This window comes from Coregonus clupeaformis, chromosome 1 (assembly GCF_020615455.1).
Source record: "Coregonus clupeaformis isolate EN_2021a chromosome 1, ASM2061545v1, whole genome shotgun sequence".
NCBI classification, from domain to species: Eukaryota; Metazoa; Chordata; class Actinopteri; order Salmoniformes; family Salmonidae; genus Coregonus; species Coregonus clupeaformis.
In genome coordinates, this window is record NC_059192.1 from 71,209,867 (window position 1) to 71,498,224 (window position 288,358).

A 288,358-nucleotide genomic window follows, 5' to 3' on the forward strand; every position below is an offset into this window, starting at 1 on the left:
AGGTCTGTCCGTAATAAAGAGATGCTCTGCTTTTTTTGACACCACACTCCCAAAAGCAAGTTCTGCAGGCTCTAGTTTAGACTAATCTTGATTATTGTCCAGTCGTGTTGTCCAGTGCTGCAAGGAAAGACCTAGTTAAGCTGCAGCTGGCCCAAAACAGAGTGGCAGGTCTTGCTCTTCATTGTAATCAGAGGGCTGAGAGTTTTTTTATAAGAAATGTGTTGAAAATCGCAAATTGTTTGCATAGTCAACTTACACACAGCTCTGACACACAACACTTACCCCACCAGACATGCCACCAGGGGTCTTTTCACAGTCCCCAAATCCAGAACAAATTCAAGAAAGCGTACAGAATTATATAGAACCATTATTGCATGGAACTCCGTTCCATCTCGTATTGCTCAAATAAACAGCAAACCTGGTTTCAAAAAACAGATAAAGCAACACCTCACGGCAAAATGCCTCTCCCCTATTTGACCTAGATTGTTTGTGTGTATGTATTGATATGTAGGCTACGTGTGCCTTTTTAAAACAATGTATGTAGTTCTGTCCTTGAGCTGTTCTTGTCTATTAATGTTCTGTATTATGTCATGTTTCATGTTTTGTGTGGACCCCAGGAAGAGTAGCTGCTTCTTTTGCAACAGCTAATGAGGATCCTAATAAAATACCAAATACCAAATGTAAAGACTACAAACACAGTCCCTACACAGCCATGAAAATGTAAAGACTACAGACCCAGTCCCTACACAGCCATGGGAATGTAAAGATTGCAGTAGTAGGATGAGGGTTTGCACTGCTTGTGGTGAGCATGCATTCACTGTAAAAAAATAAATTTTGTAATTTTTACAGTAAATTACTGGCAGCAAAGTAGCCAGTAAATTTCTGTCGATTTACAGGCCAAATATGTATTTATTTTAATACGGTATGGTACTGTATTCTGTGGGGTACAGTATTCTCACTAATGGGTGCAACAAATATAGCCTCTTACAAGGCATGCCTCAAAATATGTTAATGAGCCCTAGATTCTTTAGCCGGCCACAACATTTTCCCACAATGCACCACAACTCACAGTATGCTGCTGTAAATATACAGCAAAACAGGTAATACAGTACTTTACTGTAAAATTGTAACGTGTAGTGGAATGCCATTCAACCCTCAAAATGCATTGCTCTTTACAGTACTGTACTGTAATATAGAATTACAGAAGTTAACTGTAAAAGTTTTGTTGTAAATGTACAGCTTGTTAGTGTTGCTGCCACCTTTATCAACTATTGATATAAAGATTTGGTCACTCTAGTGACACACACAGTATGGATCTGGCAACTGATGATGCTTTTAAAGAATGTCTCATTGACACACAACAATGCTAGACTGGTGTAATAGCAACAGCAGCTGTCAGTAGTGGGGGTGTGTCCAGGGTAGAGACTGGGGGGAACTATTCCTGACTAACTGTTGGAAGCCTGTCAACTAACAGTGTGCGTGTTTGCGAGCCTACATATTTTCCTGACCAACATTGCTTCATGGAAAAGTTTGTAATTACACCGAGAGGTATCTAAAAAGTATTTATTCAGATGCAATCTCACCTTTTGTCCATTAGTGTATTTGTCACAGTCTGATCGAGTTACACTTCCATTAAATAAACTGAACATACATACTGTTAGTATGTATATTATGAAGTACTACAGCTGCCTTTCATCCATCAACTGCTAAGACAGGCCTACAGGTGTCAATGGCTTTAACAAGTTGCTTTGGCTCTAAACCTGCTCATGTAATTTGAGACAATGAAGAAACGAGATGACACGGTTGTAAGTGATACATCTGTGTTTGTTCATTCTCAGCCAACATTAGGCCAAATATGCCACAGTGTGGCTTAAAACAATTATATATAAATCCAAATGGTATGAAGCCGAAGTGCCACACTAAAACAGCAACATAGACATTAGTCAATTTCTGTCACAAGTTATGAATGCATTGGAAATGTGTTGTGTGTGGACACATGAATATGACCAACCTTCTTTTTGGTGTTACAGTGGCAGCAGACAGTCCACAGGTACTTGAGAGTTCTCCAGAGCAGAATGATGAAGAGACCCCCAAAGAACGTGACCATGGAGGATGCAAGGAAAGCCCACCACATGTGCTGCCCGTTGCTATCACAGGGCACATCTGGGGAGAACGGGATGATCACATCCATCTTGGATATGCGGATAGAGGGAGAGTCCGGATAGTAACTATGTTTACCTTTAGGCATTATTCTGAGGCTACCGATGCCCAGGGATAGGTTGCCATGTTCTATAACTAGCATCCAGACGATTTGGGTAGTTCCAGCCAGTGCCCCAAACCCCACAATTCAGCCATATTGCTACAACTAACTACCACCCTTCCTCTACTCTACACTGTCCGTTTTCATCAGTCCTACTTTTATGTAAATGTTGTGTTCTCAGCGACCTGTGACGCAGAAACTGCACTTCAAAGGACAGGATATGATCGTTCCATTAACAGAAGTCATTCACTGATCGTAAAATAAGTTTTATGCGAATTGTATGCGAAATCAGATATTTATTTAAAACTCTTTCATATAATTTTATATTGGAAATCCCGTTAATGTTCTTCTTTGCTTGTTTCTTTTGGTGTAATAGTTCAATATTTTCAGTAAAGGCAGCAATTATCTTTGAGACACATATCGTTCTGGTTCCTCCATCAGGTAACCGAATAGCATAAAGGCAATCGATGGTAGCCCTCGCCCTCACTCACAAAACTCCACCTTGTTGAGAACCAACCGCCGCTTTCTAGGTCCGTTATTTCTGGTCCATTTAGCGCTCTCGCTAGGTGTTGAATACTACTTTCTCTCTTTATGACCGCAATTGACCAATTTATTTCCTTTCACAAAAGCTGTTCAATAACGCTTTCCATAGGTTTCCTAGTCCTCTTCTTGCTTCAGTGGCGGCCAGATGATAGCGGCTGCCTGTCAGATCTATTTGGAAGATGACTAGGAACTGGGAGGGCGATTTACAGGTAGCGGGGGTGGAGCAATCAACAAGATCCGACGGACTGGTGCGTTTCGGTGGTCCTCAAACATTATTCCATGAGGATTCCATGTCCATGGTGCTGACCGTTCTCATTCGATGCGTACATCTTTATTTTATCATAATGAGCACATGCTACAGGCTATAAAATATAAATATAATGCATGCACGGTTTTATCGTGTGGCGTATCAGCCTAATTCTAGAGTGGATTATACTTTTATTCCACTCTTTATTTAGAATAGCCTACATGTCTCGCTTCGACACTAAACCCAGTGTTTTGAAAGCGTTTTGCGTCTGAGGGAGGAGGAGAGGATGACTTTTTCCCTTAAAGAATACAGCAGAAGCATGTTGTCCACACCTCGGCTTGAATAGGACCTGTTGACTAGCCACACAAAGCAATCTGTTGCTCTTTTAACGTTTTATCATTTGTCAAGAAAACAAGTAGGCACCCTAGAATTTCAGTGGAAATACGTAGCTTTGCCACATGTAAAATAATATAATGTATAATTTAAAGCATGATTACATTTTTTTATTTTAAAGATGGACTATGGTGATAAAAGGAAGCAAATATGCAATGAAATCAATTAATTCATAGCTCGGAAATTATGCAGCTCCAATTGTCGTTTTAAATATATAACGCCTTGTACTGACCGTTATGGTCTTAGTCAGGTTTAAAAACAACTTTTGTACTCATTTTTACAATTTACGAATATATAAAGTGGAGATTCTGCTCTCCCTGGTGGTCACACATTGCATCGATTCCCTCATTTGTGATCTTTGTTCGTGAGCCTGAGCCACCAGAGAAGTCGAGCGCGCCTCAACTCGAATGGCCAAGGTTCTGACAAAGATTTTCTATTATATTGACAAGATAGCCGAGTGACCGCTCTAATAATGGAAATACATGGCCTCAAAAAATGAAAGGCAGGCGGGAGGAGGCGAGATCAGTTGGGACCATTCTAGCCAATGAGAGTGCAGATATGCGCGTGAAGAACAGGCCATAGAGACAGATAGAGAACTCCTTTTTGTATCTGTGCAATTTGGCGACTGTGACAGCATGGACATCTCCATTTTAAAGTAGTCAATTTTCTTCTTCATTGGCTGATTGCACCCAACTCATAGGATTCCCCACCCAGTTTACTACTTTAAAATGCTGGAAGCCCTCAATGGCAAAGTCCATGCTAAAATTGTTTATTACATTTACATTTTAGTCATTTAGCAGACGCCCTTATCCTGAGCGACTTACAGTTAGTGAATACATTTTTTTTTTTTTATACTGGCCCCCCGTGGGAATCGAACCCACAACCATGGCGTTGCAAACGCCATGCTCTATCAACTGAGCTACATCCCTGCCGGCCATTCCCTCCCCTACCCTGGACGACGCTGGGCCAATTGTGCGCCGCCCATGAGTCTCCCGGTCGCGGCCGGCTGCGACAGAGCCTGGATTCGAACCAGGATCTCTAGTGGCACAGTTAGCACTGCGAAGCAGTGCCTTAGACCACTGCGCCACTCAGGAGACACGATAGTAAAAGGACTACATGTATGATCCCGTGTGGCTCAGTTGGAAGAGCATGGCGCTCCAACGCCAGGGTTGTGGGTTCGATTCCCATGGGGGACCAGTACAGGAAAGAAAGTACAAAAATATATCCACTCACTACTGTAAGTCGCTCTGGATAAGAGCGTCTGCTAAAGTGTAAATGATTCCTGTGCTCATGGTGTAAAAATCAAATTGTCTTCGGCTCAATAAAGTTTGTATTTATTCATTAATTTGTTTGTTCATTCACGCATGCATTCATTAATTTGTTCATTCACTGACCCAGTCTGGCACTGGAGGGCAGGGAGTTGGTGCTGTGTGGTGCCTGGCTATGGGACGATGAATCTCACGTTAAGTCACCAGATCGCTTTTGGCTCAAGTCCAGGCTCAGACGACCTTGGTGCTGGGGACTTTAGGAGAAGAACAGAGTCATCAGATTAATGCAGCCAATTATTACATATCTATGTTTAGCTACACTGCTCAAAAAAATTCAGGTAAAACTAAAATAACACAAACTAGATCTGAATGAATGAAATAATCTTATTAAATACTTTTTTCTTTACATAGTTGAATGTGCTGACAACAAAATCACACAAAAATTATCAATAGAAAAGGAGGACGGGACACCACCCCTCAACACACCCTGTAACTCTTCTGAAGTCAAATCTCATATACCCAAATACAGCTGCCACCACAACATGGGCTCCTGAGTGGCGCAGTGGTCTAAGGCACTGCATCGCAGTGCTAACTGTGCCACTAGAGATCCTGGTTCGAATCCAGGCTCTGTCGCAGCCGGCCGTGACCGGGAGACTCATGGGCGGCGCACAATTGGCCCAGCGTCGTCCAGGGTAGGGGAGGGAATGGCCGGCAGGGATGTAGCTCAGTTGATAGAGCATGGTGTTTGCAACGCCAGGGTTGTGGGTTCGATTCCCACGGGGGGCCAGTATAAAAAAATAATAATGTAATCACTAACTGTAAGTCGCTCTGGATAAGAGCATCTGCTAAAAAAAAATAATAATAATAAAAAAAAAAAATAATAATAAAAAAATAAATAAAAATAAATAAAAAAAAGAATCCAACCTTACTGAAACATGAATCACTCGTTGGCATATCCCTCTGTGCTGGCACAAGTCTACTACTCACTGGAATCCTCTCAGGATCCCTCACCCTTAACCCATCCTCCTCTACTTTCTTCACTGCCTCAGCATACGACACCTTCTGCACTACTCTGACTCTGGCCACTTCAACCTGCCTCTCACACCAGACACTTCCAATCCACAGCAACATGGCAGTGGCGACCCGTCATTCAGGGCAGGTGGGGCAGAGCCCCACTTGTTTTGAGCCCCACCTGTTTAGCTAAAAATATATATATATACTGTATATATACAGTGAGGGGAAAAGTATTTGATCCCCTGCTGATTTTGTACGTTTGCCCACTGACAAATAAATTATCAGCATATAATTTTAATGGTAGGTTTATTTGAACAGTGAGAGACAGAATAACAACAAAAAAATCCAGAAAAACACATGTCAAAAATGTTATAAATTGATTTGCATTTTAATGAGGGAAATAAGTATTTGACCCCCTCTCAATCAGAAAGATTTCTGGCTCCCAAGTGTCTTTTATACAGGTAACGAGCTGAAATTAGGAGCACACTCTTAAAGGGAGTGCTCCTAATCTCAGTTTGTTACCTGTATAAAAGACAACTGTCCACAGAAGCAATCAATCAATCAGATTCCAAACTCTCCACCATGGCCAAGACCAAAGAGCTCTCCAAGGATGTCAGGGACAAGATTGTAGACCTACACAAGGCTGGAATGGGCTACAAGACCATCGCCAAGCAGCTTGGTGAGAAGGTGACAACAGTTGGTGTGATTATTCGCAAATGGAAGAAATACAAAATAACTGTCAATCTTCCTCGGCCTGGGGCTCCATGCAAGATCTCACCTCGTGGAGTTGCAATGATTATGAGAACGGTGAGGAATCAGCCCAGAACTACACGGGAGGATCTTGTCAATGATCTCAAGGCAGCTGGGACCATAGTCACCAAGAAAACAATTGGTAACACACTACGCCGTGAAGGACTGAAATCCTGCAGCGCCCGCAAGGTCCCCCTGCTCAAGAAAGCACATATACAGGCCCGTCTGAAGTTTGCCAATGAACATCTGAATGATTCAGAGGAGAACTGGGTGAAAGTGTTGTGGTCAGATGAGACCAAAATCGAGCTCTTTGGCATCAACTCAACTCACCGTGTTTGGAGGAGGAGGAATGCTGCCTATGACCCCAAGAACACCATCCCCACCGTCAAACATGGAGGTGGAAACATTTTGCTTTGGGGGTGTTTTTCTGCTAAGGGGACAGGACAACTTCACCGCATCAAAGGGACGATGGACGGGGCCATGTACCGTCAAACTTGGGTGAGAACCTCCTTCCCTCAGCCAGGGCATTGAACATGGGTTGTGGATGGGTATTCCAGCATGACAATGACCCAAAACACACAGCCAAGGCAACAAAGGAGTGGCTCAAGAAGAAGCACATTAAGGTCCTGGAGTGGCCTAGCCAGTCTCCAGACATTAATCCCATAGAAAATCTGTGGAGGGAGCTGAAGGTTCGAGTTGCCAAACGTCAGCCTCGAAACCTTAATGACTTGGAGAAGATCTGCAAAGAGGAGTGGGACAAAATCCCTCCTGAGATGTGTGCAAACCTGGTGGCCAACTACAAGAAATGTTTGACCTCTGTGATTGCCAACAAGGGTTTTGCCACCTAGTACTAAGTCATGTTTTGCAGAGGGGTCAAATACTTATTTCCCTCATTAAAATGCAAATCAATTTATAACATTTTTGACATGCGTTTTTCAGGATTTTATTGTTGTTATTCTGTCCCTCACTGTTCAAATAAATCTACCATTAAAATTATAGACTGATCATGTCTTTGTCAGTGGGCAAACGTACAAAATCAGCAGGGGATCAAATACTTTTTTCCCTCACTGTATATATATATATACACTGCTCAAAAAAATAAAGGGAACACTAAAATAACACATCCTAGATCTGAATGAATGAAATAATCTTATTAAATACTTTTTTCTTTACATAGTTGAATGTGATGACAACAAAATCACACAAAAAATATCAATGGAAATCAAATGTATCAACCCACGGAGGTCTGGATTTGGAGTCACCCTCAAAATTAAAGTGGAAAACCACACTACAGGCTGATCCAACTTTGATGTAATGTCCTTAAAACAAGTCAAAATGAGGCTCAGTAGTGTGTGTGGCCTCCATGTGCCTGTATGACCTCCCTACAACGCCTGAGCATGCTCCTGATGAGGTGGCGGATGGTCTCCTGAGGGATCTCCTCCCTGACCTGGACTAAAGCATCCGCCAACTCCTGGACAGTCTGTGGTGCAACGTGGCGTTGGTGGATGGAGCGAGACATGATGTCCCAGATGTGCTCAATTGGATTCAGGTCTGGGGAACGGGCGGGCCAGTCCATAGCATCAATGCCTTCCTCTTGCAGGAACTGCTGACACACTCCAGCCACATGAGGTCTAGCATTGTCTTGCATTAGGAGGAACCCAGGGCCAACTGCACCAGCATATGGTCTCACAAGGGGTCTGAGGATCTCATCTCGGTACCTAATGGCAGTCAGGCTACCTCTGGCGAGCACATGGAGGGCTGTGCAGCCCCCCAAAGAAATGCCACCCCACACCATGACTGACCCACCGCCAAACCGGTCATGCTGGAGGATGTTGCCGGCAGCAGAACGTTCTCCACAGCGTCTCCAGACTCTGTCACGTCTGTCACATGTGCTCAGTGTGAACCTGCTTTCATCTGTGAAGAGCACAGGGCGCCAGTGGCGAATTTGCCAATCTTGGTGTTCTCTGGCAAATGCCAAATGTCCTGCACGGTGTTGGGCTGTAAGCACAACCCCCACCTGTGGATGTCGGGCCCTCATACCACCCTCATGGAGTCTGTTTCTGACCGTTTGAGCAGACACATGCACATTTGTGGCCTGCTGGAGGTCATTTTGCAGGGCTCTGGCAGTGCTCCTCCTGCTCCTCCTTGCACAAAGGCGGAGGAAGCAGTCCTTCTGCTGGGTTGTTGCCCTCCTACGGCCTCCTCCACGTCTCCTGATGTACTGGCCTGTCTCCTGGTAGCGCCTCCATGCTCTGGACACTACGCTGACAGACACAGCAAACCTTCTTGCCACAGCTCGCATTGATGTGCCATCCTGGATGAGCTGCATTACCTGAGCCACTTGTGTGGGTTGTAGACTCCGTCTCATGCTACCACTAGAGTGAAAGCACCGCCAGCATTCAAAAGTGACCAAAACATCAGCCAGGAAGCATAGGAACTGAGAAGTGGTCTGTGGTCACCACCTGCAAAACCAGTCCTTTATTGGGGGTGTCTTGCTAATTGCCTATAATTTCCACCTGTTGTCTATTCCATTTGCACAACAGCATGTGAAATGTATTGTCAATCAGTGTTGCTTCCTAAGTGGACAGTTTGATTTCACAGAAGTGTGATTGACTTGGAGTTACATTGTGTTGTTTAAGTGTTCCCTTTATTTTTTTGAGCAGTGTATATATATATATATATATATATATATATTGTTGTTGTTGCCTGTTTTGCATGTTATTTTGGCATTAATACATGTCATATCAGTTTGCAAACAATGTAAAAATTATATATTTGCGTTAATAAAGCCACATACAAACATGGTCTCTTTTTTGCTTTCTTGAGTAAGGCAGCTCCAAAATGCAGGTGTTTCAGCCTAGCTCAGTGCCTTCTGTGGTGGTTGGGCAGCCAGCGGAAAATACGGATTATAGGGGTTGGTAATGTTCTCTAGTTGCTCCGTGATTGGCTCATTCTGTCACTCATCGGGACACTACGTCACCGCAAAATCTACGGGGAGAGCTTGAAAATTCAAGCCACTTGGGTGCTGCCATAGATTTACATTAGCAGTGCCCATCCAAGAAGGCTCTAGGTCATTGGCCACAGATAAAATGACGTCAAATCACGTTATATCTACCGTAGCTTTGATTGGACTGATCATGTCAACATCATACTTTCAAAATCTTAGCTAGCAAGCTAGACAAGCAGTCATCATCATGAATCAAGTCGACAATCTACTGGCATATCCTTTTCAATCCTTGTCATATTAAGATAAATTATAGATAAAACGTATCAGTACTCATCGGCCATTGGACATAAACATTACACAGTTGGAAATCGCAAATTCAACAGTGAGTGGTTTGCAAGGAATCAGTGGCTAACTGCAAGCATTGCAAAGCAATCACTAACCTACTATTCAGTGGAGTGGGTGTGTGGTCCAAATCTGGATTTAAGGGTCTATTTTCCAAGCTTAAAGGATAAACATTCAACATTGGCCATGCTGTCAATCCAGCATGATTTCTGCCGCGATCAAAACAACTGGGAACTCGGAAAAAAACGAGCTCCGACTGGGAAAATATGTTTTGAACGGTCATCCAACTCGGAATTCCAAGTCGGGAACTCAGGCCTCTTTCTAGAGCTCCGACCTGAAGATCACTGACGTCATGATTCAACTTTGTTTTTTTCCAAGTTCCCAGTTGTCTTGATAGTACCATAAATCCAGAGAATGCCAGACTTTTTTTTATTTAATTTCTTTTTCTTTTTTGTTGTTGTACTTTTTACCCCCTTTTCTCCCCAATTTCGTAGTTATAGTCTTGTCCCATCACTGCAACTCCCGTACGGAAGCCAGCCGCACCAATGTGTCGGAGGAAACACCGTACAACTGGCGAACGTGTCAGCGTGCATGCGCACGGCCCGCCACAGGAGTCGCTAGAGCGTGATGGGACAAGGACATCCCGGCCGGCCAAAACCTCCCCTAACCCGGACGACGCTAGGCCAATTGTACGCCACCTCATGGGTCTACCGATCGCGGCCGGCTGTAACACAGCCCGGGATCGAACCCGGATCTGTAGTGACGCCTCAAGGACTGCGATGCAGTGCCTTAGACCGCTGCGCCACTCGGGAGGCCCAAGAATGCCAGACTTTGATGACAAAGTTTGATGACAAAATTTGCCCACAAGAAGGACCGCCACGCCACCTTCCTGTTCAAGAGAGCACAGAACAACAAGGTGAGCTCAAAAATGTATTGTATGCTGCTGCGTAATGATGTAATATGCCAGGGAGATATGTATACTGTAGCTAAGAAAGTAATACTAAGTATATGTTGTGTAGTCATCTGTTAGTAGCCCATGTGCCTCACCCTAATAATTTGGTCCCTTTCCCCCTCTTAACTTAGCCTACTGTTCTGACTTGGTGCACATGTAGCCTATAGGCTGTTTTAGAGAAATGTAATCATCGAATATTGTAAGAGCTTTCATTGTCTGCTTATATGCCCCCTTTACTTATCCTACGGTTCTGACTTGGTGTACAGGGATAATATTGTAAGAACGGCCCATGTTCTGAATTCTGTCACTTTACATTTCAAAATTGCTGAACAAATAGTTATTGACTACGTCCGTCCTAGCTCGCTCATTAATGTCTTAATCGAAATTACAGATTGCCTCTTATCCGCTCGTCATTCCCTTATGCCATAGTTTGTCAATTTCAATTGTCAGTAGATACCACATTTGTTTAAGCAAGTCAGCCATATCAGTTTTTTTAAAGGCAGTAAATTAGGCTGAATGAACAGTTTCGCTGCCAGACAAGGCTCCGCTGATAGCCAGGTGTAGCGGTGGTAAGGATTCACTCAATGGTTCTGAAAGGAAAGTTCTGCTGTTGGGACAGCTTTATGTAGGCCCTAACAGTTTGTGGGCACCGTTTGTCACCGTTATAGTGCAATTAATGTATTGTTTGCCCCACCAAGATTGACATGCTAAAATTGGCACTGAACATGGGCACCCCTACAGTTAACACACACAACTTTATCCACTGAAACTACACAATCCTCTGTCCCATGCCCTCCTGCACACTTCCCACATCTTAGAATCTCCTTCCTACACAATGCTGCGACATGATCATCTTTTACCTCCCTGTGAAGTTCATCATCATTGATTTAATCTGTAGCCTAATAAACTGCATGCTTTCCTGAGTCGTAGTGGAAGGACCACACAACATATCATTGCGTGACTCCAAGTTTACTTCAATATGATGGTTGTGATGTCAATATTTGCGCATAAAGGCGTTTAATACATTTTACCGACAAAAAGATCTTACCATGTCGAACGAACAAATGATCTGTTGGCATTTATAAAATTGTAGCAAAATGTCCTGTTTCCATCACAGCTGTTGTGATTTTTTTATATGGTATGACTTTACTTGCTTAAGAACTGGATGGAAACATACTTATTAAGAGTGATCATTTTATTGGCTGACACCCTACAGGAAAACTTTGGCACCAGTAGAGTAGCTATCTAGCTATGTAAACCACACCCTTCTGCAAACACGCCTTCTCCGATTTTGGTTACAAGGTGGTACTTATTTAAATTAGGTAAGAGAATATCATGTTACCACATTGTTTCTAAACCCAGAGGCGCAACATCGCGAAACTTCCGGGAACGCTTGCAAAACAGACCAAACAGACCAGGCCAGGGCTTGAAAAGTAAATGAGAGAAGTTACATTTTTTTCCTAAAGGCACAACCTAGATTTGAGCCAATGTCTTAAGTAGTTGAACATGTTATTACTCCAACCTCGTGAAAGTGCCAAACTGACATGTTTTAATTTTAGTCAAAAACACTTTATATTAAAGGAGTGCCTTTGATTTGACGGCCTGCAGTTCGGCGCGAAACGACCATTAGACCTGATGACGTGTTTCTACAAATGAGCTTATGCCGCGTTCAAAACAACTGGGACCTCGGAAAAGATCAAATCATGACGTCAGTGATCTTCAGGTTGGAAAGTCGGAGCTCTAGAAAGAGGCCCGAGTTTCCGAGTTGGATGACCGTTCAAATTGATATTTTCCAGTTGGAGCTTGTTATTTTCTGAGATCCCAGTTGTTTTGAACGCACTGAGGTCGGAAGTCAGAGATTTCCGAGTTCCGAGTTCCCAGTTGTTAGCTAGCCAACGTCGCCATGACATCGCCTACAAGTGTGATTGCTGATCATTACTAGACAGACATTTTCAAGTCTTGCCATAGATTTTCAAGCCAATTTAAGTCAAAACTGTAACTAGGCCCCTCAGCCGCATTCCATGTCATCTTGGTAAGCAACTCCACTGTATATTTGGCCTTGTGTTTTAGGTTACTGTCCTGCTGAAAGGTGAATCTGTCTCACAGTGTCTGTTGGAAAGCAGACTGAACCAGGTTTTCCTCTAGGATTTTGCCTGTGCTTAACTCTATTCCATTTATTTTTATCCCAAAAAAACTCCCTAGTTGTTGCCGATGACAAGCATACCCATAACATGATGCAGCCACCACCATACCTTGAAAACATGAAAAGTGGTACTCAATGATGTGTTGTGTTGGTTTTGCCCCAAACATAGCACTTTTTGTATTCAGTACATAAAGTTAATTTCTTTGCCACATTTTGCAGTTTTACTTTAGTGCCTTATTGCAAACAGGATGCATGTTTTGGAATATTTTTATTCTGTACAGGCTTTCTTCTTTTCACTCTGTCATTTAGGTTAGTATTGTGGAGTAACTACAATGTTGTTGATTCATCCTCAGTTTTCTCCTATCACAGACATTAAACTCTGTAACTGTTTTAAAGTCACCTTTGGCCTCATGATGAAATCCCTCAGCGGTTTCCTTCCTCTCCGGCAATTGAGTTAGGAATGAGTGTATCGATTGCCATAGCAAAGGGGTTGAATATTTATTTATTGACATTATGGGGTATTGTAATGGATTTGCTTCATGGAATTCCCTCTTTTGAAATGTTAAAGTGTCATGAATCTACTTTAGTTCCCCTAAAGAACACCCCAGTTACCAATAACAATGCTATCAATCAATCAATCAACTGTATTTATAAAGCTATTTTTACATCAGCTGTTGTCACAAAGTGCTTTACAGTAACTCAGCCTACACCACAACGGCCAAGCAGAAGTAGCAGCACATTGGCTAGGTTGGAAAAACTCCTACCATTACGTCATCTACTGCCACTTCCCAATATTCCTGCTGTTTTCACGGTTGATTTACAGTGGCCTATTATTGTCTACATGTCTAATTGTCTTTCTGTGACAGTCTAGGTGCTCTTTCATTTCTATAAAATGTGTTATTAAATTATCCACAACTTGATTATCTAAGATTCATTCATATCACGGACACGTTCCAAAACGGATTAATCAAAGTGATTAAAATGTAATTAATCTAAAACGGCCCTAACTGACAATCCTCTCCTCCTCCTGCGTTGGCTAGGGCAGGCAGCATAATTGTCCATCACTGAAGATCTCTGGTTGACATTTTCCTTTGTAATTGTTGGAAAGAACCAAGCACTGTTGTTCTCTATGGACACGTGTACACACACGCTCTTTCTCTGACTGACCTACACACACACACACACACACCACACGCTCTTTCTGTCTCACACACACACTGGTGCAGCGGCGGCAGTGAACATGGAGAGGGTCTGACTGAAGCTAAGCCTTCTCTGTCATCAGCTGAGTGCCAACTGTCCCTGGGAGGGGAGAGGCTCGAGGCTGGGCATTACAGTACACTACCAGCTCTGAGCCCTGTAGCAGGGAAGAGACTGGGCATTACAGTACACTACCAGCTCTGAGCCCTGTAGCAGGGAAGAGACTGGGCCTTACAGTACGCTACCAGCTCTGAGTCCTGTAGCAGGGAAGAGACTGGGCCTTACAGTACACTACCAGCTCTGAGCCCTGTAGCATGGAAGAGACTGGGCCTTACAGTACACTACCAGCTCTGAGCCCTGTAGCAGGGAAGAGACTGGGCCTTACAGTACACTACCAGCTCTGTGGCAGGCTGTGGGGGACAGACTGGGCCTTACAGTACGCTCCCAGCTCTGTGGCAGGCTGTGGGGGACAGACTGGGCCTTACAGTACACTACCAGCTCTGTGGCAGGCTGTGGGGGACAGACTGGGCCTTACAGTACGCTCCCAGCTCTGTGGCAGGCTGCGGGGGACAGACTGGGCCTTACAGTACGCTCCCAGCTCTGTGGCAGGCTGCGGGGGACAGACTGGGCCTTACAGTACGCTCCCAGCTCTGTGGCAGGCTGCGGGGGACAGACTGGGCCTTACAGTACGCTCCCAGCTCTGTGGCAGGCTGCGGGGGACAGACTGGGCCTTACAGTACGCTCCCAGCACTGTGGTAGGCTGCGGGGGACAGACTGGGCCTTACAGTACGCTCCCAGCTCTGTGGTAGGCTGCGGGGGACAGACTGGGCCTTACAGTACGCTCCCAGCTCTGTGGTAGGCTGCGGGGGGACAGACTGGGCCTTACAGTACGCTCCCAGCTCTGTGGCAGGCTGCGGGGGACAGACTGGGCCTTACAGTACGCTCCCAGCTCTGTGGCAGGCTGCGGGGGACAGACTGGGCCTTACAGTACGCTCCCAGCACTGTGGTAGGCTGCGGGGGACAGACTGGGCCTTACAGTACGCTCCCAGCTCTGTGGTAGGCTGCGGGGGACAGACTGGGCCTTACAGTACGCTCCCAGCTCTGTGGTAGGCTGCGGGGGACAGACTGGGCCTTACAGTACGCTCCCAGCACTGTGGTAGGCTGCGGGGGACAGACTGGGCCTTACAGTATGCTCCCAGCACTGTGGCAGGCTGCGGGGGACAGACAGAGCCTTACAGTACGCTCCCAGCACTGTGGTAGGCTGCGGGAGTGTCTAGCTAAGCTATCCCTGGGAGAGAGAATAACGGCTGGGCCTGTCTCTTCCAGCTCTGAGAGTAAAGTAAGTAGGCTACTTGCACAGTTCCATCCACCATAATAATTCCATAATAATAATGAATAATTTAATTTACTACTGGCGACTTTCACCACTAATTTAGTTTCTCCTTATTAATTTCTGACATTTGGTAGGCCATATTATAATTTCCGACATTTGGTAGGCCTTTGTTTGTCAACTATAGTTACATTTACATTTTAGTCATTTAGCAGACGCTCTCATCCAGAGCGACTTACAGTTAGTGAGTGCATACATTTTTCATACTGGCCCCCCGTGGGAATCGAACCCACAACCCTGGCGTTGCAAACGCCATGTTCTACCAACTGAGCTACATACTAATATATAAAACCAGGTCTACTCTCTATAAAAGGTTAATAAAGTTTATTTACAGACAACAACAAAAAAGCTATAAAGAAAGTAGGAAGAAATGTATCCTAATCTTAAGGCAACAGGGGGTGTTGCAGGCTTTTTCCCCCCAGCCCAGCACTAAAACATGATTCTGCTAATCAATTAATAATGATCTTCATTTAAACCTCTATTCAAACACTATTCAAGTTGTGTGTATTGCTGGGCTGGAGTATCATGTAGCACACAATGAGTTGTTCACCCCTGCCCACAGAGTAGAGAGGACTCTCCTACCCACTGATATTTTTTCATCCCACCCATGATTAGAGACAGGGCTTAGAGGTATCTGTGGTTAGGGGTAGTGTAATGCTTAAGGTTACGACTGGCCGTAGAGGAATCTGATCATAGATCTGTGGTTATCATCTTTGGGTTTCAATTATTATTTCTAGTGACGAGGGAGAGAGGCTGGGACTGAAGCATGGCATGATGGGAGCTCATTGTTGATTGGTGGATAGAGGTGGGAGTAGCTAAGCCAGAGGCGAAGGGGATTGGTCGAGACAGGAACGGCGGAGTCTGTTTGCTGGATGAGCTCATGTGGGGAGAAAACCAGGGATGAGAGGAGGAGGGGGAGGAAGAAGAGGAGGAGGAGGATGGAGATGAAGAAGTATTGGGGATAGTTAGATACATGCAGCTTCTCTTTTGTCATAACTTGTTGCCCCAGAAGACTAAATAAAGTAGTGTTCACCAGAATGATGTCTTATATTGATAGAATGAATGCATTAGTAATCTAGTTGTCTGTTTTGTTTAGGCACCGGGGAGAAAACACAATAACTCCAAAACAGTGGGAAGATTGGTCCTGTGCAAAATGTCCAAATGTCATCAGTTTGACCGATTTTAAGAAAATGAAAAGCTAAGAAAACGACAAAACACGTTTCTGATAAGACTTCAGTTGGTACTTGGGTGCATATTTTATGTGGTTGAAAAACTGTCCGCTTGCATAACAGTGTCAAAGATAATGCATTACACGCACATTTGCATTTTCTCAAGAGATACTGAAAGAAATAAATCATATATCTCCACTCCTGTTCCCGAGACAAAATTAACATTTGTTATATAATTTCACTGCAAGAAATGCATAGCCTAATTCTGCAGGAGTTAATATTATATTACACTACATGTGAGAAGTTATAGGCCTACAGTCAGTGTATCACGGCTCAGGAAAAGACCCAGATGCAGAAAGTTCGAATAACGGACGTTTATTATATAAACAGGGGCAAGGGAAAGGACAGGTCAAGGGCAGGCAGTGGTCGCTAGTCCAGGGCAGAGTCCGTAAGGTACAGAGCGGCAGGCAGGCTCAGGGTCGGGGCAGGCAGAGGTCAGTAATCCAGGGCAGTGTCAAAACGGTACAGAATGGCAGGCAGGCTCAGGGTCAGGAGACAAAGGGCTGTGAGACATAGGTTTAATCCTAGACACATGAAAAGTTGGATTTATACGGAGGGTATGGGGCAACAGAAGACGAACAGCAGAAGGGCTAAGAATCTTGGAGATGGGGAAAGGGCCGATAAAACGGAGGGAAAGTTTGCAGGACTCCATCCGCAGGGGCAGATCCCGAGTGGACAGCCATACCCTTGTTGTATTTTTGACTTTATGTTTTGTTTTACCCCATATGTAACTCTGTGTTGTTGTTTTTATCGCACTGCTTTGCTTTATCTTGGCCAGGTCGCAGTTGTAAATGAGAACTAGCTTTGGAAAACTGGTCCACCACTGTAAGGATAACGGTGCTGTCATCAGACGGGGGGAGACCAGTGACGAAGTACAGGGATATATATGACCAGGGACGGTGAGGGACAGGAAGTGGTTGAAGGAGACCAGCCGGAGCTTGCCAATGAGTTTTATTCTGCGCACAGATAGTGCAGGCGTAGACGAACGCGGAGACGTCAGGGACCATGGTGGGCCACCAAAAGCATTGTCACACAAAGGCCAGGGTCCGACGGGAACCCGGGTGGCAGGCAAGCCTGGAGGAGTGAGTCCACTCCAGGACCGAGGAGCAGACAGCGTCAGGAACAAACATCCGGTTATCAGAGACATCATGGACCACGGTGGGCCACCAAAAGCTTTGTCACACAAAGGCCAGGGTCCGACGGGAACCCGGGTGGCAGGCAAGCCTGGAGGAGTGAGTCCACTCCAGGACCGAGGAGCGGACAGCGTCAGGAACAAACATCCGGTTTACTGGCACCCCCCCAGGTTTGGCTGGGAACGCTGCGCCTCACGGACTTGATTCTCTATTCCCCAGACGAGTGCCGCCACCAGACACGAGGTAGGAAGGATGGTCTCGGGTTCTGAGGGTGTAGCCGTGGGGCTATAGCGGCGTGAAAGCGCATCCGGCTTGGCATTCTTGGACGCCGGGCAGAAGAAGAGGGAGAAGTTGAATCGGGTGAAAAGCAGGGCCCACCTAGCTTGCCTGGAATTGAGACGCTTGGCGGTGTGGAGATACTCCAGTTTCTTGTGATCCGTCCACACAATGAATGGATGTTCCGCCCCTTCAACCAGTGCCTCCATTCCTCCAACGCCATCTTCACCGCGAGAAGCTCACAATTCCCCACATCGTAATTCCTCTCCGTGGCGTTAAGACGATGGGAGAAGAAGGCACAGGGATGCAGTTTAAGGTCCAGGGCAGATCGCTGGGACACTCCGACATCCGAAGCGTCGGCCTCCACCACGAACTGACGGGACGGGTCAGGATGAACTAATATGGGAGCTGTGGTGAAGCGGTGCTTGAGGTCCAGGAACGCCCGGTCAACAGCTGGGGTACACGTGAAAGGAACCTTGGGAGAGGGGAGTACAGAAAGGGGGAAGCCAGGGTGCTGCAACCCCAGATAAAGCGGTGCAAGAAATGGGCAAATCCCAGGAAGTGTTGCAGCTGCACTCTGGACGTAGGTTGGGGCCAATTCACCACCGCTCTCGCCTTTCCGGGATCCATCTGCACATTACCCGCAGCGATGATGTAATCCAGGAAGGAGATGGTGGAGCGATGGAATTTGCACTTTTCCGCTTTCACACAAAGCTGGTTCTCCAGGAGGCACTGGAGGATCTGTCGGACGTGGAGCACGTGTTCTTGGGCTGAGCGGGAGAAAACGAGGATGTCGTCGAGGTAGACAATGTCGCAGAGAACGTCGTTAACCAGGGCCTGGAACACAGCTGGAGTGTTGGTCAGACCAAATGGCATAACCAGATATTCGTAGTGTCCGCTAGCCGTGTTGAAGGCTGTCTTCCATTCATCCCCTTCCCGAATCCACACCAGATGGTAGGTGTTCCGCAGGTCCAACTTGGAGAAAACAGTGGCCCCCTGGAGCAGCTCGAAGGCCGAGGCGATGAGTGGTAGCGGGTAGCGGTTCTTAACCGTGATGTCATTGAGGCCCTGGTAGTCGATGCACGGGCACAGGGTTTTGTCCCTCTTCTCCACAAAGAAGAAACCTGTGCCGGCGGGGGAGGCAGAAGGACGGATACACCCTGCAGGGAGTCCTCGATGTAGGTCTCCATAGCCTTGGTCTCCGGACCCGACAGAGAATACAGTCGTCCCCGGGGTGGTGTGGTGCCCGGGAGAAGGTCGATCCCGTAGTCATAGGGTCAATGCGGACGCAGCGATGTGGCCCGGGCCTCACTGAAAACCTCCCGGAGGTCCTGGTACTCCGCGGGAACGGCGGAGAGGTCCAAGGCTACTTCCGAGCCCACAGGAAGACGTCCCGGGGCAGGCTGTGCCGACTTCAGGCAATGGGTGTGGCAGAACAGGCTCCAGCCCATGATGGCACCAGCAGTCCAGTCAATGAGGAGATTGTATCGCTGGAGCCAAGAGAATCCCAATACCACGGGAACCTGAGGAGACTTAATAAGCATGAACTGGATAGGCTAGCTGTGGTTTCCTGACACTCGCAGGTTGATGGGAGTGGTATTGTGGGTGACCCTGCCTATAGAGCGCCCGTCCAGTGGTCTAATGTCCATGGGAATGGAGAGGGGCTGAGTGGGGATGCCCAGCTCTGATGCCAGGGTAGTGTCCAAGAAACTCTCATCTGCACCAGAGTCGATGAGTACCCAGAGAGATTTCGACTGGTTCACCCACAGCAGGATGGAGAGGGGTGCGGAAGGGGAGAAGGAAAGTTCTCCGTATGGCCCACCAGAGTACTCACCCCTACCGGTGAGCCTGGTCTTTTAGTGGACAGGTAGACACGAAATGACCAGTAGTCCCGCAATACAGACAACTCTTCGTGTTAAGCCTGCGTAAACGTAAGGCTGGAGACAACCTAGCTCTGCCCAGTTGCATCGGCTCGGGAAGAGGCAAATCGGCAGACTTCGGAGACTCTCGGGGGAACTCGGGTAGCCTCGGATTCTCTCGGAGACGTAGACGTCGGGGACTTCCGGGATGCCTCGGAGGCGAGATGGAATCCTTGAGTGGGCGCGTGGAACCGGAATTGGACCTCCTCTCCTTCCTACGTTCCCGTAGCCACCCATCGATCCGGATAGTCAAGGTGATGAGCGAGTCGAGATCCGTCGGAAATTCCCGGGCTGCGAGCTCGTCCTTAACTTCCTCCGATAATCCGTGCAGGAACGTGTCAAACAGGGATTCCGGGTTCCAGGCACTCTCGACAGCCAACGTGCGGAAATCCACCGCATAGTCTGCCACACTGCAGGAGTCTTGCCGAAGCTGGAGTAAAATCCAGGTAGCCTCTCTCCCGGACAACGGAGAATCAAAAACCTTCTTCACCTCAGCCACAAACTCCTCCAGACTGGAGCACACGGCAGACTGTTGTTCCCACACTGCTGTAGCCCAGGCGAGAGCCCTCCCGGCCTTCAGCCTGATGAGGTCTGCTATCTTCGAGCGATCCGAGGGGAAGGAGAAGGGCTGCAGCTCGAAGATGAAGGAACACTGAGAGAGAAACGCCCGACAGGTTCCCGACACTCCAGCGAAGCGTTCCGGGGGAGGTAAGCGGGGTTCTCGGGAAGCCGGGGTGGCCGGGAGAGATGCGCTGCTGACAGCCAGGTTACTGAGGGGCTGGGAGGTTACCGTCGTGGTAGGCTGCCTAACAGACAACCCGCGGAATTGCTCCAGTCATGTATTCAACGCGCGGTCATGGCGTTCTGCCAAGGTCTGGAAACCTTCCATAAGACCACGAAGCAACTCCTCGTACCTTCCAATGGTGGCTCCTTGGGAGGAGACGGCGTTGCGGAGCTGGTCTGAGTCTGCTGGGTCCATCATGGCCAGTTCGTACTATCACAGCTCAGGAAAAGACCCAGATGCAGACAGTTCGAATAATGGACGTTTATTATATAAACAAGGGGCAGGCAAAGGACAGGTCTAGGGCAGGCAGTGGTCGCTAGTCCAGGGCAGAGTCCGTAAGGTACAGAACGGCAGGCAGGTTCAGAGCCAGGGCAGGCAGAAAGATAAAAACCGGGAAAACTAGAAAACAGGGCTCAAGAAAACAGGAGTATGAAAAACACACTGGTAGGCTTGACAAAATGAACTGGCAACAGACAAACAGAGAACATAGGTATAAATGCAAAGGGGATAATGGGGAAGATGGGTGACACCTGGAAGGGGGTGGAGACAAGCACAAAGACAGGTGAAACAGATCAGGGTGTGACTCAGTGTCCATATTCCAGTTACTATTCCATTTAACTCATACTTAAATTAGGCATATTCTGTTTATTCATGGATACAGGTATACTCATGAGCGGGATATCAAAGGTGCATGTATCAGCTTATCCCGAATAAGACCTTAAGCGGGATATGAGCTACTATCCGGAATACTGCCTGATTGGTGGAGTGCTGCAGAGATGGTTGTCCTTCTGGAAGGTTGTCACATCTCCACAGAGGAACTCTGGAGCTCTGTCAGAGTGACCATCGGGTTCTTGGTCACCTCCCTGACCAAGGCCCTTCTCCCCAAATTGCTCAGTTTGGCCGGGCGGCCAGCTCTAGGAAGAGTCTTGGTGATTCCAAACTTCTTCCATTTAAGAATGATAAAGGCCACTGTGTTCTTCAATGCTGCAGAAATGTTTTGGTACTCTTCCCCAGATCTGTGCCTCGACACAATCCTGTCTCGGAGCTCTACGGACAATCCCTTCGACCTCAGACATGCACTGTCAACTGGTTTTTGCTCAGACATGCACTGTCAACTGTGAGACCTTATATAGACAGGAATTTACCACAGGTGGACTCCAATCAAGTTGTAGAAACATCTCAAGGATGATCAATGGAAACAGGATGCACCTGAGCTCAATTTCGAATCTCATAGCAAAGGGTCTGAATACTGTAAATAAGGTATTTCTGTTTTTAATTTTTTATACATTTGCAAAAATGTCTAAAAACCAGTTTTCAATTCATCATTATGGGGTATTGTGTGTAGATTGATGAGGGAAAAAAATAATTTAATCAATTTTAGAATAACAAAATGTGGAAAAAGTAAAGGGGTCTGAATACTTTCTGAATGCACTGTATCAAGAAGCTGATTAAACAGCATGATCATTACACAGGTGCACCTTGTGCTGGGCACAATAAAAGGCCACTTTAAAATGTGCAGTCTTGTCTCACAACACAATGCCACAGATGTCTCAAGTTTTGAGGGAACGTGCAATTGCCATGCTGACTGCAGGAATGTCCACCAGAGCTGTTGCCAGAGAATTGAATGTTAATTTCTCTATCATAAGCTTCCTCCAACATCGTTTAGAGAATTTGGCAGAACATCCAACCGGCCTCACTAACGAAGGCCACGTGTTACCACGCCAGCCCAGGACCTCCACATCCGGCTTTTTCACCTGCGGGATCGTCTGAGCGGAGGTAGGGGGTGCTGAAGAGTATTTATGTCAGTATTAAAGCCCTTTTTTTGGGAAAAACTAATTCTGATTGGCTGGGCCTGGCTCCCCATTGGGTGGGCCTGGCTGCCAAGTGGGTAGGCCTATGCCCTGCAAGGCCACCCATGGCTGCACCCCTGCCCAGTCATGTGAAATCCATAGATTAGGGCCTAATTTATTTATTTAAATTGACTGATTTCCTTATATGAACTGTAACTCAGTAAAATATTTGAAATAGTTGCATGTTGCGTTTATATTTTTGTTCAGTATAAATGGAAAAACCAAAGCCTATAACAGTGGGCACCTTGCTAACGTTAAACACCACAACATCTCTAGCCAACGAAGGCCTTTGAGAGAGAGAACCAAACCATAAACCATTCCCAGTCCCTGTCCCATGCTCTGGATGGCGTCATACACTCAATATGTAGCCCTAGACTGCATACATGGCCAGGCAGGAAAAGACAGCAGGAGATTTTACAGTGGAGAACCTCGTTTAAATTCAAGGACCTAAATATACTTGCGTGTAGGTACAGAAAAAGGGAAATTATATCCACAAAAAGGGATTCACGTCCAGGTAGGTGCTTGTAGGTTTTTACTTAAAATCCATTCAATCAAGACCGTGGGACGGCATCCTGAAAAAACTAGCTAACACACACAACATCCTGTTTGACCTACACTTTTCTGATCGGATATCCATTGTCTCTGTTATTGTCACTGGAAAGTTGGTACATCATGGACTGATAATGGAATGGCTATTCAGAGGCTACCTTATCAGGATCAGTATTGAAACAATCAATTAGTAATGACTTTCAACTATGACCAACAGTTGCATTGCATATCTCAAGTGTATTTTTAATGTTTTCAAAAACGATCCATTCATTGATAATCACAGTGCTAATACCCAGCCACTATCACCCAGCCCCAGGCCCACCCAATCAGATTGAGCAACAAAAAAAATACAAATAAAAAATGGAATGCTCTCTACTTGTCAGTGTTCCAAAGAGGACATTATTTGTATTTTTATCTAAACATGCAAACACCATCAGTTGGAATTAATAGCTTGCAGTGCACTGGAATGACATTCAGATTAACTCGGATGACATTCACTCTCATGGGTGGCCAAAAATAACTAACTGAAAGCCACACCCCCAATAAGCCACAAATATGACCGCATTGAGGCATATGTCACTGTGCTTCTATGGATATCACTGCCTACTTTATTTGTTGATTTAGCAAACAAGACAGCACATAATCCAGTCCCTTTATCACAGTCAACACACCTATATTTTAGCTTTTAATTATTAATTTTTATCTCAGCCGCATGGCAAAATGTGTAGAATAGCATGATATTACTCCACTGGCTTCCAGTTGAAGCTCGCATCTGCTACAAGACCATGGTGCTTGCCTACGGAGCTGTGAGGGGAACGGCACCTCCTTACCTTCAGGCTCTGATCAGTCCCTACACCCAAACGAGGGCATTGCGTTCTTCCACCTCTGGCCTGCTGGTCCCCCCACCTCTGCAGAAGCACAGTTCCCGCTCAGCCTAGTCAAAACTGTTCGCTGCTCTGGCACCCCAACGGTGGAACACTTGAAACCCTACCTCTTTAAGGAATACCTGGGATAGTACAAAAGTAATCCTTCTACCCCCCCCCAAAAAAAAAAAAACAACAACAAATATATATAAAACAAAATTGGTAAAGTGGTTGTCCCACTGGCTATCATAAGGTGAATGCACCAATTTGTAAGTCGCTTTGGATAAGAGCGTCTGCTAAATGACGTAAATGTAAATATTAGCTTTAAAACTGCACATTTTCCCCTGCCCAATGACAGAATATGTAGAATTGCAGAAAATTTGCTTTAAAACAGCAACATTTTCCCTCAGCCTTATGGCAGAATTTGTAGAATAGCATGAGATTAGCTATAAAACTGCACATTTTTCTCTTTGCCCAATGGCAAAATGTGTAGAATGTCTGCAGGCCCACCCACCAATGAATTTCTGGCTACGCTACTGCTAGATATTCCTGGGACTTTACTCTCTCACCTGGTCTTCAAATTAGGGAACTGCATTTTATACTACCTAGTACCGTGTTTGAGTATAGTATGTCTGTTAGTACAGATAGACTATTCATTTAATCAATCAATCAACCAAATTTACTTTATAAAGCCCTTTTTACACCAGCAGTTGTCACAAAGTGGTTTACAGATACCCAGTCTAAAACCCCAGAGAGCAAACAATACAGAGGCAGAAGCACAGTGTCTAGGAAAAACTCTATAGAACGCAGGAACCTAGGAAGAAACCTAGAGGAACCAGGCTCCGAGGGGTGGCCAGTCCTCTCCTGGCTGTGCCGGTTAGAGAGGAACCAGGCTCCGAGGGGTGGCCAGTCCTCTCCTGGCTGTGCCGGTTAGAGAGGAACCAGGCTCCGAGGGGTGGCCAGTCCTCTCCTGGCTGTGCCGTGTATAAAAAAAAAGTGAAAAATATGAATATAACAGAGACATAACAGTAGACAGATCATGCAGACATGATAATGGGCACAATGGCACACTCATCCTGGAATAATATGGATACATTGGCTCCATCTATAGACCAGTCCAAATACACTAGTACCAAAGGGGACAGATGAGGAGTGGGTTGTCTTGGAAGGTTACTCCTGCAGCCACACCTCCAGCAGAGTGCTCATCACTCTTGGTCCTCAGCACACCCCTTAAAGACCATCTTATTAGCACTCCTACACAAATAAAAATCCAGAGGCGAGTGCAAACACAAATAACACCATCCAGAAAAAAACTATACAAATCTTTATCAGTCAATGAAGAATATTGTGATAAAAATATGCATGTCTGTGTACAGTGTATGTCTCCAAATGTGCCAGTTCACATATGCAGGTGCGGAGTTTCAGCGGAGTCCCTCGTTTCAGGAGGTAGTTGGCCTTGTGGTGAACGCTTTTGTTTGTGCGTAATGGTAGAATGTAAATGGCAATTACAATTCAAACAAATCATTTGGACTTGGACAACGTTCCCCACATGTATTTATTTTTCTTAACATTTGATACAAATAATAGAATTTCATTGAGAAGTGAAGTTATATCTATAGGCTACTTTCGTGTTTCAACCAACATGAGAAGATGAAATGTTATATATAAAAAAGGAAAAGGAATTTACCAGTTCATCATAATGCTGAAATAAATGAATTCATCTTCTTTTAGTTTGGCGCATTCAAACCCCTAGAACAGAAATCAAATATCCCTTTTTTAAATTCTAAATTTCGGGTAATAGAAAGATGCCCATTAGGAAATGTATGAAATGTTAGGAACATTGGAACAACTGTACAACACATACATTTTCTCATGGTGAAACTATAGTACCTACGGTTAAGTATTATTGGATTTCTTAGTGTTCACGCATTACAAGGTTGACGGATAAATGATGCAAAACAAATCTGTTTAGTTTGGCACAACATACAGAAGGAAACCTTGCATTGAGAACAGTAAGTGGGTTGTAAAACAAACGTCTGTGCCTCATTGGGCTCCCGAGTGGCGCAGCGGTCTAAGGCACTGCACCACTAACGCACAATTGGCCCAGCGTCGTCAGGGTTTGGCCGGGGTAGGCCGTCATTGTAAATAAAAATGTGTTCTTAACTGACTTGCCTAGTTAAATAAAGCTTCAATAAAAAATAAAAATAAATCATGAATTACAAAATAAACATTAAGAAAAATGTCTTTCATTTACATCAACAAGAGAAAAAAAAGAATCATGCAAATTTGTCGTACATTTTTGTCTTTAAATATGTAAATGTTATGACAGACAAACAGAGGGAAAAAATACAACATACACAATCATTTCTGTTCACTAACTGCTACATTTGTAGGCTATAAAGGAAGGTTCATAACCAACATTATTTGATTGGGATTAGAGAATTTAAATGACAAAGAAAACATACATAAAGATGAAACACAGTGGTCCATTCTGTTAAGAAAAACTTGCTGCGCCCATGTTGAACCTGTTACCATAACTACAGTTCATCATGGTTATTACATGGTATTCTAGCCTGATCCCAGATCTGTTTGTGCCGTCATGACAACAACTACAGCACAAACAGGTCTGAGACATGTCTAAAATGTTGTTTCTTTTCTATTCCATGCATCAACTTCTATTCTGACATATGATTCAGAACCATAGGACCAGGAAGAGTCAAGGAGTGCCATAGTGGAGTTAAGGGAAAAACATTCAAGTAAAAAAGCATTACAATATTAAATACTAGTGTAAACGAATCTCTAGGCCTGTCTGAAGTATACAGCATCACTATGATATCACTATTATAGTGGGATTATTACTTCTATTCGTGGGGTGTGAGAAAAATCAGTGCTATATGAATCTTCATCTTTCAGATAAGTGTTATTATGTTGAGAGTGTATCAGAGGTTGTGTCCCTAATGGCACCCTATTCCCTATATATAGTGCACTATTTGGGATGACACCTCACAGTTGATTATTATAATAACGGTGATGTGATATTGTTGACCAGTTTTGAACATTTAGCCGTGGATAAGTGTATCGTACCCACCCTTCCTTGTTAAGGGTTGAAGTGTTACGTAGATAGAAGCACCTAGGATCCTTCTAGAAAGCTCTGTCAGGAATCCACAGGACTTTACTTTGTTCTTGGTCCACTATTGTCATGATCTGAGTGCAAATGTAGGACAGGCTTCCTCCTTGGACGATACCTGCAACACAAAAATACTGTTTTAAAATCTTGGCCGGTACTGTCTCAGAGTAGGAGATCTAGGATATGGTCTGGTTCCGTCTATGTAACCTTATTCATTATGATCTAGCAGGCAAACCTGATCTTAGTTCAGCACTCCTACTCTGAGACTTTATGAATACGAGGCCTGGAGTCTGACTCCGGACTGTAGGTACATATGACAGGCCTTCTCACATAGCAACAAACTGAAACATGTTATTAGCATGTTATTATATGATATGAACATAACACTTTTTATTTAACACTAACCTGTAAAGACCTTGCTGTACTCCTGTTCAGTTTTCTGTGCCATCTCAAACTGCTCCTTGGAATGTTTCTGAGAGACTTTATCCCACAAGTATCGAGGATCCTTCTGTTCTCTGAATGAAGGAAAGGACACAATTATATTAAATATCAAATATTTCAGTTCATTAAAAAAGAGGTGACATGGTACACAGTTGATATCACACAGAGACTGTGGTGGCATAGCAACAAAATTACTAGAAGTCAATCAACATGACAGCAACAACAAAAAATAAAGACTGTCTCTGCTCTTCACTACAATTTCAGTGTTGATGAGTAATAGTATTGTACCAAATGAACGGTAAGTACAGTCAAAGTTAAAACAGACACACTGGGTGGCAACTGGGCTAATGAGCCTTTCTGGTCTGTCAACTGTCTGCTCCTGACCTAGAAGTGCTGTTTCCTTTCCCTGCCTGGCCTACAGTCTACATATTGACTATATGACGCCATCCAAAGGATAGAAAGTCAGGGAGTGGTTAATGATTTGGTTCTCTCTCTCTCTCTCAAAGGCATCTGCCATAGACATACTATTCACGTGTTTATATGACATCATTGGCCTCTGCTGGTTGCTGGTGGCGTGGAGTGAGTGGAGAGCAGCGAGGGCTTAGCCAAAGAGCTGGGAGCGTACTGTAGGGCCCAACCTCCAGCCTCTCTCACTCTCTCTCAGAGACAGAGAGGACCAGCCCCCAGTACAAAGCTCAGAGCTGGAAGAGACAGGTCCAGCTTCCAACCTCTCTGTCACAGGGACGGCTCAGCTAGACGCCACCGCAGCCCGCCACAGAGCTATAGGGCTCAGCCTCTCCTCCCCTCCCCTCCCCTCCCAGGGACAGCTGGCACTCAGTTGATGACAGAGAAGGCTTAGCTTCAATCAGACCCTCTCCATGTCCACTGCTGCACTGCACTAGTCTCTGTGAATGTGTGTGAGTATGTGTGAGAGAGAGATAGTGTGTGTGTGAGAGGGTCTAAGAGAAAGAGAGAGTGTGTGTGCGTGCAGGGCTCTACAGTGTGACCATTTTATTCGCATTAGCACCTAAATATTTTGCTGTGCGACCTGGAAGTTTACATTAGTAGCACCATTGCGCCTAAAATAATGAAGGATTCTAGCTTTATTACCCCAAATATTTTTCATTGTGCTCCTAAATGTATTTGTGCGCGCCTACATTTTTCAACTTAGGCACATGTGCTCCTTGTAAAAAAGGTCAGAGTAGAGCGCTGGCGTGTCTGCGTTTGTGTTTGTGTCTGTGTGTGAGAGAGTGTGCATGTCTGTGTGTGTGCACACGCATCCATAGAGGACCTCAGTGCTTGGTTCAGCAGACTTAATCTTCCCTCTGATTACAAATGAAAATACCAACCAGAGATCAAATCAAATCAAATGTTATTTGTCACATGCGCCGAATACAACAGGTGTAGACCTTACAGTGAAATGCTTACTTACAAGCCCTTAACCAACAATGCAGATCTTCTCTAATGAATCACAATTATCCCGAGAGGAGTGTCGGCTAGGGCCGTTTTAGATGAATTACACTTTGATTAATTTGTTTTGGAACGTGTCTGTGATAGGAATGAATCTGAGATAATCAACTTGTGGTTTAATTTCTGTAATGAAAGTGCGCCTAGACAGAAAGACAATTAAACATGTAGCCAAAAATAGACAACTGTAACTGTGAAAACAGCTTGTGGGGAGTGGCAGTAGATGAGGTAATGGTAGGAGTTTTTCCAACCTAGCCAATGTGCTGCTGCTTGCTGTTTGTGGTGTAGGCAGAGTTACCGTATAAGCACATTGTAACAAGTGCTGATGTAAAAATGGCTTTATAAATACAGTTGATTGATTGATAGCATTGTTATTGGTAAACAGGTGTTTTTAAAGAAGACAGAAGAAGATTCATGAGCTTTCACATTTCAATAGAGGAACTCCATGAGGGAAAGTAGATGTGATAGCTTGGCCAATCAGATGACTCTGATAGCAGTGGTGTTAGGTCATTGTCTCAAAATACAGCAACACAATTTTATTTCTTTATAGTAGAATGGGGGCTAGTACTCACTTTATCTGCTTTGCATTTTTGTAGCGAATGAAAATGACGATTGGGTAGATGTGAACGCTGTGAAGCCGTTCGATGGCATGGGGTGCAATGTCAAGCAAACAGTGACAATCCTTCAAAACAGAAACGACAACAAAATCTAACCAGTTTGGTTTGCATGAGAAATTAATGACAGCACAGCAAAGAATGTTTCCAAAATGACATATCATTAGATCAACTGACAAAACCTAACGGCCATTTTGTTAGGTTCTGTCATACTGTCCATAACATACACACTGTCACAATATGGGATGATAGATGCCATGTATTCATCCAGATATTTACTAGTCCTGTCTATGTACAAAATATACTGAACTGGTTTCTCTACAAAATATGTTTTTATCTCAATAAGACTAAACTGTAAAATGAATAATAATAAATAAACTAAATATACCTTCTCTGTGATTTCCTTGATGGAAGCAACAGTTGTGACATCAAAATGGCCGCTCCTTCGTTTGAAGTCTATGAAGACGCAGTCCTTCACCCCTCGTTCTATCGCCTGCTGAGATGCCTTCATCACCTCTGAATGGACAGACAAAAATTATCACATTTTAGTATTTAATAAGTCTTTATAAAATAACACATGATAATTGACAATCAATTTACTTATTTGAGTGGTTTACAATCCTGTCATAACATGACATAGCATTATCATAACATGACATAGCACTGTTATAGCATGACGTAGCATTATCATAGCATGACATAGGCCTGTTATAACATGACATAGCATTATCATAACATAACAGCCCACCAGGTAGGCACCGACAGAACCTCCCAGGGGCCTCCTTCACCAGCATGTCCTTGTTAGCCTCCACTAGGGGCCCCAGAACCAGCACTGGTCTGGGGCTGGAAAACTCTACCTTCTGGACTCTCTGGTAGGCCAGGCTCACACCATCTGGTAGATAGAAAACACACAGAACCGTCAGCAGAATGATGTAAAACTACAGTGTGTATGTACATGATACCCTAACCCTAACCCCAGAACCAGCACAGATCTGGGACTGGATCACTCTACCTCCTGGACCCTCTGGTAGTTAGCCGTTAAAGCACTATGTCAACACAGAGATCATGAACACTGCAGTGGAAAACTAGCTATGCACCTACATGAATAATAGCATATGACACTTGAGGCACTTTTATCCATGACCATACATGAGATGGATCAAGAATCTTCATGTTCCACGGTTATCATTTACAGTACAGCAAGAAGTGAATGGTCCTTCCTCACCCTCCATGATGGGCAGTGAGTCAGTGCTGATGGCGTCCACTAGGTCCTTCCCGTCTTTAGACCCAGAGCGTTTGTGCTTCTGTTTCCTGCGGAAGAAGGACCTGCGAGCGGCAGCTGAGAGGGTCTTACTGGCAGTACCGCTCTCATCCTTCATATCAGGCATGCTGTGTCTCCTGTATAATTCCTGGTCCATCCTGAGGGGAAAACACAGTACAACGGGTTGGAATGAATCAAGACTGCAACCAATTCAGAAACTACCCAGTTCAATAACATTGTGAAGTTCGGTAACACTTTACTTGCCTGCAGTTAATGGTATATTTAAGCAATAAGGCCTGAGGAAGTGTGGTGTATGGCCAATATACCACGGCTAAGGGCTGTACGACGCAACGCGGCGTGCCTGTACACAGCCTTTAGCTGTGGTATATTGGCAATATGCCACAAACCGCCGAGGTGCCTTATTGCTATTATAAACTGGTTACCAATGTAATTAGAGCAGTAAAAATAAATGGTTTGTCATACCTGTGGTATACGGTCTGATATACCATGTCAGCCAATCAGCATTCAGGGCTTGAACCACCCAGTTTATAATGCTTTTTAAACATATTATTAGCACGCATAAGCCTTAATAAAGTCTTATAATAAGGCTTATCATATGTTTTTTACCTTTATTTTAACAGGGAGTCATATTGACAAATGAGCCCTGCAAAAACACACACATCAAATACCAAATGCAATCAATAAATATCTCTGTGTATCAACATTTCTACAGACACAAGTTTATTTACGGCAGGTACAGTATGACTTACATGTATTTGCTGGGGACCTGCCCTCGTGCCAGCTTGCGTGCGCTCTCATCTAACTTCCACGCCATCCAGAAGCCAAAGTTGCCCTTTGGTAGCGTGTCTTCAATGTAGAGGATGTCATCCTTCTTGAAACTCAGCTCCAGCTCCATCTCTGCTACCCGCTCATAAAGTGCTCTGAAAGGAAAAGGAACACAGATGGGTTAACCTTCATTTAGAAAATGTAAAGATCATTTTCAGGGGGACGCAGTGATATTGTACAGTTAAAGTATATTGACATGTAAAAACCGGGTGCAGTTTATTTGCACCTGATGGATGTTGACTACAGGCCCGATGTGACTCCATAAGTGAAGGAGATTACGGTAGTAGATGTTGACTACAGGCCTGACGTGACTCCATAAGTGAAGGGGATTACGGTAGTAAGATGTTGACTACAGGCCCGACGTGACTCCATAAGTGAAGAGGATTACGGTAGTAAGTAAGTTGACTGATGTTTCAAAAAGTAATACGTGCAACAATCTGATATGAAAACATTTACGAGTGACAACATACAGTGGGGGAAAAAAGTATTTAGTCAGCCACCAATTGTGCAAGTTCTCCCACTTAAAAAGATGAGAGAGGCCTGTAATTTTCATCATAGGTACACATCAACTATGACAGACAAATTGAGAAAAAAAATTCCAGAAAATCACATTGTAGGATTTTTAATGAATTTATTTGCAAATTATGGTGGAAAATAAGTATTTGGTCACCTACAAACAAGCAAGATTTCTGGCTCTCACAGACCTGTAACTTCTTCTTTAAGAGGCTCCTCTGTCCTCCACTCGTTACCTGTATTAATGGCACCTGTTTGAACTTGTTATTGTCACGGTTTCGGCCGAGGCGGCCCCTCCTCCTTGTTCGGGCAGGTTTCGGCGGTCGTCGTCTCCGGAGTACTAGCTGCCACCGTTCTATGTTTCTTGTTTGATTGGTTTTGTCTGTTTGTCACACCTGTTTTGTGTTATGTCTCATTAAGCACCCTATTTAGTTCCTTGTTGTTAGTTAGGTGTTGTGTGTAATTGTTCCTTGTCGTGTTGCTGCGCTACCTGTATTTTGGTGCGCTATTTTGTAGCTTACCTCCTTGTTTGTATTTTAGGAGAAGATTACGCACTTGTTTAGTGCGCCCGTTTGTGTACGCCTGTGCGCGCTTTTCTCGCCTTCGGGCTGGTTTGTTGGATTATTTTGTGTGATCTACTAAAGTATTTTGTTGGACTTTACTTCTGCGTCCTGCGCCTGATTCCACACCACACCTACCTACAGCAACTATTGACAGTTATCAGTATAAAAGACACCTGTCCACAACCTCAAACAGTCACACTCCAAACTCCACTATGGCCAAGACCAAAGAGCTGTCAAAGGACACCAGAAACACAATTGTAGACCTGCACCAGGCTGGGAAGACTGAATCTGCAATAGGTAAGCAGCTTGGTTTGAAGAAATCAACTGTGGGAGCAATTATTAGGAAATGGTAGACATACAAGACCACTGATAATCTCCCTCGATCTGGGGCTCCACGCAAGATCTCACCCCGTGGGGTCAAAATGATCACAAGAACGGTGAGCAAAAATCCCAGAACCACACGGGGGGACCTAGTGAATGACCTGCAGAGAGCTGTGATCAGAGTAACAAAGCCTACCATCAGTAACACACTACGCCGCCAGGGACTCAAATCCTGCAGTGCAAGACGTGTCCCCCTGCTTAAGCCAGTACATGTCCAGGCCCGTCTGAAGTTTGCTAGAGTGCATTTGGATGATCCAGAATAGGATTGGGAGAATGTCATATGGTCAGATGAAACCAAAATAGAACTTTTTGGTAAAAACGCAACTCGTCGTGTTTGGAGGACAAAGAATGCTGAGTTGCATCCAAAGAACACCATACCTACTATGAATCATGGGGGTGGAAACATCATGCTTTGGGGCTGTTTTTCTGCAAAGGGACCAGGACGACTGATCCGTGTAAAGGAAAGAATGAATGGGGCCATGTATCGTGAGATTTTGAGTGAAAACCTCATCCCATCAGCAAGGGCATTGAAGATGAAACGTGGCTGGGTCTTTCAGCATGACAATGATCCCAAACACACCGCCCGGGCAACGAAGGAGTGGCTTCGTAAGAAGCATTTCAAGGTCCTGGAGTGGCCTAGCCAGTCTCCAGATCTCAACCCCATAGAAAATCTTTGGAGGGAGTTGAAAGTCCATGTTGCCCAGCGACAGCCCCAAAACATCACTGCTCTAGAGGAGATCTGCATGGAGGAATGGGCCAAAATACCAGCAACAGTGTGTGAAAACCTTGTGAAGACTTACAGAAAACGTTTCACCTGTGTCATTGCCAACAAAGGGTATATAACAAAGTATTGAGAAACTTTTGTTATTGACCAAATACTTATTTTCCACCATAATATGCAAATAAATTCATTAAAAATCCTACAATGTGATTTTCTGGAGAAAAAAAATCTCATTTTGTCTGTCATAGTTGACGTGTACCTATGATGAAAATTACAGGCCTCTCTCATCTTTTTAAGTGGGAGAACTTGCACAATTGGTGGCTGACCTAAATACTTTTTTTCCCCACTGTAGTTTCGGTACCTGATATAAAAACCATCTCCTGGTGAGTCTTTGAGCATGGTGAACTCATCCAGACGATGTTGGACTTTAAACGTGACCGTTTCAGCCGGTTTCAACATCTCCAGGTAAGCCTCTTCTGCAGTCTTATTCTTCATGTTGACACCATTGTACTGTTGAAAAACATCAATTCAATATTGAGCAAAATAATAATAGAAATGTTTGTGAATCTCTGAATAGTTTGCTAACATCAAATTAACTGTACATAAAAAAAAATGGAATAGGTAGCTAGCTTGAAAAAAGGTATGTTTGAGTAACTCTGCCTCTACTTCAGAGCTACACACGGCCCAGGGAGTCTGTATGTACAGTTGAAGTCGGAAGTTTACATACACTTAGGTTGGAGTCACTGGAGTCATTAAAACTCAAACTGAAGGTACCACGTTAATCTGTACAAACAATAGTATAAACACCATGGGACCACGCAGCCATCATACCGCTCAGCAAGGAAGAAGCCACTGCTCCAAAACCGCCATTAAAAAGCCAGACTACGGTTTGCAACTGCACATGGGGACAAAGATCGTAACATTTGACCCAAGTTAAACAATTTAAAGGCAATGCTACCAAATACTAATTGAGTGTATGTAAACATCTGACCCACTGGGAATGTGAAATAAAAGCTGAAATAAATAATTCTCTCTACTATTATTCTGACATTTCACATTCTTAAAATAAAGTGGTGATCCTAACTGACCTAAGACAGGGAATTTTTACTAGGATTACATTTCAGGAATGGTGAAAAACTGAGTTTAAATGTATTTGGCTAAGGTGTATGTAAACTTCCGACTTCAACTGTACAGTCGTGGACAAAAGTTTTGAGAATGACACAAATTCTAATTTTCACAAAGTCTGCGGCCTCAGTTCTGATGATGGCAATTTGCATATACTCCTGAATGTCATGAAGAGTGATCAGATGAATTGCAAAGTCCCTCTTTGCCATGAAAATGAATTTAATCCCCAAAAAACATTTCCACTGCATTTCAGCCCTGCCACAAAAGGACCAGCTGCCATCATGTCAATGATTCTCTCATTAACACAGGTGAGAGTGTTGATGAGGACAAGGCTGGAGATCACTCTGTCATGCTGATTGAGTTAGAATAACAGACTGGAAGCTTTAAAAGGAGGGTGGTGCTTGAAATCATTGTTCTTCCTCTGTTAACCATGGTTACCTGCAAGGAAACGTGTGCCGTCATCATTGCTTTGCACAAATAGGGCTTCACAGGCAAGGATATTGCTGCTAGTAAGATTGCACCTAAATCAACCATTTATCGGATCATCAAGAACTTCAAGGAGAGAGGTTGAATTGTTGTGAAGAAGGCGTCAGGGTGCCCAAGAAAGTCCAGCAAGCGCCAGGACCGTCTCCTAAAGTTGATTCAGCTGCGGGATCGGGGAACCATCAGTGCAGAGCTTGCTCAGGAATGGCAGCAGGCAGGTGTGAGTGCATCTGCACGCACAGTGAGGCAAATACTTTTGGAGGATGGCCTGGTGTCAAGAAGGGCAGAAAATAAGCCACTTCTCTCCAGGAAAAACATCAGGGACAGACTGATATTCTGCAAAAGGTACAGGGATTGGACTGCTGAGGACTGGGGTAAAGTCATTTTCTCTGATGAATCCCCTTTCCGATTGTTTGAGGCATCCGGAAAACACCTTGTCCGGAGAAGACAAGGTGAGCGCTACCATCAGTCCTGTGTCATGCCAACAGTAAAGCCTCCTGAGACCATTCATGTGTGGGGTTGCTTCTCAGCCAAGGGAGTGGGCTCACACACAATTTTGCCTAAGAACACAGCTATGAATAAAGAATGGTACCAACACATCCTCCGAGAGCAACTTCTCCAACCATCCAAGAACAGTTTGGTGACGACCAATGCCTTTTCCAGCATGATGGAGCACCTTGCCATAAGGCAAAAGTGATAACTAAGTGGCTCAGGGAACAAAACATCGACATTTTGGGTCCATGGCCAGGAAATTCCCCAGACCTTCATCCCATTGAGAACTTGTGGTCGATCCTCAAGAGGTGGGTGGACAAACAAAAACCCACAAATTCTGACAAACTCCAAGCATTGATTATGCAAGAATGGGCTGCCATCAGTCAGGATGTGGCCCAGAAGTTAATTGACAGCATACCAGGGCGGATTGCAGAGGTCTTGAAAAAGAAGGGTCAACACTGCAAATATTGACTCTTTGCATAAACTTAATGTAATTGTCAATAAAAGCCCTGGACACTTATGGAATGCTTGTAATTATACTTCAGTATACCATAGTAACATCTGACACAAATATCTCATAACACTGAAGCATTGAACTTTGTGAAGACCAATACTTGTGTCATTCTCAAAACTTTTGACCATGACTGTATATAGTGCTGCTTGGAAGTATGTGAACCCTACAGGGCTGGTCATTATTTTGCTATAAAATATTAAAATAAACATCTAAACCCCAATTCGTAATAAAGACATTCCAAGTAAATGACAGAAACCAAGAAATATGATATATTTTCATTGTTTATTTAACAAAAGTGGTTTATTTAACAGAAACTCAAATTTGATGTGTGCAAAAATATGTGAACCCCTTCAGTCAATAGCTTGTGGCACCTCCATTAGCAGCGATAACTTGGACTAAATGTCTCCTATAGCCAGTAACCAGTCTCTGACATCTGTTTTGAGAGATTTTTGCCCACTCCTTACAGAACCAATTGAGTTAGGTTTGAGGGGTGTCTGGCATGAACTGCCCGCTTCAGGTCCTGCCACAGCATCTCGATTGGATTTAGGTCAGGACTTTGACTTGGCCAATCCAAAACACACATTTTCTTTCTCCTGAGCAATTCTTTGGTAGATTTGCTTGAGTGCTTTGCGTCGTTGTCTTGTTGGAAGACCCATTTTCGGCCCAGCTTTAGCTCCTTGACTGATGGCCTGACGTTCTGTTCAAGAATCTCCTGGTATACCTCAGAATTCATGGTTCCCTTAATGACGTGGAGTCGTCCAGGTCCAGAGGAGGAAAAGCAGCCCCAGATCTTGACCTTGCCACCCCCATGCTTGACTGTTGGGATAAGGTTATTTTGGTGGTAGACAGTGTTGGGTTTTCGCCAAACATAGCGGTGTTGACTGTGACCAAAATTGTCAATTTTGGACTCATCGGTCCAGAGAATGGACTTCCAGAAATCTTCAGGTTTGTCCAAGTGGTCTCTGGCAAAGTTAAGATGGGCAGTTTAGTTCTTTTTTGACAGCAGATGCTTCTTCCTAGCAACCCTCCCATGAATGGCATTTTGATTCAGTGTTCTTCTTATTGTTGAAGCATGCACAGTTACCTGAGATGCAACAAGGGAGGTCTGCAAATCTCTAGAGGTTATGTTTGGGTTGGCTTTTACCTGATTTATTATTGTTCTTGTGGCTCTTGGGGATATTTTGGAAGGGCGTCCACTTCTAGACCGAGTTGCTGTCATGTTAAATGCTCTCCATTTGTAAATTATTTGCCTCACAGTGGACTGATGGAGCTCAAATCTTTTTGAGATGATTTTATAGCCTTCCCAAGACTGATGTGCTCTCACTACCCTTGTCCTGATGTCCTCTGAGATCTCCTTTCCTCTCGGCATGGTGTGCTTTGCATTCACCTGGATAGGTAACACCAAACTGACCAGGTTTCTTATTACTATTTATCAGAGTCCCGCCCAAACTCTTTCCTAACGATCTCTCCTTTGATTGGTTCATTTGATAGCTAATTATTTACCCACCTGATTCTACTTACCTACTTGATTTAACCAACGCAACTTGGGGTTAACTTATTTTTGCAACTGCACTAATTCCTTTTTAATTTAGTTTTTCTACTACACACATGATTTCATCGGTAGTGGTAAATATAAACCTGTTATGTCAGATCAAAAAGACTGGTTCTGATTAAATGAAGATTTCATGGTAAAAATCTGTAATTGCACAAGGGGTTCACATACTTTCAAGCAGCACTGTACCCGTCGTCCTTCAGACTCTCTACGTATGTACCATACAGGTTACCTCTATACTGTATACTTCACCATACTATACGGCTGTATACTGTACCTCCAGTATTTGGTCTCCAGGCACCAGTCCGTCGGGACACTTGGCAGGGCTGTCATCCTCCAGACTCTCAACGTATATACCATACAGGTTCCCTCCACAGAGCTGCAACCCCAGCTCTCCCTGGGGCTTCTTCAGCCGCACCAGCCTCACCTCTGGGGCCCTGCGAAAACCTGCACCTGGAGAAGATAGCCTGGACAGAGACGGATATACCTCCCACAGTCAGTCTATGTGGCAACCCAATGACCATCATTTCAATTCGGTCAATTCAGGAAGGTAACTGAAATTCCAACTTCCTGAATTGACTGAATTGAAAACTCCCACAGTCAGTCTATCTGGCAACCCAATGACCATCATTTCAATACGGTCAATTCAGGAAGGTAACTGAATTTCCAACTTCCTGAAATGAATGAATATGAATGGAATTGACTTAAACCCTGATGACCACTTTCCACTTAATACTTTGACCATGCTTTGTTCCATACATAATATATATTCAAAATATCATACACATCATTAACTAACACCAAGGAACAGAATGCTCCAGCTGTTGTTTTTTTCCTACAATATAATGACCCCCTGTACCTGAAGGAGCTGTGAGGGCTGGTAGCTGGGCTGGTCTGTTTAGAAGGTGGTGTCATGGTCCCTTCGTCTTGCTCACTCAAGGTGTCGATGACGGAGTGATTGTCTGGGGTGGTGTCTCCGCTGAGCTGGGGGATAAGCTGACCACTGATGGACTCCATACGAGAACTGAAGAGAATGTAATCAAAATCAGTCTCCTATTACCTGGAGTTAGAGAGGTTTCCCAGCTCTGTGTGTGTGTGTGTGTTTCTGTGTGTGCGTGCGTACATGCGCTTACCTGGAGCGTGAGTGGTTTCCCAGCTGGAACATGTGTGGGTTGTACTGAGCCAGGATTGTGATGGTGTCACACTGCTGACCAATCACAAGCCTCGCCTGCTGCTCGTTGGCGTTCCGCAAGTTGATCCCATTAAACTGAAAGAAAGAACAACAGTTAGATTAAGAGAGAGAGAGATGAGTGAGTGAGTGAGTGAGTGAGTGAGAGAGTGAGAGTGACTGAGTGACAGAGAGAGAGAGAGAGGGATGAGCGAGAGGGATGAGAGAGAGAGACAGAGACAGAGAAGAGACAGCGAGAGAGAGAGAGAGAGAGAGAGAGAGAGAGAGAGAGAGAGAGAGAGAGAGAGAGAGGGAGAGAGAGAGAGACAGAGAGAGACAGAACGGTAAGAAGAAGAGGGTGAGAGATAGAGTGAGATTAAGATCGAGAATGTGGGTAACTTGCACTTAAACATGTTTTTTGATTTAACGGTGCTACATGTAGAATGTGTCCCCCATGTGGAAGCTAGGTGAATTGCAACAACACTTAGGCTGAAAATAAACAACTCTTCCCCCTCCCCCGCATCCCGTTGCCCCACAACACGGCGGAGACTTTGTGGCTGTGTAATCTAGTAAAAACCACTCGCGCTTGAGTCCTTTACTTACAGTATCGTCTACCAGCTTCAAACAGTTGAAAATACTATATTTTTCATTATTGAAAATATATTTGGGTAGCCTAGGGATAAGAGTGTTGTGCCAGTAACCGAAAGGTCGCTGGTTTGAATACAATCTGCCGATGTGCCCTTGAGCAAGGCACTTTACCATAATTTGCTCCAGGGGCGCCGTACTGCTATGGCTGACCCTGTAAAACAACACATTTCAAATCAAATGTATTAGTCGCGGGTGTAGCGAAATGCCACCGCTGTATGTGACAATACAAAATTAAAATATATATTTCACAGCGATTTAGATGGTACTAGATGGGAGGCAGTGTGCCAATTTGACAACAAGAGCCGGTCCGGCTGAACCATCTTTATGCAATTTTGTGAAACCCTATCATTCCACTATTACTGCAGATATATTAAGGACATTTTCTGAAATTACAATGCAAAAATAGCACATGATGGTTACCTCCTTTAATGATCATGACTTTTTGACATTTAAGTCCATTAGCAGACACTCTTTTCCAGAGCAACTTACAGTAGTGTAATTGTAACGTAAATAAAGCATTCATTTTTATCATTTTTTCGTACTGCTTCCCTGTGGGAATTGAACCAACAACCCTGGCGTTGCAAGCGCCATGCACTACCAACTGTCACGGATTCTGCCAAGACTGCCCTTTCTTCTGGCTCAGGCAGGCTTCGGCGTTCGTCGTCACCGGAGTACTAGCTGCTGCCGATCTATGTTTTATGTTTCTATGTTCATCTGGTTGTGGTCTAGTGTTGCACACCTGTTTCCCATTATAATATTATGTCCTTCCCTATTTAACCTGTTCGCCCCCACTGTGTGTTGTGCGTGTTTGTTTATTGTTACGAGTGTCGTTTGTGAGCGGGTTGCTCCTCCCTGTGTTGGAGGTTTTGCTTGTTTCTTTACTATTCAGTAAAGTAGATTTTCATTTAATTCTGTGTCCTGCGCTTGACTCTGGCCTACCGCATTCCACAGACATTCATGACACCAACTGAGCTACATGGGATTATGACCCAAAATGTAGGTGAGGAAAATATACCTCCAGCAGTTGGTCCCCGTACTCCAGCCGCGCTTGGTGCGCGATGCTTCCTGCCGTCACCTTGGACACGAACACACCCCCATTCTCCCCACTCACTATGGAGATGCCCAGCGGTTCTGCCCCCTTCTGTACCGTCACGTTACGGGGCTCCTCCAGATAGGGCCTTTTAGGAGACCAACAGAAAGAAGAACATTACAAAACCTAATACTGACACACACACACACACACACACACTCACACTCACACTCACACTCACACTCACACTCACACTCACACACACACTCACACACACACACACACACACACACACACACACACACACACACACACACACACACACACACACACACATACACACACAAAACCCATACTGTTAAAACATCCTCAATTTGGCACAATTTGAAATAATACTAAATATCAAAGCCCAATGAAAATGATAAGAAAAAGTACTGACTAGCCTGAATGTGAATGCCTCCTTCTGTTAAAGCGTATTACAACACAGATATAAGCTTTGCATACAAAGGATGTTCCAGCCAGGCTCCAGATCATGTTCCAATCATGCGATCAGACAAAATTCTACAGCACCGGCATGCAATTTTAAGGGTACTAGTGAAAAGCACTGAAGGCACTTTAAAGGAATATAATGTGTATTTTCTGCTTATGTTATAGCTTAGTCTCAACATCTCACTAAGGACTTCTAAAAAGCAAAGGATTAGCGTTGCAAAATGTCAGGATGTTTCGAAGTGGCAAAAAAAACTTTTCGGAATTAATGGGAATTTACATCGAATTTACAATTTGGGGACTTTAAGCACACTGATTGCTTTTCCTCTTGTTCTTATATGCTTCCTGTCATTAATTGAGCCATATTATTTAAAGCATTGCAAATAAAACAGGCAGGTACTTTAACAATGTTAGAAAAATCAAGAGTCCAGCTGTCAATTGAAGCAACAAGAGGCACCCATTACTGTGTGCCTGACTAGTGTAGAACAAACCTCAAGCTCCGTAATGAGGAGAACCTGGGCCTAACAGCCAGAGGCAGGCGGAGAAAGGATCTGTTATAGAACAGATATCTAGAGCAGAGATGCAGAGAGGGAAGAGAGATGGGATAGGAAGGAGAGGGAAGAGAGATGGGATAGGAAGGAGAGGGAAGAGAGATGGGATAGGAAGGAGAGGGAAGAGAGATGGGATAGGAAGGAGAGGGAAGAAAGTGAAAGTGGGGGAGGAGAAGGAAAGATAAGAAAGAGAGGGGAAGACGGAAAAAGAGTGAAGAGGCAAAGGGGGGAAGCAAGAAAGAGAGCGAAGAGAAGGAGAGTATGTCAGGCAGGCAGGCAATATTCAGAGAGAGCTGCAGATAGACAATTGGGAAGGAAAGACAGATTACAGATAAAGTGATAGAAGATGGAGCCGCGCCTTCCACAAACGACGTGGGACACAGCTTCCAGACAGTGATGTTTTACTGCATCACTAACACTAGATCAGCATCAACTCACAGACAGACAGACAGACGAGAGACAGAAAGACAGACAGAAGAGAGACAGGTGGGATATATACATCAACATGTTCCATTGACTGATGAGGCAACAGATAACTATTCAAAGTGATGGGGATGGTACCTCAAAGCATGCGTTTGTGTGACCAACAAAAAAAATCAGCTGGTGGGTGGAGTGAAAACATTATTTCAACCCGTGGGTCGGCTCGCGGTTCAGAACAATCCTATTGTGGGTCTTTAATAAATAAAATGTTTTACAAACCCAGGAACTTGTGTTGCATTGTGTTGCGAATTCCGTTCTGTGAGCGGTGAGGTAGACAGTAGGCTACCAGCCAGGCAGTGAGAGAGTGTGGAGCAGGGAGGCAGTAGGCTACCAGCCACGCAGTGAGAGAGTGTGGAGCAGGGAGGCAGTAGGCTACCAGCCACGCAGTGAGAGAATGTGGAGCAGGGAGGCAGTAGGCTACCAGCCACGCAGTGAGAGAGTGTGGAGCAGGGAGGCAGTAGGCTACCAGCCAGGCAGTGAGAGAGTGTGGAGCAGGGAGGCAGTAGGCTACCAGCCAGGCAGTGAGAGAGTGTGGAGCAGGGAGGCAGTAGGCTACCAGCCAGGCAGTGAGAGAGTGTGGAGCAGGGAGGCAGTAGGCTACCAGCCAGGCAGTGAGAGAGTGTGGAGCAGGGAGGCAGTAGGCTACCAGCCAGGCAGTGAGAGAGTGTGGAGCAGGGAGGCAGTAGGCTACCAGCCAGGCAGTGAGAGAGTGTGGAGCAGGGAGGCAGTAGGCTACCAGCCAGGCAGTGAGAGAGTGTGGAGCAGGGAGGCAGTAGGCTACCAGCCACGCAGTGAGAGAGTGTGGAGCAGGGAGGCAGTAGGCTACCAGCCACGCAGTGAGAGAGTGTGGAGCAGGGAGGCAGTAGGCTACCAGCCAGGCAGTGAGAGAGTGTGGAGCAGGGAGGCAGTAGGCTACCAGCCACGCAGTGAGAGAGTGTGGAGCAGGGAGGCAGTAGGCTACCAGCCACGCAGTGAGAGAGTGTGGAGCAGGGAGGCAGTAGGCTACCAGCCAGGCAGTGAGAGAGTGTGGAGCAGGGAGGCAGTAGGCTACCAGCCACGCAGTGAGAGAATGTGGAGCAGGGAGGCAGTAGGCTACCAGCCAGGCAGTGAGAGAATGTGGAGCAGGGAGGCAGTAGGCTACCAGCCAGGCAGTGAGAGAGTGTGGAGCAGGGAGGCAGTAGGCTACCAGCCACGCAGTGAGAGAGTGTGGAGCAGGGAGGCAGTAGGCTACCAGCCAGGCAGTGAGAGAGTGTGGAGCAGGGAGGCAGTAGGCTACCAGCCACGCAGAGAGAGAGTGTGGAGCAGGGAGGCAGTAGGCTACCAGCCAGGCAGTGAGAGAGTGTGGAGCAGGGAGGCAGTAGGCTACCAGCCACGCAGTGAGAGAGTGTGGAGCAGGGAGGCAGTAGGCTACCAGCCAGGCAGTGAGAGAGTGTGGAGCAGGGAGGCAGTAGGCTACCAGCCACGCAGTGAGAGAGTGTGGAGCAGGGAGGCAGTAGGCTACCAGCCATGCAGTGAGAGAGTGTGGAGCAGGGAGGCAGTAGGCTACCAGCCAGGCAGTGAGAGAGTGTGGAGCAGGGAGGCAGTAGGCTACCAGCCACGCAGTGAGAGAATGTGGAGCAGGGAGGCAGTAGGCTACCAGCCACGCAGTGAGAGAGTGTGGAGCAGGGGAGGCAGTAGGCTACCAGCCAGGCAGTGAGAGAGTGTGGAGCAGGGAGGCAGTAGGCTACCAGCCACGCAGAGAGAGAGTGTGGAGCAGGGAGGCAGTAGGCTACCAGCCAGGCAGTGAGAGAGTGTGGAGCAGGGAGGCAGTAGGCTACCAGCCAGGCAGTGAGAGAGTGTGGAGCAGGGAGGCAGTAGGCTACCAGCCACGCAGTGAGAGAGTGTGGAGCAGGGAGGCAGTAGGCTACCAGCCACGCAGTGAGAGAGTGTGGAGCAGGGAGGCAGTAGGCTACCAGCCAGGCAGTGAGAGAGTGTGGAGCAGGGAGGCAGTAGGCTACCAGCCACGCAGTGAGAGAGTGTGGAGCAGGGAGGCAGTAGGCTACCAGCCAGGCAGTGAGAGAGTGTGGAGCAGGGAGGCAGTAGGCTACCAGCCACGCAGTGAGAGAGTGTGGAGCAGGGAGGCAGTAGGCTACCAGCCACGCAGTGAGAGAATGTGGAGCAGGGAGGCAGTAGGCTACCAGCCACGCAGTGAGAGAGTGTGGAGCAGGGGAGGCAGTAGGCTACCAGCCAGGCAGTGAGAGAGTGTGGAGCAGGGAGGCAGTAGGCTACCAGCCACGCAGAGAGAGAGTGTGGAGCAGGGAGGCAGTAGGCTACCAGCCAGGCAGTGAGAGAGTGTGGAGCAGGGAGGCAGTAGGCTACCAGCCAGGCAGTGAGAGAGTGTGGAGCAGGGAGGCAGTAGGCTACCAGCCACGCAGTGAGAGAGTGTGGAGCAGGGAGGCAGTAGGCTACCAGCCAGGCAGTGAGAGAGTGTGGAGCAGGGAGGCAGTAGGCTACCAGCCACGCAGTGAGAGAGTGTGGAGCAGGGAGGCAGTAGGCTACCAGCCACGCAGTGAGAGAGTGTGGAGCAAGGAGGCAGTAGGCTACCAGCCAGGCAGTGAGAGAGTGTGGAGCAGGGAGGCAGTAGGCTACCAGCCAGGCAGTGAGAGAGTGTGGAGCAGGGAGGCAGTAGGCTACCAGCCACGCAGTGAGAGAGTGTGGAGCAGGGAGGCAGTAGGCTACCAGCCAGGCAGTGAGAGAGGGTGGAGCAGGGAGGCATTAGGCTACCAGCCACGCAGTGAGAGAATGTGGAGCAGGGAGGCAGTAGGCTACCAGCCACGCAGTGAGAGAGTGTGGAGCAGGGAGGCAGTAGGCTACCAGCCAGGCAGTGAGAGAGGGTGGAGCAGGGAGGCAGTAGGCTACCAGCCACGCAGTGAGAGAATGTGGAGCAGGGAGGCAGTAGGCTACCAGCCACGCAGTGAGAGAGTGTGGAGCAGGGAGGCAGTAGGCTACCAGCCAGGCAGTGAGAGAGTGTGGAGCAGGGAGGCAGTAGGGCTACCAGCCACGCAGTGAGAGAGTGTGGAGCAGGGAGGCAGTAGGCTGCCAGCCAGGCAGTGAGAGAGTGTGGAGCAGGGAGGCAGTAGGCTACCAGCCACGCAGTGAGAGAGTGTGGAGCAGGGAGGCAGTAGGCTACCAGCCACGCAGTGAGAGAATGTGGAGCAGGGAGGCAGCAGGGAGGCAGTAGGCTACCAGCCAGGCAGTGAGAGAGTGTGGAGCAGGGAGACAGTAGGCTACCAGCCACGCAGTGAGAGAGTGTGGAGCAGTTGGCAGTAGGCTACCAGCCACGCAGTGAGAGAGTGTGGAGCAGGGAGGCAGTAGGCTACCAGCCACGCAGTGAGAGAGTGTGGAGCAGGGAGACAGTAGGTTACCAGCCACGCAGTGAGAGAGTGTGGAGCAGGGAGGCAGTAGGCTACCAGCCAGGCAGTGAGAGAGTGTGGAGCAGGGAGACAGTAGGCTACCAGCCAGGCAGTGAGAGAGTGTGGAGCAGGGAGGCAGTAGGCTACCAGCCAGGCAGTGAGAGAGTGTGGAGCAGGGAGGCAGTAGGCTACCAGCCAGGCAGTGAGAGAGTGTGGAGCAGGGAGGCAGTAGGCTACCAGCCAGGCAGTGAGAGAGTGTGGAGCAGGGAGGCAGTAGGCTACCAGCCACGCAGTGAGAGAGTGTGGAGCAGGGAGACAGTAGGCTACCAGCCAGGCAGTGAGAGAGTGTGGAGCAGGGAGGCAGTAGGCTACCAGCCAGGCAGTGAGAGAGTGTGGAGCAGGGAGGCAGTAGGCTACCAGCCAGGCAGTGAGAGAGTGTGGAGCAGGGAGGCAGTAGGCTACCAGCCACGCAGAGAGAGAGTGTGGAGCAGGGAGGCAGTAGGTGTGGAGCAGGGACTGTCTCTTTGTGTGATGCTGAAACATTCTAATTGGTCCACGTGCAGAGCTATGTTCCGTCCCCCCACCCCACATGACAATACATTGCCAAGTTGACTTTCCCTAGCTAGCCTAGCTCACGCGAAAATGGCTAACGTAACCAGAGAAATAAAAAGAAAGGGAATACACCATCGTGGAAAAAAGTGCTGGCGAGTGAAATCCCTGGTCACTGTGGACAAGGACAACAACCCAGTAGATGGATGGCTTATACAGCCTGCAAAAAGTGTCCAGAAGGTATTTGTTTACAATAATTTAGTTAATTATCAATTTGTTCATTTAGACCATACATACGCTATATAAAACCGGTGCAGCTGGTGAAAGTTTGAGTATAGCCAACTAAATACATTTATTTTTGTAGGCTATATTCAATTCTGGGAATTGTTCATTTAAGTTTCAATTAAACTATTTGATTATCTAAACAATATTGAATGTAGAGGTATTGTTTTGTTATGTCGGCTATATGCTTTCATTAGGTAAGAAGGCTAATTAGAAGGCGATTTGAGTTGTCAATGTGCCGCATCGCATTGTGAAGAAAATAAGATATTGTTCTTAATTCATGGCATGGTTTCCTTTTATCCAAATGTTGAATAGACATGCAGACAAATGAATTAATGCAGGGAAGGGGAATAAAATCATACTACTCTGGAGTCATAAAAACAATTAAATACATTGATATTATTTTGTGAGTCACAGATCAGCTCTCGGAACTATTCTATGCGGGTGGGTCGGGTTGCAGAGAATAATGTGTCCTGATGTGGGGTATTGGATGGGGCTCGGAATGGATGTGGCAGGCACGGGGCGGGTGTGGCTCCAAAAAACTGACCCATGTAGGACTCTAGTGTGCTGATTGTGTGTGTGCCCATGTGCATGCGCGCACATGTGTGGCTGTGTGCATGTGTGTGTGCGTGTGTGGATGTGTGCGTGCGTGCATGTGTGTCTATGTGTGTGTGTGTGTGTTTTCACGCTGTGTATGCGTGCGTGCATGCGTGTTTGTACCTGTCATTCCGTCGGTCCCCTATTAGAGCAGGGCTGACTGATATCCTGGGCTGGCTGGCGCTGGTGGAGATAGAGCTCTGTGATTGGCTGCTGGCGAAGGATGTTGTCTCTAGGTTGACGGGGGACATGGGAGGAGTGGAGTGGGACAGGGAGCTGCACTCTGAGTGGGACAACGACCCTGGTGGGGTGACGGTGAGAGGAGGGTGACATGGTGGAAGAAAGGAGAGGGAGGAGAAACAAAGTTACTACTGTGTTGTCATCCCATAGGTTATTAATGTGTTGTCATCCCATAGGTTATTAATGTGTTGTCATCCCATAGGTTATTAATGTGTTGTCATCCCATAGGTTATTCATGTGTTGTCATCCCATAGGTTATTCATGTGTTGTCATCCCATAGGTTATTCATGTGTTGTCATCCCATAGGTTATTAATGTGTTGTCATCCCATAGGTTATTAATGTGTTGTCATCCCATAGGTAATTAATGTGTTGTCATCCCATTGGTTACTACTGTGTTGTCATCCCATAGGTTACTACTGTGTTGTCATCCCATAGGTTACTACTGTGTTGTCATCCCATAGGTTACTACTGTGTTGTCATCCCATAGGTTACTACTGTGTTGTCATCCCATAGGTTACTACTGTGTTGTCATCCCATAGGTTACTACTGTGTTGTCATCCCATAGGTTACTACTGTGTTGTCATCCCATAGGTTACTACTGTGTTGTCATCCCATAGGTTATTACGGTGTTGTCATCCCATAGGTTATTACTGTGTTGTCATCCCATAGGTTACTACTGTGTTGTCATCCCATAGGTTACTACTGTGTTGTCATCCCATAGGTTACTACTGTGTTGTCATCCTATAGGTTACTACTGTGTTGTCATCCCATAGGTTACTACTGTGTTGTCATCCCATAGGTTACTACTGTGTTGTCATCCCATAGGTTACTACTGTGTTGTCATCCCATAGGTTATTACGGTGTTGTCATCCCATAGGTTATTACTGTGTTGTCATCACATAGGTTACTACTGTGTTGTCATCCCATGCCTATAGGTAAAGAACTGCTACTTTTGTTACCACATAATTGATGGGCTCATAAAAATAATTCAATCCCTTCAAATACATTCATGAAACACTATTCAATATATACATACATAACTCAATAAGCTCATACACTGACTCTCAGAGGACTGCAAATATGGAGCCTTGTAGCAGCAGGAGAGAAACAACCTACCTCTATCAGACCCTGCAACAGAGCGTGGGTATCGAGTAGGGGGGATTTTAATACGCTCTGCCCGGAACTGTAAATTACCAGAGGAACCTGTCAAGATCATAAACAGATAAGAGGTGAGTTACCAGTAGTAACATACAGACTAACAGTAATAACAACCTCCATCTTAGAGGGGGAAGAAAATGGAAAATCTTACATGTTAATATCATTCATGCCAAGACCATACCATACTAATATACATTTTAGTCATTTAGCAGATGCTCTTATCTTAGCCCCCCGTGGGAATCGAACCCACAACCCTGGCGTTGCAAACGCCATGCTCTACCAACTGAGCTACATCCCTGCCGGCCATTCCCTCCCCTACCCTGGACGACGCTGGGCCAATTGTGCGCCGCCCCATGGGTCTCCCGGTCGCGGCCGGCTACGATAGAGCCTGTATTCGAACCAGGATCTCTACTGGCACAGCTAGCACTGCGATGCAGTGCCTTAGACCACTGCGCCACTCGGGAGACACGATAGTAAAAGGACTACATGTATGATCCCGTGTGGCTCAGTTGGAAGAGCATTGCGCTCCAACGCCAGGGTTGTGGGTTCGATTCCCATGGGGGACCAGTACAGGAAAGAAAGTACAAAAATATATCCACTCACTACTGTAAGTCGCTCTGGATAAGAGCGTCTGCTAAAGTGTAAATGATTCCTGTGCTCATGGTGTAAAAATCAAATTATCTTCGGCTCAATAAAGTTTGTATTTATTCATTAATTTGTTTGTTCATTCACGCATGCATTCATTAATTTGTTCATTCACTGACCCAGTCTGGCACTGGAGGGCAGGGAGTTGGTGCTGTGTGGTGCCTGGCTATGGGACGATGAATCTGACGTTAAGTCACCAGATCGCTTTTGGCTCAAGTCCAGGCTCAGACGACCTTGGTGCTGGGGACTTTAGGAGAAGAACAGAGTCATCAGATTAATGCAGCCAATTATTACATATCTATGTTTAGCTACACTGCTCAAAAAAATAAAGGTAAAACTAAAATAACACATCCTAGATCTGAATGAATGAAATAATCTTATTAAATACTTTTTTCTTTACATAGTTGAATGTGCTGACAACAAAATCACACAAAAAATTATCAATGGAAATCAAATTTATCAACCCATGGAGGTATGGATTTGGAGTCACCCTCAAAATTAAAGTGGAAAACCACACTACAGGCTGATCCAACTTTGATGTAATGTCCTTAAAACAAGTCAAAATGAGGCTCAGTAGTGTGTGTGGCCTCCACGTGCCTGTATGACCTCCCTACAACGCCTGGGCATGCTCCTGATGAGGTGGCGGATGGTCTCCTGAGGGATCTCCTCCCAGACCTGGACTAAAGCATCCGCCAACTCCTGGACAGTCTGTGGTGCAACGTGGCGTTGGTGGATGGAGCGAGACATGATGTCCCAGATGTGCTCAATTGGATTCAGGTCTGGGTAATGGGCGGTCCATAGCATCAATGCCTTCCTCTTGCAGGAACTGCTGACACACTCCAGCCACATGAGGTCTAGCATTGTCTTGCATTAGGAGGAACCCAGGGCCAACCGCACCAGCATATGGTCTCACAAGGGGTCTGAGGATCTCATCTCGGTACCTAATGGCAGTCAGGCTACCTCTGGCGAGCACATGGAGGGCTGTGCGGCCCCCCAAAGAAATGCCACCCCACACCATGACTGACCCACCGCCAAACCGGTCATGCTGGAGGATGTTGCAGGCAGCAGAACGTTCTCCACGGCATCTCCAGACTCTGTCACGTCTGTCACATGTGCTCAGTGTGAACCTGCTTTCATCTGTGAAGAGCACAGGGCGCCAGTGGCGAATTTGCCAATCTTGGTGTTCTCTGGCAAATGCCAAACGTCCTGCACGGTGTTGGGCTGTAAGCACAACCCCCACCTGTGGACGTCGTGCCCTCATGCCACCCTCATGGAGTCTGTTTCTGACCGTTTGAGCAGACACATGCACATTTGTGGCCTGCTGGAGGTCATTTTGCAGGGCTCTGGCAGTGCTCCTCCTGCTCCTCCTTGCACAAAGGCGGAGGTAGCAGTCCTGCTGCTGGGTTGTTGCCCTCCTACGGCCTCCTCCACGTCTCCTGATGTACTGGCCTGTCTCCTGGTAGCGCCTCCATGCTCTGGACACTACGCTGATAGACACAGCAAACCTTCTTGCCACAGCTCGCATTGATGTGCCATCCTGGATGAGCTGCACTACCTGAGCCACTTGTATGGGTTGTAGACTCCGTCTTATGCTACCACTAGAGTGAAAGCACCGCCAGCATTCAAAAGTGACCAAAACATCAGCCAGGAAGCATAGGAACTGAGAAGTGGTCTGTGGTCACCACCTGCAAAACCAGTCCTTTATTGGGGGTGTCTTGCTAATTGCCTATAATTTCCACCTGTTGTCTATTCCATTTGCACAACAGCATGTGAAATGTATTGTCAATCAGTGTTGCTTCCTAAGTGGACAGTTTGATTTCACAGAAGTGTGATTGACTTGGAATTACATTGTGTTGTTTAAGTGTTCCCTTTATTTTTTTGAGCAGTGCATATTGTAAGATCTAGATCATTAAGAACATTGTTGACATGAAGTTCCGGTTTTAATTACTGCCTTTGAATCAGGGACTGATTCAGACCTGGGATACCTGGAATTGGCTTGGAATTGAGGAGGGGTATCTACCTGGGGTGAGAGTGTGAGTGGTTGCCTGAGGTGGGTGCAGGAGGACAGTTGTTGTTAGTGTGAACATCATGACTCCAGGCGGTATAGACTGGGTTCCTCATCACAGCGGTGACAGCAGGACATGGGGCTAGACCTCTGTGTCCGGGATCTGGATGACCAAAAACAGCGACATTTACATTTTAGTCATTTAGCAGACGCTCTTCTACGTTTTACCATGCAATAAGGTAAAAAAGACACATGATCACAATATTCACAATTCAAAATAGCCGCTATCTGTGAAATCAGGGCAAGTAAGAGTTAAGAAAACAGGAAATGAAAGCGATCAGGTGCAATATCACACCTGTACTGAAACACAGTTCAGTGAGTGGACAAAATAATATTAGAAAAAACATCTTTAATGGCCGTACAGAGATAATCTAATATACAATTACTTGTTCAGATAGTTGTAACAGGAGACTTACGTGCAGCCATTGTGCTGCTGTATCCTGGTGGTACCAAAGGCATGCTGTAACGATGGGAACGCGTGGGACAGAAACGCACCAAGTCCACCGGCTCTGGAGACGCCTCGTCCTTAGAGACATTCTGGACCTACAGTAAAGACAGATAGGAACTATCAGCTCTAGTAACACACACTGACACTAAATGCAGTGTGTGGAAAACAAAGGAGTTTATTGTATAGTGAATATTTGTTGAGTGTAATAGCGAATCAATAAGAATATCAACATCGTATCAAAAGGAAACTTGGAAAGTTTGGCAAAGCACAGCCACAGGGCTCAATTACTTAATCAACCAAACAACCAATCAATAAATCAACCAATCAATCATTCAGGGATGTTCATTACCTGGATAGGGATGTGGATGTGTAGAGGGGTCATGTTCCGGCGTAACGCAGGGGCTGATTTGGGCCGGTACCTTCTCCTGTCCCTGTCCAGCTCCTCCCCCCTCTGCCTGCCTACATCCTCATCACATGACTTCCTGGAGCTGATAATTGGCTGCTTCCCCTCTCCAGGAGGGTCTATGTAGTAATGTTGCTTCTCACTGTCCCTGTCTCTGTCTCGATCTCGACTTTCTCTGTCTCGGTCCCTCTCTCTGTCTCTTTCCCCATCTCTGTCCCAATCTCTGTCTTTCGCTCTGTCTCGACCCTCCAGCCCCCCCCCCTCCTGTTGTTTGCCCACCAGGGGTAGGCCACCTTGTGCCTGGCCCGGGGTGGTTGGAGGGGTGCCTGTCCCTGTGGTGATGGTGGAGTCCGAGGCAGAGCTGGTCTGATGGCGGTGTTTGAACCTGAACGAATCGCTCCTCTGAGGCAGGGTGGGAGGGGTCTGCCCTATCCCCACTCCTGGCCCCGGCCCCACCTCAGACTGAGAGTCCTGCAGGGAGTGTTTTGGTAGCTGGGACAGGGAGAGGTAGTCCAGTTTGGAGGGCGCCTCGGGCCGTTTGAAGGTCTCCGCGTCGAAGATGGACTTCCTCTGCTTGGGCTTCTTATAGATGGAGAGCTGGGCACACTCGGGGATGGACGCACCCACCATGACTTTAGGCCAGGTGCCTCCGCTCGGCTTCTCGCTCTCTGGAGTAGTGGTGTGTCCTTCCTCTCCTCCTCCTCTGTCTCTGTCTCTGTCCAGCAGCGTGCTCTGAATAGAATAGAACCCCGGGGTGGAAATGGAAATGTTAGTCTTACACATAACAACATTACAACACACATTACAAACAATAACGTTCTGGAGCTATTAAATATTAAACTTTACATGCAGTCCAAGAGGGCTGGGGAATGTAGGTAGAGATTGCTAAAAACTACAAAGTAAGCCATGGAAGTCAATCCATCCCTCCATCCATTCTTCCCCTTACCTCCACATCAATCCACCCTTCCAACCATCCATCCATTCCTCCCCCTCCCTCCATCCTTCCAAGACAAACCTGCAGGGTAATACAGTCGGAGGCCACAGGGGTGAAAGTGAGAGGTCGTCTGCTGTGTGACTCCCCTCTCTTGTAGCAGTAGTCCTGGTGGGGCTCTGGGGACCCCAGGGGCCCTGAACTAACTGGGCTGTGCTGCAGACAGCTCCCCCTGTGGGACAGAGAGCGGGAGTACATGGAGCTACTGGAGAATGGCTTGTTGTAATGGCAGAGGGAGCCATCTCTACTGTTGTTGTCTACAATGTCACTCTGACTCCTGTCTTTGTTGTGATGGTTGTGTCTCTCTCCACCACTGGAGCCAATTTCAGGGCAGAACATGTCCGTCTGGGTAGAGCTGTTGTTGTGCTTGGATTTCCGGGAGTGCCAGGAGTGGACCTCCGGGCAGGAGTGGAGCAAGCGGCAGTTGGAGGTCTTCTCTGAGGCGTCTCGCAGGTTTTCGAAGATACTCTGGCCGGAGCAACTCTGTGGGAGGAACTGCGTGAGGGGCAAACAAGAGGTCATTACAGTCAACGCATCGTTTCCACTCAGGTTGTTCATAGTCCTAAAGTTTGTGACCGGGAAACATTTACAGTGCCTTCAGAAAGAAGAAGACTTATTCCACATTTTCATTTTATGTTACAGCCTGAATTCAAAATGGATTTCTCACACAACATCCCATAATGAACTCTGGTGGCAGGTAGCCAAGTGGTTAGGAGTGTTGGGCCAGTAACTGAAAGGTGGCTGGTTCAAATCCCTGAACCAAAAAATCTGTCAATGTGCCCTTGAGCAAGGCACTTAACCCTTATTGCTCCAGGGTTGCTGTCAATAATGGCTCTCCGAGGGTGTCTCAGGGGGAGTGGGATTTGCAAAATACAAACTTGTACATGTGTGAAATAGGACAAATGTAAGCCCCACCTAGTTATCTTATGACAAAGTGAAAACATGTTTTTATACATTTTTGCTAATTTATTGAAAATGATATACAGTAATATTTCATTTACATAAGTATTCACACCCCTGAGCAAATACTCTATAGAAGCGCCGAGTTGTCTTGGGTATGTCTACATCAGCTTTGCACATCTGGATTTGGGGATTTTCTCCCATTCTTCCTTGCAGATTTTCTCAAGTTCTAAGCTAGATGGGGAGTAGCAGTGAACAGCAATCTTCAAGTCTTTCCACAAATGTTCAATGGGATTCAAGTCTGGGCTTTGGCTGGGCCACTCAAGGACTTTCACATTCTTGTTCTGAAGCCATTTCAGCATTGCTTTGGCTGTATGCTTGGGGTCATTGTCCTGTTGGAACGTAAATCTTCATCCCAGTCTAAGGTCGTTTGCACTCTGAAGCAGGTTTCATCAAGTATTTTCCTGTATTTGGCTCAATTGTTCTTTCTATCCTTACCAGTCTCCCAATCCCTGCCGCTGAAAAGCATCCCCATAGCATGACGCTGCCACCACCATGCTTCACGTCAGGATGGTGTTCATTTTTTTACATTTTAGTCATTTAGCAGACGCTCTTATCCAGAGCGACTTACAGTTAGTGAGTGCATACATTTTCATACTGGCCAAAGAGTTCAATTTTTGTCTCATCAGACCACAGAATATTTTGCCTTATGCACTCAGAGACTTTCACGTGCCTTTCTGAAAACTCCAGGCGTGCTGTCATGTTGCCTTTTTCTCAGCAGTGGCTTCTGTCTGGCCACTCTCCCATAAAGCCTAGATTGTTGAATTGCTGTAGAGACTGTTGTCCTTCTGGCAGGTTCTCCCATCTCAGCCAAGGAACTCTGGGTTCTTGGTCACCTCTCTGACCAAGGTCTTTCTTGCCCGGTGCTCAGTTTGGTCAGACGGCCAGCTCTAGGCAGAGACTAGGTAGTTCCATATTTTTTCAATTTCCCAATGATGGAGACCACTGTCCTCTTGGAAACTTTGAACACTCTAGCAATTGTTTCATACCATTCCCCAGATATATGCCTCATCACAATTATATCTCAGAGATCTACAGACAGTTCCTTGGACTTCATGGTATAGTTTCTGCTCTGACATAAACTGTCAACTGTGGGACCTTATATAGACAGGTGTGTTTCTTTCTAAATCATGTCCAAACAATTGAATTGGCCGCAGGGGACTCCAATCAAGTTGTAGTGACATCTCAAGGATGATCAAAGGAAATTAGATGCACCTGAGCTCAATTTGGAGTGTCATTGCAAAAGGGGTGTGAATACTTATGTAAATCACGTTGTCATTATGGGGTATTGTTGGTGAGAAAAAAATATATTTAATCAATTTTGAATTCAGGCTGTAACGCAACAAACTGTGGAATAAATGAAATTGTATGAATACTTTCTGAAGGCACTGACTGTTTAAAAAAAATTGAGGAAACATGATTATTACTTGCCCATTACTGGAAGGTACAGTACATGCCAATACAGGTTACTATAACTTAATACCTCAGCTTAATAGACTAAATAAACATTTATTTATAAATAAACATACCAACCAGTTCCAATACAATAATATATTTCTAATTTTCTCAGCCACCATTATCAGTTCAAGATATTCATTCCACAGCTCATGCTAACATCTATCTATTGGATACAGCATTTATAACTGAGCCAGTAGATGAAGACATCCCTAATGGCACCCTATTCCCTATATATTGCATTACTTTTGACCAAAACCGTGGTCAAAAGTAGTGCACTACATAGGGAATAGGGTGGCATTTGGGAGCCACACAGCCTTAACTCACCTTGATGAGAGAGACGCTGAGAGCATCTCTGCAGCTCCGCAGTAAAGCTTCACACTCAGACAGTGACTTGTTATCTAGTGCAATTCCATTTATCTGTGGAGGGGAAAATGAGGTCAGCACTTCGTATCAAAACAATGTTATAGCAGGGAAGCAAGCAGGTCTTCACTTAAATACTCCCAAGTGTGCGTCCCAAATGGCCTCTTATTCCCTATGTAGTACACTACGACTAGGGCTCTGGTTAAAAGTAGTGCACTATATAGGGAATAGGGTGCCATTTGAGACATAGCCCAAATGATTTATAAATGAATACGGTCACCAAGGTAATATGCATGCAAACTGTCTGGGGATCCATGAATTTGTTATGAAATGCAATTAAGATATGATGATGCAAAATTACTATTGGGAGAATCCGGTTGGTCATAAACAACAAGCTGAGATTTGCACACAAAAATATATTATTATCACGTGACCATGTATTTACAATAGAGGTCAGTAATGGTCACCTTCAACTTAGGTCATATATAAGGCTTCATATACATTTTATTTATTTAACCTTTATTTTAAAAGGGAGTCATATTGAGACCCAGGTCTCTTACAAATGAACCCTGCAGAATACAGAAATACACACATCAAATATCAAATGCAATCAATAAATATATAAATAGTAAATACAAAGAAAACACAGATAAACAAAAAACTAAATCATACAAAAAACACAATCCCATTTATTCATAAAGTATGAGTACTAATCTAGGATTAGGTCCCCCCCTAATCATTAATTTTAATCTAAAAGGCAAAACTGATCCTAGATAAGCACTCCTATTCAGAGATGCTTTATGGACACAGGCCCAGTTATAGTAGCAAAACAATATTAGCTTTCATAATAAAAGCAGGTGTAATGTGATACGTACAGCGATGAGTCTATCTCCGACTGTGAGTGAACCCTCCTTGGTTGCTGGAGAGCCCGGAGTGACCCCAGCTACAAACACCCCACTCTCCAGACCTATACCACTGTCTGGAGGAAACAGGGAGGATAACGTCATGTCTTCAGCATACACACATTTTATTAAAAATAACCCAGTATTGTTCTTCAAACGGTTCAATGTAGAACCTTTGAGATTGAGACAAAGGTTTTGTAAAATAACCATTAAAAAGGGTTCTATGCGGCACCCACCAAAAGGGGTTGTAATGATAGCAGAATCATTTTTGGTGCCCTTTTTTTTAATAGTTTGGAATTGGTTCTTTATAGCACCATAAAGGTTCCATTTAGAACCTTATGAGCATGGTTCTTTATAGAACCTTTAAAAAAAGGTTCTATATAGCACCAAAAAGGGATACGCTATGGTTACAAGACAAAGAACACTTATTTGGCACTTGTTTTTAGTGTGTGAGTTTTAGCCGATACCTTTGTATCCTGTGAGGTTGATCTCAATAGGAGTGATTAAGCGTCCTCCCAGAGATTTCCTCCTGCGGACCACCATATTGATCACTCCCTCTCCACTCAGCACTGCCTTCAGAACCTGCTTCCTGTCCTTATTGGTCAGGTCCACATTGTTTATCTTCAACAGCCAATCATTCACTCTGTAGAGAGAAGAGCAACCAATCATTTACTTTGTAGAGAAAAGACGCAACCAAGCAGAGCTGTACACAGTGGATGATTAATAATAACGGTATGTTTTTCAAAAGTAGGAAGAAGGCCATCAAGTGTGATTTACCTTAACCTTCCTTCAGCAATACCTCCTCTGTCCACCTTACTCACAAATATCCCACAGTCTCCTGGTAAATATGGCTCATTTATCCCCTCGGCAACGTCAAAACCAAGTGCTTTTATATCCATGTCCTCCTGAAATAACAACATAAATAAAGCATCATTATTTCCTCATGTTAGCATTAAAAAGGCATATCTTATCTAAAATGGGTCCATGATTTGTTTCTCTGAATATTACTACTGTTTTACTACTTTTACTACTGTATTCATTCTTTGTGGTTCAATTCGATTTGGCAATAGCACAAAGCAATGCATGTGGAATTGGCCAAGGTAAATAGGTTGGTGAGCACTAAACACTTACTCTGTTTTTCTCAAACTCCACAACTTCCGTCTCCCACTCCAAAGAGTCGGTGTCGATGGCTGAATCGTGTGAATTATGAGCCATCAGCTGACGAAAACTTGCCTCCTTTTCCAACTGGTCTTCAATCCTTTCTCTGTGGAAAGAGAGAGAAACTTTGAAAACAACCTTTCCATTTGAAGACCAACTTATAAATGTACAGACAGCCAGTTGTTAGATTCACATTTCAACCACTAGGTGGCAATAAAAACCTGGTTGTAAAGAACACTGTCAGAGCACCAAAACCTACAGTACTTCAAATCAAGTTACAGAACTGGCAAAGTTACATAATAGGGTTATATTCCTCTGTACTGTAAATAGTTTTGAGAGGTTTATATTCTGAAGATAAAGGGATGTGGAGGGATGGATGGATGGCGAAATGGAGAGATGGAGGGATGGATGGATGATGTGGAGGGATGACTAACTGACTTGAGCTCCTTGAGTTCGCGTGATGCGTCGTTTTTCTGTTTCCTGGTATCGTCCAGGTTCCTCAAGGCATCTGCCAGGTCGCTCACCGCTCGGTCCCTCTCTCTCCTCAGGTTGTCACATAACGTCCTGACAGACACACACACACGACGTCATCTAAATCTATTCATTCATTACCTTTCAGGCTTGTCCAATTTTCTGTAAATATCCAATAATCACCCAATCTTCTCTGGAAATTTAAGACAGAGCCTTTCAACACTTGTAATTTTTCAGCACTGGCCACTGATCCTTGAGTCTTCAATATTAATATACTGTGAGTTTCTTAGCTATCATCCTGTTGGCTTCCTGACAGGTTCTAGAGGCCACGTGCTATGGGATGCAGGATGTTTCTCTCTCTACTCACCGAATGCTCTCTCTCTCTGCCACTATCTTGTCTCTCTCCTGAAAGGCCCAGTCGCGTCGACACTTGGCCACCTCGGCCTCCTGCGTCGCCTCCTTCAGCTCCTGAGACATGGCTTCATACTGCTTCCTCAGCACCTCTATCTCCTTGTTGGCCCGCTCCATGTCCAGGGTGGTCGAGTCTTGTTTCTGATGGGGAGGAAATAGGTGTAGATTGAAGTTGCCCCTAGATGCTGATCTTGGTTTAGCTAAGGTAAGATTGGGGGAGGGGAAGCTGATCCTAGATCTGTACCTAGGGGAAACTTTACCCCGGAGCGAGGAAATACACAACTATATGACACATTGTTTTTATGATGAACTACACTCATTGGCCAGTTTATTAGGTACACCTATCTAGTACTGGGTCGGACCCCCCTTTGCCTCCAGAACAGCCTGAATTCTTCGGGGCTTTGAAACATTGCTCAATTGGTATCAAGGTACCTAACGTGTGCCAGGATAACATTCCCCAAACCATTACACCACCATCACCCACCGCCACCAGCCTGTACCGTTGACACCAGGTAGGATGGCGTCATGTACTCATGCTGCTTACGCCAGATCCTGACTCTGCCATCAGCATGATGCAATAGGAACTGGGATTTGTCGGACCAGGCGATGTTTTTCCACTCCTCAATTGTCCATTGTCTTGTTTTTAGCTGATAGGAGTGAAACCCGGTGTGGTCGTCTGTTGCAATAGCCCATCTGTGACAAGGATCAACGAGTTGTGTGATCCGAGATGCCGTTCTGCACTCCACTGTTGTACTGCGCCGTTATTTGTGTGTTTTTGGCCCGCCTGTTAGCTTGCACGATTCTTGTCATTCTCCTTCGACCTCTCTCATCAACAAGCTGTTTTCGCCCACAGGACTGCCGCTGACTGGATGTTTTTTGTTTGTCGCACAATTCTCAGTAAATCCTAGGCACTGTCGTGTGTGAAAAGCCCAGGAGGCCAGCCGTTTCTGAGATACTGGAACCGGCTCGCCTGGCACTGCCGCACTCAGTCACTTAGGTCACTCTTTTGCCCATTGTAACGTTCAATCGAACAGTAACTGAATGCCTAGATGCCCGTCTGCCTGCTTTACAGTATATAGCAAGCCACGGCCACATGACTCACTTTAGGAGCGAACAATTTTCATGAACGGGGTGGTGTACCTAATAAACTGTCCACAAAGTGTATATTTCAAGCGCACAACTTCTTTCAGAAGAAAATATTAGATGAATGTGTTTCCTCATGAAGAAAATTTCTATTGGGAGTTAGTATTTCAGTTCCAACTTCCTGATTTGATTGAATTGAAAATGGAATTGACCCCAACTGACGTGTTGTGTAACATTTTGTTTGAGTGCATCCTATGGATTAGATTACAGATTTGGCTGTGAAGTGGGACATACAGGAGACAGAGACGTGACAGCTGGTTGTACTTTTTTCATTCCAGCTGTGCTGTGCCCTTTACCCAGCATAACCCTGCCAAGCAGGTGCCACATAGCAGGGGGTTCATAAAAGATTATCCAGCCAGCCACCACCATGGCAGCAGGGAATGGGACGATTTTAAAAATAGAAAGACACCACCAATTCTACCACAGTATTTCTGCGTCCCAAATGGCACCCTATTCCCTGTGTGTGTATACATACATACATACATACATACATACATACATACATACATACATACATACATACATACATACATACATACATACATACATACATACATACATACATACATACATACATATAAATAATCAGTGGGGGCTGCTGAGGAGAGGACGGCTCATAGTAATGGCTGAAACCATGTGTTTGATGTATTTGATACCATTCCACTCATTCTGCTTCTGCAACTACCACGAGCCCATTCTCCCCAATTAAGGTAACACCAACCTGTGATATATACAGTGCATTCGGAAATAATTCAGACCCCTTGACTTTTCCCACATTTTGTTACGTTACAGCCTTATTCTAACATTTATTAAATAAATAAAAATCCTCATCAACCTACACACAATACCCCATAATGACAAAGTGAAAACAGGTTTTTAGACATTTCTGCAAAATATTTTAAAAATACCTTATTTACTTAAGTATTCAGACCCTTTACTATGAGACTCAAAATTGAGCTCAGGTGCATCCTGTTTCCATTGATCATCCTTGAGATGTTTCCACAACTTGATTGGAGTCCACCTGTGGTAAATTCAATTGATTGGACATGATTTGGAAAGGCACACAACAGTCTATATAAGGTCCCACAGTTGACAGTGCATGTCAGAGCAAAAAAACAAGCCACGAGGTCGAAGAAATTCTCTGTAGAGCTCCGAGACAGGATTGTGTCGAGGCACAGATCTGGGGAAGTGTACCAAAAGATTTCTGAACACAGTGAACACAGTGGCCGCCATCATTCTTAAATGGAAGAAGTTTGGAACCATCAAGACTCTTCCTAGAGCTGGCCGCCCGGCCAAACTGAGCAATGGGGGGGAGAAGGGACTTGGTCAGGGAGATGACAAAGAACCCGATGGTCACTCTGACAGAGCTCCAGAGCTCCTCTGTGGAATGGGAAAACCTTCCAGAAGGACAAACATCTCTGCAGCACTCCACCAATCAGGTCTTTATGGTAGAGTGGCCAGACGGAAGCCACTCCTCAGTAAAAGGCACATGACAGCCTGCTTGGAGTTTGCCAAAAGGCACCTAAAGGACTCTCAGACTATGAGAAACAAGATTCTCTGGTCTGATGAAACCAAGATTGAACTCTTTGGACTGAATGCCAAGCGTCACGTCTGGAGGAAACCTGGCACCATTCCCTACAGTGAAGCATGGTGGTGGCAGGATCATGCTGTGGAGATGTTTTTCAGCGGCAGGGGCTGGGAGACTAGTCAAGAATGAGGGAAAGATGAACGGAGCAATGTACAGAGAGATCCTTGATGAAAACCTGCTCCAGAGCACTCAGGACCTCAGACTGGGGCAAAGGTTCACCTTCCAACAGGACAACGACCCTAAGCACACAGCCAAGACAACGCAAGAGTGGCTTCGGGACAAGTCTCTGAATGTCCTTGAGTGGCCCAGCCAGAGCCCGGACTTGAACCCGATCTAACATCTCTGGAGAGACCTGAAAATAGCTGTGCAGCAACGCTCCCCATCCAACCTGACAGAGCTTGAGAGGATCTGCATAGAAGAATGGGAGAAACTCCCCAAATACAGGTGTGCCAAGCTTGTAGCGTCATACCCAAGAATACTCAAGGCTGTAATCGCTGCCAAAGGTGCTTTAACAAAGTACTGAGTAAAGGGTCTGAATACTTGTCTGAATATAAATGTTATATTTCAGTTTTTTATTTGTTATAAATTTGCAAAAATTTCTAAAACCAGTTTATGCTTTGTCATTATGTTTGTAGATTGATGAGGGGAAAAAAACAATTTAATCAATTTTAGAATAAGGCTGTAACGTAACGATATGTGGAAAAAGTCAAGGGGTCTGAATACTTTCCGAATGCAGTATATATACAGTTGAAGTCGGAAGTTTACATATACCTTAGCCAAATACATTTAAACTCAGTTTTTCACAATTCCTGACATTTAATCCTAGTAACAATTCCCTGTTTTAGGTCAGTTAGGATCACCACTTTATTTTAAGAATGTGAAATGTCAGAATAATAGTAGAGAGAATGATTTATTTCAGGTTTTATTTATTTCATCACATTCCCAGTTGGTCAGAAGGTTACATACACTCAATTAGTATTTGGTAGCATTGCCTTTAAATTGTTTAACTTGGGTCAAACATTTCGGGTAGCCTTCCACAAGCTTCCCACAATAGGTTGGGTGAATTTTTGGCCCATTCCTCCTGACAGAGCTGGTGTAACTGAGTCAGGTTCGTAGGCCTCCTTGCTCGCACACGCTTTTTCAGTTCTGCCCACAAATGTTCTATAGGATTGAGGTCAGGGCTTTGTGATGGCCACTCCAATACCTTGACTTTGTTGCCCTTAAGCCATTTTGCCACAACTTTGGAAGTATGCTTGGGGTCATTGTCCATTTGAAAGACCCATTTGCGACCAAGCTTGAACTTCCTGACTGATGTCTTGAGATATTGCTTCAATATATCCACATCATTTTCCTTCCTCATGATGCCATCTATTTTGTGAAGTGCACCAGTCCCTCCTGCAGCAAAGCACCCCCACAGCATGATGCTGCCACCCCCGTGCTTCACGGTTGGGATGGTGTTCTTCGGCTTGCAAGTAACCCCCTTTTTCCTCCAAACATAACGATGGTCATTATGGCCAAACAGTTCTATTTTTGTTTCATCAGACCAGAGGACATTTCTCCCAAAAGTACGATCTTTGTCCCCATGTGCAGTTGCAAACCGTAGTCTGGCTTTTTTATGGCGGTTTTGGAGCAGTGGCTTCTTCCTTGCTGAGCGGCCTTTCAGGTCATGTCGATATATGACTCGTTTTACTGTGGATATAGATACTTTTGTACCTGTTTCCTCCAGCATCTTCACAAGGTCCTTTGCTGTTGTTCTGGGATTGATTTGCATATTTCGCACCAAAGTACGTTCATCTCTAGGAGACAGAACGTGTCTCCTTCCTGAGCGGTATGACGGCTGCGTGGTCCCATGGTGTTTATACTTGCATACTATTGTTTGTACAGATGAACGTGGTACCTTAAGGCGTTTGGAAATTGCTCCCAAGGATGAACTAGACTTGTGGAAGTCTACAATTTCTTTTCTGAGGTCTTGGCTGATTTCTTTAGATTTTCCCATGATGTCAAGCTAAGAGGCACTGAGTTTGAAGGTAGGTCTTGAAATACATCCACAGGTACACCTCCAATTGACTCAAATTATGTCAATTAGCCTATCAGAAGATTCTAACGCCATGACATCATTTTCTGGAATTTCCCAAGCTGTTTAAAGGCACCGTCAACTTAGTGTATGTAAACTTCTGACCCACTTGAATTGTGATACAGTGAATTATAAGTGAAATAATCAGTCTGTAAACAATTGTTGGAAAAATTACTTGTGTCATGCACAAAGTAGATGTCCTAACCGACTTGCCAAAACTATAGTTTGTTAACAAGAAATTTGTGGAGTGGTTGAAAAACGAGTTTTAATGACTCCAACCTAAGTGTATGTAAACTTCCGACTTCAACTGTAGTTAACTACTTTTGACCACAGCCCTATGGTGCCGGGTCAAAAGTAGTATATAGCACTATATAGGGAATAGGGTGCCATTTGGGACACAGACTATGTTTAAGCCTCTCTCTGCATGCTTCAAAGCGTAACACTGATACTGGGGATGTGATGCTGAGCAATAGTAGAAGTGAAGCATTGGGGCATTGAATTATGGTCCAGAGTAAATCAATCCCGTTCCATTTCCTGTGTTTACTGTGGTTGTTGGGCAGTAATGAAGTGCTTTGTATAGCGGCAGGCAGCACTTTTATACCCACTATGTGTCAAAGTCAGATAAATGCTTTCCACTTCAATTGCTGGTAATTTCCTAATGCAGGGATCTTCTGACTTCTACCTCTGTCGTAAATTCTACAAGACTATCAGAGAGAGAAAGCTTGACACAAAATTAAATGATGCTGGGACAAATGTGTTGTAAGAGCCTTGGAGAAGAGTTTCAGCAGTGTCTGCAGAGGGGATTCAGAGAGGACAGTATGGGATGAAGTGATTTGTGATAATGGTAAGAATAAGATGAATGCTTTAGTCTTTATCTTCACCTCAACACAGACGGACTATAAACTATAAACCAACAACTACAGTATACAGCAGGGATCATCAACTAGATTCAGCCGCGGGATGATTTTTTTCTGGAGCGGATGGTCGGGCGGCTGGAACATAATTGCAAATCATTTGTAGACTGCAAGTTGACCGTAAGAAGCCCAAACAGTTATAATATTTGACTAAAGCATAATGATTTCAAACCTTGCTTACATTTGTATACATTCACGTCTCTCTATTATGCATGGGAATATTTAGAACATATTTCCAAAATTAAAATCACTTGGAGATGATTTCCTGGTGTTTTTACAGTCTTATGGCCAACAACAAAAAATGTAATCTTTTTTTTGTTGTTGCTCAGGGCCAAATTCGACCCGTGGGCTGCCAGTTGGGGAACCCTGGTATACACCTATATGTCTATCTGAACGGTCCTGTGATGTGTTGTACATAAGTGAAGTGTTATATGTCTTGTGTTTTTGATTTGGTGTATTACGTGTTTGTCAGGAGTGCCTGTATGTTGCAGGACAATGAAGTATTCAATCAATTAATCCTGTCTAGCCTGTATGGCCTGCCTATTTCAGCAGCTGGTCTTGCATTTACATTTACATAACATTTATATTTTAGTCAGTTAGCAGATGCTCTTATCCAGGGCGACTTACAGTTAGTGCATCCATCTTAAGGTAGCTAGGTGAGACAACAACATTTCTCAGTCATAGTAAGTATATACAGGTGTGTTTAAGGTGTGTGTGTCGTACTGATCTCAGATGTGTGTGTTACCTGTCTAGTCTGGTAGTATTCTCTCAGTAGCTGGTCTCTCTGTATGATAGCCTCTGTCCTCTCCTTGCGGGCCACGTCTCTCTCCTCCCGGATCGTCTGGATGTCTTTACAGGCCTGGCTCAGCTCCTTCTGGGCCTCAGCCTTGTCCTTCACCTCGTGGCAGCACTTCTCCAACAGCTCATTCTTCTCACAGATAGCTCTGTCTCGGTCGATCAGCGCCGAACCAAGCTCCTTCAGCACAAAGAAGACAGCAATTAGTTCACGAACTTAAAGGGCAACTGCAGTGGAAAAAACAAGAAAGAAAAAGAGCCATATCATGAGGTTCCTTGGTGTTCTGGTCATTTGTCAGCTTGTTGGTGGTGTTTCTATCATGCCATGGCCTTTTATAATAGGTTGAAGATGTGCAAGAAGACTTGGAAGGCTTGCAAACTAGCTTATACATTCAGGTGTTTCATACTATTGAATGGCAGCTAATTGATTCTCTCTTATCGATGTGTTACTCCATTTTTTTAAAATCAGAAATGAACACCATGACTCTGAATCTGCACACATAAGTTCAACTGAGAGGAAATTTCAGCCATGAATACTGTGCATATAGAGCCATGGCCTTACCTGGCCTTACACAAACAAAATTAAGTTTAGATTTGTTCTTAAAGGGAACAATTGCTTGTCACTGTAGTGGTACCCTGTAAGGTACAGGTAAATGCCAAAATAAAGGAAACACCAACATAAAGTGTCTTAATAGGGCATTGTGTCACGATCGTCATAATGATTGGACCAAGGCGCAGCGTGATATGCGTACATCTTTAATAGGTACTTTTCAAATACAACAAAAACAAAACGATACGTGAAGTCCTCGGTCATACACAAACCTACACGGAACAAGATCCCACAAATAACAAGTGCACAAAATGCTGCCTAAGTATGGTTCCCAATCAGAGACAACAAGCAACAGCTGATTCTCGTTGTCTCTGATTGAGAACCACCCCGGCCAACATAGAAACACAACCTAGAACAGAACATAGAAAACGAAACATAGACACTACACAAAGAAACTAACACCCTGGCTCAACATACAAGAGTCCCCAGAGCCATACAAGAGTCCCCAAAGGCGCGGACTGCGACCGCGCCAACATAAACCCAACAGGGGAGGGGCCGGTGGGCATTCCACCTCGGAGGCGGATCCGGCTCTGGGCGTGACCACCACCCTCTAACAACCCCCCTTTAGCGCCCCTGGTCTGGTCCCGCTGGCTGGAGCTGGACTGGACATCGGTGGAGCGGATTGCTTAGGCTCCGGTGTGGAGCAGCTGACCAGGCACCGGTGAAACAGGCACGGGCTGTGCCGGACTGACGACGCGCACCAAAAGGCTTGGTGCGGGGAGCAGGGACGGGCCGGACCGGGCTGGCGACGCGCACCATTGGCTTGGTGCGGGGAGCAGGATCGGGCCGGACCGGGCTGACGAAGCGCACCATTGGCTTGGTGCGGGGAGCAGGAACGGGTCGGGCTGGCGACGCGCACAATTGGCTTGGTGCGGGGAGCAGGAACGGGCCTGGCCGGGCTGGCGACGCGCACCATTGGCTTGGTGCGAGGGGAGGAACAGGCCGGGCAGGGCTGGCGACGCGCACCATAGGCTTGGTGCGAGGAGCAGGAACAGGCCGGGCCGGGCTGGCGACGCGCACCACAGGCTTGGTGCGAGGGGCAGGAACAGGCCGGGCCGGGCTGGCGACGCGCATCACAGGCTTGGTGCGGGGAGCAGGAACAGGCCGGACCGGGCTGTGGAGACGGACTGGAGGTCTGGAGCGAAGAGCTGACACAACCCGTCCTGGCTGAATGCCTATTTTTACACACTCTGTGTGAGGCATCAGCACAGGACGTACAGGGCTGTGTACTCGTACTGGCACTACAGCACGTGACACTGGCGCAGGATATCCGGGACCGAGGAGGGGTACTGGAGGCCACGAGCGTTGAGCCGGCACACTCCGTCCTGGCTGCATGCCCACCTTAGCACGACACGTGCGTGGTGCTCGCACAGGACGTACCGGACTGTGCCGGACCACTCGCGGCACAGTACGCAGCTCCGCATACCTCGGAACCTGCCCAGTCTCACGCTGCCTAGCCTGAGTATGGGGAGTTGGCTCTGCTCTACCTCTAGGCTCCGCCAACCTCCCTTCCAGCCCCCCAAACCCGGTGGCCTCCTAATCCACAAACTTGCCCAGTAGCTGCCTCCAGCAGCCCAGTCGTCCATGCCGTGTGCCCCCCCAAAAACATTTCTTGGGGTTGGTTGCCTCTTGCGTGTCTGACGTCGGCCCGGTTGGCGCCGCTGCTCCTCTCTATGGCGCGCCTCCACCGTCTCCTCCCACGGACGGCGATCCATTCCGGCCTGGATTTCCTCCCAAGTCCAGGACCCCTGCCCGTCCAAGATCTCCTCCCAAGTCCAGGCTGTCGGCTCCTGGACACGCTGCTTGGTCCTGTTTTGGTGGGATCTTCTGTCACGATCGTCATAATGATTGGACCAAGGCGCAGCGTGATATGTGTACATCTTTAATAGGTACTTTTCAAATACAACAAAAACAACAAAACGATACGTGAAGTCCTCGGTCATACACAAACCTACACGGAACAAGATCCCACGAATAACAAGTGCACAAAAGGCTGCCTAAGTATGGTCCCCAATCAGAGACAACAAGCAACAGCTGATTCTCGTTGCCTCTGATTGAGAACCACCCCGGCCAACATAGAAACACAACCTAGAACAGAACATAGAAAACGAAACATAGACACTACACAAAGAAACTAACACCCTGGCTCAACATACAAGAGTCCCCAGAGCCAGGGCGTGACACATTGGGCCACCATGATCCAGAACAGCTTCAATGCACCTAGGTATAGATTCTACAAGTGTCTGGAACTCTATTGGAGGGATGTGACACATTTACATTTACATCATTTAGCAGACGCTCTTATCCAGAGCGACTTAGTTAGTGAGTGCATACATTTTTCATACTGGCCCCCCGTGGGAATCGAACCCACAACCCTGGCGTTGCAAGCGCCATGCTCTACCAACTGAGCTACACGGGAGGCTCTTTCATTCTTCCACGAGAAATTCTATCATTTAATTTGGTGTTTTGTTGATGATGGTGGAAAATGCTGTCTCAGGCACCGCTCCAGAATCTCCCATATAAGTGTTAAATTGGGTTGAGAGCAGAGGGGTATACTACGTACCTGGTTTGAGGAGTTAGTGAGGTAACTTTGGTCAACTCTGAGTTCAACTTGGGATAACCGGTAGCACGGAAGTGGCTCATCTTTTAGCCAGGTACATTTCTATGGCAACGAATGCTTCAAAACTAACCTTCTCCGGGGCAGGCTAACTCAGGGCTAACTCCATTTATCCTGAATGAAGTGTCTGAACCACGAGTTGAGCACCAATGAAATCAGATTCCCTCCATTCCATTCTCTCCTCTTCTGGGCCTCATTTTCAATCCTGTGGCATTCACCAAGTGAGTTTCTAGGCGAATGTTATAATTTATGACAATATATACATATCAGTGGAGGCTGGTGGGAGGAGCCATAGGAGGACGGGCTCATTGTAATGGCTGGAATGGAATTAATGGAATGGAGTCGAACATGTGGTTTCCATATGTTTGATACCGTTCCATTCATGCCATTACAATGAGCCTGTCCTCCTATAGCTCCTCCCACCAGCCTCCACTGATACATACATATCTCATAAGGCCTTATTTTAAAACCTAGTTTTACCCTAATACAGTGGCCTGAAATTCCTGGTTTACAGGCCACATCAGGCCTGTAAGTCACATTATGCTGGCTTGCAAAGTGATGTGTAATTCCTATTGGAATCAAGCCAGAGTTAAGATAGCCAACAGTTGGATTTTTTATTCACCCACAGCATTGATAAAGGAGACTACCTAAACCATTTAAACTGGAACAACCATTTCAGTAACGGGTGCAATAAATCTAACTAAATGATTGGATTAGTTTAGAAAAATGTATGTTATTTATCTTTGTGTAGCATAAGATTAATCAGTCAATCAATGTAAATGCAAAAACACAGATATTAAAACAATTCTTAAAAATCTACCTGCAGTAGAGCATGCTGGGAAACTTGAGGGTACCACCACAGTGACAAAGCCGTTAATTCCTTTTAAGTGGCAAAAATCCATCATTGTACCTTATAGTGGGTACAAATATGTACCTTTCTTCAACACATTGCTTTTTTGCTAAGCAAAGGTACAGATCAGTACCATCAAGAATTGAGGGTACACAAAATACGTTTGAATCCTGGGAAACAGAAATGTACCTTCACCGTATGTTGAAAATACCTAATAATAATAATAATAATAATAATAATAATAATAATATAATAATATAATGTTGTGATGATTGTACCTTTATATAAAAAATATTTGGTACAAAAATCTACCATTATACTAGATTATCTGCACATGTACCCTAAAAGGTACCGAACAATATCATGTGAGATCATATGTGTACCTCTGAAGGTACATGATGTGGATATTGATCTTTTGGTACCCCAGGGAATAATACTGTACCCTAACCGTACCCTTATTTCTGAGCGTGTACCACCCTTAGCGCTACATATAGATTGAGGTACAGATTGAGGCATTGCCTTACCTGGCGTAGTGCCTCCAACTCTTCGCTGGTCATCCTTTTCTCTGACGAGGTGTTCTTCAGTTTGGCCTCAGCCACCTCCAGCCCTGTCTGGAGCTTGTCCACCTCCTTGATCACCTGCTCCACACAAATACATACAGTAAACTTTACTTTATTACAGTTGTATTACAGTATTACTATTATACTTTATGTATTATTTATATAGACGGAAAAAAGCCTGCTGGCAAAATCTGGCAAATGTATAGAAATATGCATTGTCCCTATCCAATAAACCTAGTAAAGCAAAGAAAAAATATCACTCTCTGACCTGGTCCCTCTCGCTCATGATGAGTCTGTACTCGTTGAAGACCGAGTCCCTCTCCTCTTTGTACTTCTCACAGTCCTTAACAGCCTTCAGCTGCTGGGTCTTCAGCCGTGTGGTTTCTGTCTGCAGCCGTTCCATCTCCCTCTGTAGCTCCTTGTTCTGCGCTGCAGCCTTCGACAGCTCCGCCTGGGTCGAGTCAAACCTGACACAGTAACAGGACAGGGGGAGAGAGGTGGAGTCAAATCTGACACAGTAACAGGACAGGGGGGAGAGAGGTGGAGTCAAACCTGACACAGTAACAGGACATGGGGGAGAGAGGTGGGGTCAAACTTGACACAGTAACAGGACATGGGGGAGAGAGGTGGGGTCAAATCTGACACATTAACAGGAGAAGAAGTGGCGCCGGAGAAGATGGCTGCCGTTTTACAGCCCTCTAACCAATTGTACTATTATGTGTGTTTTTTCGCATTATTTGTAATTTATTCTGTACATAATGTTTCTGCCACCGTCTCTTATGACCAAAAAGAGCTTCTGGATATCAAGACAGTGATTACTCACCTCGTATTGGACGAAGATGTTTTATTCAACGAGCCGGACGCGAAGGATATCCTACAGACACCCGACAAGGCCAAAATCCCCGTCATTCGCATAAGTAAGAGACAGAGATACCGTGGATGTAGGTCGGGGTGCCTTGTAAGGATCCGACGGCGAGCGAGTAAACTGCCTCTTCTATCAATCCTATTAGCCAATGTTCAATCATTTGAGAACAAATTGGACGACCTAAGATTACGGTTATCCTACCAACGGGACATTAAAATCTGTAATATCTTATGTTTCACAGAGTCGTGGCTGAACGACGACATGGACAACATACAGCTGACGGGATATACGCTACATCGGCAGGATAGAACGGCTGACTCCGGTAAGACAGGGGTGGCGGTCTGTGTATATTTGTAAACAACAGCTGGTGCACAAAATCTAATACTAAGGAAGTCTCGAGGTTTTGCTCGGCTGAGGTAGAGTATCTCATGATAAGCTGTAGACCACACTATTTACCAAGAGACTTTTCATCTATATTTTTCGTAGCTGTCTATCTATCACCACAAACCGATGCTGGCATTAAGATTGCACTCAATGAGCTGTATAAGGCCATAAGTAAACAGGAAAACGCTCATCCAGAGGCGGCACTCCTAGTGACCAGGGAATTTAATGCAGGGAAACTTAAATCCGTTCTACCTCATTTCTACCAGCATGTTAAATGTGTAACCAGAGGAAAAAAACTCTAGACCACCTTTACTCCACACACAGAGACGCATAAAAAGCTCTCCCTCACCCTCCATTTGGCAAATCTGACCATAACTCTATCCTCCTGTTTCCTGCTTATAAGCAAAAACTAAAGCAGGATGCACCAGTGACTCGTTTAATAAAAAAGTGGTCAGATGATGCAGATGCTAAGCTACAGGACTGTTTTGCTAGCACAGACTGGAATATGTTCCGGGATTCTTCAGATAGCATTGAGGAGTACACCACATAAGTCACTGGCTTCATCAATAAGTGCATTGATGATGTCGTCCCCACAGTGACCGTACGTACATACCCCAACCAAAAGCCATGGATTACAGGCAACATCCGTACTGAGCTAAAGGGTAGAGCTGCCACTTTCAAGGAGCGGGACTCTAACCCGGTCGCTTATAAGATTGACTACAGCTCAGCGTTCAACACCATAGTGCCCTCAAAGCTCATCACTAAGCGAAGGATCCTGGGACTAAACACCTCCCTCTGCAACTGGATCCTGGACTTCCTGACGGGCCGCCCCCAGGTGGTAAGGGTAGGTAACAACACATCTGCCACACTGATCCTCAACACGGGGGCCCCTCAGGGGTGCGTGCTCAGTCCCCTCCTGTACTCTCTGTTCACCCATGACTGCATGGCCAGGCACGACTCCAACACCATCATTAAGTTTGCAGACGACACAACAGTGGTAGGCCTGATCACTGACAACGATGAGACAGCCTATAGGGAGGAGGTCCGAGACCTGGCCGTGTGGTGCCAGGATAACAACCTCTCCCTCAACGTGATCAGGACAAAGGAGATGATTGTGGACTACAGGAAAAAAAAGAGGACTGAGCACGCCCCCATTCTCACCGACGGGGCTGTAGTGGAACAGGTTGCGAGCTTCAAGTTCCTTGGTGTCCACATCACCAACAAACTATCATGGTCCGAACACACCAAGACAGTTGTGAAGAGGGCACGACAAAGCCTATTCCCCCTCAGGAGACTGAAAAGATTTGGCATGGGTCCTCAGATCCTCAAAAAGTTCTACAGCTGCACCATCGAGAGCATCCTGACTGCTTGCATCACCGCCTGGTATGGCAACTGCTCGGCCTCCGACCGCAAGGCACTACAGAGGGTAGTGCGTACAGCCCAGTACATCACTGGGGCCAAGCTTCCTGCCATCCAGGACCTCTATATCAGGCGGTGTCAGAGGAAGGCCCTCAAAATTGTCAAAGACTCCAGCCACCCTAGTTATAGACTGTTCTCTCTGCTACCGCACGGCAAGCGGTACCGGAGCGCCAAGTCTAGGTCCAAAAGGCTTCTCAACAGCTTCTACCCCCAAGCCATAAGACTCCTGAACAGCTAATCATTGCTACCCAGACTATTTGCACTGCCCCCCCACCCCCCTCTTTTACGCTGCTGCTTCTCTGTCTATTATTTATGCATAGTCACTTTAACTCTACCCACAAGTACATATTACCTCAATTACCTCGACTAGCCGGTGACCCCGCACATTGACTCTGCACCGGTACCCCCCTGTATATAGCCTCCCTACTGTTATTTTATTTTACTGCTGCTCTTTAGTTATTTGCTTTTATTTATTTTTACTTAACACTTAAAAAAATAAAAAAAACTTTAAATAATGCATTGTTGGTTAAGGGCTTGTAAGTAAGTTTCATTTCACTGTAATGTCTACACCTTTTGTATTCAGCGCATGTGGCAAATCAAATGTGATTTGATTTGATTTGACAGGGGGAGAGAGGTGGGGTCAAACCTGACACAGCAACAGGACAGGGGGGAAAGAGATGGAGTCAAACCTGACACAGTAACAGGACAGGGGGGAGAGAGATGGAGTCAAACCTGACACAGTAACAGGACAGGGGGGAGAGAGGTGGGGTCAAATCTGACACATTAACAGGACATGGGGGGAAAGAGATGGAGTCAAACCTGACACATTAACAGGACAGGGGGAGAGAGATGGAGTCAAACCTGACACAGTAACAGGACAGGGGGGAGAGAGGTTGAGTCAAACCTGACACAGTAACAGGACAGGGGTGAAAGAGGTTGTGTTTAGGGAACCAAGTATAGTATAATACAAACACTAGCCCTTTTATTAGAGTGGAACCTAGAAGAAGATAGTTGAAATGACAGGACAGGAGAGAGATAAGGGGATGAGGTATGATACAAACAAACGCAGCCCTTTTATGTGAATGAGAAGACAGAAAATAGCTCACAGTAAAAATAACTTCTTAAATATACAGCAATATCTGATTTTAAAAAGGCAACATATGATGAAGCTTGTCCAGTTGGCATCACAAAGGAAACTCTTAAACTAAGTAGCATAGATCTGCAATCACAGGCCTTCATCTCCTCTGGACTGAATTACTTCAAGCACTTCTGAGTGATTTATGAACAGTTATGAACACTTATGTAGTAGTGATGGGGGGAAAAAATACAGATGGTTACATATCATGAAATTATTTTGGACTATATTATATTGATACTTTGACTCCAAGTATCGATTTATAAATTTTTGCTAGGTAGCGTTAGCTACCGCTAGGAGGCTGTACCTGCGCCAAAACTCCAGTATGTTTCATCCTATAGCTTGTTCTCCATCGTCTTTTTAAATAGTGAGCCAAAATGTTTTCAGCACTTTTATTTCCATGACTGATCAAAACTAATTTTCACATGCACTCTCTCGCCTCGCTGCAGAAGATATATAGTGAGCAATATGTTTTGAACATTAAATCACAATAGCACACCACCTTGCAGCACGTCACCCTGCATCCCACTGCTGGCTTGACAAGATGCTGCTGGAAGTGGTGTTGGAGGGCCAGTAGAAGGCACTCTTTCTATGGTCTAAAATAAAACATCCCAATGTCCCAGGGCAGTGATTGGGGACATTGCCCTGTGAAGGGTGCCGTCTTTCAGGTGGGACTTTAAACGGGTGTCCTGACTCTGTGGTCACTAAAGATCCCATGGCACTTGTCTTAAGAGTAGGGGTGTTAACACCGGTGTCCTGGCTAAATTCCCAATATGGCCCTCATACCATCATGGCCACCTAATCATCCCCAGCTTCCAATAGGTTCATTCATCTCCCCTGTAACTGTAAATGAAAAAGTGTTCTCAGTCAACTTACCTGGTAAAATAAAGGGTAAAAAATAACTAAAACACAATACATATTGTATCGGCACCTAAGTATCATGATAATATTGTATCGTGAGGTCCCTGGCAATTCCCAACCCTATTATGGAGACAGGCAATTAAAGTTGACCTCTGTGCGTGCGTGTCTCTTACCTCCTCATAGAGGTAGAGTACTGTTGTTGGTAGTGTGTAGCAGTGTCTCTCTGCTTCAACAACATATCCATCTGTTTCTGTAGCCTCCTGTTCTCCTCCTCTGCCTGCTCCAGACGGCTCAGGTCTGTGTTGTGGTTGGCTGTCTTCTCATTGTACCTAGAATAATAGAATGAAACACGAAGGGAGAGTGAGCTTGTCCGAAGTGATCTACAAACCTATCAACAGGTCCAAGAAGGCTAGCTCCCTTGGGGGAGTTGATGTACTTGCTTATCAACACAGGGTCACTAGTACAATATAGTAATATAATAATTCATTGACAATTAATATATGTTGTCTTGTCGTTGTACCTCTTCCTCAGAGCCTCGTAGTCTCTCTTGGTACCCTCTAGCTTGTCCATAGCTGTGTCATACAGCTTGTTGAGGATCTCTGACGACCCATCTCTCATCACCTGGAACAGAGAGCTCATTCATTTTATTTACATATTTCAATACTCAACTTAGTTGAATGCACTGACTGTACAGTATGTCGCTCTGGATAACAGTCTATGCTAAATGACTACAATGTAAATGTTTTGGTACATTTTGTATTGTTTTATGATAGGACAGTTACAGAGAGGGAGATGGGTAGTTGAAGGACAGTTACAGAGAGGGAGATGGGTAGTTGAAAGACAGTTACAGAGAGGGAGATGGGTAGTTGAAAGAGTTACAGAGAGGGTGATGGGTAGTTGAAAGACAGTTACAAAGAGGGAGATGGGTAGTTGAAGGACAGTTACAGAGAGGGAGATGGGTAGTTGAAAGACAGTTACAGAGAGGGAGATGGGTAGTTGAAAGACAGTTACAGAGACGGAGATGGGTAGTTGAAAGACAGTTACAGAGAGGGAGATGGGTAGTTGAAAGACAGAGAGGGAGATGGGTAGTTGAAAGACAGTTACAGAGAGGGAGATGGGTAGTTGAAGAACAGTTACAGAGAGGGAGATGGGTAGTTGACAGACAGTTACAGAGAGGGGGATGGCTAGTTGAAAGACAGTTACAGAGAGGGAGATGGAGATGGGTAGTTGAAAGACAGTTACAGAGAGGGAGATGGGTAGTTGAAAGACAGAGAGGGAGATGGGTAGTTGAAAGACAGTTACAGAGAGGGAGATGGGTAGTTGAAAGAAAGTTACAGAGAGGGAAATGGGTAGTTGAAAGACAGAGAGGGAGATGGGTAGTTGAAAGACAGTTACAGAGAGGGAGATGGGTAGTTGAAAGACAGTTACAGAGAGGGAGATGGGTAGTTGAAAGACAGTTACAGAGAGGGAGATGGGTAGTTGAAAGACAGTTACAGAGAGGGAGATGGGTAGTTGAAAGACAGTTACAGAGAGGGAGATGGGTAGTTGAAAGACAGTTACAGAGAGGGAGATGGGTAGTTGAAAGACAGTTACAGAGAGGGGTATGGATAGTTGAAGGGCATGATAGAATTGCTTGAATTGATGTGTGGTCCAGAGTCAGCAGAACTACCACTAGACCAGTCTCCGGCATATGTAAGTCCTTTTTCCCTATATTGATTTACTATCAACTGTACTGTCAATAAAGGCAAGTGGACTGATTAAAAATATTGACAAGTGTGCATGGGAGTTGTGTTACTTACAGTAACCTCTGGGAAATAGACTGTACTATACTGTAGTGTAGTGTTGTACGATCTACAGCAACAGTACTATCAGTGACGTAGTGGTAAAAAAAAACAATCGATGTGTAAATGCACAGAAATAGAATGAATAGAAAGTGTATCTCCATTCAAGTCAATGATGGCATAATGGGTGGACTGGCAGCCATTTTGAGTGTACCCATGCCAGGAAGTAAAAGCAAGAAGTGTACCCTTCAGTCTGTGCTGTGATTTGTTGAGTCAATGACTAAAACGTTTTAGTCATTTAGCAGACGCTCTTATCCACAGCGACTTACAGTTAGTGCATACATTACTTTATTTTTTTATACCTCCCGTGGGAAACGAACCCACAACCCTGGCGTTGCAAACGCCATGCTCTACGAACTGAGCTACATCCCCTTGCATGAACCACATTATCATGGCGATGCAGCATCAGTTGATAGAACACATAGTGATCCTATTCTAATTCCTAATTCTATGATAGAACATTCAAAAATACCATGGAAATTATTGCATCACAATACCAGGCAGCCATTGCGAGCGTACCCATGAGTTTAAAAATTGCCAGGGTTAGAGTTTCAAGCCCATTTTAATCATTCTATTTTATTTCTAAGTATAAACACTGATCGTTGTTCACAGTAAGTAACGCTCCCTATAATTTCAATGCATTTTTCCACAAAAGATGGGTAAACTCTCCACTGGGTACTATATACACAATACAATACAACTTTATTGTCCATATTCCACAATATACACTACAAGACATTTACAGATACAACACTATACGGTGAGGGAAAAAAGTTTTTGATCCCCTGCTGATATTGTACGTTTGCCCACTGACAAAGAAATGATCAGTCTATAATTTTAATGGTGGGTTTATTTGAACAGTGAGAGACAGAATAACAACAACAAAATCCAGAAAAACGCATGTCAGAAATGTTATAAATTGATTTGCATTTTAATGAGGGAAATAAGTATTTGACCCCCTCTCAATCAGAAAGATTTCTGGCTGCCAGGTGTCTTTTATACAGGTAACGAGCTGAGATTAGGTGCACACTCTTAAAGGGAGTGCTCCTAATCTCAGCTTGTTACCTGTATAAAAGACACCTGTCCACAGAAGCAATCAATCAATCAGATTCCAAACTCTCCACCATGGCCAAGACCAAAGAGCTCTCCAAGGATGTCAGGGACAAGATTGTAGACCTACACAAGGCTGGAATGGGCTACAAGACCATCGCCAAGCAGCTTGGTGAGAAGGTGACAACAGTTGGTGCGATTATTCGCAAATGGAAGAAACACAAAATAACTGTCAATCTCCCTCGGCCTGGGGCTCCATGCAAGATCTCACCTCGTGGAGTTGCAATGATCATGAGAACGGTGAGGAATCAGCCCAGAACTACACGGGAGGATCTTGTCAATGATCTCAGGCAGATGGGACCATAGTCACCAAGAAAACAATTGGTAACACACTACGCCGTGAAGGACTGAAATCCTGCAGCGCCCGCAAGGTCCCCCTGCTCAAGAAAGCACATATACAGGCCCATCTGAAGTTTGCCAATGAACATCTGAATGATTCAGAGGAGAACTGGGTGAAAGTGTTGTGGTCAGATGAGACCAAAATGGAGCTCTTTGGCATCAACTAAACTCGACGTGTTTGGAGGAGGAGGAATGATGCCTATGACCCCAAGAACACCATCCCCACCGTCAAACATGGAGGTGGAAACATTATGCTTTGGGGGTGTTTTTCTGCTAAGGGGACAGGACAACTTCACCGCATCAAAGGGACAATGGACGGGGCCATGTACCGTCAAATCTTGGGTGAAAACCTCCTTCCCTCAGCCAGGGCATTGAAAATGGGTCGTGGATGGGTATTCCAGCATGTCAATGACCCAAAACACACGGCCAAGGCAACAAAGGAGTGGCTCAAGAAGAAGCACATTAAGGTCCTGGAGTGGCCTAGCCAGTCTCCAGACCTTAATCCCATAGAAAATCTGTGGAGGGAGCTGAAGGTTCGAGTTGCAAAACGTCAGGCTCGAAACCTTAATGACTTGGAGAAGATCTGCAAAGAGGAGTGGGACAAAATCCCTCCTGAGATGTGTGCAAACCTGGTGGCCAACTACAAGAAACGTCTGACCTCTGTGATTGCCAACAAGGGTTTTGCCACCTAGTACTAAGTCATGTTTTGCAGAGGGGTCAAATACTTATTTCCCTCATTAAAATGCAAATCAATTTATAACATTTTTGACATGCGTTTTTCTGGATTTTTTTGTTGTTATTCTGTCTCTCACTGTTATAGACTGATCATGTCTTTGTCAGTGGGCAAACATACAAAATCAGCAGGGGATCAAATACTTTTTCCCCTCACTGTACAATACACTAGGGTACAGTCTATCTACAGTACATCTACAGTACATCTACAGTACATCTACAGTCTAGAGATAGAGACAGCACTGTATACTTAACCACCACTGTGACCACTGGGAAATACAACAGTAGAAGACAGTGCTGTCTCTATCTACACTATATAATACATTCCAGTATAGTCTATTTACAGCACAACAACACTATAGCACTCTCTCTACAGCCGTCTCATTGATGACATGGCAGTGCTACAGATAATGACTGAACATGACTGAGTCAACAACCACTCTGTCTTTATAAAGCAGCGCAGACTAAAGTGCCCTCATCTCCTCCATAGTGTAAAAATAGATTAAGCACCAGAAAACAAGACGGTGCTTCAGTCAGTAAGGTTGCGTCCCAAATGGCATCCTATTCCCTATACAGTGCACTACTTTTGACCAGGGCCAATGGCACCCTCTTCCCTATATAGTGCACTATGGGCCCTGTTCAAAAGTAGTGCACTGTATAGGGAGCCATTTGGGACACAGCCCATGGCTATGTTTACAAAGGTTACACCGAAACTCTGTTTCATTCTGAGTGCTCAGAGTTCAAAGGAAAAGGCGCAACATTTTTCTAGTTAAATAAATAATCCAACATTGGAACAGTTTGTTAAATTACTGCCAAGAAAAAATGTAATTTAGCAGAGGTCAGGGTCTTGGGGCTAAATTAAGTCACTAAGCAGAGACTCCTTCAGTCAGAGAGAAGAGAAACCACGCAGAACATTTACAATGTGCCTCTCCGGCTCCGCTACACTTCTACTGCGATGGCTTTAAAACAACTCAACTAAAGTAAAAGATAATAATATGAATACACGTAATGTAAGTAATGTGTCATAATAATGAACATCCCACAGTGAGAACAGTCACATACAGTAGGCTACAAAAAATGTATGCATTCACTGAACTATAAGGCGCTTTGGATAAAATTGTAACATATTTGTATGATTATTGCATTATGTATATTCAACATGGGTATCAGGCAAAACCTACACCGAGGCGTTTTCTGCACGTCTACCGCATGGCATTGGCTCGCTCATAAAATCCTTAACAGACGTAATTCACAACGGCAGCCTAATTTGAATTGACATCATCAGGCTCATTTGATTGTTAATTTGGATGCTGCTTGATGCTAGTTTACTTAGTAATGACATGAGCTCATCAGCAATCCCAGCTTTGGGTAGACATGGGCCTGGTCAAAGGTAGTGCACTATATAGGGAATAGGGTGTCATTTGGGACCTAGCCAATTAGGCACCTACTGATCAGACTGGCATAGAAAGCATTCCCCATGAACATGTTAGATATGACTGACAAACAATTAATGATATGAACCAAGGGTTCAAACTATAATGAGAGCTAAAAATAGATCCTACAGAGGGTGCATCCCAAATGGCACCCTGGGATGCACCCTATTCCCTACAGGCTCCTATGGGCACTGGCCAAAAGAGTTAACTATAAAGGGAATAGGGTGCCACTTGAGGTGCAACCAGAGCAGCAATGAGAGAAACTAAATGGTTAATTTAACTAATAATAATTAATTAATAATTAATTTGGTGATTTGTCTAATTTGAAGGCATTTCTGATCACTATGACGACATGGTGGATTGAGCTCGTCTGACCGTGCTAATGGTCCTAAATGGGCAGAACATGTAGAATCTGTCTCATATGTCAGAATCCAAAAAGTTATTTAAAGAAAGGTCAAAAGAAACGTCAGTCAGTGCCAGAATAGACAGCAAAGGTTTTGCCAAATTTCCCATCAGACCAGGGATTCGAACTGGCAACACTCTGGTTGCTGGCCTGCTTTTATAACATCTATGCTACCTGCCACCCCCTGGATCCAAAAGAGAGGACCCTGACCCAAAAACCTTGAGCATGTCAGGCTGAGTGTGTATTCTACTCCAGTACCTGTTGGTGAAGCAGCCTCATGTCTCCCAGCTCTCTCTGGTCCTCATCATGTAGTCTCCTCATCTCCTCACAGCTCTGTTTCACATGGTTGTGTTCTCTGACCAGCTGGATGTTGTCCTGCATAATATAATTAAATAGAATTGGATTGAATTTAATCGAATAGAGTACGGTAGCATCCAAATAGGGAAATGTGTTTCGCAACTAAGTACAGGTATACTTGGAATACAGATACCTTACCTGCCTCACAGCATCCAGCTCCTCCTTCAGCTGAGACTGCTCGCTGGCCAGACGACTGTGGAGCGTGCTGCACACAGAAAAAAGATACACCAACTAGAATTAATGTGCATCAACCCTGTCATGTGTTCTCTATTGAATGGGTGTTGTAGTTAATGTACTACAATGAGCAGGTAGGAGGACACAGAGTAAACTACAGTGCATTCGGAAAGTATTCAGACCCCTTGACTTTTTCCACATTTTGTTACGTTACAGCCTTATTCTAAAATGGATTAAATTATTTTTGTCCCTAATTAATCTACAGACAATACACCATAATGACAAAGCAAAAACAGATTTATAGAAATCTGTCAGGTTGGATGGGGAGCGTCGCTGCACAGCTATTTTCAGGTCTCTCCAGAGATGTTCGATTGGGTTCAAGTCTGGGCTCTGGCTGGGCCACTCAAGGATATTCAGAGACTTGTCCCGAAGTCACTCCTGCGGTGTCTTGGCTGTGTGCTTAGGGTCGTTGTCCTGTTGGAAGGTGAACCTTCACCCCCAGTCTGAGGTCCTGAGTGCTCTGGAGCAGGTTTTCATCAAGGATCTCTCTGTACTTTGCTCAGTTCATCTTTCCCTCGATCCTGACTAGTCTCCCAGTCCCTGCCGCTGAAAAATATTCCCACAGCATGATGCTGCCACCACCATGCTTCACCGTAGGGTGACGTGACGCTTGGCATTCAAGCCAAAGAGTTCAATCTTGGTTTCATCAGACCAAAGAATCTTGTTTCTCATGGTCTGAGAGTCCTTTAGGTGCCTTTTGGCAAACTCCAAGCGGGCTGTCATGTGCCTTTTACTGAGGAGTGGCTTCCATCTGGCCACTCTACCATAAAGGCCTGATTGGTGGAGTGCTGCAGAGATGGTTGTCCTTCTGGAAGGTTCTCCCAACTCCACAGAGGAACTCTGGAGCTCTGTTAGAGTGACCATCGGGTTCTTGGTCACCTCCCTGACCAAGGCCCTTCTCCCCCGATTGCTCAGTTTGGCCGGGCAACCAGCTCTAAGAAGAGTCTTGGTGGTTCCAAACTTCTTCCATTTAAGAATGATGGCGGCCACTGTGTTCTTGGGGACCTTCAATGCTGCAGACATTTTTTCGTACCCTTCCCCAGATCTGTGCCTCGACACAATCCTGTCTCGGAGCTCTACAGACAATTCCTTTGACCTCGGCTTGGTTTTTGCTCTGACATGCACTGTCAACTGTGGGACCTTATATAGACAGGTGTGTGCCTTTCCAAATCATGTCCAATCAATTCAATTTACCACAGGTGGAGTCCAATCAAGTTGTAGAAACATCTCTAGGATGATCAATGGAAACAGAACGCACCTGAGCTCAATTTCGAGTCTCATAGCAAAGGGTCTGAATACTTATGTAAATAAGGTAGTTCTGTTTTTATTTTTTAATAAATTAGCAACAAAAAAAAAAACTGTTTTCGCTTTGTAATTATGGGGTATTGTGTGTAGAGTGATGAGGACATTTTTGTTTATTTAATCCATTTTAAAATAAGGCTGTAACGTAACAAAATGTGAAAAACAGTCAAGGGGTCAGAATACTTTCTGAATGCATGTTGGTGTGCTAAGCAATCCAGTGTTCAAAATTGTGAAACTTCAAACTTGTGAGCAGTTCGGTGAAGAAACATTTTCTCAAGCTTTAAAGGAATAAACTACCAGTGCTTTGTGGACAGTTGCTTTTTAGTCCACTCCAGTAGCAGACATAAATAAATAAATAACTTTTTTCTGCTGCAGCCATAGATGAAGACAAACATGGCCTGGACCTAGAGGCAGAGAGACAGAGGCTTAAACATTGGGGCTAATCCTTCATCTGTCTGTTTGCATTCTGCCCCAGCTGTTAGGTTGGTTGGTCCCCACACTATGGAGACAGTATGGCAGGCATCATTAAATCACACACATGGACAGACAGAGAGAACCTCCTGCCCCCTCTCCTCACGCCTTTCTTTTCCTCAGTGTTGGTGTTACACTGTAAAAATATAAAGTCTCAAAGCACCATGATTGTGTAATGAAACCATGAAAAGTAGTGCACCTATTGTCACGATCGTCTAAGGAGGAGGACCAAGGCGCAGCGTTGAAGGCAAACATATTCTTTATTTAATAAATGATCACACGATCAAAACAACAAAACAAAACCGTGACGTCCCTGGTTACATACACCAACCACGGAACAAAAACCCACAAACACAAAGGGAAAACAGACAGTTTAAATATGGCTCCCAATCAGAGACAACCAGCCAACAGCTGACACTCGTTGCCTCTGATTGGGAGTCACGCAGGCAAAACATAGAAATAGACGAACTAGAACCCCCAACATAGAAACACACCACATAGAACAAACACACCCTGGCTCAACAACTAGAGTCCCATAGCCAGGGTGTGACAGTACCCCCCCCTAAAGGCGCGGACTGCGACGCGCCTCAAAAAAAGAGCAAAACAGGGAGGGCTGGGTGGGCATACCTCCTCGGCGGCGGTTCTGGCTCCGGGCTTGCCCACCACCCTCCAACAAACCCCCCATAGCGCCCCTGGTCCGGTCTGGCCCCGCTGGCTAGAGCTGGACTGGACGTAGCAGGAGCGGTTAGCTTCAACTCCGTAGTGGAGCCGTTGACCGGTACCTGGTTAGGCACCGGTGACCCAGGCACGGGTTGTGCCGGACAGACGACGCGCACCCCTGGCTTGGTGCGTGAGGCAGGAAAGGACCGGACCTGGTTGACGATACGCACCCCTGGCTTGGTGCGTGGAGCAGCAACGGGCCTCACTGGACTGACGACTCGCACCCCTGGCTTGGTGCGAGTGGCCGGAACGGGCTGGACCAGGCTGACGACTCGCACCCCTGGCTTGGTGCGAGTGGCAGGAACGGGCTGGACCAGGCTGACGACTCGCACAGTAGACTTGGTGCGAGGGGCAGGAACAGGCCGGGCCGGGCTGGCGACGCACACCGTAGGCTTGGTGCGGGGGGCAGGCACGGGCCGCGCCGGACTGACGAAGCGCACCACTGACTTGGTGCGGGGAGCAGGAACGGGCCGGACCGGGCTGACGAAAAGCACTACTGACTTGGTGCGGGGAGCAGGAACGGACCGGACCGGGCTGGCGAAGCGTACCACAGGCTCGATGCGGGGAGCAGGAACAGGCCGGACCGGGCTGGCGACGCGCACCACAGGCTCGATGCGAGGAACAGGAACAGACCGGACCGCACTGGGGACACACACCCCTGGCCCTACGCGGGGATCAGGAACGGGCCGGACCGGACTGGTAACACACCCCAGTACCTCTCGCCGTGCCTCCACACTTTCCTTCCCCTTAGTGACCAGTGGCCCCCTTAACATGGCGGCCTCCTCTGCCAACCCGCTGGACCGCTCTATCGCGGCCTCCTGCTGCCCCGACGTCGTGAGCCCCCCCCTATAAAATTTCTGGGGGTCTCTCCTCCCCGTGGGCCAGGCCTCTATAGTTTTCGCCCAACTCTCGCTCTTCTGCCTCCAACTCCAGCCATTCTGCTCTTCATTAGGCTTGACCCAGTCGAGACTCTTCCTCCACTGTTCCCAAGTCCACCCTCTCTGCTCTTCACTCGGCTTAGCCCAGTCGAGACCCCTACTCCATCGATCCCAAGTCCTTCCTCTCTCCTCTTCACGCTGCTTGGTCCAGTTTTGGTGGGTTTTTCTGTCACGATCGTCTAAGGAGGAGGACCAAGGCGCAGCGTTGAAGGCAAACATATTCTTTATTTAATAAATGATCACACGATCAAAACAACAAAACGAAACCGTGACGTCCCTGGTTACATACACCAATCACGGAACAAAAACCCACAAACACAAAGGGAAAACAGACAGTTTAAATATGGCTCCCAATCAGAGACAACCAGCCAACAGCTGACACTCGTTGCCTCTGATTGGGAGTCACGCAGGCAAAACATAGAAATAGACGAACTAGAACCCCCAACATAGAAACACACCACATAGAACAAACACACCCTGGCTCAACAACTAGAGTCCCATAGCCAGGGTGTGACACCTATGCTGAGATCTGGTGTTTAAATGTAAACCCAATGTAAGTGTTTTTAATACACAGAATGTGTTTTAAAACAGAAATGAAGTACTCTGAAACACCCAAAGTGGTTATTCAATCTGAATATTGGTGTTTTTAAGAGAGTGTTGTGAAAACAGGGGGTTCAGTGCATGTAAAAGGTAGCATCAAAACACAAAAACTGTGTTTTCTCATATGGGGTTGGGCTAAATGCGGAAGACACATTTCAGTTGAATGCATTCAGTTGTACAACTGACTAGGTATCTCCCTTTCCTTTCCCTTTCAATGGTTTAGAAATGCAAATGGTTTATATCCTAAATATTAATAGATGATAAGGGCCTCTGGAGAATATATATTTTTTTCAATGCTTTATTTAGACAGATTAGAAACAGGAGGGGGTGTAAAATGGTACATTTCAACCTCAACCTCACAGCCACACTGTAAGAAATTATTCTGGGCTGAATTGAAATTGACCAAAAAAATTAAAATAAACATATACTTAATAAAAAATGAATGCAGAGCCCGTGGTCTAGCGTTAACGCACCCAGCTTCGATACATGTCACGAAGATCGGGGTTAAATTCCCCGCTCCAACCCTTCAATCTGTTTCCACCACCTATCTCTATCTCCTCTGTCATTTCAGAACTGTCTCAATAAAGTGTCAAAAATATCTTACAAAATAAAAATAATGCAAGTCGTTCAATGATTTGTTGATTTCATTTTACCAAAATAATGTATAATGAATCCAACTTAATATGTTGCTCAAAATGTAAGTATATTTTATGAGGATAACCAGAGAGAGAACATTGGGTGATTGAACTCATTAGCCTGTGGTTTTAATCATCTTGCATTTCCTATTTTGCCATGTGACTTGGATTGTGGGTAATTCAAATTTTTTAGACTTTATAGTATAATTCTATATTGGTATTAAGCTTGTTGTGCCATGAGTTGGAATGGATTATGATGAACGGGTATCACAACTGTCAGGCAAATTGACATTCAATGAGGATAGCACCCATTCCCACATTCACGATTGTCAATGGAAGAGGCAAGTGCAGAATCCTCAATTCTTGCAGTTCAACCTCCAGTTAGTGCTGGTGGTTTGAACACTTTGCTTGACAATGCCTGCCAAAACTGTATAAAATGGCAAATGATAAAGTACATAAAACAATGTTAAATATTAATATACCAGACAAAGGGATCTAATTCTGCACTAGACAGGATTCAAAATATCATAATGGTGTTTAGAAGCTTTAGAGAGTGAAATTAAGGACAGAAATCGATTTTATTTCTGTGGTTGTGTAGGCTGATTTCATTGTCTACCTAAACCTTCATACAAAAGAGACAAGGTGTGCATCCCAAATGGTACCCTATTCCCTACACAGGGCACCCTATGGGTCCTTGTCAAAAGTAGTACACTAAAAAGGGAATAAGTTGCCATTTACGACACAGACTAGAACAATCATGATCTGATCTTTCTGACAGAAAAGCAGTGGCTCTGCTCACTTTGATTTTTAAAATCCCTGGTGTCAAAGTACTGGGATAATGGTTTAACTGAGCAAGAGCATTTGGAATGGGACTTTTCCCTCGGGAAAAAATGTTCTGTGCAATCTGCCGCACAGATCTCATAAGAGGGACAAACACAGGTTAAAAGCCCATCCATCCATTACACCGCCTGATTGTGAGAATAGGAGTAATTCAGAGCATGCAACATAAATGCGCTGGGAGAACGCTAAAATATTTATGGACTCCAACCACTCCCATGCACTTCACTACAGACCGGGATTTAAATACTATGTGAAATACTGTCAAAAACTTTAGGTGGGCTTGAATGAGCTCGCCTGTTGCGAGCTAACCCCAACCACCTGGCACTCCAGGCAAGCTAAAGCGAATGCACAAGGCATTTGAAATATTTCTAATAGTATTTGAACCCAGGTCTGCACTCCACTCACTGGTAGATTAGAAAAGTGTGTGTGTGTATGTGTATAACACTCACTGGTAGATTAGAGAAGGGTGTTGGTCGGTCTGTCTGTCTGTGTGTGTGTGTGTGTGTGTGTGTGTGTGTGTGTGTGTGTGTGTGTGTGTGTGTGTGTGTGTGTGTGTGTGTGTGTGTACCACTCACTGGTAGAAGTCAGCTTTCTTCACAGCCTCCTCACATCTCTTCAGTGTTGTGCTGTGTTGGTTCTGTAAGGACTGCAGGTCTGCCATGGCCTTCATACACTGCAGCTTCAGACGCTCGTAGTCGTGGCCTGACTTGGAGTTGGGCCTGGTTCACACACACACACACACACACACACACACAAATGGATAGACGCACGCACACACACACACACACACACACACACAGGCACACACACACACAGGCACACACGAGAGATGACAGAAAAGAGTGACGCATCAGAATCAAGACCCCAGGAGCAGATTAAAGTGCAGAGCAGTATGGTGTGACCGTTTGTTATGAGAGAGGTGGGGAAGAGTAGATTCATTCAAAATACATAGACTCTTGTTTAATGTTTTAACAGAGTTACTGAGCTCACAAAATGTGGATCCCATTTTGCGTCTCCTTTTTTTGCTTTGACTTCACTTTGCTTCTAGCGGTAGAGTCACTTAGGACGAATAAAAGGGTGGCCATCCCTGGTGAGCATGTTATCTGTTGGCTGAGTATCTGTATATAACGGTTCTAAGTGATGTCAGGCGAGTACATAGCCAGGTTATATACTGTACCTACAGTAGATATAGCTGTTCTGTCTCTTATTATATTGGAATAAGCGTGACCATCCCCATCGAAGGTGGTCCCAGGTGAAGGCCAGACTCTGTCTATAGTGAGGGTTGTATATAGCGTAGGGCAAGGGTTCCGAAACTTCTTCACTCAGACCTTCACCCTTCCAGCATTGGGGAACATCCTGCGCGCAAAAGCACAGTTCATGACACAAACTGTTGGAGGCATTTTCTGTTTGTTGTGTTTCAGATTATTTTGTGCTAAATAGAAATGAATGGTAAATAATGTATTGTGATATTTTGGAGTCACTTTTACTGTAAATAAGAATAGAATATGTTTCTAAACACTTCTACATCATACCCCCCAAATGCTAACTTCCCCTATTATTGTAATGGTGAGAGGTTAGCATGTCTTGGGGGTCTGATATTTGTGAGTCTGTAACTTTCTCACTCATCATTATTCACGATTAATTCAGGACTATCCGTTATCATGGTAGCATCTACAATAATGTAGAAGTGTTTAGAAACATATTATATTCTTATTTACAATAAAAGTGACTCCAAAATATCACAATACATTATTTACCATGAATTTCTATTTCTATAATCTGAAATACAACCAAAACAAACAGAAAATGCATCCAACAAATTTGTAGACCCCAACCCACCAGGGGGCGGCCCACAGTTTGGGAACCATTGGTGTAGAGTACTGTAACTGCAGTATCTATAGCGGTTCTGTCTCTACCGTGAGTGCTACTGTACCTGCAGTCATCGAAGGTGGTGCCGGGCGAGGACAGGGCCAGGCGTTTACGTAGCTCGTCCCTCTCGCGGGTCACCTGTCTCAGCTGGAACAGAACCGCCTCCATCTTCTCACTCATTTGACCGTGGCGTTTCTCCATGTGGGCCGGAGGAGGGGACGAGGCTTGACCCGTGGTACCTGTCACAGTCAGACTGTCACTGATGGCTAGGGCCCTTACACCGACATTACGGCCCCATCCCAAATCCACCCCGAAACCCGAAACCCTACTCCCTGCCCTATGCATTTCTGGAGATCTGAGGATTTGATTTGTATAAGCAGTGTGGTGAGACTTACATCCACCTAGGTGGAGCTATAACTACACTGCTCAAAAAAATAAAGGGAACAGTTAAACAACACTTAGGAAGCAACACTGATTGACAATAAATGTCACATGCTGTTGTGCAAATGGAATAGACAACAGGTGGAAATTATAGGCAATTAGCAAGACACCCCCAATAAAGGACTGGTTTTGCAGGTGGTGACCACAGACCACTTCTCAGTTCCTATGCTTCCTGGCTGATGTTTTGGTCACTTTTGAATGCTGGCGGTGCTTTCACTCTAGTGGTAGCATGAGACGGAGTCTACAACCCACACAAGTGGCTCAGGTAGTGCAGCTCATCCAGGATGGCACATCAATGCGAGCTGTGGCAAGAAGGTTTGCTGTGTCTGTCAGCGTAGTGTCCAGAGCATGGAGGCGCTACCAGGAGACAGGCCAGTACATCAGGAGACGTGGAGGAGGCCGTAGGAGGGCAACAACCCAGCAGCAGGACTGCTACCTCCGCCTTTGTGCAAGGAGGAGCAGGAGGAGCACTGCCAGAGCCCTGCAAAATGAACTTCAGCAGGCCACAAATGTGCATGTGTCTGCTCAAATGGTCAGAAACAGACTCCATGAGGGTGGTATGAGGGCCCGACGTCCACAGGTGGGGGTTGTGCTTACAGCCCAACACCGTGCAGGACGTTTGGCATTTGCCAGAGAACACCAAGATTGGCAAATTCTCCACTGGCGCCCTGTGCTCTTCACAGATGAAAGCTGGTTCACACTGAGCACATGTGACAGACGTGACAGAGTCTGGAGACGCCGTGGAGAACGTTCTGCTGCCTGCAGCATCCTCCAGCATGACCGGTTTGGCGGTGGGTCAGTCATGGTGTGGGGTGGCATTTCTTTGGGGGGCCGCACAGCCCTCCATGTGCTCGCCAGAGGTAGCCTGACTGCCATTAGGTACCGAGATGAGATCCTCAGACCCCTTGTGAGACCATATACTGGTGCGGTTGGCCCTGGGTTCCTCCTAATGCAAGACCATGCTAGACCTCATGTGGCTGGAGTGTGTCAGCAGTTCCTGCAAGAGGAAGGCATTGATGCTATGGACTGGCCCGCCCGTTCCCCAGACCTGAATCCAATTGAGCACATCTGGGACATCATGTCTCGCTCCATACACCAACGCCACGTTGCACCACAGACTGTCCAGGAGTTGGCGGATGCTTTAGTCCAGGTCTGGGAGGAGATCCCTCAGGAGACCATCCGCCACCTCATCAGGAGCATGCCCAGGCGTTGTAGGGAGGTCATACAGGCACGTGGAGGCCACACACACTACTGAGCCTCATTTTGACTTGTTTTAAGGACATTACATAAAAGTTGGATCAGCCTGTAGTGTGGTTTTCCACTTTAATTTTGAGAGTGACTCCAAATCCAGACCTCCATGGGTTGATAAATTTGATTTCCATTGATAATTCTTGTGTGATTTTGTTGTCAGCACATTCAACTATGTAAAGAAAAAAGTATTTAATAAGATTATTTCATTCATTCCGATCTAGGATATTGTAGGATATTGTATATTGTTTATTTATCAAATCCTCTCAGATCTCCACATGTCTTGAGGCACCAATTGAGACAGAGCACTTGTGTCATACTTCATTAAATCCATAAGCCAAACAATCCAAAGTAAATTGGCACATCGTTATTATGAATAATGTGACAACAATAATCAACAAAGCAGCAAAATGTGACACATGAGGTCTTCATGACTATGTTTAAAGGGACAACCTGGGATTTAAACAATAACAAAGCGGTCACCGCGCCACTGTTTTTTTAACTAAGCTCATGAGGCAGTTAGGAGCTGAAGTCTTTAAGAACCAATGGCTATATACCATCAATTTAAAAGTCCAAAAATGGATGAAACAATCCCAGATTACCCCTTTAACCATTGACTTGTCCTGTTTTGTGAGTGTAATCAGTCCAACACTCCAGCCATGCCTCAATTCATTAAATCAATGGGCCTATGTTGCAGTGTTGATATAAATAAAACACTGCTATATGTTGTTTTCTTTCTGGGCCACTGATTATTCCCCTGACTAAAGAAAACAACAACCACCACAACAGAGTCCTGCACCCCTCTTTCAGTAGCTCGGCTCTGCTCTGCAGGGCAATCCCTCTGGCGTCCACCCAAATGACACCTCATTCCCTATATAGTGCACTACTTTTGACCAGGCCCCATAGGGCTCTGGTCAAAAGTAGTGTACCATGTACAGAATAGGGTGCCATTTGGGACACAGCTATATCCCTCTCCCTCAGAGAGAGAATGGCTCAATGAAAACCATTCCGGGGGGTTGGTGGGTTGCCTTTGTAAATCCTTTCACATCTGTGTAATCACTTGTTTGTGCTGACTGAAAGTCAGAAATAGCATGCTGTCTGGCTGGTTAGCCAGTTCTCTGGACCACATTCACCTAGCTTCCTAAGCCGTAAGAACAACACATTTATATTCAAACATTCATACAACTACAGGATTGTTCCAGAAATCCTGGTTAGAGGATTCCGGATTTCCTGTTTATTCCTGCTTGATTCCAGGAATATTACAACTTGAGTTTCTGGCAAACCTGGGAATTTTGCCCCCCTACTACTGCCAAAAGAGATCAACCATTCCAGACTCACCTATGCTGCTGAGGGAACTGCTGCTTTCAGAGTCAGACGGCATGGTGGACAAAACACTGTAGGTGGACCCTGCCAAACAGGACACAAAGACATTCAAGTCAGTCCATTTATACAATACATCGTTACTGTTCATAAAAAACAATAATGTCTCTTGGAAGTTGACTAATTCAAAGATGTAACTGTAACTAATCTGATGTACATAAGAAGTGTGTTCTACCAGCCTGCCTTTTCTGTGTTTGTTATTCAATAAAAAATGTGTTGTAAAAAAAACTAAATGTGTATTTTTGCTGTCTGTTAAATCCCAACCACCCTGACACCACACATTTATACCGACATTCATACATCATGCTCTGATTACATCAGCACCTTGTATGTGAGAAAAGTGCTTTACAAATTAAATAAACTATTATTATTATTATCTATAGTACCGGAGCCTACTGTAGTATTGTGCCTCAATGTATTACTCAGTGACTAACTACACAGGCTTGGTTGAGTTCAAAGGGTTTATTCATCGATCAGTAAGAGACTTTGTTTCAACTTCAGATGAGAGACAGACAGACGGCAGGCTTCGGCCAGGTCTGACAGAAGAGTCAGCAGAGGTGTGTGGCTTATTATCCTAGAGGATGCATCCCAAATGGCACCCTATTATAGTGCACCTCTTTTGACCAGAACCCTATAGGCCTTGGTGAAGAAGTAGTGCACTATAAAGGGAAGAGAGTGCCATTTGGGACACAAGTAGACAGAGAGGCTAAGCAGATGCTACTGCTGCTGCTGAAAAGAGCCCAAAAGAGGCTCAGAGCAGTCAGCTTCTTCATGTCACCTCCGCACGCGCACACACACACACACACACACACACACGCGCACCCAGCACGCGCACACACACACACACACACACGCACAGAATAGAACCATCTCCATCTACAACTAAAGCTTCTCCTTCAATATGAGGACGTTTCTTTATAGAAGTAATGCATTATTAATGAACCACAAAATTCTAGGAATAATTTTATCAACAATCGTGACAAAAGCAGATTTATGCTCTTGAAGAAGATTGAACATGAACCCTTCGCACCACGTTGTTGATAGGCTATTTATTGTTGAGACACTGACTTATTTTACCTGCACATCTGAAGCTGTATCTTGAGTGTCTTGAAATTCCTGCCATGAGAATCTTCCCAACATTTCTCTCAGCATCAGGCGCTCAGTCTTACAGCCTGCTTACTTAGTTAGGCCTTTTAGTCCTTCTGGAGCATACGCCATCAACATCAACAGAGTTGTATGTCATCTTGAAGGGACAATCGGCAGTTCAAACAACAACAAAGTGGACACCCCACCACAGTTTTGGTAAACAGCTGAGTGATGGGAGAAATGTAACCACTCTCAAATTCATAAGGAGGGACCATGGTTTTAACAATGTTTGAGGTTATACAGTGTTTGTTTACAATTACAATGGAACATGCTTATATTTCGGCTTCTGATGGGGTATGACAGTTGAACTAAGCTCATGAGGCATTAATAAGTTATATTCTTCAAGAACCAATGGGGATTGGTGCATACAATTTTGCACTTAAATGCATGATATTATATTCACTTAATTACTTTTCTATTGTTGTTGCATTGTCTTGTGGTGAACCTGCAAGAAAGCATTTTGTTGCACTCTGTACTCCACATACATCATGTGTATATGACTAATAAAAATTGAAGACCGAATCATTAGATCACTTGTTTTGGTACTGCCCTAATGTAGCTTGTTTTTAGTCACAGGTTCAGGAATGGCTGAAGAATTGCAACATTTACCTGGAGCTACACTACAGTTCAAAAGTTTGGGGTCACTTAGACATTTCCTTGTTTTTTCGAAAGAAAAGCAATTGTATTTTATGCTGATTAAACAAGCAATAAAACGGACCTTCTTGAGACTAGTTGAATATCTGGAGCATTAGCAATTGTGGGTTCGATTACAGAATCAAAATGTCCAGAAACAAATAACTTTCTTCTGAAACTCGTCAGTCTATTCTTGTTCTGAGAAATGAAGGCTTTTCCATGCGAGAAATTGCCAAGAAACTGAAGATCTCGTACAATGCTGTGTACTACTCCCTTCACAGAACAGCGCAAACTGGCTCAAACCAGAATAGAAAGAGGAGTGGGAGGCCCCTGTGCACAACTGAGCAAGAGGACAAATACATTAGTGTGTCTAGTTTGAGAAACAGACGCCTCACAGGTCCTCAACTGGCAGCTTCATTAAATAGTACCCGCAAAACACCAGTCTCAACGTCAACAGTGAAGAGGCGACTCCGGGATGCTGACTTTCTAGGCAGAGTTGCAAAGAAAAAGCCATATCTCAGATTGGCCAATGAAAAGAAAAGATTAAGATGGGCAAAAGAACAAAGACACTGGACAGAGGAAGATTGGAAAAAAGTGTTATGGACAGACAAATCGAAGTTTGAGGTGTTCGGGTCATAAAGAAGAACATTTGTGAGACGCAGACCAAATGAAAAGATGCTGGAGGAGTGCTTGTTGCCATCTGTCAAGCATGGTGGAGGCAATGTGATGGTCTGGGGGTGCTTTGGTGGTGGTAAAGTGGGAGATTTGTACAGGGTAAAAGGGATCTTGAAGAAGGAAGGCTATCACTCCATTTTGCAACGCCATGCCATACCCTGTGGACGGCACTTGATTGGAGCCAATTTCCTCCTACAACAGGACAATGACCCAAAGCACAGCTCCAAACTATGCAATAACTATTTAGGGAAGAAGCAGTCAGCTGGTATTCTGTCTATAATGGAGTGGCCAGCACAGTCACAGGATCTCAACCCTATTGAGCTGTTGTGGGAGTAGCTTGACCGTATGGTACGTAAGAAGTGCCCATCAAGCCAATCCAACTTGTGCTTCAGGAAGCATGGGGTGAAATCTCTTCAGATTACCTCAACAAATTGACAACTGGAATGCCAAAAGTATGCAAGGCTGTAATTGCTGCAAATGGAGGATTCTTTGACGAAAGCAAAGTTTGAAGGACACAATTATTATTTCAATTAGAAATCATTATTTCTAACCTTGTCAATGACTACATTTTCTATGCATTTTGCTATATTTCCTATTCAAACTCATTTCATGTATGTTTTCATGGAAAACAAGGACATTTCTAAGTGACCCCAAACTTTTGAACGGTAGTGTAACTCTGCAAATAGCACTGCTGGGTGATTTGAAAAGTCATAGTCAATCGAGCAATAATATAATAATACTCTTCGCAAAATCTGTAGAAACTATGAGAAAAGACAGGTTCAGACGTTTTGTGAAACATCATAGCACAGCCGAAACATATATGGCAAATAGAAATCAAAACTGGATGGTCTTCAGAGATAGATGGGAGGGGTTGAGTGTATCTGAAGGATGGGACAAAAAATAACAAAAAACAAGATAACTAATGTAAAATATACTGTGTCCATAAAATGTATATAGTATGTATAAACTGGAAGTAGAAGACTAAGTATAGTTGTCTACTAGTTTACTCCAGTTAGGGGAGGGGCTTAGGGGAAAATAATAATGAAGGAAAACATATTTCATAACAAAAAAATATTTAAAGATGCACTACGCTGAAAACGCTCCGCCATTTCCTGGTTGCTAAAACTCTGATAGGTTGCCAAATTTCAGTTTATGTGACAAAATAGGATAGTATATTGTAGAGAATCATTGTACCATCTAAACCGCTGTGAAATATATTTTCCATAACCAAAAATATTGTTGTTTCAGCTGTTTGAAGCTGGTGTACAAAACCGAAAGTAAAAGACGCAAAAATAAAACGTAAGAACAGAAAGCATAGAAATAGCGCACATAGAACATATCTACCGTTTCTTAGACTTACTTTAAAATAGAATGATAGATCTATAGCTCATGTAGTGTATTGACAATATGATGGTGTTAAATGTTGTTTAAATGGAACTGAAAGAAGGTTGATTGTTGCTATCAAGAGGGAAGGTTTTAGCGTGACGTCATATATGACAGACAGGAAGTGGGTTGTAAGATACGGGGATTGAACAGTAGAGGGAGCCATTCAACTCTTGGAAGGCTATATAAAGGGGGGCGCAACGACGGAGAGTTAGAATGCAGTAAGATTTATTTGGGTCTGGTTCTCCGGACATCGCGTCTGTACTTAGGCTGTAACCTCGTGGTCTTAATAAAAGTCTCTAAACCAACGATACAGCGTAAGGGATTCTTTGATCGACAGCAATACCCACCAGCATTCGACACGACACCACACTCACATTTTCATGTGAATTTGGTCGGGTCACCAAAAACGTACATATTGCCATTTAAAAAAAATATATATATTTACATACCAAAAAAATAAAAATATATATATATATACAGTGGGGAAAAAAAGTATTTAGTCAGCCACCAATTGTGCAAGTTCTCCCACTTAAAAAGATGAGAGAGGCCTGTAATTTTCATCATAGGTACACGTCAACTATGACAGACAAAATGAGGAAAAAAAATCCAGAAAATCACATTGTAGGATTTTTAATGAATTTATTTGCAAATTATGGTGGAAAATAAGTATGGGACTAATAACAACAACTAATAATAACAAGATAACTAGTGTAAGACATGCTGTGTCCATAATAAGTACAGTGGGGAGAACAAGTATTTGATACACTGCCGATTTTGCAGGTTTTCCTACTTACAAAGCATGTAGAGGTCTGTAATTTTTTATCATAGGTACACTTCAACTGTGAGAGACGGAATCTAAAACAAAAATCCAGAAAATCACATTGTATGACTTTTTTATTTTATTGCATGACATTAGTATTTGATCACCTACCAACCAGTAAGAATTCCGGCTCTCACAGACCTGTTAGTTTTTCTTTAAGAAGCCCTCCTGTTCTCCACTCACTACCTGTATTAACTGCACCTGTTTGAACTCATTACCTGTATAAAAGACACCTGTCCACACACAAACAGACTCCAACCTCTCCACAATGGCCAAGACCAGAGAGCTGTGTAAGGACATCAGGGATAAAATTGTAGACCTGCACAAGGCTGGGATGGGCTACAGGACAATAGGCATGCAGCTTGGTGAGAAGGCAACAACTGTTGGCGCAATTATTAGAAAATGGAAGAAGTTCAAGATGACGGTCAATCACCCTCGGTCTGGGGCTCCATGCAAGATCTCACCTCGTGAGATCAATGATCATGAGGAAGGTGAGGGATCAGCCCAGAACTACACGGCAGGACCTGGTCAATGACCTGAAGAGAGCTGGGACCACAGTCTCAAAGAAAACCATTAGTAACACACTACGCCGTCATGGATTAAAATCCTGCAGCGCACGCAAGGTCCCCCTGCTCAAGCCAGCGCATGTCCAGGCCCGTCTGAAGTTTGCCAATGACCATCTGGATGATCCAGAGGAGGAATGGGAGAAGGTCATGTGGTCTGATGAGACAAAAATAGAGCTTTTTGGTCTAAACTCCACTCGCCGTGTTTGGAGGGAGAAAAAGGATGAGTAAAACCCCAAGAACAGAATCCCAACCGTGAAGCATGGAGGTGGAAACATCATTATTTGGGGATGCTTTTCTGCAAAGGGGACAAGACGACTGCACCGTATTGAGGGGAGGATGGATGGGGCCATGTATCGCGAGATCTTGGCCAACAACCTCCTTCCCTCAGTAAGAGCATTGAAGATGGGTCGTGGCTGGGTCTTCCAGCATGACAACGACCCAAAACACACAGCCAGGGCAACTAAGGAGTGGCTCCGTAAGAAGCATCTCAAGGTCCTGGAGTGGCCTAGCCAGTCTCCAGACCTGAACCCAATAGAACATCTTTGGAGGGAGCTGAAAGTCTGTATTGCCCAGCGACAGCCCCGAAACCTGAAGGATCTGGAGGAGGTCTGTATGGAGGAGTGGGCCAAAATCCCTGCTGCAGTGTGTGCAAACCTGGTCAAGACCTACAGGAAACGTATGATCTCTGTAATTGCAAACAAAGGTTTCTGTACCAAATATTAAGTTCTGCTTTTCTGATGAATCAAATACTTGTAATGCGATAAAATGCAAATTAATTACTTAAAAATCATACAATGTGATTTTCTGGATTTTTGGCAGTGTATCAAATACTTGTTCTCCCCACTGTATATATGCGAGAAAAATAATAAAAAACATATGTGGGATTGGAAGTGATACAGACAATTACATTGATGGAAGTTACAATCTATCTGCAATATTAAAGCTGATCTACCCCGTAAGAAAAAAATAGAAAAAAAGAAAAAATAGTTTATGTAAACTTCCGACTTCAACTGTATATTGGAAATGATGCAGACAATTACATTAATAGAAGCCACAATCTATCTGCAATATTAAAGCTAATCTACCCCCTAATAAAATTGTAATAATAATAATAATAATAAATAATAATAATAATAATAATATAACTTTATATCTTTCATTTAAGCGCAAAAATTGACATATCAATTGCAGATTGCCCCTCTAAAGCACAAACATCCATAACCCCCTGGCCTGTCACCCAGCACAACACAATGCCTTAGCACATTTATTAACTTCTACTTGGGTCCAGGGTGGAAGAGAACAGCTGATAGAACAGTTTTGTCAGCAACTTCTGGCCATGACGTAAGGCCTACTACTCAAGTCAAAGAGAGCCAGCCAGGGTGACAAACGGTTCTATTTACCCACATCCCAGCAAGAGCACTATATCAATCCCTCTATGGCAACGTTCCCACTAGCTATAGGAGACTGTGGTTTGATTAAAACTAGGCAGAGAGAGAGACAAAAAGAGAGTCCAGAGAGAAAGAGTCCAGAAATAGAGAGAGAGCGAGTCCAGAGAGAGAGAGAGAGAGAGAGAGAGAGAGAGAGAGAGAGAGAGAGAGAGAGAGAGAGAGAGAGAGAGAGAGAGAGAGAGAGAGAGAGAGAGAGAGAGAGCAAGAGAGATCCCAGGCTTACAGGACTGAGTCTCACCCCTTCCTTTTCCCCCAGCCAGCAGAACAGTGAAAGAAAAGAGGGATGTGCCTGAGGACCAGAACAGACCAGACCAGAAAATAACAGAACAGAGACATCCATCCCCATGGATCAAGCCTGCTTTGTTCTCTACAGCTTGAGTTTCCCATCAATCTGTTTGGGCAGAGACTGAGGCTGCATACTCCCTAAAGCCCATGAGGGCCCATGAGGCCGTGCTCAAAATAATGCACTACATAGGGAATAGGGTGCCATTTCAGACGCAGCCTGAGAGTGTCACAATGGGCAAGGTCCACGCCTCACTCACTTTCTGGTTTCTTGGAAATCATGTGACGCTATCTGGAACTTTACTGCTGCAGTAGCTGGGATGGCTAGCTGGCTGCAGTGAGTGTGAGTGTGAGTGTGAGGTGTGTGTGTGTGTGTGTGTGTGTGTGTGTGTGTGTGTGTGTGTCTGTGAGTGTGTGTGTGTGTGTGTCTGTCCTAACTCATTTGTAACTCATTTGTGTTGATTACTTTGCCACAGCAGAGCAGCTGTGCTCTTCCCTGAACCGGGCGATAAAATGTTCAGATCAGTGGCGGTCTGTGCTGCTTAAGATTAGGGAGGACGATAAAAAAAAATGTATGAGCATGGCCTTATTTCTATTACAGCATATTGGATGACTGTCATTCATATTCCATTCACCCAGCTCAATGTAACATTGATAGGTTTAGGCTACTATATGATACTCGAATATACCCATCATGAGGTTGGTACTAGGTAGAGAGACAAATTGGAGTAATCAAGGTGACAGACAGTGACACATTCAATACCGCCTTGCATAATCTTGCCTGCATGTAGCTGATCTAGGGTGTAATCATTAGTCCAAACAGTTGCAAACGAGAGTTTCTATTGAACAAATTCAGGTAGGTTTATCCCCGTTTCATTCTGTTTGCTTCTATTTAAGAAAAGTTTTTCAACAGAATCGGCGGAATGAATACACCTCTGATCACCCGCACACACAGTTCCTTTTCATAGCAGCCACATACAAACAGCATCATCACTTTGCTTGTTGTATAATTCCTTCTCGCATTTACACGCTCTCCTCCTCTCACCTTCTCCCTTCCATGTGTGGACTTCAGTGCACAACACAACAGCTGTCTGTGACTAGGTGAAAAAAAACATTCCAAGCCAAACCTTCCTACCATAACCGCTAACCGCTACACACAGCCTACATCGTTGTCACCATATTGCCTAACGTCATCGTCAACATAGCTACCAGAACTAACGTGTTAGTAAACGTGCTACAATTACGCAGTACAGTGTACAGCAAGCAGTTTAGCAGTTACACTGGCTGGCCCTGGTATTTTGTACTTGTATTTATTAAGGATCACCATTAGCTACTGCCAAGGCAGCAGCTACTCTTCCTGGGGTCCAGCAACATTAAAGCAGTTATATACAATTTAAAATATTACATGACATTTAGGGGTGTAACGATCCATCTACTACATCGATGTATCGATTTATATTCCTATGATCCAACTACATCGATCTGTGCTCGGCGAGTTGGCCTTTTGGACAACATATATCAATCTAACATCGTTTTAAAATGTAATAAATCGATTGTATCGATACTAGGAAATACCCCATTGGATTTAAGCACGTCAGACTTTATATGGATGTTTTTTCTTAGCACTTTTAATGATAATGGCTTTAAACATTACTCGATTCAGTCTGCCTATCTGTGACGTCATCGCCCCGCGCCAGCAGCAGCGCAAAGGCGCAAAGACAACAAAACATAGCATGGCGGACGACAGAGGAGAAGCCGACGAGCGAGAAATTATCAAGCCACCATTGCTGTCCTTACAAGAAACAGGAATCTAGGAAACTTCACCTGCACTGTCCAGTATCCAGGTATTTATTTCAGTCACACTGGTTGAATTTTTGGCTAAAAGGTTACTGAATCGATTTCAAGTCACTGAATCGTTTCGGATCGTATCGTTCTAAATGAACCAATATCGTCCTTGAATCGTATCGACAACCACGAATCATGATACAAATCGAATCGTTGTTAAAACGAATCGTTACACCCCTAATGACATTACATTTCATAACACTTTTCACAACACATTCAGTGTGTTCCCACAGGCCACTACTCTACTACCACATACCTACAATACAAAATCCATGTGTACGTGTGTGTAGAGTGCGTGTCTTATCATGTGTATGTGTAAGCGTGTCTTTGCCTGTGTGTGTGTGTCTCTTCACAGTCCCCACTGTTCCATAAGGTGTATTTTTATCCGTTTTCTAAATCTGATTCTACTGCTTGCATCAGTTACTTGATGTGTAATAGAGTTATGTGTAGCCATGGCTCTATGTATTACTGTGCACCTCCCATAGTCTGTTTAGGACATGACATCAAGTCTCTCCTGCCCACGGTTCTGGCCAACTAATCCAATATTGACACCATTGTCACTCACGTAGGTTTTAACGACCTTCGTTTTAGGCGATCCGAGGAACTGAGGGAGGACTACAAACATTTTTAAAGACCCTTGCTAGCACAGGGAAGATAATAATTATCTATAGCCCCCTCCCGTGCTACCGAAGGGGTTCGGAACGTTTCAGCCGACTCTTTGCCCTAAACGAGTACCTGAAGAAACTTTGCAACAACAGGAATGTCTCTTTTTGTGACAACTTTGATTTGCTGTGGGAGCAACCACCACTTTTTAAAAGAGACGGAATTCACCCTAACCACAAGGGTTCCAGGATTATTTCCAGCAACATCGCAAACTGGTAGTGCTTCAGTTCTCCCTGTCAGAATAAGCAAGACTTGGAAACCATATCAACTCCTATAGAAATGGCACTATGGTTATTGTGAGTAACCTAATTTATGTTCCTTTAACTCAGCCTTCTAGTGAGTTTATACAAACTGTCATCTCCTACCATTCTGATAGATTGGAGACTGTCAGAAAACGTGGTTGTAACGTAAAAAATGTGGTTGTTATTCCATTGGTTACCTTAAGGCAGAGTGGCCCACACTCATTGAATATGGCGCATTTAAATGTTAGTAAAACCTTTCTCGTGAATGACCTCATTACTGAGCGCAAAGTTGATTGCATGTTTCTCACTGAAACATGGTTGTCTTCAGATTGTAGTGCCGCTCTTATTGAAGCCTCCCCCCCGGACTACAGCTTTTCATACTCTATCAGAAAAGGGAAAAAGGGTGGGGTGACAGCCTCTATTTTACTAATGCTCTCAGTTGTAAGGATATTTCATTTGGTGACTTTGGGTCTTTTGAGCATCATGCTATACTGTTTAAATGTCAGCCACCAGTGCTGGCCATAACCCTGTATAGGCCACCAAAGCACTGCCCAACTTTCTTTACTATTGTCTATTGTCCTTGAGAACTATGATAAAATCAATGTGTTGGGTGATTTTAATATTCACGTTGACAAAGAGACTGACTCCAAGGCCATTGAATTTATGAATCATTTGAGCTCTATGGACTTTATCCAACATGTTACTGGGCCCACCCATAACCGCGGCCATACTCTGGACCTGGTTATTTCCAAGGGGTTTTCTATTGACATATCCTCTATTGCTGATGTTGCTTTATCTGATCCCACTGTGTATTTTTTACTACCTTGCTGCCCATAGCACAGGGTAATACTGAACGCATTATTAAGAAACGCTATATAAACGCTACAGATTTTAAACGCTGATCCGTATAAAGGAAAGAATGAATGGGGCCATGTATCGTGAGATTTTGAGTGAAAACCTCCTTCCATCAGCAAGGGCATTGAAGATGAAACGTGGCTGGGTCTTTCAGCATGACAATGATCCCAAACACACCGCCCGGGCAACGAAGGAGTGGCTTCGTAAGAAGCATTTCAAGGTCCTGGAGTGGCCTAGCCAGTCTCCAGATCTCAACCCCATAGAAAATCTTTGGAGGGAGTTGAAAGTCTGTGTTGCCCAGCGACAGCCCCAAAACATCACTGCTCTAGAGGAGATCTGCATGGAGGAATGGGCCAAAATACCAGCAACAGTGTGTGAAAACCTTGTGAAGACTTACAGAAAGCTTTTGACCTGTGTCATTGCCAACAAAGGGTATATAACAAAGTATTGAGAAACTTTTGTTATTGACCAAATACTTATTTTCCACCATAATTTGCAAATAAATTCATTAAAAATCCTACAATGTGATTTTCAGGAAAAAAAAATCTCAATTTGTCTGTCATAGTTGACGTGTACCTATGATGAAAATTACAGGCCTCTCTCATCTTTTTAAGTGGGAGAACTTGCACAATTGGTGGCTGACTAAATACTTTTTTCCCCCACTGTATAACAAGGCAATTAGAAATGCCAGACAGGCTCATTTTTCTAACTTAATCACTCATAATCAGAATAATTAGAGAGTGCTCTTCTCGACCATTGATGGCCTGATAAATCCTACCGCCACAAACCTATGTGAACTTTCCTCCACATCTAAATGTGATGAATTTGCAGCATATTTCAGAGATAAGATAACAAACATTAGGCTCTGATGAGAAGTTTGATGATATGTGCCCTAGCAAAGGCACTATGGATTTAGGTAAAAAACCTAGGTGTTATTTTAGATTCTGAACTCATTTTCTAATCACACATTAGGAATGTGACCAAAATAACTTTTTACCACTTGAGGACCATTGCCAAGGTGCGGACGTTTCTCTCTCAGGCTGATACAAAGAGACTCATCCATGCTTTTATTACAAGCAGTCTTGACTATTGTAATGCTCTCCTGTCTGGTCTAACCAATAAAGCTATTGGTCAACTGCAAAACATACAGAATGCTGCAGCACAGGTACTGACCAAGACCAGACGGAGAGCACACTTTACACCGGTTTTAAGGTCTCTGCACTGGCTGCCTGTGAGTTTTAGAATACATTGTAAGATTCCTCTATTGGTTTTTAAATCAATCCACGAATGTGCACCCCAATACATGTCAGACATGCTTTTAAGTTATGTAGCCAGTAGGTCCGTCAGGTCCTCTGGCACTTTAAACTATACCAACGCATAGGACCAAGAGGCATGGAGAGGCAGCCTTTAGTTACTATGCCCCCAGCCTCTGGAATAGCCTGCCAAAGAACATGAGGGGGCCGAAACTGTGGACATTTTTAAAACAGATCATAAAACACACCTTTTTAGCTTTACTTTTCCTTAGGGTGCTTTTTAGTCATTCAGTTTTTATTGTTATTGTTTTTTTTTTTTATCCTCTTATATTTGTTGTGTAGTAAATATTTCCGTTTTTATTTTCATTGTTTTTCATTGTTTTTTCCTGTGAAGCACATTGTGTTGCATTCCATGTCTGAAATGTGCTGTATAAATATGGCTTGATTTGATTTGATTGTGAAGAGCCCTCTGGTGGCATGCCTTGTGGGGTATGCATGGGTGTACAAGCTGTGTGCTAGCAGTTTAAAAACAGACAGCTTGGTGCATTCAGCATGTCAATACTTCTTACAAAAACAAGTAGTGATGAAGTCAATCTCTCCTCTACTTTGAGCCATGAGAGATTGACATGCATATTATTAATGTTAGTTTTCTGTATACATTTAAAGGCCAGCCGTGCTGCCCTGTTCTGAGCCAATTGCAAGTCCCTCTTTCTGGCGCCTGACCACACAACTGGACAGTAGTCCAGGTGCGACAAAACTAGGGCCTGTAGGACCTGCCTTGTTGATAGTATTGTTAAGAAGGCAGAGCAGCGCTTTATTACGGACAGACTTCTCCCCATCTTAATTATTGTTGCATCAATCTGTTTTGACCATGACAGTTTACAATCCAGGGTTACTCCACGCAATTTAGTCTCCTCAACTTGCTCAATTTGCACATTATTTATTACAAGATTTAGTTGAGGTTTAGGGTTTAGTGAATGATTTGTCCCAAATACAATGCTTATAGTTTTAGAAATATTTAGGACTAACTTATTTCTTGCCACCCATTCTGAAACTGACTGAAGCTCTTTGTCAAGTGTTGCAGTGATTTCACTCACCGTAGTAGCTGACGTGTATAGTGTTCAGTCATCCGCATACATAGACACACAGGCTTTAATCAGAGTCAGTGGCAGGTCATTAATAAAGATTTAAAAAGTAAAGGGGCCTAGACAGCTGCCCTGGGGAATTCCTGATTATACCTGGATTATGTTGGAAAAGCTTCCATTAAAGGACACCCTCTGTGTTCTGTTAGACAGGTAACTCTTTATCCACAATATAGCAGGGGGTGTAAAGCCATAACACATAAGTTTTTCGAGCAGCAGACTTGTCAAAAGCCGCAATGAAGTCTAACAAAACAGCTGCCACAATATTTTTATCATAGATTTCTCTCTGCCAATCATCAGTCATTTGTGTAAGTGCTGTGCTTGTTGAATGCCCTTCCCTATAAGCATGCTGAAAGTCTGTTTTGAATTTGTTTACTGTAAAATAGCATTGTATCTGGTCAAACACACTTTTTTCCAAATGTTTACTAATGGTTGGTAACAGGCTGATTGGTCGGCTATTTGAGCCAGTAAAGGGGGCTTTACTATTCTTGAATGACTTTTGGTTCCCTCCAGGTCTGAGGGCAAACACTTTCTTGTAGGCTTAGATTGAAGATATGGCAAATAGGAGTGGCAATATCATCCACTATTATCCTTAGTAATTTTCCATACAGGTTGTCAGACCCAGGTGGCTTGTAAATTTTTTCACCTCTTCCACACTCACCTTTCGGAAGTCAAAATTACAATGCTTGTCTTTCATAATTTGGTCAGTTATACTTGGATGTGTAGTATTGGCATTTGCTGCTGGCATGTCATACCTAAGTTTGCTAATCTTGCCGATAAAAAAATCATTAAAGTAGTTGGCAATATCAGTGGGTTTTGTGATGAATGAGCCATCTGTTTCAATGAACCGAGTTTGCCTTTTTCCCCAAAATGTCATTTAAGGTGCTCCAAAGCTTTTTACTATCATTCTTTATATAATTTATCTTTATTTCATAGTATAGTTTCTTCTTCCTTTTATCTAGTTTAGTCACATGATTTCTCAATTTGCAGTACGTTTGCCAATCGGTCGTGCAGCCAGACTTATTTGCCATTCATTTCGCCTCATCCCGCTCAACCATAAAAATTTTCAATTCCTTATCAATAACAGTTTTTACAGTCATTTTCTTAAATGGGTGCATGTGTATTAGTAACTGGATTAAGCAATTTCATAAATGTGTCAAGTTGTTCCTCATTACACACCACAGACCACCAAATATTATTTACATCATCAACATAGGAATCACTACAAAGCTTATTGTATGACCTCATACACTATATTAGGCACAGCCTTTGGAACTTTGGTTTTCTTAAATATGGCTACTATATTGTGATCACTACATCCGATGGATTTGGATACAGCTTTAAAGATGATTTCTGCAGCATTAGTAAAGATGTGCTCAATACATGATTTCATTCCTGTGCTGTTTGTAAATACCCTGGTAGGTTGACTGATTACTTGAACCAGGTTGCAGGCACTGGTTACAGTTTGAAGCTTTTTCTTGAGTGGGCAGCTTGATCAAAGCCAGTCAATATTAAGGTCACCCAGAAAATAAACCTCTCTGTTGATATCACATACATTATAAAGCATTTCACACATATTATCCAGATACTGACTGGTACCACTTGGTGGTCTATAGCAGCTTCCCACAAGAATGGGCTTTAGGTGAGGCAGGTGAACCTGTAGCCATATTACTTCAACAGTATTTAACATGAGATCCTCTATAAGCTTTACAGGAAATAGGCCGCAACACCGCCCCCATTGTCATTTCTGTCTTTTCTGTAGATGTTATAGCCATGTATTGCTACCACTGTATCATCAAAGGTATTATCTAAGTGAGTTTCAGGGATAGTCTGAATATGAAGGTCATTTGTTACTAGCAAGTTATTGATTTCATGAACCTTGTTTCTTAGGCTACATATGTTAATGTGGGCTATTTTTAGCACTTTTCTGGGATGCTCGATTGTTTTTATTGCTTTACTGGGAAGCTTATCAGAAGTAGACATCAATGTTATTTATGTTTGAGCTGATAGTGCTTCCAACTAGGGCACACCGCCCCAGTGCTAACAGTATAACTTTGGTTCATAGGCACATGATTACTGTATACAATAGCTGTAGGATAGACAGAGGCATTCAGGGGAGTTAGAGGGACATAAATTAGGTTACTTACATTGTGACTTCCAATGCTACTGGGATAATATACATTTGCTGCAGTATTACTATCAGCGACACAATGGTAGGGATTATCTGAGCTGGGCTTGGGTCATTGATAAGTCATTCCCTCAACGCAGCCTTGAAATGTGTGGACATAGTCCAGGAGCCAAGATGATTTGGATGGACTCCATCATTCCTGTAGAGCATCTTCTGTTTCCAGAAGGTGTCAAAGTTATCTATAAAAGTTATTCCAACAGAGCTACAGTAACCTTTTAGCCAGGTGTGAAATGCCAGTAGCCTGCTGAATCTTTTACACCCACGGCCCAACAATGGTACTGGACCTGAAATAATTGTCCGCTTTTTGGAATCTTTCAGAGCTAGAATCAGTTCTTTAAAATCATTTTTTTTTCAGCAGTTCCGAGCTAGCCCTCCTAATGTCATTTGAGCCCACAGGGACTACAACAGTGTCAGCTCTCGGCAGCTGTCGCAGAACAGTCGGAAGCAGCCTTGTAATGTCCTGTACTCGTGCTCCAGGATAGCACAGGGATTTTGCTCCGGGAACCGAGCTGTTTCTTACCATAGAGCTGCTCGTGACGACAGCTGGTGCAATGGTCGAGGAGGTCCGGCCATTCTTTCGCAAACCCCTAGAGGACCGAAGGGCGGTGGGGCCCGATGGACCGAAGCCAGCTGTAATATCCATCATGGATGATGAATGGGCCGGAGTCTTAAGACAGCCTCATGGTCCAATGAGGGGGCAGCCCTGAGGATCTGAACCCGAGGTAGAAGCCACCGGAGAGGGAGACAGAACAGAGGACGAAGGCGCAGGTACCTCCGTATCCGATCTCGAATCGGAAGCCCCCAGGGAAAAAGGCGCCGGAACCTCTGGATCCAGGGTGGCAAAGCTGTTTCTAGTCTGTGTCCAGTCCGGCCTTACCTTCGCCTGGTGGCGATAAATTAATACAACCGAAAGCTTACCTTGACTTGGAAGAGTTCCAGTGTTGGATAGCCTTAGCCAGCTAGCTAACATAAATAGCATTCCTCTCTGTTTGAGCCGGGTGTTTGAGTAGGCTAAATTAGCTAGCTGCATTAGCTAGCTAAGTAAGTGAAAGTGAAAAACAAATACAATTAAATATAGCTAGCTCTCTCTCTCTGCTGCTTCTCCTTAATTTCTAAAGAAATGTGTTCAAAACTGTTAAACTACTGTCTTTCTGTCTCTTTGAGTCAACAACTCACCACATTTTATGCACTGCAGTGCTAGCTAGCTGTAGCTTATGCTTTCAGTACTAGATTCATTCTCTGATCCTTTGATTGGGTGGACAACATGTCAGTTCATGCTGCAAGGGCTCTGATAGTTTGGAGGACGTCCTCCGGAAGTCGTCATAATTACTGTGTAAGTCTATAGAAGGGGTTGAGAACCATGAGCCTCTTAGTTTTTGTATTGAAGTCAATGTACCCAGAGGAGGACGGAAAATAGCTGTTCTCCGGCTACACCATTGTGCTACCCTACAGAGGGCTGCTGAGGCTGCTGTAGACCTTCATTGCAAAACAGTGTTTTAATACATTATTTGGTGACGTAAATATATTTAGTATAGTTTTATATATTTTTATTTTGCTGAAATTCACTCAGTAGCATGGTCCTCCCCTTCCTCATTTTTACATTTGAGTCATTTGAGTCATTTAGCAGACGCTCTTATCCAGAGCGACTTACAGTTAGTGAGTGCATACATTATTGTATTTTTTCATACAGTCCCCCCGTGGGAATCGAAGCCACAACCCTGGCGTTGCAAACGCCATGCTCTACCAACTGAGCTACATCCCTGCCGGCCATTCCCTCCCCTACCCTGGACGACGCTGGCCCAATTGTGCGCCGCCCCATGGGTCTCCCGGTCGCGGACGGCTCCTCTGAGGAGCTTCCACTGGTTCAGGTGGACAGAACGTGACAAATAGGATTTACTAGAAACATTATTGAGATAAACGCCCCTACCAAAAAAATATGTTTCTGTACTGAATTTATTAATGCAATATTAAATCAAAATCAGTTTATTGGTCACGTGCACAGATTTGCAGATGTTATCGCAGGTGTAGCGAAATGCTTGTGTTTCTAGCTCCAACAGTGCTGTAATAATACCTAGCTATCCAAAACGTAAAAACAAAGAAATTAAGACATATCAAAACAAGTGAGTCCAGAATATAAATATATATACAATACACAGTATAATGGTGTGTATAGACATGGTCAGTATATGAATAGAAAATGTGTGTACAGCATTAGTTATGTAGGACGAGCCATGACTAGAATACAGTATATACATATCAAGTGGGTAAAACAGTATGTAAACATTATTAAAGTGACCAGTGTTCAATTGCCTTCAGAAGTGCCTTCAGAAAGTATTCACACCCCTTGACTTTTTCCACATTTTGTTGTGTTACAGCCTGAATTTAAAATTGATTAAAACTCGAAGTGGAATTATGTTTTTCAAAATGTTTACAAATTAATTAAAAATGAAAAGCTGAGTCAATAACTATTCAACGCCTTCGTTATGGCAAGCCTAAAGTTCAGGAGTAAAAATTCACATAATAAGCTGCATGGACTCTGTGTGCAATAATAGTGTTGAACATGATTTTTGAATGACTACCTCATCTCTGTACCCCACACATACAATTATGTAAGGTCCCTCAGTCGAGCAGTGAATTTCAAACACAGATTCAACCACAAAGACCAGGGAGGTTTTCCAATGGCTCGCAAAGAAGGGCACCTATTGATAGATGGGTAAAAAAATTAAAAAGCAGACATTGAATATCCCTTTTAGCATGGTGAAGTTATTAATTACACTTTGGATGGTGTATTAATACACCCAGACACTACAAAGATACAGGCGTCCTTGATACAGGCGTCCTTCCTAACTCAGTTGCCGGAGAGGAAGGAAACCACTCAGGGATTTCACCATGAAATAAAACAGTTGCAGAGTTTAATGGCTGTGGTAGGAGAAAACTGAGGATGGATCAACAACATTGTAGTTACTCCACAAAATGTACCTAAATGACAGAGTGAAAAGAAGGAAGTCTGTACAGAATACAAATATCCAAAACATGCATCCTGTTTGCAACAAGGCACTAAAGTAATGCTGCAAAAACTGTGGCAAAGCAATTAACTTTTTGTCCTGAATACAAATTGTTATTTTTGGGGCAAATCCAATAAAATACATTACTGAGTACCACTCTCCATATTTTCAAGCATAGTGGAGGCTGCATCATGTTATGGATATGCTCGTTAAAAAAAAAAAACAGGGGAGTTTTTCAGGATACAAATGAAACGGATGGAGCTAAGCACAGGCAAAATCCTAGAGGAAAACCTGGTTCAGTCTGCTTTCCACCAGACACTGGAAGATTAATTAACCTTTCAGCAAGACAATAACCTAAAACACAAGGCCAAATGTACACTGGAGTTGCTTACCAAGAAGACAGTGAATGTTCCTGAGTGGCCGAGTTACAGTTTTGACTTAAATCTACTTGAAAATCTATGGCAAGACCTGAAAATGGTTGTATAGCAATGATCAGCAACCAATTTGACAGAGCTTGAAGAATTTAGAAAATAATAAATGGGCAAATGTTGCACAATCCAGGTGTGGAAAGCTCTTAAGAGACTTGCCCAGAAAGACTCACAGCTGTAATCGCTGTCATAGGTGCTTCTACAAAGTATTCACTCAGGGGTGTGAATACTTATGTAAATGAGATATTTCTCTATTTCATTTTCAATAAATTTGCACACAAAAAATCTAAAAACATGTTTTACTTGGGGGGGAAATTATTTAATCCATGTTGAATTCAGGCTGTGGCACAACAAAATCTGGAATAAGTCAAGGGGTACGAATACTATCTGAAGGCAGTGTACATAAGGCAGCAGTCTAAGGTGCAGGGTAGAGTACCGGGTGGTAGCCTGCTAGTAACAGTGACTAAAGTTCAGGGCAGGGTACTGGGCGGAGGCCAGCTAGTGGTGACTGTTTAACAGTCTGATGGCCTGGAGATAGAAGCTGTTTTTCAGTCTCTCGGTCCCAGCTTTGATGCACAGGTACTGTCCCCTCCTTCTAGATGGTAGCGGGGTGAACAGGCAGTGGCTCGGGTGGCTGAGGTCTTTGATGATCTTCTTGGCCTTCCTGTGACACCGAATGCTGTAGATGTCTTGGAGGGCAGGCAGTGTGCCCCCGATGATGCGTTAGGCTGACCACACCACCCTCTGGAGAGCCCTGCGGTTGAGGACGGTGCAATTGCCGTACCAGGAGGTGATACAGCCCGACAGGATGCTCTCAACAGTGCTCTGTAGAAGTTTGTGAGGGTCTTAGCGGCCAAGCCGACATGGCCCCTAAGAAGAAGGCGCTGTTGTGCCTTCTTCACCACACTGTCTGTGTGGCTGGACCATTTCAGGTCGTCAGTGATGTGCACGCCAAGGAACTTGAAGCTTTTGACCCTCTCCATTGCGGCCCCATCGATGTGGATGGGGGGCGTGCTCTCTCTGCCGTCTCCTGTAGTCCACGATCAGCTCCTTCGTTTTTGTTGACTTTGAGGGAGTGGTTCTTTTCCTGGCACCACTCCACCAGAGCTCTCACCTCCTCCCTGTAGGCTGTGTCGTCATTGTTGGTAACCAGGCCTACCACTGTTGTGTAGTCTGTAAACTTGAAGAATGAGTTGGAGACATGCGTGAGAGTACAGGAGGGGGCTGAGCACGCACCCCTGTGGGGCCCCCGTGTTGAGGATCAGCGTGGCGGAGGTGTTGTTGCCTACCTTCACCATTAGGGGTCAGCCCATCAGGAAGTCCAGGACCCAGTTGCACAGGGAGGGGTTCAGACACAGGGCCCTGAGCTTAATGATGAGCTTGTAGGGCACTTTGATGAGCTTGAAGGCTGAGCTGTAGTTGATGAACAGAATTCTTACTTAGGTATTTATCTTGTCCAGTTGGGATAGGGCAGTGTGCAGTGCAATGGAGACTGCGTCGTCCGTGGATCTGTTGGGGCGGTATGTGAAATGTAGTGGGTCTTGGGTGACAGGTTGTCAGGTTAGGTGGAGATGATACTGTCCTTAACTCTCAAAGCACTTCATGATGACAGAAGAAGAAGAAGCTACGGGGCGATAGTCATTTAGTTCAGTTACCTTCGCTTTCTTGGGTACAGGAACAATGGCCAGCATCTTGAATCAAGTGGGGACAACAGACTGGGATATGGAGAAATTGAATATGTCCACCATATGTAATGTGTTAATATTAACACATTCTCCTACAGTAATAAAAGTCAACCAAATATAAAGCCCTCTTGGGATATGTAGCTCAGTTGGTAGAGCATGGCGCTTGCAACGCCAGGGTTGTGGGTTCGATTCCCACGGGGGGCCAGTATGAAAAATGTATGCACTCACTAACTGTAAGTCGCTCTGGATAAGAGCATCTGCAAAATGACAAAAAAATAAATATGTGAAATAATGTCCCACTATCCCCTAATTTGAAAAGCCTAAATATAGCCTAGTAATAATAACAAAACATTTGAACAAGATGTCCCCCGAGTTGACTTGGTAATGAATGTTTGTTTTGTAACACTAAAAGGGGTGGATCTGGGATGGAGTGACAGAGGCATGGAGGAGATCAAGAAATAAAAGGAGTGTAGGACAAAATGCAGGGCATAAGGACAGAGACAGCTGGCTAAGTCTCAAATGGCACCCTATTCCCTATATAGTGCACTACTTTTGACCATGGCTATATAGGGAATAGGGTGCCATTTGGGACACACACACACAGTCACTGAGCCACTATTCTCTCCAAGCAAATGCTGTTCCATTCTGCCTCGTAGAAGAAATTGAGCACAAATGGAAAAACGTAAATAAAAATACACCACTGCTCGCTGGTGTTTAGAGTAAGTGAAACAGAACACAGGGAAGACAAGCCACACACACACACACACACACACACACACACAATACAAGCGCCGGGAGAAAGGCATCACACACCCAAGTCTCTAATATGCTGCAGCAAAGTAATTTAGAGCTCCTCCAGAGAAACAGAGCGTTCAGCACAGACAGCGCCGGAGAACTAAACAGCGCTGGAGAAGATGGCTGCCGTTTTACAGCCCTCTAACCATTTGTACTATTATGTGTGTTTTTCCGCGTTATTTGTAATTTATTTTGTACATAATGTTTCTGCCATCGTCTCTTATAACCAAAAAGAGCTTCTGGATATCAGGACAGCGATTACTCACCTCGTATTGGACGAAGATTTTTTCTTCAACGAGGCTGTCGCGAAGGATATCATGCAGACACCCGACAAGGCCCAAATCCCCGTCATTCGCGTGAGGAAGAGACGGAGATATCGTGGACGTAGATCGGGGTGCCTTGTAAGGATCCGACGGCGAGCGAGTAAACTGCCTCTTCCATCAATCCTATTAGCCAATCTTCAATCAATGGATAACAAATTGGATGACCTAAGATTACGGTTATCCTACCAACGGGACATTAAAAACTGTAATATCCTATGTTTCACCGAGTCGTGGCTGAACGACGACAATGATAACATACAGCTAGCGGGCTATACGCTACATCGGCAGGATAGAACGGCTGACTCCGGAAGGACAAGGGGTGGCGGTCTGTGTATATTTGTAAACAACAGCTGGTGCACAAAATCAAATACTAAGGAAGTCTCGAGGTTTTGCTCGCCTGAGGTAGAGTATCTTATGATAAGCTGTAGACCACACTATTTACCAAGAGAGTTTTCATCTATATTTTTCATAGCTGTCTATTTACCACCACAAACCAATGCTGGCATTAAGATTGCACTGAATGAGTTGTACAAGGCCATAAATCAACAGGAAAACACTCATCCAGATGCAGCGCTCCTAGTGGCCGGGGACTTTAATGCAGGGAAACTTAAATCCGTTCTACCTAATTTCTACCAGCATGTTAAATGTGCAACCAGAGGGAAAAAAACTCTAGACCACCTTTACTCCACACACAGAGACGCATACAAAGCTCTCCCTCGCCCTCCATTTGGCAAATCTGACCATAAGCAAATCTGACCATAAGCAAAAACTAAAGCAGGAAGCACCAGTGACTCGGTTAATAAAAAAGTGGTCAGATGACGCAGATGCTAAGCTACAGGACTGTTTTGCTAGAACAGACTGGAACATGTTCCGGGATTCTTCAGACAGCATTGAGGAGTACACCACATCAGTCACTGGCTTCATCAATAAGTGCATCGATGATGTCGTCCCCACAGTGACCGTACGTACATACCGCAACCAGAAGCCATGGATTACAGGAAACATCCGCACTGAGCTAAAGGGTAGAGCTGCCGCCTTCAAGGAACGGGACTCTAACCCGGACGCTTATAAGAAATCCCGCTATGCCCTCCGACGAACCATCAAACAGGCAAAGAGTCAATACAGGGCTAAGATTGAATCGTACTACACTGGCTCTGACGCTCGTCGGATGTGGCAGGGCTTGAAAACTATTACAGACTACAAAAGGGAAGCACAGCCGCGAGCTTCCCAGTGACACAAGCCTACCAGACGAGCTAAACCACTTCTATGCTCGCTTCGAGGCAAGCAACACTGAAGCATGCATGAGAGCACCAGCTGTTCCGGATGACTATGTGATCACGCTCTCCGTAGCCGATGTGAGTAAGACTTTTAAGCAAGTAAACATTCACAAGGCCGCAGGGCCAGACGGATTACCAGGACGTGTACTCCGAGCATGTGCTGACCAACTGGCAAGTGTCTTCACTGACATTTTCAACATGTCCCTGACTGAGTCTGTAATACCAACATGTTTCAAGCAGACCACCATAGTCCCCGTGCCCAAGGACTCTAAGATAACCTGCCTAAATGACTACCGACCCGTAGCACTGACGTCTGTAGCCATGAAGTGCTTTGAAAGGCTGGTCATGGCTCACATCAACAGCATTATCCCAGAAACCCTAGACCCACTCCAATTTGCATACCGCCCCAACAGATCCACAGATGATGCAATCTCTATTGCACTCCACACTGCCCTTTCCCACCTGGACAAGAGGAACACCTACGTGAGAATGCTATTCATTGACTACAGCTCAGCATTCAACACCGTAGTGCCCTCTAAGCTCATCACTAAGCTAAGGATCCTGGGACTAAACACCTCCCTCTGCAACTGGATCCTGGACTTCCTGACGGGCCGCCCCCAGGTGGTAAGGGTAGGTAACAACACATCTGCCACACTGATCCTCAACACGGGGGGCCCCTCAGGGGGTGCGTGCTCAGTCCCCCTCCTGTACTCTCTGTTCACCCATGACTGCATGGCCAGGCACGACTCCAACACCATCATTAAGTTTGCAGACGACACAACAGTGGTAGGCCTGATCAGCGACAACGATGAGACAGCCTATAGGGAGGAGGTCAGAGACCTGGCCGTGTGGTGCCAGGACAACAACCTCTCCCTCAACGTGACCAAGACAAAGGAGATGATTGTGGACTACAGGAAAAAAAAGAGGACTGAGCACGCCCCCATTCTCATCGACGGGGCTGTAGTGGAACAGGTTGAGAGCTTCAAGTTCCTTGGTGTCCACATCACCAACGAACTATCATGGTCCAAACACACCAAGACAGTCGTAAAGAGGGCACGACAAAGCCTATTCCCCCTCAGGAGACTGAAAAGATTTGGCATGGGTCCTCAGATCCTCAAAAAAATTATACAGCTGCACCATCGAGAGCATCCTGACTGGTTGCATCACCGCCTGGTATGGCAACTGCTTGGCCTCCGACCGCAAGGCACTACAGAGGGTAGTGCGTACGGCCCAGTACATCACTGGGGCCAAGCTTCCTGCCATCCAGGACCTCTATACCAGGCGGTGTCAGAGGAAGGCCCTCAAAATTGTCAAAGACTCCAGCCACCCTAGTCATAGACTGTTCTCCCTGCTACCGCACGGCAAGGGGTACCGGAGTGCCAAGTCTAGGTCCAAAAGACTTCTCAACAGCTTTTACCCCCAAGCCATAAGACTCCTGAACAGCTAATCATGGCTACCCGGACTATTTGCACTGCCCCCCACCCCATCCTTTTTACGCTGCTGCTACTCTGTTAATTATTTATGCATAGTCACTTTAACTCTACCCACATGTACATATTACTTCAACTATCTCAACTAGCCGGTGCCCCCGCACATTGACTCTGCACCGGTACCCCCCTGTATATATAGCCTCCCTACTGTTATTTTATTTTACTTCTGCTCTTTTTTTCTCTACACTTTTTTTGTTGTTTTATTTTTACTTTTTTGTTAAAATAAATGCACTGTTGGTTAAGGGCTGTAAGTAAGCATTTCACTGTAATGTCTGCACCTGTTGTATTCGGCGCATGTGACCAATAAAATTTGATTTGATTTGATTTGATTTGACAAAAGGTTGCATCTGCCAGTGCCATGCCCTGGAGCTACCGTTATATAAAAAGGTATAGAATGTCTCAATTTATTAACAAGAAAACAACGTTGGGCTCTTGAACGAAACCCCCAAACAGATAAGAGCTGCTAACTCAATCTATTAAGTACTGGTAGCAAGTCTAACATACTTATCAACGTCGTCTCAGTTCATATCGTCTCTCCCCTGTCAAAGGCATGTCACCATAATTGTCATCACTATTGTTGACTACTGTATATTTGCTAAACCTTTCAACCCAATGTGTGATATTCCCTTAGGTAACATTAACAGCTCAAGTGCTCTCTCTCTCTCTCTCTCTCTCTCTCTCTCATCTAGCTCACGCCCTGTGGGATGCAGCCTGACTTCAGTCTATAGAGACAACAGAACAGAGCAGTAAGGCGGATGTGCTGACGGTGCAGTATTGAAAGCCTGTCTGCTTTCCTGGCTATACAGTGTTAATTTCCTCAAAAAAATAGTTATGAAAATATTAGTCAAACACCTATTTCGCCACGCTACTCTCCCGGTGGAACAAGCTCCCGGTAGAAAAAGGGGGTACGTTTGGAGCCACTTTACTTATCATGGTCGAATGCAACGTTTCCACGGGAGAAGACAGCATTTGCACCCACAAATTGACAGGGAAAAATCCTACCAACCTCAAGAGGCATCATTCAGTTAATAACAGATTAATAATGCTAGCTAGTTAGCTTGCTGCAACCTATCAGACCACTACTTATGACAAAACTTTGATTACAATATAGCTACAGTATGCTCCAGACTGAGACCCTTTGACTTGGCTGTGCGAGGTACATTTTGATTGGTCGCATCAGTGCGAGCTGAATATGCTCACCTCACTCAAAAGTTTCAAAACTTCCTATCTTTTGGCTGCTAATATCATTAATTGGTCAAAAAGTGCATTAGCCTCATGATTCCTGTAATGAAAGTGTCTGCCCAGCCCCTGGGCCTGTTTCGCTGGGGCCTGCTGCTGACTGGGATGAGCGAGCCACTTGATGTGCGCTCCGGGACAGAAAAAAAGGCTTCTGATTGTATAACATTTCCAAATCCAATTGTGGGAAATACATAGCTTTGGAAGCAACTACTGTTGTACTCAGCTTTCTGTGGGTATATATTTTTATTTGGCATCTCTTAATTTTGAGCTTAATAGCAACTATTTTACAACCAAGATATTTGATATGGCTTTAAGATATGATGCGTGAAATTGTCCATCGGCCATAGCAAAAATTTTTATAGGACATTACATTTACTGTTAGATTAATACATGACTACTAGCAGTGGGTATTATATTTAGTTTTAGCAATCTAGATTTCACTTCCTCATGTGGTGAATTAGCACCAATAATGTGTCTATGATATTAGTGCTCATAAAGATGTAGGCAAATTAATCTCTATTGAACAACAAAATTCAGAAAATTCTGGAGCCCTATTTTAACTCTATAATATAACAACAATAACATTGTCAACTCAAAATTCATGACAATCACTGGATTAGGTTGCACATCAAAATATCTTGAATCATGTATTCCTGCTTAGACATGTTAGATGAAACAACTTATTTATTGAATAGTCTACCATCTCAGTATTCTATTACACAGTCTAAAGCACTGTGAATGACTTCATAAGGTGATTACAATCATTTTCTATTGCGTGACACTGCAGAAAAAAAATTGGTGCGATCAAATCATGGGCTTGTGACACCAACTGAAAAAGTTAGTGGCACCAGTCTGGAGAATTGTCAAGGGGTGTGATTTTTAATCTGCTGCAGAGTAATGTGTTCTTCTGCCAATTTGGCTGCTGGGAAGAGAATCATGCGATACGATGTTATGCTGAAAAATATGTTGGTAGGACAAGGCTACAGTGCCTTAAGAAAGTATTCACAACCTTTTACTTTTTCCACATTTTGTTGTGTTACAGACTGAATAAAAATAAAATAAAATTGAGATTTCTGGTCACTGGCCTACACACAATACCCCATAATGTCAAATTGGAATAATGTTTTTCAAAATGTTTACTAATTAATTAAAAATGAAAAGTTGAAATGTATTGAGTCAATAAGTATTCAACCCCTTTGTTATAGCAAGCCTAAATAAGTTCAGGAGTAAACATTTGCTTAACAAGTTACATAATAAGTTGCATGGACTCGCTCTGAGTGCAATAATAGTGTTGAACATGATTTTTGAAAGGACTACCTCATCTCTGTACCTCACACATACAATTATCTGTAAGGTCCCTCAGTCGAGCAGTGAATTTCAAACACAGATTCAACCACAAAGACCAGGGAGATTTTCCAATGCCTCGCAAAGAAGGGCACCTATCGGTAGATGGGTCAAAATAAAAAAAAAGCAGACACTGAATATCCCTTTGAGCATGGTGAAGTTATTAAATACACTTTGGATGGTGTATCAATTCACCCAGTCACTACAATGATACAGGCGTCCTTCCTAACTCATTTGCCGGAGAGGAATGAAACTGCTCCGGGATTTCACCATGAGGCCAATGGTGACTTTAAAACAGAGTTTAATTGCTGTGATAGGAGAAAACTGAGGATGGCTCAACAACATTGTAGTTACTCCACAATCCTAACCTAAATGACAGAGTGAAAAGAAGGAAGCTTGTACAGAATAAACATATTCCCAAACATGCATCCTGTTTGCAATAAGGCACTAAAACAAAGCTGCGAAAAATGTGGCAAAGAAATTCACTTTGGTCCTGAATAGAAAGCGTTATGTTTGGTGCAAATCCAACACAACACATCACTGAGTACCACTCTTCATATTTTCAAGCATGGTGATGGCTGCATCATGTTATGGGTCTGCCTCTCATCAGTAATGACACGTTTTTCAGGATATAAATTAATGGATTTGAGCTAAGCACAGGCAAAATCCTAGAGGAAAACCTGGTTCAGTCAGCTTTCCAACAGACACTGGGAGACAAATTCACCTTTCGGCAGGACAATAACCTAAAACACAAGGTCAAATATACACTGGAGTTGCTTACCAAGATACATTGAATGTTCCTGAGTGACCTAGTTACAGTTTTGACTTAACTCTGCTTGAAAATCTATGGCAAGTCTTGAAAATGTCTGTCTAGCAATGATCAACAACCAACTTGACAGAGCTTGAAGAATCTATCCGTGTAGCCATTTTGATAGCTATTTAGTTAGCTATTTAGCATGCGGATAGAAACTGTTCAGGAGCCTGTTGGTGTCAGACTTGATGCACAGGTACCGCTTGACTTCTTCATGACTGTGCACGTGTGGACCATTTTAAGTTCTTAGTGATTTGGACACCGATTTCGACCCGCTGGACTGCAGCCCCTTCGATGTGGATAGAGTTGATGTGTGCCATAACTAGCCTCTCAAAGCACGTCATGATTACAGATGTGAGTGCTACAGGGAGGTAGTCATTGTGGCATGAAGCCTTAGAGTTCTTGGGAACAGGAATGATGGTGGTCATCTTAAAAAGTGAGGATTACAGACTGGGACAAGGAGAGGTTGAAAATTACCGTGAATATACAGTACCTGCCAGCTGTTCTGTGCATGCTGTGAGAAAGATCCCTGGAATACCAGCGGGCCCCGCAGCCTTGCGTGTATTGACCTGATTAAAGAATTGACTCACGTCGGCCTCGGAGAGTGAGATCACCCAATCTTCTGGGTTGATGGTGGCCCTCACACCCGGCACGATGTTGTTATTGTCAAAGCGTACATAAAATGCATTGAGTTCGTCTGGCAGAGAGGCATCGTTGGGCAGATCACAGTTGGGTCTTCCTTTGTAATCCGTAACGGACTGTAGCCCCTGCCACATGCGGCGGGCGTCAGAGCCTGTGTAATATGATTCCACTTTATTCCTATATTGTCCTTTTGCTCGTTTGATGACTCTGCGGAGTTCATAGCGGGACTTCTTGTACTTGTTCCCGTCCACAGCCGTAGCCTCAGGGTTGTCTGCGATAGCCCTGTGTGTGGTAGCCCTATCCTTTAGTTTAGCACCAACCTCAGTGTTAATCCAGGACTTTTGATTGGGGAAGCAGCGAACCTTAATTGTGGGGCCAACATCGCCGATGCATTTCCTAATGAAGCCAGTGACGGAGGTGGTTAGCTAGTCGATGTTATCGAAACATACTCCAATCAGTGATAGCAAATCTGTCCTGTAGCATAATCTCTGATTCTGGAGACCATTTCTCAATGGAGAGAGTCACGGGTAATTCCTGTTTGAGCTTCTGCTTGTAAACAGGAAGCATAAGTACGGAGTCATGATCTGATTTGCCGAATGGCGGACAAGGGAGGGCCTTGTATGCTTGCTTGTGGGTAGAATATCAATGGTCTAGGACTTGATCGCCCCTAGTGGTGAGGGAGACGTGTTGATGGAAGTTGGGCATCACGTGTCTTAAAGACGCGGAAATAAAATCGCCGGCAACCAGGAAAGCAGCCTCTGGATGGACGCTTTCCTGCATGGTTATAGCCTTGTACAGTTAAAGATGCAATATGCAGAAATCGCTATGCCATTTCCTGGTTGCTAAAATTCTAATAGTTCGCCTAATTTCAGTTTATGTGAAACAAAATGAAGCAGTCATTGTGTAGAGGATCATTGTACCATCTAACCAGCTGTGAAATATACTTTCCATAACCAAAAATATTGTATATTCAGCAGTTTGAAGCTGTTGTACAAAACCTAAAGTAAAAGACGCAGAAATGAAACTTCAGAACGGGAAACATAGAAATAGCACACATAGAACAAATCTACCACTTCTTAGCGTGATAAAGGAGCCGGATGGGATGGCTACCGTTTTACGGGCTCCTAACCAATTGTGCTGTTCTGTGTGTTTTTCCACGTTGTTAGTAAATTTTTTGTACATAATGTTTCTGCCACTGTCTCTTATGACCGAAAAGAGCTTCTGGACATCAGGACAGCGATTACTCACCTCGGACTGGACAAAGATTTTTTCTTTAATGAATCGGAGGCAAAAGATTTACAGCTCCTCCTGGACCAGGCCCAAATCCCTGTCATCCGCATGAAGAGGAGATGCCGATACAGAGGCCGCAGATCCGGGTGCTTGGTGAGAATTTGTCGGCGAGTGGACAATCCGCCTTTACCATCCGTCCTACTGGCAAACGTGCAATCACTGGAGAATAAACTGGATGAGCTCAGTTCGAGACTATCCTACCAACGGGACATTAAAAACTGTAATATCTTATGTTTCACCGAGTCATGGCTGAAAGAGGGCATGGATAATATACAGTTGGCTGGGTTTTCCATGCATCAGCAAGACAGAACAGCAACCTCCGGTAAGATGAGGGGTGGTGGTCTGTGTCTATTTGTCAATAACAGCTAGCGCACAATCTCTAATATTAAGGAAGTCTCTAGGTTTTGCTTGCCTGAGGTAGAGTACCTCATGATAAGCAGTAGACCACACTATTTACCAAGAGAGATTTCATCTATCTTGATGTGAGTAAGACCTTTAAACAGGTCAACAATCACAAGGCCGCAGGGCCAGATGGATTACCAGGATGCGTACTCAGAGCATGCGCTGATCAACTGGCAAGTGTCTTCACTGACATTTTCAACCTCTCCCTGACCGAGTCTGTAATACCTACATGTTTCAAGCAGACCACCATAGTCCCTGTGCCCAAGAATGCCAAGGTAACCTGCCTAAATGACTACCGCCCCGTAGCACTCACGTCTGTAGCCATGATTGCTTTGAGAGGCTGGTCATGGCTCATATCAACACCATTATCCCAAAAACCCTAGACCCACTACAATTCGCATACCGCCCCAACAGATCCACAAATTATGCAATCTCTATTGCGCTCCACACTGCCCTTTCCCACCTGGACAAAAGGAACATCTATGTGAGAATGCTGTTCATTGACTACAGCGCAGCGTTCAACACCATAGTGCCCTCAAAGCTCATCACTAAGCAAAGGACCCTGGGACTAAACACCTCCCTCTGCAACTGGATCCTGGACTTCCTGACGGGCCGACCCCAGGTGGTAAGGATAGGCAACAACACATCTGACATGCTGATCCTCAACACGGGGGCCCCTCAGGGGTGCATGTTTAGTCCCCTCCTGTACTCCCTGTTCACCCACGACTGCGTGGCCATGCACGACTCCAACACCATCATTAAGTTTACAGACGACAATGGTGGTAGGCCTGATCACCGACAACGATGAGACAGCCTAAAGGGAGGAGGTCAGAGACCTGGCAGTGTGGTGCCAGGACAACAACCTCTCCCTCAACGTGAGCAAGACAAAGGATCTGATCGTGGACTATAGGAAAAGGAGGGCAAGCACGCCCCCATTCACGTGGGTCAAGAGCTTCAATTTCCTTGGTGTCCACATCACTAACAAACTATCATGGTCCAAACACACAAAGGCAGTCGTGAAAAGGGCACGACAATGCCTATTCCCCCTCAGGAGACTGAAAAGATTTGGCATGGGTCCTCAGATCCTCAAAAAGTTATAAAGCAGCACCATCGAAAGCACCCTGACTGGTTGCATCACCGCTTGGTATGGCAATTGTTCAGTATCCGACCGCAAGGCGCTACAGAGGGTAGTGTGTACGGCCCAATAAATCACTGGGGCCAAGCTTCTTACCATCCAGGACCTCTATACCAGGCAGTGTCAGAGGAAGGCCCTAATAATTGTCAAAGACTCCAGCCACCCAAGTCATAGACTGTTCTCTCTGCTACCGCAAGGCAAGTGGTACCGGAGTGCCAAGTCTAGGTCCAAAAGGCTCCTTAACAGCTTCTACCCCCAAGCAATAAGACTGCTAAAGAGTTAATCAAATGGCTACCCAGACTATTTGCATTGACACCATTTTTTACGCTGCTGCTACTTGCTGTTTATTATTTATGCATAGTCACTTTACCCCTACCTACATGTACATATTACCTCAATTACCTCGACTAACCTGTACCCCCACACATTGACTCTGTACCAGTACCCCCTGTATCTAGCCTCATTATTGTTATTTTATGGTGTAACTTTTTTTTTTACTTAAGTATATAAAAAAATTTAAGCAAATGTTTTTTAAAAAGTAAGTACGAAAATAAAGTAAGCATTTCACGGTAAGGTTGTATTCGGCGCATGTGACAAATAACATTTGATTTGATTTTGATTCAACAGGAATACAATATCTATAACTCACATTTCTATGTGAATTTGGTTGGGTTGCCCAAAAAGTTAGACATTGTAGCTTTTATTTTTCTTGTCTTGAGGTGGAATGTATACAACAGTCACGATAACAGTTGAAAACTCCCTCGGGAGGTAAAAGGGTCGGCATTTGACCATTAGGTATTCCAAGACAGGTGAACAATGGGTCGACACTTCCACCGCGCTTGAGTCAGCACACCAGTTGTTCATGATGAAGAGGCAAACCCTTCCCTCCCTTGATTTCCTGTCGGCACGGTGAATGGAGAATCCATCGAGTTGGATAGCCATGTTTCAGAAAAGCAGAGAATATTGCAGTTTCGAGAGTCCCGTTTCTAGCAAATCCGTGATTGGAGGTCATCCATCTTATTATCAAGTGACTGAACATTGGCAGTAGAATGTAGGGAAGAGGTGGCCGGTTCTCCCTACGCCTTAATCTCGCCAGGATCCCCCCTCTCTTGCCTCTGTAATGTCTGCGTTTCCTCTTGGGTAGCCCAAAAATTGAGTCGGAATTACAGAAACAGCCCAGGGCAGATGAGTCGAAGTCGAAGCCGGAATTGAGGTAAGTAACTGGTGATCTGATGTTCAAAAGTTATTGTCAGTTGTAAGAAATGATAGGGGATACATTGAGAAAATAAAGTAAAAATAAACTACAAAAGATTCACAAAATAGCAAAGTTGGGTCGGAGCTTGTGAAACGCAGACATCCAGTACAGCGACATCTTTCATTTCTGAAGGCACTGAATGTATGTTTATGCACATGGAAGTCAGTGATTTACAGTATGTTTACGATAGGTTAATGAGGCAATAACTATGTGATGTGACTAAAACGTGACCAAAATTAAAGGTAATTTAGTTGACTAAAATGGTCCATTGTTTTAGTCATTTTGACAATCACTAGACTAAATAATTATTCAAATGACAAAAATTTGAATAAGACTTAATTATGTGACTTAATCAAAATGACTAAGACTAGACAAAATCTAAAAAAAGAGTGCCAAAATTAACACTGTGGCTATAACAAACCACTGTTGTACCCTCCAAGGACAGGGTCCTGTTCATCAGGACACACAATGTTTAAAAATGTTTTGCAATGGAACATGAAAATGTGTTTTTCTATTGGAAAAGCCCAGGTGTACCCTCCCTGTTCCAGTCTGTTTTTGTTCCGTTTGGCACGTAATGCACAGGTCCCGAAAGGCCTGTGGAGGAGTGACTGAGTGGAGGAACCAGTCTGCCCAGTAGTGTTGGGAAGAACCCACCAGCTCTCTGTCTCGCACACGTTCTCTCTCTCAATCTCCCCCTCTCTCTCGCTCGCTTCACTCCCACCCACTCTCTACCTCCCTCTCTCCCTCTGCCCATTGTGACCTGTGTGAACTGCTCATCAGCCTGGTGGTGTAGGATTACAGGGAATACATCCCAAATGGCACCCTATTCCCTATACAGTGCACTATTTCCGACCAGGGCACATAGGACTGTGGTCGAAAGTATTGCACTATATAGGAAATGGGGTGCCATTTGGGATGGACAAGAGTGTGGTTTCTAATGGGCTCCTATGGGTACATGGATTAAATATAAGGCTTCAGACAGACAGCGGCATTGCAGGGGATGAGATACTTTATAGTAGCCATTTTAACAGCCATAGGCCTACTGTTACAATTCAGTGACAATGTCTGCGCTAAATTTGAGTGGCATGATGGAAATTACATAAGCGGCATCAAAAGCATGGTCTATTTATTATACAAAATAACTAGTGTTTCTGTTTGAAACAATGCGGGCTGAATAAATGAATTCATAATTGATATCTTACCGGGAGGAATCACTGGAAACTATGACATGCTACTCTGGCTGTGTGGAGGAGAAACATGCAAATTATTATTTGAAACGCAAAGAAGAGCCTTTGCAGATGCTCAGCAAAAGGCAAGTGCCAACGAATACATTAACACTAGCCGCAACTACATAATGTTCGGTTCAACTCACACGCAGACCACACCAGCAAAGTTGTGTGTGCCGAGTGTTGCAAAATAAATGCACACATACAGTACATGTTATTCCATCCTTTCACCCACACCACTCGTGCACGTGAAGAAGCGTCTGTGTAGCCAAGCGCTAAACTTGGTTCTATTAGAGACACTTGACGCACTGCAAGTCCCGCCTCCCCCATTTACTCATTGGTTTTTAGGAGCATACAACCCCACATGGGTATTTGAAAGATGAACGAGGAGAGAAAAATCATAAATAACTAATCAAAAACTCTGAGAGCATAATTTTGAGGTAATATGAATTTAACATGAATTACTCTCCCATTTTCAAAGTCATGTCCCCCTGTCCTTCAATTTTCCTAAATAAGTCTATTCAATACACTGTCGTCGTTAGAATTTCGATATCATAGATTTTCTGTTATAAGCATAAAAGACTGTAAAATCACCAGGAAATTAGCTCTGTGATTTTTATTTAGGAAATCTGTTCCCAAGTATTCCCACGCATAAATAGAGAGGCATATGTGATCGTATCCCAATGTAATCAAGGTTTGAAATAATTTTGTTTTTCTCAAAATCTGTTTGGGGTTTCTTGCTGTCAATTTGCAGTGTACAAATTATTTACAGTGCATTCAGAAAGTATTCATACCCCTTGACTTATTCCACATTTTGTTGTGTTACAGCCTGAATTCAAAATATATTAAATATATTAATTTTCTCACCCATCTACCTCATAATGACAAAGTGAAAACATGTTTATATTAATGTTAGCAAATGTATTGAAAATGAAATACAGAAATATCTAATTTCTATTAGTATTCACACCTCTGAGTCAATACTTTGTAGAAGCACTGTTGGCAGCGATTACAGCTGTGAGTCTTTCTGGGTAACTCTCTAAGAACTTTCCACACCTGGAATGTGCAACATTTGCCGATTATTATTTTCAAAATTCTTCAAGCTCTGTCAAATTGGTTGTTGATCATTGCTAGACAACCATTTTCAGGTCTTGCCATAGAATTTCAAGTAGATTTAAGTCAAAACTGTAACTCGGCCACTCACGAACATTCACTGTCTTCTTGGTAAGCAACTCCAGTGTAAATTTGGCCTTGTGTTTTAGGTTATTGTCCTGCTGAAAGTTGATTTCATCTCCCTGTGTCTAGTGGACCAAAAAAACAGGCTGAACCAGGTTTTCCTCTAGGATTTCAGTTTATTTTTCTTCCTGAAAAACTCCCCAGTCCTTAATGCTTACAAGCATACCCATAACATAATGCAGCCACCACTATGCTTGAAAATATGGAGAGTGGTATTCAGCAATGTGTTGTATTGAACACTTTGTATTCAGGAAAAATTGCTCCGCCACATTTTTTACAGTATTACTTTAGTGCCTTGTTGCAAACAGGATGCATTTATTTATTTATTTTATTATTTTTGCATGTTTTGGAATATGTTTATTCTGTACAGGCTTCCTTCTTATCACTCTGTCAATTAGGTTAGTATTGTGGAGTAACTACAATGTTGTTGATACATCCTCAGTTCTCGTATCACAGCCATTAAACTCTGTAACTGTTTTAAAGTCACCATTGGCCTCATGGTGAAATCCCTGAGTGGTTTCCTTCCCTGGACTTTGTGGTTGAATCTGTGTTTGAAATTCACTGCTTGACTAAGGGACCTTACAGATAATTGTATGTGTGGGGTACAGAGATGAGTTAGTCATTCAAAAATCATGTTAAACACTATTATTGCACACAGAGAGTCCATGCAACTTATTATGTGACTTGTTAAGCACATTTTTACTCCTGAACTTATTTAGGCTTGTCATAAAGGGGTTGGATACTTACTGACTCAAGACATGGGCGGCAGGTAGCTTAGTGGTTAAGAGCGTTGTGCCAGTACCCAAAAGGTCGCTGGTTGTAATCCCTGAGCCGACTAGGTGAAAAATCTGTCGATGTGCCCTTGAGCAAGGCACTTAACGCTAATTGCTCCTGTAAGTTGCTCTGGATAAGAGCGTCTGCTAAATAACTAAAATGTAAATGTATTTCAGCTTTTTAGTTTTTATTAATTTGTAATCAAATTGAAAAACATAAATCCACTTTGACATTATGAGGTATTGTGTGTAGGCCAGTGACAACAAATCTTAATTTAATCAATTTTAGGCTGTAACACAACAAAATGTGGAAAAAGTCAAGGTGTGTGTATACTTTCTGAAGGCACTATATAACTATGTTCCAGCCCACCGACCATCCGCTCAAGGAAAAATTGGCCCATGGCTGAATGTAATTAGGGACCCCTGGCCTACAATAACATAAACTACTGAAAATGGTTGTGTTTTTTTTTTTATTCTAATGGTAGGCCTACCTAAAACCTTCATAAAATGTTTTGCAATAGTATATATATTAACTGATTTTATTAGCTCAGAACGGGATTGTTAGATGCCCAGCTTCTCTAGTGTTAATAGTCGGAGTAGAGAAACATGATTTTGTATGATGGTCAAAATTCTACAAAGATCCAGTAAAACAAAAAGGATCATATGCATTTCAGGTAAAATAACAACCCAATGTTCATCTCCCACCAAATTAATATAGTTGGTTTTAATATTTTAACCTGCGCGTCATGGTCGTGTCTGGTGTGGATGGACAAAATCAACACGAGGAGGCACGCGCATGGCCGGCGTAGTCAGCATGTCAAACTTGAGTTTTGTTCAACTCACTAAAACCCTCACTAAAATGTGTCTAGATTATTATAAAAATGTGTCTTATGAAATGCAGCGGTTAAACGCTATGAATATGGCTGCGTTTACACAGGCAACCCAATTCTGATCTTTTTCCACTAATTCGTCTTTTGACCAATCACATCAGCTCTTTTGCCAATGATTGGGCATAATATCAGAATTGGGCTGCCTGTGTAAACGCAGCCTATACATCTTTAATTAACTACTTCAGAGGAAGGTTATATTGACACCTTTTGAAATGAAGCTCCATTATCATAATATTGAGCTGAAGCAGGTTGGCCTACATTGACTGCTAATGCTGCCTACATTAGCATTTTAAACATAACAGCTAAAATATGCTCAATATAATTTCCCCAGCTTCAGGATTTTGCAGTGTGTGTGTGTGTGTGTGTGGGGGGGGGGGGCTAATTTCATGTGAGGTTCAAAGGAAACAATGGCACGGGGGGGGGGGGGGTAAATAAGTCCTAGAATAGATAGAGAGAGCAGCCGCACTGGAGGCTGTGAGGTGATATGCTGCTAACGAACATCTTCTCCTCTTAAGAACATTGGTGGCCCTACTCTATATAGACCTAGTAATAGTGCAGGTATAACAGAGTTAGGAACGTGCAGTAAACTCACTCCACAGCTAGTTTGTATTGGATTATTTTGTATAGCTCAATTGGTTGGTACATTGTCAAGGGGGTGGTCACGTGTGTTTGCAAGCAGAGGATCACTAGTTCGGAGCCCGGGATGGGACAGGGACAGTGGAGGAAGCTATACTGTTTAGCAGCACACATTAAATATGTGGATAAGGAGGAATAACCTGGTCGCAGATCTGTTTGTCTTCTTGCCAACCCCATTACTGTCATTGAGTATGTTTACATGCACAGTAATAATTTGATATTAAACTGATTATGGCAGTAGGCAAGATTATGCAATAGTCATGTAAACGCCTTACTCTGCTATCTTAAATCGGCGTAAGATCAAAATCTAAGTAAGCATACGCCGATTAAAACACCTGCTTTTCTGAGCAATCTTTAGAATTATTAGGACATGTAAACACATTAAACAGCGTTCCAGCAGTGTATTTGATCTGTGCATGTGCTACCACCAGCCGAGCGAGCCTCCCTCTTTAGAGCGAGGGAAGTGAGTTTGTAACAACTCAATGTATGCGTCTTAGAAGTAGTTTTCATATACAAACTTTATAGGTCTGAACTCAGAATCAAATATGCTTCCCCAAAATAACATGGTCGTTGTGGTAGAACGTTTGTTTTGATTGGCAAGTTTCTGCATTTATCAGAGCCATCATGTGTCCATGAAAAAACAGGATTATTAGGGAAATCGTTATTGCAAAGCATGTAAATGTTTTCATTAAATTATTATACTATCTGACTATCCACAATAATTGCATTATTGTGTGCATGGAACCGTACTCATTGTCAAGCCAAACATGACAATTCCATAAGGATTTGACAAGAGAGCAGAAACTGACTGGTACCCAGGTTAAAGAAAGGGGTGGAATAACTATATTTTGGGGTATCATCTACAAGTGCCAGTATTAGACTGTGAGGTCTCAGACTCTGACTATAGCTTTCTTACGGAATACTGTATGCTCTAAATGCTACTATGAAAGATGTTAATCCAGTTGACCTTCTCTTTTTTTAATCCAGTTTTAACACGGAAAGCAGTGCAAAGTTGAGCATACATTGCTATCACCTTATAACACAGTCACAGTAATGGAGGTGCAAACTCTCATTCAGTTGGCTTTGACGTTTAACATATATACAACTATTGATTGTATTTCATTAAGAGCATGGCCACTCTCACTAGCACACCATTGATTCTTTTAGTATTTTTAATTCCATTAACTACTTTCGCTAACAGCAATGGGGGGTAAGGTGTTAAACCTATGTGTGAGTGTAAAATCACTGTCTCTCTCTCGCTCCAAATATAGAATTTAACCCAAAGTCCCTCCAAACTCTTTGTCCTACTATCCTTTATGTTGTCATATTGTTCATATCAGCAAAGCTGGAGATATAAATTAGGTTGGAATGCAGAAAACACACACACACAATCAAATATTAAAGTGGACCACCAGATGTGGCAGATGTCCATAATGAACGTGGGACTGAGACCACACATGGGGCAGAGTGACGTCAAGTTGTTTACATCAACTTGTGATCGTCTTGGTTATCTCAACAACTGCATTTGACAGACTTCTGACGCATATTTAGGTTATTCACAATATGCGAATATAATGAAATTCTTTGACATTTGATTTGAGCATTGTAATTTCTCACCAGATGAATGATCTACGGGTCCAACGCCGTTCATTAAAAGTGCAGAATTCAGGTGAGGGTGCGTCTTTTCTAGGGCAGCGCAAAGGTCTTGGAAATGGTCTCTCTCTTTGCTTATCAAGATTTTCAGTAGAAGGACCACTTTCTCCGAGTTGGACGAGCAGTTGTGACCCAGTTCATAACGTTCCGATTGGGTGAGGGTACCAGTTTGAGACAACACCTCCACGACCCGATCTGCATGTGTTATTGACTCCAGTAAGTTCTGGTAGCATTTATCTAACAACTCTTTGTGCTTAGACTCCATCTCTCTCAACTCGCTGCTATTTGCACGACACCGCGTTGCCTACGTTTTATCAGCTGACCACTTCAAGATCTCTATACAGTTCAGCCGTAACTCTTTCTGGATGGGTCACTTCTTGGAAGAGTTGAGTCGTAGTCCCGCAATTGTATTGCATAGCCAAGTTGTGTCGCTTTTCATCCCAAATAGAAAGAAGAGTAGACACAAGTAGCCATATTTGTTGCCCAGGGCTGTTGACTGGTGCGCTAAGAAAAAGGGTTACATTTTACCACAGCGTTCAAGATCCAACTTTTCCTCCGTTTTCGTGACTATTTAGGCTACGTCTGAAGTGGTCCGCTTCGTATACCCATTAAATCCGATCTTTCTAAGTCGAGTTCGACCGACATGCTGAAAGTAGTACAACTCTTCAAGAGCCTTTGCCCAGAACTGCAACCTCCGCCATGACTCGAGCGCAGCAGCTGTAGTTCTCCTGCCAATCATATTTTAGTGCAATGGCCAAGTGGGCGGGGCTTTTCACAGACGCACCTGGCTTAAAAGTTTACATTAAAAGGTATAAAAATATTACAGTGAATTGATAGGGACCACAGTTTGGGATAAAATAGACCCAAAAAACAATAGCAATATTGAATTATCCCCGTTATTTCCTGTCCTTGTCTGCTGCATGGAGGATCTTTGTAGTGAAACATATTCAGTAGGCCTATTGCATTATATAATTTCTCATGGCAAATATTCCTGTGATGTAATGTATACCTATTTCTAAACCTCAGCACGATTATTAGGTTATCAGTTTGTACTCCTCTTTGGGTCCCAAAAGGCACCTTATTACCTGTATAATGCACTAATTAAGGACCAGAGCCCCTAATGCACTATATAGGGAATAGGGTGCCATTTAGGATCTGCTCCTATTTGGATTGTGCCCTGGTTGACATATCTGCACTATAAGCTTTCTTCTGCTCTACATAGTCGAATCCTTCTAACATCATCTAAAAGAAGGATTCAGTGACTGGAGGCAGAAGTCACATCTGCCATGGAGACGAGAAGGTCTTGAGAAAAACGAGATTGAGGGAGGAGCATGAGATGAGGAGAGGAGGCAAATGCTGGGAGATGAGGTCAATGGCCTATCCCACACACACACACACACACACACACACACACACACACACACACACACACACACACACACACACACACACACACACACACACACACACATACACATACACATACACAAACACACTTAAGGGGACTGAAGCATCCCATCAACTCATGGTATAGATACAATTGGATACAATAGGATTTTATTGTAATATATCAAAAGGCTTTACTTTTTTAGTTCATCAGACGTAGCATGATTGAAAGGGTAGGGTATACATGCCAAAATCCAGGATTAAATGGGTGAGTTTCACTGCATCGTGATATCTGGTATCTCATTATGTGTTATTCTTCTAATCCTTAATTTTTAATGGAGGATTGAGAGTTAAACAGGGATTAATTACTACACTGCTCAAAAAAATAAAGGGAACACTAAAATAACACATTCTAGATCTGAATGAATGAAATAATCTTATTAAATACTTTTTTCTTTACATAGTTGAATGTGCTGATAACAAAATCACGCAAAAAATTATCAATGGAAATCAAATGTATCAACCCATGGAGGTCTGGATTTGGAGTCACCCTCAAAATTAAAGTGGAAAACCACACTACAGGCTGATCCAACTTTGATGTAATGTCCTTAAAACAAGTCAAAATTAGGCTCAGTAGTGTGTGTGGCCTCCATGTGCCTGTATGACCTCCCTACAAGGCCTGGGCATGCTCCTGATGAGGTGGCGGATGGTCTCCTGAGGGATCTCCTCCCAGACCTGGACTAAAGCATCCGCCAACTCCTGGACAGTCTGTGGTGCAACGTGGCGTTGGTGGATGGAGCGAGACATGATGTCCCAGATGTGCTCAATTGGATTCAGTTCTGGGGAACGGGCGGGCCAGTCCATAGCATCAATGCCTTCCTCTTGCAGGAACTGCTGACACACTCCAGCCACATGAGGTCTAGCATTGTCTTGCATTAGGAGGAACCCAGGGCCAACCGCACCAGCATATGGTCTCACAAGGGGTCTGAGGAGCTCATCTCGGTACCTAATGGCAGTCAGGCTACCTCTGATGAGCACATGGAGGGCTGTGCGGCCCCCCAAAGAAATGCCACCCCACACCATGACTGACCCACCGCCAAACCGGTCATGCTGGAGGATGTTGCAGGCAGCAGAACGTTCTCCATGGCGTCTCCAGACTCTGTCACGTCTGTCACGTGCTCAGTGTGAACCAGCTTTCATCTGTGAAGAGCACAGGGCGCCAGTGGAGAATTTGCCAATCTTGGTGTTCTCTAGCAAATGCCAAATGTCCTGCACGGTGTTGGGCTGTAAGCACAACCCCCACCTGTGGACGTCGGGCCCTCATACCACCCTCATGGAGTCTGTTTCTGACCGTTTGAGCAGACACATGCACATTTGTGGCCTGCTGGAGGTCATTTTGCAGGGCTCTGGCAGTGCTCCTCCTGCTCCTCCTTGCACAAAGGCGGAGGTAGCAGTCCTGCTGCTGGGTTGTTGCCCTCCTACGGCCTCCTCCACGTCTCCTGATGTACTGGCCTGTCTCCTGGTAGCGCCTCCATGCTCTGGACACTACGCTGACAGACACAGCAAACCTTCTTGCCACAGCTCGCATTGATGTGCCATCCTGGATGAGCTGCACTACCTGAGCCACTTGTGTGGGTTGTAGACTCCGTCTCATGCTACCACTAGAGTGAAAGCATCGCCAGCATTCAAAAGTGACCAAAACATCAGCCAGGAAGCATAGGAACTGAGAAGTGGTCTGTGGTCACCACCTGCAGAACCACTTCTTTATTGGGGGTGTCTTGCTAATTGCCTATAATTTCCACCTGTTGTCTATTCCATTTGCACAACAGCATGTGAAATGTATTGTCAATCAGTGTTGCTTCCTAAGTGGACAGTTTGATTTCACAGAAGTGTGATTGACTTGTAGTTACATTGTGTTGTTTAAGTGTTCCCTTTATTTTTTTGAGCAGTGTACATTCATGGCAACCAAATGTCACTTGGGCAGAATGTTCACTCATTCCAATCAAATTCCACTCCTATCAACTCCTGTGAGTGAACGTATTTTGCTACTGTCTGTCCCCATCACTGGATGTAAATAAAGTAGAATGTCATGTTTCAGATCGGATTGATTGAATTCCCAACCTGAAAAAGAGTGTGTCCTGTCAGTAGCAGGGTTGGGGTTAGGAAGTACACTGAAATTCCAATTATTTTCAACAAGGATTTTTAAAAATTGGAACTGAAATAGTTTACTTTCTGAATTGACTGGAATTGAAATGTAATTGATTCCAACCTTGGTCAGTAGTCAAATAATTTCAGTCTGAATTGTCTCCCCGGACCCTTTCTACATGAATTGAACATGGAATGGTGTAGATCAGGTGAGAGACAGACAACCTGCCCAACCTCCCCTGTGAGTACAATATACAGTAGTAGAGACCCAGTGAGTCAGCCAGCCAGCCAGCCAGCCAGCCAGCCAGCCAGCCAGCCAGCCAGCCAGTCAGTACATGGAGGTCTGACCTTGACAACAGCTCTGGTTGACAGTAGCCCTGGTCTGACTGCACTAGTTCAGTTCTGATGACGCATGGACATATTATTGATCAATATGACTCTATGGCAGCGTTCAAACAGCAAGCCAAATGTAGACCCCCCCCCTCCAGCCTATATGGCACATTCTGCCATTCTCTCTGATCGACAGCTGGAAATTACTATATGTGTGTGCCATAGACGGTATAGGTGTATGAGTATGTGTGTTTGTTTAAGCTGTGTAAAGGGCATGATGATTACAAAGGCTTAAATATCTTCCTGGTTCTAAAATACGTGTTAATAATTAATCAGGTGTAACTCTGTAATAACAGTCCAAGAAAGTGGTCTGACTTTCCCACTTTGCTCCTAATTTCCCTTTGACCTTTATATTTGATGAAGAAAGGATCACATGGATTCACAAAGTGAAGACTCATTTAGTGGTAACATTAAGCTAACCCTCAAACATAGTGTTGGTTTGATTTTTTCCTCAGTATTATTGACATCTTACATTTGAGTCATTAGCAGATGCTCTTAGAGCCTTTTCACACATACAAAATATGTGAAATAATATTTTATTAGACGTCAGATTTATACAGAGCGACTTACAATCCGTCAACTAAGGTGGGTGAAAGAACCACATCACAATCATTGCAGGTAAATACTGCTTCAAAATAGCCTCTTTGATATGTAATTTATAAGTCTGTGACGATACAAGAAGCCTAGCCTACATATGTTAAAATGATTACAGCTGCACGAGAAAAGCTTCATTCACTTATCGTAAGAGTAGGGGTTTTAACCCCTGTGCCTAGGCTAAATTCCCAATCTGGCCCTCATACCATCATGGCCACCAAATCAACCCCAGCTTCCAAATTGGCTCATTCATTCATCCCCTCTCCTCCCATCTCCCCTCTTCCCCAGGTCGTTGCTGTAAAAAAATGTGTTCTCAGTCAACTTACCTGGTAAAATAAGGGTTAAATAAGGGAGGGAAGAGAGAGAGAAAGATAGGAAGAGAGAGAGGGAGAGAAGTCTTTGGGATATTGCCTTTGAATACATTTCTCTCATCCTCCATCCATGGAGAACTATTTTTAGCAGCTCAGCTAAAGCTCTTTGCTGTGATAAAACCACTATCTGGTGTGGCAGTGAACTGTAAAGCAAACCAAGCTTTTCTCTCCAGTCCCAATTGGCACCCTATTCCTGATGTAGTGCACTACTTTTGATGGGCCTTGGTTCAATGTAGTGCACTATATAGGGAATAGGGTGCCATTTGGGACACTTTAATTTCCCCTCTCCCTCAGATAAGAGAGGAAGGCCCATTTTATTTGTATTTTTTATTTTACCTTTATTTAACTAGGCAAGTCAGTTAAGAACAAATTCTTATTTACAATGACGGCCTACACCGGCCAAACCCGGACGACACTGGGCCAATTGTGCGCCGCCCTATGGGACTCCCAATCACGGCCGGTTGTGATACAGCCTGGAATTGAACCAGGTGGTCTGTAGTGACGCCTCAAGCACTGATGCAGTGCCTTAGACCGCTGCGCCACTCGGGAGCCCCAACATGCAGAGAGGATACTTTCATATGAGCCTTTTTATTTCCACCTTTGACTGTAGGTAATGTGAGGTAAATATTTTCTCTGAAGAGGGATCGACTGCCAGCTTGACTTCGATGTGACTGCGTAGGTTCATTATCTGGCCAAGGTGGAAATAAAACAGGCCTTTGAAATGCAAATGATCATTGTTGTGTTAAACAGCTGTCTAGTAGGGAAATGACTATTTATGTTAAGAAGTTATTAAATATCTCTCAGTAAAGAAATTAGTCATAGCCTGGTCCCAAACCTGTTTGTGCTCTTGCGATCTTCAATGCTGTCATTGTCAAGCCTATGAGCGTCAAGGATTTGGCTTAATAGCACTCATGCTATGACAATCAATGTTATGAATATGAAATACAAAAATCCAATTATTGAAACAGAAAATGAGTCAGTCAAAATATTTTAATTGACAGGAATGATGCCTTTAAGCCTGTGGATGAACATTAAAACAATCAAATGATTGTAAACATTAGTTTGTACATACAAAGGCAGCACTTCTGTGCCATTGTGACAAGTAACAAAAGTGGTATTAATATAATAGCTATATACTGTACTAGAATCTACAATTTTCCAGTTACCATGTCTCAGTGGAGCCATTGCCAATTTCACTTGTGTGTAAAACCTGCCCTCTACTGGCATAAATGTACACTATATGTATCCCAGTTATAGATACCTATGTAATTAATAAATCTGTTAATAATATTGACAACAAATAATGAAATGTTTACCTTTTGGCAAACAGTTGCACAATGACTTACATATGAATTATGGTAAAAATGGCAATGAAAGATTACATGAGAAACAAATATTGACTTGTGTGGAACTAAACAGCTTTCAAAATAGATGGTATAACATTGAAAGAGTTGCATGCCATGGCGGGCTTTGGATCTGCAGCATAAAAGGCAACATTGTGTTTATATCTGGGAAACAAGCAATGGAAAATTGGCTACATTTATAAAAGGTATCACTAACAGAGAAAAATGTGGAAGAAATGTGTAGTGATATTTCATTATCATTGGCTTTCATTCTAAATGAAACAAGGTGCTAATTTGCATAGAATATAGTAGTAGTCGGCAATAAAGCTATAGGATACTACATTTTGTATATCTTAAGTATCTAAAACTCCTAAAATATTTGCATGTTGACACAAAGGCTTTAACATCCAGAAATATTAATATTTATTTAGTATTTGGCAGAAAGCTAATATAATCATTTGTAAATTATAGTACTGTATTTTAGTATAAAATTATACTATCCTGATAACATGAAATATGATTACACATATCACAATAAAAATACTTTAAAGTACTACTTAAGTAGTTTTTTGGAGTATCTGTACTTTACTATTTATATTTTTGACAACCTTTACTTTACTACAGTACTAATGAAAAGAATGTACTTTTTAATCCATACATTTTCCCTGACACCCAAAAGCAGCGGTCTAAGTACACATATAGAAAATGGTCCAAATCACACACTTATCAAGAGAACATCCCTGGTCATCCCTACTGCCTCTGATCTGGCGGACTCACTAAACACACATGCTTCATTTGTAAATTATGGCTGAGTGTGCCCCTTGCTATCCGTAAATTTAAAAAAACAAGAAAATGATGCCGTCTGGTTTGCTTAATATAAGGAATTTGAAATGATTTATACTTTTAGTTTTGATACTTGAGTATATAATTTTAGACTTTTACTCAAGTAGTATTTTACTGGGTGACTTTCACTTGAGTCATTTTCTATTAAGGTATCTTTACTTTTACTCAAGTATGACAATTGGGTACTTTTTCCATCACTGTGAAAATGAATCAAGACTACACAATAACTGATTGCATATGCAGCAAATAAAATAAATTATCCTACATATATCACCCAGCACATTATGGTGTGTGCGTTAGTACTTAGTAATGAAATGTTGCATTGGAGTGTGAGACACAAGTACAGCTAAAAGAACTACATGCATCACAGGTTGATATAGGATAGTTTCTGACACATTCTTATGGACTAGCACACTCATAGAAATAGAACGGCCATAGCACCTCTGATTCTAAATATTCTAATTCAATGACTTCACTGTCCTGGTTGATGTAGGCGATGTCTTCATATCCCTCTAATCACTTCCACCACACAGCTTCAGCAGCAGCTTCTTGTAGTGACCAGAAGTGTCACCCTAAAAGATGGAGAGAAAAAAAACATAGTATTAACTGCATCATTTTCCATGAGATAAACCAAGAAATTAACATTCATTAATTTACATAATTTTGGCAGCAATCTCCATAGAATAAAAGCAATGGATTGATTCCAATAAAATAATTTTAGCATAGTGATTATTTGTCTAAGGTACATACAGAGATGGCGGTGTACAGTGATTTCCCGTAGGTCTGCTGATACACCTGTCTGATGTCCAGCATGTCCACCTCAGAGCGAGTCACCATGACCCGAATCAGAGTCCTGTCCTTGGTCCCAGCCCCCTGGGAACAGATAGTACAGAGTCAATCCTAAATATGAATTAAGGCGTCCGCATGCTTCAGTTCGGCTGGCATGCGGAGTGCGCTCGCATGCGGAGTGTGCTCGCATACTCCCTTAAGACGTTCGCTTGAAAAAAATAGAAAAAATTGGCAATAGTACTGTTTGTCCATTTTGAGACGCCGTAGCCAGTATACAATTCAAAATAGTCAGAATTAATCTAAGATAACTGATAAGACATCTGTCATTAATTTGGACGTTTTTGCAATTTTACATTTAACTAAGATGCTTGGTGCAGTATTTCTCAATGAAAAAATGTGCATGAAAACAAGTTGTCTCATTGAATGACAACAAAGACTTTATTGAAGAATCCCTACTGTTGACCAATCACAGACGAAGGGGCGTAGACTTCGGCTACTGACTTCGGCTACAGACTTGGGCTTGCCTCGAGAAAAAAAAAGAGTGTACCCGAGCAGCTGAAAAAACCCGTACCAAAGTCCAAAACAAACAAAAACTTCACAAAATTTCGGCATAATATAAGCACGAACTCTTCCAAACTGTTTTGGCTGGGAAGAATGCGGACGCCTTTAGTCAACACAGTAAGTACCATCCCATGAACTAGCCCTGAAACATAGTTTGTAGTCTCCATCACTATGGCGTCTAAATGTGTGTGTGTGTGTGTGTGTGTGTGTGTGTGTGTGTGTGTGTGTGTGTGTGTGTGTGTGTGTGTGTGTGTGTGTGTGTGATCAGTGCTTTTTGAGTTTGATTCGGTTTCGGTTCGATTATTTAAAAATAATCACGGTTTTCGATTTCGGTTTCAATTATTTGGGTTGAATGCTGTAAACACAGAAAAAAAACATATTTTAAAGACTCCCATGATGGTAGTGACTGCCCATTACTGCCTATTGCTTCTTAACCATAATTTATTCACATTACTTTACTTTAATGAAATATTTCAGTTGTTGTGTATATTACATTTGTTTATTTGATGACTTTATTATTTAATTCCAAGTCATCATCTCATCTCTATAGAGCTGCTGCCTATGCTGTCTGACTAAATCACTATTTTGTAGTTCTTCAAAGTAAATAAGGCATACTTTTATGACTGCTGAATACCAACTATCAATGACTTTGATCATGTATTTTCAGGTAGAGATTCAATACATGACCAAAAGTACACCACAACCAAAGGTATGTGGACACCTGCTCATCGAAAATCTCATTCCAAAATCATGGGCATTAATATGGAGTTGGTCACCCCATTGCTGCTTTAACAGCCTCCTCTCTTCTGGGAAGGCTTTCCACTAGATGTTAGAACATTGCTGCGGGGACTTGCTTCCATTCAGCCACAAGAGCATTAGTGAGGTCGGGCACTGATGTTGGGCAATTAGGCCTGGCTCACAGTCGGCGTTCCAATTCATCCCAAAGGTGTTCGATGGGTTGAGGTCAGGGCTCTGTGCAGGTCAGTCAAGTTCTTCCACACCGATCTCGACAAAACATTTCTGTATGGACCTCGCTTTGTGCACAGGGGCATTGTCATGCTGAAACAGGAAAGGGCCTTCCCCAAACTGTTGCCACAAAGTTGGAAGCACAGAATCGTCTAGAATGTCATTGTATGCTGTAGCGTTAATATTTCCCTTCACTGGAACTAAAGGGCCTAGCCCAAACCATGAAAAACAGCCCCAGACCAGTATTCCCCTCCTCCACCAATCTTTACAGTTGGCACATTGGGGCAGGTAGCGTTCTCCTGGCATCCGCCAAACCCAGATTCGTCCGTCGGACTGCCAGACGGTTCAGCGTGATTCATCACTCCAGAGAACGCGTTTCCACTGCTCCAGAGTCCAATGGTGGCGAGCTTTACACCACTCCAGCCGATGCTTGGCATTGCGCATGGTGATCTTAGGCTTCCGTGCGGCTGCTCAGCCATGGAAACCCATTTCATGAAGCTCCCGACGAACAGTTCTTGTGCTGACGTGGCTTCCAGAGGCAGTTTGGAACTCAGTAGTGAGTGTTGCAACCGAGGACAGGCGATTTTTACGCGCTATGCGCTTCAGCACTCGGCGGTCCCGTTCTGTGAGCTTGTGTGGCCTACCACTTCGCGGCTGAGCCGTTGTTGCTCCTAGACTTTTCCACTTCACAATAACAGCACTTACAGTTGACCGGGGCAGCTCTAGCAGGACAGAAATTTGACGAACTGATTTGTTGGAAAGGTGGCATCCTATGACGGTGCCAGATGAAAGTCGCTGAGCTCTTCAGTAAGGCCATTCTACTGCCAATGTTTGTCTATGGCGGTTGCATGGCTGTGTGCTAGATTTTATACACCTGACAGGTGTGGCTGAAGTAGCAGAATCCACTAATTTGAAGGGGTGGCCACATACTTTTGTATATATAGTGTACCTCATGACGAAACAGCTGCTCTCTATATCTCCTCACGATCGCGCATTCTTCTTCCTCTTCCCTAGCAGGCATTAAAAAAACAGACCGGACAAGTATATGCGTAATGGATTATGGTCATTGTAGTTTATTACCACGTTTTATGCACTAAATTATGTAGAATATTGACCTGTTGGAAACTACAACTCCCTACTACGTCGCACAGTTCAGGCTGGATCTGATTTATCTCTAGAGAAACTGTGCAATGTGCGCATTGAGCTCACAGAAAAAAACAGAACAAAATGGAATTCAAATAATTGAACCGACTCTGTCAAATAGTTGTTGAAATTTTTTTGGGTTAATCACTCAGCACTAGTGTGTGTGTGTGTGTCAAAATATGTCGAAGACACTATAGTGAGTGACTACAAGCAATGTCTCAGGGCGGCTACCCGTAAACACGGTTTATGAACATTTCCATCAGCGGAGTGAGAGACAGTTTTCTTTCCTTACCGCCATGGCCTTGTGCAGCCTCTCTGCAAAGTATTCAGGAGTGTTCTTGATGCATTTCACTGGAACACAACAAGACAAGGCTTTAGTTCATAGAGTAGAGACATGACTAACCTTCATACCGGCTTAATCCCAAATGGCAACCCATTCCCTATATAGAGCCCTACGTAGACACTGTGTCATATCAAACCAAACCAAATCAGTGTGATCCTGAATCATCTGATTCTAAACAGTCAACAGTTACGGAATTTCACATCCAAAAAGTGATAGATGGTTATTTCTGTCCTTACCAACAGCCACCATGCCATCCTCCACGTCTCCAGACATCTCCCTGCAGATGCTCTTCACGATGTCTCTGCCACACATCTGTTGGTACTCATGAAATACTAGCAGAAACAAGAACCATGGGCAGGGTTGTAATAACTGTAGGCAGGGTTGTTATAAACATATAATAAGGTTGTCATAATATACTAATGAGCCATGGCCAGGGTTGTTATAACCATGTAATAAAAACATGTAATTTGCTAGATATTGCTGCATTGTTGGAGCTAGAAACAAACATTTCGCTGCACCTGTGATAACATCTGCAAAACTGTGTACGCGACCAATAAACTTTGATTTGATTTGATTTAATAAGGATGTTATAACCATAGTTAGGGTTGTTATAACCATAGGCATGGTTGTTACAAACATGTAAAAAGGTGTTTATAACCACGTAGTAAAGTTATAATATACTAATGAGCCATGAGCAGGATTGTTATGACTTTGGAACAACCAGTTAATATACATAAATATAGTGAATAAAATGTTTGTACAGTGGGGAGAACAAGTATTTGATAAACTGCCGATTTTGCAGGTTTTCCTACTTACAAAGCATGTAGAGGTTTGTAATTTTTATCAAAGGTACACTTCAACTGTGAGAGACGGAATCTAAAACAAAAATCCAGAAAATCACATTGTATGATTTTTAAGTAATTAATTTGCATTTTATTGCATGACATAAGTATTTGATACATCAGAAAAGCAGAACTTAATATTTGGTACAGAAACCTTTGTTTGAAATTACAGAGATCATACGTTTCCTGTAGATCTTGACCAGGTTTGCACACACTGCAGAAGGGATTTTGGCCCACTCCTCAATACCATCCTTCAGGTTTCGGGGCTGTCGCTGGGCAATACGGACTTTCAGCTCCCTCCAAAGATTTTCTATTGGTTTCAGGTCTGGAGACTGGCTAGGCCACTCCAGGACCTTGAGATGCTTCTTACGGAGCCACTCCTTAGTTGCCCTGGCTGTGTGTTTTGGGTCGTTGTCATGCTGGAAGACCCAGCCACGACCCATCTTCAATGCTCTTACTGAGGGAAGGAGGTTGTTGGCCAAGATCTCGCGATACATGGCCCCATCCATCCTCCCCTCAATACGGTGCATTCGTCCTGTCCCCTTTGCAGAAAAGCATCCCCAAAGAATGATGTTTCCACCTCCATGCTTCACGGTTGGGATGGTGTTCTTGGGGTTGTACTCATCCTTCTTCTTCCTCCAAACACGGCGAGTGGACTTTAGACCAAAAAGCTCTATTTTTGTCTCATCAGACCACATGACCTTCTCCCATTCCTCCTCTGGATCCTCCAGATGGTCATTGGCAAACTTCAGACGGGCCTGGACATGCGCTGGCTTGAGCAGGGGGATCTTGCGTCCGCTGCAGGATTTTAATCCATGACGGCGTAGTGTGTTACTAATGGTTTTCTTTGAGACTGTGGTCCCAGCTCTCTTCAGGTCATTGACCTGGAGCCCCAGACCGAGGGTGATTGACCGTCATCTTGAACTTCTTCCATTTTCTAATAATTGCGCCAACAGTTGTTGCATTCTCACCAAGCTGCTTGCCTATTGTCCTGTAGCCCATCCCAGCCTTGTGCAGGTCTACAATTTTATCCCTGATGTCCTTACACAGCTCTCTGGTCTTGGCCATTGTGGAGAGGTTGGAGTCTGTTTGATTGAGTGTGTGGACAGGTGTCTTTTATACAGGTAACGAGTTCAAACAGGTGCAGTTAATACAGGTAATGAGTGGAGAACAGGAGGGCTTCTTAAAGAAAAACTAACAGGTCTGTGAGAGCCGGAATTCTTACTGGTTGGTAGGTGATCAAATACTTACAGTGGGGAAAACAAGTATTTAGTCAGCCACCAATTGTGCAAGTTCTCCCACTTAAAAAGATGAGAGAGGCCTGTAATTTTCATCATAGGTACACGTCAACTATGACAGACAAATTGAGAAAAAAAAATCTCCAGAAAATCACATTGTAGGATTTTTTATGAATATATTAGCAAATTATGGTGGAAAATAAGTATTTGGTCACCTACAAACAAGCAAGATTTCTGGCTCTCATAGACCTGTAACTTCTTCTTTAAGAGGCTCCTCTGTCCTCCACTCATTACCTGTATTAATGGCACCTGTTTGAACTTGTTATCAGTATAAAAGACACCTGTCCACAACCTCAAACAGTCACACTCCAAACTCCACTATGGCCAAGACCAAAGAGCTGTCAAAGGACACCAGAAACAAAATTGTAGACCTGCACCAGGCTGGGAAGACTGAATCTGCAATAGGTAAGCAGCTTGGTTTGAAGAAATCAACTGTGGGAGCAATTATTAGGAAATGGAAGACATACAAGACCACTGATAATCTCCCTCGATCTGGGGCTCCACGCAAAATGATCACAAGAACGGTGAGCAAAAATCCCAGAACCACACGGGGGGACCTAGTGAATGACCTGCAGAGAGCTGGGACCAAAGTAACAAAGCCTACCATCAGTAACACACTACGCCGCCAGGGACTCAAATCCTGCAGTGCCAGACGTGTCCCCCTGCTTAAGCCAGTACATGTCCAGGCCCGTCTGAAGTTTGCTAAAGTGCATTTGGATGATCCAGAAGAGGATTGGGAGAATGTCATATGGTCAGATGAAACCAAAATAGAACTTTTTGGTAAAAACTCAACTCGTCGTGTTTGGAGGACAAAGAATGCTGAGTTGCATCCAAAGAACACCATACCTACTGTGAAGCATGGGGGTGGAAACATCATGCTTTGGGGCTGTTTTTCTGCAAAGGGACCAGGACGACTGATCCGTGTAAAGGAAAGAATGAATGGGGCCATGTATCGTGAGATTTTGAGTGAAAACCTCCTTCCATCAGCAAGGGCATTGAAGATGAAACGTGGCTGGGTCTTTCAGCATGACAATGATCCCAAACACACTGCCCGGGCAAGGAGTGGCTTCGTAAGAAGCATTTCAAGGTCCTGGAGTGGCCTAGCCAGTCTCCAGATCTCAACCCCATAGAAAATCTTTGGAGGGAGTTGAAAGTCTGTGTCACACAGCGACAGCCCCAAAACATCACTGCTCTAGAGGAGATCTGCATGGAGGAATGGGCCAAAATACCAGCAACAGTGTGTGAAAACCTTGTGAAGACTTACAGAAAACGTTTGACCTGTGTCATTGCCAACAAAGGGTATATAACAAAGTATTGAGAAACTTTTGTTATTGACCAAATACTTATTTTCCACCATAATTTGCAAATAAATTCATAAAAAATCCTACAATGTGATTTTCTGGAAAAAATGTTCTCAATTTGTCTTTCATAGTTGACGTGTACCTATGATGAAAATTACAGGCCTCTCTCATCTTTTTAAGTGGGAGAACTTGCACAATTGGTGGCTGACTAAATACTTTTTTCCCCCACTGTATGTCATGCAATAAAATGCAAATAAATTCATTAAAAATCCTACAATGTGATTTTCTGGAAAAAATGTTCTCATTTTGTCTGTCATAGTTGACGTGTACCTATGATGAAAATTACAGGCCTCTCATCTTTTTAAGCAGGAAAACTTGCACAATTGGTGGCTGACTAAATACTTTTTTCCCCCACTGTATGTCATGCAATAAAATGCAAATGAATTACTTAAAAATCATACAATGTGATTTTCTGGATTTTTGTTTTAGATTCCGTCTCTCACAGTTGAAGTGTACCTATGATAAAAAAATTACAGACCTCTACATGCTTTGTAAGTAGGAAAACCTGCAAAATCGGCAGTGGTTCAAATACTTGTTCTCCCCACTGTATAAATAGTGTTAGTTAGACATAGAACAACTAAATGAGGAAACAACCTCAACATTCAATATCTGAGAGGTTACAACCCTGTCAGATAGAACAGTGAGAACTGACTCGGTAATATAAACACAGTTACTATAGTATGGTTAGCTACCTGCTCTCAGGTGGGGTTTGCTCCTGGCACACAGTATGGCGTTGAACTGGGACTCATCCGTCCCCACTTTGTTCTCCCCGGCAGCATACAGTTTCTAACACACAACATAACATGATCAGTTTAGCACACACAACATACAGTGGGGAAAAAAAGTATTTAGTCAGCCACCAATTGTGCAAGTTTTCCCACTTAAAAAGATGAGAGAGGCCTGTAATTTTCATCATAGGTACACGTCAACTATGACAGACAAAATGAGAAAAAAAATCCAGAAAATCACATTGTAGGATTTTTAATGAATTTATTTGCAAATTATGGTGGAAAATAAGGTCAATAACAAAAGTTTCTCAATACTTTGTTATATACCCTTTGTTGGCAATGACACAGGTCAAACGTTTTCTGTAAGTCTTCACAAGGTTTTCACACACTGTTGCTGGTATTTTGGCTCATTCCTCCATGCAGATCTCCACTAGAGCAGTGACGTTTTGGGGCTGTCGCTGGGCAACACGGACTTTCAACTCCCTCCAAAGATTTTCTATGGGGTTGAGATCTGGAGACTGGCTAGGCCACTCCAGGACCTTGAAATGCTTCTTACGAAGCCACTCCTTCGTTGCCCGGGCGATATGTTTGGGATCATTGTCATGCTGAAAGACCCAGCCACGTTTCATCTTCAATGCCCTTGCTGATGGAAGGAGGTTTTCACTCAAAATCTCACGATACATGGCCCCATTCATTCTTTCCTTTACACGGATCAGTCGTCCTGGTCCCTTTGCAGAAAAAACAGCCCCAAAGCATGATGTTTCCACCCCCATGCTTCACAGTAGGTATGGTGTTCTTTGGATGCAACTCAGCATTCTTTGTCCTCCAAACACGACGAGTTGAGTTTACCAAAAAAGTTCTATTTTGGTTTAATCTGACCATATGACATTCTCCCAATCCTCTTCTGGATCATCCAAATGCACTCTAGCAAACTTCAGACGGGCCTGGACATGTACTGGCTTAAGCAGGGGGACACGTCTGGCACTGCAGGATTTGAGTCCCTGGCGGCGTAGTGTGTTACTGATGGTAGGCTTTGTTACTTTGGTCCCAGCTCTCTGCAGGTCATTCACTAGGTCCCCCCATGTGGTTCTGGGATTTTTGCTCACCGTTCTTGTGATCATTTTGACCCCACGGGGTGAGATCTTGCGTGGAGCCCCAGATCGAGGGAGATTATCAGTGGTCTTGTATGTCTTCCATTTCCTAATAATTGCTCCCACAGTTGATTTCTTCAAACCAAGCTGCTTACCTATTGCAGATTCAGTCTTCCCAGCCTGGTGCAGGTCTACAATTTTGTTTTTGGTGTCCTTTGACAGCTCTTTGGTCTTGGCCATAGTGGAGTTTGGAGTGTGACTGTTTGAGGTTGTGGACAGGTGTCTTTTATACTGATAACAAGTTCAAACAGGTGCCATTAATACAGGTAACGAGTGGAGGACAGAGGAGCCTCTTAAAGAAGAAGTTACAGGTCTGTGAGAGCCAGAAATCTTGCTTGTTTGTAGGTGACCAAATACTTATTTTCCACCATAATTTGCAAATAAATTCATTAAAAATCCTACAATGTGATTTTCTGGATTTCCTTTTCTCAATTTGTCTTTCATAGTTAACGTGTACCTATGATGAAAATTACAGGCCTCTCTCATCTTTTTAAGTGGGAGAACTTGCACAATTGGTGGCTGACTAAATACTTTTTTTCCCCCACTGTAACATGATCCGTTTCTAACACACAACATAACATGATCAGTTTAGAACACACAACATATCATGATCAGTTTAGCACACAACATAACATGATCAGTTTAGCACACACAACATAACATGATCAGTTTCTAACACACAACATGATCAGTTTCTAACACACAACATAACATGATCCGTTTCTAACACACAACATAACATGATCCGTTTCTAACACACAACATGATCAGTTTCTAACACACGACATGATCAGTAGAAACATGAACTGCTTGTCTAACACTACAGAATCATACGGCTGCCAATATTTTTCCAATTTGAATTTTTTAAGATGAATATTGGCAGCCACATGCTTCCTTAAGTAAAGTCTCAGATCTGAAAAGAAACAAATAATGTCAAATTTCCTATAAGCCTACAGGGTATATAAAAAACTATTGTGGCATCACAAAGATCTTTAAAACAGTTTAATTGTTACTATATTAGCATAACAAGAAACAGTGTTCACCTGAGCATCCTGTTTGGCCATGTTGATGTCAACTTGTTCCCTCTCGTCTCGATTTCCCTTCAAAACAGGAAGCAAAAAATTGGTTTACTACAAAAGAAATGGATGCGTCCCAAATGGCATCTTATTCCCTATATAGTGCACTACTTTTCACCAGTGCCTGGGGATGCAGACAATATTATTCCATGGGGGAAAAAATCTGGAAACTCTTACAAATTATTAACAGTGGAATACTGGTAGCTTGGAAGGAATTTGAGGCATGGAAACTCAACTTCTCCTCCCCAATTTCAGTAATTGCTTCCATAAAGCTTCCAAGGTATCTTTATGGGTTGCCTCCTAAATTACACCCTACTCCATTTATAGTGCACTACTTTTGATCAGGGGCCATGGTGTTCTGGTCAAAAATAGTGCACTATATAGGGAATAGGCTGCCATTTGGGATGCATCCATAGACCCATTGCCTCATGAAAAATCCAGACCCGGCCGCATCAAACGTTTTGGGCAGCAGAAAGGGATTTGTTTACATTGAAGTGGATACGATCACATTTAACTTCAAATGCAGCTCCTGCAAGTTAACAAACACGTAATCAGATGGTCATCATCTACAACATTGTAGATGTCATTGGAGGATTGATTACGTAGCAAGCCAGCGAGGCAAGGTAAAATATCCCAAATATTTTATTTTATTTTATTTATTTCACCTTTATTTAACCAGGTAAGCCAGTTGAGAACAAGTTCTCATTTACAACTGCGACCTGGCCAAGATAAAGCAAAGCAGTGCGATAAAAACAACAACACAGAGTTACATATGGGGTAAAACAAAACATAAAGTCAAAAATACAACAAAATATATATACAGTGTGTGCAAATGTAGCAAGTTATGGAGGTAAGGCAATAAATAGGCTATAGTGCAAAATAATTACAATTAGTATTAACACTGGAATGATAGATGTGCAAGAGATGATGTGCAAATAGAGATACTGGGGTGCAAATGAGCAAAATAAATAACAATATAGAGCTAGATAAAGCCAGAAGAATAATACCTTGTTGAACATAGCTATAGGCATCAGTCTTGTGTTTTTTCATGGTCATCATTCACTCACTGCTACGTTTGTCAAAGTCCCGACATCAGTGTATAGCTATCTGCTACAGGGCCTTTTGTTGTGAGCATGCAAGCATACGCCACTCGAACATGACGTTTGCTTGTAAACAAAAAATTGCTCTATAATAGGCTCTACTTCCTGGCTCCTGACTCAGGATGGGAAGGGGCTATAGTAGATGTTTATCTTGAGAGGGCTATAGCAGTTTCATACAAATGTGGTTTCCTGAGTCTTTTTAGCTTGTTCACTTCATTAAATAAATATGAAATTTCAGAAACTGTTAACACAAATTCAAAGATAAGACTAATTTGTAGCCATTAGGTAGCCAGTTGTAAGTGCAAGAGCACTGACTTTTTTGAGTATTGGGAGGTTGTCATCATGAATCAGCTTTAGCCTTCACTTTCAAAGAAGTTACTCAATGATAACGATTAATAACACATCAATAACATAACAAAAACCCATTGATAACATATCAATAAAAAGTTACCTGACAGAGTGAGACGAGGAGCCTACGGAAGTGTCCTGAGGTGTCGTTACTGATGGAATCCTCCAGGGTCTTACCATACTCTGAAACAAACAGCATTTCAATACATATTCTTAAACTAACGGCATTTCAGTCAGTTACTCTGAAACACACAGTATTTCAATTCATACTCTGAAACAAACAACTTTTCAGTACATCACACTGAAGTAAATGCGTCTTTCTTGCCTGACTCCCCACAAGAGGCTGATTTTTCTGTAACACCACCAAGTTGATAATGGGCTCTTACCATGTTTGTAAATTTGATTGATTTCTCTGATTTCTGCATTGGAGCGAGATGACAGGATCTCAATCAGACATGCTTCATCAGTACCTGCACCCTAAGAACAAAACAGGCCATTCTTAAGTATACAGTAAATATATAAATACTATGTGTATGAATTCCAGAAATGATCTAGAAGAAAATAATAATTACTGGCCAGGTGCAATAAAGTAATACTTATTCTCTACAGCTACAGTAAATCACCACATAGTTCACCATATAGTTTGTGGTTCACCTCGTTGTTCATACAATAATATGTCATGGCCCAGTGCAATCAAGTAATACTTGTTCTCTACAAGCTACAGTAAGTAGATAAATCACTTTTGTTCACCAGATAGTAAGATGGGTGATTCCTCAGGCCTCAACATACCTGACTTTTACTGTCTTTAATTAAGCTTTTCTTTCTGTTTCATACTGAGATGACTCACAAAAGAGGCCCAATATAAAGAGTGGAATAACATGGGTGGTGTTCAGTAGGCACGAAACAGAAGAAAACATTCCATAACGGACTGAAATGGGGAGGTAATATCAGAACTTGTCCAATAACAAACTTGTTTCCGTTGTTTTCTGTTTCAAAATGTTATGCTACGTTTTGCTCTAATGAACATGACCCTGGTATAGAGAGTCTAAGAGTAAACGAAAGAACCCGTTCAAACCGATATGGCTTCTTTGAGTTCAGATGCATCGAACTTGGCTGGTGTCTGCAACATGGCAATAGCCAGCTTCTCAAAACTCCCAGTCAGCTCAGACTTCAAATCGTGGAATAAATCCTGTGAAATAGAAGATTGTGTAAGAGGTCACTTAACATACAGTAAATCTGTGCACCAAATGGCACCCTATTTACTATTTGGCGCTCTACTTTCAACCAGGGCCCATAGGGGAATAAATAGGGAATAGGGTGCCATTTGGGACGCAGACATAGTATAACTTCCATGTAGTGTTCATCTAACAGCAACAATAGAAGACAATAAAAGAAACCACTCTAGTGTATGAAAAATGTATGCACTCACTAACTGTAAGTCGCTCTGGATAAGAGCGTCTGCTAAATGACTAAAATGTAAAATGTAGTGTAAACCTCACCTTCCCATACGTGGTTTTGTAGGCTGCAACCATTGGAACCCTCTGCTTGCTGGTGCGGCTTCCAAGAAGCTCAATTACAGCGGACTCATCCGTGCCTGTTGAAAATAATATATTATTATCATTATTAGCAGTTTAACTGGTAGTAGATGGAATGTGTATCACTAAATAATGTGCTCTTAATTGTAGAATATTCTACATATGCATCTAGCCATTGAAGATTTATAGAATAGAATAACTATTTTTTCCCCAGAAGGAACTTCAGTTATGTAATGTGCATCTCTAAATAATGTGTTATTAGAATTTTACTGAATCCCATCAACTCCTTCATACATCTATCCATGATAGTGAACGTCTATAATGACGAACTACTGACCAAAGCCCTTCATGGCCTTGCGGAGGACTTCCACATCCCTCAGTGGGTCAGCACCTGGGTGGTCCTTTATCGCACCCCTGTAGCCTCTCTAATGACAAATAAAAACAAGTACTGAAACTGAAACAAATAAATACTGAAACAAGGAAACACTGAAACAAGGAAACACTGAAACAATGAAACACTGAAACAAGGAAACACTTTGTAAAACATATTAGGAAAAAGCTATGTAAATAAATGTAAATACAGGGTAATGATTTCTATCTACATGACACAAACTGAAAAAGAAACAAAAGATTCCACTCAGAGATTCTCACATTGATGGCAGGCGAATGGGGAGTAGCTGGAGCACCACCTCCGTATCCTGGCATGGAGGGGTTGGGTGCCGGGGCTCCTCCAGGGTAGCCAGGCATGGGCTGCTGTTCTGGGGCAGGGCCTCCTGGGTATCCCTGGGGTGGACATGGAGCAGGACTGCCTGGGTATCCCTGGGGCATACCTCCGCCTGGCTGGAGGGAGTAAAGGAGGTGATTAGCTGGTATCACATTACTGGCTCTGGCTATGTCCCAAATGGCACCCTATTCCCTACATAGTGCACTACGTTTGACCAGGGCCCATAGCAACAGGGAGCCATTTGGGACATAATGACATGGTAACAGACTCCATACATGTTACAGGGTGTGTAGATCAGGTCGTAAATAGAACCAGCTGATTTAGAGCCTGTCAATATGTTCGTAGTTACTTGGTTCTTAGTTAGCTACTTGATTCAAGATAAGAAGTTATATTTACCATTCCACCACCAGGGGCTCCACCCCAACCACCTAGAGAATGAAGAGACAACAAGTGAGTGGTGTAGCATGATTTTAATAAACAGGTTAACTTCAAATATACTCTACATTTGTCAAATCTATCCAAAACCATTGTGTGACAAGGTCACATACCAGGGTCTCCTATATACCTAACTGACAACAAACAAATATCCTCAAACCAGAGCAAGCACACTTTTGCACTACCATGAAAACAAATAGTAATGTAGTCCCAAAATAAAATAAACGATAATAGCCCTACCTTGTGCTGGTGGCATGGAAGGATAACCTCCGGCCTGCTGTGGAGGGTAGCCCCCTGCTCCTGGAGGGTAGCCCCCGGCTTGGGGTGGGTAGCCCCCGGCTTGGGGTGGGTAGCCGCCGGCTTGGGGTGGGTAACCGCCGGCTTGAGGTGGGTAACCGCCGGCTTGAGGTGGGTAACCGCCGGCTTGAGGTGGGTAACCGCCGGCTTGAGGTGGGTAACCGCCGGCTTGGGGTGGGTAACCGCCGGCCTGGGGTGGGTAACCTCCTGCTTGGGGGGGATATGCACCTGGCTGTGGGGTGTAGCCGCCGGAGGGAGGGTAACCTGGATAACTCATCTTTAGGACCTGAAAGAAAGGAAGTATTAGAAGGTGAGGCGTAAGTATTTAAAAAATGTTTTATATACACACACGTATATAGTAATGTATTCCCTCTAAGAGGTCGTCGGGTGCGGTTGTGTCTCTCTCTGGCGGGAGGTAAGCTTGGCTTATATGGTGTCGAGTAAAGCTTAAACCATGTATTTAGATTGTAGTTAGGTATTGTAGGTAGTTTATCTAGGTAGTTATCGTAGGTTATCGTAGGTAAGTATTGTATTCGGCTGAGCCCGGTGAAGCACGAGGCTAGCTAACCCACTACCTGGACTAGCTAGCGGGTAGCTACTGGTAACTATTAGCAACTGTGGATAGTTGTTTCCAATGTTATTTCACGCTTAAAAGTACCTGTAATTATGCCAGCTAGCTACCTACCATTCAGCTGTTTTTCTAACCTCATTATCTGAAGCGTTAACGTTAGGTAGTCAGTAGCTACTGTACTCGAAATGTAGCTAGCTTGTTGCTACCTGGATAGCTAACTAGACAATAGCTGGAACGACCTAGCGAACAGACGCGAACTGGCTGAATCGATTCAGTGGCTAGCTTTGCACTTAACTGGCTAACAGTAGCTACTAAGGGTAAGTTATAACCTACATTTGTGTTTTGTTTTTACATACTGGTAACCAGAGTCGTTCAAGGGAATTCGGGACATGGGTGACTAGTTAACGTTAGCTTGGCTCTCTCTGTGTGTTCATGCCGTGGGAGGAGGTTTTTTTTTGTTGGCAGCGAGCAATGGCTAGCTAGTATGCTAACTATTCTAGTTAACTAACTGGCTGAATAAGTTGACGACGGACTCACTCAAACTGTCAAAACTAACCCAAAACATTACACAACATTAGACACGGACACGAAAGATCTGCTTGGCATGTTAACACACTGGTGGTTTGTTGTAACCGAGTATTGGTGCTAAACCGTGTTATTGGAGCCTGGCATGCTAGTTGGCTATGGCGTCATAGGATTCGGTACCCTGGACGGTTTTCACGGAAGAATACTGTACCAAGTTAGCTTCCTGAATAAACTAAGTTAGTCTATTCCTAGAAAACATTGAACCGCTGTAGTTTACAACAATTATAATTTCTAAAGTGGAAGTTGGGAGAGTTATATTTGAGTGTTTCAGTGAAACGTAAGTGAGGGAGGCCCCGCTCTCTCGCTTTCCCAGATGTTTAGTTCATTTCATTCCGATCTCCTTTGCATTATTGTAGCCATTTTCTGTAGCCTGTCAACTACGCGTCTGTCTATCCCTGTTCTCTCCTCTCCGCACAGGCTATACAAACGCATCACACCGCATGGCAGCTGCCACTCTAACCTGGTGGTCCCTGCACGCACGACCCACGTGGAGGTCCAGGTCTCCGGCAGCCTCTGGAACTGCCGTTCTGCGGCCAACAAGGCAGAGTTAATCTCAGCCTATGCTACCCTCCAGTCTCTCAACTTCTTGGCGCTGACGGAAACATGGATTACCACAGAAAACACTGCTACTCCTACTGCTCTCTCCTCGTCTGACCATGTGTTCTCGCATACCCGAGAGCATCTGGTCAAGCGGGGTGGTGGCACAGGAATCCTCATCTCTCCCAAGTGGATATTCTCTCTTTCTCCCCTGACCCATCTGTCTATCTCCTCATTTGAATTCCATGCTGTCACAGTCACTAGCCCATTCAAGCTTAACATCCTTATCATTTATCGCCCTCCAGGTTCCCTTGGAGAGTTCATCAATGAGCTTGACGCCTTGATAAGTTCCTTTCCTGAGGATGGCTCACCCCTCACAGTTCTGGGTGACTTTAACCTCCCTACATCTACCTTTGACTAATTTCTCTCTGCCTCCTCCTTTCCACTCCTCTCCTCTTTTGACCTCACCCTCTCACCTTCCCCCCTATCACAAGGCAGGCACTACGCTTGACCTCATCTTTACTAGATGCTGTTCTTCTACTAATCTCACTGCAACTCCCCTCCAAGTCTCCGACCACTACTTTGTATCCTTTTCTCTCTCGCTCTCCTCCAACACTACTCACTCTGCCCCAACTCAGATGGTAATGCGCCGTCGCAACCTTCGCTCTCTCTCTCCCGCTACTCTCTCCTCTTCCATCCTATCATCTCTTCCCTCTGCTCAATCCTTCTCCCTCCAATCTCCTGATTCTGCCTCCTCAAACCTCCTCTCCTCCCTTTCTGCATCCTTTGACTCTCTATGTCCCCTATCCTCCCGGCCGGCTCGGTCCTCCCCTTCTGCTCCGTGGCTTGACGACTCATTGCGAGCTCACAGGACAGGGCTCCGGGCAGCCGAGCGGAAATGGAGGAAAACTAGACTCCCTGCGGACCTGGCATCTTTTCACTCCCTCCTCTCTACATTTTCTTCCTCTGTTTCTGCTGCTAAAGCCACCTTCTACCACTCTAAATTCCAAGCATCTGCCTCTAACCCTAGGAAGCTCTTTGCCACCTTCTCCTCCCTGCTGAATCCTCCTCCTCCTCCCCCTCCCTGTGGATGACTTCGTCAACCATTTTGAAAAGAAGGTTGACGACATCCGATCCTCATTGATTTAGTCAAATGACACCGCTGGTCCTGCTCACACTGCCCTACCCTATGATTTGACTTCTTTCTCCCCTCTCTCTCCAGATGAAATCTTGCGACTTGTGACGGCCGGCCGCCCAACAACCTGCCCGCTTGACCCTATCCCCTCCTCTCTTCTCCAGACCATTTCCGGAGACCTTCTCCCTTACCTCACCTCGCTCATCAACTCATCCTTGACCGCTGGCTATGTCCCTTCCGTCTTCAAGAGAGCGAGAGTTGCACCCCTTCTCAAAAAATCTACACTCGATCCCTCCGATGTCAACAACTACAGACCAGTATCCCTTCTTTCTTTTCTCTCCAAAACTCTTGAGCGTGCCGTCTTTAGCCAACTCTCTTGCTATCTCTCTCAGAATGACCTTCTTGATCCAAACCAGTCAGGTTTCAAGACTGGTCATTCAACTGAGACTGCTCTTCTCTGTGTCACGGAGGCTCTCCGCACTGCTAAAGCTAACGCTCTCTCCTCTGCTCTCGTCCTTCTAGACCAGGGTTCTTCAATTCCGGTCCTGGAGGGCCGAAACACCTCTGTTTTTCATCCTCTCCTTCTAATCAGGGGCTAATTCAGACCTGGGACATCAGGTGAGTGCAATTAACTACCAGGTAGAAATAAAAAACAGAAGTATTTCGGCCCTCCAGGACCGGAATTGAAGAACCCTGTTCTAGACCTATCTGCTGCCTTTGATACTGTGAACCATCAGATCCTCCTCTCCACCCTCTCCGAGTTGGGAATCTCCGGCGCGGCTCACTCTTGGATTGCGTCCTACCTGACAGGTCGCTCCTTCCAGGTGGCGTGGCGAGAATCTGTCTCCGCACCACGTGCTCTCACCACTGGTGTCCCCCAGGGCTCAGTTCTAGGCCCTCTCCTATTCTCGCTATACACCAAGTCACTTGGCTCTGTCATATCCTCACATGGCCTCTCCTATCATTGCTATGCAGACGACACACAGTTAATCTTCTCCTTTCACCCTTCTGATAACCAGGTGGCGAATCGCATCTCTGCATGTCTGGCAGACATATCAGTGTGGATGACGGATCACCACCTCAAGCTGAACCTCGGCAAGACGGAGCTGCTCTTCCTCCCGGGGAAGGACTGCCCGTTCCATGATCTCGCCATCACGGTTGACAACTCTGTTGTGTCCTCCTCCCAGAGTACAAAGAGCCTTGGCGTGACCCTGGACAACACCCTGTCTTCTCCGCTAACATCAAGGTGGTGACCCGATCCTGTAGGTTCATGCTCTACAACATTTGCAGAGTACGACCCTGCCTTACACAGGAAGCGGCACAGGTCCTAATCCAGGCACTTGTCATCTCCCGTCTGGATTACTGCAACTCGCTGTTGGCTGGGCTCCCTGCCTGTGCCATTAAACCCCTACAACTCATCCAGAACGCCGCAGCCCGTCTGGTGTTCAACCTTCCCAAGTTCTCTCACGTCACCCCGCTCCTCCGCACACTCCACTGGCTTCCAGTTGAAGCTCGCATCTGCTACAAGACCATGGTGCTTGCCTACGGAGCTGTGAGGCGAACGGCACCTCCGTACCTTCAGGCTCTGATCAGTCCCTACACCCAAACGAGGGCATTGCGTTCATCCACCACTGGCCTGCTGTCCCCCCTACCTCTGCGGAAGCACAGTTCCCGCTCAGCCCAGTCAAAACTGTTCGCTGCTCTGGCACCCCAATGGTGGAACAAGCTCCCTCACGACGCCAGGACAGCGGAGTCACTCACCACCTTCCGGAGACACTTGAAACCCCACCTCTTTAAGGAATACCTGGGATAGGATAAAGTAATCCTTCTACCCACCCTTACCCCACCCCCAAAAAAAAGATTTTAAAAAAGTTTAAAAAATGATATATATATATTTTTTTTTAAGTGGTTGTCCCACTGGCAATCATAAGGTGAATGCACCAATTTGTAAGTCGCTCTGGATAAGAGTGTCTGCTAAATGACGAAAATGTAAATGTAAATGTATATAAAATACATTCAGGTCCAACATTATTGGCACCCTTGATAAAGATGTGCAAAAAATACTCTATAAAATAAATAATAGCAAAAATTGGGAAATTATACAATTGCTCAGAGAAAGACATTTAGTCTAGTAATAAAAAGAAATCTAAAAAAGATAGGGGTAAAAATGATTGGCACCCATGTTTTCAATTCTACGGTACCCTCCCCTTGCGAGGATAACAACATTGAGCCTTTTTCTAAAATGTTTTATGAGGTTGGAGAACACATTGGGAGGGATCTTAGACCATTCCTCCATACAGAATCTTTCCAGATCCTTGATATCCTTTGTCTGCGCTTATGGACTGCCCTCTTCAATTCAAATCACAGGTTATCAACGGGGTTCAAGTCCGGAGACTTAGATGGCCATTGCAAAATGTTGATTTTGTGGTCAATTAACAATTTCTTTGTGAATTTTGATGTGTGCTTGGGGTTATTGTCTTGCTGGAAGATCCAATTGCGGCCAAGTTTCAGCCTCTTGGCAGAGGCAACCAGGTTTTTGGCTAAACTGTCCTGGTACTTGTTAGAGTTCATGATGCCGTTGACCTTAAGAAGGACCCCAGGACCAGTAGAAGATAAACAGCCCCATAACATCAAAGGTCCACCACAATATTTGACAGTGCCATTGCCTGGCACTTGGATTGGAACCGGTGCTATGGTCAGATGACATGAAAATAGAGCTCTTTGGCCACACAAACCAGTGGTGGGTTTGGCGTCAAAAGAAAGATGCATGTGCAGAAAATAACTCCATACCTACTGTAAAATATGGTGGTGGATCTCTGATGTTATGTTATTTCTTATTTTATTTTTTGCTTCCACTGGTCCTGGGGCCCTTGTTAAGGTCAATACATAGGAGAACATACAGTTGAAGTCGGAAGTTTACATACACCTAGGTTGGAGTCATTAAAACTTGTTTTTCAACCACTCCACAAATGTCTTGTTAACAAACTATAGTTTTGGCAAGTCGGTTAGGACATCTATGTTTGGAGGAAAAAGGGGGAGCTTGCAAGCTGAGGAACACCATCCCAACCGTGAAGCACGGCGGTGGCAGCATCATGCTGTGGGGGTGCTTTGCTGCAGGAGGGACTGGTGCACTTCACAAAATAGATGGCATCATGAGGAAGGAAAATGATGTGGATATATTGAAGCAACATCTCAAGACATCAGTCAGGAAGTTAAAGCTTGGTCGCAAATGGGTCTTCCAAATGGACAATGACCCCAAGCATACTTCCAAAGTTGTGGCAAAATGGCTTAAGGACAACAAAGTCAAGATATTGGAGTGGCCATCACAAAGCCCTGACCTCAATCCTATAGAACATTTGTGGGCAGAACTGAAAAAGCGTGTGCGAGCAAGGAGGCCTACAAACCTGACTCCGTTACACCAGCTCTGTCAGGAGGAATGGGCCAAAATTCACCCAACTTATTGTGGGAAGCTTGTGGAAGGCTACCCGAAACGTTTGACCCAAGTTAAACAATTTAAAAAGGCAATGCTACCAAATACTAATTGAGTGTATGTAAACTTCTGACCCACTGGGAATGTGATGAAAGAAATAAAAGCTTAAATAAATCACTCTCTACTATTATTCTGACATTTCACATTCTTAAAATAAAGTGGTGATCCTAACTGACCTAAGACAGGGAATTTTTCCTAGGATTAACTGTCAGGAATTGTGAAAAACTGAGTTTAAATGTATTTGGCTAAGGTGTATGTAAACTTCCGACTTCAACTGTACATAGGAGGTACCCTACTGGGAAGACATTTAAATATACTTTCACCCCTGGGTAAGTTTCTCAAAACCAAGTGAAATTCCCCCCAAAAGTGTCTGGACACTTCTACAACATGCCATTTACATCCAAAATACAGATTTAAAAAAAAAGTTAACTCGTCCTTTAAGCATACTGGCAAGACACAGACATTTCCATGTGACAACATTTCCAGGCATTGGATTATTACATAAGGGAAAGCTCATTGTTTTGAGTAACTCCTGCTTCCCCTTAGTTCTGAGTCTTCCTTCCTTTCCAAAACATACTGTAAGGACATGAAATCATACGTACCATGCCTAAAGGATCAGTGTAAACATAATTACTGGGGAAAATAGCTGACCAAATATTCTATTCAAAGAATAAATCCGATAATTTTATTCAGAGAATAAAAAAGTGTAAAGGCATAGTTCCCAAAATATACTCAAAGTAAAAGTTCACAGGAAAATGGAGACTCAATGCGCCTCGCATAGGCTACATGGAGTAGTTGAGATTAATGATAATGACTCTGGGATCAAATTAACTAACTGTAGACACTATTACAGGCTCTTGATCAGTATAACAGTATTCCACTACCAGGACTTGATGTGCGGCCGGGATATACCACAATAAACATAAACTGCCTTGCAGGTTTCTGGTTTCAGGGCGTGTAATCGCAAAGCATCTCAGAGATGTTACATTGTAGCCAAGTAGCCTACGCATCTCGAATTGAGGCAAAATGGCAGTTTGAGATTAAACTATAGCCTCTATTGCGTAGGTCTAATTAGAAAACCTGGTCGGAGAGGAAAAATAAGAACAAAAGTGTAGCGATGAAACAAGTGACAATAAATAACTAAACCCAGGATCGTTCGCAAATAAGAGCCTTTTCAAAGGGCGATGGTGGGCTGGGTGTTGAAACGAGATGCTGACATGGGAACTGCTTTGCTCTGCCAGAAATTTAGCAGAATAGCTAAATAAAGCCAGTCAGAAGATTAAACCTGCACACAAATCTAGAAGAAAATGTCGAGTTCGTTTGGATAGGTACATAACCTAACATTGAATACTATAACCCTATAAAATCAAAATAACTTGTCTTACTTGATTTTAACGCCGGGGACCGTTGAAGGGGAAAGAGATTGATTCAGGAAGTAGTATGGGTGTGTCCAGTGGCGGCTCCTGAAAAAATTCTCAGGGGGGGCAATTTTTCTGATGATTTAGGTGACCTACACACATTTAAAAAAAGATATGTCCAGCAACAACATGAAGACAGGGGCAGCATATAAGTCAATACTGATATACACATTACTTGCTTCAAAAAGGCCTCATGGTTGAATTGGAAATATGTGCACCTGAGCATAATTCACAACAAGCAAGCAGGAGCTTTTGATAGAGGCTACTGAAAACATTGATGCAAGTTATTGGTAATAAGAAATTTTTTATAGACTTCCATATTCTGCCCTCTTGTATAGATTTGTGAAAATGAACAGTGATAGACATTTTGCCTGAAAACAGAATTTGAAAATAATTTCTAGAAAAGGTAAACACAGCTATCTGTATGGCTTTGTAAAAATGAACAACCATATTCTGGCCAATTGTATAGATTTGTAAATATGAACAACCATATTCTGGCCTATTGTATAGATTTGTAAAAATGAACATGAACAGATTTTTATTTATTTTTTACTTTAAAAAAAATGAAAAATAACTATTTTAAACAACATCAACTGTGAACTGATTTGGGCGTGTGTGTGTTAAAGAGACAGACAGGGAGGGACAAAGAGAGAGAGAGGCTACATTACTTGTACTGAAACTGTTCTAGCTTGCTGCATGATCAAATTCAGCTGATGCGCATAGCAATGCACGTAATGGGCATTCTTGAAATGCAAACGCACCTTTTGCTGCACACCAGCCTTCTCTCACCTCATCACACTGGCTCCATCGTAAACTTGCGCAATGAGTTTGACTTTCTCGTCGTCGGCAAAAAGACCGTTCAGTCTCTCCAAAAGCACACTGGCGATTGAGACTGAGGTTGATTCCGAGATGGGAAGGAACTCAAAAAAGCGCTCCTGCACTTTGTGGTTGCTATCTATGTACCTCAGCACAAGCACCAGCTGTGTCTGTGTAGAAACGTCCGTGGTCTCGTCAGCTTGGATAGCTACGAAGTTCGCCGACTTCACCTCCTCCACAATATGTTCCCTCATGACCGCTAGCATACACTCCAGTAGCTCGTTTTGAATGGTCTTTGATGTGCCCTTGAAAACTTTAGCATTTTTAAGATGGTCATCAAACATCTCATCTAATTGTGCCACAAAGTTCACAAGTCCAAGAAAAATACCAGGGTTGGTGGAGCCCTCAGTTTCATCTTTGCCTCGCAAAGCTAGCCATCTTGACAGTTGTACGTGAATTGATTGACGCTGCTACCCGCTCTTTTCTTAGTTATGTTCATGGTTACTTATGTTACGTATGGCGTAAGTGCAAGCCCTCCCGGAACCCATTGAGATTGTATTGAAAGCTCTGATATTTGAGAAAAAAAAATATTTTACATGATAGTCTATGAGAGACTCCTGGGCGATTTTCAACCTGACTGAAATCGCCCCAAAAGGGGCGGGGCCATTTGAAGCACGACTTTAGCCTGATTGGACATTTAGTGGCAGATCAGACGTCTAGATTAGAACACTGAAAACTACTGTTGCCGTGATATAATTGATTAGAAAAAAAATCCCTTCCTTTTCCCGTTTGGCAGTGCGTCGCCCATATCGCCCTAATGAACACACCGCCCCTCGTGTGTCCCTGAATTTGTTTTTCTTTTTTAAAATTATTATTATTATAGACCTTTGTGTTTGCCAACATTGCCGCAGGAGGGCGATGCGCGCAAGTTGGTGGCAGAACACGGGATAGTTCTTAATAGAACGCCAGCACAAAAAAGCCTCTATTTACATGTTGTTTTTATGAGTGCATTTCACACTACTTTTGGATTATAAGGCTCGTATGAATGTCCTGCTTAATATAATGTTTGTGTCATCATCACAAATCAACTGCATTATACTTAAAAAACACAAACTTCAACCAGTAAAATGGCTCTTTAGCTAGCTTTTGCTACAGCCTATGTCAATGAGCGTTAGCATTCTAGCCAACAACTGCTGCATCCAAAATAGTTATTTTGCAAAGATCACAACCAAATATAATTTTAGCGACTGCTCAAGCAAGAATCAAAACATAATTGTAAACATATGAGATCCACCAAAAGTTATTTTGTTTAGAGGTAATAAAAACATACATTTAGGCTATGTTGAATGGGAGCAGATGGTGATGGCTTTCTTACTGCAGTCAAGAGTTGTGCGTGACGTCAGTGTGGTGTACTGGAAAGGGGTCTATATATTGCTATATATTTCTTCTGATGGCATACTTTAACATATTTACATCATAATTCAAAGTCTGTCTATACATTTGTATTTTATCCTAATTTAAATAAACTTACAATAACTTACACATAAATTTATATTTTCTGCCAAATCACATTATTTTACAATATTCAAGTACAATCCAACCAAACTGTTGGTGCAATCAGAATAAATTAACATGTTAAGGCACACTCAGTAGTTAGTTACAAACAACAAAATAACTGATTCAAAAAAGCCCTTAAAAATGCTACAGTGAGGGAAAAAAGTATTTGATCCCCTGCTGATTTTGTACGTTTGCTCACTGACAAATGATCAGTCTATAATTTTAATGGTAGGTTTATTTGAACAGTGATAGACAGAATAACAACAAAATAATCCAGAAAAACGCATGTCAAAAATGTTATTAATTGATTTGCATTTTAATGAGGTAAATAAGTATTTGACCCCCTCTCAATCAGAAAGATTTCTGGCTCCCAGGTGTCTTTTATACAGGTAAAGAGCTGAGATTAGGAGCACAATCTTAAAGGGAGTGCTCCTAATCTCAGTTTGTTACCTGTATAAAAGACACCTGTCCACAGAAGCAATCAATCAATCAGATTCCAAACTCTCCACCATGGCCAAGACCAAAGAGCTCTCCAAGGATGTCAGGGACAAGATTGTAGAACTACACAAGGCTGGAATGGGCTACAAGACCATCGCCGAAGCAGCTTGGTGAGAAGGTGACAACAGTTGGTGCAATTATTCGCAAATGGAAGAAACACAAAATAACTGTCAATCTCCCTCGGCCTGGGGCTCCATGCAAGATCTCACCTCGTGGAGTTGCAATGATCATGAGAACGGTGAGGAATCAGCCCAGAACTACACGGGAGGATCTTGTCAATGATCTCAAGGCAGCTGGGATCATAGTCACCAAGAAAACAATTGGTAACACACTACGCCATGAAGGACTGAAATCCTGCAGCGCCCGCAAGGTCCCCCTGCTCAAGAAAGCACATATACAGGCCCGTCTGAAGTTTGCCAATGAACATCTGAATGATTGAGAGGAGAACTGGGTGAAAGTGTTGTGGTCAGATGAGACCAAAATCGAGCTCTTTGGCATCAACTCAACTCGCCGTGTTTGGAGGAGGAGGAATGCTGCCTATGACCCCAAGAACACCATCCCCACCATCAAACATGGAGGTGGAAACATGATGCTTTGGGGGTGTTTTTCTGCTAAGGGGACAGGACAACTTCACGCATCAAAGGGACGATGGACGGGGCTATGTACCGTCAAATCTTGGGTGAGAACCTCCTTCCCTCAGCCAGGGCATTGAAAATGGGTCGTGGATGGGTATTCCAGCATGACAAAGGAGTGGCTCAAGAAGAAGCACATTAAGGTCCTGGAGTGGCCTAGCCAGTTAGATATGTATAGGGCCAAGGTGACTAGGCATCAGGATATATTATAAACAGAGTAGCAGCAGTGTATATGATGATTATACACTGCTCAAAAAAATAAAGGGAACACTTAAACAACACAATGTAACTCCAAGTCAATCACACTTCTGTGAAATCAAACTGTCCACTTAGGAAGCAACACTGATTGACAATACATTTCACATGCTGTTGTGCAAATGGATAGACAACAGGTGGAAATTATAGGCAATTAGCAAGACACCCCCAATAAAGAAGTGGTTCTGCAGGTGGTGACCACAGACCACTTCTCAGTTCCTATGCTTCCTGGCTGATGTTTTGGTCACTTTTGAATGCTGGCGATGCTTTCACTCTAGTGGTAGCATGAGACGGAGTCTACAACCCACACAAGTGGCTCAGGTAGTGCAGCTCATCCAGGATGGCACATCAATGCGAGCTGTGGCAATAAGGTTTGCTGTGTCTGTCAGCGTAGTGTCCAGAGCATGGAGGCGCTACCACGAGACAGACCAGTACATCAGGAGACGTGGAGGAGGCCGTAGGAGGGCAACAACCCAGCAGCAGGACCGCTACCTCCGCCTTTGTGCAAGGAGGAGCACTGCCAGAGCCCTGCAAAATGACCTCCAGCAGGCCACAAATGTGCATGTGTCTGCTCAAACGGTCAGAAACAGACTCCATGAGGGTGGTATGAGGGCCCGACGTCCACAGGTGGGGGTTGTGCTTACAGCCCAACACCGTGCAGGACGTTTGGCATTTGCCAGAGAACACCAAGATTGGAAAATTCTCCACTGGCGCCCTGTGCTCTTCACAGATGAAAGCAGGTTCACACTGAGCACATGTGACAGACGTGACAGAGTATGGAGAAGCCGTGGAGAACGTTCTGCTGCCTGCAACATCCTCCAGCATGGCCGGTTTGGCGGTGGGTCAGTCATGGTGTGGGGTGGCATTTCTTTGGGGGGCCGCACAGCCCTCCATGTCCTCGCCAGAGGTAGCCTGACTGCCATTAGGTACCGAGATGAGCTCCTCAGACCCCTTGTGAGACTATATGCTGGTGCGGTTGGCCCTGGGTTCCTCCTAATGCAAGACAATGCTAGACCTCATGTGGCTGGAGTGTGTCAGTAGTTCCTGCAAGAGGAAGGCATTGATGCTATGGACTGGCCCGCCCGTTACCCAGACCTGAATCCAATTGAGCACATCTGGGACATCATGTCTCACTCCATCCACCAACGCCACGTTGCACCACAGACTGTCCAGGAGTTGGCGGATGCTTTAGTCCAGGTCTGGGAGAAGATCCCTCAGGAGACCATCCGCCACCTCATCAGGAGCATGCCCAGGCGTTGTAGGGAGGTCATACAGGCATGTGGAGGCCACACACACTACTGAGCCTAATTTTGACTTGTTTTAAGGACATTACATCAAAGTTGGATCAGCCTTTAGTGTGGTTTTCCACTTTAATTTTGAGGGTGACTCCAAATCCAGACCTCCATGGGTTGATAAATTTGATTTCCATTGATAATTTTTGTGTGATTTTGTTGTCAGCACATTCAACTATGTAAAGAAAGAAGTATTTAATAACATTATTTCATTCATTCAGATCTAGGATGTGTTGTTTAAGTGTTCCCTTAATTTTTTTGAGCAGTGTATGTGAGTGTGTGCATGTGTGTAGAGTCAGTATGAATGTGTGTGCGTGTTATCTGTGTGAGCAAATTAAGTGTGTGCGCGAGTGTGCATAGAGACAGTGCAAAAAAAATAAAATAGAAGGGTCAATGCAGATAGTCCATGTAGCCATTTTGTTAGCTATTTAGCAGTCTTATGGCTTGGGGATAGACGCTGTTCAGGAGGGTGTTGGTGTCAAGACTTGTTGCTCCGGTACCACTTGCCGTGCGGAAGCAGAGAGAACAGTCTATGGCTTGGGTGGCTGGAGTCTTGAAACATTTTCCGGGCCTTCCTTTCACACCGCCTGATATAGAGGTCCTGGATGGCAGGGAGCTCAGCCCCAGTGATGTACTGGGCTGTCCGCACTACCCTCTGTAGCGCCATGCGATCGAGGGCGGTGCAGTTGCCATACCAAGCAGTGATGCAGCCAGACAGTTTGCGTGTGGACCATTTTAAGTCCTTAGTGATTTGGACACATAGGAACTTCAAATCAAAGGTTATTTGTAGACTAACAGTGTAATACCTATGTGTTTCAAGCAAACCACCATAGTCACTGTGCCCAAGAACACCAAGGTAACCTGTCTAAATGACTACCGCCCCATAGCACTCACATCTGTAGCCATTAAATATTTTGAAAGGCTGGTCATGGTTCACATCAACACCATCATCCAAGAAACCCTGGACCCACTCCAATTTGCATACCGCCCCAACAGATCCACAGATAACGCAATCTTTATTGCACTCCACACTGACCTTTCCCACCTAGACAAAATGAACACCTACGTGAGAATGCTGTTCATTGACTACAGCTCAGCGTTCAACACCATAGTGCCCTCCAAGCTAAGGAGCCTGGGACTGAACACCTCCCTCTGCAACTGGATCCTGGACTTCCTGACGGGCTGCCTCCAGGTGGTGAGGGTAGGCAACAACACATCTGCCACGCTGATCTTCAACACGGGGTCCCCTCAGGGGTGCGTGCTTAGTCCCCTCCTGTATCCCCTGTTCACCCATGACTGCGTGGCCACGCACGACTCCAACGCCATCATTAAGTTTGCAGATGACAACAGTGGTAGGCCTGATCACTGACGATGATGAGACCGCATATAGGGAGGAGGTCAGAGACCTGGCAGTTTGGTGCCAGGACAACAACCTCTCCCTCAACGTTGGCAAGGCAAAGGAGCTTATTGTGGACTTCACAATAATGGAGAGGAAACGGAGAGCTGAACACGCCCTATTCACATTGACAGGGTTGTAGTGGAGCTGGTCAAGAGCTTCAAGTTCCTAGGTGTCCACATAACTAAGGACCTGTCATAGTCAAAACAAACCAATAGTCGTGAATAGGGCACGACAACGTCTCTTCACCCCCGGAGGCTGAAAACATTTGGCATGGGCCCTCAGATCCTGAAAAAGTTCTACAGCAGCACCATTGAGAGCATCTTGACTGGATGCATCACCGAATGGTATGGCAACTGCTCGGCATCCGACCACAAGGCACTACAGCGGGTAGTGCTTAAGGACCAGTACATCACTGGGGCCGAACTCTCTGCCATCCAGGACCTCTATACCAGGCAGTGTCAGAGGAAGGCCCTAAAAATTGTCTAAGACTCCAGCCACCTAAGTCATAGACTGTTCTCTCTGCTACCGTACGACAAGCGGTACCGGAGTGCCAAGTCTGGGACCAAAAGGCTCCTGAATAGCTTCTACCCCAAAGCCATAAGACTACTGAACAGTGAATCAAATGGCTACCCGGACTATTGACCCCCGTTATTATTACTTTTTTTGCACTGACTCTCTTGTACTGGCTCTATGCACACTCACACATACTACACTGACACTAACACACACACACGCATATTGACACCACACACACACACAGCTGCTACTCTGTTTATTATATATCCTGATTGCCTAGTCACTTTTACCCCTACCTACATGTACATACTGTATTACCTCAATTACCTCGTATCCCTGCACATTTACTCTGTACTGATACCCCTTGTAAATTATATAGCAAATATTTGTCTTACTTTTTAACTCTGCATTGTTGGGAATAGGCTTGTGAGTAAGCATTTCACGGTCAAGTCTACACCTGTTGTATTCGGCGCATGTGACCAATACAATTTTATTTTGAATTTTAGGACCCCTTTAGGTATCAACATTTTATTATTTGATAAAATATAGAAATTTGGCCTTTACTACTATAGCCCATAGAAACACATTGAATAACATTCATAAATGCCCAAAAAAAACGTACAAAAATAAAAGAAGGAATAAGGTTTTGAAGTGTCTGTCCTATATTTAGGAGATAAGAAAGCTCAGGAAATATTTTAGTTTTTTTGGACACATTTAACACTTATTTTTGTTTGCACAAAACTAACTCCATAGTTCAGTGACACTTGTGGGGGATGAAGAGCAAACCGGAGAACCCTATTGTGTTTGTGAGAGTCTCATCTTTCCATAGACTGGTCATATTACCGTTCAGACACTACAGACGTTTTCGTGAGAAGACCGATTTTCGGGTTGTCTCATCGTCTGACAAACACTGCTGTAGCTCGGCCACCTTCCACTGCAGATGCAGAAGGCAGACATAGGTGGATTTGGCAGATTGGGACGCAGCCCATGCAAGTTTGATCAGAAATACAGTGTAGACATTGTTAATGTTGTAAATGGCTATTGTGGCTGGAAACGGCTGATTTTTTATGGAATATCTACATTGGCGTACAGAGGCCCATTTCAGCAACTATCAGTCATGTGTTCCAATGGCACGTTGTGTTTGCTAATCCAAGTATATCATTTTAAAAGTCTAATTGATCATTAGAAAACCCTTTTGCAATTATGCTAGCACAGCTGAAAACTGTTGTGCTGATAAAAAAGCAATAAAACTGGCCTTCTTGAGACTAATTGAGTATCTGGAGCATCAGCAATTGTGGGTTTGATTACAGGCTCAAAATGACCAGAAACAAATAACTTTCTTCTGAAACTCGTCAGTCTATTATTGTTCTGAGAAATGAAGGCTATTCCATGCGAGAAATTGCCAAGAAACTGAAGATCTCGTACAACGCTGTGTACTACTCCCTTCACAGAACAGCGCAAACTGGCTCTAACCAGAATAGAAAGAGGAGTGGGAGGCCCCTGTGCACAACTGAGCAAGAGGACAAATACATTAGTGTCTAGTTTGAGAAACAGGTGCCTCACAGGTCCTCAACTGGCAGCTTCATTAAATAGTACCCGCAAAACACCAGTCTCAACGTCAACAGTGAAGAGGCGACTCCGGGATGCTGACCTTCTAGGCAAGAAAAAGCCATATCTCAGACTGCCCAACTTAATCATTTATTTTTATTGGCCAGTCTGAGATTTGGCTTTTTCTTTGCAACTCTGCCTAGAATGTCAGCATAGTTTGATGGCTCTGTGGATGTCGTAGCGGGACTTCTTGTACTTGTTCGTGTCCTCAGCCGTAGCCTCAGGGTTGTCTGCGATAGCCCTGTGTGCGGTACCTCTGTCCTTTATTTTAGCGCCAAACTCTGTAAATCCAGGGCTTTTGATTGGGGAAGCAGTGAACCTTCAGTGTGGGGACAACGTCTGCGATGCATTTCCTGAATGAAGCCTGTGACGGAGGTGGTTAGCTCGTCGATGCTATCGGCGGAGTCCCGGAACATATTCCAGTCAGTGCTAGCAAAGCAGTCCTGTAGCATAGCCTCCGATTGTGTGGCTGTTAATCAAAATTAGCTGGCTAATGTAGCGATCCTTGGTTTAAATATCAACAACAACAGGTTCAAGCAGGACTGAGTCATAACACATAGCTACATTGTAGTTTATTCTTCATCAAATTCATTCATGTGTGTTGGCAGCCAGCTACTGCACACACAGTACTGAAGGAGGCCCTCACTGTATTGCTTTCTCCCATCCGTTGTGTGTACCATAAAATCTATCCATCAATCCAAAGTGGCACCATATTTATTCCCTATATAGTGCACTTCTTTTGACCAGGGCCCATTGGGTTTCCTGTAGGGCTCTGGTCAAAAGTAGTGTGCTATATTGATAATAGGGTGCACACACAAAGTAATTGCACAGGTTGATGTACGCGTAAACGCACAATTGTTTCCCCTTTTAACACTGGACTCTGTGGGGGGGTCATTGTGAATATAAGGCAGAGTAGGAAATAGGTTAGCTCTGGTCCAGGGCGTTAGTGTGATCGATATCGATACAGGTTATAGTGGAGGAACGTGCAGTAATGCCCTGGACCAGAGCTAGTATTAGGTATAACTTCTGACAGCCAGAATCGTTGATGGAATGGAGGTTTTGTTTGCAGCATAGTATTTTTTTCCTCATCATAGATCATACAATGAAATGTTCATAATGATAGCTAAACATTTTGGGCCTGTTTCACAGACACAGATTAATCCTAGTCCTGGACTAAAAAGTTATTCTAAATGGAGATTCTCCATTGAGCATCCCTCTATGTCCGTGAAACTGGTCCTTTGATTCTTACAGGAGTTGCAGGAATCAACTACTACAGTACAAAGAAAGAATGGTTTTGGAATGCATAACTATGGTAATAGTAATCATATTAAGGCATTTTTGGCATGTTTTAGTGTCTTGTCTTCAGTCTCTTAAACAGATGTTCCTTCCTTCAGCGACATACTCTGAAAGTCAGACACAAAAATACAAATTTACAACCACACCCAATCAATGAATACATTAATCAATCAATAAATCAATCATTGATGGACATTACTAAAAAAATATAAAACATGAATTACATAACCACACCCATGCAGCAGTCTGAAACAGTATTACTGTAATCATTCAGGCTAAGTATACAATAATAATATATTCATATACCCGGTATTCCACTGAGCAGACGCAGATATCCAAAGTGACTGTCAGTACTGTGAGTGCATACATTTTTTGTTTGTGTATGTGATCCCTGCGGGAATTGAACCCACAACCATGGCATAATAAATTAGTAATAGATCGTAATAGCCACCTTGGTCTCAGAGTGGTCCTGTAGTGTGCAGTGTTTGTTCCTCTCTTTGGCGAGCTGCTCCTGAGTGGACTTTAAGAGCTGCTGGAGTTTGGTGGCTGCTTGGCCAAGGTCTTTGATTAGTTCTCTCTCCTTTTGCAGGCGCTCCTGTTGAGAAAGCAGACGGACAGACTGAGCCTTCGGGCCTCACACAACCACGTTGGCTTCAGCACTGACCAGGGCCTGTATTCATAAAGCGTATCTAAGTAGGAGTACTGATCTAGGATCAGTTTAGCCTTTTAGACTATAGTGAATGGACAGGGGTGACCCATAGAGATGTATAAAGATCGCATCATTGTATAGGCTACTGTATATCCCATTATGGCGTCTGAGCGCACGGGCAGCGCCATTCATGCCATCTCCATTTTGAAGTAGTAAAATGTTCTTCTTCTACTACTTCTATGAGTTGGTAAACAAACTTTAAGGGTGCATACTGCCACCTGGAGTGTGTTGTTTGAACAGGTATAAAAGCCAAGGTTGGTGATTTATTGCCACCTACAGTTATGGAATGTTAGCTCGAGAGTATAATTAATTGGCTGATCCCTCCTGATGACCTGGATGGAATCATGTGATCCTTCCTTACCCCATAGGAAGTCCCACCCAGTTGACTACTTAAAAATGGCAAAAGTCCTCAATGGCGGCGCCCATGCTAATACAGGCTTTCGGGCACTAGAGTCCTCTATAAATCTCACCCCATAGAGATTTAGAGATCCTAGATCAGCACTCCTACTCCGAGATGCTTCATGAATACTGCCGATGGTCCACGTTTAGTAGGCAGACGTTGTCCAACGTTGCAGTGTTACGGTTAGAAATGTCATGAATATACATTTATTTTTATTTTATTCTACATGTCTGAGAGGCATGTTTGTTCTACATAACAGATTTGTATCTGAAAGTTCCAGAACATTGTGTCCTGATGACCGCAGCCAAGGGTCATGTTTAGTGGTATGGGTATGCGGGTACCTTTAGCTGGGCTATGTCCTCTGTGTCGGCCTGTTGGGAGTCTCCTGTCTCTTTCAGCAGGTCCAGCTGAGCCTGGAGTTCTACAACCGTTTTCTGAGCCTGGGGGGGTAGATCGAGATAAAACAGTCAATCAGAGAAACAGTCGATCCGACAAATCGCTGTCTAACTAAGCAGTTTTGTTGTTAGCCAATGTCAAACTTGCTAGCAAGAGCTACCGATTGGTTTGTAGTATTGGGTGTGAGAGTTTAGTACCTGCTCAAACTCCTCGGTGGTCTGATTGAACTGGGACTGGACCTTGAGATGCACAAAATATAGTATAAGTATATGGTGCATCACACACACACACACACACACACACACACACACACACACACACACACACACACACAGACACACGATTAAGATCTGTCCGGATACTAGAGATGTTGTGTTCCTCCTTGCTACAGACAAACATAGATAAAAGCATGTAAAAGCACTTTAAAAACATGTTTTGACTTGCGCACCCACACCCACCCACACCACCCTGTGTCATGTTAGTGCCCACTTCACTCCACACCAGGCAAGAAGCAGTGTCATGTCTAAAACAGTGTGTCTCTTCAGTGAAAAATCTAAAATCAGTGGAAAACTGAACACAAGGAGTGAGTGATCATGCTAAGATGAGCGTGATAGAAGCTGTGGTTAGTTAGCTGCAGCTGGTAGTCAACACACACTGGCTGGTTAAACACACGCCATGGTGAGCAGCTGCTGTGTATGGAGAGGACTGGACAGACTAGACAAACACTGTCTGGCCTCAGAGGAAGCAACATTCTGGAGCTAGTGACTACCCACGTCTGAAGCACAGGCTATGTTGCTCAATTGGTAGAGCATGGCGCTTGTAACGCCAGGGTAGTGGGTTCAATCCCCGTGACCACCCATACGTAAAAATGTATGCACACATGACTGTAAGTTGCTTTGGATAAAAGTGTCTGCTAAATGGCATATTATTATATTATTATTATTACATGCCCTTATGTTTTTTTTATTGTTGTAATGGTTTTATCAATCAAAATGTGACCGTAAAATAACAGGGGACTTTTCTACTGCGATCAAATGGATCCTAGCTCCACAGAGACATGGTTTAACAGCAGGAGAGATACTGATATTTTATTTATGAGTTAGTCCCTATTTATGACATACCAAGATGGCTGCCATTACCAGAACATTTTAAAACCTCTGGCTGTTGTCCATGGTCATGACATCAGCCAATAGTATTTGTATATCTCTCTATTCCCTGGTGGTGGTAACCATTGCTGTCCAGTGACCAGTTTCCAGAAAGTCCAGTACCCCCCAGTAGAGCAGACAGGCAGTGAAGGGTGCCCCATGACCTATAACCTCCGGTGCACCCTGACCTCAGGCTTTGATTGGCCATTCTGTGTCCTGGCCTCAGAGACTGCCTCCTGGCTCTGAGCGCACTCCGTCGCCTTGCTCAGCTGACCTCTGACCTGGAAAAGGAAGCTCCAAGGGTTAGGGACAAGAGGGGAGGGAGAGAGAGAATTGTGATACACACCAAGTAGACCTCAACAGACAGCAAGCACACTGCGGTTCCTGTCAGGAGACAGGGGCGCGCACACACACAGGCTTGTTTAACTAACCTTGTGGGGATTGATTCCCATTCAAAGTCATATTTTCCCTAACCCCAAAACATAACCTTAACCCTAACCTTTAACCCCTAACCCTAACACTAATTCTAACCTTAAACCCCCTAGAAATAGCCTTTTTCCTTGTGGGGACTAACAAAATGTCCCCAGGTGGTCAAATGTTTGTTTGTTTACTATTCTTGTGGAGACTTCTCTCTCTCCTACCGTAGGCAGCTCTTCCCTGTGAATCTGGGCCTCCATCTGGGCTGACTCCAGCTGACTCTGAGACTCTGACAGTAGCTGCTTCAACTGGAGAAGACAGACCACAACCATTTTACTTAAACTTTATTTTGACAGGGAGTCATAGAGACCAAGGTCTCTTTTGCAAATGAGCACTGTAATTACAAAGATACACACATCAAATACAATTAAGAAATGCAAACCAGGAATACAAAACAATCATTCTTCAGCAAATAGCTCCTCAATAAGCAGTCTGAATTGCCCAAATAAGAGTCTCAGCAATGTACTAGATTATTTGGTCAGCCATGTGATTCAGTGAGACAAGAGCCCAAAACAGCTGGTGGTATGGGATGATGATGTCTTGACTAGTCGGTGTACCAGTGTCATCTATCCCCTGTCTCTGGACGGTCTCTGACTGTTTCTACTACATGAATGCTGATGTGTATAGCTAGTGTACCTATGGTGTACTGTATGGATGTAGATGTGTACCGGTGTCATTTCCTCCTCTGTCGGGGCAGTCTCAGACTGTTTCTCCAACTGGGCTTCCAACAGCATCACCTGCTCCTTCAGCTGCAGGGAGAGGAAGAGGGTAAGGAGTCCATTACTAAAGTATAATTCAGTACAGACTGTACCAGTCCAGCACTACACACCTACTGGACCGTAGTTGAAATCAGCCTGATATTATGACATTATGATAACCCCATTCAGGTGGAAATGAATGAACAAATGATTTTATAAATGTGGATATATTTATTATACCTGTTCTATGCTTTGGTTCTCTACCTTCAAGCTCTCTACAGTCTCCTTCAGAGTGTGCACTTGTTCCAGGGCCTAGTGTGAGTAGAGAGGGTTTGGTTTAGAACATGGCAGTGTTTCCCCTATATTCATTGAGCAGCGGTGGGCCGCTTTTGAAAATATATTTGTGGTAATTTTCAGGATGGTAAATGTTTTCAGTGTAAACTTAAACGACTAAAACCAGCTATAATGTATGTAGAGAAGATAATGGAGCTATATATTTTTTTATAAGATCATCTTTGATAATTAACATTCACCAATAAAAACTAGACGGAGAGAATCTAAGATAGCATAAGAACACAGCATAAGCCATGGCAAAATGTGTAGAATTGCAGGAAATTCGCTTTAAAACAGCAACATTTTGTCTCTGCGGCCAAGAGGAGGGCCTTTAAAATGTTGGGTCGAAGACTGCGCCATTGGCCATGCCCACTAATCCCCCCCCCCTACCTCTGCTGAAAAAAATCCAAGGGGAAACACTGCAGGGCCACAGACAGCACTACAGAGTGCAAAATATTACAGTGGGGGGAGGGGAGGGAGGAGGAGAGGAGAGAAAACACTGCTCCTTCACCTTCTTCAACTGGTCCGCAGAGTCGGCCATCTTGGATTTCCACACCAGCTCCTCCTCCTCAACACTCTTCTGAAGGCCCTTCAGCATTCCTTCCTGTGTAGAGAACAGATACATGATTGTGTGAGTATTTCTTTATTTGAAATTTTGCAGGATGAAATCTTGTAGACCACAACTCGCTCTCTCGCCCAAATTTCACATCTTTATAGATGCAGGTGTTGGGTGATCCATTCGGTAGATCTATCCCCCATCTACACCTGTCTCTCACTTACAAACATGTAATTGTCTTATGTTGTAAAAAGGCTGGAGGCCCATTTTTAAGTGAATCTAGAGCAGGGTTATTCAAATTTTACACGAGGTCCAGAGTACTGCTGGTTTTCTGTTCTACCAGAATTAATTGCACCCACCTGGTGTCCCAGGTCTAAATCAGTCCCTGATTAGAGGGAATAATGAAAAAGCAGTGGAACTGGCTTCGAGATCCAGATTTGAATTTGAGGGATCTAGAGATGCCGATGTACAAACCAACTGAGCGTGTTGTATTGGTGTAGGTACTCACTGTTTCAGCCAAGACCGTTCTGTACTGGTCACACTCTGCCTGCAGTGTCACGTGGCTGTCCTCTGCCTCCTTCAGTTTCTCCAACAGCTCCTGGAATCAAAACACCACAGACAGTCAGTCAGAACCAATGAGAAAACATTCATGTCCATTACATTTCCTACAAATGTGATATTTGTCTGTGGCGCTCTGGCTTACAGGTAAAAACAGACAAATGATGTACATGCAGCATTAAACACAGTGTACATAATATAGACTACATAACCAGGGATATGTTCGGTAGCCAATCTTTGTCGAAGGTTGCATATAGAACTTCCATGAATAGAGCAGACGTGATTCCTTATTCTACATGTCAGAGAGGCATGTTTGTTCGACAAAGCCTATTTCTATCTAAACGTTTCAAAAACGGGCCCCATGACTTCTGTCAGACCAGACCAAACCAATCAAGTGTATTATCATGGCTCAGTCAGATTTGTGCATCATGTCCTACCGGCAGCTCTGTGCTCGGCTCTGACTCCTGGCTCTGCTGGACCTGAGCGAAGGTCTCCTGTACCTTCTGCGATTGGGCCCTGGCTTCCCTTAGCTCCTCCTGTAGTGATGCCATCATAGCTTCCCTCTCTGCCAGACTAATAAACAACCAGAAACACAGTTTACTTTAGTATCCTTTCTATACAGAAGAGCCAAAAATCAAATATTCCATTTAGCTTTTAATCACAATTTATATTGTTTTACTGTAAAATGTGTTGCGATTCTAAAACAAACTTTAAATACAGTTTGATTTGATATTCCACAAGGGAAAAACCAAGTTAAAATCCATGGGTTTGGTGATGAATATGGCTTTGTACCTGGTTTGTAGCGCCGCCAGTTCTGCTGTGTTGTCGGACTGCTAAAACATAAAGCATGAATTCAGATAACTATATTCTACTGTAGTACAGATCATGTTGATACACAAGCAGGGAAACTATAGCCTGGTCCCAGATCTGTTTGTGCGGTCTTGCCAACTCCTATAGTCATTGTCACGCCAAACGACCATAGAAGATTGGCAAAACAGCACAAATGGGCCTGGGACCAGGCTAAGGTAACTGTAGGAGAGGAATGGCACACTTACAGCAGTGCTGCTCTGGGCCTGCTCAGATGTTTCTTTGAGTTGCTTCACTTCCTCTTCTGTTGATGCTTCCTGGCTCGCTCTCTCCTTCAGACTGGAATGAAGTACCACATGGTTAACCAGCATTAGACAATGGTGTGTTGTAATAAAGTTGTTTTGAAAAGTATAATTTTTTGGGATCCAAGTGAGCACAAGGCATAGAACTATAATTACTAGTACTAACAGTCCCATTCAAGACAATGTTCTGTCCCTTCTAGTAAGTATATTCTTCTGGAACAAGGTATCAATAAAACCATAACTCACCTGTTGAGTAGCTGTTCCGAGATATCAGCCTGACAAAAAAGGGAACGCATGTCAATATTCATAATGGAAAAGCTGTTGTGTAAATATAGAAATGTACCGCTTTTAGCTCAAAGAAACTTACGGGAGAGTTTTTAAGTTGCTCCATCTCTTCTTTGAGTTGCTTCAGTTCCTCCTGAAGTGATGCCATCAGGCTTGCTTCCTGACTGAAATAAAGAGAGATGCATACGAGGATGTTCAGGTACATAATAGCAGAATTAAACAAAGTTGGTGACATGGTTTCAGCTTCAAATGGGTGACTTAAACTGAAATTGCAGTGGACTTGCTCCAGACATACCTGTTAGGTGCCCGCTCTGTCTCGGCTGTAGTGATCGCCTGCCGGGACAGAGTAAGAAGATCATTAGAAAGATAAAAAGACAACATTATGGTTCTCTCAACAAAAAAAACTTTGGAAACAAAATGTATCTTCCCAATGGATACAATTCTGCCTTGAAATGTCCAAATACATACAGTAAATATACATATTTGAATCAGCTAGGAAACCAGTTAGAAATAACTGGTTCAGTTATGAAATCAATAAAGGAAATAACTGATTCAGTTAGGAAATCAATAAAGGAAATAACTGATTCAGTTAGGAAATCAATAGAGAAATAACTGATTCAGTTAGGAAATCAATAGAGAAATAACTGATTCAGTTCTGAAATCAATAGAGAAATAACTGATTCAGTTAGGGAATCAATAAAGGAAATAACTGATTCAGTTAGGAAATCAATAGAGAAATAACTGATTCAGTTAGGAAATCAATAGAGAAATAACTGATTCAGTTCTTTAATCAATAGAGAAATAACTGATTCAGTTAGGGAATCAATAAAGGAAATAACTGATTCAGTTAGGATTTATTTTAGAAATAACTGATTCAGTTAGGGAATCAATAAAGGAAATAACTGATTCAGTTAGCCAAAGTTAATGGCCATCCAATTAGCTAGCACAATGAAAACAGAACAGCGACTTCTGACAGAGTTGAGATACTTACAGGACTTACAGTAGCCTCCCGTTTCATTTCTTGGAGCTGCTTCAGCTCCTGTTGGAGTGACGCCAACTGACTGTCTCTGTCCTGAAGACTGGAAGATAAATGATTGGTGTTGTTGAGAAAAGACCAACTCCACATCTATAAAGAGAATTATGAGGGACAGATGATCAAAAACATACCTGCTCTTTAGCTGTTCCAACTCAGTGGAGTTATCCTGTAAAACATAAATACACATGAATTCAGAAGTGGACTCAAAAGAACCATCGATAGCATGGTTATATAGCATGGTTATCTCCGGACAAGCCAATGCTCACTAGCACCAGAGAGGTTTGAAACAGACACTCAACTTGTGATTACCTCCTGCAAATACTTTGTGAACAAATTTGCCATTGACAGTGCTCTGAATCTTCATCATGGGTGTTTACAGAAAGTAATGGCATTTTGAGTCTCTCTGTTTTCAACCTCTCTGGCACTAGTAAGCACTGGCTCACGCAGAGTGTGCAAGTGCTACCCTAACATAATATAATCTGATATAATCTGATAACTCACCTCCGTGTCCTCGTCTCTGTTGTGGCTGGCCTCCAGCAGTACATTGATGGAGTCTACCTGATCCTCCAATTGTCCCTTCTCCAGCTCGGTCTGCTCTAGCTGGGCTGTGAGGGCCTCCACCTGGGCACTACGCTCCTTCAGACCAGCCTCTACACTGCCTAGATGGACCTGGAGGTCTGGAGGGATGGCAGACAACACTCACTACAAACTATTAATGCTGTTCAATCAATAGACCTTATTCACTGCAATTTAGAAGAATAAAGTAACATTGGTTAAGGTTGGCAGTCAAATAACGTGACTATAGGTAGTCCGATTTCTTCTTTTGGTCGGTTTATTAAACATCCGAGGGTTAAATTGAAAGGTTGAATTTGAGGAAAGTTTTACTTTTGACTTCAATGGAGCATTTTCGTTTCATACCAAGTTAGTCCATTGGAATTTGAACAAACATGGCCGAAACGTGAATAATGTCTTACCTGTGAGGGTGGCAGCGTCCTGCAGGGCTTTCTCCAGGGTGCTCTGTGAACTCCTCAACTCCTCACTGACCTCCTCCAGCCTCCTCTGCAGTGCCTGCTCAGTCTCTACATGGCTGGCCTGAGGTAGAGTTAGACAGATTTTAATATTCTGTAATACTACAGTAAGCATTGTGACAGCACGCTCAGGGTCATGTATGACCACAACTAGAATGAGATTGTATTTCAATGATTATAACAGTGTGACATTATTCCCAGGGTCTGGCCTGGGGATGAAGGGTGGGGGTGCAGTGTATGTTACTCACCATCAGAGGGCAGCAGAGGCTAACTACACAACATATCTACTACATTATTATCCAGCTACAGAGTTAGTAATACATATAAAACTGGTGTGTGTGTGTGTGTGTGTGTGTGTGTGAGTGAGTGAGTAACAGAGAGAGCAAAAGAAAGAGGGAGACTAGAATCTGGAGGGCTAAGGATAGTGACATAGCGTAAAGAGCCTGGAATGTGTATGTTCACTAACAGGCCCTTGTATTACGTAACGTTCTGTTGATAAACCTCAGGACTGGTCCAGGAGGACACGATAATTAAATGATTAAACATGAACTCGTGACTGTCAGGAAGTAAAACACTGACTCACTCCATACATCCCATAACACACACAAAACACACACACACTCTCCCTTCCATTAGGATTTACCAAATATACTAAACACATCTGGTGTGTAGTAGTGTTTTAAACTTTGCTTTGGCACGTAGCACACATTCCATCTGGTGTCAGCCAACCAGCCAGTCAGCCAGCCAGCCAGCCAGCAAACCAGCCAGTCAGCCAGCCAATCTGCCAATTAGTCTGCCAGCCAGCCAGCCCGTGAGCCAGCTCATCAGTCAGCCCCATTATTGTGTGGCTGCATTCCAGTCCAACACAGCGCTCTGTGATTTCAAGGCCATCAGAGATCCAGCCGCATCACAGGTGCATTAGAGGGGTGGGGGACCAGCTGGTGGGTAAGGCGAGGCCAGCCGGTGGATAAGGCTTTAGAGGAATGGGGGACCAGCCGGTGGGTACGGTTTTAAAGGGGTGGGGGACCAGCCGGTGGGTAAGGTTTTAGAGGGGTGGGGGACCAGCCGGTGGGTAAGGTTTTAAAGGGGTGGGGGACCAGCCGGTGGGTAAAGCGAAGGCTCACAGCAAACTGGCAGCTCTAGAACTAGGGTGCAGCCTTGCAGATCAACATTCCCTTGGATATACAGTGGGGGAAAAAAGTATTTAGTCAGCCACCAATTGTGCAAGTTCTCCCACTTAAAAAGATGAGGCCTGTAACTTTCATCATAGGTACACGTCAACTATGACAGACAAATTGAGGAAAATAAATCCAGTAAATCACATTGTAGGATTTTTTATGAATTTATTTGCAAATTATGGTGGAAAATAAGTATTTGGTCACCTACAAACAAGCAAGATTTCTGGCTCTCACAGACCTGTAACTTCTTCTTTAAGAGGCTCCTCTGTCCTCCACTCGTTACCTGTATTAATGGCACCTGTTTGAACTTGTTATCAGTATAAAAGACACCTGTCCACAACCTCAAACAGTCACACTCCAAACTCCACTATGGCCAAGACCAAAGAGCTGTCAAAGGACACCAGAAACAAAATTGTAGACCTGCACCAGGCTGGGAAGACTGAATCTGCAATAGGTAAGCAGCTTGGTTTGAAGAAATCAACTGTGGGAGCAATTATTAGGAAATGGAAGACATACAAGACCACTGATAATCTCCCTCGATCTGGGCCTCCACGCAAGATCTCACCCGTGGGGTCAAAATGATCACAAGAACGGTGAGCAAAAATCCCAGAACCACACGGGGGGACCTAGTGAATGACCTGCAGAGAGCTGGGACCAAAGTAACAAAGCCTACCATCAGTAACACACTACGCCGCCAGGGACTCAAATCCTGCAGTGCCAGACGTGTCCCCCTGCTTAAGCCAGTACATGTCCAGGCCCGTCTGAAGTTTGCTAGAGTGCATTTGGATGATCCAGAAGATTGGGAGAATGTCATATGGTCAGATGAAACCAAAATAGAACATTTTTGGTCAAAACTCAACTCGTCGTGTTTGGAGGACAAAGAATGCTGAGTTGCATCCAAAGAACACCATACCTACTGTGAAGCATGGGGGTGGAAACATCATGCTTTGGGGCTGTTTTTCTGCAAAGGGACCAGGACGACTGATCCGTGTAAAGGAAAGAATAAATGGGGCCATGTATCGTCAGATTTTGAGTGAAAACCTCCTTCCATCAGCAAGGGCATTGAAGATGAAACGTGGCTGGGTCTTTCAGCATGACAATGATCCCAAACACACCGCCCGGGCAACGAAGGAGTGGCTTCGTAAGAAGCATTTCAAGGTCCTGGAGTGGCCTAGCCAGTCTCCAGATCTCAACCCCATAGAAAATCTTTGGAGGGAGTTGAAAGTCCGTTTTGCCCAGCGACAGCCCCAAAACATCACTGCTCTAGAGGAGAGATGCATGGAGGAATGGGCCAAAATACCAGCAACAGTGTGTGAAAACCTTGTGAAGACTTACAGAAAACGTTTGACCTGTGTCATTGCCAACAAAGGGTATATAACAAAGTATTGAGAAACTTTTGTTATTGACCAAATACTTATTTTCCACCATAATTTGCAAATAAATTCATTAAACATCCTACAATGTGATTTTCTGGATAGTTTTTTCTCATTTTGTCTGTCATAGTTGACGTGTACCTATGATGAAAATTACAGGCCTCTCTCATCTTTTTAAGTGGGAGAACTTGCACAATTGGTGGCTGACTAAATACTTTTTTCCCCCACTGTATTGGAATTCCTCATTTTCCTAGATCACACAACAGACTAGCTAAATCTGGTGCAATACTTATGTTGTCAAGATCCCTGATAAATAAATACATACATACATACAGTGAGGGAAAAAAGTATTTGATCCCCTGCTGATTTTGTAAGTTTGCCCACTGACAAAGAAATGATCAGTCTATAATTTTAATGGTAGGTTTATTTGAACAGTGAGAGACAGAATAACAAAAAAATCCTGAAAAACGTATGTCAAAAATTTTATAAATTGATTTGCATTTTAATAAGGGAAATAAGTATTTGACCCCCTCTCAATCAGAAAGATTTCTGGCTCCCAGGTGTCTTTTAGACAGGTAACGAGCTGAGATTAGGAGCACAATCTTAAAGGGAGTGCTCCTAATCTCATCTTGTTACCTGTATAAAAAGACACCTGTCCACAGAAGCAATCAATCAATCAGATTCCAAACTCTCCACCATGGCCAAGACCAAAGAGCTCTCCAAGGATGTCAGGGACAAGATTGTAGACCTACACAAGGCTGGAATGGGCTACAAGACCATCGCCAAGCAGCTTGGTGAGAAGATGACAACAGTTGGTGCGATTATTCGCAAATGGAAGAAACAAAAGGACTGTCAATCTCCCTCTGCCTGGGGCTCCATGCAAGATCTCACCTCGTGGAGTTGCAATGATCATGAGAACGGTGAGGAATCAGCCCAGAACTACACAGGAGGATCTTGTCAATGATCTCAAGGCAGCTGGGACCATTGTCACCAAGAAAACAATTGGTAACACACTACGCCGTGAAGGACTGAAATCCTGCAGCGCCCGCAAGGTCCCCCTGCTCAAGAAAGCACATATACAGGGCCGTCTGAAGTTTTCCAATGACCATCTGAATGATCCAGAGGAGAACTGGGTGAAAGTGTTGTGGTCAGATGAGACCAAAATCGAGTTCTTTGGCATCAACTCAACTCGCCGTGTTTGGAGGAGGAGAAATGCTGCCTATGACCCCAAGAACACAATCCCCACCGTCAAACATGGAGGTGGAAACATTATGCTTTGGGGGTGTTTTTCTGCTAAGAGGACAGGACAACTTCACTGCATCAAAGGGACGATGGACGGGGCCATGTACCGTCAAATCTTGGGTGAGAACCTCCTTCCCTGAGCCAGGGCATTGAAAATGGGTCGTGGATGGGTATTCCAGCATGACAATGACCCAAAACACACGGCCAAGGCAACAAAGGAGTGGCTCAAGAAGAAGCACAATCTGTGGAGGGAGCTGAAGGTTCGAGTGGCCAAACGTCAGGCTCGAAACCTTAATGACTTGGAGAAGATCTGCAAAGAGGAGTGGGACAAAATCCCTCCTGAGATGTGTGCAAACCTGGTGGCCAACTACAAGAAACGTCTGACCTCTGTGATTGCCAACAAGGGTTTTGCCACCAAGTACTAAGTCATGTTTTGCAGAGGGGTCAAATACTTATTTCCCTCATTAAAATGCAAATCAATTTATAACATTTTTGACATGCGTTTTTCTGGATTTTTGTTGTTGTTATTCTCAATCAATCAATCAATCAATTTTATTTTATATAGCCCTTCTTACATCAGCTAATATCTCGAAGTGCTGTACAGAAACCCAGCCTAAAACCCCAAACAGCTAGTAATGCAGGTGTAGAAGCACGGTGGCTAGGAAAAACTCCCTAGAAAGGCGAAAGCCTAGGAAGAAACCTAGAGAGGAACCAGGCTATGAGGGGTGGCCAGTCCTCTTCTGGCTGTGCCGGGTGGAGATTATAACAGAACCATGCCAAGATGTTCAAAAATGTTCATAAGTGACAAGCATGGTCAAATAATAATCAGGAATAAATCTCAGTTGGCTTTTCTGTCTCTCACTGTTCAAATAAACCTACCATTAAAATTATAGACTGATCATGTCTTTGTCAGTGGGCAAACGGACAAAATCAGCAGGGGATCAAATACTTTTTTCCCCTCACTGTAGGTTAAGACATTGTATTAGAAAGCCAAATCAGTTTTTTAGGGGGGTTGTTGTGATGTTTTGGGGGGCTAATGACTTCTCCCCCCTTGATTCTACTGACCTGCAGCAGGGCCAGTTCTTAGTCGGAGACCTTAGCCTCCAGCCCTCTCCAGATGTTGTCATTAGTCTGAACGTGTGTGTGTGTCTGTGTCCGTCCATGTCCGTGTCCGTGTGTGTCTGTGTCCGTGTGTGTCCATGTCCATGTGTGTCCGTGTCCGTCCGTGTCCGTGTGTGTCTGTGTCCGTGTGTGTCCATGTCCATGTGTGTCCGTGTCCGTCCATGTGTGTCCGTGTCTGTGTGTGTGTCAGTCCTACCTGTAGCAGAGAAAGTTGTTTCTCTACAGAAGACACCTTAGTCTCCAGCCCTCTCTTGACGTTCTCATCAGCCTGGAGGCTCTCACTCTTCTCCCCCAGCTCCTTGGTCAGTCTGGCACAGTCCTGTCTCAGCTTGGCCAGCTCTGCATTCTGTCTGAAGAAAGAAGAGAGAGGGAGGCCAGGTCAGTCAGGAAAATACACTACATGGCTAAAAGTATGTGGACACCTGCTCGTCGAACATCTCATTGCTCGTCGAACATCTCATTACAAAATCATGGGCATTAATATGGAGTTGGTCCCCCCTTTGCTGCTATAACAGCCTCCACTCTTCTGGGAAGGCTTTCCACTAGACGTTGGAACATTGCAGCTGGGACTTGCTTCCATTCAGCCACAAGAGGATTAGTGAGGTCGGCCACTGATGTTGGGCGATTAGGCCTGGCTCGCAGTCAGCGTTCCAATTCATCCCAAAGGTGTTCAATGGGGTTGAGGTCAGGGCTCTGTGCAGGCCAGTCAAGTTCTTCCACACCGATCTTGATAAACCATTTCTGTATGGACCTCGCTTTTTGAACGGGGGCATTGTCATGGTGAAACAGGAAAGGGCCTTCCCCAAACTGTTGCCACAAAGTTAGAAGCACAGAATCGTCTAGAATGTAATTGTATGCTGTAGCGTTAAGATTTCCCTTCACTGGAACTAAGGGGCCTAGCCTGAACCATGAAAAACAGCCCCAGACCATTATTCTCCTCCACCAAACTTTAGTTGGCACTATGCACTCGGGCAGGTAGCGTTCTCCTGGCATCTGCCAAACCCAGATTCATCCGTCGGACTGCCAGATGTTGAAGCGTGATTCATCACTCCAGAGAACGTGTTTCCACTGCTCCAGAGTCCAATGGCGGCGAGCTTTACACCACTCCAGCCAACGCTTGGCATTATGCATGGTGATCTTAGGCTTGTGTGCGGCTGCTCGGCCATGGAAACCCATTTAATGAAGCTCCCGATGAACAGTTCTTGTGCTGACATTGCTTCCAGAGGCAGTTTGGAACTTGGTAGTGAGTGTTGCAACCGAGGACAGACGATTTTTACGTGCTACGCGCTTCAGCACTCGGCGGTCCCGTTCTGTGAGCTTGTGGCCTACCACTTCACGGCTGAGCCGTTGTTGCTCCTAGACATTTCCACTTCACAATAACAGCACTTACAGTTGACTGGGGCAGCTCTAGCAGGACAGAAATTTGACGAACTGACTTGTTGGAATGGTGGCATCCTATGACAGTGCCCCGTTGAAAGTCACTGAGCTCTTCAGTAAGGCCATTCTACTGCCAATGTTTGTCTATGGAGATTGCATGACTGTGTGCTCGATTTTATACACCCGTCAGCAACGGGTGTGGCTGAAATAGCAGAATCCACTAAATTGAAGGGGTGTCCACATACTTTGTAGTGTACCTCAGAGCAGGCTTCACAGTAGACAGTCTCTCTGTCAGACACACTAATCCTAGACCTAGTAATCCTAACATACTGTGTTCCATACGCATTTACATCTGCACTCTCAAAACACCTGATTCTGTCCCTCTCTCAAACATATTCTTCGTAGTGGCAAATACTAAAATGTTTTGGGACAGGGGCCGGGGACAGAGGGAGCTACCTACTTGCTCTCTGCCTGGCTGGTGGCCTGGTTCAAGGTTAGGGGTTAGGATAGGAACAGACACCTACTTGCTCTCTGCCTGACTGGTGACCTGGTTCAAGGTTAGGGGTTAGGGTAGGAACAGACACCTACTTGCTTTCTGCCTGGCTGGTGGCCTGGTTCAAGGTTAGGGGTTAGGGTAGGAACAGACACCTACTTGCTTTCTGCCTGGCTGGTGGCCTGGTTCAAGGTTAGGGGTTAGGGTAGGAACAGACACCTACTTGCTTTCTGCCTGGCTGGTGGCCTGGTTCAAGGCATCTCTGAGGATGGAGTTCTCTTGCTGCAGACAAGCCAGCTGGGCGGTGGGACCTGACTCCAACTGCTCCTGAAGACTGAGGACCTGAGAGTAGGGAGGGACTTTGACTTAAAGTTTTTGAATGCTTTGGAAATCTTTACATTACTAATTTAAATCCAATAAAGTACACTCAATTCAAATGAGAGAAAGACACAGAAGCTGACAGACAGAGACAGACCTGCATTCTATTCTACATATAGTACCTTGGCGTTGAGTTTCTGTGTCTGGGCTACGTGGTCCTGGTAGGAGGCCTGCATACGAGCCTGCAGAGCGATCATCTCCTGCTCCCTGGACGAGAGCTGGGAACTCAGCCTGGTTTCTACACTGGCCACCTTGGACTTCTCAGAAGACAGCTCCTACAGAAGGAGGAGAGATACAGACTGTCAGAAAGGCTGGGGTCAATTCAGGAAGTAATTCAATGATTAAAATATTTCATGTGAAATTCACAATTTTCTAATTCAAAAATCACTTCCTGAATTGACTGACTTCAATTCGAATTTACCCCAACCCTGGCTCCTACATACAGACACCAGTGGTAAACAATTTTTCAATTGGGGGTGGGGGGGGGAGTTCTAGTTATGTGGTTAAATAAGTCGTATTTTCAGAGATATTCTCAATGTATGTAAATGTGTGTTTTACCCTGGTGAGTTCTCCGAGTCTGTTCTTGGCTGCAGTGGCGCCCTCCTGCTCATTGTGTGTGTGTGGTGTGTGTGTGTGGGTCTCAGTGTGTGTGTGGTGTGTGTGTGTGGGTCTCAGTGTGTGTGTGGTGTGTGTGTGTGTGTGTGTGTGTGTCTTAGTGGACGTGTTAACCAAGAAAGAATTTGACCAACTGGGGACATTTTGTTGGTCCCCACAAGGTCAAATGCTACAGTGGGGAAAAAAAGTATTTAGTCAGCCACCAATTGTGCAAGTTCTCCCACTTAAAAAGATGAGAGAGGCCTGTAATTTTCATCATAGGTACACGTCAACTATGACAGACAAAATGAGAAAAAACTATCCAGAAAATCACATTGTAGGATTTTTAATGAATTTATTTGCAAATTATGGTGGAAAATAAGTATTTGGTCAATAACAAAAGTTTCTCAATACTTTGTTATATACCCTTTGTTGGCAATGACACAGGTCAAACGTTTTCTGTAAGTCTTCACAAGGTTTTCACACACTGTTGCTGGTATTTTGGCCCATTCCTCCATGCAGATCTCCTCTAGAGCAGTGATGTTTTGGGGCTGTCGCTGGGCAACACGGACTTTCAACTCCCCTCCAAAGATTTTCTATGGGGTTGAGATCTGGAGACTGGCTAGGCCACTCCAGGACCTTGAAATGCTTCTTACGAAGCCACTCCTTCGTTGCCCGGGCGGTGTGTTTGGGATCATTGTCATGCTGAAAGACCCAGCCACGTTTCATCTTCAATGCCCTTGCTGATGGAAGGAGGTTTTCACTCAAAATCTCACGATACATGGCCCCATTCATTCTTTCCTTTACACGGATCAGTCGTCCTAGTCCCTTTGCAGAAAAACAGCCCCAAAGCATGATGTTTCCACCCCCATGCTTCACAGTAGGTATGGTGTTCTTTGGATGCAACTCAGCATTCTTTGTCCTCCAAACACGACGAGTTGAGTTTTGACCAAAAAGTTCTATTTTGGTTTCATCTGACCATATGACATTCTCCCAATCCTCTTCTGGATCATCCAAATGCACTCTAGCAAACTTCAGACGGGCCTGGACATGTACTGGCTTAAGCAGGGGGGACACGTCTCGCACTGCAGGATTTGAGTCCCTGGCGGCGTAGTGTGTTACTGATGGTAGGCTTTGTTACTTTGGTCCCAGCTCTCTGCAGGTCATTCACTAGGTCCCCCCGTGTGGTTCTGGGATTTTGCTCCCATTCTTGTGATCATTTTGACCCCACGGGGTGAGATCTTGCGTGGAGCCCCAGATCGAGGGAGATTATCAGTGGTCTTGTATGTCTTCCATTTCCTAATAATTGCTCCCACAGTTGATTTCTTCAAACCAAGCTGCTTACCTATTGCAGATTCAGTCTTCCCAGCCTGGTGCAGGTCTACAATTTTGTTTCTGGTGTCCTTTGACAGCTCTTTGGTCTTGGCCATAGTGGAGTTTGGAGTGTGACTGTTTGAGGTTGTGGACAGGTGTCTTTTATACTGATAACAAGTTCAAACAGGTGCCATTAATACAGGTAACGAGTGGAGGACAGAGGAGCCTCTTAAAGAGGAAGTTACAGGTCTGTGAGAGCCAGAAATCTTGCTTGTTTGGAGGTGACCAAATACTTATTTTCCACCATAATTTGCAAATAAATTCATTAAAAATCCTACAATGTGATTTTCTGGATTTTTTTCCCTCAATTTGTCTGTCATAGTTGACGTGTACCTATGATGAAAATTACAGGCCTCTCTCATCTTTTTAAGTGGGAGAACTTGCACAATTGGTGGCTGACTAAATACTTTTTTCCCACCACTGTATTTCTTGGGGGTTTAGGGTTAAGGTTAGAATTAGTGTTAGGGGTTAGGGTAAGAGTACGGGTTAGGGAAAATAGGATTTTGGGGACTGGTTAGCTGCGCAAGACTGTGTGTGTGTGTGTGTGTGTGTTTGTGTGTCTCAGTGTGTATATATGTGTGTGTTACCTTGGTGAGTTCCCTCAGTCTGTTCTTGGCTGCGGTGGCGTCCTCTTGCTGAGTTGCCAGCTGTTTCTGATTCTCCTCTAACTGTTTCTTCATCACAGCCACTGGGTCGCCCTTCTGAGTAGCCTGAGTAGCGCACGCACACACACAGGAAGTTAGCCACTGGGTCGCCCTTCTGAGTAGCCTGAGTAGCGCACGCACACACACAGGAAGTTAGCCACTGGGTCGCCCTTCTGAGTAGCCTGAGTAGCGCACGCACACACACAGGAAGTTAGCCACTGGGTCGCCCTTCTGAGTAGCCTGAGTAGCGCACGCACACACACAGGAAGTTAGCCACTGGGTCGCCCTTCTGAGTAGCCTGAGTAGCGCACGCACACACACAGGAAGTTAGCCACTGGGTCGCCCTTCTGAGTAGCCTGAGTAGCGCACGCACACACACAGGAAGTTAGTCACAATCAATATCAACATCTGTAGTGTGTGTGTGAGTGTCTGACCAATGACCCATCCTCCTCATGCTTGACGTGTGTCAGTGTCACCACCCCTCCCAGTGGTTTCTCCCGTCCCATACCACGCCGCCCCCCCACTCCAACCCCCTCGAATGACATCTCCCATCCAGTCCTGACCAGATTGTACTATATGCCCTGCCGGATTTCCTACCCTCCACCTCAAACCTTACATGTGTCAACCCCCTTCAACCCCACAATGGTATCCCCCATCCCGGGTCGTACCATGATGTCATGCATGATGTCCTCCCAAACCCCCCTCAGAGTGATTTCTCCCATCCCATTCTGGGTCATATCATCCCCCTCCACCCCCAGACTGACATGTGTCACCCCTCCCCCCCCAACAGTATCTCCCAACCCCCGCCACGGGTCGCACCATGTGCCAGGTGTCTTGTCTGATGCCAGCCTTGTCAGAGAGGATCTGTATGAGGCGCTGGGCCTCTCCCTCACTGAACACCATACTGCTAACGGTAGAGACCAGGGCCCTGTAGGGCAGGTACAGGGGTGCATCCAGACCAGAGTCCACTGCTATGGCTAAACAGAGACAGAGACAGAGAGACAGAGAGACAGACAGACAGAGAGACAGACAGACAGACAGAGCGAGAGAAAGAGAGAGAGAGAGAAAGAGAGAGAGAGAGAGTGAGACAGACAGAGAGAGCGAGAGAAAGAGAGAGAGAGAGAGAGATATTATTACAAGCATCCAGAGAGTCAGCTGCTACAGGTAAGGAGAGGAAAACATAGCTATTAATAAAACATAATTCCCTACTGAGAACAGCACTCACCAAAAGGGCAGTTACTGTGCACAGGAATACAATGTTGGCAGAACTTGGGAAGTTACGGGGTAAAAGGCCATGTGGAATATTCCTACTGTCTGATACAGTTTGTCTGCCATCGTAAGATTGTGGGTTCTCACACTGCCACCAGGCTAGGGCCGGGTCAGTAACAGGGGAGGGAACTTCCCCCACAGACTGGGCACTGTGGGCAACCTTGGGCATTCTATTCTATTAGGTTTGACTGATATTTGGCAGAACTCAGTTGTCTTGGTGGGATGTTGGAGGGGTAAAAGGCAATAAATGAAGGCTAAATATGTCAAATATGCTTAATATGTCTGTCATCATAAGACTGAGTAAATTATCATGGCTCAGGGCAGAGTGGGTGAGAACTGGGCAGCTGAACCCCTGGCTGAGAGGGCAGAGTGGTACCAGGCAGACACAGCCCCCGTGGCACCAGAGAACCCCCTATTGTCTGGGTTACTGAGAGGCTTTGTCATAGAGCACAACAGGTCCAGTGATGTGCACACACGCACATGTGCACACGCACACTGAGCAGGAGGGCGCCACTGCAACCAACAACAGACTCCGAGAATTGATAACACACACACACACACCAGCCTCAGACAGGTTGTCATCGCAGTAGTAAGCGTGCTACAGTAGTGCTTGTGTTATGGCTAAAGTATTTCCTGCCTAGACTACCATTTCCATTCATTAAAACGGAAAGAGATGTTTTTAACAGCCTAGCTAGCAGTTACCTCCCTTCCTGTGTTGGTCTGTCTGTCAGTCACTCAACACGACCCATATAAGGAAGGATGGCATCATGACATGTACAGACAGAACAAGTTTATCATTTCCAGACTCCCAAATATAACAAATCAGTCAAATGATCAATCAAAAATATATAGTATTTACTATGTGAGCATTTGGGCTTAGGCTTATATAATTAGGCCTTCCGGGATTTCGGGAAAACCAGGGAATTTATTGAAAGTTCCTGGAATTTTACAACCCTAGGATAAACTACTGTCCTTGTGGTCCTGTTATGACCCAAGGGCCTTGTAGCAGCTGTAGTATCTGGTACACAGAATGAGGGAAGCTTTTCTTTGAAGACCTACTCTGTTTGGTGGCATGCACACACACATAACCCAACACACACAGAGGCCTTGAACATGTCCTGCATAATGTGTGCGCTAGTAGTCTTTCGACCAGACCACACCCAGTTAGTCTGACTAAGATCAGAGTCCACCACGGCAGCCTTCGTCAGCTGCCTCCGAAACGCGTCCGTTTGCTCTGACCTATGCTGCTAAAAAAAAGACATGAAAACTTAAAATAATATTTCAGTGAGTGCGGGTTTTTCCTTTCTTCCAGTGTATGCCATTTGAACCCGGCACCCAAACACTTGTGTTACTACAAACTTTTCAGCTGAGCACACTAATTCCTCATTCTAAATCAGTCCACCACGGAGAAAACAACTCAGCTTTGCTCTGCAGTATAGGAGCACACGTCTCTCTGCAGATAGGCTACATTATATAGTCCGGCCTATTATATAATTAAGCAATAAGCCCCGAGGAGGTGTGGTATATTGGCCATATATCACAAAACCCTGAGGTGCCTTATTGCTACTATAAACTGGTTACCTACATAGTTAGAACAGTAAACAAGTAGTTTTGCATCATACCCGCAGTATATTTAAGCAATAAGGCCCGAGGGGTGTGGCATATGGCCACTATACCACGGCTTTCAGCCAATCAGCATTCAGGGCTCAAACCACACAGTTTATAATGTCTGATATAAACTGGTTGGTTCGAGCCCTGAATGCTGATTGGCTGACAGCCGTGGCATCATCAGACCGTATACCACGGGTATGACAAAACATGTATTTTTACTCTTCTAATTACGTTGGTAACCATTTTATAATAGCAATAAGGCACCTCGGGGGTTTGTGGTATATGGCCAATATACCACAGCTAAAGGCTGTGTCCAGGCACTCCGCATTGCGTTGTGCGTAAGAACAGCCTTTAGCCTCGATATATTGGCCATATACCACACCCCCTCGGGCCTTATTGCTTAAATATACCACAGCTTTCAGTCAATCAGCATCCAGGAGCCAAACTACCCAGTTTATAATCTTAGATAAGAAACACTAAACTTAGAGTAAATAAATAATATTCAATTTCCAATCCATTCCAAAAAATTAAGAAACATTTCTCTCTAAATCAAATAGCCTACTAGTTAGAAATGGAACTGGAAGAAGGTGTGTTCATTGACATCTCTTAAACAAACTATGCTTTGTCCCGATTATTGCTCAAACTATTTCTATTTGCTGCAAAATGAAAAAAACTATGCAACTAGGACACTAAATGGCATGCCCAGACTCCAATATTTATCAATAATTCCTTGCGATCAGGAGGACGGCCTTTCACATTGCCAAAATGGTCCAAATGCGGTATCCGTACCCTTGCCGATATCATGGATAGTAATGATTTGAAGACATTCCAAGATCTGAAAGAAGCATTATTATTTTTTCTTTATCTCACACATTGTTCAACTATGCTGGCCTATGGAGTTCCATGGGAAAACCAGCTGTCGACCCGTCCAATGATGGAATTTGTAAACAGATTATCTGGTCTCCCGAAAGGACTTATCTCTGTAACATATAAACAACTATTGGAAAGCTCATACTCCGAGCTAGCCATTAAAAAAGTATGGCCCACAGATCTAAATGTAACTGAATCATTCTTTAACTGGACCAGAATATAGAAAAATATTACCTTGGCATCCCGTAATCTGGACCATCAACTTATTCATTTCAACTTTGATCACAGAATTTATCTAACACCCAAGAAACGTTTTATAAATGAACTTGGCCTCAATTTCCAAATCTTTACTGAGTCTCCTAAATCAGGTAGGCACATTCCTACATATGAGGTAGGAGTGCCCTGCAGTAAAATGTTTTTGGGACAAAGACAATTCATTTCATAGAGCATTAATGTAAATATTCAATGCTCCCCAACCATTAGTTTGCTTAATGATGATAGCCCCTAGAGTCTCTGAATGAATCAGAGAAGATGACTTCTGGCAGACAGCACTGCTAGGGAGCAGGTTTCCGGGTGGGGAGAGAGGATAAGGCTGGGGAGAGAGGATAAGGCTGGGGAGAGAGGATAAGGCTGGGTGGAAATGGGAAGCCTTTTTTGGTTATTTTCCTTGCAAACAAAACATTTAAAAACAGTTGATACTGGTCTTTATCTTTGTATGCATTGCTCCGTTCCTTATTTGTACTTTTTATTTAGAGTGACAGCCAACAGGTACAAGAAAATATCAAATGCAAATATGATAACTGAATATATGAATATGACTTTGAATGTTATACCTGTACGTGTAACCCCACTTCTGGAAAAAAATGACAAACTACCGAAAAACTAACTATATTTTATCAACAGTTGTGTTGCTCTCTATCTATGTGAAATAATAAATATGATGTAAAATGATTGAAATACATCAAAATTAGACAAAGCTTCCTTACCAGGCTCAGCCTTTTTCTTCATTGATGCCTTCTTCTTAGAAGGGTCCTGAGCCTTGGTCTGCTGAGCCTTGGTCTGCTGAGCCTTGGCCTCCTGAGCCTTGGCCTCCTGAGCCTTGGCCTCCTGAGCCTTGGCCTCCTGAGCCTTGGCCTCCTGAGCCTTGGCCTCCTGAGCCTTGGCCTCCTGAGCCTTGGCCTCCTGAGCCTTGGCCTCCTGAGCCTTGGCTGCAGTCTGCTGGGAGCCCACTGGGGGCACTGCCATCACAGGGACCTCCTTGGTGACAGCCTCCAGGACTGGGGCAGGCTTGGAGGGGGCCATGGGGGTAGGGGCTGAGGCAGCCAGGGTGGTGGGTGCCTGGGCTGGCTCTACCTTAGCCACCTTCTTCTCCTTCTTCTTCTTCGGTGCAGGGGCAGGTGGGGCCTCTACAGCGGTGGGAGCTGGAGCAGGGGCAGGGGTTGGTTCAGGGGCAGGGGCAGGAGCAGGAGCAGCGACTCTTTCTGGGGCTGGGGTTGGTTCCGGCTCAGGCTCGGCCACTTGGTCCTCCTCTGGTTCCGATTCTGGCAGCTTCCCATTGGGCTTGTCTTCCTTCTTCTTACCACGGTTCTTCTTCTCAGACGCCTTAGATGATTAGAATAATACATTTGATTTAGAACACACTTTTACATTATATGACAAATCACAATGTGCTACAGTATGTACACTACAAAAACACACACACACAGCTAGAGTAACTCCACAAAAAGGAATTTTGGGTAGCGGTGTGTTTTGTCTCGTTTTACCTTGTCCTTCTTCTTGTCCTTCTTGGTCAGTTGGCCAGGAGGAGCCATCTTGCCCAGCTCTCTACGCTGCTGGGCCAGAGCCTCCTCATACGAGGTCTCCTTCATGGAGAAGAATGAGACAACATATAACAGTTAACGTAAGACATGATCAACACGACGACAACAACTGTGTGTCTCAGTTGGTAGAGCATGGTGCTTGCAATGCCAGCGTTGTGGGTTCGATTCCTGCTGGGGCCACCCCATAAGAAAAGTATGCATGCATGACTGAGTCGCTTTGGATAAAAGCATCTGCTAAAATGGTATATATTAAGATTATTATATTAACAACAACAGTTAGGCTACCTTCATGGAGAAGGTGGAGACCAGGACGATGCCGAGCGCTGAGATGACCATGAAGCCTCCAAATACCATGATGCCTAGCGTCTGAGGGTCATACAGATCCATGATGACCACTATGACGGGTTCGCTGTCCTGTTGGTTGGGGAGAAAGAAAAACTGAAATTATTAGAATTGTATTTCATCTTTATTTAAAAGGACCAATGGAATGGCCTAAAAAAGGTGCAAACTTCGCCCACCCAGAGCACTGGGCCATGCAAAACAAACTCGCCCAGTGAAAGAGAGAGGGCGGGAGAGTGTGAATGCGTGTAAAATTATCTGAACAGTACATATGGTTTCAGTGTTTTTATAACATTGTTGGACAAGTTTAAAAGCTCTTTGTTCCTTTGTATCCATAGAGACAGTTATTTTTTCCTATAGTTGCACGCATTTTGAATGTCTTAAGCTTTAACAGTACTTGTGGCTGTGTGTGAATGTGTGTCTGCTTGCGTGTGTTAATGTGTGTGTAAGATATATATATATAGGGGCGGCATGTAGCTCAGTGGGTAAGAGCGTTGTGCCAGTAACCGAAAGGTTGCTGGTTCTAATCCCCGAGCCGACAAGGTGAAAAATCAGTCGATGTGCCCTTAAGCAAGGCACTTAACCCTACTCTGGATAAGAGCGTCTGCTAAATGACTAAAATGTAAATGTAATATATTTAAATATATAAATAACTACAAGAACATTGATAAGAGGGAGTAGGCCTACTTAAACATTGGGAGCATTAATAGCTAGCTGTATGTTAGTGACTTTTGTGTTGTTTATGGTGAAAATGCATTAAAACATTCTGATGTAGATAATTGAGTGTTTCCGTCCCTTACAATCAAAGCATAGTATGCCTGTATCTCAATACAATGCTTTTTAAAATGGAAAAAGCTTTCTTTAGACCCAAATTTGAGCAAATTCAAACATTTTGCTTAAATTGCCATTAATAATAATAATAATAATAATAATAATAATAATGCCATTTAGCAGATGCTTTTATCCAAAAGCGACTTATAGGATGGTCCCGGGAATTGAACCCACTACCCTGGCGTTACAAATGCCATGCTCTACCAACCTAGCTAAAAGACCACAAAATCCATTAAACTCAATTCATTATTTTAATCATTTGACAGCCCTATAAATAAATAATAAATCAGAAATTATCGGCCCGTCGATGCGGCTGATTTTTAAATACAATTTTGGAGACCCTTACTTTGGCGGTGTAGACACATTTTTGCATTTAAGCCAATTTCCTGCAATTCTACAAAATTTTCAATGGCGCTGAGAGAAAATGTTGCAGTTTTAAAGCTAATTTCCTGCAATTTTATGCATTTACCATGGCTAATGCTGTGTTGTTTTACTCAAACATAATAATATCAATACTGCTAAATTCATTGTTTTTGGAATTTTCAATTCTCCCCGACTGTCTAGCTTTTATTTTGGTGATTGTTAGTTCTCAAAGATTATATTATTTTAAAATATATTAGGTCCATTATCTTTCCTACATACTTTATATCTGGTTTTAGTCATTTAATTTTACACTGAAAGTGTTTTTCCATCCCAAATTTGTATTTTTTTGTAATACTGTTTGGACTTAGGCGACCCAGAAAGAATGCTTAGGCGGCACACCCAAGTAGTTCAATAGCAGGAAAATCCCTGTATATCAAAAGGGCACTTCAGTTCATATTACAGGCTTTTAAAATCCAATATTGGCGCACAATTTCTACTTAAAATATCAAAGTGATGCAAAAGGGACTCACTTCGAAGAACGACCCAGTAGTAATCAACTCCGATTACTGAGCAAGGCAAGGGAGTTCCACACACAGGGAAATGGATACAGTTAGGCCACTCCTAATTAAAGGGCTGTTGGTGTAACTCCAAGTTGTCTTCCTTCAGCTCTCTCATCTAGATCTTAGACGACCTTTGCTCTCAAGTTCAAAGTACCAAGTTTGCACCTCTGGCACAGTATCTGGGATTCCATACATAGGAATGCCTACACCTCGCATTTTCTTTCAATTGCAATGGCAAGTTGTGTTATAAACTACAACAAGTTTAATAAAGGGTAAATCCATTTGAAATTCAAATGACTTTTTGACAGCATTGTAGAATACCAAATACATTTAAAACTCAGTTTCACTATTCCTGATATTTAATCCTAGTAAAAATTCCCTGTCTTAGGTCAGTTAGGATCAGCACTTTATTTTAAGAATGTGAAATGTCAGAATAATAGGAGAGAGAATGACTTATTTCAGCTTGTATTTCTTTCATCACATTCCCAGTGGGTCAGAAGTTTACATACACTCAATTAGTATTTGGTAGCATTGCCTTTAAATTGTTTAACTTGGGTCAAATGTTTCAGGTAGCCTTCCACAAACTTCCCACAATAAGTTGGGTGAATTTTGGCCCATTCCTCCTGACAGAGCTGGTGTACATGAGTCAGGTTTGTAGGACTCCTTGCTCGCACACGCTTTTCAGTTCTGCCCACACATTTTCTATAGGATTGAGGTCAGGGCTTTGTGATGGCCACCCCAATACCTTGACTTTGTTGTCCGTAAGCCATTTTGCCACACCTTTGGAAGTATGCTTGGGGTCATTGTCCATTTGGAAGACCCATTTGCGACCAAGCTTTAACTTCCTGACTTATGTCTTGAGATGTTGCTTCAATATATCCACATCATTTTCCTTCCTCATGACGCCATCTATTTTGTGAAGTGTACCAGTCCCTCCTGCAGCAAAGCACCTCCACAGCATGATGCTGCCACCCCCGTGCTTCACAGTTGGGATGGTGTTCTTCGGCTTGCAAGCCACCCCCTTTTTCCTCCAAACATAACGATAGTCATTATGGCCAAACAGTTCTATTTTTGTTTCATCAGACCAGAGGACATTTCTCCGAAAAGTAAGATATTTGTCCCTAAGTGCAGTTGCAAACCGTAGTCTGGCTTTTTTATGGCGGTTTTGGAACAGTGGCTTCTTCCTTGCTGAGCGGCCTTTCAGGTTATGTCAATATAGGACTTGTTTTACAATGGATATACATACTTTTGTACCTGTTTCCTCCAGCATCTTCACAAGGTCCTTTGCTGTTGTTCTGGTATTGATTTGCACTTTTCGCACCAAAGTACGTTCATCTCTAGGAGACAGAACGCGTCTCCTTCCTGAGCGGTATGACGGCTGCGTGGTCCCATGGTGTTTATACTTGCGTACTATTGTTTGTACAGATGAACGTTTGGAAATTGCTCCCAAGGATGAACCAGACTTGTGGAGGTCTACAATTTCTTTTCTGAGGTCTTCGCTGATTTCTTTTGATTTTCCCACGATGTCAAGCAAAGAGGCACTGAGTTTGAAGGTAGGCCTTGAAATACATCCACAGGTACACCTCCAATTGACTCAAATGATGTCAATTAGCCTATCAGAAGTTTATAAAGCCATAACATAATTTTCTGGAATTTCCCAAGCTGTTTAAAGGCGCAGTCAACTTAGTGTATGTAAACTTCTGACCCACTGGAATTGTGATACAGTGAATTATAAGTGAAATAATCTGTCTGTAAACAATTGTTGGAAAAATTACTTGTGTCATGCACAAAGTAGATGTCCTAACCGACTTGCCAAAAGTATAGTTTGTTAACAAGAAATGTGTGGAGTGGTTGAAAAACAAGTTTTAATGACTCCAACCTAAGTGTATGTAAACTTCCGACTTCAACTGTGCATGTTTTCCCATGGAAGAAGTGGTGACTTTTTGGACCTGAATGACAAAACATTCAGGAGATAAAGGTGCTCAAAATTAACCAATTTTGCATATCCCACCATACCATGAGACATCCATGTCTTCATCACTGGAAAACAAAGAGGAGTTTAATATCATTTAAAAAGCTTACAAACAGGGTTGCCAAACTATTTTTAGATTAACGTTTAAAGAGCGACTGCCCCTAAAAAGCAACTTCTCCTTTTGAAAATGGCCTGTGGCATCGATACGAGTCAAATATTTATTCTAGTGTCAAAATTGACTACAAAGTGTAAATAGGATAATTTTGGTCATAAAGTCAGTCTCGTCCAAAACGGAGATTTGCGAGATAGGGAAAAAATTGTATGTCATGGAATGAAGAGTACCGTAATAGTTTTCCGTGGGTTGGGTTTATTTTAATCCTGCCCACATGCCCACTGCTGGCAGCACCCAAGTAATCATCAATTCGGTAGCTCAGCTGTACTCGACCCGATCATAATGCCCATGGTCAATTTGGTTTGACATTTGATATCCCAATGGGACTAGTAAGGGACCATCAGTAAATTACACCATGTACATGGGACAATATTTGTAAAAGTCAATAGCTCCAAATTTCAATGACTTAAAAAACCTCAAACCAACTATACATTTGAGAAATTCATATACAAATATTGAAAGCATTTAATGAGACTAAAAGATGAGCAACATGAAAATAGTCCCATTTACATTGCGTAATGTATTGACGGTCCCTAACTATCCCCAGATATAGGCAAAGTCAAACCAATTTTGCCACAGTCGCTAATTGGCTAAATCATTTGGCTAACTTTTCCCACCTGCGAACACACACAAGAGACCCACATCAAACCACACCCCAAAACCAAATCACGTTTTTATTCAGTCATGGTCGCTAGCATTTCTTAATTAACCAAATCTAAAAACAAGGCCAAATCAAGAAGTGCAGTCCCCCTTTAAGGTTAAAAAATGACATATTATTGAAAAACATTTTTTTCAAGAAATTCTAAAATCGTTTGACAAGCTTTTAAATCTCAACAGTTGATCTTTGCAGTGATGAAAACATGGTATGGTGGAGTATAATGAAGAAGTCAACATTGAGCAGCTTTATCTCTTGAATGTTTTGGGCACTTCTACAATGGGCAAACCTGTAATCAGCCCAGGTGACAGACCCAGGTCTATAGTGGTCAAGTTCCTAAGGTTCAAGGACAAGATGGCTGTTCTGGAGAGCCAAAACTTGAGAGGAATCAACATCTTCCTCAATGAGAACTTCTCTGAAGCTGTGCGCCAGAGGCGGAAAGAACTTATCCCAGATATGAAAGCTGCCAGAGTGTGGGGACATAGCTTATCGTAGCGGATGTAAGCACGTTGTCCACCCTCCCTCCCAAAAATCTGGGAGGAGTGAGAGAGCCAAGCTTCAGGCCAACATCACACACACACACACACACACACACACACACACATCCACCAACTGACACTCACAAGTGCCTGATTGACTGTCTACAGCATAACGTTTTTATTTTACAAAAACATCTCTCCATATGTCTATCGCCGATAAGCTACCCAGGAAAGGGCTAAGAATAGCCTGTATACATATACGTAGCCTTTGAAATAAGGTTAATTCAATCAATAACTTGCTAACATTGGATAACATTAAAATACAGTGGGGAGAACAAGTATTTGATACACTGCCGATTTTGCAGGTTTTCCTACATACAAAGCATGTAGAGGTCTGTAATTTTTATCATAGGTACACTTCAACTGTGAGAGACGGAATCTAAAACAAGAAAAAAAAAATCCAGAAAATCACATTGTATGATTTTTAAGTAATTAATTTGTATTTTATTGCATGACATAAGTATTTGATCACCTACCAACCAGTAAGAATTCCGGCTCTCACAGACCTGTTAGTTTTTCTTTAAGAAGCCCTCCTGTTCTCCACTCATTACCTGTATTAACTGCACCCGTTTGAACTCGTTACCTGTATAAAAGACACCTGTCCACACACAAACAGACTCCAACCTCTCCACAATGGCCAAGACCAGAGAGCTGTGTAAGGACATCAGGGATAAAATTGTAGACCTGCACAAGGCTGGGATGGGCTACAGGACAATAGGCAAGCAGCTTGGTGAGAAGGCAACAACTGTTGGCGCAATTATTAGAAAATGGAAGAAGTTCAAGATGACGGTCAATCACCCTCGGTCTGGGGCTCCATGCAAGATCTCACCTCGTGGGGCATCAATGATCATGAGGAAGGTGAGGGATCAGCCCAGAACTAAACGGCAGGACCTGGTCAATGACCTGAAGAGAGCTGGGACCACAGTCGCAAAGAAAACCATTAGTAACACACTAAGCTGTCATTAATTAAAATCCTGCAGCGCACGCAAGGTCCCCCTGCTCAAGGCAGCGCATGTCCCGTCTGAAGTTTGCCAATGACCATCTGGATGATCCAGAGGAGGAATGGGAGAAGGTCATGTGGTCTGATGAGACAAAAATAGAGCTTTTTGGTCTAAACGCCACTCGCCGTGTTTGGAGGAAGAAGAAGGATGAGTACAACCCCAAGAACACCATCCCAACCGTGAAGCATGGAGGTGGAAACATCATTCTTTGGGGATGCTTTTCTGCAAAGGGGACAGGACGACTGCACCGTATTGAGGGGAGGATGGATGGGGCCATGTATCGCGAGATCTTGGCCAACAACCTCCTTCCCTCAGTAAGAGCATTGAAGATGGGTCGTGGCTGGGTCTTCCAGCATGACAACGACCCGAAACACACAGCCAGGGCAACTAAGGAGTGGCTCCGTAAGAAGCATCTCAAGGTCCTGGAGTGGCCTAGTCAGTCTCCAGACCTGAACCCAATAGAAAATCTTTGGAGGGAGCTGAAACTCCGTATTGCCCAGCGACAGCCCCGAAACCTGAAGGATCTGGAAAAGGTCTGTATGGAGGAGTGGGCCAAAATCCCTGCTGCAGTGTGTGCAAACCTGGTCAAGACCTACAGGAAACGTATGATCTCTGTAATTGCAAACAAAGGTTTCTGTACCAAATATTAAGTTCTGCTTTTCTGATGTATCAAATACTTATGTCATGCAATAAAATGCAAATTAATTACTTAAAAATCATACAATGTGATTTTCTGGATTTTTGTTTTAGATTCCGTCTCTCACAGTTTGATACAAATTACAGACCTCTACATGCTTTGTAAGTAGGAAAACCTGCAAAATCGGCAGTGTATCAAATACTTGTTCTCCCCACTGTATATACTGGCCATCTCTGAAACTCACTTAATTCCTTTGATGATACAGCAGTAGCAAGACAAGGATATAACATCTACAGAAAAGACAGCTATGTATATGGGGGAAGTGTTGCTGTACACAATGTACAAAACATTAGGAACACCGTCCTAATATTGAGTTGCACCCCCTTTTGCCCTTAGAACAGCCTCAATTCGTCAGGGCATGGACTCTACAAGGTGTCAAAAGCGGATGCTGGCCCATGTTGACTCCAATGCTTCCCACAGTTGTGTCAAGTTGGCTGGATGTCCATTGGGAGGTGGACCATTCTTCATACACACAGGAAACTGTTGAGCGTGAAAAACCCAGCAAGGTTGCAGTTCTTGACACACTCAAACCAATGTGCCTGACATCTACTGCCATACCCTGTTCAAAAGACACTTACATTTTTTGTCTTGCCCATTCACCCTCTGAATGGCACACATACACAATCCATGTCTCAACCGTCTCAAGGCTTAAAAATCATTCTTTAGATCTGTCTTCTCCCCTTCGTCTATACTGATTAATGTGTGTGATGTTAACAGAGGTCTATTTTCTTGGTGACCTGAACATTAATTGATTAGCAACTAGCGGTCATCTCAAGAGGAAGCTTCTAACTGTGACTAATGCCTGTAATATGACCCAGGTTTTCACTCATCCAACTACAGTGCATATCAATAGTGTTGGATCTGTGACATCCACTTGTATTGATTATATCTTCACTAATGTTGCAGAGCTTTGCTCCAAAGCGATATCAGTTCCCATTGGCTGTAGCGACCATAACATTGTGGCAATAACAAGGAAAGCCAAAGTGCCAAAGGTTGAGCCTAATGTAATTTAGAAGAGATCATACAAAATGTTTGTCTCAGGACCCTTTTGTTGAACATGCATGTTGGTCTGATGTGTATGAGGAAGTGAATCCAGATGCAGCACTGGAAGTATTTGTAAAATTATTCATGACAAATTGTTGACAAGCATGCACCTGTTACGAAATTAACAGTGAGAATTTTTAGAGTCCCCTGGATTGATGATGAATTGAAAAATTGTATGGTTCAAATAAATTATGCAAAAGAGGGAGCAAACAAGTCAGACTGCTCAGCTGTAAATGGAGACATTTTGTGACTAAACTTAAAAAGAATAAGAAATTATATTACCAAACCAAGATAAAAAAAAAAACACAATGGAAAAAGACTTTGGAGTACCGTAGCCCTTTACACTCGTACCCGTAAACCGGTTAAAAGGGGCAGATTTGGGCACTAATAAGCGCCTAAATTGGAACATACAGTGGCTTGCGAAAGTATTCACCCCCCTTGGCATTTTTCCTATTTTGTTGCCTTACAACCTGGAATTACAATAGATTTTTTGGGGGGTTTGTATCATTTGATTTACACAACATGCCTACCACTTTGAAGATTCAAAATATTTTTGTGTAAAACAAACAAGACAAAAAAAAACAGAAAACTTGAGCGTGCATAACTATTCAATTTTAGTCTCATCTGACCAGAGTACCTTCTTCCATATGTTTGGGGAGTCTCCCACATGCCTTTTGGTGAACACCAAACATGTTTGCTTATTTTTTTCTTTAAGCAATGGCTTTTTTCTGGCCACTCTTCCGTAAAGCCCAGCTCTGTGGAGTGTACGGCTTAAAGTGGTCCTATGGACAGATACTCCAATCTCCGCTATGGAGCTTTGCAGCTCCTTCAGGGTTATCTTTGGTCTCTTTGTTGCCTCTGATTAATGTCCTCCTTGTCTGGTCCGTGAGTTTTGGTGGGCGGCCCTCTCTTGGCAGGTTTGTTGTGGTGCCATATTCTTTCATAATGGATTTAATGGTGCTCCGTGGAAAGTGTCGGATATTTTCTCATAACCCAACCCTGATCTGTACTTCTCCACAACTTTGTCCCTGACCTGTTTGGAGAACTCGTTGGTCTTCATGGTGCCGCATGCTTGGTGGTGCCCTTTGCTTAGTGGTGTTGCAGACTCTGGGGCATTTCAGAACAGGTGTATATATACTGACATCATGTGACACTTAAATAAAGTCCACCTGTGTGCAATCTAACTAATTATGTGACTTCTGAAGGTAATTGGTTGCACCAGATCTTATTTAGGGGCTTCATAGCAAAGGGGGTGAATACATATGCATGAACCACTTTTCCATTATTTATTTGTTAGAATTTTTTTGAAACGAGTTCTTTTTTTTCCATTTCACTTCACCAATTTTGACTATTTTGTGTATGTCCATTACATGAAGAGTTATTTATCCAATAGAAACCAGATAATGTTTTTCAATGGAAGCTTCTCTAACATTAGGTATGTACAGTGCGGTGTCCCTCAGGGCAGCTGCCTTGGGCCGTTACTCTTCTCTATTTTTACAAATGATTTGCCACTGGTCTTACACAAAGCTAGAATGACTATGTATGCAGATGATTTCACACTCTACAAGTCAGCACCCAAAGTCAGTGAGCTCACTGAAATGCTAAATAAGTAGTTAGTCAGTATTTGAATGGGTGAATAATAATAAACTGGTCTTAACTACATATACAACTAAAAGCATTGTATTTGGTTCAAAGCATTCTCTAAGACCTAAACCTCAACTGGAGTTGTGCATAGAGGGTCTGACCATTGAGCAAGTTGAGGAAACTAAACTCCTAGGTATATTATCATGGTCAACTCATATTGACAAAGTTGGTGTGAAGATGGGGAGGGGTATGTCTGTTATAAAAAGATGATCTGCATTTGACACACAAATCAAACTGTACTAGTTGTTCAGGGTCTTGTCCCATCTTGATTACTGTCCAGTAATATGTGACCGACCGCCTCGATTCGGTCTTATGTAATAAAATGTGAAATTGTGTTTTTTACATTGGGTAAAATTAGAGACTCAGAGCTAGAAACTGGTATATCATACACTGCAGTTGAGGAACAATGGGAAAGTAATTCTGCTTTGAAAGTTGATAAACTTGTAACCCCACCTTTGAGAAAATGGCCCTTGAATGTTTTGGTACACCTATTGGAGAGCTCTTTGTCAACAACCATTCAGCATCGTTAACACCCCCTTAAGCCTTAGCCGCACCCATCTCTTCAAGGATTAATGTGAGGCCATGTGATAAACACACGCTATATCAAATAAAATCTAAGTTCATTTCTCACATGCACAGGATACAGAATATGTAAATGGTACAGTGAAAGTACTTGTATAGTAGCAATATCAAACACTGAAAGTGTCCAGATACAAATATTTTATAAATATTTTATTGTTATTAGATTACGCTTACCCGACACACTTGTCTAAATTGATGGGTCATGTGAAGGAAATGCTATAAAAAACCTTCACCCACATCTAGCTAAGTGGATGGGTCACTATTGTCTAGACATGTACACATGTTCATGAAATATAATCGATGGCCGTAATCACACCCAGACACACCTGCTAATTGATAGGTCATGTATTTTGTTTAGACATGTAGCTAGCTAGGTAGCTAAACAATGAACCGGCATAATCCCAACTCATACTACTACCAATACAAACATTGTCATAGCTGTAGTATGAATCTGCAGGTAGCTAAAGATAACAAACTAGGTAAGATTAGGCTATAACTAGCAATACAAATGGATTTCTGATTAGAATAATATTACTACACAAATCATAGACGTAGCGTTTGCTAGCGAGCCAGCAAGCTAACGTTTGCTAGCTAACTAACAGTATGCTTTAACTTGCAATAAAAATGACTTTGACAAAATTATGAACTTATATCTGGAAAATTTAGCTAGACTCTTACCCGTATACATGGATGAACGCTTCACGTCAGACTGGAACCATTTAACTCTGTTTTGTTTGTAGCTACATCTTGTTTGGCCAGCTTTGTGTTAAGTCACTCCGGTTCACACTGACCGTGGCATGTGCAGAAAGTAGCCCATCACTTTTTCCTACTGATCGGTCGATAGCGCCTGCTAAATTCAGGGCATCAATGTTGTTGAGAAAAGTAGCAAAACTTTTGTAGTTCTCGATGGCTAACATTATATATTTCAAAACGGCGTGGTAGTTTGGACTGTCAACACATACTGAGTAGCTCACGTTATAGACAGAAGTGTGATACATGGCAGACCAATCCAAACTCATCTTCCGGCATGTCCAGCCCATACGTTATCTCAGCCAATCATGGCTAGTGGGAAGGTTCCTGTCTTTTTCCATGGCTAAACCAACTAGGCTTGTAATTTAACAATTTTATTCGTATTTATGGATGGAATACAAGTTTGTTATTAAGACACATGAAAGTTCACATGTTCCAGAATGCATTTCTGCCAAAAAACACATTTTGATAAAAAAAAAATAATTACGTTCAAATGCTGCTCCTGTGAAGTACAGTAGTGACGTGCGACATACGCCTAGTTTCCTGAAACAAGTCATATATGGTCAAGTGCAGCAAAGAAAGACCTAGCAAAAGTGCAGCTGGCTCAAAACAGAGCAGCACGCCTTGCCCTTAACTGCACATACAGAACTAACATGCATGCCAGTCTTTCCTGGTTGATGAGAGACTTACTGCTTCTCTTTTTATGAGAAATGTTACTGTGATAAATTCCAGATTGTTTGCATAATCAAATAACATTCAACTCAGACACCCATACATACCCCACAAGACATGCCACCAGGGGTCTCTTCACAGTCCCCAGGTCCAAAACGAATTCACGGCAACGCACAGTATTATACAGAGCCATGATCCCATGGAACTCCCATCTCCAATTACTCAAGCAAACAGCAAAATAATGTTTTGCGTTGTTTGTGGACCCCAGGAAGAATAACCTAGCTGCTGCTTCTGCAAAAGCTAATGGGGATCCTAATAAACAAATAGGTATGAAAGGTTTCGTTCAAATCAAAAGGGGTGCTGTCAAAAAGTGATTGAATTCAAATGGATTTACCCTAAACTAAACCCATTTTGGCAAATCAAAAGGAAGAAGTATTCTTGAATTGAAAGCTCTTTCTGCCACCCAAGTGCAGCATAGCCTACCTGCTCAGTGATTTTATAGGCCCAAATTATGGCTTGGTGGAATTAACTATTTGGCAAGTTATGCAAAGGGAGGAGGAAATATAAGATGCGAGTCATATCAAGAGCTTAGCCTCTCGATTTGGTTAGGAAGCAAGGCCAAGCTAGAAAGAGCAAACAGCATCCCTGCCTCTGTAACTTGCACAGCATGCTTCAAAAACAGATGTATGTGAAAAGTAAAGGCAACACACAGAGCTTGCCATGCCACCTACCTCTGAAGAAATGTCCCTTTCATGCCTATTATGCAACATCACTTTCCATCCTTCCCACTCTCTCTAATATCAGTATCCTCCATCAGAAGCTCTCCACTACAGTCCATAGAATCTTGCCTATTAGAGTTGCCACATCTCCCGGATTGTGCGGGATCCCACACCCAAACAATCATGTCTCGCATTTTATCAACAACAAATTAAAAACACCAATAATTTACAAAAAAGGTTGATTTGTCCTATATTTCAGTCAGGGTTCCTATGCATTTGATGAGAATTGACATTCCAACCTGTCTCTTTTGCAGTCACGTTGCACTTATGACAAGATATTATATGATAAAGATGAGGTGCTGGTGATGCTAAACACTTCTCCAATGGTTGTTGAGATCTGATATTCTGCACAGCGCAAGACGAGACATTGGCCAATGTCATACCATCAACCAATCACATTTGTCAAATCCTTTCGGGCTAAATTCCAGCTAAACTTGGAGTGGACAGTTAACTACCGGTACTTACAAAAAGCATCCCCTGACACCTACCAGAAATGTTTATTTGGCCAAATATTCCCAGATTTTCATAAAACAGCCACATAAGTGGTCTCTTGTTTTTCTGGATCTTGCGCGAGGCAAAAGAGTAGACTACGTACGTTTCTATTAGCTCACTCAGTGAGCAAATTCCTACTGCCCCCCAAAAAAAAAAGTTTAGGTAGGTGCCCTGGGGCCCCAAATGCGGTAGTCAGTCAGGCCCTGTATTCAGCATGTATTGACATATTTTTGCTATATTTTGCTTTTTTAATCATAAAAACACTGTCATGTAATTTCGAAATATTTTATCATGGCATGAAATGGAAATTAAGTTGTGTCATTACTAACTGGCAAAGCTAACGCGTTAGCAATAAAGTCTGGAGCTAGCCAGCTGAGAATTCGCAACTCCACGATATGTAACTAACGTTACACAGTTTATCTTGCTATGTAGCGACGTCACATCTCGAGTTGAGAATTATTAGCTAGGAGCTGGCTAGCTAACGTTAGCTAGGCTAGTAGGCTACAACAAGTTAGTTAGCTGGCTTTCTAGCTAGTTAACTTAGTTTCATAGCTATTTTACTTTTGTTATAAAATTGCGAAGTTGTCAGCTGCTGTCTAGTAAGAATCATATGGTAAATAGCTACAGTCATCATTAGCCAGCCAGCTAGCTAGCTAGTTAGTCTGACTTCCATCCATAGAATGGAAATATGGAATAAGGTTCTGACTTTTCAGAATAGTATTCTATAGGTCTTCAGAATTCATACCTTATTTTTATATATATCTGTGCTGATGTAGCTACAGTAGACCGCTTCTGGAGGCGGTTGAAGAAGCACGGATTTTGTCGTTGAATTTCTTTCAATCTGGAGTAAAATATGCAGCTATTTCCCCAAATTATCTCTCTCAGTCAGTCCGTCCGTCTGGGAATCCTCTTCCTTTCAATGGAGTCGTGGCACTCTGAGCTGGCGAGACGCCGGGCCAGTGAGGGGGTTCGATTAATCTCGCCCGGGCGCCCCTGTAGGCGTGTTTTGCATCGGCTAAAAGTTGATTGCATTCGATTTGAAACCGGGCTGCCTCCCGGGCGTGAGCCAGGAGCCAGGATGGTGCATCGTCCACAAACATACAACATATATTTTCCATAAAATATATTTTTCATTGGGAAGGCAGATAAAGCGTTTTTATCAAAATCATTCATTACTCCTCGTGCTTAATTACGTCACTTTTGTTTTGAGTCGATTTCACCGTGGACTTTGAATTGGGCACCTGGCTCACGCCCCGGATGCAGCCCGGCCCCAAAACTAACGCAATCAACTTTGAACCTGTGCTAAACACGGCCAGATTAATCGAATCCCCTCATTAATAAACAAAATTCTTAATTGGCTAAATCTACTCAATCATGGAACCAACGATGTCTGTATCTCATTATGGAAAGTGCTTCTGGGAGTTGTTGCTCAAATACTCGTTGGAATTACTTGGTTTGAATGTTGAAAGCTCATTCTAAAAACTACAAAAGATGTGGAGGGTGGGCACACTGGCAAGGATGTGAGCATCACAGATTATTTGCATGCCCCTTTGTGGACACGATTTCAGTTGAGAATATTCAAGGTAGCTATGCACATCTGTTTCTGGCACAGGAGGTTGGTGGCACCTTAATAGGGGAGGATGGGCACTTGGTAATGGCTGGAGCAGAATAAGTGGAGTGGTATCAAATACATTCGCTCCGTTCTGGCCATTATTATGAGCCGTCCTCCCCTCAGCAGCCTCCACTGATTTCTGGATCTCCAGAGGTGTAAAATTGCACTGCTTTGCTCTGCAACATAGGGTAGGATAGAGAATTCCAAGTCAGATATAGAATTCCATGGAGAATAGGAATATAAAACAGTCCTCTGTCTCTTTGAGTAGCCTATATCTAATCAGATGAGGTAATTGTTGAGTGGTGGTGAGTACAATAGAAAAGAACTGAATAGAATAGAATAACTTTATTTTCAGGGTGAATTGCCCATGATGGTCGCCATCCCTTTTCCCAGGCAGCCATGTGAAGAAGAATCGAGATCACGCAGACAGTCACCCAGACTTACACAAGAAGTGACCATCAATCAATCAATCAAATGTATTTTTAAAAGCCCTTTTTACATCAGGAGGTGTCACAAAGTGCTTTACAGATAGCCAGCCTAAAACCCCAAAGAGCAAGCAATGCAGAGGCAGAAGCACAGTGTCTAAGAAAATCTCCCTAGAAGGCAGGAACCTAGGAAGAAACCTAGAGAGGAACCAGGCTCAGAGGGGTGGCCAGTCCTCTTCTGCCTGTAACGAGTAGGTAACGGGTGGGTGGTGGGGCTCTATCAGCCGGGGTCCGGGAGAAGGTAGCACACCCAGTGAAGTCAGGTTAGGTCAGAGGTCTACAGCTGCAGTCGGAACAGCAACATGACAAGGTGGACTGGGGACAGAAACAGCCAGGAGTTCTGGAAAAATTACATATACCGGTATTCAAAGAGGAGTCTGTAATTTGTTTTCTAATGATATTTTCCATTGAAGAAAGTTCAATGTGACAATTTGATCCAACTTTAGGTCAGAGAACCTTCCACATACGTCAGTTCCATTTGTCTGTCACACACAGAAAATGGATAGAATAGATTTCTGTGCTGTCACATATGTCACTTCAGCACTACAGCCTCTGTTCAGCCATCACCTTCCAATGGCGTCACAACCGCACCTGTCACACAAAGGAAATAGATAGAAAGAGATCTCTGTGCTGTGAAGTGACGGCAGCAACCTGTGCATTCAACAGAGCTCTTATATTTCCTCTAGGGAATACAGCGTCTTCTACCTTCACCACTGACAGTGCTGTTCCAAACCATCCACTCCAGGGCCATCACAACTGCACCTGTTGGATGTGCTGAAAAGTCACTGGTCGCTGCAGGCCTCACACACACAGACACACACGTACACACACACACTTCCTGACGTGTGCCAAAAGGTAATTTTCTCACACTGCTAGCTGCAGGCACCAGGATAACTCTGTTAGAAACACTGTTAGCGCCGCAGTGACGTCTCTGTTTCTCTGGCATCTGCTGCTGCTGATAGTGTGTGTGTGTGTTACCTCGTCAGCCTTGCCTGTACTGAAGAGATGACAGAGTAAAAGCGTCACACCTCACCTTCTCTTTCTCCTTCCCTTTCCTTTCTACTGAACACAGAAGACTGCTTCTCTCAGGCGTCTAGGACACATCAGCGCCTATGAGAGAAAGGTAATGTTTTGGTTACGCTGTAGCTATATTCAACTCCATGTATGACAATGCTGTTGAAGCTTACATACATAGCTGGGGGAAGTAGTTGGGGGGTGGGGGTGCTGCGATACATTGTTGCTATATACACAAAGTCCTAAGCCAAAGAATGGAATCCGATCAATCCTCCAATGCTGACAAATGAATTGTTCTTGTGCACACAAAAATATTTGTTTTCCATTGACCCAGTAAAAATAGTAATTGCATGACCTAAAAAAAAGGAAATGCTTAATTCATGAAAGGAAATGCTAAAAGTACCTTTTAGGATTGATTAATTTGATCCATGATTAGTGAACATACCGTATAATGATGTTGAACATTTTGATGCATGTTGAGCCCAACACCAGCCTGATACAGCATTTACAATATAGCCTACCACAGTATGTTGTTGTTACGAACCCCGTGGCTCTAAACATCTAGGGTGGATGGACATGAGACCCGTAACATAAATTCATGTAAATTATAAGTGTGGCAGGGAACAGTGAGAACCAAAAATGACACAACAACCATGAACTACCGTCAAACACAAAGTGTTTATTTCTGAACACACGGTAAGGGTTTGGGAAAAAGGGCTGAGCAGGACCCAAGAAATGAAACAATAGTGTAAAACCCCCTAAACTGATCTTGCCTGCCTCAAGAACCGCTAGGCTACTGCTACCATACAAAAATACAGTGGGTGGTCCGCTCAGGTCTAACTAGTGTTTATAGACAGATTTCTTCCTACGGGTAATGTACGCCCAAGGGCAACTAGCTTAAACTCCCCTTTTCCCAGAAACACACAAAGCTACCAAACAGGGTAATCAGCAATTAAATAAGTACACACCACACAGGACACAACAGTATCCACACTCAGGTAAAGAAATAGTTTCTAATAAAGTTACCAACAGGGTAACCAACAACTTAGTGAGTACACAACACACAGGACACAACAGTGTCCATACTCACATATGGAAAAAATCTCTCTCTTTCTCAACAAACACAAGACTGGTTTTTATACAATGGGCTGTGTGATTCAACAAACGAGTAACAGGTGGTGCTATTCACAGGAATGTTCACTGATTGGTCCAATCAGCAGACACCTCAACGACCACCAATCAGGAACATACAGGACACCTGTGATTAGGGCAGAAGGAGTAGAAACACACAAAAACACAGGATACCTGTATCCGTAACACTCCCACCCTTAAAAGAGCAAACCAAAATGGTTTGCGACACACGTACTATCACAACACCCAAAATTCAATAATCATCCTGCCGGGATAACAAAAAAAAACCTAGATCATCAAACACGAGACAAAGCATCTGCCATCACATTATCCAACCCCTTTTTGTGGCGGATCTCCAAATTATAATTTTGCGCGACAAGTGCCCAACGCATAAGGCGTTGGTTCTGGTTGTACATCCGGTGGAGAAAAACTAAGGGGTTATGGTCAGTATACACTACCACTGGTAATGCACTGGAACCAACATAAACTTCAAAGTACTGCAGAGCTAACAACAAAGCTAGAGCTTCTTGTTCAATGGTGGAATAGTTTGTCTGACATTTGCTAAATTTCCGTGAAAAATAACAGACAGGATGGTCCACTCCACTCTGGTCTTGCTGCAGTAGAACAGCACCAGCACCTCTGGCACTTGCATCTACCTCCAGTTTAAACGGCCGCTCAAAATCTGGCGCAGCAAGAACAGGAGTACTACACAAGAGTGCTTTAGCAGTGTTGAAAGCAGTACAACAATCTTCAGACCATACAAATTTTCTCGCCGGACTGAGCAAATCCGTTAATGGAGCAACTACCGCAGAGAAATTTTTACAGAAACTACGGTAGTAGCCAACCATCCCTAAAAAACGGCGTAGCTCTCTTCTGGTGGTAGGTGCGGGAAATGCGTTTATAGCTGAGACCTTGGCATCTAGAGGGCGCACCTGACCATGGCCGACCTGTTTACCAAGATAAGTAACAGTGGCCTTCCCAAACTCGCACTTTGCTAAGTTCAGGGTTAGAGAAGCGGTTGCTAGACGTTCACACACTACCCTTAGAGTGTTAACATGATCAGACCACTCAGTTGAATAAATTACCAGATCATCAAGGTAAGCACTACAATTAGGAACTCCAGCCAATACTGTGTTAACCAGGCGTTGGAAAGTGGCTGGTGCGTTCCGGCATCCCAAATGCCATGACAGCATATTGTAGGAAGTGATCTGGGGTCACAAATGCAGAGATGTCGGAGGCACGTGGGGTTAACGGCACCTGCCAGTAACCTTTTAGAAGATCTAATTTGGTTACATAAGTAGCAGCACCAACAGTATCAATACAGTCATCCAGTCTGGGTAACGGGAACGAGTCGGGCACTGTGACCGCATTGACTTTACGATAGTCCGTACATAATCTGGATGTCCCATCAGGTTTAGGAACCAGAATGCACGGAGAACTCCAAGGACTTGAACTTGGCATAGCCAGGTTATTCTCCAGCAAATAACCGACCTCACCCCTCATTATCTTTCTCTTAGCGACGTTGACACGATAAGGATGTTGCTTGATAGGTGCAGCGTTTCCAACATTAATGTCATGTTCTAACACATTTGTACCTGTAGGAACATCATTAAAAAGACATGGAAAGCTGTGTAATAGTCTCACAATATCATCTGACTGTCTGTCCGTTAAATGAATCAGGCTTGACGGGAGAGACAGCAGCATCTCTGAATTGGGCAATCTAGCACACTGCTGCTGAGTATTGCGCAACTCCAAACCATCTCCGTCCACATCATTAACATGACCTCCCACTACAGCCGTAGCAGCAACAGAGACAGCCGACTCGGCCAGTTTCTCTGGACTGTCTACCTGAGTAACGGGTCTGTTGTGGTATGTCTTCAACATGTTAACGTGGCACACACGAGATTGGCGTTTTCTATCAAGAGTCTGTATCACATAGTCAGTTTCAGTTAGTTTCTTTTCAATGACATAAGGACCAGAGAAACGTGCTGACAATGACGCTCCTGGCACAGGCAACAACACAAGAACTCCGGTCACCTGGCTGCAGTGAACGAGAAACAGCCTGTGTGTCATAGTGTCGTTTCATCCGTTTCTGTGAGGAAGACAGCGCTTCCTTTGCTAGAGCACAGGCAGCATGTAGGCGCTCACGAAAGCGACTAACGTAGTCCAACACATTTTCTTTCACACACAACTCTTGTGACAAAAACTGATCCTTAAGGACTTTCATAGGTCCTCTCATGGTGTGTCCAAACACCAGTTCAGCTGGGCTGAACCCTAGGGATTCCTGTACTGTCTCACGGACAGCAAACAACACTAGAGGAACTCCCTCATCCCAATCTTTCTCAGATTCCAAGCAATATTTACGGAGCATAGACTTCAGGGTCTGATGCCAACGTTCAAGCGCACCCTGAGACTCTGGGTGATATGCGCTTGACACACGGTGTGTAACTGACAAGGATTTTAACACTTGTTTGAAAAGTTTAGAAAGGAAATTCGTACCCTGATCAGTTTGTATCACCTTAGGTAATCCAAAAGTTGAGAAGAATTTGATCAACGCTTTACTCACCACCGGAGCAGTAATCCTTCGCAGAGGAATTGCCTCTGGGTACCTGGTGGCCACACACATAATTGTCAACATAAACTGGTTACCAGATTTTGTTTTTGGTAATGGTCCAACACAATCAACCATCACATGTTCGAATGGTTCACCTATGGCCGGTATGGGACAAAGAGGCGCGGGGGAAATAACCTGGTTCGGTTTCCCAACTACTTGACAGGTGTGGCAAGTCCGACAGAACTGAGCCACATCTTGCTTTTAAGCCAGGCCAAAAGAAATGTCGCAAAACTCGATCATACGTCTTGGTGACTCCCAGATGTCCGGACCACTGGTGATCATGAGCGAGGGATAAAACATTTTGTCGAAAGGCTGTAGGAATCACTATTTGGTAAACAGCATTCCAATCTCCGCCAGCGCCAACATGGGATGTCCATTTACGCATGAGGAGATTACCATCAATGAAGTATGCCATGTTTTTCTTCTTTAGCTCCTCCTCTGAGACAACACTAGAAAAACATTTAGCCAGGCTAATGTCAACCTGTTGGTTAGCGATCAGCTGCTCACGAGTAACTGGTAACTGTATTGCCTCAGCAACAAGTTCCACATCCTTCTTCCTTTCTCTGGGCTGTTGGTCAGACTGCACCAGCTTACCAGAGGTAGCACCCGAACTATCCTCTGGGTCACACTCTCTGAATAGAATCGTGTCTGACAAATCTACCACTTCACCCACTTGTCGTGCTTGAGCACGTGTGACAGCACAAGCGGGAACACATCTGGATAACCCTGTGCCAGCTCCTCGGAGAGAGACTGGTCACTTTTATCCATTACCTCCAATACGGGTATCACCTTTCCTCCGGCAATATCGTTGCCCATTATAACTGTCACACCTTTTACTGGCAACATAGGACGTACGCCAACTCTGAACAATCCACTGACTAACTCAGAGTGTACGTTCACAAAGTGCAATGGCACTGGAACAAATCCCATTTCAATTCCTTGTACTAACACACTGGAACCACAATATGTATTATTAGACAAGGGCAACACATCAGCTAGTATGAACGACTGCGCCGCACCAGTATCTCTGAGGATTCTAACTGGTCGCTGAGACGCTTCGTCATCTGATATAGAAACAAACCCCTCAAAAATGAACGGTTCATAACTGTGATCTGGGACAGGGCCTTTCAAACCACATTCACTATGAGGCCTCTGTCTTGATTCCGGCCTTACAACCGCATTGAATCAGCCCAACACCCGTTGGCGGCCTGGCGTGCTGAGGCATCCCCGGTTTGCGTTTTAGCAGAAAGCAATCATTAACCATATGTCCCACCTTATGACAATAGAAACAGTGACGCACATCTTTGGGCGTGCTGGATGTACTGCTGGTCGACTAGGACTAAAAGTTAGCAACTCCGCAGCCCTGCTCTCCGTACGAGGCCGAAAACACGCTCTTATGCGTCAACACAAACTTCGTCTGCCAATACAGACGCTTCCGACAGTGAGGATACTTTCTGTTCGTTCAGATAAACTACAATGCGTTCCGGTAAGCAATTTTTAAACTCTTCTAACAAGATTAACTCCCGTAGAGAGTTAAAATCAGTTACCTTACTAGCACTGTGCCATTTGTCAAACAGATTTCCTTTGTCTCTAGCAAACTCCACATAAGTCTGAGTAGGAGACTTTTTATGAGACCTAAATCTTTGTCGATATGCCTCAGGAACAAGCTCATAGGCACGAAGAACAGTAGCTTTGACCACTTCATAATTCAAACTGTCTTCAAGAGGTAGCGCTGCCAGAACCTCTTGGGCTTTACCTGTTAGTTTACACTGAAGTAATAGGCACCATACCTCGTCGGGCCATTTCAATGCTACCGCTATACGTTCAAACACACTGAAATAGGAATCAACCTCTGACTCCCTGAACACAGGTACCAAGGTGATCTGCCTACTAATATCAAACGTAGCAGATGACACAGCTGGTGAGGATGGCTCACTAGCAGGCATAGTATTAGCAGAGACTAACCTCGCTGTTTCTGCCTCTAGTTCCATTTTACGCACCTCCAGTTCCATCTTACGCATCTCCATTTCCATCTTACGCGTCTCCAGTTCTGCCTCTAGCTTACGCGTCTCCTGTTCTGCCTCTAGCTTACGCGTCTCCTGTTCTGCCTCTAGCTTACGCGTCTCCTGTTCTGCCTCTAGCTTACGCGTCTCCTGTTCTGCCTCTAGCTTACGCATCTCCAGCTTGTCTTGCCTGATTTGTGCCCGCTCTTCCGCCTCCATTTGGAGCCGTGTCGAGCGGACATCGATCCTGGCATCACTGTCAGTCAGTGGGGAGAGTGGGTCATAACGGGGCAATGTGGCTGGAGCCTTAGCCTCGTCCTCAGACACTGATGGGCTTACAGGAACAGCAACCACATCCCCTACCGGAGCAGCAGACTCAGGCGGCGGTAACTCAAGCACTCGCTCGTTTAACAATATCGCTAGCACTACTTCCCTAACTTCTGCTTTCACTAAACCCCTCGATATGGGTACAGAAAAGTGGTCAGCCAAAACCTGTAGATCCACTCTACGGCAATTATCAAAAACCTCCCACGTAGGGTTTTCCAAAAATGCCTCCAACTCAAAAGTAGCCATCCTACTAGCAACACGAGCCGTCGACTACTGAACACACAAAAAAAAACAGGTAGTTACAGCTGCCAAGCTCAACACTTAACCAGACACTGACTAATTTACATGAGTAGCATGGGATAGATAGGATCCCAGACGAGCCCCCACTTTATGTTACGAACCCCGTGGCTCTAAACATCTAGGGTGGATGGACATGAGACCCGTAACTTAATCCGTAACAGTTGTATATTATATAATAGCTATATTATATGGGTAAAACCATTTGAATTCAATAACTTTTTGACAGCATCCATTTTGATTTAAACAAAACTTTCCGTACATGTTTGCCCATGGAAGAAATGGTCTAGAAAGTGACTTTTTGGACCTGAATCCCAAAATATTCAGGAGATAAAGGTGCTCAAAGTTGATCCATTTTGCATACCCCACCATACCATGAGACATCCATGTCTTCATCACTGGGAAAGATAAATGGTTGAGTTTGATATAATTAAAAAGCTTACAAATACTCTTCTCAAACAATTTGATTATTTCTTGAAATAAATGCTTAATATTAAAATTGTCATTTTTTTAACCTTTAACGTTAATTATCTGTTCGCATAGGTTGTAGCTTAGACCCTATTTCACATCGTCTGAGGATTTTGTGTTGAGATACAACATGCTCTTGAATACAGCTGTCACGCCCTGGCTCTGGGGACTCTTATATGTTGAGCCAGGGTGTGGATTTTCTATGTGTGATCGGTCCGTGCCTGTTCCACCGGTGCCCTTGGTCCGCTGTTTATAACGATCGTGACAACAGCGGGGCATTTCAATCATAGAAGTAACATTTATAGAATGGAACTATCCCTTCAGACCACTGCAATTTAGCAGTGCTATCAGAAAGTATTCACACCCTGTCACGGATTCAGCCGAGGCTGCTCCTCCTCCTTGTTCGGGCAGGCTTCGGCGTTCGTCGTCCCCGGAGTACTAGCTACTACCGATCAATGTTTCTGTGTTTGTCTTGTTTGGTCTTTATTGTTTACACCTGTTTCCCATTATGTTACATTGTATTCCCTTTAAGTACCCCTGTCTCTCATTGTTTGTTGTGTGTGATTGTTTTCCGTGAGGTCGGCAGTTGCTGTTTGTATGCGCGTATTGTTCCTCCCTGTTAGGAGGTTTTGTTTTGTATGTTCCTTTACTGTGCTAGTAAAGTACGTCTGCCAGTAGCTCGGTGTCCTGCGCTTGACTTCGTTCACCGCATACACGTCACCTTGACAAAATCACACACCACACATGGAGTCAGCAGGAGCGGCGGTGCCAGCTGGATCAATGGAAGAACGCGTCGAACAACAAGCGGCCATGATCCAGGCTCTTGGCACCGCCATGGAACGGGTGGTGAGCACTATGGAGCGATGGGAAAGAGGGGTCTGCCTACACCTCCTACACCTCCTCCGACGATACCACCACCATCGGCGATGCCCAATCGCTTCACCTCCGGGGTCCAGTGGGATTCGGCTCTCGCTCCCGAGGGCTTATGATGGCACAGCTGCCGGGTGTCAGGGTTTCCTGCTCCAGGTTGAACTCTACCTGGCAACCATCCACCCGGTGCCCTCGGGATACGAGAGTGTGTCCGCCCTCATCTCCTGTCTGTCCGGCAAGGCGCTGGAGTGGGCCAACGCCGAGTGGGGGGGAATAGACGCCGCTACTGTCAACTATGCAGAGTTCACCCGCCGCTTCAGGGCAGTATTCGATCATCCACCAGAGGGTAAAGCGGCGGGTGAGCGTCTATTCCACCTCAGACAGGGGAGGAGGAGCGCACAGGAGTTCGCACTGGACTTCCGGACGCTGGCTGCCAACGCGGGATGGAATGAGAGGGCCCTCATCGACCACTACAGATGTAGCCTGAGGGAGGACGTGCGTCGGGAATTGGCCTGCAGGGAAACCAACCTCAGCTTCGACCAACTGGCGGACATGTCAATTCGCCTGGATACCCTGTTGGCTACCCGCGGACGTCCGGATTCAGGGCCGTCCATTCCATCCCCCAGTACTTCCGAGCCGACCCCTATGGAGCTCGGAGGTGCTGGTGCTAGGGAGACCAGGAGAGAGACCAGGAGAGAGGCTGTCCCCTGCACCAACTGTGGCCGCAGAGGACACACTGCTGGTCGGTGCTGGGGAGGGTCTCCTAGGAATCGAGGCAGTAGGCAGCGCACTGATGAGTCATTCCAGGTGAGTAGGCACCCAACTCACCCAGAGCTCTCTGTTGTGCATATGTGTATTAAAGTTGTGTTTCCCGAGGTTTCTCCTCACTCCCAGCATAAGGCGCTAGTAGATTCAGGCGCAGCTGGGAATTTTATCGATCGCCAGTTCACCTATAAGTTAGGGATTCATATTGTACCCGTTGATGTGCCCTTCCCCATCCATGCCCTAGATAGCCGCCCTTTGGGGTCAGGATTGATTAGGGAAGTCACAGCGCCTCTCAGGATGAAAACGCAGGAGGGCCATGAGGAGATAATTTGTTTGTATTTGATTGATTCTCCTGCGTTTCCCGTGGTGTTGGGGCTTCCCTGGTTAACATCTCATGACCCCAATATTTCATGGCAAAAGAGGGCTCTCAAGGGATGGTCTGATCAGTGTTTCGGGCGGTGTGTAGGTGTTTCCGTAGGGGCAACAACGGTGGAAAGCCCGAACCAAGTTCCCACCATGCACATTCCACCTGAGTATGCCGATTTGGCACTCGCCTTCTGTAATAAAAAGGCGACTCAATTACCACCTCATCGACAGGGGGATTGTGCGATAGACCTCCAAGTAGGCGCTGCGCTTCCTCGTAGTCATGTGTATCCTCTGTCTCAGGAGGAGACGGCGGCTATGGAGATATATGTCACCGAATCTCTGAGACAGGGATACATACGGCCGTCCACTTCCCCTGCATCATCAAGTTTCTTTTTTGTGAAGAAGAAGGATGGGGGTTTACGCCCGTGTATTGATTACCGTGGTCTCAATCAGATCACAATCAAATACAGCTATCCTCTCCCTCTGATTGCTAGTATGACGGAGTCAGTACACGGGGCGCGATTCTTCACAAAATTGGATCTCAGGAGCGCGTACAACATTTACATTTACGTCATTTAGCAGACGCTCTTATCCAGAGCGACTTACAGTTAGTGCATACATTATTCTTTTTTATTTTCATACTGGCCCCCCGTGGGAATCGAACCCACAACCCTGGCGTTGCAAACACCATGCTCTACCAACTGAGCTACCTCCCTGCCGGCCATTCCCTCCCCTACCCTGGACGACGCTGGGCCAATTGTGCGCCGCCCCATTGGTCTCCCGGTTGCGGCCGGCTACACCTGGTGCGCATTAGGGAGGGAGATGAGTGAAAGACAGCATTCAGTACCACCTCGGGTCACTATGAGTACCTCGTCATGCCATACGGTTTAATGAATGCTCCTTCAGTCTTCCAATCGTTCGTGGACGAGATTTTCCGGGACTTGCATGGACAGGGTGTAGTGGTGTATATTGATGACATTCTAATATACTCCGCTACACGAGCCGAGCTTGTGTCTCTGGTGCGTCGGGTGCTTGGTAGACTGTTGGAGCATGACCTGTATGCGAAGGCGGAGAAATGTCTGTTCTTCCAGGAGTCCATCTCCTTCCTGGGACATCGGTTGTCCGCGTCAGGGGTGGAGATGGAGATTGACCGCGTTTCAGCCGTGCGTAATTGGCAGACTCCCACCACGGTGAAGGAAGTGCAGCGGTTCTTGGGTTTTGCCAATTACTACCGGAGGTTTATCCGGGGCTTTGGACAGGTAGCAGCTCCCATTACCTCCCTGCTAAAGGGGGGTCTGGTGCGTCTGCAGTGGTAGGCTGAGGCGGACTGGGCTTTTAGACATCTGAAGGACCTGTTTACCTCGGCTCCAGTGCTGGCACATCCGGATCCCTCTTTGGCGTTCCAAGTGGAAGTGGATGCGTCTGAGGCTGGGATCGGTGCTGTACTGTCTCAGCGCTCGGGTACGCCACCAAAACTCTGCCTCTGTGCATTCTATTCTAAGAAGCTCAGTCCGGCGGAGCGCAATAATGACGTGGGGGACAGGGAGCTGTTAGCTGTGGTTCAAGCCCTGAAGGTGTGGAGGCATTGGCTTGAGGGGGCTAAACACCCTTTTCTCATTCTGACTGACCATCGTAACCTGGAGTACATCCGGGCAACGAGGAGGCTGAACCCTCGCCAGGCAAGGTGGGCTATGTTTGTTACCCGATTTGTATTTAAGCTCACCTATAGACCAGGGTCACAGAACGCTAAGGCAGACGCCCTGTCCCGACTATATGACACAGAGGAGAGGTCCATTGAGCCCACTCCCATACTTCCGGAGTCTTGTCTGGTGGCACCGGTGGTGTGGGAGGTTGATGCGGACATCGAGCGGACGTTACGTACCGATCCTACTCCCCCACAGAGTCCAGAGGGTCGGAAGTACGTGCCGCTTCGAGGTTCGTGATCGATTGATATATTGGGCTCACATGTCACCCTCCTCTGGTCATCCTGATATTGGTCGGACAGTGCACTGCCTTAGTGGGAAGTACTGGTGGCCCACTTTAGCTAAGGACGTGAGGGTTTATGTTTCCTCCTGCTCGGTGTGCGCCCAGTGTAAGGCGCCTAGACACCTGCCCAGAGGGAAGTTACAACCCCTACCCGTTCCACAACGGCCGTGGTCTCACCTATCGGTGGACTTTGTCATGGACCTTCCCCCTTCCCAGGGGAACACGACGATCTTGGTCGTTGTGGATCGGTTTTCGAAGGCCTGCCGTCTCATTCCTATGCCATGTCTTCCTACAGCCCTACAAACTGCTGACGCCCTGTTTACACACGTCTTCCGGCACTACGGGATACCTAAGGATATAGTGTCTGATCGGGGTCCCCAGTTCAACTCTAGAGTCTGGAGGGCATTTATGGAACGTCTGGGGGTCTCAATTAGCCTTACCTCAGGTTTTCACCCCGAGAGTAATGGGCAGGTGGAGAGAGTGAACCAGGATGTGGGTAGGTTTCTGAGGTCCTATTGCCAGGACCGCAGGGGGAGTGGTCGGGATATATCCCCTGGGCAGAGATAGCCCAAACTCACTTCGCCACTCCTCCACTAACCTTACGCCTTTTCAGTGTGTGCTAGGGTATCAGCCGGTCCTGGCACCTTGGCATCAGAGCCAGATCGAAGCCCCTGCGGTGGACGAGTGGTTTCGGCGCTCGGAAGAAACCTGGAACGCTGCACATGTCCATCTGCAACGGGCTATCAGGCGGCAAAAGGTGAGCGCCGACCGCCACCGCAGTGAGGCTCCAGTGTATGCACCGGGAGATCGGGTCTGGCTCTCGACCCGACACCTGCCCCTCCGCCTGCCCTGCCGGAAGCTGGGTCGGCGGTTTGTTGGGCCATTTAAAGTCCTGAGGAGATTGAACGAGGTATGTTATAGGTTACAACTGCCCAATAATTACCGCATTAACCCCTCGTTCCATGTGTCTCTCCTCAGGCCGGTAGTAGCTGGTCCACTCCAGGAGAGTGAGGTACGAGAGGCTCCTCCGCCCCCACTGGAGATCGAGGGGGCTCCGGCGTATTCAGTCCGGTCCATCTTGAATTCGAGGCGTCGGATGGGGGGCCTGCAGTATCTCGTGGAGTGGGAGGGGTACGGTCCGGAGGAACGGTGCTGGGTCCCTAGGAGGGACATCCTAGATCCCTCCATGTTGAGGGATTTCCACCGGAGTCATCCGACTCGCCCTGCTCCGCGTCCTCCTGGCCGTCCCCGAGCTGGAGCCGCGCGTCAAGGGGTGGGTACTGTCACGGATTCAGCCGAGGCTGCTCCTCCTCCTTGCTCGGGCAGGCTTCGGCGTTCGTCGTCCCCGGAGTACTAGCTACTACCGATCTATGTTTCTGTGTTTGTCTTGTTTGGTCTTTATTGTTTACACCTGTTTCCCATTATGTTACATTGTATTCCCTTTAAGTACCCCTGTCTCTCATTGTTTGTTGTGTGTGATTGTTTTCCGTGAGGTCGGCAGTTGCTGTTTGTATGCGCGTATTGTTCCTCCCTGTTAGGAGGTTTTGTTTTGTATGTTCCTTTACTGTGCTAGTAAAGTACGTCTGCCAGTAGCTCGGTGTCCTGCGCTTGACTTCGTTCACCGCATACACGTCACCTTGACACACCCCTTGACTTTTTCCACATTTTGGGATTAAAATGATTGAATCAATACTCCTTAATTAATATAAAATAAAACACTAATATATCTTGATTAGATAAGTATTCAACCTCCTGAGTCAGTACATGTTAGAATCACCTTTGGCAGCGATTATAGCTGTGAGTCTTTCTGGGTAAGTCTCTAAGAGCTTTCTACACCTGGATTGTGCAACATTTGCCCATTTATTATTTTAAAAATTCTTCAAGCTCTGTGAAATTGGTTGTTGATCATTGCTAGACAACCATTTTCAAGTCTTGCCATAGATTTTCAAACTGATTTAAGTCAAAACTGTAACTAGGCCACTCAGAAACGTTCAATGTCATCTTGGTAAGCAACTCCAGTACATATTTGGCGTTGTGTTTTAGGTTATTGACCTGCTGAAAGAGAAATTCATCTCCCAGTGTTTAGTGCCCTCAAACTGAACTCTGGACCTCGAAACCATTTCCACTGCATTTTTTCATTGTTCCCCTCTAGTCAAGGACTGATTTAGGCCTGGGACACCAGGTGGGTGCAATTAATTATCAGGTAGAAGAGAAAACCAGCAGGCCCTGGACCTAGTAGGGTAAGAGTTTAATACCCCTGGTCTGGTGGAAAGCAGACTGAACCAGGTTTTCCTCTAGGATTTGGCCTGTGCTTAGCTCAATTCCGTTTCTTTTTTATCCTGAAAAACTCCCCAGTCCTTAATGATTACAAGCATACCCATAACATGATGCAGCCACCACTATGCTTGAAAATATGGAGAGTGGTACTCAGTAATGTCTTGTATTGGATTTGCCCCAAACAGAATACTTTTGTATTCAGGACAAAAAGATAATTGATTTGCCACATTTTTTGCAGTATTACTTTAGTGCCTTGTTGCAAACAGGATGCATGTTTTGGAATATTTTTATTCTGAACAAGCTTCCTTCTTTTCACTCTGTCAATTAGGTTAGTATATTGGATTAACTACAATGTTGTTGATCCAGCCTCAGTTTTCTTCTATCACAGCAATTAAACTCTGTAACTGTTTTAAAGTCACCGTTGGCCTCAAGGTGAAATCCCTGAGTGGTTTCCTTCCTCTCCGGCAACTGAGTTAGGAAGGACGCCTGTATCTTTGTAGTGACTTGGTGTATTGATACACCATCCAAAGTGTAATAAATAACTCCACTATGCTCAAAGGGATATTCAATGTCTGCTTTTTTAAATTTGTACCCATCAACCAGTAGGTGCCCTTCTTTGCGAGGCATTGGAAACCTTCCTGATCTTCGTGGTTGAATTTGTGTTTAAAATTCACTGCTCGACTGAGGGACCTTACAGATAATTGTATGTGTGGGGTACAGAAATGAGGTAGTCATTCAAAAATAATGTTAAACACTATTATTGCACACAGAGTGAGTCCATGCAACATACTTTGTAACTTGTTAAGCACATTTTTAGTCTGAACTTATTTAAGCTTGTCATAACAAAGGTTTGAATACTTATTGACTCACTTTTCATTTTGAATTAATTTGTAAACATTTCTAAAAACACAATTCCACTTTGACATTATGGGGTAATGTGTGTAGTAGATCAATGACACAAAATCTCAATTGAATCCATTTTAAATTCAGGCTGGAACGCAACAACATTTTGAAATAGTCAAGGTGTGTAAATCCTTTGTGAAGGCACTCTACCCTTGACATGGACTGCACTTCATTGCTCTGTGGTGTGTGAGCCTCATGTGAAGTACTTTCAGACGCACAACCCTTTACTGCCAACCAACTGACTAAGAGCACACAGTTCATGTCATGCGTGTGTCTCTCTGATGCACTACTGGAACCCAAGACTCCAATTTTCATCTTTGAGTTCAACCCAGCATGAAGGAGAGCCTGAAGCACTTCATATCCTCTCCTGGGCCTGTACTGATACTGACAGTATGACCACGGGCCCTGAAGCCTATGTTTTTGTACTGCTCTGCTCTCCGGCTCTGTTTCCTCGTTTTTGGCAACACTATGTGACTCATATCAAGCTCCTAAAAGTTCAACATTGGATGCGTCCCAAATGGCACCCCACGCCCTATAAAGTTAAACACTTATGACCAGGGCCCATATGGTTAGGGTCAAAAGTAGCGCACTATATTATAGGGAATAGGGTGCCATTTGGGATGCAGACATTGACTTCAGTTCAGTCAGTTCATAGGAGCCTTTTCTCCGCCCTACTCTGTACCGAAGTCTTGCTGCTGGTTTACAAATGCTGCTTTCTGTTTGCAGCTCATGGCACATTGTCACACCTACTCCTGCTCCCTCCCTCCCTCCGGCGCTCGACGTCGCCAGTCTACTAACCACTGGTCCTGGCAACCCACATTGCGCACACCTGGACTTCAACACCACCCTGATTACTCTCCCTTCCTATAGCCCTCAGTAGCCTCAGCCATCAGGCAGTATTGGTTTTGGTTATGTTCAGTAAGCGGCTCCTGTTTTGTATTTTCTTCATGTTTATTATTATTAAACTCTGCGCCTACTTCCTGACTCCCTTACACATGTATTAGCATTATGTCCGATACAGAATGATATATTCACATGAAAACCGCAATACCATTTACATGAAGTACAGTATTTATGCCCCAGACATCAAGATAGAGATAGAGATTTGATATGGCAGGGCAGGGCAGGGCGAACTAACCTGTCTATCTGCAGTAATGAAATACTGGCTCAAACACACAGCACTGGCAAATCCAAATGTAGTTTGTTGCTGAAGATATGATCCCAGAAAAATACCCTGTGTCTTTTTTTTCTTATGTTGTTTCCATTTTCTTCCAGTCCATTACATTACACATCTAGACATACATATTGGGATGAAAGGCCTCTTATTAAATTCACTGTTAGTCCAAGGTAGAGCCTCTCACAACAGCAGGCAGAGCCCCTGGGGGCGTGCCAGGGAAACCCCCTGCTGGTCCTGCGTCAATGATAACTGACTGTGTGTGAAATGGCACTATATAGAGAATAGGGAACCATTTCAGACGCAACCATTGACAGACAACTCTCTGATAAAGCAGCCATTTTGGAACGGGGGCTTTTTGGCATCTGCAGCTGCAAGATGTCAATATAGAGGCATATCTAAACAGATTGCATTGCTGGATTCCGGAATGACTGTGTCTAAAACTGTAGTATTCTTTCTGTCTTTCGCTCATTATGGCAAGTCATTTCAGTAGTTGGTTTCACCAGGCTTCTGCTGCAGGTGTGTCTATTCAAGCAAGACACAACATTTTTCACAAGTTATGCAATTAAATTCAATATAATTCAACTCTATTTATCCCACCAGGGGCAATTCTCCCTGCTAGTTCCTCATACCAGCATCCTGCTCCATTTTCCTATTGTGGGTGTACATAACATCCAGATTTAATGTGGAGCTTAATAGGCTGCGTTTATACAGGCAGCCCAATTCAGATATTATTTCCACTAATTGGTCTTTTGTCCAATCACATCGGATCTTTTCACATCAGATCTTTGTAGAGCTGATCTGATTGGTCAAAAGACCAATCAGTGAAAAAAAGATCAGAATTGGGCTGCCTGTATAAACAGTGAGAAGAGAGACATGCAGATAGGAGAGACAACCACACAGCTCCATCCAGGGATAGCCAGCCAGATGCTGAGAGGAAAAAACATTCCAGTCTCCACCAACACCACTACACTCTGCCATCCGTGTGTGTGTGTGTGTCTGTCTGTCTGTGTATACGTACGTGTGTGCGTGTGACCTCTCAGAGGATCATAGATCAGCCTGCTCTGATATCCCATGTTAATGGTTGACTCCATCCAAGTAGGACTGTAGGATCATAGATCAGCCTGCTCTGATATCCCATGTTAATGGTTGACTCCATCCAAGTAGGACTGTAGGATGTTGCTCTTTGGATCTGTTCTCTGGTAAGTTGCCAACAGGTTGACAATAACTGTAGCTATTTTCTAGTGACATGCTCCAAACTCATGTTGTTTAATTTGCTGTGGCTGGATCGGTCACATGGGCTGGCAGATGACTGGGTCATATTCATTAGGTGCCTAACAGGAGAAAGCGGACAGAAACAGGGAGAGACTAGCAACCTCGACTTGTCCAATAAGAACGCCATTTTTGTTTTCGCTTTCTGTTGCAAAATAATTTGCTTCAAGTTCAAGTTACAACTTGATTTGTCCCAGAGGGCAATTGGTTTGCAGCAAAGAAGCATAAAAACAACAACATTGAACATATAAAATCCACAATGACACAGTTTTAGGGAATACAATGGACTAGTACATCAAGTCATAGGGCTGACAGCATCAATATTAATATGTACAGTAGGTCTACTTCGAAAGTGCCCTAGTGAATACGGCCCTGGCTTGACCTGGCTTGACCTTTTGATGTGTCCTGTTCTCATTGGCTCTTCTCCAGTGAGGTCAGTGAGGTTTTGTATGACACACACTGGAGTTGCAGTGGTTCCAACACTCAACCACAGGACCTACTATAGGAGTCACTGTGACTCTGTAAGTCAGTTGTAGTCTCCTGTCACTGTTGCTACTTCGAACTGTCAACCACAGTTGGCTTTAGGAAACAGGACCTAGTGGTCACTCTGACCCTATGAGTCGGTAGTAGGAGGCCTGGTCAGGCCAACCCAACTGGGGCGTGACTGGATGGATCTGAGTAAAGGATAAAAGTTGCCCGTAGCCACAGATCTAGGATCAGCTTACCATACCCAAATCCTAACCTTAACCATTAAGAGGAGAAACACAAAACGGACATTATATCAGTGTCAAGAAGAAACTCTATCCTACTCCTCTGTCTCATATAAAGGACTCTGGTTTTTTTCTACCTTTAACAACTGATTCAAGATCAGCTTTCCTAACATCAACAAGAAATGCATTAGAAGTCATGACGTCTACAGTATGGGGAAAACTGGTGGGGCTGAAGTGAGAGATGGTCGTGTGTGTGTAATGGGCCTTAACCATTATGTCACCAGTCACCTCACCCAAAGAGACAGGGAGGGGCATTCATACTTACAAAGACATTTAAACTTCAATTAACGGAAAACAACAAGTTTGACATGTTTCATGATGAGAGATAAAAAGGTAACACTTTACTATTCTCAGAGGGATTTATTAAGGGTTTATAAGCGGTGCAGCCATATCCCTTATAACCTCAGAGTACTCACAAAGACTCTATGACCGCCTTGGTTACATAGTGTGTATTCCCTCCATGGCATTGACTTTGGACGAGTTCATTGGACAGGAAGGCACGGGTCTTTGTTATTATTTATTTTTTAACATTCAAACAACTCTTCTAATTTACTCAAACATCAACATGGCCTATCAGACCACTTTCCCTTGGTGCTGATAGACGTATGTCTGCATCCAAAATGGTACCCTATTCCCTATATAATGCACTTATTTTGACCAGTCCTATGGGCCCTGGTCAAAATAATATTATAATAATATGCCATTTAGCAGACGCTTTTATCCAAAGCGACTTACAGTCATGCGTGCATACATTTTTGTGTATGGGTGGTCCCGGGGATCGAACCCACTACCTTGGCGTTACAAGCGCCGTGCTCTACCAGCTGAGCTACAGAGGACCACAAAAGTAGTGCACTATATAGGGAATAGGGTGCCATTTGGGACGCAACCATAGTGAACACTATTTGCCATTCTGCAGTTGAATAGTGAGTGTTATTTGCCAGTCAGTCTGCTGTCTAGGAAATTACTGTTTGCTCTCCACACGTTAGAACAACGTTTGTTCAGGAAGTCTCAGCAATCACAGCTCTCACATTGGAGGAGGAGGAGGAGGAGGAGGAGACACGCACGCATGCACACACACACACACACACACACACACACACACACACACACACACACACACACACACACACACACACACACACACACACTGTAAACAAAGACACAAATTCCACAACCTCACAGCACATTTCCTCCAGACCTTATAGAGCTGTGCAGAGGAGGGTAAAACTAGCTGCAATACAAGCTGCAAAAATCTACACTGAACAAAAATATAAACGCAACATGTAAAGTGTTGGTCTCATGTTTCATGAGCTGAAATAAAAGATCCCAGAAATGTTCCATACGAACAAAAAGCTTATTTCTCTCAAAAACAGGTGCACCTTGTGCTGGGGACAATAAAATGCCACTCTAAAATGTACAGTTTTGTCACACAACACAATGCCTTAGATGTCTCAAGTTTTGAGGGATTGGCATGCTGACTGCAGGAACGTCCACCAGAGCTGTTGCCAGAGAATGTAATGTTCATTTCTCCATCATAAGCTGCCTCCAACTTCATTTTAGAGAATTTGGCAGTACGTCCAATTGGCCTCACAACCGCAGACAACGTGTAACCACGCCAGCCTAGGACCTCCACATCCGGCTTCTTCACCTGCGGGATCATCTGAGACCAGCCACCCCAACAGCTGATGAAACTGTTGGTTTGCACTACCAAAGAATGTCTGCAAAAACGAACAAAAAACGTCTCAGGGAAGCTCATCTGCGTGCTCGTCGTCCTCACCAGGTTCTTGACCTGACTGCAGTTCAGCGTCGTAATCAAATTCAGTGGGCAAATGCTCACCTCCGATGGCCACTGGCACGCTGGAGAAGTGTGCTCTTCACAGATGAATCCCGGTTTCAACTGTACCGGGCCAATGGCCGATGTGTGAGCAAGCGGTTTTCTGATGTCAACGTTGTGAACAGAGTGCCCCATGATGGCGGTGGGGTTATGGTATGGGCAGGCATAAGCTACAAACAACGAACACAATTGCATTTTATAGATAGCAATTTGAATGCACAGTGATACCGTGACGAGATCCTGAGGCCCATTGTCGCAAGGATCTGTACACAATTCTTGGAAGCTGAAAATGTCCCAGTTCTTCCATGGCCTGCATATTCACCAGACAGGTTTGGATGCTCTGGATCGATGTGTACGACAGCGTGTTCTAGTTCCCGCTAATATCCAGCAACTTCGCACAGCCATTGAACAGGAGTGGGACAACATTCCACAGGCCACAATCAGCCTGATCAACTCTATGTGAAGGAGATGTGTCGTGCTGCATGAGGCAAATGGTGGTCACACCAGATACTGACTGGTTTTCTGATCCTGCCCCTACCTTCTTTTAAAGGTATCTGTGACTAACAGATGCATATCTGTATTCCCAGCAATGTTCCCTCTAAGCTGTGCACGAGCAAAATAAATATCAGCCTGCGCGGAGAAGCACAAGATTGAACTTCACTCAACTTTCTAGAGTTTTCCTCATTAAATAACACTTTCAACGTTTCCCTTTACTGTGGGAATTGTGATCGAATCAACGCAATATTAGCCACTTTCAATGCAACATACCGAAACAAAACAAACTATGCAAGACTTAGTATGCAAAACTAACTATGGAAGAGATTTTGTTGTAGGCAGAACGCCTGTTTCTCAAACTAGACACTCTAATGTATTTGTCCTCTTGCTCAGTTGTGCATCGGGGCCTCCCACTCCTCTTTCTATTCTGGTTAGAGACAGTTTGTGCTGTTCTGTGAAGGGAGTAGTACATACAGCGTTGTACGAGATCTTCAGTTTCTTGGTAATTTCTCGCATGGAATAGCCTTCATTTCTCAGAACAAGAATAGACTGACGAGTTTCAGAAGAAAGTTATTTGTTTCTGGCCATTTTGACCCTGTAATCGAACCCACAATTGCTGATGCTCCAGATACTCAACTAGTCTCAAGAAGGCCAGTTTTATTGCTTCTTTAATCAGCACAACAGTTTTCAGCTGTGCTAACATAATTGCAAAAGGGTTTTCTAATGATCAATTAGACTTTTAAAATGATAAACTTGGATTAGCAAACACAACGTGCCATTGGAACACCGGACTGATGGTTGCTGATAATGGGCCTCTGTACGCCTATGTAGATATTCCATTAAAAATCAGCCGTTTCCAGCTACAATAGCCATTTACAACATTAACAATGCCTACACTGTATTTCTGATCAATTTGATGTTATTTTAATGGACCAAAAAAAGTGCTTTTCTAAGTGACCCCAAACTTTTGAACGGTAGTGTACATGTACAGTTGTGTAGATAGTAGACATTATCAGTTGTGTAGATAGTAGACAGCATCAGTTCTGTAGATTGTAGACAGCATCAGTTCTGTAGATAGTAGACAGCATCAGTTCTGTAGATAGTAGACAGCATCAGTTCTGTAGATAGTAGACAGCATCAGTTCTGTAGATAGTAGACAGCATCAGTTCTGTAGATAGTAGACAGCATCAGTTCTGTAGATAGTAGACAGCATCAGGCCTTAGCAAAGCTTTTACCAATCATATTCTCACTGAACCCAAACAAGCAGAAGTGTGTAAAGAGCTTGGCCAGTGTATTTCAGAGGCCCCAGTGCAGGGCTGTAACGAGCTTGGCCAGCGTATTTCAGAGGCCCCAGTGCAGGGCTGTAAAGAGCTTGGCCAGTGTTTTTCAGGCTGTAGGCCCACTGGTTTGTTTAGTAGTGGTTGCTAAGCAGCGCTCACCAAGCAGGATATGTAGTCACAGTGTGTTTTGGTGGTGACAAGTCCCTGAGGCACACTGGCATTTCCTCTCAACTCACCTACAGTACACTACAACAGACTGTCTGTCCCAGTCCCATCTCAGGACCAATCCTAACCCTACACCAGACTGTCTGTCTCAGTCCCATCTCAGGACCAATCCTAACCCTACACCAGACTGTCTGTCCCAGTCCCATCTCAGGACCAATCCTAACCCTACACCAGACTGTCTGTCTCAGTCCCATCTCAGGACCAATCCTAACCCTACAGTACACTACACCAGACTGTCTGCCCCAGTCCCATCTCAGGACCAATCCTAACCCTACACCAGACTGTCTGTCCCAGTCCCATCTCAGGACCAATCCTAACCCTACAGTACACTACACCAGACTGTCTGTCCCAGTCCCATCTCAGGACCAATCCTAACCCTACAGTACACTACACCAGACTGTCTGTCCCAGTCCCATCTCAGGACCAATCCTAACCCTACACCAGACTGTCTGTCCCAGTCCCATCTCAGGACCAATCCTAACCCTACAGTACACTACACCAGACTGTCTGTCCCAGTCCCATCTCAGGACCAATCCTAACCCTACAGTACACTACACCAGACTGTCTGTCCCAGTCCCATCTCAGGACCAATCCTAACCCTACAGTACACTACACCAGACTGTCTGTCCCAGTCCCATCTCAGGACCAATCCTAACCCTACAGTACACTACACCAGACTGTCTGCCCCAGTCCCATCTCAGGACCAATCCTAACCCTACAGTACACTACACCAGACTGTCTGTCCCAGTCCCATCTCAGGACCAATCCTAACCCTACAGTACACTACACCAGACTGTCTGCCCCAGTCCCATCTCAGGACCAATCCTAACCCTACACCAGACTGTCTGTCCAAGTCCCATCTCAGGACCAATCCTAACCCTACAGTACACTACACCAGACTGTCTGTCCCAGTCCCATCTCAGGACCAATCCTAACCCTACAGTACACTACACCAGACTGTCTGCCCCAGTCCCATCTCAGGACCAATCCTAACCCTACAGTACACTACACCAGACTGTCTGTCCCAGTCCCATCTCAGGACCAATCCTAACCCTACAGTACACTACACCAGACTGTCTGTCCCAGTCCCATCTCAGGACCAATCCTAACCCTACAGTACACTACACCAGACTGTCTGTCTCAGTCCCATCTCAGGACCAATCCTAACCCTACAGTGTGAGTCCCATCTCAGGACAACACCCTACACCAGACTGTCTGTCTCAGTCCCATCTCAGGACCAATCCTAACCCTACACCAGACTGTCTGTCCCAGTCCCATCTCAGGACCAATCCTAACCCTACAGTACACTACACCAGACTGTCTGTCCCAGTCCCATCTCAGGACCAATCCTAACCCTACACCAGACTGTCTGTCCCAGTCCCATCTCAGGACCAATCCTAACCCTACAGTACACTACACCAGACTGTCTGTCCCAGTCCCATCTCAGGACCAATCCTAACCCTAAGACTACACCAGACTGTCTGTCCCAGTCCCATCTCAGGACCAATCCTAACCCTACAGTACACTACGCCAGACTGTCTGTCCCAGTCCCATCTCAGGACCAATCCTAACCCTACACCAGACTGTCTGTCCCAGTCCCATCTCAGGACCAATCCTAACCCTACACCAGACTGTCTGTCCCAGTCCCATCTCAGGACCAATCCTAACCAGACACTACACCAGACTGTCTGTCCCAGTCCCATCTCAGGACCAATCCTAACCCTACAGTACACTACGCCAGACTGTCTGTCCCAGTCCCATCTCAGGACCAATCCTAACCCTACACCAGACTGTCTGTCCCAGTCCCATCTCAGGACCAATCCTAACCCTACAGACACTACACCAGACTGTCTGCCCCAGTCCCATCTCAGGACCAATCCTAACCCTACAGTACACTACACCAGACTGTCTGTCCCAGTCCCATCTCAGGACCAATCCTAACCCTACAGTACACTACACCAGACTGTCTGTCCCAGTCCCATCTCAGGACCAATCCTAACCCTACAGTACACTACACCAGACTGTCTGCCCCAGTCCCATCTCAGGACACAGGATGAGTGACCAATCTTTTTAACAGACACACAGACACACACATAGTTTACTGTTATAAGATACAGAAGTTACTCTTACAGTTGAGTAAAGTTACAGTCAAAGGGGAAATTGCAACTGGCATTGCAACTGGCAGCCTTTTCTAGCATAAATATATGCAACCGTCCCATGACACTCCCAAATATCTTGTCATCAAATCAGCATTGCCAATGACAATCTTACTGTGGACCTTACTGTGAGCAGGGGAACTCTGAACAGGCACAGAATACTGTAGGTTCAACGGTATAGTGGCAACGCTCTGAGAGAAAGTATGTCATTATGTAGTAGTGTTGAGGTGATTATGGGGTCTATTCTTGCAAAAAAATGGTTTTGTTGATTTGCATTTTCATAATGTTGTACATAAAAATACCCTATAACTCCCTACACCAACTGACATAGCCTATTGTGGGATGCGAAAAGGCAAACCAGTAAGTTAAAAAAAACACTCTTCCAGATATTCTAGTAGTTTAGGTTTTTGGTGGTCTGCTCTCTCCTATCCTCTTCAGCATGCAGACTGCACCACCTGCTGGTGTGAAGGTGCCATGGTCCTGGTGACAGTTGAATTGCACAGATGATCGCTTCAATAATAATATGCTACTTTCAAATTTGCATATGTTTTTTTTTTGTGTAGAGCTTCTTATTGGTTGATGCTGATAATTTCCAAGTGGGACACTCGGACCTCATCTTTCTACGAGTTTCCAAGTCAAAAATGTCAGATTTGTCTTGAACGAGTCCACAGTATAAGAGTGATGATATCACACACGGTTCTATTGCATTAATAAAATAACACTAAGGATTTTGTGAAAGTAGGACTTATTTAATATAATTATAGATTTTTTTTAAATGTAGATGCTCCGTAAGAAAAAAACCGAAAGTATTTCACACAGTTGTAATCCATTAGAAATACAATCAATTATCAAAAAACACTTTATATATCTTTATAACACAGCTCTCTCTGGGCTTGGAAATGATTGCTAAGTATTTACCACCTTCATAGTGCATTATTTTCCAAAGCAATTCAAAGAATTCAATCGTTTTTGTTTCAATATGAACCCTTTCCTTTCACAGGTTAATGAGTTTAGGCCTAGCCTGGTCCCTGATCTGTTTGTGCTCTTGCCAACTCCATTGCTGTCATAGTCAAGCCAGACAAGGCATGACAAATCCATAAGGACTAGGCAAGAGGGCAGAAACAGACTGGTACCCAGGCTAGTTTAGGCCTGGCAAAGGTTCTGTCAGTAACAAAAAGCAATGGGAGAAATATAGGCGACACAAAAATTAATTTCTTAAAAACAAATACTGCATTAGCAGTAAGAAGCAAGGGCGTTGGTGGATGGGTTAGGTTAGTGTTACTCTGTAAGCAGGTGCAGTAGGCCACTGGTAAACAACAGGAAATCAATGAAGTGCACAGTCATGTAGCCTACTCTCTGCATCCCAATTCTCTAGGTAGAGTACTAGTGTCCTCATCACACAATTAAAAGCATTGGATTTGTGTAAGCATGTCAGTCCCTTTCAAATTCATGAAGGGGCGTGAACAAGTGCACACTTATGGCAGAATGTCATATAATTGGAACATAGACAACAGCTTCAAGCAGATGCTGAAGGACACAAGTCAGTCATACTCCTCTGAATAAGTGCTGGGACCAGAGTTACACTCCAATAGCCAATATAAGTGTCACTAGCCTTGTAAGTCTATTGCTTGATGCTTGCTTAATGTTAACTATATAATGCATGAAGCTTCCCAACTGACTAGGCTACATATGCAATGTAATGTTTGTGCTGACTTGATAGAGGGCAATTCCACAGTAACTTTAACATGTATGTCAAGCAAAAACTATTGATTTCAAAGTTTAACAAACCATACAACTCTATGCACAATGACTAGTTTAAACAATTTACACAGTAAAATAAATAAATTACAGGATCAACTGGGCAGATGCAAAGTTTGGTAACAGAATTACAGAAAAGTCTCCCTCAGTTTTATTCTTACCAAACATTGTATGTGCAAAGATCTTCCTGTAAAATGTGCTTTTGTAAACTTTTCAGTGGAAATGTAAATGTTAACTTTTAAATTCATTGTTTTGGTTGGTGTACATTTTAAAGTGAAACATCTGAGTCTCAGTGTAATTCCATTACCATGGAAATGCCGTAGAGCAACTGGCTGAAGGGTGAGTGGACTAGGACCTGCTGCTGGCCTCATACTTCCTGCTGTGTGTGTGTGTGTGTGTGTGTCAGGTGATTCATAGGCATACAATACAGTCAGCTGCTATGGGTGAACTTCACTGACTGACTGTCTCAAACTAGTCTACTGAACATTTACTCAATGAGGACAGAAACCAGTGCTGCCTGGCACTCACTAGTCTAGACTGGGCAGATTGAAAATAATGAAATCGGTCCACATCACATGTATGGCAGTAAACTTTGACAAAGGGACAACTACCAGTGCTGACACTAACAAGGGCCGTAGTGAAAATAATATATTGGTCCATATTATGTGTAAGTAAACTTGTCAAAATCAATGTGAATCTTAAGAATTTGGCTCCAGTTACTGCCAGTAATGAAGACGAATGTGAGAAAAGAGCCATGTTGCCATTCCTGAGGTATGTCCAGAGCATTTCTGTGTGGTACCACTCAGCACGGATAAACTACCACACACTAGCGTGTACTCAGCCTTCTTAACCATGAAAGAGAGAACTTCTCTTCACTTTACTGGTGGCTTGAGTGAGTTCGGTCCAACCTAATCTCAGAGTATATAGGCTAAGTCCCAATTTTCCACCTTTCTCCCAAAGTGTGCACTTCCACACTCCCTGTCATGGATTTAACAATGGTGGAAACTCCCATCAGCCAATGCTTACATCAACCCCATGCATTTAAATCCACGACGGGAGTGTGCAAGTGGTAGAAGGGTGGACAACCGGGACGCAGTCATAAGGACCTTTTATTTAGGCACTAAGGTAGTCTCTCTCCCTTTTCCATCCACTTTATCTGTTCTTTATGAACAGTTGCTCCATCTGGGTCATATTCACTAGGCACAAAACCGAAGGAAAAAAAAAAAATGGAGGTGGGATTATCTAAACTTGTCCCATAAGAAATTGTTTTCGTTTTCTATTGCAAAATGTTTTGCTACAGCGTGGCCTAATACGACCTTTTAAACTGTTCCATTACAAACCAGAGAAGCAGCTGAGCTCAGCTGTCAGTTATTCACTGTGTCAGTCCTCAGAGTACTTGTGGTTTAAAGAGGCATTGCAATAAGAAAACTAAAGGGAACATAACTATTCTATTATAGCTAGCTATACCCGCACCATAAAATCCTTTGGTTATTCCAAAACAACTAAACTCTGCCAAGTTCAACTCTTATGCTTCAGAGTTGTGTTCAGTAGGACCAAATTCAACCTAAATTAAACATTTGTTTTCGTTTTCTGTTGCAAAACGGTTTGCTACGGAGTTCTCTAATGAACACGACCCAGATGTATGTGTTTATGTATATAAAAGTGCGGGACCTAACGGGTTTAGTTAGCGTGTGCCTTGAAAAGCAAGCAAAACATCACAATGAGGCAAACATTCCACCATCAGCATCCTCGTTAAAAATAGAAAATCCAATACAAGAATAATCCATCCAGAATAGAAAAATTGATCAGATAATCTATGATTCAAAAACAGATGGAAGAGGAAGACCAGAAGACAATGCAAGCTGCTACATTCTCCCTGTTCCGGAACGCTGTCATCACAAAAGGTGAGTGTTCCATGGGACATGGAGGAGGGGTAGAAGGAGAAGGGTTGTCAGGTGGGCATGGACTATGTAAACATTGAGACAGACAGAAATACAGACAGCTGCAGGTTCTTGTGCAGGTTTCTGAAATGGCATCATTTGGGGGTGGAGGGTGGGGGTACCCAGGATCGTGTTCAATAGGAACGAAAACCTACGAAACTGAGTGAATCAGTGAGGGACTATCTAATTTTGTGCAATAAGAAATGCTCCTTTTCGTTTTCTGTTGCAAATGGAAGTTTTTCAACCATGTGCCCTAATGAACACGACCCAGGGTCCCCTGGGGGTAGAGGGTGGTAAGAAGGGGTATCCAGGTTCCATTCTCAAAGGCTGGGTCAGTAGCCTGGTCCCAGATCTGTTTGTGCTTTTGCCTACTCCATTGGCACCGTTCTGCATGACAGTTCCATTTGGAGTTGGCAAGACAGCAAAAAACAGACTGGCACCCAGGCTAGCTGGTCAGTGGGTGGTGGTCTGGGAGGGTTGGTAGGAGACAGGTGGTTCAGTTGCTCTTGAGAAGCTCAATGCAGCCCTGCAGCAGAGCCATGTTGTTCTGTGGTTACAGAGAGAACAGGGATATCAGTATCATATCCATTCAACAACAAATGACATTTCACAAGGATTTGGGTACATAACATGAACCACATTTTGCTCATAGTTGCTAGAGTTATAGAGAAAAGCACCAACAATGTAGAGTGTTGTGTCTGGGGTTTGTTTAGTCGGGAATGCTTCCTGCAGCACATAATACAGTTAAGTGTTAATGTGGGATTGAATCCCACAGCTTCTATTTGTGTGTCATTCGATCTCTCTCCTCCCCTGTATTTCATTACTGCATATTCCAAACAATCTCAAATACGGGAAGGAAAAACAACTATGTGCACCCTGACTCACCTTGGCGTGTTTGATCTCCAGTTCAGCCATCTCTATTAGGTTCTTACGGAAAGCCACCACTCTCCTGCCCTTAAAACTGGTCAGCTCTGGGAGGAGAACACCATACTGGCAGTTTACTCACTGTACTGTATTATGGAAGAAAATTTTAGCCCAAACACACATGCACACTGTCTTACACACACACCTCTTTTTCCCGACTCGGAGAGCTTGTCAAACTTCTGCAGACACTGTTGTTGGTGCTCCTCAGCCTGGGCGATGTCTTTACTCTTCAGCCGGGCCTTGTCCAGAACCTTGTTACTATTCTCATAGTCAGCCAGGGCCCGGGCTCGCCTGTACAACAGGTCCTGACACACACACCCATATAGCGGTTAAGACACATACACAGACAGCATCTCACAGAGAATGCATGTAATACGCATGTTATATGCATGTAATATGCACGCCTATCGTGTTTCCACGTGTATTGAGAAAAAAACGATTCAATAAAAGTTAGAGGGTTTTTGAGAGAGAAACAGATAGACTAGACGTGGCTCACCTTGGCTGCCTGGATGTCCCTCATGTAGTACCGGAGCAGCTCTGTGAGCTTCAGCTCCTCGTCTGACGCCACTCTACCCTCCACTTTCTACAGGCAGGACCAGATAGATAGAACATTGATGCTACCGCCATGCTCAAAGAACCTAAGATATATATATATATATATATATATGAATGTGTATATATATATATATATATATATATATAACTAACACTCGCACTTGACTTTTCCTACTAGCATGGACTTTGCTGATAGCTACTTTATTGAGGAAAAATGTACTTACTATGACTGAGAAATGTCTCACCAAGCTATCTTAAGATGAATGCACTAACTGGATAAGAGCGTCTGCTAAATGACTCAAATGTAAAAAATGTAGACATTTGCACAGCTCACAAAAGCAAATGCACACACAAGTGTTTAAATGTATTGCTGACCTCACAAAATGAATTTGCATGGAAATTGACAATATAGGGATTATATAAAAACCTAGAATAGAAAAATAGATAGTCGAGGATGAGAAGTGCAGAAGATCAGCACTGTGGTTCTTACCCTTAGTTTCTCAAACAGGTCCGCAAACTTCTCAAGGTGCCTGAAGGGAATACACAAACCATGAACACCTGGGCAAAGTCAGATTTTTTTTGTTGCCGATATTGTGTGAGATGTAAACCATTAATTTAGCAACCCGTAATCTCTCATGGCCAGACTACGTAAACATAGACGGTACCGTAGATCGGTCGTTATACTATGGGCACCAATAACTAACAAGCAGCAATAGTTCCGGTGCTTGGGTTTTCCATCACTGATTATTTGGACAAATCACGATTTCGCCCATATAATTGCCCGTAATCTGCAAAGAGAGAGGTTGGAGCTCCTCATTCTAGCATCTCTTCATATCTTCTCTTAACACGTAAGGACCCAGAACTTAATCAAGCGTCTGACCAATTAAGCCAGACTTTAGTTCTGGGTTAACCGAGATTAAGCCACCCGTAGTTGGCTTGAGGAAACAATGGCACCATTCGTATACTTCGAACTATAGTGTATTCATATTGTTACTCACTTTTTAAGTGCTGTGTTGTCATCGACAGAGAGACTGTTCAAAGTGGCAGAGATGTGGATGTAATCATCAGCGACATCTGAGATAAAAGACACAATGTGTTAATGTTAAAATCGGAAATCGAAATTCTTGGCCCTCCTTAAAATCTGAACTCAGCCCCAGTGACTTCCAAGAGGTTAGGGGTCGCCATAATGCAAAACCTGGTATCCTAGGTGACCTCTAGGTGGTCTCCCTGAGGCCAAGGGCCAATGGCTGTAAATTCCAAGCAATCAATAAAAAACACTCAGCATGGGTAACATACTGTAAGAAGTTGCACCACTTTGGTCACAGCCCACAATGTTACCACACATCCTGCTGTTCACGTCTTGAAGACCGATCAGGCCTTAATGGCCACACGTACTCTTAAAATCTCCAACCGGCACAGCCAGAAGAAGACTGGCCACCTCTCAGAGCCTGGTTCCTCTCTACCCGGCACAGCCAGAAGAGGACTGGCCACCTCTCAGAGCCTGGTTCCTCTCTACCCGGCACAGCCAGAAGAGGACTGGCCACCCCTCGGAGCCTGGTTCCGCTCTACCCGGCACAGCCAGAAGAGGACTGGCCACCTCTCAGAGCCTGGTTCCTCTCTACCCGGCACAGCCAGAAGAGGACTGGCCACCCCTCGGAGCCTGGTTCCGCTCTACCCGGCACAGCCAGAAGAGGACTGGCCACCTCTCAGAGCCTGGTTCCTCTCTAACCGGCACAGCCAGAAGAGGACTGGCCACCCCTCGGAGCCTGGTTCCTCTCTAACCGGCACAGCCAGAAGAGGACTGGCCACCTCTCAGAGCCTGGTTCCTCTCTAACCGGCACAGCCAGAAGAGGACTGGCCACCCCTCGGAGCCTGGTTCCTCTAGGTTTCTTCCTAGGTTCCTGCCTTCTGAGTTTTTCCTAGCCACTGTGCTTCTGCATCTGCATTGCTTGCTCTTTGGGGTTTTAGGTTAGGCAGTGTTTGACTTGGGCAGGAGTTGAGTACCGGCACCTCAAATGTTCTGTTCCTCTCATAGAATATTCGCTCAAAAGTATTGTGGAGCTCCTGCACCTAACTATAAACAGTACCGGCACCCAAAATGAGTACCGGCACCTATTTCAGTCCAAGTCCAGCATTGAGGCTAGGTATCTGCAAAGCACTATGTGACAACTGCTGATGTAAAAAGGGCTATATAAAATACATGTGATTGATTGATTCAGCTATGACGAAAAAACACTGTTCTTATCAATAACTCAAAAAGCAAAAAGACACATTTCCAATTAAAGTTGGTTGTTGTTGTTATCAAATCATACTTTTGTGAGAGCGTGTCATCTTCTCTGCCCTGGCAGTGGAGTCTTTGATCTTGGACGAATAATCAAGTAGGAAGGTCTTCTCCTGCTCAAAGAAATCATCTACTTCCTGCAAGAAAAATCATTTAAAAAACATCAACCTTCTGCCTAAGATACAGTCAAACACACAAAGCCAGATCTTCATCCTGGATACGAAGGTCCCTGCTCAGCTTGTAAACCGTGACGATCTGTGGGTGCATTTGTTTCTCTTTTTTAAAGTCTGCTACTGTAATGCATTGACTTTCTGCATCTAGTTTATAATGCATTGCTGACCTTACACAAAATGAAATTTCATGGAAATAGACAATAAAAGCATTGGGCTTGTTTGACAATGCAGGCGACTGCTGACTGATCTTGAAATCACCTTGCATAAATAAATAACTAGTCATTATTGTTTGTAGATCAGTCAGTCAGTCACAATTTACCCACAATGCCTCACGGATTTGATGCTCTCGAACGTGGCTAGTATTGTATGATATACGAGGAGGCCACACCCACCTTTATCCCTGATATGATGACCTCGTCAGCGCTCTTGACCATGTTCTTAAAGAAACTCCCAAACGTCTCCTTGGCGTTCTTCCTCCGTACGGTCAGCTATGCGGACCAATCGTAGGGAGGGAAATTATTTATTCAGCCAATGAGACCACAGTACAAGTTTGCAATGTAAAATTGATTATGTGAGCTACAATAGCTGTGGTACCGTCTTGTGGAAGCCTTTTGTTCCACATAGGAATGAAGAAAGAGAGTAAGAACTACAATAAGTGTTTAGGTTTTTCCTGATATTTTTATAAATAAATGCCTGTATAACATTTCCCAAAAGGACAAACAAAACCATCTCAGCAGACCCTAGCTGACTAACAGCTCCACTGACCGAGGGGTTTGGAATTAGAGCTGAACTCAGCAGCAGGATGTGTGTCCTAGGTCTGCTTGCCTCTCTTCCTCTATCCCCCTCCCTCTATCCTCCATCTCTACCTCCTACAGTACTGCCTGACAAGGGGGAGGGGGTCGTGTTCACTAGGCACAAAATGGAAGAAACCGACTCGAAACAGAGAGATACTATCTGAACTGCATTGGGAAATGTTTTGCTACGGTGTGCTCTAGTGAACACGACCCAGCAGCAAACCAGGAAGTCAGTACTGTTGGAAAGTGCAGTCTGTCTTCTATGTTTCCTTTTCCAAGTGTCAAACTCACATCCTGGTCATACTCCAGGAATATCTGGAAGTTTCTGTCCTTGCTCAGGATGGGGTGAGAAGATAATCGCTGCAGGAATACTTCGTGGACTTGTACAGTCTTCTTAAATACAGCCAGGTACTCACTGGGAGACAGAGAGCCGGTAGACAGCAAATTACTAACTGATAGAGCGCACATAGACACAGACAGACACACACACACACACACAAGCTGGAGATCACCAGAATCCTTCCCACAGGGAAGCAACATTTTCCAGAGCAACATCATTTAAACATGCAAAACTATGCCAATGAAGCTTGGACACAGTGACAAGGGGTAAGGGTCAGAACTCACGCCTCTAACTCCTGCTTCATCTTGGTGTATTCCTCCTTGGTCATGGTGGCCTCACCCTCTCCCAGTTTATGCATCTTCTCCCTGGGGCTCTCGAAGTCTGGCTTCGGTGGGGCTGGAGGGATCTGGACAGACAGGGAGAAGGGTGAGGGGGAGAGGAGGAGGAGGAGAGGGGTAGAGGTAGAGGAAGAGAGGTGGAGGAAGGGGAGAGGAGGAGGAAAAAAAAAAAAAGAGGAGAGCAGATGGAGCTTCAGGTAAGATTTCCTACACCAACTACTAGCTTCCTGCCACCCACAGGCATGTCCATGCATGCAGAGCTGCAATAAAACTCAGTTGATATAGCTGATGGTTTTAAAAACATATGAGCAGATACCAGAGTCCTTTGCACCTTCCCCTTCATCAAATAACACTCTCACTTGTACTGACAGTGAACTTGTGAAATTACATCCACAGTGGCAGCATTGACTGTGAGTGTGAATTAGGGCTGACCCTAATTAGTCGACTGGTCGATTGTTTGGTCGTTAGGCTGTTGGTCGACCGAGATTGTTTTAGTCGAGCAGTAACAAATATATATTCGCACACATCTCAGTGAACTAATCCATTGCGGAGGCCTAGACTAAAAGCCAATTTATGCTTGATCCAAAAACGTGGTCGGAGGCTCCATATGGAGGGTTTGACGCAATTGCGGAACCTCCGGAGGCATGCAGAGGCCAAATCAAGCTCCATACACATAGCCATGCGCCTCCCAAATTTTGTAACAATGCGGAGGGCTCTGTATAGCTCCGCATTGACATGATTGGTTGACGGTAAAAAAACACAAACTCACTTCCTTGACAACAGCTCTGCACTGCTCCACCAAGCGCAAGAAGTATGAAAGCCCCGACTTCTGCTGAGGCCGTATCACCATACAGTGAGGGAAAAAAGTATTTGATCCCCTGCTGATTTTGTACTTTTGCCCACTGACAAAGACATGATCAGTCTATAATTTTGATGGTAGGTTTATTTGAACAGTGAGAGACAGAATAACAAACAAAAAAATCCAGAAAAACGCATGTCAAAAATGTTATAAATTGATTTGCATTTTAATGAGGGAAATAAGTATTTGACCCCTCTGCAAAACATGACTTAGTACTTGGTGGCAAAACCCTTGTTGGCAATCACAGAGGTCAGACGTTTCTTGTAGTTGGCCACCAGGTTTGCACACATCTCTGGAGGGATTTTGTCCCACTCCTCTTTGCAGATCTTCTCCAAGTCATTAAGGTTTCGAGGCTGACGTTTGGCAACTCGAACCTTCAGCTCCCTCCACAGATTTTCTATGGGATTAAGGTCTGGAGACTGGCTAGGCCACTCCAGGACCTTAATGTGCTTCTTCCACGGCCACTCCTTTGTTGCCTTGGCCGTGTGTTTTGGGTCATTGTCATGCCGGAATACCCATCCACTACCCATTTTCAATGCCCTGGCTGAGGGAAGGAGGTTCTCACCCAAGATTTGACGGTACATGGCCCCGTCCATCGTCCCTTTGATGCGGTGAAGTTGTCCTGTCCCCTTAGCAGAAAAACACCCCCAAAGCATAATGTTTCCACCTCCGTGTTTGACGGTGGGGATGGTGTTCTTGGGGTCATAGGCAGCATTCCTCCTCTTCCAAACACGGCGAGTTGAGTTGATGCCAAAGAGCTCGATTTTGGTCTCATCTGACCACAACACTTTCACCCAGTTCTCATCTGAATCATTCAGATGTTCATTGGCAAACTTCAGACGGCCCTGTATATGTGCTTTCTTGAGCAGGGGGACCTTGCGGGCGCTGCAGGATTTCAGTCCTTCACGGCGTAGTGTGTTACCAATTGTTTTCTTGGTGACTATGGTCCCAGCTGCCTTGAGATCATTGACAAGATCCTCCCGTGTAGTTCTGGGCGGATTCCTCACCGTTCTCATGATCATTGCAACTCCACGAGGTGAGATCTTGCATGGAGCCCCAGTCTGAGGGAGATTGACAGTTATTTTGTGTTTCTTCCATTTGCGAATTATCACACCAACTGTTGTCACCTTCTCACCAAGCTGCTTGTCGATGGTCTTGTAGCCCATTCCAGCCTTGTGTAGGTCTACAATCTTGTCCCTGACATCCTTGGAGAGCTCTTTGGTCTTGGCCATGGTGGAGAGTTTGGAATCTGATTGATTGCTTCTGTGGACAGGTGTCTTTTATACAGGTAACAAACTGAGATTAGAAGCACTCCCTTTTAAGAATGTGCTCCTAATCTCAGCTCGTTACCTGTATAAAAGACACCTGGGAGCCAGAAATCTTTCTGATTGAGAGAGGGTCAAATACTTCTTTCCCTCATTAAAATGCAAATCAATTTATAACATTTTTGACATGCGTTTTTCTGGATTTTTTTGTTGTTATTCTGTCTCTCACTGTTCAAATAAACCTACCATTAAAATTATAGACTGATCATTTCTTTGTCAGTGGGCAAACGTACAAAATCAGCAGGGGATCAAATACTTTTTTCCCTCACTGTAGTTGATTTTATGAAAACACATAGGGTGTGTCTATATGGAAAAATACACGGGTAAAAATGTTTACCTATCGATTAGTCGAAAGAACAGACGACTTTCGGTCGACCAAGACTTATTTTAGTCGGGGACAGCCCTAGTGTGAACTATACTATAAATAAGTGGTGTGTGTGTGCGCGTTCCATAGACTAGAGCTGGGACGATAAACTGAAAATGATCGACACTGACCATCCCGATCACTTATCACAGGCATTTTGCTGATATCTTTTATTACGATAAGTAGCCTATACTAGAGAAGTTTGAAATGAAATGTTTGCTAATATGGGTGATTGTTAATGGGACAACTGATGGCTACAACCATCAAACTAGTAGTAGTAGTTAAGGATTTTACAAAAATTACTGTGGTGCACATTAATGTTTTAAACATATCATTCTATTTATCATTATCGCATCAATCCAGGCAATTTATCGAGATATGGATTTTTCTCCACATCACCCAGCTCTAGTACTTAAGTCACTCAATGAGCCCAGCATAATCCCAAACCTGTGTGTGTGTGTGTGGTGGACTTAACAGGACACTCACGATGAGCCCAGCGTAGTCCTCAGTCTCAACCAGCGTGTCATGGAGCCAGATAAAGTCCTCATGTTGCCTAGGAACAGAGAAGTCTGGCTTCTGGAAGGAGCTCAGGGTGGTCTGACAGACAAGACAATTCAAGTCAAGCTCCATTTTAAGTGCATTATCACGGTTGTAATACAGTGCATTCGGAAAGTATTCAGACCCCATGACTTTTTCAACATTTTGTTACGTTACAGCCTTATTCTAAAATTGATTAAATTGTTTTTTCCCCCCCTCATCAATCTACACACAATACCCCACAATGACAAAGCAAAAACAGGTTTTTAGAAATGTTTGCACATTTATAAAAAAAACAAAACAGAAATATCACATTTACATAAGTATTCAGACCCTTTACTCAGTACTTTGTTGAAGCACCTTTGACAGCGATTACAGCATAGTTTCTCCCATTCTTCTCTGCAGATCCTCTCAAGCTCTGTCAGGTTGGATGGGGAGCGTTGCTGCACAGCTATTTTCAGGTCTCGCCAGATATGTTCAATCAGGTTCAAGTCCGGGCTCTGGCTGGGCCACTCAAGGACATTCAGAGACTTGTCCCAAAGCCGCTCCTGCGTTGTCTTGGCTGTGTGCTTAGGGTCATTGTGCTGTTGGAAGGTGAACCTTCGCCCCAGTCTGAGGTCCTGAGTGCTCTGGAGCAGGTTTTCATCAAGGATCTCTCTGTACTTTGCTCTGTTCATCTTTGCCTCGATCCTGACTAGTCTCCCAGTCCCTGCCGCAGAAAAACATCCCCACAGAGGAACTCTGGAGCTCTGTCAGAGTGACCATCGGGTTCTTGGTCACCTCCCTGACCAAGGCCCTTCTCCCCGATTGCTCAGTTTGGCCGGGCGGCCAGCCTCTAGGAAGAGTCTTGGTGGTTCCAAACCTCTTCCATTTAAGAATGATGGAGGCCACTGTGTTCTTGGGGACCTTCAATGCTGCAGACATTTTTTAGTACCCTTCCCCAGATCTGTGCCTCGACACAATCCTGTCTCGGAGCATCTATGGACAATTCCTTCGACCTCATGGCTTGGTTTTTGCTCTGACATGCACTAACAACTGTGGGACCTTATATAGACAGGTGTGTGCCTTTCCAAATCATGTCCAATCAATTGAATTTAACACAGGTGGACTCCAATCAAGTTATAGAAACATCTCAAGGATGATCAATGGAAACAGGATGCACCTGAGCTCAATTTCGAGTCTCATAGCAAAGGGTCTAAATACTTATGTAGATAATGTATTTATGTTTTGTTTTTTATACATTTGCTAAAATTTATGGGGTATTGTGTGTAGATTGCTGAAGATAATGTTTTATTTAATCCATTTTAGAATAAGGCTGTAACGTAACAAAATGTGGAAAAAGTCAAGGGGTCTGAATACTTTCCGAAGGCACTGTATATATATACACACACACACATTTTGATAATTTAGCAGACACTGATCCAGAGCGACATACAGTCAGTGCAGCATTCAACTAAGGTAGGTAAGACAACTACATTTGACATAGAAACAACATAAGCTGTAGTTCGAGCCTGCTGCACACTAATAACATTAGGACTATATTACTCGAATAACTGACAGGGAAGTGAGGGAACTAGCGGTGACCCTTAGCTTGGGAATTGAAACTGTAGGGTTGCTGTTTTTACCTTGGTGTGGACAGTGAACTTGACTTTGTCACGTTCACAGAGTGCATCAGGAATGTCGATGAGCAGAGAGGCATCGTTGTTTAGGTCCACAGACACAGAGCGCACCTAAGAGAAGGGGGAACAGGGTAAAGGACAAAGGTCAACTTTCACAACTAGGCCTACCAGTTGGCAGAACCCTTCATCTGTACATTATGGACAATGGCATTCACAGGAAGGGGAATCAGTATATAGGCTATTTGAGGCCTGAAGAACAAATCGCCTAGTCCTTAGCTTTGAGACATGACAGTAGATTCCTATAGCCATGTCTCAGGGCTACCTAGTCCCGACTCCCTAACATATTCTCGAAATCCTTGATTTAGGCTACTCATGTGCTATTGAATGTGACCTTAGAGGACAGAGAGAGAGTGGAGAGAGAGGTGAATACAGGTAGGCCTAACACAGAACAAGGTTCTAGACTAACTGTTTCCACTGGTGGTACCAACTTTTGCAGTTGATGGCACCAGCACATGATTTGATCGCACCAATTTTTTTGCCCCTGCCGACCTGTGTCCCATAATGTACCTGCATTCCATACAAAACCAGGCTAATAATGACTAGCCATCTTTTAAATTAGCATGACCTTCTGTTCTTACATTGATTTAGATAGATTTACACTAGGTTCAAGGCTAACTTTTTTCTCTCACTGGCAGTTTATAAATGCATTGGGGTGCATGCTTTCTCTCTATATTCAGCTAGTAATAGGCTATATTTAGTTATTAATCAATTAGGTATTTAAAAGCTGCATTATATACAGTGAGCTCCAAAAGTATTGGGACAGTGAAACATTTGTTGTTGTTTTGGCGCTGTACTCCAGCACGTTGGATTTGAAATGATACAGTGCAGACTGTCAGCTTTAATTTGAAGGTATTTTCATCCATATAGTGTGAACTGTTCAGAAATTAAAGCACTTTTAGTACATAGTCCCCCCATTTTAGGGGACCAAAAGTATTGTGACAAATTCACTTGTGTGTGTTAAAGTAGACAAAAGTTTAGTATTTGGTCCCATATACCTAGCACGCAATGATTACATCAAGCTTGTGACTCTACAAACTTGTTGAATTAATTTGCTGTTTGTTTTGGTTGTGTTTCAGATTATTTTGTGCCATATAGAAATGAATGGTAAATAATGCATGTATCATTTTGGATGAACTTTTATTGTAAATAAGAACAGAATATGTTTCTAAACACTTCTACATTAATGTGGATGCTACCATGATTACGGATAGTCCTGAATTAATTGTGAATAATGATGTGTGAGAAAAGTTACAGAAGCACAATATCATATCCCCAAAACATGCTAACCTCTCACCATTACAATAACAGGGCAGGTTAGTATTTTTTTGGGGGGGTATGATATTTGTGCATCTGTAACCTTTTCACTCATCATTATTCACGATTCATTCAGGACTATCCGTAATCATGGTAGCATCCACATTAATGTAGAAGTGTCTAGAAACATTCTATATTTACAATAAAAGTGACTTTAAAATTCATTTCTATAGGGCACAAAATAATCTAAAACAACTACAGTGGTCCTCTGTAGCTCAATTGGTAGAGCATGGCGCTTGTAACGCCAGGGTAGTGGGTTCGATCCCCGGGACCACCCATACGTAAAAATGTATGCACACATGACTGTAAGTCGCTTTGGATAAAAGCGTCTGCTAAATGGCATATTATTATTATTTAACTAAAACAAACAGAAAAAATATCCAACAAGTTTGTAGTCAAAAGCTTGATGTAGTCATTGCGTGCTAGGTATATTACATTTACATTACATTTTAGTCATTTAGCAGACGCTCTTATCCAGAGCGACTCACAAATTGGTGCATTCACCCTATAGCCAGTGGGATAACCACTTTACAATTTTTTTTGGGGGGGGTAGAAGGATTACTTTATCCTAATGGGACCAAACACTAAACTTTGAACTACTTTAATACACATAAGTGAATTTGTCCCAGTACTTTTGGTCTCCTAAAATGGGGGAACTACGTACATAAAGTGCTGTAATTTCTAAATGATTCACCCGATATGGAAGAAAATACCCTCAAATTAAAGCTGACAGTCTGCACTTTAACCTCATAGTCATTGTATCATTTTACATTTTCACTTTTTTTAAATCCAAAGTGCTGGAGTACAGAGCCAAAACAACAACAACAAAATATGTCACTGTCTGAATACTTTTGGAGCTCAGTGTAATTTAGTAATGTAAGCCATTACTCTATTCTTTGGAAATAATTTGTTTCTAAAGTACGCCTGTCATTTAAAGATTTTTTTTTACATCTCAAAATAGGCAATTGTCACTTTAAACCAGACTGCTTTTCAGACGATATCGATACAGTGGGGGAAAAAAGTATTTAGTCAGCCACCAATTGTGCAAGTTCTCCCACTTAAAAAGATGAGAGAGGCCTGTAATTTTCATCATAGGTACACGTCAACTATGACAGACAAATTGAGATTTTCTTTCTCCAGAAAATCACATTGTAGGATTTTTAATGAATATATTTGCAAATTATGGTGGAAAATAAGTATTTGGTCACCTACAAACAAGCAAGATTTCTGGCTCTCACAGACCTGTAACTTCTTCTTTAAGAGGCTCCTCTGTCCTCCACTCGTTACCTGTATTAATGGCACCTGTTTGAACTTGTTATCAGTATAAAAGACACCTGTCCACAACCTCAAACAGTCACACTCCAAACTCCACTATGGCCAAGACCAAAGAGCTGTCAAAGGACACCAGAAACAAAATTGTAGACCTGCACCAGGCTGGGAAGACTGAATCTGCAATAGGTAAGCAGCTTGGTTTGAAGAAATCAACTGTGGGAGCAATTATTAGGAAATGGAAGACATACAAGACCACTGATAATCTCCCTCGATCTGGGGCTCCACGCAAGATCTCACCCCGTGGGGTCAAAATGATCACAAGAACGGTGAGCAAAAATCCCAGAACCACACGGGGGGGACCTAGTGAATGACCTGCAGAGAGCTGGGACCAAAGTAACAAAGCCTACCATCAGTAACACACTACGCCGCCAGGGACTCAAATCCTGCAGTGCCAGACGTGTCCCCCTGCTTAAGCCAGTACATGTCCAGGCCCATCTGAAGTTTACTAGAGTGCATTTGGATGATCCAGAAGAGGATTGGGAGAATGTCATATGGTCAGATGAAACCAAAATAGAACTTTTTGGTAAAAACTCAACTCGTCGTGTTTGGAGGACAAAGAATGCTGAGTTGCATCCAAAGAACACCATACCTACTGTGAAGCATGGGGGTGGAAACATCATGCTTTGGGGCTGTTTTTCTGCAAAGGGACCAGGACGACTGATCCGTGTAAAGGAAAGAATGAATGGGGCCATGTATCGTGAGATTTTGAGTGAAAACCTCCTTCCATCAGCAAGGGCATTGAAGATGAAACGTGGCTGGGTCTTTCAGCATGACAATGATCCCAAACACACCGCCCGGGCAACGAAGGAGTGGCTTCGTAAGAAGCATTTCAAGGTCCTGGAGTGGCCTAGCCAGTCTCCAGATTTCAACCCCATAGAAAATCTTTGGAGGGAGTTGAAAGTCCGTGTTGCCCAGCGACAGCCCCAAAACATCACTGCTCTAGAGGAGATCTGCATGGAGGAATGGGCCAAAATACCAGCAACAGTGTGTGAAAACCTTGTGAAGACTTACAGAAAACGTTTGACCTGTGTCATTGCCAACAAAGGGTATATAACAAAGTATTGAGAAACTTTTGTTATTGACCAAATACATATTTTCCATCATAATTTGCAAATAAATTCATTAAAAATCCTACAATGTGATTTTCTGGATTTTTTTTCTCCATAGTTGACGTGTACCTATGATGAAAATTACAGGCCTCTCTCATCTTTTTAAGTGGGAGAACTTGCACTATTGGTGGCTGACTAAATACTTTTTCCCCCACTGTATGTCTACAGTAGGCTAACCAAGACAAATGATAGGTGTCTTTTTGTCCACTCAACAGTAGCCAGTAGACCATTTTTTCCCAGTGATAAGACAACTGAGATGGTAGCCTATGATTTAAAAAGCAAACTATTTCATCTAACATATCCAGGGAATGCATTATTGATGGGCAACCTGTCGAAATAGGATCCAGAATTACCAGATTTATTTTTGGCATCTTGTTCATATTGGCCTAGGCTATATTACTCACCACCTGAGAAAGTGGGAACTCAAAACACTTAGCAAGATTACTAATTATAAATATGAATGTTGCTAGATAGATTAATCAGTTGGCCTACATGGCTATCAGTAAATGTAATGTCCTACAAAAACTTCCAGCGCTAGACCTATACAGGCTACTTGATAACGGCACGCTCTGCTTGGCTGCGTCTGCGGTCAAATCAAAACCATATACTACATAGGCTACAGTGGTGCCATGAACTCAATACTGAGAAATAAATTATATACTCACAGAAAGCTGCGACTCTCCTCTCTGTAACTAGAGCAGTAGTTGCTTTGAAAACTGTATTTTTTCCGCAATTGCATTTTCAGCAACGGTCATACAGTTGCGCTTATTAGAATGCACGCCTCTCCTCCGTTAGCACAGTAGGGAAAGGGAATAGCTCGCTCACACTGACATAGCAGCCGACAGGCAAATACTTTTATATGGTTTAGGCTATTTTTTGTCAATTGCACATTAGCTTTTGAATACATCATGGTAATTTATAAAAATAAGCAAATTGTGAACCAAAAGCTAATATGACCAGCCATGTCAAAGGGTCGCAAATGCGAGTGTTTTGGTCGCAGTTTTGAGCCCTGCATAACACAAATGAAGGCTCTCTTTCACTTTAGATTGGATTAGAGGTAACTCCCATTCCTCTTCACTGAATTCAAAGTCCAGTGATGTGACTCATCCTTGGGATTGAATCACACACACTTGAAGCAATAACTCCAGATAATTTCCCAAAAGGGTCAGTGTTCCCAAGAGTATGCTTGCTAGTGCACATTTCTCCTAGCCTGGTCCCAGATCTGTTTGTGGCATCTTACCACTCCCTACGGTCATTATTGTCAAGGCTAAATTTCTCCCATCTGAACAGCTGTTTCTGTTTAAGTAGGATAAACATTGATCGTATGGGTGGCCCCAGCGGGAACTGAACCCACGATCCTGGCGTTGCAAGCACCATGCTCTATCAATTTAGCCAGTACTCTCTGTGTGAATGATCCACTGAGCCTCAGTAGAGTTCCACCATACTACTACCTGAACTCTGCTACTCAGCTTTGCAGAGTCAACCGAAATAAAGCAGAGGAAGTTTCCTCTGGAAAGTCTCACAGGAAATGATTATTTTTTTTAGCAGAAACTAAAATAACCACAGGCCTGTCCAATTCCACGCCAGTCCATGTGTACGCAATCTGAATTCTTCTGTCATTGGCCAGGACAATACTAGCCTGTTACTGCCACGTTGCCAAAGGCAATGGTTAGATGAGTGGTCTGTGTTCCATATTCTAAAATCAATAGCCCTCTAGGCACATATAATTCAAAACAGGGGGGAAACAGCAAGAGCGGAAAATTAAACCAGCGAGCCTGGCCTGACGTTATTGAGGAAGTGCAGTGCCATAAAAGCCCAGCTCTCTATTCAGAGGCAGAACAACATTTAGAGGCTACGATATGAAGTATTGTATGGTAAAACTAAAGTAGCCTGGGGTGGTGACAATACAATAATGGATAAGACATTTTGTGACAACAATATTCATCTGTGAAGTAGCTAGCCAGTTAGGCCAATGCCAAAGATGGTGGTAGAATGCTTTCTATTCCGTCTCCAATACTAGTTGACGTTATAAGTTACTGACTGTTGCTTTCAACAGACTGCAACTGTTGATTCCTCTCGATAACTATTTTAGCTAGCCAGGCAGCCTTATTTTCAGTTTATTAGCTAGCCAGCTAAAGTTATCATAGATAGCTGACTGTATGAATAACTTTACCTAAATACTGCACAGTTGCGTTTTAAGCAAGTGAGGATCTCATAAACTTTCTCGCTAGCTAAAATATAGGTTACAGCTAGCAGTTAGCTGGCTAATTAACATTAACCAAATAGCTAGGTAACGTTAGTTGGCAAACGAATACGAATCGACGTTATTCGAGTACATCGCTCATAACGTACCTTTTCTTTTTCGCTATCATCAAGAGTAGACGTCATGATTATAAAGGTACAACAAAAACAACGCTACAGATCGTCGTGTTGTGCTGCAAATCTAGCTACGCTAGCTTCTGAAAACAAACCCCGTTTCGCTTCCTGTCCCATGACAGATAAATCCCGCCCAATGACTCACCCTGATGTTTTTGATTGGACAAGGTTTATGAACGTCAATCAAAATAGTTTGTTGCTTTTTTTTCAACCAACGTCGCATTTCGAACATACGGTACCGATACAACAATTAAACATCCTAAATCATTACATATTTTAATAATGTACTGTATATGGCCACAGCGTATGTGGACTTTTCAAAGTTCACTTTGGTCCACTTTAGTTCCATGTCAGGAAAAAACGGACCAGCGTCAAAGAACACCTTCAAGGCATTACTGGACTTGTAGTTTTATCTATCATGTCCCACCCAGGATTTACTTGAGAAAAAACTACACGCCCTGCAACCTGTCCCTCATCCGTCAAAACGTGGTAACAACAAAATCGTGCTACGTTTGGGAGAGGTGTTGATATGTGCCCAGCGTGTGTGGGAGCCAGCTACGGTTGTGTGGACTCTTTTCCCATTGTACCCTGATTTCCGTGAATACTTTCTCCACCTCGTAAGAAAAGTAGTCCATACAGTTCCGTGGACAGAGGACGTTACTCTTCACTTGTCAAGTCAGTCGTGTCCCACTGAGTCAGTGCTCAAACTCCCAATATCGTAGAGGAGCCAGATCTACATTAAATCCCAAACACCCAACTGCAACCCAAAGTGCCTAAAATCCTCCACACGTTGCTTAACCGCGACAGAACATTTGAAACTGAGCTTGGACGTGCTCCAGCCAGAATTATTCTACCGAGTGGTCAGGACAGGGGCTCTGTGCCCATTGTGACCCCTATCCTTCAGCAGACACTGTCCCCGGAACAACCGTTTTACCTGGAGAGGTGTAGGAGGAAGATGATCACACAACTGGGAGAGGATGGCTTCAAGGAATACAGCCAGAGTAAGTAGGCGTAAGCAGAACCCTCTGATTGTAAAAGTTTATTTAATTATCTAAAATATGAATTTGCCACACATGAGGACATGATACATATGAACAAACACTCTCACTCTCCTTCAAATGACCCAAATGTTTCTATGTCAGATCTATTCAGGCAAGGGACGCTTTTCCACGTGGCCGTGAAGAGTGTTCGCCCATTGACAACAGAGGAGGCACCAGGGGAAGACACAGCAGATCCTGAGAAGGCACCAGAGGTTCCAGCAGAGGTAGAGGGATACATGGAGAGTATCAAATCAAATCACATTTTATTGGTCACATACACATTTAGCAGATGTTATTGCGGGTGTAGCGAAATGCTTGTGTTCCTAGCTCGAACAGTTCAGTAGTATCTAACAATACACACAAATCTAAAAGTAAAATCATGGAATTAAGAAATATATACATATTAGGATGCGCAAGCTCGGCATGGCATTGACTAAAATACAGTAGAATAGAATACAGTATATACATATAAGATGAGTAAAGCAGTATGTAAACATTATTAAAGTGGCCAGTGATTCCATGTCTATGTATTTAGGGCAGCAGCCTCTAAGGTGCAGGGTTGAGTAACCTGGTGGTAGCCGGCTAGTGATGGCCATGTGCTGGGTGGTGGGTGGTAGCCGGCTAGTGATGGCCATGTGCTGGGTGGTGGGTGGTAGCCGGCTAGTGATGGCCATGTGCTGGAGGACGTTAGGGGAGTGAAAGCCATCGAGAGCCGTGTGCAGCATGACAAACTAGGCTATCTGGGGATTGTGGACTGCGTTGCTTTCTACAGGTGAGGATGGCCAAGTTCCAGGCTAACTACATTGCAGACGACTACTGTAGAGGGTTCTTTGCACAGTGCTGATATTCTCTTATTCGTAAACAAACTTTAAACTTTAGAAAATGACACAGACAACGGCTTCTGAGTATATGTAAAATATCTTTAGTTATGCAATTGCAGGCAGAAGTTAATACAGAGTCAACAGGATTTGTATAGCTCTTCATAAGTTCTGCAAAGTGTCTAAAACAATCTCTGCTTTTTATACTAACACTCACTCCCTTCCCATAGCCTGACCCTGAACTTGCCCTAGTAACAACAAAGTATTCTCCTAATCCTGTCTTCCCACGAACTCAGTATCAGGGGGTGAGGTGTCAGACAATGTGGCAATTGTGGTTGCAGGTTTCTGAGAACTTTCTGCTGTCAAGGCCTCAATAGTTTTTAATAATGTAAGCAAATGCGCATAATAGATAATATATTACCCATCACTACCAGATCTCTCAACGACTGGATAGATGTTCAACATATCAGCTAACCACATCATTTGATGTAATGCAACAACGTCTGCAATGTTGTCAGCCTGGAATGCGACCGACATCTTCTCAAAGAAAGGACTAGAGGCTCTACCTGACCTGTCAATTTATTTGGCCAATTCACACTTTTATTCATTCTCTCCACTTGTGATTCCTAGGGTCAGTTTCCCAGACACAGACAAAGCCTAGTCCTGGACTAAAAAAAATCTCAATTGAAAGTGCTTTTAATGTTTGGCCCCTGGACTAGTTTTAATCTGTGTCCAAGAAACTGGCCCCTAAAGCTCAGCCTTCGTTCCTCAGGGGTGTGCTGTGTGTGATCGACTAGAAAACAGAGGTGGAAACCTTTCCTCAGCAACACGTACGACAACCCTCTACAGGTGGCAGCCTACGTTGCGGCCTTAAACAACGATGTGAACTACAAGTACCAGGTAGGTGTGATTGAGTGAGACCACCACACTCTCTCAGCCTGTCCTAATTCACTTCCTACCACTCCTCCTTGGCCCTAACCCTTCAATGTTTGCATGTATAAGCAGTGTAGTGATGGAGCTTCCAGTATTGCTGCCACCTTACAGATCTGCAAACATCGAATACGTAGGGCCAAGGGGGAAGGACAGAGAGCGAAATGAGTCTCTCTCAAATGTCTTTCTCACATAATACACAGTGTGCTTAATTTCCTCCATGGGTTCTCGCTCTCCCTGCAGGTTGAGAATGGACTGATAGTGGGGGCATATAAAGATAATTCTACTGAGCTCAGATCAGGTGCTACAGTACTGGGAGAGATGGCTGGTAAGACTGGAGGAGTGCACAGAGAGGAGGTGGATGAATGGTGTCTTTGCTGCGGATGGTGCAGTAGGGGTAGCAGCCACTTGTGAGTGAATGTGTCAATGTCCTTTGTGTGTTTGTGTATGTCGTGTGCTGGACTGACTGGTTTCATCTGCATGTTTCATGTCTATGTACATGTGATCCGTTCTGTAAGAAGAATGTCCATCCTGGATGGACAATGAAGTTATATTATATTTTAAGTGCATTGCTACTGCCTTACTGAGACCTAGAAGTACAGTCACCCCAGAAACAGAAATTCCTTGTCTTTTATGAGACTTGGTCACATTTGATTGGTGACTTGGAGTTAGGAGTGTCACAGTCTGCTCAGTAACTGACAATTAAGCATTTTATACTCTGTCCTGTGACTGTATTTTTGCTCCATTGCTCTATTTTGAGCCGGACACGTTTGACAACAACCATTATTTTAGTGTTGTGTTACCTCGAGGAAGTATTTCAAGCTGGAAAATGCATAATTGACCTTACACCTTGTAAAACTGTTGTATTGAACAACCTTTCCTCTAGTCTAAATGTTGAGGGGTTTTTTTTCTTTTAAAATGGGAACATCACTTCTGAGGAACTCTAACCACTAGATGGTAGCATCAGCCTGTGAAGTTCAGTACTAAACAAAGATGAATGAGAAATAGTTTATCATGTTTGACACAATATATATATATATATATATATATATATATATATATATATATATATATATATATATATATACACACACACTACAATTCAAAAGTTTGGGGTCACTTAGAAATGTCCTTGTTTTAGAAAGAAAAGCAATTTTTTTGTCTATTAAAATAACATCAAATTGATCAGAAATACAGTGTAGACATTGTTAATGTTGTAAATGGCTATTGTAGCTGGAAACAGCAGATTTTTTTTATGGAATATCTACATAGGCGTACAGAGGCCCGTTAACAGCAACTATCAGTCCTGTGTTCCAATGGCACATTGTGTTTGCTAATCCAAGTTTATCATTTTAAAAGGCTAATTGATCATTAGAAAACCCTTTTGCAATTATGTTAGCAAAGCTGAAAACTGTTGTGCTGATTAAAGAAGCAATAAAACTGGCCTTCTTGAGACTAGTTGAGTATCTGGAGCATCAGCAATTGTGTGTTCGATTACAGGCTCAAAATGAAAATAGTACCCGCAAAACACCAGTCTCAACGTCAACAGTGAAGAGGCGACTCCGGGATGCTGACCTTCTAAGCAGAGTTGCAAAGAAAAAGCCATATCGCAGACTGGCCAATAAAAATAAAATATTAAGATGGGCAGCCTGATATGGCTTTTTCTTTGCAACTCTGCCTAGAAGGTCAGCATCCTGGAGTCGCCTCTTCACTGTTGACGTTGAGACTGCACCGGGGCCTCCCACTCCTCTTTCTATTCTGGTTAGAGCCAGTTTGCGCTGTTCTGTGAAGGGAGTAGTACACAGCTTTGTACGAGATCTTCAGTTTCTTGGCAATTTCTCGCATGGAATAGCCTTCATTTCTCAGAACAAGAATAGACTGATGAGTTTCAGAAGAAAGTTATTTGTTTCTGGCCATTTTGGCCCTGTAATCGAACCCACAATTGCTGATGCTCCAGATACTCAACTAGTCTCAAGAAGGCCAGTTTTATTGCTTCTTTATTCAGCACAACAGTTTTCAGCTGTACTAACATAATTGCAAAAGGGTTTTCTAATTATCAATTAGCCTTTTAAAATTATAAACTTGGATTAGCAATCACAACGTGCCATTGGAACACAGGACTGATGGTTGCTGATAATGGCCCTCTGTACGCCTATGTAGATATTCCATTAAAAATCAGCCATTTCCAGCTACAATAGCCATTTACAACATTAACAATGTCTACACTGTATTTCTGATCAATTTTATGTTATTTTAATAGACTAAAAAATTGCTTTTCTTTTGAAAACAAGTAACCCCAAACGGTAGTGTATATATATTTTTTAACATTCCCTCATTTAAGGTTTTAAATTAACATTTGGAATCAGAAATATAAACAACACGGATGAAGTGTTATAGCTCAGAATACAATTTGCATAATCTACTATGTGGCGTTCTAATTACACCACACGGAAAATAAGCATGGAGAAACACAAATATAATGGGGTCCCGTGTGGCTCAGTTGGTAGAGCATGGCGCTTCCAACGCCAGGGTTGTGGGTTTGATTCCCACAGGGGACCAGCAGGAAAATGTTTTTATAAATGTATGCACTCACTACTGTATGTCACTCTGGATAAGAACGTCGCCGTCTGCTAAATGACTAAATGTTGAATAATGGAATCGTTACTAGTCTAAAAGGTATTTGAATCGTTTGCATAGATAAGATGCATATAAAACATATTTAATGACTGTTGAAAGTAATATTTGCTCAAAGTCCATCCTGCAATGATCTCGCCACACACTGTCTTCTTATTTGGAGCTAATAGCATAGCTTTTAATGTCAACAGTGATCACTATGCAAGACCTTAGTCACAAACTGTTAAAGTCGAACCATGCAGCCCTGTATTGAGGGTCCTCAGTAAAGCCCAGGTTGGTGAAGAGGCTGTAGGACAGTGTGTTCTCCTCCTCAATGAAGCAGTACACTGGGTAGCCCTGAGCATAGAGCCTCCTGGACATGCTGCTGACCAGGGCTTTGGCCAGACCCTGTCCTCTGTGCTCCTGCAGGGTGTACAACATACCTGGAGCAGGGAATGAACCATCGTTTTAGTAATAGGCCCTTTTCACGTGACGTCAGACAACTTCCGTTCTGCCGCGATGCAGGTTATGTTTACATCCGGTGTCGCTTAGGAACGCTTAGCTAGTAGCACATCATTATGGAGTTCACCCAGTCCCTTTCACATCTGCCACCAATACGACTTAACGACGTAGAACGACTTGCTGACAAGTGGTCCCTTACTTCAAGATCGAAGCTTGATAAAGGCTACAAGTTCTTCGTTGAAGGTTACCTGTTTGATTATGAAGGTACGTGTTTATCTTTATTTAGCTTAAATTAGCCCTATGCTAGCGAAGGTTATGAGCTGACGAAGTTTCTGTTTTGCAGCCTCTTTTTAATATTACTGCTGTTTGTATCGACCGTAAGATAAGAGTCAGTAATGTATTAATGGCTAATGCTGCGCCCTTTCTCCCAATCACTGTATTGAAACAGTCTCAAGTGTAGTTAACGGTGAGGTGACAGTGAGAGGGCGATGTTACAGGTCCATGAAGAAAAATGAGGAGGCTCATCGGCTTCAGGTTTCTCAGATAAACAGTTCTCTAACATTATGATAAGATAGGTTAAGATAGATAAGTTTTCTTTTGTTGTGTTTTGCTGCGGTTGCAGATTTAATAAGAATGATTCCACAAAGTTCCACTGTGGATCAGTTTGTTTCTCAGTCTGAGCTCTGATTTTGTATCATTAAACTTAATACACAACGAAATTCTTACAAACCGATGTGGGTTGTTGACGGCAATAAAGACTGGGAAAGATTCTGTGATAACTCAAAATGTTCAAATTTTCGATAAGTGTTGGCACTACTTGTCAAAGGTTTCAGAACAGCCAATTTTTCTTAATTAAAAAAAGAAATTGGGTTTTGAAAATTGTGTACAGTAGTTTATAATGAAAGCATGAAAAAAATGTTTTGTAAGTACAGCACTAATTGTTATGTCTCTATGAACAGGTTACACTAGACTCTGCAGAGGTTCCTGTGGTACTCAATCACATGTCATGTTCCTGCTCTGCTGGGAAAGCACTATGTAATCACATAGTAGCACTTCTTTTTCAAAGTGCTCACTATGTTACCATGGGCTTTAAGACAGTGCCATTGCCTCTGTCATGCACCAGCGCACTGCAGACCTGGCACCGGCCTAGGACACAGGTCAGACATTATTTGTTACACTGATGCAGAACTTTGCAGTTTGTATTGACTTTTGACAATGTATTGTTCATCATTATTATATCACAGGGAATTGTACCAGAGGCCACCAATGATATGGCGGTGTGTAAACCAGCGGCTAAGAAAAAAACAAGTGTCAGAGCTGGTGTGAAGTGCACACTGTACCGAGCCTATGATGGTGAGTCTGAATGAGCCCCCGCCTGTACTAGAGCACAAAGACTTTAGTGCATTTCTAAAATAATACAAACATAAAAGTGATTATTATTTGTTACTTTTTATATAGACTTTCAGTGGATATTTTTTTATTTGTATTAGAAGCATGTACGAGACTGGATGAGTGTGGTTGTCTTTTTTAGTGAAAAGATAAGGTGGCATTTAATGAAATCTAAACTTGACATATCTCACTTTCATGCCAGGGCCTATTCCGGATCCTCACGTCATGGCCAGTGCTGAGAAACTGAAAGACATCCGTCCACAACCAGGGATTTGCAAATTGCTGCACGGGCTTGAGGGCCTTAATTTGGTGGACTCTAAATTTGGCCCTGTGCCATTTGGGTCTGTGCTTTCTTACCAGTGCCCTCTAGAATTAAGTAGAGATATTATTAAACACCCTGGTGCCAGTGAGTTTCCTCAGTTGCCTATTGAAGGTTACAACTTTAAATTTCCCATTGATTTTGAGCCCAACTACATACAACAATGTCATTTGGACAGCCTGATTGTGTCAGAGGAGATGTCTGCTGCTATTGAAGCAGAAACAAGAATGCAGTCAGAATGCCAGCTGTGGAGCCAGGTACGCAAACCCCGACTGACAGCCAGCAGATTCCGTGAAATATGCCATGTTCGTGGGGAGTTGTCTGCCAAGGCTTTGGCAACCCGCATTCTGAGAGGAACTCCTCAGACAGCTGCTATGAGAAGAGGGTTGGATCTGGAACCTGAGATACTGAGGCAATATTCAGATTTTTGTGATGTCTCTCTGAAACAATGCGGGGTCATCATCCACCCTGATTCACCTCACCTTGCAGCCAGCCCGGATGCTAAAGTCTTCTGCCCAACAGAAGCACCACCATTTGGTCTTGCTGAGGTTAAGAGTTGCGATGTTGAAAATGTTACCCAAGTTAAACACCTGATCACAGTTAAAGGCCAGGCCTGCCTTAAGAAGAGCCACAAATACTACTATCAGGTTCAAGGCCAACTCGCCTTAAGCGGACTTCAGTGGTGTGACTTCATTACAGATACCCGCACTGACTTCACAGTTGAGAGAATCTTTAGGGATGAGGAGATTATCCACTCAATGCGACAGAAGCTTGATCATTTCTATTATAACATCTACATGGATGTCTTCTTAAGTTATAAAACATAAGGCAGAATTTTATGTGTAAATAGTGTTAAGGTAAATGTGGAAGGTGAACCTTTGACATTTTTTTCTTTAACTGCAAATTAACTTGTCATATACTGTATATCTCCTATGTACTGAAACACACATTTTGAAAAGGATTGTGATGTAAATGTCGACATGTTTTTCTTTAACTGCAAATGAACTTAATTGTGTTATATACTGTATATCTATGTATTGAAATACAAATCTTGAAAAAGGATTGCGATGTTGTAAATGCTCTTACCAAAATCAAAAAGGATTGGAAGCAGTTGCTTGCAAACATATATTTAATAGTTCCATCAGTGCCATGACACATAAGCACATAACATGGTTAATAGTTGGATATTTTTACAATATATCACATTAGGTTCATTAATAGCTATGAAAAAGTTATTACCCTTAACAAAAACATACAGTATAACATTAGATCAATTAAATTACCAACAAAGTTAATTCATATTTACATTTTTTTGTACATACAATACAGTAATATAAAAGTACTTCTATTTACAGCCCATCTAGCTTACTCAGGAAATATACAACTTCCAGTTGACAAAAACATCAGACTGGTTTGTCTCCTTTAATGTCAAGAGGTCCCTGATAGTTCGACATGAGGCAGCAGATGGCCCACAGCTGATTCACTGAACCCACTGTGGAAAGAGGAACAAGCCCATCCCAGATATGGTACTCCTTCACCCTCCGTATGGCCCTCTCGACTAAAATCCTCAGCCGGGCGATGGCCTGGGTCTTAAGAGTGTCCTCCCTGCTGAGCTGAGGAGATTTTTTTTAACATTCAGCTTTGACCAGGAATCAATATTTATCTAGCTATCATGCACAACAGTATTTGAATAGGTGAGTTACTATACATTCATGAATAAACTAACTGCCTAACAAAGGGTTAGATAGCTAGCTAAGTAAACTTGTTACATTACAGCCAGGCAGCAATGTAACGCTACCTTTAACGTTATCGGTATCTGGTACTAAGTTGTTGTTAGCTAACGTTAGCCCACTTTTAAGTAACTAAGGCAGTGAACAATTATGAATTAACAATAACGTTAGCAAGTTACAAACCATTGCATATACGTAAACATTATTACTCTTAACTTTACAAATTTAACTTAAACGTACCTTTTGGAATTTCTTCAAGTAGCTAGCTTGCTAGTTAGTGGTCAACAGTTGTATTTTCGTTGAGAAGTCTCAGGTTACGGGCGAACGGAAGTGAAGTTAACCTGCTACGCGAAAAGGCGGAAGTTAGATGACGTCATCGTGAAAAGGGCCTATTGTTTCCCGGGGCGCCCGAAATTAGGAGGAACATGTAAAGTCTATAAAAGCACCACTTAGTCCTGTTCAAGTGAGAGCTGTGTACAGTGCCTTCAGAAAGTATTCACACCCTTTAACTTTTTCCACATTCTGTTGTGTTACAGCCTGAATTTCAAATTGATTAAATTGAGTGTGTTTTGTCACTGGCATACACATAATACCCCATAATGTCAAAGTGGATTTATGTTTTTTGAAATGTTTACAAATTAATTTAAAATGAAAAGCTGAAATGTATTGAGTCAATAAGTATTCAACCCCCTTGTTAAGGAAAGCCTAAAATCGGTTCAGGAGTAAAAATTTGCTTAACAAGTCACATAAGTTGTATGAACTCACTCTGTGTGCAATAACAGTGTTCAACATAATTTTTTTAATGACTACCTCATCTCTGTAACCCACATACAATTATCTGAAGGTCCCTCAGTCGAGCAGTGAATTTCAAACAGATTCGACCACAAAGACCAGGGAGGTTTTCCAATGCCCCGCAAAGAAGGGCACCTATCGGTAGATGGGTAAAAAAAAAAGCAGACACTGAATATCCCTTTGAGCATAGTGAAGTTATTCATTACACTTTGGACGGTGTATCAATACACCCAGTCACTACAAAGATACAGGCGTCCTTCCTTATTTTTCCTAATTTCTCTCCCCAATTTCGTGATTTCCAATTGGTAGTTAGTCTTGTCCCATCGCTGCAACTCCCGTACGGACTCGGGAGAGGCGGTCGAGAGCCATGCATCCTCCAAAACACGACCCCGCCAAGCCGCACTGCTTCTTGACACAGTGCTCGCTTACCCCGGAAGCCAGCCGCACCAATGTGTCGGAGGAAACACCGTACAGCTGGCGACGAAGTCAGCGTGCATACGCCCGGCTGCCACAATGAGTCGCTAGAGCGCGATGGGACAAGGACATCCCAGCCGGCCAAACCCTCCCCTAACCCGGACGACGCTTGGCCAATTGTGCGCCGCCTCATGGGTCTCCCGGTCGCGGCTGGCTGCTTTCCACCAGACACTGGGAGATTAATTCACCTTTCAGCAGGACAATAACCTAAAACACAACGCCAGTTGCTTACCAAGAAGACATTGAATGTTCCTGAGTGGCCGAGTTACAGTTTTGACTTAAATCTACTTGAAAATCTATGACAAGACCTGAAAATGGTTGTCTAACAATGATCAACAACCAATTTGACAGCTTGAAGAATTTTGAAAATAATAAATGTGCAAATATTGCACAATCCAGGTGTGGAAAGCTCTTAGAGACTTACCCAGAAAGACTCACAGCTGTAATCGCTGCCAAAGGTGATTCTAACATTTATTGACTCGGGGTTGAATACTTACATATCTAATCAAGATATATTAGTGTTTTATTTTTCATGATTTTTTTCTCTCCAAATGTTAGAATTTTTCTTCCACTTTGACAGAGTATTTTGTGTAGATTGTAGACAAAAAATAACAATTAAATCCATTGTAATCCCACATTGTAACACAACAACATGTGGAAAAAGTCAAGGGGTGTGAATACTTTCTGAAGGCACTGTAGATGTTCCACATACCCATGGCACAGGAGGGGTAGATCAGAACCCAGGCTATGGGCTGCTGGCTCTCTGCATCCAGCACACAGCAGGACGGGTAGTGCCGGATCATGTTCCGGATCATCCGGACACTGTGCTCCGCGTTCCCGAACTTCCAGGTTTTGTTGACTAGATCAGTGTGGGATTCGTCTAGTGAGGATATCGTTGATTCAATTTCACTGTGGATTTGAGAAGGAAAGAAAGAAGAGATGTGTGAGAGATAGCACATCGTAGGGCGGTCGCTAGGGGACTCACATTACTGTTGAGAGTTAGAAAAGTAGAATACACAAGGTTCACTTAAGATCATTAAGGACCTATGCCACCCGAGCCACGGTTCGTTCACTCTGCTACCATCTAGCAGGTGCTTCAGACCTGGGACCGAGAGACTGAAAAACAGCTTCTATCTCCAAGCCATCAGACTGTTGAACAGCCATCACTAGCCGGCTACCTGCCCGGTACTCTGCCCTGCACCTTGAGACTAATGCACCATATAATAGAGACATTGAACACGGGTCACTTCATTTACTGTTTATAAACTGTTGTTTACTCACTGTGTATGTACAGTGAGGGAAAAAAGTATTTGATCCCCTGCTGATTTTGTACGTTTGCCCACTGACAAAGACATGATCAATCTATAATTTTAATGGTAGGTTTACTTGAACAGTGAGAGACAGAATAACAAAAAAAAATCCAGAAAAACGCATGTCAAAAATGTTATAAATTGATTTGCATTTTAATGAGGGAAATAAGTATTTGACCCCCTCTCAATCAGAAAGATTTCTGGCTCCCAGGTGTCTTTTATACAGGTAACGAGCTGTAATCTCAGCTTGTTACCTGTATAAAAGACACCTGTCCACAGAAGCAATCAATCAATCCGATTCCAAACTCTCCACCATTGCCAAGACCAAAGAGCTCTCCAAGGATGTCAGGGACAAGATTGTAGACCTACACAAGGTGTCATGATTCAACTGGATTTGAACCCAAATGCAGACAACTACACCGAGCCAGAGAAGGTTTAACAGGTTTATTTACAAAGTTCAATTTGTCCAGGTTTCCAATAATAGGGGAAGAGCAAGTCCAGGTTTACAGGGAGGGTAACAGATCCAGGTTCAGAGCAGGAGTGGTACCGTAACGTCCTAGTGTCCGTGGTGAGTCCAAAAGGAAGGTCCGGTAGTGGAAAGCAGGATGGTGGTGGCAGGAGTGAAGCGGAGGCAGGAGTCAGGTTCCAATAATCTGTGGCACAGGAGAAAAGTAACTAGAACAGGCCAAAAACACAAAGGCGAAAACAAGCAGGTTGAGTCAACAGCGAAACTAACATGGTAGTCTTGACTATGATCTGACGATGAGTGGCAAGTTTGACCGGGTCTTTAAGGCTGAGGTGATTATGGTGAATGAGCTGCAGCTGGAACCCTGACTCCCGCACACCAGACTTCACTCCTGCAATCAAGGACAGACAGAGGGGAGGGGGAGAGCAGAGAGAGCTACCTAGCAGCAGTAGGCCTAACAGTACCCCCCCCTCTACGGACGCCACCTGGCGGCCGACAGGGTTTATCGGGATGTAACCTATGAAATTCACGGACCAGAGCAGGATCCACAATGAAGCTCCTGGGCACCCAGGAACGTTCCTCAGGACCATAACCCTCCCAATCCACCAGGTACTGGAAACCACGACCCCGGCGGCGAACATCCAGAAGTCGCCGGACAGTGTAGACGGACCCCCACCCACGATCCTGGGCGGAGGAGGGGGACGAGAGGGCGGGCACAGAGGGCTAACCGACACAGGCTTAATCTGGGAAACATGAAAGGTGGAATGAACCCGTAGGGAGGCAGGAAGCTGTAGCTTAACCGCGCAGGGGTTAACAATAGACAGTATCTTGAACGGTCCTATAAAACGCGGCGCCATCTTCTTAGACTCCACTTTCAATGGAAGATCACGTGACTTAAGCCATACCTCTTGACCAGGAGAGTAACTGGGAGCCTGTGTCCGGTGACGGTTGGCTTGCCTCTGCATGTACGACGAAGCTCGGGACAGAGCTACCCTGGCCTTCCTCCAGACCTTGAAGCAGCGGCGCATGTGGGACTGCACCGAGGGTACCGCCAGTTCCCTCTCTTGAGAAGGGAACAGGGGAGGTTGATAACCCAGAGCACACAGAAAGGGAGACAAACCAGAGGAAGCGTTAGTCAAGGTGTTATGAGCATATTCCACCCAGGGAAGCATGGAGCTCCATGACCCAGGGTTAGACCCTGTGACACAGCGGAGAGCGGTCTCCATCTCCTGGTTCGCTCTCTCGGCTTGCCCGTTGGTCTGGGGGTGATATCCTGAGGACAGGCTGGATGTGATGCCCAAAGCTTTACAGAACGCCTTCCATACCTGGGAGACAAACTGGGGACCCCTGTCAGAGACAATATCAGAGGGTAGACCATGAGAGCGGAACACGTGTTCAACCAAAATATCAGCCGTCTCTCTGGCCGTGGGCAGTTTAGGTAGGGCCAAAAAATGAGCGAACTTAGAAAAACGATAAATCACAGTAAGAATTACAGTCTTTCCAGACGAGGGGGGAAGTCCAGTGACAAAATCCATAGCAATGTGCGACCAGGGCCGGCTGGGTATTGGCAGAGGTCGTAGATGACCAGCGCTGGCCTGGGTGGAGTTTTTACTTCGTGCACATACCGTACAAGCAGCAATGAAGGCTCGAGTGTCCGCCTCCATCCTGGGCCACCAGAACTTCCGTCGCACAAAGTCAAGGGTCCGCGTAACTCCAGGGTGACAGGTAAGGGGAGACGAGTGAGCCCACTGAAGTACCTGGGAGCGAACAGCCTCAGGGACAAACAACCGGTTAGGAGGACCCCTCCCAGGGTCAGCTTGATGATGTTGAGCCTGTCTAACAATCCCCTCGATGTCACATGTGATGGCCGCAATACTGCAGGTAGGAGGCAAGATGGGTTCATGGTTACTACCAGTATCAACAGCCGAATGAACACGAGACAGGGTGTCAGGCTTGACGTTGCGTGACCCAGGACGGTAAGACAGAGAAAAATTGAATCTCCCAAAAAATAGTGCCCACCTGGCTTGACGGGGGTTGAGCTGCTTCGCTGACTGGATGTATGCCAGATTCTTATGATCCGTCCAAACGATGAAGGGTTGTTCCGCCCCCTCCAACCAATGCCGCCACTCCTCGAGAGCCAGCTTAACGGCGAGCAGTTCACGATTGCCAACATCATAATTCCTCTCTGCCTGAGAAAGTTTCCTTGAAAGAAAAGCACAGGGATGCAGTTTGTTATCTTCAGGAGAACGTTGTGACAACACCGCACCTACCCCAGTGTCGGATGCATCCACCTCTATGACAAACTGGCGGTCGGGGTCCGGCTGCATCAGAATGGGAGCCGAGGCGAAGCGATGTTTCAGTTCTTCGAACGCTGATTCGGCCCCTTCATTCCAAGCGAACGGTCGTGAGATGGAGGTGAGAGCGGTGAGTGGCGCCGCAATGCGGCTATAGTCCTTGATGAACCTCCTGTAGAAGTTCGCAAACCCCAGGAATCGTTTAAGTTGTTTGCGGGTGGAGGGGGCTGGCCAGTCCGTGACAGCAGAGATCTTAGCTGGGTCCATCCGCAACTCCCCCTGAGCTATTATGTAACCCAAAAAAGAGGTATCAGACACATGAAATTCACATTTCTCCATCTTCACAAATAGTTTGTTCTCCAACAATCTTTGCAACACCTGGCGCACATGCAGTTCATGTTCCTGGGAGGACTCTGAGAAAATCAGGATATCATCCAGATAGACAAAAACTAACCGATTCAACATGTCCCGAAGGACATCATTCACTAGTGCCTGAAAAACAGCAGGGGCATTGGACAACCCAAAAGGCATCACCAGATACTCAAAATGTCCCAAGGGTGTGTTGAAGGCAGTCTTCCATTCATCACCTTTACGAATGCGCACCAGGTGATACGCATTTCGTAGATCCAGTTTGGTAAAGATAGTTGCACCATGAAGGAGGGGAAAAGCAGAATTAAAGGCAGAGAATATTTGTTCTTAATGGTGATGTTGTTAAGTCCACGGAAATCAATACAGGGTCTGAGGGTCTTATCCTTCTTTCCAACAAAAAAGAATCCCGCTCCTACAGGTGATGAGGAAGGACGAATAATACCTGCCGCCAAGGAGTCCCGAATGTAGTTCTTCATAGCCTCCGTCTCCGGGCGGGAGAGATTGTACAGGCGACTGCTAGGGAGAGGGGCTCCTGGCTGGAGGTCAATGGCGCAGTCGAAAGGCCGGTGAGGAGGAAGAGAAGTAGCTCTGTGTTTGCAGAAAACGGATGCCAGGTCATGATACACGTCAGGGACAGCAGAGAGATCCATGGACTCCAGTGGAGGTTGAGGCACAGTGCTGGCAGGGGTCTGAGCAGAACACAAACAATTCACATGACAAAATATGCTCCATGAAACAATTTTACCTGTCACCCAATCAATGTGTGGATTGTGTCGTATGAGCCAGGGGATACCAAGGACCAGGGGGGTCTGTGGGCAGTCGATTATGTGAAACGGAATGTTCTCCTGATGATTACCCGACACTCTGAGACAAACAGGCACAGTCTGATGAGTAATACGGGTCAACAACTGTCCATTTAGACCCTTAGCCTGCAGCGGACGGTCCATGGGTACAGTCTCTAACTCCATTTGTTGAGCCAACTCTCGATCCAAAAAGCTTTCATCGGCACCAGAGTCAACCAGCGCACTAACAGGGAAATTCTGGAACTGCCACTGGAGGGATGCCTGGAGCAGAATGCGGGGAGAAGAGGAAGAATCCGCTGCTCGGCTCACCAAAACTTCTCCCATTAATGATGAGCCGGCCCTTTTCCCGGACGAACTGGGCAGGAAGGAACGAAATGACCAGCCTCTCCACAATACAGGCAGGCCCGAGCCTGAATACGACGTGCCCGCTCCTCTGAGGACAACCGTGCACGACCCACCTCCATGGCTTCGGGTTCAGTGCTCCTAGTATCGACTCGGGAAGACTCGGCCCTCTCCGTAGGGAAGAGGCGGGGAGGAGTTGGTTGACGACAGACAGGTTGCTTGGAACTACCACTCCTCTCCCGGCGGTGCTCCCGAATCCGATTATCCAACCTGATGGTGAGTGAAATAAGATTATCCAGCGTAGGCGATTCATCATATGACACCAATTCATCCTTCAAGGTCTCAGCCAAAGCATTAATGAACACTCCTTGTAATGCCTCGTCATTCCAACCACTCACTGCCGCTAAAGTTCGAAACTCCACTGCCATCTCCGCCACACTGCGAGACCCCTGCCGAAGAGAAAACAAACGTTTAGCAGCCTCCTTGCCCCGTACGGGGTGGTCGAAAACCTTCCTCATCTCAGTGGTGAAGGCAACGTAAGCATTGCAAATGTCCGACTGGCTCTCCCAGACCGCGGATCCCCAGGAACGAGCGGAACCGCTAGTAGAGTTGATAAGGTAGGCAATACGGGCTCTTTCGGAGGCGTAGGTGAGGGGCTGTTGTTCAAACACCAACGAGCATTGAGTCAGAAAATCACCACAGGTTCCCATGTTCCCCGTCATAGCGCTCTGGAGCAGGAACAAAGGCTCTCTGATCTGGGCTGGAGGGGCAGGAAAAACAGGTGGAGCAGGAGAAGGAGCAGTTGGTATGCCATGCACGAGGGGTGCATTATTAACTTGAGTAGTAAGGGCAGACACTTGATTGGTGAGTAATTGAACCTGATTAAGCAGCACCTGACTGTTCTCAGAAATAGTCTTAAACAAAGTATCATGTTGGCCAAGTAAAATGCCCTGATTGGCTATGGCAGTCCGAATCTGAGTGCACTCTGGGGTGGTATCCGAGCTACTGTCTGCTGGGTTCATGTTGGTCAGATCATACTGTCATGATTCAACTGGATTTGAACCCAAATGCAGACAACTACACCGAGCCAGAGAAGGTTTAACAGGTTTATTTACAAAGTTCAATTTGTCCAGGTTTCCAATAATAGGGGAAGAGCAAGTCCAGGTTTACAGGGAGGGTAACAGATCCAGGTTCAGAGCAGGAGTGGTACCGTAACGTCCTAGTGTCCGTGGTGAGTCCAAAAGGAAGGTCCGGTAGTGGAAAGCAGGATGGTGGTGGCAGGAGTGAAGCGGAGGTAGGAGTCAGGTTCCAATAATCTGTGGCACAGGAGAAAAGTAACTAGAACAGGCCAAAAACACAAAGGCGAAAACAAGCAGGTTGAGTCAACAGCGAAACTAACATGGTAGTCTTGACTATGATCTGACGATGAGTGGCAAGTTTGACCGGGTCTTTAAGGCTGAGGTGATTATGGTGAATGAGCTGCAGCTGGAACCCTGACTCCCGCACACCAGACTTCACTCCTGCAATCAAGGACAGACAGAGGGGAGGGGGAGAGCAGAGAGAGCTACCTAGCAGCAGTAGGCCTAACACAAGGCTGGAATGGGCTACAAGACCATCGCCAAGCAGCTTGGTGAGAAGGTGACAACAGTTGGTGTGATTATTCACAAATGGAAGAAACACAAAATAACTGTCAATTTCCCTCTGCCTGGGGCTCCACGCAAGATCTCACCTCGTGGAGTTGCAATGATCATGAGAACGGTGAGGAATCAGCCCAGAACTACACGGGAGGATCTTTTCAATGATCTCAAGGCAGCTGGGACCATAGTCACCAAGAAAACAATTGGTAACACACTACGCCATGAAGAACTGAAATCCTGCAGCGCACGCAAGGTCCTCCTGCTCAAGCCAGCGCATATCCAGGCCCGTCTGAAGTTTGCCAATGACCATCTGGATGATCCAGAGGAGGAATGGGAGAAGGTCATTTGGTCTGATGAGACAAAAATATAGCTTTTTGGTCTAAACTCCACTCGCCGTGTTTGGAGGAAGAAGAAGGATGAGTACAACCCCAAGAACATCATCACAACCGTGAAACATGGAGGTGGAAACATCATTCTTTGGGGATGCTTTTCTGCAAAGGGGACAGGACGACTGCACCGTATTGAGGGGAGGATGGAAGGGGCCATGTATCGCGAGATCTTGGCCAACAACCTCCTTCCCTCAGTAAGAGCATTGAAGATGGGTCGTGGCTGGGCCTTCCAGCATGACAACGACCCGAAACACACAGCCAGGGCAACTAAGGAGTGGCTCCGTAAGAAGCATCTCAAGGTCCTGGAGTGGCCTAGCCAGTCTCCAGACCTGAACCCAATAGAACATCTTTGGAGGGAGCTGAAAGTCCATATTGCCCAGCGACAGCCCCGAAACCTGAAGGATCTGGAGAAGGTCTGTATGGAGGAGTGGGCCAAAATCCCTGCTGCAGTGTGTGCAAACCTGGTCAAGACCTACAGGAAACGTATGATCTCTGTAATTGCAAACAAAGGTTTCTGTACCAAATATTAAGTTCTGCTTTTCTGATGTATCAAATACTTATGTCATGCCATAAAATGCAAATGATTTACTTAAAAATCATACAATGTGATTTTCTGGATTTTTGTTTTAGATTCCGTCTCTCACAGTTGAAGTGTACCTATGATAAAAATTACAGACCTCTACATGCTTTGTAAGTAGGAAAACCTGCAAAATTGCCAGTGTATCAAATACTTGTTCTCCCCACTGTAGCTCATCCTAATATACCTACTACTGTACCTACCATTTTCTTTTCCAAATGATATACTGTCTATACACACCATGTAGTTATATTCTGGATTTTGACATCGCTCACTCTAATATAGTATCTACTTTGGATTTTTAATTGTACTTGTTCTCGTTTCTTGTTTAGATTTTTAGATTATTTGCGTATTGAATTTGCTAGACATTCTACTGTGCTGTTGGGGCTAGTAGCATAAGCATTTTACTGCACCTGCTATAACAACTTCAAATCTGTGTACGCGACCAATAAACTTTGATTTGAAATTTGGTATAGTGCATCTGCAGTTTTCCTCTTGTTATGTCAGTCACTGACAGTCACTCAAGTAGCCAATGTCAACAATGGTACCGACCATGCATGCAGGGCACTTGCTATTGATTTTGTTTGTCACGTTCACTCAGATATCATATGAACATAGCATAAGCCATGGCAAAATGTGTAGAATTGCAGAAAATACGCTTTAAAATTGCAAAAATGTCTATCCCATGGCAAAATGAATCGAACTCCCTCAGTGAATGAGACAGAAAGAGAGAGTGTGTGTGTGTGTGTGTGTGGCTGAGCCCATCATACCTTTCTACAGGTGGAAGGCGGGATGGATCCTGGAGTGTCATCATGTGACACACAGCTACTTTATTCCCTGGCACCTTTCTCTCAGAAGCCACCGCCATCACCATCTCCTCATAGCAAAGACTGGTGCCTAAAATAGGAGAGGGCTGTACCTTTGGCAAACAACTTCTACGAAATGAAACTCAATTGCTTTTACATCATGTTGCATGGCGTTTAGAGTAAACTTTGTGCTATATTGTGCGACTAATGAAACCACCCCAGATCCCAGCAGTCTAGAGACAACCAGAGACACCAGGGGCCGTATCTATCAAGCGTCTCCGAATAGGAGTGCTGATCTAGGATCAGGTCCTCCCTGTTCAAAATTATGCAAAACTGATCCTAGATCAGCACTCCCACTCTGGCAAGCTTTATACATGCAGCCCAGGTCTTTCTTTACTTGTAAAAGAGGTCTTCTGATGGGACTTCCTGGATAAAGCAATAGGTTAAATGAATACAAAACAATGGAGCGCTCACCATCCCCTGCTATCTGCTGCAGCAGGGCAAGGCTGAGTTTGTGGGTCGCTCTGGTCCAGGTTGTTGGTGCGCGTTCCTCCACTACGTTAGTAGAGGAAGGTGCAATAATGACCTGAACCAGAGCTCAGTTTGGGGGCGTTTGAGAGAGAGCTGAAGAGGGCCTTACACTCCGAATGGGGAATTCTCAAAATGCTACATACATTTTAAGGTCCATGGGTGATGGTTTTAAGAGGGAGAGAGAAACTTACTTTGGCAATGTCAACATATGTTTCCCATGCCAATAAAGCCCTTTGAATTGAATTTATTTGAGAAACAAGGGGGCAACAAAATACACATTAGTTCTATAAGTTTGAGGGTGCATCTTTATGAACTAATTTCATGTAGTTACCTTCTCACGTAGTGGTTTGCAGAGAATGACATTGAATTCTGGCCAGCGGTCCACAAAAACCTGAATCGGGTCAGACTTAACTCTGTTTATCTGGAAAATATAACCGTAAACCTTGACAGACAAGGCAAGAAGAACCCTTAGACACTACAGATAAAATTGGACATGGAGAAATATACAAATACGTGAAAGTTCCATAGATGCCTCCTTTAGAAAACTAAGTATGATATAAATGAAATACTCAATATATATTGTCTAGCATTTGTATCTGTTACGTGTGAAGTCCCGTGTGGCTCAGTTGGTAGGTGGGTTCGATTCCCACGGGGGACCAGTACGGACAAAAAGTATGAAAAATGTACTCTAATTACTCAAATGTGATTCAAAAGGCACTTGCACATCTGAGCCATCTTTGTTGCAGGTGCATGGTAATAATTGAAGAAACCTGCACACTGCTCTTGATAGTATCACTGCTCTTGCTAGTATCACTGCTCTTTATTAAGCTTTACGTATCGGCCTCAAGGCCTTAGTCAGAGCTTCGTCAGTTTGCGGGTTTCTTCTTTTTTCTCAAATGACTAAAATGTAAAATGTAAATGTTGCTGTTATACACTGAGTGTACAAAACATTAGGGACACCTCACTAATATTGAGTTGCACCCCCTTTTGCCTCAGAACAGCCTTAATTCATCAGGGCATGGACTCTACAAGGTGTCGAAAGTATTCCACAGGGATGCTGACCCATGTTGACTCCACTGCTTCCCACAGTTGTGTCAAGTTGGCTGAATGTCCTTTGGGTGGTGGACTATTCTTGATATACATGGGAAACTGTTGAGCGTGAATAACCCAGCAGCTTTGCAGTTCTTGACACACTCAAACCGGTGCGCGTGTGCCTGGCACCTACTACCATACCCCGTTCAAAGGCACTTAAATCTTTTGTCTTGCCCATTCACCCTCTGAATGGCACACATGCACAATCCATGTGCGTACACACACATGATAACATACGCACTATACACACACGTACAAATGGATTTTGTGTTGTAGATATGTGGTAGTGGACTTAGTGTGTTGTGAAATCTGTTATGAATGTATTGTAATGTTTTTAAAATTGTATAACTGCCTTAATTTTGACGCACCCCAGGAAGAGTAGCTGCTTCCATGGCAGCAGCTAATGGGGATCCATAATAAATACAAATACAAACGTCTCAATTATCTCAAGGCTTAAAAATCCTTCTTTAACTTGTCTCCTTCCCTTCATCTACACTGAGTGGATTTAACAGGTGACATCAATAAGGGATCATAGCTTTCACCTGGTCAGTCTATGTCATGGAAAGAGCAGGTATTCCTGATGTTTTGTACCCTCAGTGTATGTTTTAATATATCTTTAGGCTACATCTTATCCGACTTGCCACAACTAAGGTGGTTTCCTCTAGGAAAAATAGTTATTCTATACTAATAGATAATAATGTAATCTATTCCAAAAAGCATAATCTTTGCATTATCAAATCAAATTACAATTTATTTAAAGTAAATCAAAGCCTTATTACACTTTACAAAAAAAGTATAATTGAATAATAAAAATGAATATAACGCACACTATACTACCTTAATACCCACCTGCTGCGACTGAGGAAATAGCTCTTTCAGTTGGGTCTCAACAGTCTTCAGCTGCTTTTCATTCAGTTGCTCCATGGCACGTTCCCCGTTTTGACACACATGCAGGATTTGACACTTGAGCAAACGACTGCACAATAGGCTAGATAGTCATAAACGGGAAATTCATTATATGCTTCCTGAATGTATAACGCAATACTGAACACTTAACTGTTACTTCAACAAATTGTACAACCTTCAGCACTTTACTTTCGGCATTACAAGGAGGGAAATTGACTTCACATCGGCCACTATTCAAACATACATAGGCTATGCATAGCTTAATCATTGAGAGTAATATTAGTGTGGCAAGCTGCCATAGTAACAGCGATTTGAATAAAACATCCCGAATCAGCTGTGAAAATAAGGCACATGCCGCAAACTCTTTGCATGCAGGCTAGGTTGAAGATTGTATTTTTGAACCAAGCATGCATATAAATATACCATTGTGAAGCAGGCAAGAATAACCACGCACTTCCGGGTCACGGATTTTTGGAATCCTTCAAAGTACAGCTCGGCACCTTGTAGTCACAGAGTTTCTAAACACAGAGGCGCAACATCGCGAGACTTCCAGGAACTCTTGCGAAACAGATCAGGCCGTGGTTAGGGGGTTGAGAAGTCAATGAGAGAAGTGAAACATTCTTCCTTAGTTGTTAATTTTCTCAAAATCTAAAGGCACAGCCTAGATTCGAGCCATCGTCTTACGTAGTTGAACATGGTATTACTCCAACTTCGTGAAAGTGACAAACTGAAACGTTTTTATTTTCGTCGAAAACATTTTTATATCGAACAAAGGAGTGTATTTGATTTGCCGGATTGCACATGCGCAGTTCACCTTTATTTAACCAGGTAAACCAGTTGAGAACAAGTTCTCATTTACAACTGCGACCTGGCCAAGATAAAGCAACGCAGTGCGATAAAAACAACAACACAGAGTTACATATGGGGTAAACAAAACATAAAGTCAAAAATACAACAGAAAATATATATACAGTGTGTGCGAATGTAGTAAGTTATGGAGGTAAGGCAATAAATAGGCCAAAGTGCAAAATAGTTACAATTTCGTATTAACACTGGAATGATAGATATGCAAAAGATGATGTGCAAATTGAGATACTGGGGTGCAAATTAGCAAAATAAATAACAATATGGGGATGAGGTAGTTGGGTGGGCTAATTTCAGAAAGGCTGTGTACAGGTGCAGTGATCGGTAAGCTGCTCTGACAACTGACGCTTAAAGTTAGTGAGGGAGATAAGAGTCTCCAGCTTCAGAGATTTTTGCAATTCGTTCCAGTCATTGGCAGCAGAGAACTGGAAGGAATGGCGGCCAAAGGAGGTGTTGGCTTTGGGGATGACCAGTGAGATATACCTGCTGGAGCGCAGACTACGGGTGGGTGTTGCTATGGTGACCAGTGAGCTAAGATAAGACAGGGATTTGCCTAGCAGTGATTTATAGATGACCTGGAGCCAGTGGGTTTGGCGACGAATATGTAGTGAGGGCCAGCCAACAAGAGCGTACAGGTCACAATGGTGGGTAGTATATGGGGCTTTGGTGACAAAACGGATGGCACTGTGATAGACTACATCCAATTTGCTGAGTAGAGTGTTGGAGGCTATTTTGTAAATGACATCGCCAAAGTCAAGGATCGGTAGGATAGTCAGTTTTACGAGGGCATGTTTGGCAGCATGAGTGAAGGAGGCTTTGTTGCGAAATAGGAAGCTGATTCTAGATCTAACTTTTGATTGGAGATGCTTAATGTGAGTCTGGAAGGAGAGTGTACAGTCTAACCAGACACCTAGGTATTTGTAGTTGTCCACATACTCTAGGTCAGACCCGCCGAGAGTAGTGATTCTAGTCAGGTGGGCGGGTGCAAGCAGCGTTCGAATGAAGAGCATGCATTTAGTTTTACTAGTGTTTAAGAGCAGTTGGAGGCTACGGAAGGAGTGTTGTATGGCGTTGAAGCTCGTTTGGAGGTTTGTTAACACAGTGTCCAATGAAGGGCCAGATGTATACAAAATGGTGTCGTCCGCATAGAGGTGGATCCGAGCGTCACCAGCAGCAAGAGCGACATCATTGATATACACAGAGAATAGAGTCGGCCCGAGAATTTAACCCTGTGGCACCCCCATAGAGACGGCCATAGGTCCAGACAACAGGCCCTCCGATTTGACACATTGAACTCTATCTGAGAAGTAGTTGGTGAACCAGGCGAGGCAGTCATTAGAGAAACCAAGGCTATTTAGTCTGCCAATAAGAATGCGGTGGTTGACAGAGTCGAAAGCCTTGGCCAGGTCGATGAAGACGGCTGCGCAGTACTGTCTTTTATCGATCGCGTTTATAATATCGTTTAGGACCTTGAGCGTGGCTGAGGTGCACCCATGACCAGCTCGGAAACCGAATTGCATAGCGGAGAAGGTACGGTGGGATTCGAAATGGTCGGTGATCTGTTTGTTAATTTGGCTTTCAAATACTTTCGAAAGGCAGGGCAGGATGGATATAGGTCTATAACAGTTTGGATCTAACCCTAACCACCCCAAAAATGCTAACCTCCCCTGTTATTGTAATGGTGAGAGGTTAGCATGTCTTGGGGGTATGATATTTGTGTGTCTGTAACTTACAGGCAATTGGCTAGTAGTATTACAGTGACAATATATATATATATATTATACAGTTGAAGTCGGATGTTTACATACACTTAGGTTGGAGTCATTAAAACTCGTTTTTCAATCACACACAATTTTTTGTTAACAAACTATAGTTTTGGCAAGTCGGTTAGGACATCTACTTTGTGCATATTACAAGTAATTTTTCTAACAACTGTTTACAGAAAGATTAATTCACTTATAATTCACTGTGGTCCTCTGTAGCTCAATTGGTAGAGCATGGCGCTTGTAACGCCAGGGTAGTGGGTTCGATCCCCGGGACCACCCATACGTGAAAATGTATGCACACATGACTGTAAGTCGCTTTGGATAAAAAGCATCTGCTAAATGGCATATTATTATTATATTATTATTATTATTATTATTATTGTATTATTACTGTATCACAATTCCAGTGGGTCAGAAGTTAATATACACTAAGTTGACTGTGCCTTTAAACAGCTTGGAAAATTCCAGAAAATTATGTCATGGCTTTAGAAGCTTCTGATAGGCTAATTGACATAATTTGAGTCAATTGGAGGTGTACCTGTGGATGTATTTCAAGGCCTACCTTCAAACTCAGTGCCTCTTTCCTTGACATCATGGGAAAATCAAAATAAATCAGCCAAGTCCTCAGAAAAAAAATGGTAGACCTCCACAAGTCTGGTTCATCCTTGGGAGCAATTTCCAAATGCCTGAAGGTACCACGTTCATCTGTACAAACAATAGTACGTAAGTATAAACACCATGGGACCACGCAGCCGTCATACCGCTCAGGAAGGAGACGCGTTCTGTCTCCTAGAGATGAACGTACTTTGGTGCGAAAAGTGCAAATCAATCCCAGAACAACAGCAAAGGACCTTGTGAAGATGCTGGAGGAAACAGGTACAAAAGTATCTATATCCACAGTAAAACAAGTCCTGTATCGACATAACCAGAAAGGCTGCTCAGCAAGGAAAAAGCCACTGCTCCAAAACCGCCATAAAAAAGCCAGACTACGGTTTGCAACTCCACATGGGGACAAAGATCGTACTTTTTTGAGAAATGTCCTCTGGTCTGATGAAACAAAAATAGAACTGTTTGGCCATAATGACCATCGTTATGTTTGGAGGAAAAAGGGGAAGGCTTGCAAGCCGAAGAACACCATCCCAACCGTGAAGCATGGGGGTGGCAGCATCATGCTGTGGGGGTGCTTTGCTGCAGGAGGGACTGGTGCACTTCACAAAAATAGATGGCATCATGAGGAAATAAAATTATGTGGATATATTGAAGCAACATCTCAAGACATCAGTCAGGAAGTTAATGCTTGGTCGCAAATGGGTCTTCCAAATGGACAATGACCCCAAGCATACTTCCAAAGTTGTGGCAAAATGGCTTAAGGACAACAAAGTCAAGGTATTGGAGTGGCCATCACAAAGCCCTGACCTCAATCCTATAGAAAATGTGTGGGCAGAACTGAAAATGCGTGTGCGAGCAAGGAGGCCTACAAACCTGACTCAGTTACACCAGCTCTGTCAGGAGGAATGGGCCAAAATTCACCCAACTTATTGTGGGAAAGTTGTGGAAGGCTACCTGAAACGTTTCACCCAAGTTAAACAATTCAAAGGCAATGCTACCAAATACTAATTGAGTGTATGTAAACTTCTGACCCACTGGGAATGTGATGAAATAAATAAAAGCTGAAATAAATCATTCTCTCTACTATTATTCTGACATTTCACATTCTTAAAATAAAGTGGTGATCCTAACTGACCTAAGACAGGGAATTTTTACTAGGATTACATTTCAGGAATTGGGAAAAACTGAGTTTAAATGTATTTGGCTAAGGTGTATGTAAACTTCCGACTTCAACTGTATATAATTTTTTTACAGGACAAATCTGAGGGGCCACGTGCCCTTGTGCTCCCAGCATGATACCATAATAACTACCTATTGTAGTAATCATTTATTTTAATGCTGTTAACAGTATTGTCAATGCTATAATATTATTTATGCTACTTAAGCTATTACTTTTTTTATGTTTTTATATTGCTAAAAAGTCTGCTAACATTTACTAATACAATTTTACACATTTCGACTATTTGTATACTTTTTTACAATCTTCATTGCGGGACTTTTATTTTGAAGGGAAATCGCCGAGGTCACGGCCTTATTCTTGCTAGGTCTTGCTTATTATTGCTCTCATTGTTCTAGCTGTGGTATAACCCTGCCAGAACCAAGACAGGATGTGGAAATAGCACCAGACAAAACAAAGTTTAAAATAAAATATATATTTTTTAAATTAAGAAAAATAAAGATTTGCGTTAGACACCATGTGAGCAGTCAATAACAAACTAAATACACAGTATATAACTAATGCATTCCCATTATTATTATAGAAATAGAATAGAATATAAATATAATTATATTTCTATGATTATAATGCATTGTACAAGTTTTCATAAGCATTCGACTCCCATCACATAATGACAAAATAACAGACAGGCCTATTGTCAGTGTTGAAAAATTACAGTACAAGTAGGCTAACATACAGTACCAGTTAAAAGTTTGGACACCTACTCATTCAAGGTTTTTCTTTATTTTTACTATTTTCTACATTGTAGAATAATAGTGAAGACATCAAAACTATGAAATAACACATATGGAATCATGTAGTAACCAAAAAAGTGTTAAACAAATCAAAATATATTTTATATTTGAGATTCTTCAAATAGCCACCCTTTGCCTTGATGACAGCTTTGCACACTCTTGGCATTCTCTCAACCAGCTTCACCTGGAATGCTTTTCCAACAGTCTTGAAGGAGTTCCCACATACAGTGGGGGAAAAAATTATTTAGTCAGCCACCAATTGTGCAAGTTCTCCCACTTAAAAAGATGAGAGAGGCCTGTAATTTTCATCATAGGTACACGTCAACTATGACAGACAAATTGAGAGAAAAAAATCCAGAAAATCACATTGTAGGATTTTTAATGAATTTATTTGCAAATTATGGATGAAAATAAGTATTTGGTCACCTACAAACAAGCAAGATTTCTGGCTCTCACAGACCTGTAACTTCTTCTTTAAGAGGCTCCTCTGTCCTCCACTCGTTACCTGTATTAATGTCACCTGTTTGAAATTGTTATCAGTATAAAAGACACCTGTCCACAACCTCAAACAGTCACACTCCAAACTCCACTATGGCCAAGACCAAAGAGCTGTCAAAGGACACCAGAAACAAAATTGTAGACCTGCACCAGGCTGGGAAGACTGAATCTGCAATAGGTAAGCAGCTTGGTTTGAAGAAATCAACTGTGGGAGCAATTATTAGGAAATGGAAGACATACAAGACCACTGATAATCTCCCTCGACCTGGGGCTCCATGCAAGATCTCACCCCGTGGGGTCAAAATGATCACAAGAACAGTGAGCAAAAATCCCAGAACCACACGGGGGGACCTAGTGAATGACCTGCAGAGAGCTGGGACCAAAGTAACAAAGCCTACCATCAGTAACATACTACGCCGTCAGGGACTCAAATCCTGCAGTGCCAGACGTGTCCCCCTGTTTAAGCCAGTACATGTCCAGGCCCATCTGAAGTTTGCTAGAGTGCATTTGGATGATCCAGAAGAAGATTGGGAGAATGTCATATGGTCAGATGAAACCAAAATAGAACTTTTTGGTAAAAACTCAACTCGTCGTGTTTGGAGGACAACGAATGCTGAGTTGCATCCAAAGAACACCATACCTACTGTGAAGCATGGGGGTGGAAACATCATGCTTTGGGGCTGTTTTTCTGCAAAGGGACCAGGACGACTGATCCGTGTAAAGGAAAGAATTAATGGGGCCATGTATCGTGAGATTTTGAGTGAAAACCTCCTTCCATCAGCAAGGGCATTGAAGATGAAACGTGGCTGGGTCTTTCAGCATGACAATGATCCCAAACACACCGCCCGGGCAACGAAGGAGTGGCTTCGTAAGAAGCATTTCAAGGTCCTGGAGTGGCCTAGCCAGTCTCCAGATCTCAACCCTATAGAAAATCTTTGGAGGGAGTTGAAAGTCCGTGTTGCCCAGCGACAGCCCCAAAACATCACTGCTCTAGAGGAGATCTGCATGGAGGAATGGGCCAAAATACCAGCAACAGTGTGTGAAAACCTTGTGAAGAATTACAGAAAACATTTGACCTGTGTCATTGCCAACAAAGGGTATATAACAAAGTATTGAGAAACTTTTGTTATTGACCAAATACTTATTTTCCACCATAATATGCAAATAAATTCAATAAAAATCCTACAATGTGAATTTCTGGATTTTTTTTTCTCAATTTGTCTGTCATAGTTGACGTGTACCTATGATGAAAATTACAGGCCTCTCTCATCTTTTTAAGTGGGAGAACTTGCACAATTGGTGGCTGACTAAATACTTTTTTTCCCCACTGTATGCTGAGCACTTGTTGGCTGCTTTTCCTTCACTCTGCCGTCTGACTCATCCCAAACCATCTCAATTGGGTTGAGGTCGGGGGATTGTGGAGGCCAGGTCAGCTGATGTAGCACTCCATCACTCTCCTTCTTGGTCAAATAGCCCTTACACAGCCTGGAGGTGTGTTGGGTCATTGTCCTGTTGAAAAACTAATTATAGTCCCACTAAGCCCAAACCAGATGGGATGGCGTATTGCTGCAGAAATGTTGTGGTAGCCATGCTGGTTAAGTGTGCCTTGAATTGTAAATAAATCACAGACATTGTCACCAGCAAAGCACCCCCACACCATAACATCTCCTCCTCCATGCTTTATGGTGGGAACTACACATGCGGAATTCGACCATGAAGGCCTGATTCACACAGTCCCCTCTGAACAGTTGATGTTGAGATGTGTCTGTGACATGAACTCTGTGAAGCATTTATTTGGTCTGCAATTTCTGAGGCTGGTAACTCTAATGAACTTATCCTCTGCAGCAAGTATTATTTAGTTGATAGTCATTTACTCTGTTTTTATTTTGTAATGTATCATGTATTTCATCTACACTGTAATTGTTGGAGTGTGAATTATGTCGTGACTAATACATCCTATTAGTTGAATTGAGTAAATGCAGTCCTCGTTTTACAGAGTAATTATTTGATTGACCTTACATTCATAATTTAGTAGGTCTATTGATAGTTGTTATTTACACTATACATATAGCACATGCTTGGGTACCACCTTGACATCTCTGATCTACTTGCCTCAATAAATTAATGCCTTCCTGTTTTCCCGGTTTTGATCATTCACCCTGACCCTGAGGTTCTGTACCGTGTCCCACCACCCTGGATTATTGATATTTTCCTGCCCTGACCCTGAGACTGCCTGCCGTTCTGTACCTTTTGGACTCCGATCTGGATTACTGACCTCTGCCTGCCCTTGACCTGTCGTTTGCCTGACCCCTGTTTTTCTAAAAAACGTTTGTTACTTCGACACTGTCTGCATCTGGGTCTTCTCCTGAAATGTGATACTCTTAATAATTGAATAATGGTTCAAGATATACACATGTTCATTATAGTCATACTGAGAGGTGATGTAAGGCTCGCTACCGTGACTAGATTCCTCCTGAGACGTACAGGGCCTGTTGCATTTATTCACATAATATAGGAGGCAGATTGATGAATGTAGTTTATTATATTCAACATTTTTCCTTCAACGACGTGTGGGTATCATCATTTCCATTCTCTTTCCTCCACAGTGGCATTGAATCGTGGGTCTCCTCCCTGAATGAAACACACATTGACTTAGGTGGGGACGAGCAGTGCTACAGGAACATTAAACACCTCATCAGTCACTTCCTTACATGCTGCATCACAGACAAGCCTGTGTGCTGGATCCTCTTGTATGACTACTGTGCAATTGGTATGTAACATCTACACACCCTAAGTGTAGGGTGAAGTTTCCCTTAGAAGCTGATCTTGGGTCAGTTTTGCATTTCCCCAATTTAAGGTTAGGATTGTGGGAGGGGAAGCTAATCCTAGATCTGTTCCTAGGAGAAACTTCACCCCGGAGCATGTAACATCTGCACAGCTCTCACCTGAACCGGACCAAGGGGTGCTTTATATGTTCCCCCTGGGAAACAATTACCAAAGCTATGGTTCCTACCCTGCTCCAGGTATATTGTAAAGGGGAACAGAGGACAGGGCCTGGCCAAAGCCCTGGTCAGCAGCATGTCCAGGAGGCTCTATGCTCAGGGCTACCCAGTGTACTGCTTCATTGAGGAGGAGAACACACTGTCCTACAGCCTCTTCACCAGCCTGGGCTTTACTGAGGACCCTCAATGCAGGGCTGCAGGGTACCAGTTCAATTATTAGTGTTAGCCAGGGGCTGTTTAGACATTGGGCGTCTATTAATGTTATAAATGTGAATTGTGAAATGTAATCTATGCAGAATCATATTTGCTGCACTATCCATGTCCATTAATGTTGGGACCAAATAAAACATGTTTATTTACTTTTTTTAAAAATCAGAAGCCTATTCATTTCATAAAACTAGTTTTTTGTTGTTGTCCTGTCAAACAGGCCGTGCGACCATGTTTTAACCAACCAAAATAAAAATGTTAACTGTATTCTGAGTCATGGACATTTCTGTAGTCTGTTGTATTATGAAGCCAAGACGAGATCCATCTTAGTGACTTGCCAAGTAGGCCATCAGTAACGTCTTGTGTTATTCAGCACTGCTGTAGAGACTGGACTGAGAAGAAAAAAATCTTAAATGCTTTAACATTTTCCGCAAATGTCAATTCACGAATATAGCCTAGCCTGTATACAACCACTTCCTAAAAGTAATGCTATAATATAGTTAAGCAATAATGCCCGAGGGGGTGTGGTATAGTCTGTATCTGGCGCCGACGAAGATGGCGGCCTCGCGACTAGCTCTTAGGAAACTTTGCAGTATTTTGTTTTTTTGTGTATTATTTTTTACATTATTAGCTCAGAAAGTGTTTTGTATCATTACATACAGCCGGGGAAAACTATTGGATATCAGAGCGGCGGTAACTCACCAGCATTACGACCAGGAATACGACTTTCCCGAAGCAGATCCTTTGTTTGCTCTCCCCAGGGCAACTGAACTGATTCCAGCGGCTGACCCAAAACATCGCCGGCGGAGGAGAGGCACTCGGTTCGACTTAGGAGGCGCGCACACCACCCACCGCTTCCGAGTATACTACTCGCTAATGTTCAGTCTTTGGTTAACAAGATCGACGAACTCCGGGCAAGGATTTCTTTCCAGAGAGACATCAAGGCCTGTAACATATTTTGTTTCACGGAAACATGGCTCTCTTGGGATATTCTGTTGAAATCGGTCCAGCCAGAGGGGTTCTCAGTTCATTGCGCAGGAATAAATATCTCTCCGGGAAGCAGAAGGGCGGAGGTGTGTGTTTTATGATTAACGACTCATGGTGTAATTGTAGTAACATACAGGAACTCGAGTCCTTTTGTTCACCCGACCTAGAATATCTCACAATCAAATGCCGACCGTATTATCTCCCAAGATAATTTTCTTCGGTTATAGTCACGACCGTGTATATCCCCCCTCAAGCCGATACCAAGACGGCCCTCAAAGAACTTCACTGGACTTTATGCAAACTGGAAACCACATATCCTGAGGCTGCATTTATTGTAGCCGGGGATTTTAACAAAGCAAATTTGAGGACTAGGCTGCCGAAGTTCTATTAACATATCGACTGTTGAACTCGCGCTGCCAAAGTCCTCGGCCATTGCTATTCAAACTTCCAGGATGGTTATAAGGCCCTCTCCCGCCCTCCTTTCGGCAAATCTAACCATGACTCCATTTTGCTCCTCCCTTCCTATAGGCAGAAACTCAAACAGGAAATACCTGTGCTAAGGACTATTCAATGCTGGTCTGGGATATGTTCCGGGTAGCTTCCGAAAATAATTTAGACGAATACACTGAAATGGTGACTGAGTTTATCAGGAAGTGTATAGGTGATGTTGTGCCCACTGTGACTATTAAAACCTACCCTAACCAGAAACCGTGGATAGATGGCAGCATTTGCGCCAATCTGAAAGTGCGAACCACTGCATTCAACCAAGGCAAGGTGACTGGGAATACAAACAGTGTAGCTACTCACTCCGCAAGGCAATTCAACTGGCAAAACATCAGTATAGAGACAAAGTGGAGTCGCAATTCAACGGCTCAGACACAAGACGTATGTGGCAGGGTCTACAGACAATCACGGACTACAAAAGGAAAACCAGCCACGTCGCCGACACCGACATCTCGCTTCCAGAAAAGCTAAACACCTTCTTCGCCCGCTTTGAGGATAACACAGTGCCACTGACGAGGCCCACTAACAAGGACTGTGGCCTCTCCTTCTCCGTGGCCGACGTGATTAAGACATTTAAGCATGTTAACCCCGGCAAGGCTGCCGGCCCAGACGGCATCCCTAGCCGCGTCCTCAGAGCATGCGCAGACCAGCTGGCTGGTGTGTTTATGGACATATTCAAACTCTCCCTTTCCCAGTCTGCTGTTCCCACATACTTCAAGATGTCCACCATTGTTCCTGTACCCAAGAAAGCAAAGGTAACTGAACTAAATGACTATCGCCCCGTAGCACTCACCTCTGTCATCATGAAGTGCTTTGAGAGAGTAGTCAAGGATCATATCACCTCTACCTTACCTGTCACCCTAGACCCACTTCAATTTGCTTACCGCCCCAACAGATCCTCAGACGATGCAATCGCCATCACACCGCACACTGCCTTATCCCATCTGGACAAGAGGAATACCTATGTAAGAAAGCTGTTCATTGACTATAGCTCAGCATTCAACACCATAGTACCCTCCAAGCTCATCATTAAGCTCGAGCCCCTGGGTCTGAACCCCGCCCTGTGCAACTGGGTCCTGGACTTCCTGACAGGCCGCCCCCCAGGTGGTGAAGGTAGGAAACAACATCTCCACTTCGCTGATCCTCAACACTGAGGCCCCACAAGGGTGCGTGCTCAGCCCCCTCCTGTACTCCCTGTTCACCCATGACTGTGTGGCTAAGCATGCCTCCAACTCAATCATCAAGTTTGCAGACGACACAACAGTAGTAGGCTTGATTACCAACAATGACGAGACCGCCTACAGGGAGGAGGTGAGGGCTCTGGGAGTGTGGTGCCAGGAAAATAACCTCTCAATCAACGTCAAAAAAAAAAAGGAGATGATCGTGGACTTCAGGAAACAGCAGAGGGTGCACCCCCCTATCCACATCGGCGGGACCGCAGTGGAGAAGGTGGAAAGCTTCAAGTTCCTTGGTGTACACATCACCGACGAACTGAAATGGTCCACCCACGCAGACAGTGTGGTGAAGAAGGCGCAACAGAGCCTCTTCAACCTCAGGAGGCTGAAGAAATTCGGCTTGGCACCTAAAACCCTCACAAACTTTTACAGATGCACAATTGAGAGCATCCTGTCGGGCTGTATCACCACCTGGTACGGCAACTGCAGGGCCCTCCAGAGGATGGTGCGGTCTGCCGAACGCATTATCGGGGGCAAACTACCCGCCCTCCAAGACACATACAGCACCTGATGTCACAGGAAGGCCAAAAAGATCATCAAGGACATCAACCACCCGAGCCACTGCCTGTTCACCCCGCTATCATCCAGAAGGCGAGGTCAGTACATGTGCATCAAAGTTGGGACCGAGAGAATGAAAAACGGCTTCTATCTCAAGGCCATCAGACTGTTAAATAGCCATCACTAGCACATTAGAGGCTGCTGCTGCCTATTGAAATCACTGGAACACTAGTCACTTTAATAATGTTTACAGTCACTTTCAAATGTTTACATATCTTGCACTACTCATCTCATATGTATATACTGCATTCTATTCTATAATATTCTACTGTATCTTAGTCCATGCCACTGTCATTGCTTGTCCATATATGTATATTTTCTTAAATTCCATTCCTTACTAGTTTTGTGTGGATTAGGTACAGTGGGGGGAAAAAGTATTTAGTCAGCACCAATTGTTCAAGTTCTCCCACTTAAAAAGATGAGGCCTGTAATTTTCATCATAGGTACACGTCAACTATGACAGACAAAATGAGGAAAAGAAATCCAGAAAATCACATTGTAGGATTTTTAATGAATTTATTTGCAAATTATGGTGGAAAATAAGTATTTGGTCACCTACAAACAAGCAAGATTTCTGGCTCTCACAGACCTGTAACTTCTTCTTTAAGAGGCTCCTCTGTCCTCCACTCGTTACCTGTATTAATGGCATCTGTTTGAACTTGTTATCAGTATAAAAGACACCTGTCCACAACCTCAAACAGTCACACTCCAAACTCCACTATGGCCAAGACCAAAGAGCTGTCAAAGGACACCAGAAACAAAATTGTAGACCTGCACCAGGCTGGGAAGACTGAATCTGCAATAGGTAAGCAGCT

General features: G+C 44.1%; 6 protein-coding genes, 1 non-coding gene and 1 pseudogene across 13 annotated transcripts in view; 2 read left to right on the forward strand and 6 right to left on the reverse strand.

Moving 5' to 3' along the window:
* Positions 1-2,945, reverse strand: part of LOC121577692 (fatty acid synthase) — a 138,694-nt gene extending 135,749 nt beyond the window's left edge. Inside the window, 1 exon segment of the mRNA XM_045219645.1 lies at positions 2,012-2,945. Within this exon segment, the coding sequence (XP_045075580.1) occupies positions 2,012-2,302 (291 nt within the window). The 5' untranslated portion in view covers positions 2,303-2,945.
* Positions 2,946-26,190: 23,245 nt separating this feature from the next.
* On the reverse strand, positions 26,191-131,091 carry LOC121576289 (disks large homolog 5-like). Of its 2 annotated transcripts, XM_045222541.1 has the most exons (38): positions 130,355-131,091; positions 91,670-91,738; positions 88,707-88,881; positions 87,349-87,492; positions 81,172-81,238; positions 80,935-81,051; positions 75,339-75,439; positions 74,992-75,147; positions 70,423-70,621; positions 70,119-70,232; positions 65,468-65,698; positions 58,960-59,144; positions 58,560-58,685; positions 58,095-58,227; positions 57,741-57,868; positions 57,431-57,606; positions 56,937-57,040; positions 56,026-56,118; positions 53,308-53,778; positions 52,239-53,024; positions 51,858-51,984; positions 51,397-51,544; positions 49,496-49,623; positions 48,690-48,776; positions 47,456-47,633; positions 41,973-42,050; positions 40,981-41,143; positions 39,283-39,416; positions 39,009-39,173; positions 38,427-38,616; positions 34,345-34,493; positions 31,730-31,900; positions 30,924-31,117; positions 30,447-30,590; positions 30,087-30,214; positions 29,657-29,766; positions 27,582-27,691; positions 26,191-27,294 (listed from the first exon to the last, which is right to left on the reverse strand). In XM_045222541.1, the coding sequence occupies exons 1-38, from the start codon at positions 130,653-130,655 to the stop codon at positions 27,191-27,193; spliced, it is 6,384 nt and encodes a 2,127-aa protein (XP_045078476.1). In that variant the 5' UTR covers positions 130,656-131,091; the 3' UTR covers positions 26,191-27,190. The 2 variants fall into 2 exon arrangements, with proteins under 2 accessions (XP_045078476.1, XP_041745319.2); XM_041889385.2 differs by lacking the exon at positions 41,973-42,050.
* A 5,157-nt stretch (positions 131,092-136,248) lies between these two features.
* On the reverse strand, positions 136,249-159,936 carry LOC121576305 (annexin A4). Its single transcript, XM_041889387.2, has 15 exons — positions 159,863-159,936; positions 152,103-152,445; positions 151,824-151,855; positions 151,355-151,543; positions 151,041-151,128; positions 150,668-150,762; positions 150,244-150,357; positions 149,555-149,645; positions 149,272-149,351; positions 147,688-147,744; positions 145,458-145,551; positions 141,501-141,596; positions 141,214-141,272; positions 138,213-138,335; positions 136,249-138,034 (listed from the first exon to the last, which is right to left on the reverse strand). Exons 2-15 carry the CDS (start codon positions 152,434-152,436, stop codon positions 137,975-137,977), a joined length of 1,512 nt encoding a protein of 503 aa, XP_041745321.1. The 5' UTR covers positions 152,437-152,445; positions 159,863-159,936; the 3' UTR covers positions 136,249-137,974.
* A 9,087-nt stretch (positions 159,937-169,023) lies between these two features.
* Positions 169,024-207,897, reverse strand: LOC121576318 (ribosome-binding protein 1). 6 transcript variants are annotated; one of them, XM_041889417.2, is made up of 29 exons: positions 207,677-207,887; positions 194,125-194,253; positions 193,783-193,881; positions 193,006-193,621; positions 189,089-189,246; positions 188,213-188,335; positions 185,780-185,932; positions 185,503-185,621; positions 183,606-183,759; positions 178,441-178,558; positions 177,968-178,143; positions 177,598-177,632; positions 177,422-177,509; positions 176,726-176,763; positions 176,513-176,594; positions 176,392-176,420; positions 176,092-176,182; positions 175,829-175,869; positions 175,474-175,609; positions 174,987-175,076; positions 174,434-174,526; positions 173,830-173,901; positions 173,560-173,640; positions 173,056-173,139; positions 172,603-172,695; positions 171,467-171,508; positions 171,215-171,313; positions 170,216-170,359; positions 169,024-169,871 (listed from the first exon to the last, which is right to left on the reverse strand). In XM_041889417.2, the coding sequence occupies exons 2-29, from the start codon at positions 194,224-194,226 to the stop codon at positions 169,839-169,841; spliced, it is 3,189 nt and encodes a 1,062-aa protein (XP_041745351.2). In that variant the 5' UTR covers positions 194,227-194,253; positions 207,677-207,887; the 3' UTR covers positions 169,024-169,838. The 6 variants fall into 6 exon arrangements, 5 of the variants coding, with proteins under 5 accessions (XP_041745351.2, XP_041745348.2, XP_041745339.2 ...); XM_041889414.2 differs by lacking the exon at positions 177,598-177,632 and having other exon boundaries at positions 177,431-177,556; positions 207,677-207,888; XM_041889405.2 differs by lacking the exon at positions 177,598-177,632 and having other exon boundaries at positions 175,829-175,866; positions 177,422-177,556; positions 207,677-207,888.
* A 26,173-nt stretch (positions 207,898-234,070) lies between these two features.
* snx5 (sorting nexin 5) lies at positions 234,071-253,358 on the reverse strand. The gene is made up of 13 exons (XM_041889431.2): positions 253,230-253,358; positions 247,069-247,173; positions 245,393-245,503; positions 242,305-242,426; positions 241,972-242,095; positions 241,279-241,374; positions 240,745-240,850; positions 239,431-239,506; positions 238,923-238,962; positions 238,374-238,460; positions 238,023-238,182; positions 237,839-237,924; positions 234,071-237,500 (listed from the first exon to the last, which is right to left on the reverse strand). Exons 1-13 carry the CDS (start codon positions 253,263-253,265, stop codon positions 237,450-237,452), a joined length of 1,200 nt encoding a protein of 399 aa, XP_041745365.1. The 5' UTR covers positions 253,266-253,358; the 3' UTR covers positions 234,071-237,449.
* On the forward strand, positions 253,264-257,076 carry LOC121568488 (annotated as a pseudogene).
* Positions 257,077-258,524: 1,448 nt separating this feature from the next.
* trnag-ucc lies at positions 258,525-258,600 on the forward strand. The gene has a single exon. It is a non-coding gene; the product is annotated as a tRNA-Gly (tRNA).
* A 231-nt stretch (positions 258,601-258,831) lies between these two features.
* On the reverse strand, positions 258,832-275,759 carry si:dkey-76k16.6 (uncharacterized protein LOC566817 homolog). The gene is made up of 5 exons (XM_041879075.1): positions 275,286-275,759; positions 273,666-273,786; positions 272,778-272,904; positions 264,533-264,729; positions 258,832-259,097 (listed from the first exon to the last, which is right to left on the reverse strand). Exons 1-5 carry the CDS (start codon positions 275,358-275,360, stop codon positions 258,889-258,891), a joined length of 729 nt encoding a protein of 242 aa, XP_041735009.1. The 5' UTR covers positions 275,361-275,759; the 3' UTR covers positions 258,832-258,888.
* Positions 275,760-288,358: the final 12,599 nt, after the last annotated feature.

Bases quoted from the DNA above. Each gene is read 5' to 3' on its own strand.
- LOC121576289 (XM_045222541.1), bottom strand. From the start codon at position 130,655: ATGGAGTCTAAGCACAAAGAGTTGTTAGATAAATGCTACCAGAACTTA. The intron at 81,239-87,348 runs GTGAGTGGTACA...TTCTGTGTGCAG, and splicing joins AAGAAAGCTGACTTCTACCA to CACGCTCCACAGTCGTCTGG. The intron at 41,144-41,972 runs GTTTGTTCTACA...GTCTCCTAAAAG, and splicing joins TCCTCATTACGGAGCTTGAG to GCCCTATCTGGAGGAGCCCC.
- LOC121576305 (XM_041889387.2), bottom strand. From the start codon at position 152,436: ATGAGTTATCCAGGTTACCCTCCCTCCGGCGGCTACACCCCACAGCCA. The intron at 151,856-152,102 runs GTAGGGCTATTA...TTCATTCTCTAG, and splicing joins TTCCATGCCACCAGCACAAG to GTGGTTGGGGTGGAGCCCCT. The intron at 138,035-138,212 runs GTATGTACCTTA...TCCATCTTTTAG, and splicing joins CACTGTACACCGCCATCTCT to GGTGACACTTCTGGTCACTA.
- LOC121576318 (XM_041889397.2), bottom strand. From the start codon at position 194,226: ATGGATCTGTATGACCCTCAGACGCTAGGCATCATGGTATTTGGAGGC. The intron at 193,622-193,782 runs GTAAAACGAGAC...TAATCATCTAAG, and splicing joins AGGACAAGAAGAAGGACAAG to GCGTCTGAGAAGAAGAACCG. The intron at 176,595-176,725 runs GTATGTCTGGAG...TCTTTATTTCAG, and splicing joins ACAGAGCGGGCACCTAACAG to TCAGGAAGCAAGCCTGATGG.
- snx5 (XM_041889431.2), bottom strand. From the start codon at position 253,265: ATGACGTCTACTCTTGATGATAGCGAAAAAGAAAAG. The intron at 241,375-241,971 runs GTGAGTTTGACA...TGGTCCGCATAG, and splicing joins TCCTGGAGTATGACCAGGAT to CTGACCGTACGGAGGAAGAA. The intron at 240,851-241,278 runs GTGGGTGTGGCC...TTTTTCTTGCAG, and splicing joins TCATCATATCAGGGATAAAG to GAAGTAGATGATTTCTTTGA.
- si:dkey-76k16.6 (XM_041879075.1), bottom strand. From the start codon at position 275,360: ATGGAGCAACTGAATGAAAAGCAGCTGAAGACTGTTGAGACCCAACTG. The intron at 273,787-275,285 runs GTGGGTATTAAG...TTGTCTGTCAAG, and splicing joins TATTTCCTCAGTCGCAGCAG to GTTTACGGTTATATTTTCCA. The intron at 259,098-264,532 runs GTATGTGGAACA...TCCCTGCTCCAG, and splicing joins CTACCCCTCCTGTGCCATGG to GTATGTTGTACACCCTGCAG.